This window comes from Microcebus murinus, chromosome 22 (assembly GCF_040939455.1).
Source record: "Microcebus murinus isolate Inina chromosome 22, M.murinus_Inina_mat1.0, whole genome shotgun sequence".
NCBI classification, from domain to species: domain Eukaryota; kingdom Metazoa; phylum Chordata; class Mammalia; order Primates; family Cheirogaleidae; genus Microcebus; species Microcebus murinus.
The window spans coordinates 13,782,942-14,010,126 of NC_134125.1; the positions used below are offsets into that span (position 1 = coordinate 13,782,942).

Genomic DNA, 227,185 nt, shown 5'->3' on the forward strand with positions numbered 1-227,185 from the left:
GGAAGGTTATTTTGGAGGGATTGGATGCAGGTTGGCCTCCTATCTTCCCTCTATGCGGAAGACTGCCTTTTTCACCCGTGTGTGGTGTGTCCGACCCTTCTCGGCTGTGAGGCCTGCTGTCTCTGTAGTCAGAAGCACTAAGAAGGGTCCCTTCCCGGGCTGGTTCGAGCTTCTCTTCCCTCCAGCCTTTGACCAGCACGTAGTCTCCAGGGCGATGTGGATGCACCAGAAGCTCAAGAGGCGGCGTTTGTGCCAGGAGTCCCCTCTCCCTGAGAGAGAGCAGACTGGAAGACAAACCAAGTATATAGTTCTTAAGAAATTGGTCTTTGGTTTCAAAGGTGGGGATGTCAGTGGTTGAACTGAGATAGGGATTTCATAGAGGGATAAGCCTAGGTCTTTTCGAGGGGCTATTCGGGTCCTTAAAAGGGCTATAGGCAAACATTTAGTCCAAGGTAACCTGGATTAATTTAGTAAGGCGATTTTTCAGAGTCTGGTTCATTCTTTCTACTCTTCCTGAGGAAGGAGGGTGCCGCCGGGGGTGTGATACTTCCATTTAATTCCTAAAACCTATATGAGTCCTTTGATGATATTAGCAGTAAAGTGACTCCGTTTATCTGAATCAGTGTTTTCGATCAGACCAAATCGGGTCACAGTATGTTCAATCAGGACTTTTACTACATTATTAGCAGTTGCCCCAGGTAGTGGAATCACTTCTAGTGAGATGATGATCTACAACTACAAGAAGGTATTCGAGGCTGGGCATTTCTGTGTAGTCAATTTGAATGCTTTGGAATGACCATAACCCAGGGTTCCTTCCCCCAGAGGGCGCCTGTCTTAGAGCTTGCTTAGTAGTTTTCTGGCATGTTGTGCATCCCTCAGAGGTTTGTTTGGCTAACATGTAGACACCTATGCAACCATAAATGCGGAGAGTCCCATCATACATTGCTTGGGGACCCCAGTGATTACTCTGGTGGTGCTGGGTTAAATTTCTCATCTGTTTGGATAGCATTTCCCTTCTATCAGGCAATAGCCATCTTCCCTTTGAATCTTCTTCTGCCCCTACTTTCCTTAGTTGTTCTTTTTCTGCTGAGGTAAAAATGGGGGTGGCAACAGGGGCAGGGGGATATGGTGTTAAATGGAATATTGGCGTTTCTGAGGAGAGAGCAGCCTGTTTAGCTACTTCATCTGCTAAATTATTTCCCCCGGTGTTCAAAGAAACACCCTTTTGATGTCCTGGAACATGAACTACAGCTATTTCTTCTGGTAACATTAGACTTTCTAAAGTTTGGGTTATTAACTCTTTATTAAGTTTTTACCTTTACTATTAATTAGCCCTCATTTCAGCCAGATTTTCCCAAAGGTATGAACTACTCCAAAGGCATATTTGTAGTCTGTGTAGATGGTCCTTTCTTTGTTAAAAATTTTAAGGCTTGGTTGAGACCATATAGTTCACAAGTTGGGGCTGACCATCCCTTCGGGAGTCTTCCTGATTCTATTATGGTTATCTACCCCCTACACCATGAGCATCAAACTACTTTCTTCAAGGAGTATTTGTTCTATTGCTGTTCCAAAACTTCTACAAGAAGTGTTTAGTGTACACATACTATGCAGAGGATTATTTTAAGTAGCATCCATTCTCATTTCATCAGAAGTTGTTGAAATGATACAGCCAGATACATGATTGAATGGAGAAAAGTTATGGATTCTTTTAACTACACTTGGGCACTGTTTTGAATACAGTTAGTTATCACATCCTCAGGATAAAGTGATTCTAGTCTGTTACTCTTTAATCTGTAGATTTTGCTGGAATTCAAAGAATGTAGGCATCTTTTAGATAAGCTTAGCTTGGTATTTGAAATGAAGGTGCTAGAAGCCCCATTTAACTCTGTTAAGAGTCTTTCCCAGCCTGAAACTCCTGCTCTTTTAAAGTCTTTGGCTTCTGACTAGGAAAAAATGTGAAAGATCTATAACCACATATATTTTACCTATAGTCAAATGAGTTTCTCTCTTATTCTGGAATACCTCAGTTATAAGGTGCCAACCACACCGAAAGTTACTGTTTACCATAATTAGTGGTCAGCCTTTGTCTTGTCTTTTTCTCCCCAGTGCCTGGACAGCACTTAGTAATTTTTCCCTTCCTCAGAATCTAGATTTGCCAGTTTTCAAGTTGACAGCTCTAGAATTATTCCTGATTTTCATTTGTAGTCATAGATTGCTTAAGGATAGGGATATGTTCTGAGAAATATGTCATCGGGTGATTTCATTTTTGTGAGAACATCATGGAGTGTACTTACATAAACCTAGGTGGTGTAGCCTACTACACACCTAGGCTACATGGTACAGTCTATCGCTCCTAGGCTATAAACCTATCCATCATGTTAGTGTACTGAATACTGCAGGCAGTTGTAACACAATGGTAAGTATGTGTAGCCAGACACATCTAAACATAGAAAAGATACAGCACAAATATGGTATTACAGTCTTATGGGACTACTGACATATAAGCAGTCCATTGCTGACCAAGATGTCATTATGCAGTGCATGACTGTACTTCAAATTTTGCTTAATTAACAGGAAAATGACATTTATTAAGCTAGTCTTGGGTGTGTTTCAGCCTCTTCCAAGTGGGTTTTATAGTTTCCCCTAGATTTTTGATGTAGACTTCTTTAATGACAACAATAGCTGATAATTATTAAGTACTCATTATGTGTCAGACACTATGCAGAGCATTTTATGTAGACTGTCTCACTCAGTCTTTACCACAGCCTTAAGAAATAATTTTTTATTTGAACAGCAACTGCCTAAAGCTGAGTAAAATAAAGGAAAGTATTAATTTTATAGAAAGAAAAAAAAATAATTATTTTTATTTCTATTTTGCCAGTGGGGAAACTGAGGCACCACACTAGTAAGTCACCAAGCCTGATACGAACCTACATGGCAATGGCTGCCTCTTTAGAATGAATCGTGAATATTAGAGTAACTGTCTGTTGTAGAGAACTCACTAATGGCTTCCTGTTGCTAGTAAACCACTCTCCTTCTAGGCTCCAGAAAAGGAGGAATTCCTGGCCTGGCAGCACGATCTGGAAGTGAATGATAAAGCTCCCGCGCAGGCTCGGCCAACTGTATTTCGGTGGACAGGGGGCGGAAAGGAAGTTTACTTATCTGGGTCCTTCAACAACTGGAGTAAACTTCCCCTCACAAGAAGGTAATTGCCTGGGGAGTGTTCACATATTTGCTTCACCCATGGATGCTTTTGTTTTTGAAAGATCCCTGTAGGTGAATAGAAAAAGATGATTTTTCTACTTGGTGTCCATTTTTATAGGGTTCAAATCCCAAACTCAAGCAGTCTCTAGATTTAGAGCACATTTTAGAAGAAAGCAACATCACTTGGTGCAGAGTATTTCTGCATTACGGACGTCTTTCACTTCACATACTCAGCTATATATTTGTCCAGTGGGGACTCAGAAACACGGAGGTCTGTCCCTCACGCAGTGAGAGATCACTGGGCTGGGAATCTTAGAGAGCCAGCTTTGAGCCCACTTTGGCTGTGCTAACAGTCACTTAACCCCTGGAGCCTCAGCGTTCCTTTCTGTAAAAAAGTAATGTTGGACTGCATGATCCCTGAGGTTTCTTTTCTCTGTGTATTACTTTTGTTTGAAAGGTACATGATATGTAGGCGTCATTAGCAAGGATATAATAAGACACTTGATAAGCATCAGTGAGACACTTCGACCCTACCTAGCATGGGCTTCCGTCTCCATTTGTCAATGAGAAAGTGTCTTCACTAGGGAGCAGTCTTAAGGAAATGAAGGGAGAAATCCCGCCCTGCTGGGCCAGGCCTCGATTTTGTCAGGGGCTGCCTGCTTTGCAGTGGGAACGCTGGAGGAGGAGGAAGGCACTCGGCATAGTAGTCACAGCCGGTTCAAGTCAGGGGAATAAAACGGCCAGATGAGAGAGCTCTCCCAGAATCCTTTTCTAGTAGTTACATAACTTACTTTAGAGAACATTTGTGCCTCCTATTAAATTGATCTCCTCCCTTGCCCAAGGCAGACTGACAGAGGGTAACACGAGGCAGCTTGCTGTTTATCTTGTGTTGTCGTCATCCTTGGCACCCAGGGCTGCGGGTGGTATTTTACATGCAGCTTGAGAAGGACAAAGGCCTGTTTGTTGACCTTTTAATGTTAGGGATGTGGGTTCCTGGTATTTGGGCAAAGTTGAGTTTTCAGGAAAACCTTTTACACTGCTGCTTCCTTGTAGCCTTTCTAGATTGAGATAATTATACTGAATTGTCTAATTGAGTTAAAAATGTTTGTTCTCCTGCAGCTGAACTCTGGGTTTTACACGGAAATGTTTTTTTCCATAGCTGGTTTGGCAAGTAAGCTAAGAGGGCAGCCCACCCAGCTGAAATCCTCTGCTTCCTTTTTCCTTGCAGCCACAATAACTTTGTAGCCATCCTGGATCTGCCCGAAGGAGAGCATCAGTACAAGTTCTTTGTGGATGGTCAGTGGACACACGACCCTTCTGAGGTACTCTTCCTCCGCCCTTGGTCCTCTTGCCCCGTGGCCTGTACGGTCCAAATGAATCACCTTCCCTTATGCATTGTTGTCAGGTCCCTTTGCCTTGCTGGTAAAAGTCCCTGTGTGTGGCTGAGCTAGGTAGCAGCAGTAACTACCAGACAGTTGGTGAAGTTGACCAAGATGAGCAGGGTGGCTAGCCAGGAGAGGAGGCCTTCCATCAAGGAATTCCAAATCCTCTGAAGAACCACCCCACAGACCTTCCACGTTATGATTTCTCCCTGTCTGTCTCTTCCCAGCCAATAGTAACCAGCCAGCTTGGCACAGTTAACAACATCATTCAAGTGAAGAAAACTGACTTTGAAGTATTTGATGCTTTAATGGTGGATTCCCAAAAGTGCTCCGATGTGTCTGGTATGAACAGTTATTTTATACCACATGTCTGCAGGTGGGGGCTTTGCAGTCTGGAAATCCTCTTGTTTCCCTTGCCTCTTACTCTTGAGCTAAATCTACCCAGTCAGGTGGACATTTATAGCTCCCTTAAGAGCCACAAAACTTGATTCCTAACTCTGTCAGGTCAGGTTGTTGAAACATAGCCCCAACAGAGCTGTAAATCATTTCCTGGTCATCCCAAGTATTCAGTAGGTCTGCTTGCCCACAGAAAGTAGACAGTGGAAACAGAACCAGAGCTTGATCTCGTCCTCGGGGCAGGGCTGAAGAGGCCTTGGAGGGCCAGTCAGTGACAAGCCAACACTGGGGACGCCTGCCAGCTCACTTCCTGCTCATGGTGCCTGGAGAATTTCTGCCTGACAGGTGATAAATGGACACCTCAGTGACCTTGGGCATCACTGTGAGGTACATTAGCGCCTTGTCAAGAGTCTCTTCAGGGGAGGAGGAAGCTGACCCCGGGAAACAGTCCCCATGGCACAGCTGTCCTTTGTGGGAACCTGCTCAGTGCCGTCCTGATAAGACTTTCCCATCTTCCAAGAGTCTTTTCAAACATCAAGGTTTCAATAAATTGCCTTCTATCCAAATCCCACAGGAAGAAACTATCTAGAACATATTATGTACAATTCAGGGGAAAAGACGGCTTGTAATCCGCAGCGTCACTGCCAGCTGCACTGCCCCTTCCTGTGAGCGGAGGTTTAACAATTCCTGGCCCCTGTGGGAGGCAGTGAAAAGATTCCCCAGGAGCATGTCTGGCACTCGAAGAAAATGGAGTCCGTGCAGTTTACAGGACGATTCTTCTTCATCGCCTGGCGGGGCCCGGAGGTTCTGCCAGCGGGTTCTCTCATTGTTACCAGTTCAGAAATGACAGTGGTAAATGGTCATGGTGGGCTCATGGCTGGTAGGTCAGGTAGTTGAACAGGACTTGGAAATCCAAAATTAGTGTGCTTTTATCTTGATTGTTAGCAAATCTTTTAGAGATACCATTCATTTCTTTTTCGGATTAAGAATCGGGGGTTGCTGGTAAATGTAATTTTAGGCCACACACCAAAGCTTTTAGTCAAGTTTCCACAGTATAGATCACCTGGGGAGCGAAAACTTACCCCTCACTGCTTCAAGCACTCTACAGACTTTATAGCTAGACATTCACTTTCCTAAAATACCATTTATTTATTCCTCATAGCTCAGTTTTCTGCACTTAATGCTTTTCTCAGTTTCTTGCTGTGATACGGTTGGTTCGTATAAGGAGGCCTGTCCCCTAGAAAATGACATTGGGGGAAGTGGCAGAGGAGGGCGTGCGTGTCAGGTTTATTCTGGATCTGCCCAGGGGTCTGGCGACCAGAACCCATCCCACATGTTCTGTGGATAATTGCTTGGTACCTTCCAGCTGGCCAAACACCACTAAATGAACTGCTGCTAACATTATGAAGCAGTGTTCTTCTAGACGCTTCTTTATCTGTAATTAGAGGTACTCAAGAGTTTGGAAGAAACCTAAGTATAATGGAGTCAAAGAGCTTTTAGAAATCAGGCTTTTGATTTTCTTTTCCGTTTCAAAATGTGCCAGTGCCTCATATAACCTGTTTTTCCACTGCTTCTGTATAAACAGACTGCCACATCTTCCGTTTTATTCTGGCTGGTGGTGCTCCTAACTTGGGCTTAGCCACTTAATCATCACTTGAAGCCTTGAGCTTCTTTGTGGACTCTGCCAGCCCCGCCTGAAGCGAGAGGAAGCATTATTCTGCGTGGTGGGTGAGGTTAGCTTATTGAGAACAGCCTCCCTGCTGTCTGACCCAGACTTGCCGGCTGTGCCCCAGCTGCTGTCTCCCCCAGGGCATCTGAGCTTACTCCCGCGTGTTACGCCAGTCCTCAGACTGCAGAGGGTTTCTCGTTTCCTCCTTGGAGCCTGTATATCCTTCAAGAGGATATAAATCCGTATTGAGGGAACAAAAAACAAGGAAAACTAGATGACAATGCCATAGATTAAATAAGACTGCTCCTAATTGTCAAAGTAAATGTGCTGTCACTGTCTCCCAACAGAGCTGTCCAGTTCCCCGCCAGGCCCCTACCATCAGGAGCCCTACATCTGCAAACCAGAAGAGCGGTTTAAAGCACCGCCCATTCTCCCTCCGCATCTGCTCCAGGTCATCCTGAACAAGGACACAGGCATCTCTGTGAGTGCATGGGCGTCTGCCCGACCGTCCTCCGTGGTCCTGTTCAGATGCTCCCCTTCCTGTCCACCTCTTAAAAGCATCTGGTGAACAAGCTCAGTGTCGCCTAGCACTGTGAACTGCCATAGTCTACCTCCACATCAGGATAGGCTGCTAGCACGAGGTTCCAGGGTGCCGGACTGCCTCTGTCCCACCGAGCCTTTCTGCACTTTCTTTCTTGCCTTTGAGTCCTGCCTTAGCCTAAGCCCCATTCCATTTAAATGTCACAGTAAGATATATAACCACCCCTTCTTAGTAAGCTACGTATTGGCGCTCTACCTTTGGCCCAATTTTAGAATCTAGTTTTAATCACTGAATTGCTTTTAGAAACATCAGTGCTTATGGATCAAAATTTGGGGTATCTGGGTGACATGCATTTCCTCTGGGAAATTGATCCTACATGTAAAAAAGGAAGTGTGCATTTTCGTGGATCCCAAAGAATAGCCAGTTATTTCTTTGTGGCTAATTTTCCATTTTGGTTCCCTGGCTCTGGAGTGTACAGCGTGGTCGTAATTCTAGGAAACGAGAGGCTCTCCAGTGTCGTCCAGGCCTCCTTTTAAAAGGCACAAATTTGTAAGGTGCTGAAGTGACCGCGTTGCTGAGTAGAACTCCACCCTGAGATAGAGGACACAAGTGCTGAGACGAGCTAGAAGTGTGTGGGTGTCCCCCACAGCGGTCACTGCCACGTTGCCAGGGCCCCAGTATTTGTTACCTAATCCCAATGGGACTCAACATTTCTTGGGACACCAGGTTCCCTCCTGTGCCAAGAGTCCTCCAAGCATGCGCCTGACCCCTTCCCATAGGCAGGGAAGAAGCCGGTCGTAAGGACCAGCATGCCTCAGCCCACTGTGTTTCCAGCGCTTAAGTTGGCAACATCTCAGCTGTCACAGGTAAAGAACTGCAAGGGCATTTAGCTTCTAAGAAGTACTTAGGTCAAGCTGTTTCTCTTAACTCTGATTTTACAAAGGTTTTGTAAGTTAGATGACTTTCAATGCCCTGCTAAGCTAGAAAGGTTTTGTTTTATTTTTTCCTGGAAAGTAGAGGCATCACTAGCTGGTTTCTCTGATGGAAACTACTTCTGGAGATAGACCAGCTGAGAGCGGCCCAAGGATCAGGGTCAGGAACCCTCTGTCCAAGACAGCACTGAGGTCTGACACAAACTTTGGCTCTAGTTGTAATACTAAATGGCTAATGTTTATTGTGCCCTGAACTCTAGTTGAAGTGCTTTTCGTCTATTCTTATTTAAGCCTCATAATAAACCTGTGAAGGTAGGTACTATTGTTATCCCCATTTTACAGATGGGGAAGCTGAGACACAGAGAACTTAAGTAACATCCCAGAGAGAACGCTTAAAAATCTACTCTGAGATTTTCAAGAATACAATACATTGTAATTAACAAGTCACCATGTTGTATAATTGATCTCTTAAACTTAGTCTTTCCAACCTAAAGAATGTGAAAAATTTCATATTCTTTGACCAACATCTCCCCACCCTCAGCCTCTGGTAACCAACATTCTACTCTCTGAGTTTGACTTTTTTAGTTTCTAAATGTGAGATCATGTGGTATTTGTCTTTCTGTGCCTGGCTTATTTCATTTGTCCTCCAGGTTCATCCATTTTTGCAAGGGGTAGGATTTCCCTTTTTAAGGCTGAATAGTATCCCATCGTGCATATACCACCACGTTTTCTTTATCCGGTCGTCCATCGATGGACACCTAGGTGGATTCCGTATCTTGAATGTTGCTGTGCAGCTATCTTTTCAACATACTGATCTCACTTCTTTTGGATGTATGCCCAGGAATGGGGTTGCTGGAACATGTGATAGTTCTAGTTTGAATTTTTTGAGGAACCTCTATACTGTTTTCATAATGGCTGGACTAATGTACATACCTGTCAACAGTGCACTAAGAGCAGATTTTTATCACCACAAAAAATATGTGAGGTAATGCTTATGTTAGTGAGCTCAATGTAGCCATTCCACAGTGTATGCATGTCTTAAAACGTGTGTTAAATATATACAATTTTTATCTGTTAATTTTAACCACTTTGGTACGGTGCTCACTGGCCACGAAACTTTGCCCACAGCTGGTACTCATAGTCCCCATGGTTTGTGCTGTGCGTTGATGATGAATCCACTTTGCTCTTGTGAAAAGCACTGACAGCTTGTTTTACTTTACAGGCAGCTTTACTTGTAATGTAAATTAGAATAGGTAACATATGTATATGTTTTCATTTTTAAATGTTCACAATTTTCTAATTTTACATTTATCAAAATAAAAGTCATATCACGGCTGTCGGCTAAAGTTGCTGTGCACATTCATCTGTGGCTATCGACTATAGTCAATGCTCGTACCCAAATGGTTAGAAATTAGTGCCTTCAACAGCCAAGCCCCTTCCTGCCCATCCCTCCCAGGGAAAGCCCAATGGAGACACAGACCAGTGCCTCCAGCGAGCACGCAGGGCGCTGCCTTTGGGTCAGAGGTCACTACCCTCACGCCACCTGTCGCCCTGGCTTGCAAGCAGGGTCGGCACGAGAGCCCACCTCTTCACCTTCAATACCCAGTGCTGTGAAATAAAGAGGAGAATCTTGATTTCCAAATCCTAAATCTGCCATTTTTCCCTCACAGTGTGATCCGGCGTTGCTCCCTGAGCCCAATCACGTCATGTTGAACCACCTCTATGCACTTTCTATCAAGGTAATGACATGTCTGTCATTAGAGCTGTCTCTCAATGTGTGCTCAGAGGGCTCCTAGCAGCAGAATTACCTGTGGATACTGACTTAGAGGGCAGGGTCCAGGCCTCAGGTTCTGAAGGTGGGCCCAGGAATGATTCTCATGTGCTTTAAAGTTTGAACCCCTCAACTCAGTCCTGCCTTTGACAATTTCCACCCTCTTCCCTAGGACGGAGTGATGGTGCTCAGCGCAACCCACCGGTACAAGAAGAAGTATGTCACTACCTTGTTATACAAGCCCATATGAGAGCCGGGGACAGCCGCGGGAAACAGTCTGCACTGGCAGGCTCCACGCGTGCATGCTGTCCCCTCCAGGGAATGGACTGCAACCTCTCGTTTCACACTCTTTGTACGACATTTCATACCTGTCCTAGTCCTACTTGAAGGTTTGTCCAGGCACAGCAGCTCCTGAAGAGCCTGGGTCTGTAACAGGCCTCGTGGCACCCCATGGCTGTGAGCTGCAGGGGCTCTGCAAGGCCAAGAGAGGACCTGTAGCCTCCGCACCCAAGTGCATGGGGCCGGTGTGATTCTAAACCCTACATCCTCTCAACGGGCCATGGAGATTCTTCTTAAGCCAAAAGAGATGCAGCCACTTTGCTAGTGAAGATCTGGCACGAGAGGCCACACATCATTTCTAATCGTCAGTGCATTTGTAAGGCCATCGGCTTGTTCCTGTTGAGGCCTGGCTGTGAAACGCAGTACAGTATTGGTCCTGCCTGTCCTTCAAAATCAAAGCAATAAATTATCTCCCATTCTCTGCTCCAGGGAGGCGTAATTTCTGTAGAAATTAGAAGCGGTCTGACTTCCAGATGAAGTTCTACAGTTGTTTTACACTTACGTGCACTACGTATTTTTTTAACCAGCGGTGGCTGGCTATACAGCCTTAAAGCAATTTTTAAGTCACACGACTAGAATATAGATCATGTGAACTGTGCTCAGCAATAATCTGTTCTCAGAACAGACTTTAAACCCGCTGCCGGATTTCTCCATTAAGCTGGTTGATCCCGAGGACTGACCATCATCAGCCGGACGGTGTCTGGCTTTTTATTCCCGTTGTGATGAGGCAACTGTTGCCACAAGAAACACCCCACTCTCCTTTCCATTACAGCCTGTGCCACTTGGTTCGGGAACCTCTGCCCCTAGTTAGCAAAGGCGGCTGCAGCAGTTGCTACTGCTTATTCTGGAAGGAATTTAGGACTCGACAGCGGCCTCGTCCTTGGGATCAGATGGACCTCCTTACACGCAGCTCAGTTTCCAGGGAGATGTCACAGACATGCCTGTTAGCTTCTGCTGCCTGGGTGACAGGAACCTGTGCTATCGTTATACTCTTTGTTCCTGCTGGGAGAGGGAGGAAGGAGCTCCCTGGTTTCCAGTATTTATCTGGTAAACCTGAGTTCGGGGTGCCCTTTTTTGTTACTGTTCTCAAAACACTGAATTACTGTCACCTTGACGTACAAGTTTCAATAAAGCTTTGTAAAAATAATTGGACATGTACTTGGAGGAAACTTTGATTTCATTCAGTCCTTTGAAGAAGAGACTGGAATCCTCCAGGGGCTTATTCGGTACCAGCCTTGTGGCATTCATGTGAGCGGACAAGGCTGCACCTTGGGGGCTGAGGGTCATTCCTCTGATCCACCCATTCACTGTGTAGTTTGGAGGCCTGGTAAGGCGCCCCCAAAACTGAGCCCCTCCAACCTGCTTAGTGGTGAGGGGAGCTGAAGAGAGAACAGCGAAGGTTCCTGGCTTGGGCAGGTTGGTGGCATCCCCAGGCCGGAGGTATTGCTTCCTTTTGTTCATAAACAAGCTTCGCAGGGGAGCCTGGGATCTCATGACACTGCCTTGTGAGATACCAGGACGTTTCTGGAGTCAGAGCCGTTCTCATCAACTGAAAGGAGCTCTGTCCCTCCTTCCTAAAAGATAGAAGGTTACAGATGTCCCTTTAAAAAACCTTTTCTTCATAAGGCATCAGGAAACTTTTAAATAAATCTAACAGAAAAGGGAAGCTGACGGTATCACCTGGTCACTTGAGGTGGAAGGTACCCTGGAAAGCATTGCTAGCTGGATAATGTCTGCCTTATCTTGACAATCTGAATGCTACAGGAACCCTGAGTTTTGGGGACTAAGATTATTGAAGTAGCCTAAGGGAACAGACATAACAATCTTCTTTCCAAAGTTGGATAAAATATTAGAAAATACATAGCTAAGCTCAGAAATTAAGAGGTACATTCACATACTGAAAACAGAAAAGCCCTTGTTCTGCAGGTGAGCTGGGAACAGCCTTCCACCCAGGGTAGGGGTGTGGGGGGAGGCGGTGGGGCCAGGACCCAGCTCTGAGCTACAGGAACAGGGTTTGACACCTGAGCGGGAGGCTCCCTGCATGAGTAAGCCCAGAATAGCACTGCCCTTCCTGTGATGGGGATTAGCACGTCTGGCTGCCAGCCAGGGTCAGGGCCGGGGGGAGCCGCGAGCCCCGGACTGCAGGTGGACACAGCAAGAAGTCAGAAAATCCAACATGCAAATGAGATCTACCCAAAGTCCAGGAAACCAGAGCTGAAAATACAACATGAAAACTATTTTACAGGAACCAATCACCCTATAAGAGTCCTCCAAGCCCTGGGACCACAGGGGACTCCCAGGTGAGGTAACTGCTGGGGCGAAAGAGAGTAGGCACACCCACAAAACACGGTGTCAGAGACAGCATTCTCCTACGTGTGTGCACATATTTAAAAAACTGCATTTTCTTTAAAAAGCAACACCAAGTCCATTATGGTCCAGCACCTGCCCACAGACCCAGGTGAAAGGCTTCATATCCAAGAAGCTAAAGGTTATCAAGGTGAATTTATGGAGGTGAAAAAGGAGACCCTGCTTTGCCCAAATCACAGGGGCAAAGCCACATGTCAAATTGGGGTGTCCTGTGACTCGGGCAATGCCTTCTCCATTACGCTCCCTTTATGGGTGAGGAAGACTTACATGGTTCGTTAAACCTTAACTTCAATTGCTTTGGAATGAAGATACATTTCTTCCTCTGGAAATTGATATGCAGATGAATTTATAGAGCCAAATTAAGGCTTGAAAATTAAAATGTAAAGGGAAACAGTATTACAGGGTAAATAGAACCATAATCAAAACACTGGAACCAAAGATGAAAGGACCCAGGCAAGGCTATTCCCTTCCTGCGGCTCCACTTCTCATGGCTGCAAGTCTGAGGGGAGTTGACAGCACTCCAGATGGGTCACAAGCCTGGCGTGGCCACCTGAGTGGCCATTCCTCCACTGTCCCCTGCCTCTCAGAGTGGACACTGGGCAGTGATCAGGGATATTGACCCAGATCCGTTGTTGACCAGCTGTGTGACCTCGAGCAAGTCACATGGCCTCTGTTAGCCTGATTTCCTCCCTTGAAAAATGACAGGGATTGGACTAGCACTCAATGATCCCTAGGGCTCCTTTCATTTCACCTTGGGATCTGCGAGGCCTTGACAGCATGACTGGGACAGGGCCACAAACACAGGATGTCAAGGGGCCAGACAAGAAAAAGTGCCTGCCCCTCAACTAGCTGTATTAGGAAACCTCCAGGACTCCACAAAGGCCAAGAACGAAAACGTGGAACATCAAACTGATACCATCCATGGCTGAGACCAGAGACCAAACTATTTTAGGATAGAACAAATTTCATTTTGTTTAATTCAGTTCCTTCTCTATGAGCACAGTTTCACTTCTGAGTACGTGCTAACTTCTCTCCACATCTTATTCTCCTCTGCTGTTGTTTGAATGTGTCCCCCTCAAAATTCAGGGGTTGCCAATGTGACAGTCTCAAGAGGTAAGGCCTTTAAGAGGTGATTGGGTCACGAGGGCTCACAGCGGTCCTCTACTGCAGAGGACACAGGCGCCACACTGGAAGCAGAGAGTCCTCAGCAGACAACCAAACCTGCCCACACCTTGATCTTGGACTTCCCAGCCCCCAGAACTGTGAGAAAATTAATTTCTGTTCTTTATAGATTACCCAGTCTAAGGTATTTTGTTGTAGCAGCACTAAATGGACCAAGATGTCCACCTATGTTTACAAAAGTTTTGAATGAATTGATGAAGACTCAAGTCTAGGGACCACTCACCCAATCCATCCAGCTTCTGAGGGATCCCTCAACACCTCTTGACCAGCCAGTCAGTGGAGAAACAGAAACTACAGCCTTCTGCCCTGGAATGCCAACCGTAGTTGTCTTCTATATAGGAGAAAACAAGGAAGTTATGGACATGTGCATGTCTTCCAAAACCCAAGTCATACCAACTAATTGTGAAAATATTCACAGGGTCTTCCTAAGAGTCATCATCCCTGATGTCTCACTTTTGGGGAGGATCCTAAAAGCTGGAACAGCAGCCGGAGCCCAATTTCTGGGCCCAGCGGCCGTCTCTAGGAGAACCAGGAGGCTCTGCCTGCAGAGTTGGCCCCCAAAACTATGCTGTCTTTTTTTGTCTTTTATGCAACTAAAGGGCCTTTGCCCAGATGAGAATGCAAGCCCCTCCTGCTATTTTTTTCCTCCCCCTAAAGTGAATTTACCCATCCCTTCTGGAAAAGGAGAACACACAGGAGACAGCTCCACATGTGTATACCCTGGCTCAATTTTATTTTTCCTTTTTTGTGGCTCTCTGAAACACCAGAGTTACATACAGTTATTTTCAAAGTTCTATCGTCTACCTCTAACAACCCCTGCAGGGCAAACAGAATTCCGTTAATCATTGATAGACTCAAGGGTAAACAATGTGACCAAGACTGGACTGTATTTCCAATACCTCCACCTTTCCTGGCTTCAGGAAAATAGAGCTTCAACATTCAATTAGGCAAATAAAATTTTTTTCTCCTATAAACATTGTATGTCTAGAGCCACAATCCCCATGCTTTAGACATCGTTAGCAGTATTTGAACTGCCAAGAGAGAAATCTGACTGGAACTAGAACAGACCAAGCATACCATGTTTTGTCCACCTTGACACTATTGGCACTTTGGATAATTCTGTGGTGAGTGGGGACTGTCCTGTGCATCGTAGCATGTTTAGCAGCATCCCTGACCTCTACCCATTGGATACCCCCCAAGTTGTGACAACCAAAAGTGTCTCCAGATATCACCAAATGCTCTCGGGGAGGAGGGAAGTAAATTCTCCCCATGGCTTAGAACCGCTTAGAATAAGCCAATCTAACCCTGTATGATGAGTGGAAGCTCAGCTGGTCTCATCCTGGCAGGCCCACCCTCCGTAAATCCATGCTTTATGCTCCATCTGCAGGAATGTTGTTTTTTTTTTTTTTTTTTTTTTTTTGAGACAGAGTCTCGTTTTGTTGTCCAGGGTAGAGTGAGTGCCATGGCGTCAGCCTAGCTCACAGCAACCTCAAACTCCTGGGCTCGAGCGATCCTTCTGCCTCAGCCTCCCGAGTAGCTGGGACTACAGGCATGCGCCACCATGCCCGGCTAATTTTTTATATATATATCAGTTGGCCAATTAATTTCTTTCTATTTATAGTAGAGACGGGGTCTCGCTCTTGCTCAGGCTGGTTTTGAACTCCTGACCTTGAGCAATCCGCCCGCCTCGGCCTCCCAGAGAGCTAGGATTACAGGCGTGAGCCACCGCGCCCGGCCTGCAGGAATGTTTTCTAAAGCAGGTAACATTCAAGAGGGCCAATTCTGAAGACAGTCCTGCTAAGCAAATCATCTCTTTTTGGCCTAACCCTCCAAATCCTAAAGTTTAACAGTTATGAAATTTGCTATGCAGTCAACATCTTTAGTGAGAATTGAGTTGTATGTCTAAGTTTGTGCTTAAGAAACAGGAGTGGCGGTATGGAGGGCTGGGCCTCATTTTATGGTGTGGCTGAGTAGTTTGCTGTTTCCCAGAAGTCGTTCGTTAGGGTCCAAAGACCATTTCTCGGCTCATTCTTTTTGGAATCAAACTATGTTTACTTAGCTTTTGAAGTACTCTGTGGCTGCCAAGAACCCTCAGGATGATAAACTGAGATGGGATGATTGGTTGGTATTTAACAGAGATTTTTCTAACACTATGAGGAAAGAAAAGTTCCAGCATTTCACTTCACCTTCTGAATTGTTTTCATTCTTACAATTAAGACACTGGGGCAGATTTTTATGCCCAACAGTGAAACAGAAAAGAGGAACAGAATTGCACCTCTGGTTCCCATCGCAAGCAATGTCAGCTACAACCCTGCAAGACAAATTTTGACCATGATCAGAAGACTTCATCAGAAAATCAAAATTCGAGACTAAAAGCAATAGGAACCATGAGAAAGAGTTACCATTTGCCAGAAGCAGCGTCTGTCTGGATCAAGCCAGTTTATACTGATGAACTGAAAACGGATGGAGAAAACTACAAAAAAATCATCTAGTTAAAAATAGAAGTTTTTACATTTTTAATTACCTTGATCTGAATTCTTCTCTCCAAAGAAATCTACATTATTCAATTCTCAGTGGCCTTAATACAGATGAAAGAAATCTTAAGTTGACCTGTTTTTCTGGTTAGCTGCCTTATAGAACTGGGTAATCCATCCTTGAGTAATCCTTTCAAAATGGCCTATTTGACTGCTTAAGAAGCTTTCCTGCTCTGCAGTCCTATACAATGACCTTAATAGCCAATTCACCATTCGTTGGAAGTACTGACCAAACTTCTACAATATCACACTTTTGGCAGAGAATGTCACCAACCTCTTGATTCCAGGATAGCACGTTCTTACCACCATGTGGTTCCCCGCACCCCACCCCAGAGAAAAAGCCACCCCCAGAAGTAAAGAAGTCCCATCCGTGACAAGCAGCCCACACTGACACCACACTGGCAATCATTTTTTAATGGTCTCTCTCCAGAAAAGAATAGGTCATTGCACTAAAGCAAATGTTTTTTAGATCATTGCTTTATTTCACTATTGTTCAACAACAAAGTTCATTCCTCTCAAGGTGGATCTTGACGTGTTGTATTCTCTTCCTCGTTCTGAATAAAAAAAGGTAATGAAGAAAAAGCCTGTACTTTTGGAGACCTAGAATCTTTATTTATGCTAATAAGCTTTTGACTGCAATTTCGTGTTACGGTATTTCCTGCTGGCATCTTGGTGGTCACACGGAGCTCCCCACCCTCTAGGGAAGATGGCTGTCCACTACTGCCACCATTGAAACCAAAAGTAAGTGTTGAAAAATGCACCTTTTACAATAAAAAAGTAGAAACCAATTCAATTTCCTTTTTTTTTTTTTTTACGAATATAAAGTTTCTTGTAAATATGTACAGTCTTTTGAGCTAGTTCTATATAGCAGGAAGCATTTCACAAATGAGACACACAATATATACTTTCAGGGCTCGAGAAGCCCATTTCTCATGGAGATCCTAAATGAAATGCCAAGACTGAAAGACCAATTTCCAGTGACCTTTTCAAATACTTGTGGACCAAGAGACAACATCTTCAGCAAACATTCAGTCAGATCTGCCCTGGGCGTGGGGGGAGAGGGAGTATAACCCCAAAGACTCCAAGCAACACATAGAACGCGACAGCAGGACATTTGCCAAGGTGGGGACTACATGGAGGTTTGTAGGCGATTCCGACAAGAAAGCACTTAGGTTAAGAGACGAGCAGGAAGGAGCCGGGATTTGGGCCGGGTTGCAGTCTGGGAAGGGATCAGAACTGTGGACACGTGATTGGAGAAAACACGGTCATGTTCGCCTGCTGCGGTGGGAGCGGGTCTACCGTTCGGCCTACCTAGGATGAGCCTTGGCTGCTGAGGCGTGCCTAAGGGTCGTGGAGCGTCCAAAGCAAGAGATGCCTTGTGGGAGATTAAAGGCAGAAATAAGGCCGCTAGTTAGCTCGCCAACTGCAAAGCCTCTAGGCTGGTTCTATACCAGTCACCAGGAATTTCCTGCTCGAATAAAGGGGAGACGGGGGAGCCGCACTGCACCTAACGAGGACCCCCAACCCGGGCAGAGTTGGAAAAGTTGAGCTGCGGCTTCTTTCTCAAACTTCCTGGTCTTAGGTCTAGCCCTAGGGAAAGGCTCCTTTGGGAAGTCACAGTTTTGTGGGGTAGAACCGTGCTGGATTTTGTGTGAATGCAGAGTCGTCCACCAGGGAGTCAGCAGGCGAGCATGGGGGCCGGAAGGATACCGAGTGGGAGGTGGTGGTTTGCTGAAATCCTTCTCTGGTCGTAAGGCTTGAGCGTTTTGTTTTTGTGTGTTCAGTGCTACAGACTGCAGCCTGTGGTGGCCAGTTAGTTGGCAAGTCCTCAGAAGGTCTCGATTTGGCGGGAGACACGGGATGGGATTCATACGTCGGCAGAGTATCCCGGGGGCGTCAGCCAGGTGGGGAGCACATGCAGTGAACCGCCATGCAGAACTCCTGGACCGGCCTCCTCCCCATGCCAGAGCGGGGACGGCGTGCCGTCACAGACGAGGTGGGCACCCCAGTCCCCTCCCTGAGCCCGAGACCCATCAAACGCCAGGCTCAGAGCAAGTCTATTGCATGCTTTCCCGGCCAAAGCAACATGGAAAGCGGGGACAGCAGGCTGGGGATGACGCTGAGGGGCGAGAAGGAAAGCTCCGCGAGGTCCCTTGGCCCCAAGTCACTGCCTCCGAGCTGAGGCCCGATGACCTCCGTACATTCTCAGCTGGTGGGAGGGGAAGGCGCCAAGGCCGTAAAAGGCAATGAGAACAGTAAACATTAGGCTACGACATCGCCCTGGGTAGAGCAGGGCCATCTATGGGAAATGGACGGGGACAAGAATGAACCTACGTGAGTGCGGGAGGTTTAGCCAACTGACGGGGACGCTTCTACACTATGTCTCAGTAGCAAAGACCTGATGGTGTCATCTAGCTAAAAATGACTACAACAGGAAATACATTGCTATTCAAATCTATTAAGAATTCTGTTGTCTTTAAAAAAAAAGAAAAGAAAAGAAAGGAAAACCAACCAATCCTAGGATCTTTAAGTGTCTAATTAGGATCCTAACCACGTTGTAGTTGGCGTCCCGGTTGGTTTCCTTTGATGAACTGGTACAGGCTAGAGCTAGGTACAAAAGTTTGTGAACGCTTTGAAAGAGTAACAAAGTGCAAAGAGATGACTGCAGGAAGGTGCCCAGAGGAGGCACCGAGCGCTGACAGCTCCTGGGAGCCTCAGCCACCTGCACCTCCTGGAGACGGGTGTCCATGCCGAGGTGGGTCGGGGCCCAGCTGTGCCAGAGGGTGGCTGAGCAGGTGGGCGCTGGGGTCCCCTTCAGCGCAGTTCCATAGTGTGTCTGGTGTTTTCCTGCAGATCGAGATGAGGAGTTGGTTTTCCCGGCTGACTTTTATACCGAAGACTGGTCCCAGACCTAGGAACAAAATGAGGAGGAAGGTTTTAGCCATCCAAGGCCAGGAGTTGCTGCGCTCACTTTGCACAAGCCAGACAGGAATTTGCAGCACCTGGTCTGTCCCTCTATGTGCTAACAAAGAGCACTCTGCTCGGCAGCACCAACTCACAGAGCTCGGGGTCAACCAGGCAGTGAAAGTCACTGGAAAACCCCAAAGCTGGGTGTGCACGCAGGCACGTGCACATACGGTTTTACTGGTAAATCAAAAGGGATAAGGAAAAAAACATCTGGATGGCTTTTCCTCCTTTCTTCACGAGCAGAGGTGCTGAGAGTGAACTGCAGGTGGCATGAGGAGGAGAAAGCCACCCAGAAAACCAGCTCCGAGTGACAGAAAGGTGGCTCTGTGCAGAGTGGGCTCCGGGGAGCACGAGCCCGCTGGGGAGGCACCGGGAGCCCGTGTCGGCGGCACCCGTGCGTCTCCTCGGTTGCTGACTCAGAATGATACAGATACCACCACACATACACAATTTAAAAATGTGAAAAAGTTCAGAGGTCTTCTGGAAGGCGAGTGTTGTTACCAGTTTCTGTGTAGCCTTCCAGAAAAAACTTATATATGTGTGTATGTGTTTCAAAAAAGTAAAGCCTAGAACATTCTATATAGTACGCTATTGTTTGTGTTTAAGAAAAGAGAAAACACATACATATTTTCCTGTCTACACAGAATCTCTCTAGAAACTGCTAACACTCGCCTCTGGGAAGGGGACAATATACTCTTAGTAGCTGTTACATTTTGAGATACAAACACACGTTCTCCTTTTGAATCACACATGGGTTATCCATTTGCTTAGGAAGCTGCTTCTTCAAGTTCATTTTCTCCCTAAACCCGTATGTCTCACGAAGCCTGAATGACAGGAGTGCCCTGAGGAGCCTCAGCTCCCCGAGTCCTTCCTGGCCTCGGTGACACACATGCGGCCCCGGAACGCTTCCTCACCTTGTTGACCTGGGATAGCGGGGTCCTCACGGCTCCCGCGGGCAGCCGGCCCCTGCTGCTGTCTTCGAACAGCCTCCCGGGGGACCGCTCCCTCCGCGTGCTGAGCATGCGGCCCGGGGACTTCTCCCGCTCCAGGGGGCGGCCAGGAGACTTGTCCCTGCGCAGCTCTGTCCGCCCCTCGCGGTAGCGGTGGGGTGTGCTTGGCTCTCGGGGGTGGCTGGGGCCTTCCGGTGGCGCCGGGCTGGAGGCCACGCGCTTGGTGATGTGCTCGTTGTACGTGGGTGGGCCTCGCTTATTGGGGCTGCTGGCGACAAGAGAGGGAAGTCAGGAGCTGCAGAGCCACAACCCCGGCGGTGTGGTTGGGGGGCGAGGGGACACATTCTCCTCCTCCTCTGAGCAACCCCCATGCCCCAGCTCAGCACTGAGGATTAGGAAAAGATTAGACCTGGAGTCCCTCAGACTTTGTGTTTGTTTGATTTTGGTAGTGAGGTCAAGGAAGAGAGCAAAGATGACAACAAAAGAAAACCAAGCTTCCTGGTCTCAGTGCAGCTTTGACATACACGAGCACCCAGCGTGTGCCGGGCGCTGTGCTAAGCTCTGTGCCTGCATTGTCGCACTGTCTCGTTAAATCGTCACAACAGCTCTCTGAGCTACGAAGCATGACGCTCATTGTGCAGGCAAGAAAATGGAGACAGAAAGAAGTCAGGTGACTCGCCAGAGCTAGTGCACGGTAGAACTGGGCTTCCAAAAGAGATGAGTTTGATGCCATAATCCCTATGCTACATCCTACAGACCTAGTATTTTCCAGAGCCGAGAGGGCCGTCTTCACCTGGGAGTTAAGCCTGCTGAGGCCCAGAAGTCAGGGACCCACAGAGGCCCTCGGCGCAGGGGAGTGGTTTTGAAGAATCCCGTGCTGGTCAATACCAGCTGCCTTGTCTGTCCCCCTCCTGAGCCTGGTATTCGGTCACCTCTGCCTTCAGGTGGCTTTCCAAGAGTCCCTGGGGCACCTGATGCAGATGCAGCGGCTCAGAAAGTTGACAGTTCACAGTCCTGGCAATACGACGGAGAGGTATAGAGATCGGGCATGATATTATTAGGAAACCGAGCAGGGTGGACAAAAACAGTGTAGCTGGCTCAAAAAACGTCCCAGGCCCCAAAAGTTGATGGTTAATAATCAGACACTTGAAAACACGGGTGGCCTCTCTGCGTGACCAACCCAACCCTCCGCCCAGTCCTGGCCTGGATATTTCAAATGAAGACTGCAGCAGACCCGCAGCCCTAACTACCTCTGTGAGGACACGAGATCCAGAAATAGAACTCAAAGGCAGCCTCCTGAGTTGATTCCCTCTCACCCTGGTCAGTGGAAAAAGTACTGTGGTCCTCATTATCTGAGCGTAATTGGTGCTGGGAAAAGGCAACCTACTTAAAATGGGGATGAGATTTTATAGTGAATGTTCCTTGAAGACATATTTTGATTGATTGGGGTGTTATCTTCGAAAATAAAACTTGAAATCAGGAAAATAATTTATTTTGTCCTAGATATTTTTAAAATCTAAATTACAATGCAATTACATGCTGATTCTTAGAATGAACCAAGTATGAATCACATAATGATTTATTTTGCTCTAATTTTCTCAACAAAATTGTAGCTGACATGCTATGACATCCTTTACATCGATGTTGGACTTTTGCAATAAGATCCTAAAGAAGGTTCTTCAAAAATATTTGAGAGAGTCAGGCATGGTAGTGCATGCCTGTAGTCCCAGCTACTTAGGAGGCTGAGGCTAGAGGATCACTTGAGACCAGGAATTCAAGACACACTGGACAACATAGCAAGACCCTGCCTCTAAAAAATTAAAAATTGAGATCATCAATGGTTTTCTCAAAGGACTGTCTTAATCCTTGATATTTAAATCCTTCTCTTTGGAAGAGGTTATTGTTTCATCAACTTTTTAGGTTTTTTCCCTTCAACTATTGGTCTAACTTACCGGAACCTCCCCTGTCAATGTTCATAATTGAGATGCGACAGCAGCAAACACAGAAACCCACTAGACAAGGACAGACTCTATAACAGGCTGGAGGGCCAAATCCAGCAGATGCCTGTTTTTGTAAATAAAGTTTTATTGGAACATAGCCATGCCACTGTCTATGGCTGCTTCCACACTACAACAACAAGGTTGAGTAGATGAGACAGACCACATGGCCCGCAAAACCAAAAATATTTACCTTCTAGACCTTTACAGAAAAAGTTTGCCAATTCCTGCTCGGCAGTAAAACAGAGATGTTGGTGAACAGAGATAATTTTTTAAGTGGTCACTTCACAGTGAATGGTTTCACGTCATTCACTTGCTTCCCCATGCAGTTCTAACCGTGGACATTCGGGCAGCAAATGCTCCGAAGGCCAGGAGCCCTCTGTGTTGTCTGTGTAGCAGTAACATTTGAGATAACTCACATTTGAAAAACATCCTGAAATCAAGGTTTATATTCGTCTCTAGCCATACGGTTTTGAGATATGGAAGACAAATAGAAAAATAAATTCTAAGTAGGAAAATTACATTAAGCCTATTTGTAGTGGAAGAGAAATCATAAAATGTGTCCACAGGGGCCCATGATAAAGCAAATGAGGGGGGCTCACCACGCCGGGGGAAGGAGGATGGCTCAGGAAGGCCATTCAGGACGTCAGGTTAATGGCAGGAAAGAACACACCCATCATCCTAAGCCAAGCGGGCTGTCTTCCACCTCCTTCTCATTAACGACCAATGATCTATTCATACCACATCAATTTTATGTTTTTTGCAAACAGTTACATTTCCTGCTTTGCTAACAGACCAGGGCAACAAGGCCTGCAGTGCCTCACACCCAGCCAAGCCGCCTTCCACATCTGACCTGCCCAAAGCAGTCAGCAACAAAAAGACTGTTTCATAAGCCAACAGAGAACTAAAGACTAAGTGCTGACCTTCCAGACATGCTTGGCAACAGCAGGAAAGCTAACACATTATTTCTGCCCCTTGTTCACAGGTATTGGAACCATTTTTGACCACACCATAGCAAGTCCTTACCGAGAGATTACATAGTCTCAAAAGCAAAATGCCTGGCCATCTAGGCAATGGGGAGGAAAAAAAAATCTAATTACTTCAATTTGTTTCTGGCATGACTTGGAAATTACTTAAAGAAGGTCAGACCTTTTCAGGGGAGGCCTGTTGCCCACTGAGCAATCACTCTGGACACAGGGCCAAACCAAAGGAGTCAGGAGCACTTAATTATTGGCACTTCTGGTTTTCCAGCAAATTCTCGGGATTAAAACCACTCTAACCAAACATTTCAGATGAATTAACTCCTATACATCAATGAAAGAAAGAGACACTATTCATTAGGACGTAGTGCCAGAATATTAAATTGATGACTGTCTTTTCCAACATTTAAGTATTTTGTGATATTAAATGTGGTTCTTCCACCAAACTGTGAGCCCCTTGAGAAGAAGAAACCAGTGTTTTCTTCATCTCTATATCCCTAGCCCCAAAGCTCATGTCTGGCACATGGCAGGGGGTACTTAACAATTTACAGGATAGACAGGTATGGCTAGTAATCCAGTCCCCAAAATTAAAATCCTAGGTCGTTGTATTCCCCCAGATTAAATAATCTCAGACCTTCTTTGCAGACCAAGGTTTCAAACTTCCTACACACGGAGCTGGATCTGGCTCCTAGCCCTCCATGACAAGACAGGCCGGCCCCACTTCCAAATGCGGCTGCTGGAATCACAGCAGAAGCAGCCTCCAAGGAGAAAAGCTCAGCAACATCCATCAGAATTACAAATGCACGTCTGCTGTTGCCCATCAATTCCTTTTCTAGGAATTTATCCTACAGACAGATTCCTCAGCATGCAAAAATGACATATGTACAAAGTCATTTACGACAGCAACAGACTGGAAACCACCCAAACATCCATTGGTAAAGGAGCAGTAGTTAAGTAAATTAAGGCACAGCCATGGGAAGGAATGCTATGCAGGCATTTGAATAAAAATGAATGAAGAGGGGGGAAATGGGCATTTATTGAAACCTTAAAATCTGTACCCCCATAATATGCCAAAATAAAAAAGAATAAAAAAAAAATGAATGAAGAGGCTGGCGTGGTGGTTCACGCCTATAATCCTAGCACTTTGGGAGGCCGAGATGGGAGGATTGCTTGAGCTCAGGAGATCGAGACCAGCCTGAGCAAGAATGAGACCCTGTCTCTACTATAAATAGAAAGAAATTAGCCAAACAACTAAAAATAGAAAAATTATCCGAGTACGGTGGCACATGCCTGTAGTCCCAGCTACCTGGGAGGCTGAGTCAAGAGGATCACTTGAGCCCAGGAGTTTGAGGTTGCTGTGAGCTAGGCTGATGCCACGGCACTCTAGCCCAGGTAAGAGAGTGAGACTCTGTCTCAAAAAAAAAAAAAAAAGAATGAAGAAATATTTCTTACACTAACATGGTTACATTAGGGTACAGAAGAGGATGCACAGCATGCTATCACTTGTATTAAAAAGGAGAAAAACTCTTCTGGAATGTTGGAGTAAGGGCCTCTGCAAACCTGTTCCTCCATAAAAGCAAAAGGAACATTGGCAAAAATTGTCAAAATCAACTTTTCAGAACTTTGGAAATTAACCCTAGTCCTCTGAGTAGTCACTCCTGAGTCAAGATCAAAACCAAAGAGTTAGGAGCACCTGGTTATTTGGCACTTTTGGCTTTCCAACAAGCTCCTGGGCTGAAAAGCCACACTGACCAAGAATGCTGCAAAAAAGGCCTGCAACAATTCGAAGAGTGTTCATGCAAACAAACAAACAAAGGAATCTCAGTAAGAACAGCAAGTTTGTGCCACATTAACCTCCCCTCCACCCGACGGCCCTCTCCCAGGCCTGTGGTAGAGTTGAGTCAGCAGCCTGGTAACCACAGCGGCTGTGCCCAGCAATCCCACAGCGACCGAGGGAGCAGACCAGGACTGAAGTTTCCCAAAACATCTCATCCCCAGAAAACTGTCGCTATCTAAACTGTCTAACTACTCCCCGGAAAAGACCCACTTTTTCAGGGCTTATCTTTATTTGACCTGATATAGAACTTGCTCATTAGGAAAAGTCCGACGCCCGGGCAAAACAATTGGTGGCAATCGTCAAACACGGCAAGTGCTTGAAGCAGTGATACCAGTTGGGGAAAATCAGAAGAGTTTCTTTTTGGGGGTGAGAAAAATGTTGTAAAATTCGATTGTGGTGATGGTTGCACAAATCTGTGGATATACAACACACCCCTGATTGTACCTTTAAAGGGTGCATTTTATGGTATATGAATTTTCTCCATGAAGAGTGTTTTAAAAAAAGAGGAAGAGTACGTGGACATACACACACACAGACTTGTACAGTGGTCCCTTGGTGTCCGTGGGGGACTGGTTCCGGTACCTCCTGTGGATACCAAAATCTGGATGCTCAAGTACCTGACATGAAATGATGCAGTATTTGCATATAACCCACATACATCCTCCTGTATGCTTTAAGTCATCTCTAGATTATTTATAATATCTGATACAATGTAAATGCTCTACAAATAGCTAACAATTTAAAAAGTCTGTATGTGTAAGAACAATTTTTTTTTCAAATATTTTTGATCTGTGGTCTGTTGAATTTATGGTGCAGAACCCACAGATACTGAGGGCTGACTGTATATGTGTAAAGGATCTCTAAATGGAAACACAAAAACTTTAAAAATTAGTTTCTGCCCATGGAGACGTGGGTAGCAGAGGGTAAAGAGACTTGGGAAGCATGAGCAAGCTGGAAGACAGAGTTTCTACTATACACCTTCTTGTATCCTTTGAATTTTGTGCCCTATGATTGGATTACTGATTTGAAAATAAAATATTAAAAATAAAATGTAAAAAGAATATCAGTCCTACCTTAAAGCGATACAAGTGAATCTACCATTTGATCCAGCAATCCCATTGCTGGGCATCTACCCAAAAGATCCAATGACACTCTACAAAAAAGATACCTACACCCGAATGTTTATAGCAGCACAATTCATAATTGCGAGGCTGTGGAAACAGCCCAAGTGCCCATCAATCCAAGAATGGATTAATAAAATGTGGTATATGTATACCATGGAGTACTATTCAGCTCTAAGAAACAATGGTGATATAGCACATCTTATATTTTCCTGGTTAGAGCTGGAACCCATACTATTAAGTGAAGTTTCCCAAGAATGGAAAAACAAGCACCACATATACTCACCAGCAAATTGGTATTAACTGAACAGCACCTAAGTGGTCACATAGGTACTACAGTAATAGGGTATTGGGCAGGGGGGAGGGGGGAGGGGGGCAGGTATATACATACATATATAATGAGTGAGATGTGCACCATCTGGGGGATGGTCATGCTGGAGACTCAGACTTGTGGGGGGAGAGGGGGAAATGGGCATTTATTGAAACCTTAAAATCTGTACCCCCATAATATACCGAAATAAAAAAAAAAAAAGAATATCAGTCTAACCACATTCAGGAGGTTTCAAATTCCATGGAAGCTTTGAGGCAGGCTGGAAATCCCAGGCCCGCTCTCATGGTCTCACACCTCCAGACCTGCATGCGCAGCTTGCCTTTCCTTCCTGCCTGAGCACTCCCCACTGCCCTCCCTGCGCCCAGCCCCCCGGCCTCATTTCTGATGGGAAATCCTTCCTGGCCCCCATGCCCAGGCCGGGGGCCCTCCTCTGAGCTCCCAGGATGCTTCACACCACCCCATCATAGCCTGGCCCTCTGTGCTCTAATCCGCTGGTGTCTCTCCCACGGGGCTCTGAGCATCCTCAGAGACGGGCTGTGTCTGGTTCATCCACCACCATGTCTCCCCTCGCAAGCCCAGCCATGAACATGGCACAATAGCTGCTAAAAGCAGTGAATGCATAATTTGTGCTCCATCCCTCACAGAGCCACCGAAAATAGCCACGAGAGAAAGATCAGAACGCTCCCTTCTGACCTTTCCAAGGGGATATTTTACGATTCTCCTGATGCTCATAAAAGACTGCGCCATCTCAGTGCTGCAGATCTCAAAAGAAACAGGTAGTTCGAGCTTGAGGACGAAGTGAACACTGGAAAACTTCGGCCAGTTTAGCAAGATTTCCTTCTGCCTTGGAGAAAAGGACGCTGCCTCCAGCGGCGAGGGAGGGGAGAGGCTGGTTACCTGCGGGAGGTGGAAGGGACCCGGTGGTGGTCAGTGCCGGACTCCTTCACGAGGTTTCCTTTGCAGCAGATGACCCTTAATTTATCCTGGTACGAGGACGCCAGGTAAATTGCTCCCGAGGAAATCGCGGGGCCCAGGTAGCGTGGATTCGGGATTTCCAAGTATGCTCGGGCAGGAGTCCTGCAGAGGTCCGGGTGAGAGTTTCCAATCAGTGCAGGTTAGGAAGAAACATGCACCCGCCCCAATACCCTGCCTCAGCAGCTGAGGTTTCAAAGCAGGGGAGGACAGGGCAGCGCTTACCCCAGTGATGAGCGGGCCTGGATCTCGATTACTTCGAGTGAGTTGAAGTGGGTCACAAACAAATAGGGTTCTCTGTAGGCTGTGTGGCCACCATGGAGGAAGAGCATGGGACACAGGGTTAAAAGAGGGAAAATCAAAATCTGGCCGCAATGCATTCTTTGACCCAGCAATCCCACGTAAAGGAATTTATCCTACAAATCCATATCCGTGTGCCAGCATCATCACGCGTGTTTGAGTATACTCCCTGCCGTGTTGTTAGAGCAGAAGATGGGAAACAGCTCAAGTGTACATTATAGGGGATCAGTTAAATAAACATCTACGGAACGCTAACAGCTGTAAAAATACACAAAGAAGCCAAAGATATTAAAAAAAAAAATACCCAAGGTACATTGCTCAGTGCATAAAGCAAGGTCCACAATAACATGTAACGTGTGCTACCTTACCAATTTAAAAAAAAGGTGAGAAAAAATATATTTTTATGTGCTTGTATTTGCATAAAGCACTGGAAGGATAAGAAACTCATAAAAGCTTTTTCCTTTGGAGGAACAGGATGGAGAATTTGAGAAAGGGGTAACATGGGTGAGACTTTTTATCGTATGCCTTTTTAAACTGTTTGGTTGTAAACATTTTCGAAAAATTAAATTAAAAGGAAAAAAAAGACTGACTTAGTAGATAATTAGATATTTCCAGTCTCTTAATACTCTATCTTTGTATCACAGTGTCACTGAAACTAGAGAGGGTACACTGGAAATGTTTTCTGCCTATAAGGAAAAAGGTGATTATCACTATTATTATTTGTGGTAAATTATTACTTTGGTGGTATTATTATTATTTCAGAGACAGGGTCTCTCTGTCTCTCTTCCTCTCTGTCACCCAGGCTGAAGTGCATGGCATCATCATAGCTCACTGTAGCCTCAAACTCCTGGGCTCAAGCAATTCTCTTGCCTCAGCCTCCCAAATAGCTGGGACTATAAGTTCACACCACCACGCCTAACTAACTTTTTAATTTGTTTGTAGAGATGGGATCAGGCTGGTCTTCAACTCCTGGCCTCAAGCAATCTTCTTACCTCGGCCTCCCAAAGTGCTGGGATCACAGGTATGAGCCACCATACCTGGCCTACTTTGGTGTTAGACTATTAGTCAGGCTTCCAGGTACTCAAGCCCTCATGCAAGCTCCTTGCCTTGAACCTGGGCTGACCCCGTGGCCCTCTCTAACCAGCGGAATGTGGTAGAAGTGCGCAGGCCTGCCAGCTTCTACTTCCAGGCTCTTGGAGGAAGCCCACGTGGAGAGCAATCAAGGTCTCCAGCCAGCAGCCCCAGCCGAGCACCCACCTGACGCCAGCACCCATTACCTGCCATGTTTGTGAGGACTTTCTAGTTGTCCCAGGGCTCTTGCCGACACCTCATGGAGCAAACTGTCCAGTCAAGCCACAGAATCAGGGGCAATGATAGGCTACTGTTTTAAGTCATTAAGTTTTGGAATGGGTTTTTATGCAGTAGTAAATAAAATAGCCTTGAGGGTATTTCGGCCATGAAGGCATTTCAGAACATTCAAGTAGATATTTACCTACATATCTGTACATATGTACATGTTTACTCTTTGACCCGGCAGCAATTTTAGGAATTTATGATACCATTTGACAAGTATACAAGGATGTTCACTGAGGCATTCTTTATGCTTACAAAAAGAATGGGCATGACCCTACTGCTTTGCCTAGTTAGAACTGGTTAAATTCACAGGTGATCGGCTATGCCATGGAATTATAGGCGCCTTTGAAAATGACTAAAATAAATCCACAGGGGATGGTCTCCTTTCCATCATGAGACCTAGCAAATATTTCACAAGGCTGGGACTGTGGCCTGGTGGATGGGGCTTAGGCAGTTCTTCACCAAGCCTCAGAATCTTTGTCTTAAGCATTTACTCAGGTGACTGTTACACATAGAACTTGGTGTCTAATGAAATTCATGAACACAGTGTTTAAGCAAAAAAAAAAAAAAAAAAAAATTTCTACTTGCAATTCTTTCCCAGGATACCAGCGGCTGGCAAAAGAGAAGCTCCCACCCCAGACCTCACGTACCAAAGGCCAAAGGTAAGCGACTCCACTTGAGATCGTCCGTGCGGCTCCGTCTTCCGTAGGAATCCACGAACACCCCAAATTCTGCAAGGTGTCAAGAGCACGTGGACATCAGCACAGCCACGGGCAGGGTGTGCCAGTGACGGACAGAGCAGGGAGGGACAAAGCCCGGAGGACGAGTGGCAGGCTTAACTGGGTGGTCAGAAACACAGGATCTCTGCTGACCACCTCTCAGTGTTATTAAAAGTAAGACTTTTTTTAATTAATAAAAATCTTTATTATATTTTATTAAAGAAACAGGGACTCGAGTGAGAGGGAAGAAAAGGGAAAAAAGGGGAGAAGGAAGAAGGAAAAGACAGAGACAGGGAGAGGTATAGAGACCGAGAGACAGGGTGGGAGAGATGGAAAGACTCAGAGATTTAAAAAAAAAAAAGTTGAACATTAGAACACACTGAAGGTGTGTATAAAAAAGGAAAAAGCAAAACAAAGAAATAAGGCCAGAGAAAGAAAACGAGGAAGAGAGAGAGAAAGGAAAGAGAAAGATAGAAAGAGAAAAAAACTGCCTGCTCTTGGGAGAGAATGTGATGGAGTCAGACTGCACTAGCGCCCAATGAGAGGAGGAGAACGCCCCAGGAGGTGCCGGGAGGACATTCTTTGTACTTCCACAGCAGGACCACCCTGCCCCAGAGCCCCACTGACCAACCCCCAACCTGACACGGACCCCATCTGGGATTCCCGACATGCACACGCACCCAACAGAGCAGGAGGCGGCGGCCACGACTCACCGTGGAAGCACAGCAAATACTCCTCCCGCTGCCCTGCGCCGTTCACCTGCACGATCGAGACAGGGAAGCTGTTGGAAGAGGCGGCAAACACGGCAGGCGCCAGGGAATGGTCATTCTTATCCAGGAATTCTGTAAAGGCAGGCGAGAAGCAGGGCCTCAGGAATGACTTCCGATTCTCAGCAGGGTCAGGGCCGTGCGTGGGGCGGGGAAGGGGACACGGGCCCTACCCTCAAGTGTGTACTGCTTCATGTCGATTTCGTAGAATTTATTGGTTCCAATGAGGATACTGTAATTGGTGAAGTGGATACAGCTGCAGGGCTCTGAGGTCTCTATCTCCTGAGACAAGAGAAGAATATGAGAGGCGACACGGGACAGCCATGTGTCCACTGCTGTTCTGCTTCTGCCTGAAGCCTATAGCCACACCCCGCAGGTGACTGCCACCAGACTTGCTCATGGAAAGCCTCTTGTGCCTCTCGGGATGACCAGTGATCCATTTGCCACCTCTCCCTGTTGTTCTGTGCAACCCCAGGCTACGAAAATACAGTCAAATTACAGCCACAAAAAATGGTCGAAAACACCATTTCAAAGAAAAGATAGAACTTTAACAATACAACATTCTTATCAGAAAAAAAAGACTGGAAAAATACACCAACTATTAACAGTGGTGGGTAGAAGGAATGATTTTGGTTTCCTTCTTTTCGCTACCATCTAAGTTTCTAATTTGAACTTACATTACCTATCTCATTATCATCATCATCATCATTCTATCTTAATTATCTGCTTCCTAATTATTTTTATTTGTTTCTAGGCCAATCCTAATGTCGTCAAAAGAAAAATCAAGCATGTTTATTCAAAATGGTCGCCAGAAATCATAAAAATGCAATGATTTCTGAGAATTTTCCTGAAGCCAGCAGTTCAAACTCTGGTCAGCATAACCATCATCACTGAATATTTACTGGCCATCTACTAAGCATGAGAAAACTTTTGGGCAGCGTGATACGGTGAAACAGCAGGGGAAAAAAATCAAACTTCAGTTTTGGTCTCAACTTTATAACTCAGCATCTCTGCCAGCTTCAGGTTTCTTCAGTTTTCTGAAAACTGGGGAGGACCATCCTGCTTTTTTCAGAACTGTTGTGAAAAGTGTTTGCAAAATAACTAGCTCGGTCCCTGACACTGTGGGTGTTCAATAAACACACAAACTGAACTAACAACATCCCGCCCAGGATGGAATAGTCTCTCTAACAGGTAATGATCCTTATCTGTCTGTTATTCACCCCTCATTTCACTTTTGAGACTAATCATGAAAGCACCTGAAATAAATTAGGCTTATGATGAATGGAACATTCTTAATCCAGAGACACCAGACAGCCGTCTCTAGAAGCAAGGCGAATTTAATGATCTAACACACGCCTTGTCCGTACTGCAGTTTTCGTCACAACTCTCTCTGTTCCTCCTCTGAGAACCAGCTTCCTAATTACATATCAAAACAGAGCTAGCACTGGGTATTCCAAAAAGGTTATATGAATAGAAACCTCTAGAATCTGAGAAAGATTCTGGTAACTGCTACCTGGGACTGCTAGCTTCTTAGATAGAGCTTCTTCCTTTTTTCCACTGGTTCAAAAGTAGCGTCTCCTCCATCAGCCAACTTTCTGCTCTAACAAAATGCTGAACTCACTGGGCTGGATGGAGAGGCAGTTCCCAAACAGGAGAAGACAAGCAAGACAGAAAACTGCAGCTCTAAGCAGCTCTGGAGGTTCCTTGAGAAAGGAAGAGTCTCACTCTCTAGGGAGGTCAGCCCCGGCTGAAGGCCAGCAGGTGGAAGCGACCGGACACATGCTGCTTCCTGAGACAGCAGGACAGGCTAGACCACACTCAGCTGAGGAAGAGCCTGGACTTACTTTCCGGATGCAGTATTTGCTGAGGTTTTCGTTGTAGCGGAGAATAACGACTTTGCTGGGCATGGCCGCGCAGATGCAGAGCCCGTTCTCAATCTGAAAAGCAATCGAAGAAAGAAAAACAGTCCCCAGTGTGAATACTGGCTCTGGGGCAAAACTAGGAAAGGAGTTATGCATTTAGAAGGGGGGCTCTCAATTTGGGCCAGACGGTTCTGCATGGTGGTGGGGCTGTCCCGTGCGCTGTACGAGCTGAGCGGCAGCCCTGGCCCCTACCTACCAGATACCTGTAGCCCCCCAGTTGTGACAATCAAAACTGTCTCCAGCCATTACCAAATGTCCCCTGGGAGTCCAGAATCCCCCTTGCTTGAGAAGCACCACTGTAACTGGGATCCAGAGAAGACCTCAGGGAGTCACCTGACACCACACACACTTCACATGTGTGTCCCTCTGCTGGAGACACATTCTTTTGACAAACTTACCTTGTGGGGAGTAGGGTAGGGTGGAATTACGGAGGGGAGAGAAAAGGTCGTAGACATTGCTATAAGAATTTGGAGAGAATTTCGGTCCAAAGGGAAAAGTTCGTAGCTAAGACCAGTCTATGCAGAGTTCTACATAAACACTCTCTTTTTCCTTTTTTTTTTTTAATGGCAGCCAGTCTAGCTCCCTAAGCTAGAAACAGCCTTCACCACTGGCCAAAAACTCTTTTTCTAGAACAGTTGAAACCCTCTTACTTCAACCTCCTATACCCAGATCTTTGTCATTCACTAAGGGTGAAAATAGGTTATTGCTCAAATCAGTCCTGACATGAAGGTCAGCAGATGGTAGGACAAGTATGGCAAACACATAACTGAAATTGTGCCCAAGTACAGTGGCTCACGCCTCTAATACCAGCACTTTGGGAGACCAAAGCGGGAGGACTGCTTGAGGCCAGGAATTGAGACTAGCCCGGGCAACACAGCAAGAACACTGTCTCTACAAAAAATTTTTTTAAAAAATTAGTTAGGCATGGTGGTTCAAGCCCAGTTACTCAAGAGGCTAAGGTAAGAGGATCACTTGAGCCCAGGAGTTTGAGGCTGCAGTGAGCTGGGATCATGTCACTGCACTCTAGCCCAGGAAACAAAGCAAGAGCCTATCTTAAAAAAAAAAAAAAAAAAGAAAGAAAGAGAGAGAGAGAAAAAGAAAAAAGGAGAGAGAAAATGGAAATTCCTAGTGATGTTCTACTTCTTGGTGTAGGTGGTAGGTTCGTGGATATTTGCCACATTATTAGGCTTTAGTATTTACATATACATTCCCTACTTATTAAAAATATTTCAAATACTATAAAACTAATTTCTAATTCAAAAAACTAATTTTTAAAATGAAAATACTCATTTCTAAATAACTCAATATTCACAGACATTATTAGAGAAATTTTAAAATGTGTGGAATGATGATAATACATTTCCAATATCAAAATGTACAGGGTGCAACTAGAATGATAGTTAGAAGATAATGCAGTTTTAAAATCCTGATAATTAGAAAAATACCATAAAAATTAATGAGCTAAATAAGAAATTAGAAAAAGAATCGAGGAAAGTGCAAAAACCGAAGGAAGGAAAACAAAGATAATTGCAAAAATTAATGACATAAAATAATGCTATACTACAGATAATCACTAAAGCTCAAAGCTACCCCTTTATAAAGATTAATAAAATTGGAATGCCTCTGGTGAAATTAAGACAAACAGAAGATATGATACAAGTAATATTAGGAATAAAAAAGGTAACATAACTACCATAAAAGAATATAACAAAGAACATAAACAAAAAAAGAAAAGCAAAACATGTTCTGTTTTTTCAAAAAAAATTGTTTAAATTGATGAGTACAAAGCTTTTACCTTACTTGGTCTCTAGTCTGAAATTCCCAGTTTCCTCTGGCAACATGTCTATGAGCCCCTTCAAGACTCACCTTTTCCAAAAAGCCCTTTCAAATGAACACCTTCCTAGGCCAGCCTCTCCTTGCTTTATACTCTGTCATTCATACCCTTTTTATTATTTGCTATAGTTAAAAAATCTCAACACTCAGATATGCAACTAGGAAAAAAACAAACCCTCATCGTCAGAGGGCCCCAGAAACCCTAACCCCTCAAAGAAGCACGGGCAAGGCCGAGTCCCCCACAGAGGCCCCTGGGGCTGGCCACACAGCCCCCCAACTCGTCCTGCATCCCTCGTAACAGCCCCCTCTGAAGGCTCAGTCCAGCACACGGCATGTGCTCAGTAAATGCCTATGGATGCTTCATTCGAATTTCATTACAGTTACATACGTGCGTGCGTATACAATCATAAATAAGCAATTTTTTTAAATGAAAAACAATTTTTTTAAAGAAGCAAATAAGAGACTGTATTTATGTACCAAAATTCAACATGCCAGAAACTGCAAAAGAATTAGAATTCTCATGACCTGATTTTATGTTCTATAAATGTCATAAATTAGAATTTGTAAATTCCAGTAATAAAACATCCATTCATCCAGTTCAGACATGGAGATCCATATTAGATTTAAAAAAACAAGGCATATCATACACTCACATACACACACACACTCTCTCTCTCTCTCATTTTCAAACCATGGACCATCCTTTTAGTTTTGTTATTTTAGTCTCATTTTTCTTTCCAACATTTCCTTTAGATGCAAAGCCTATACAAATTTCATAGCTACACAAATTATTTCACATGCCTAAGGGAAGCAACAAAAATTTAATCCAGTCTGAGGACATACAATTGTGAAAGTTGTCAGAACCAAGATGGAGTTAGTAACGTTAAGAAAACCCTGACAGGCCGGGCGCTGTGGCTCACGCCTGTAATCCTAGCTCTTGGGAGGCCGAGGCGGGCGGATTGCTCAAGGTCAGGAGTTCAAAACCAGCCTGAGCAAGAGCGAGACCCTGTCTCTACTATAAATAGAAAGAAATTAATTGGCCAACTGATATATATATAAAAAAATTAGCCGGGCATGGTGGCGCATGCCTGTAGTCCCAGCTACTCGGGAGGCTGAGGCAGAAGGATCACTCAAGCCCAGGAGATTGAGGTTGCTGTGAGCTAGGCTGACGCCACGGCACTCACTCTAGCCTGGACAACAAAGTGAGACTCTGTCTCAAAAAAAAAAAAAAAAAAAAAAAAAGAAAACCCTGACAAACAAAGCCAGGGAAGGCCACGAAGAGAGGGTTCTCACCGTGTATGCCAGATAACAAAAAAAAAAAAAAAAAGACTACAACAACCGCAACCTTGCATGAAGGCCATTGCAACATTACACAAAAAAACCCTTCTGCAAGGACTTGTGCCCAGCAACTGCCTGTCCAACCTTGTAGCCAAGGATAATTATTTCAAAATAATTATGCAATCCTTGTTTTTTCCTTTAAAAACCTCGTCTTCCTTTACCTCCCTGAATATACACACACTTTACAACGGCACGCGTATTCCCATTGCAATGCTCTATTCCCCAATCAATCTCTTTTAGAGAGATTCTCTCTGTTTGTCACTTAGGTTGACACAATTTTCAAGGTGAAATCGATGAGTTCTGTGAAAAGAGGGGCAATGCCAATTTCAAGAACATCCGGCCAGCGAGGGCTCTGAGCAGCGCTTACCTTGCCGGCGGCAAACAAGTGGCAGCCCTTGACAGCTTCGAAGATGTTGGGCGAGATGTCCGGCTGGGCAGGAAGGTGGGACTGTGCCAGGGACTGTTTCACTTTCTTCACGTCCACGAGACACAGCGCCCGCTCTTCTCCTGGAGGGGAAGAGGAACGGCCTCTCGTCAGTGTGACACCGTTAAGTAAGGACAACTGCGGTTCTTGTTCTGGTCACAGATAAAAGCTGTGAGAGGCCATGCGAATGGACTGAGCTTCCCACAAATCCCTGTAAACACACTTTGGGTCCACGTTTTAGATCTCAGATGCATTGCACATGCAAACATTTGGCCTTTTAGTCAAGATCTGGGGAGTGCAGGGCAGGGAACTGGACTATCCCTGTCAAACATGCTCCCAGCAAAGTAGAGGAAGAATGTGTTAGGGAGCAGGAAGGGGACATCTATAAAACAACAGCTTTTGACCATTCAAATACGTAGATATCACGAGAGACATTGCAGATTAAAGGAGACAAAAGGGACATGATTAAATGCAATGCATGATTCCAGTTTAGATCATTAATCAGGAAAAAAAAGTACTGTAAAGGACACTATAGGAGCCACAAGTTAAATCTGATTATGGGACAGTATATCAGATAATTGCATGACAGCGAGGGTTAAATTTCCTGAATGCAAAATTGTACCATGTGAAACCATTGTATCTGATACTGTAACAGTGGACGTATATCATTCCACATTTGTCAAACCCTACAGAATATGCAACACCACGAGTGAATCCTAACGGAGACCGTAGACTCTGGTGACATGATGTGTCAGCACAGGGTCATGGGTGGTAAGATGCACCACTCTGGGGTGGGGGATGCTGATGGCACGGGAGGCTGTGCGTGAGTGGGCATCGTGGGGACGCAGGAACTCTCTGTACCTTTCTCTCAAATTTTGCTGTGAACCTAAAACTGCTCTGAAGACTAAAACAGAAAGGAAAGGAGGGAAAAGACCTGAGACATCAATAGAGCCCGGTTCCTAACCATATTATTTTGGCACCTGGATACAGCCATGCCTGAAACAAGCCCTAACTGTGGATGTCTTGAACAGTGAATCAATAAATTATTGTTTTTCCCTTTAAAAAATAGGATTACCAACAAAGAGAGAGGGAAAAAAATTGTGCCACGGTTAGGGGATAGAATGCCCTTGTCCTTTGGTTGGTGTGCTGAAGGGTCTGGCGTCACACCTGCAACCAACTCTCACATGGTTCAGAAAAAATTTGTGTGTGTGTGTGTGTGTGTGTGTGTGTGTGTGTGTACGAAGAGAGAGAGAAAAAAATGTGACAAAATGTTAGCCAATGGTGAATCCAGATGAAGGTTCCCCGAGAGTTCGCAGACAGAGGGACCTCGCGGTGACAGGGTAAGCTCTCAGAATGTCACGGCCCACAGTGGTTCTGACACAATCAGGACAAAGGTTTTGAACTGAATGAGTCCTTGGGGCTTGGCACTCCTCGCTTGGCATCACAGTGGGATGTTCTTTGGGGGTGTCAGACTGCGATGAACTTGACACCGAAAGGGAAGCAAATCTGGACAGAGAGGGTCCATCAGCTGAGGATCCCCTCTGGGGACTGAGAGGCAAAGGCTACTGCTGTCCCCACCTGCCACCCGGAGGGCCTGCCTTCGTGTTTCACAAGCATGAAACGTGGTTTATTTAACAAGTCACTTCCCTTAAAAAGGAAAGAAAAAGCGCCACGTCCTTGGGTTCACACCTGCTATCATGAGTAGCTTCTCCAGGTCCTTGATGATGTAAATTTGGAAGACTGCTCCGATTCCTGGGACATGGGTTAGGGAGTTTTTCAAGACATTCAGTGCATAGAGCCCTTCCTCGGTGCCCACCAACACCACCTGCAGGGGCAGAAGTCCAAAGGCAGAACATAAGCACAACCGTGTTACCGGAACAATCCTTTAGAGGAAGAGCAACAAAGTCCCCACAGCCCTTTCTTTCCCGACAGCAAGTGGCTGTAACCAGACACTGCTGACCGTGCCCATGAAAACACTACCTGGTCACTGAAGGGCAGTGTGCAGTTCATGTCTAGACGGTCATCACCTTCCAGTTTCAGCAGGGAGTTTCCAAGTAATTTCTTTGGAAATGAAATATGTGAAACAAAAGAAAAAAACAAGACGTAGTGAGGCTGAACTGTTCATGTGCAAACCAGCCAGAGAGACACAGAGAAGTTTAAAAGCAAGTTAAACCTGAAACGCTCAAACACAATCTGCTCTTAGCTTGCCACGTATTTTCATCAGTGCTTTGCAACAGCAAGACGTGAGAGTCACTCCGGGGCGGTTGTTAATTAGCATCTGAGTTATAACTTGGCTCGGATGCAGAAATAAATGCGTGGAATAGACAGACAGAGCTATTCTGTGCTAAGAAGTGTGCTGAAGCTAAAGAGACTTCCCCTGCAAAGGGTTAATAAGCCACACGAGCCCGTTCCCTCCCCGGGCTGCAGCAAAAGTGCGCACACAGTGTCAGCAGCGAGCCAATGAGCCTCTGAGCCTCTTTACCTGAACCCACGCAGACAGATCGTAGGAAATACAGTCACCGGCCTATTGTACACACATTAACAAGGATTTCAGTAAAAGGCTTATGCATGGGACAATGAAACAAGACATCACAGCCTACCCAGCAGGCAAAGCTCTTTTCAGGAGGCTCATGGTTAAGAATCTTCTGCCTGCTAACACGTAAAGTGTTTATTAGAAGCGAAGTGTCTGAAGAGAGCTATTTCGTTTTCAGTGGAGCAAACACCCATGAGCGATGAGCACTGTTTGTATCCTGAAACATTCTAGGTGGGGTGATGCCAATCAAGGCACACCTACGTTTCTAACATCTTAAGGATAAGTAGGATTTCAAACCTGCCTACGGAAGAGCAAATACTGCAGGAGCAATTGAGACTGTTACGACAAGCCTCCCTGAAGGAGCCGTGGCTGTCGGCAGCCTACCGTGCTGCTTCATGGCCAAAGTGCTTCTAATGCAAACCTTCAAACCAAATGAACAGAGTAAACAGGAAAGAGGATTTCCTTGTAAGTATTATCTGCTGCTGGGTCACCACAACCAAGGTTTACGACACCCCAAGAGCGGGCGGCTAACGCCGATTCTCCCATTCTACATGACTGCAGAGAGAAGGCTCATGATGCCACCACCCAAGCTACCTCGGTGCTGTGCCCTCACCGCCACCAGACTCCTGCTCATGCCCCGGTCTGGAGCCAGCAGCCCTCAGAGAGGGAGCCCAAGGGACATCGAGACAGCCAGCAGGATTCCCACTGTCAAGACCAGTCACCAAGCGAGCCCACTTCAGAGAGACAAGCTGCGGTGCCTGTCGTCATACTCACAGCATCGGCTTCTGCTTTTTCCCTAGAAACTCTCCCACCTGCGACAACGGATTCTAAGGCGGTGACCCAGCGCTGTTTGTCGGGGAAGCTGGGAGCTAGCAAGTAGAGGGTTCTCCCGGGCCAGCAGGTGGTGTGCGGGTGAGATTCCATCTTCAGTATGTATGGGACATCTAGGAGATTTCACAGAGAGCACAGGACTGGGTGTGGACTTCCCCCATTCCCGCCGGGAGGGATGGCCCCGAGATGTCAGAGATCCCACCGAGCTGTGCGAGTCTCCGGAACCGCTAGGACGGAGGAGCTGAGGAAGGTGGCCCTCCTGTGCAGAGCCAATCTTCCACGTCCCCCTCCTGCCCCTTCCGGACCACCAAGCCCAGCCCACCTCCGGGGGGGCCTCCGGCTCCTCCTCACCTGCTTTGGCTGTATTTGCGAGTTCAGAAGCACCAACGGCACCATGAATAGATACATCCCCGTCGGGAAGGCACAGCTCAAATTCTTCCACCGGCCTCTGTCCAGCTTGGTGCCAAGAGGAAGGGCAGAAAGAAAAACAAAAGCACAGGAACAAGAACGAGGGGAGAAGAGAGACGGAGAAGAGAGACAGAGAGAGGGACAGAGAGAGGGACAGAGAGACAGGGTACGCGTGTAAAGAGAGGCGCACGAGAACAAAGGAGGGAAAGAGGTGTGCAGAGAAGGCAGAGAGGGAAGATAAAAAAAAAATAAAGTGTGTCAGATGAGTAGCACAGTGAAATTTCTGACGCCGATGCGGATTTATGGGTTAGTTGACTGAGGCGGAAGTTCTCGGAAGGTGTATTAGCAGGTGGAATCTTCAGGGCAGCGCCCTGCGGGTTCTTCAGGGGGGAGACCTACAGATGTGAGTATCGCACCAATAACCTTTAGAGAAGTCATTTGGTTTTTAGTTTTCAAAAATGGAAAAGCGTAGAAAGCTTGCAAGGCAATCCAAAAAACAAAGCCTTCACGCCAACACTAGGAGACCTGGGCTAACCACGTGCAATGACATTCCCCCTGAATTATTAATTTACCTTCTCGGGCTTCATTGTCATAAATGAGGACTTTTGATCCCTCCAGGACAATGTACTTCCGGTCCCAGCCTTGCTGTCCTCGTTTGTTATTCCTGGGAAAAGAAGGATTGAAATGAAGTATGTTTAAACTCAGAAGAATAAGGCTAGAGGAAGGGGTGAGGGGGTGGCGGGGTGGGGGTGGTTCCTAGAAAAGACATTTTTCCTGGAAAGCAGCAGGGCTGGAAGTGGCTGGGGCCTTCCACGCCAGCACCTGCCGCGGCCCAAGCCGCTTTGCAACACTACCTGGGCACCTTCATCCACCCTTCCAGGTGCAAGCTGCTGCTGGGCTCCTTGGTCTGGAGTCCTGGGGAGTTCATTTTGTCACGGCAGAAGGCCTCGGTGAAGTGTGTGGCATATTCGGCAGGCAGGCCACAGGTGGCTGGCAAGCATGTGGAGCACTTGGGATGGCACATCACCTGACATTCTAGGACAGAGCAGAGGGTAACCTGAAGACATGCTCGGCTGACCCTGGACCCTTCCCCTTCCCCTCCAGCCAACCCCAGGGCTTCTCCACCCCCAGCCACCTCCTGTGAGTGTGGCCCTGGCACGCAGGTCGCCCCTAAGGTTTCCCAAGTGCCAGGCTCCTACAGAGAAAGGAAACGAGAAAGCCACACGCTCCCACCTAGTCTTCCTGGCTTCAACCCAATGCCCACAAACAGGTGTGCAAAGTACACAGTTGCACATTTCAGCTGGAGCCAGCACAAAGGTGGGGAGAGACCAGCCCGACAAAAAGGGGCTGCAAATTAGCAAAGCCCAAAGTATTTTGTGCAACAGGTTGGAGTCATGAGCTGAAGACATATATAAACTCATGCTTTTTTAACAGGAGAAAAATAATGTCCTCCCACTGAAAGAAAAAGCTTAGAAATGAAGACACTAGATGACAAAGCGTTAAAAAAAAAAATTACCTCCACCCGATGGATTTATTTTTTAGATGGAAACACCCAGGTGCCCACTGTAGATGCACAACTGCTGCTCTTACCGAGGCATTTGGATGCCTGCCGTCCGAAGTGCACGGTATCCAGACACACAGCACACTTTGTGGCTCTCATGTTCAGTCCCACGTTGAATCGGTGAGGAATATTGTGATGCATGCGCTCCTTCAGACGCCGACTAAATTCTGGTGGAAAATGTTTCACAAATCATTAGAGTGCTACAAACAATATCATCAAAAAAGTGAAAAGACGACCCACAGAATGGGGGGAAATATTTGCAAATCTTACATCGGATGGGGGACGTGTATCTAGAATGTATTAAAGAACTCTTACAACCCAATAATTTTTTTTTAAAAACCCAATTTAAAAATGGGCCAAGGATTTAAATAGACATGTCCCCAAAGAGGAGAAATAAATGGCCAACAAGCACATGAAAAGATGCTCAACATCCTTAGTCATTAGGGAAATGCAAATCAAAACCACAATGAGATACCACTTCCCACCCACTGGGATGTCGACAATCTTAAAAATGGAAAATAAGTGTTGGTGAGGATGTGGAGAAATTGGAACCCTCAGACGTTGCTGGAGAAAATGTAAAATGGTGCCACCACTCTAAAACCCAGTCTGGAGGTTCCTCAAAAGGTGAAACAGAATTCCCATATGACCCAGCAATCCCACACCTAGGTATATACCCAGGAGGATTCAGAACATATGCACCCACAAAAATTTGTACATAAATGTTCACACCAGCATAATTTATGACATCCCCAAAGTGGCAACAACCCAAATGTCCATCAATGGATAAGAATGTGCTGTTCATCTGATAGAACATTATTCAGCCCTAGAAAGAAATGAAGCACTGAAACATGCTCAACATGGGTGAACCTGGAAGACACTATGCTCCATCAAACCCTGACACACAAGGCCACATATGGAATGATTAATTGATATGAAATGTCCAGAAGAGCAAATTCACAGAGACAGAAGATCAGTGACTGCCAAGGGGAACAATTGTGGTGGGAGGAATTGGAAATGACTGATAATGGGTGCAGAGTAGTTTTTTTGGTAGGTGCCAAAATTTTTTAAAAATTAGAATGTAGTGATGGTCACACAACCCTGTCAACTTACTGGAAGACACTGAATTGTGCATTTTCAATAGGTGAATTGTATGGTATATGAATTATATCTCAATAAAACTGTACAGCAGATGAGTTACAGATTGTGAAACTATTTTAACATGAACAGATGCATCCAGATTTATGTGAATCAACTCAAAAGCTCCATTACCTGGTTATTAGGAATTAGAATTAAGATTGGCCACATGATGGCATAGATGCTTCTGGGCATAAAGAAACATTAGCTTTTAAATCCATTGTTTGTAAATGTTTTTAGTCATGAAAGCTTTGTTTTCCAGATGAAATCATATGTTTAGAGCTTTTCAGAATCCAACTTAAAACCACTATTATGAATTACAGAATTTCTAATTATTAAATATATGAATTGACCAAAAAATTCTCCATTTTTGTCCAGTTTTTTTCATGAATAAACTCCTTTTGTTCAAAACCCAACTTTTTAGTCACAAAGAACTGATTCTTATGTTTATATTCTAGTTTGTTAAAGTTAACAAGATTGAGGCTGAGCACAGTGGCTCACGTCTATAATCCTAGCACTTTGGGAGGCTGAGGCGGGAGGATTGCTTTGAGGACAGGAATCTGAGGTTGCAGTGAGCTGTGACGATGCCACTGTACCCTAGCATGGGCAACAGAGTGAGACCCTGTCTCCAAAAAATAAAATAAAAAAATTAATTAAGATTGATATTTCCATTTAATAGGCTCCCTCTCTTGATAGTGACCTAACTAACTGGAGGCAATTTTACAAGTTGTCTCCCCTTATGCTTGGAGATGCGTTCTAAGACCTGCAGTGGCTGCCTGGAACCACAGATAATACCAAACCCTGTATACACTGGGGTTTTTTCCTATCTGATAACTGAGAAGGCTGCTAAATGTCTAATAGACAGGTCGTGTCTACAGTGTGAAGATGCTGGACAAAGGCATGATTCACATCCCAGGCAGGACAGAGCAGGACGGTGAGAGATTTCATCATTGGAATTTATTTCTGGAATTTTCCATTTAATATTTTTGGACCATGAATGACCATGAGTAACTGAAACCACAGATAAAAGGTGAAAGACAGAAAAGCTCGGGATCCAGGTTTCTGAATCCCACTCTGGTAGGTTCTCCTTTTGTCATCCTCCTGCCTTTCTCAGAAGGATGTAAGGAATAAATACATGAATGCACTTTGAAACTATTAAGGTGCGACATGCATGGAGGAGGCACTGGAAGTATTGACACCACTCGGGGAAGTCGTCAATGGACACTGTAGCCAGAAACAACTCTTCCCTCTATGCTGCCATCACCATTTTGATGACTTTCAGAGTAACACTCCTTGATTCAAGGTGTTACATAAATGTAGGAAGGAGATGACATCATGGTTAAAGAAAAACAGGAGCCACAACAAAACAAAAGCAGGTGTGATTGTGTTACCATGATGCTAAACCACAGATCTGCTCTATTCTCCCTGACACTCTCCAAACCACCTTCCTTGGCTTTTTTTTTTTAAGTCCTTTTCATCTCTAGGTGAACAGAGTACTTTTGAGACCACAAAGAAAACTCCTTACGCTGTTGGTAGAAAAATTAATTGACACAAACTACCAACACTCAATATGCACATGATCTTTAACCGAATGATTCATTTCCCAAGAATTTAATCAGCCACAGCACCCACAGGTGTGCAGGATGTTCTCTGCAGGATATTTATGATAACAGAGCATTGGAAACAACCTAGACGCCCATCCATCAGGGTCTGGTTTAAAAGGTGAATTGTATACCCACACCATGGAATACTAGGCAGTTTTTTGAAAGAGGTAGATCCATATGTACTAATATGAAACCTCTAAGATAGCCCTTTAACAAAAAGATGTCTTGCAGTGTGCAGTGTAGTTTATATGATGCTTATAAAAGAAAAAAAAAAAGGGCTGAGAAACATGTGCTGATTTTCTCATAGTCTTTAAATATAATCACATAATGTAAAATCCTTAAATAATAAAGATGTGGTTATGTGCGTGAACTATCACTGAAGACTATAGCAGTTGAAAGAAATGGTTGCCTCTGGGTAAAGGATCTAGGGATAGGGAGAGGGAAGCCTTATTTCTGCCTCTTTATCCCCTAGTATTACTTATAATTTTTAGCATATATCTGCATTTCTTAGTCAATTAAAAAAAAATTAAAAACTAAAAAATAAATTCCCATGCAACCCCATCAGCCCCTTGAGAACGTACCCTCTGGAGTTGAAGACTCCTTTCTGCGGCTGGACGGCGGGGCCAGCAGGCTCATGGCACTAGGCTGGTGCTCAGGTGACCGCACAATGGCAGACATGGCGATCTGCTGCCTCGCGGTGGCTGGCGTGGACGGGTGAGGGTGGTCCGTGGCTTTTCGGTGGGCAGCTGCAGAGAGACCAGCACAGTGCCTTTTGGTTAACTGGGTCACCAAGAGGACCAAACCAAGCACACTGCCCGAGGCTGCCTTTCAAGGACCCGAGACCCGAAGGGACACGTGTCATGCCAACTTGGCAACGCCAAGGAGGCCACACATTTTCCAGATTGGGGATGTCTGGAACAAAATCGTAAGGATGGGCCATCACCAAAGATGCTGGACCGTTCTCGCTGAGATCAGTCCTCTGCCTTTTCCAGAGCCTTGAGCACTTTGCAGAGAGAGCCCCTACCTTCCTCCCGGGCGGACCGGAGCTCAATGCGGGTCTTCTGAAGGGCTTCCTCTAGCTCTGCACAGCGAGCTTTCTCCTTCTCCAGGGCCAGCTTCAATTCATTGTATTGCAGAGGAACCTGTGTGGGCAAAGCAGGGTCCTCTTTCCGTCGACTAAATAAACCCTAGCAATGGAAACAGAGATATCTCCTAACTCCTGGAAACTGGCACTTCACACTAGCTAAAGGAAATCTGACTCGGGAGGAGCAAAGCACGGAAGCCAGGAGCATACTCACTGTAAGTGTATTTAGTAAAAATGGCATGTGAAGGGGGAAAGGATGGGCTGAGCCTCAGCCCCTTCCAGCCGGCTGAAAAAAATAGGGGTGCGGAAGTTTTCACCAAGAGGATTAAAGATGCTCGAATTGCCAACACCTCTTCCTTTAGCATTCCCAAGACAGGAGGGTCATTTCCTGAGAGTCCTTCCCACTCAAAAAATGGAATCAGGAGAGTATGGAGTATGGAGTCAGGAGAGATGATGGTTCAGAGGTCACTCTTGCCTTGGAATTTGTCTCATGATGCTTAGTTGCAAGACACAGAGATGAGTGTTTTTCAAAAGGAAGCAGAATTTTAAAATGAATGTGAAAGTGATGTCAAAACAAGGGGCTTACTAAAAAAATGCAAATGGAAACATGTACTATACATGGGAAGGGAAACAAAGGGAAACACAGAATAATGCAATGGGAAAAAAAATTAAAAGGAAAAAATAAAAGGAAACACCCTAACTACATCAAGTGACATAACCAGATAACAGTCCACTGCTAAAATAAAAAAGATTAAATATCATAAGCAAAGCATATGCAGTCACAGAGTATGCAAGAACATCCTTCCCGTGCAGCCACTGCTCAGTAGGAGGCAGCCTCTGAGCCTCCCCTTACAGTGAAGATGGCACTGGGAATATTGAGACCAGCTGTCAACTTCAGTCCTCCACGCCTTTCTCCTAGGTATTTTAAGTCATCAGGCCTGTCTTGTAAAATCACTGACATTATGGTGTGGGACTGCCTTTGGAAGGAAACTGCAAGCTCCTTAGAGACTTTTCTGGAACTGAGAACACTTGACCCAAGCTAGTATGAGGGTTTCCACGGTGTGAGAAAGCACGTATCAGGTTCACAAAAAGCAGTCTTGCCATGTGCACCTACAGATAACCCTGCCTATGGTTTGTCATTTGTCTGTTACAGTTTTAAAGGGATGAGGCAGTACTTGGTGGAGGGGAGGGCTATGCAGTCAGGCACTCCAGGCAGGTCATACCAACTCCCTGGGTTCCAGTCTCTTCATGAGCCAATCAAAAGGACTAGACCAGATCATTCCTGAAGTCCTTTCTGGAGTGTGATTCAAGTGAATTTATGCGAATCAACTCCTCTAGAGGCACACACACACACACACACACACACACACACACACACACACACGACCTGCTAATCCCTCTGAAACCCCATGCACGTTGCCTGCTAAATCTCTCTAAGGTCCTGTGTATGTGACTTGCTAATCCCTCTAGAGTCCCAAGCATGTGACCTACTAATCCCCGCAGAGTCCCGTACACATGACCTTCGAACCCATTTGTAGGAGGACTTATGAATAAACCTTTCTCTCTGCACAACCCACCCCAGCTGCTATGTGGGGGGAAAAATCATTTTCTTAACCGAGAAAGACACTACAGTTTTAATGGCCACGAACACCAAGTGGTTTGTTAGACTTGATCAATAATATCCTCTGATAAGGGCTATTCTGATTGTCTTAATACCTATTTTTCAACCCCCAATAAAACCAAAAACAAAAAAGGTGCGTTTTGTTTTCTCCAATATTCTATGATTACATATCACAGTGGCATCCACTGAACTGTGAATGATGGAGCGAAACTGACAACTCCCACTTTTCAGACACTTTGACTCACCTTTTTCTTTTTAGCAGGTTGATCCATTTTGGCTTGCAGAAAATCAATGAGTTTGGTTTGTTGAGAAATGGTGCCTTCCATTTTCACCTTTTCATGAGAATAGAGAACCTAAAATTCAAGGAAACAAAAATAACCTCAGACCCAGGCAGAAGTATACTTCTAAATTTGATCCTTTGAGAAAATAAAATGTAAGGTTGTTAGGATGCTAGCATATGAAAATTCAACACAAACAGCACTGACTCGGTATTTATTTAGTCCCAATTTTATTGCAAAGGGGGAAAAAAGATGGATTAATAGATGGATAGATGTGTGAAAAAGTGAAAAATAGCACATGGTTAATTGCAGAATCCAGGTGGTGGTCACTATGGAAACCTTCCAATTTCTCTGAATGTTTAAAAATGTTCATAATAAACTATTGGGGAAAATACTCGCAGCACAATAACATAAAGACACTGGCCATTTCACCAGATGGCTTGCTGCCTCCGTGCAATGCCTCTGCAGACAATTTTTAAGCAGATTCCCTTTCCCATCCTCACCTGAATGTTTTCTAGCTGATACTCCAGATCACTTCTTTCTGTCTTCAGCAGATCAGCTCGATCTAGAGCTTCTTGCAGCCCTTGTGTCAGACGGAAAATGTGATTCTTCTGCAAGTCCATCTGCTGCTGTAATTTGGCTTGCTGGCAGAGAGAAGGGCCAGAGAAAGGCTTGATACTGTGCTCAATACAATTCGATCCCCCGCTATTCCTATTCTTAAAACTAATTTCAGGCACGGCACCAGAAATTCAGCTTTTGAAATCATCTCTATCCAGAATTATCCACTGTCATCTATTCCAAAATGGTACAAAAGTACTGAAACCTCTGATGGCCAACAAGTCACAGGATCCCCACCATAATAGAAGTCCAGGCTGCAAGGTCTGCCTCCCAATCAGAGTTCCAATTGAGGTTATTTCTGTACTTGAGCGCGTGAGCCATTTGAGTTGACATCTAAGGCAGTCTGACTCAGTGCCATGACAACTAAGTTCCAATTTGTCCTCGTTTTTTGTTTTCAAGATCTCTACTGTTGCTACGAGGAATCACTCTGTGCAGGCAGAGCAGCGAACACAGAGAAAAATCATCTCACCCCTAACTTAATAAGCGCCCCACCAAGGTGAAGGACTCCAACAAGTACGTAAATAGCCACAAGCAAAGGCGATGATTTCCACAGTGTTGGGGGGAGGAAGAAGATCCCAGATACAGTATGAGTGTTGGCAAAACACTCATACTGTGAAATTCAATTTAGTATATTGGAAATAGTTTTGTGCAGCAAATCGCTCTCAAATTCTTACAATGGATGCCAACCAGAAAATAGGACAGGCTATAAAGATGCTGGTTTTGTGTCTTTCTTTTGTAAAATGCATCCATTTCTAAAAAGCAGGAGGGAACAGCATCCTTAGGCTTTGCTGATGCATTGCTGGTTAATTTCATCCAACTCCCAGGATACAGTCGAACCGTACTCTCTGTGGCCCAAATCATCTCCTCCCTGCTAGCCTAGACCCTCTGCTGACTTAGGGACAGAGAGCTACAGAAGAGCAAGAAACATCGCCACAGGTGTTTCCAAACAGTCAGTGGCAGCCCCAGAGCCTTCCACCCCAGCAGGCTGAAAGCCACCGATAACCTCACAATTTCCGGCCCTCTCTGTCTCACTTCGCTTCTCTCCATTTCTGTTTTTCTTTCCATTTCTACTCCTCACCTCCCCTTCCTCCTAAGAGGCAGCTGATTCCCCAAGCCATACTGTTGTTGTAGAAAATGATCTGGACGTTGGAATCTTATAGACCCTGGTTTAAATCCCGACCTTAACACTCATCAGTGATGGGACCACAGTCAGCTCATGGTGCCTCTTGGAGCCTCAGTTTCTTCATCTGACAGTGGGTATAATGCCTTGCCTTGCTGGATGACATAGTGAGCACAGTGCCCAGCATACAGTAGGTGCTTAATGAATGTTAGTCTTCTCCATCTCCTTTGTCCCTCTTTCTTTCCTCCATCCAGTACAGGTGCACCCCTCACTCTCCCATATGCCTTTCTCTACCAGTCCTGCCATAATGCAAGAGACACCAAAGGTCACTAGGCCCATGTGCATAACCTGGAATTTCTGAATCAAACCACGGAGCCCCAAAAATACAGGGGGAAAAAAAAGAGACAAAACAGCTAAGATGCCCTCCCCCGCATCACAAGTGATTTCTTCTGCAAATTATCCTGTTTAGTTTCTTCCCACTATTTTAGGACAACATTAATTACTAGGCAGAAACCAGAGAAACAAGTGCTGGGGACAAGAATCTGTCTGGTGAGAGCCAGGCTCAAAATATTTTTCTAGAATAAATGCATCACCTGTCCATTAGCTTTCCAAGAAATAGGCTGGTTACTGACTGCAGTAAAAAACAAGTAAGAGTGACATTTGCGCTCTAGGAAATGTTTTTCAAAACCATTTACTTGCTTCCCAGAGAGAAGCGAGTGGAGGCACAGCCACGGGTCAGTGTCAGACTGAAGGGAGGGCCTGAGCTGTGTGCTTGGACCTACCCAATGATTTTGTGAGGGTGACAGGAAACTGGGAGGAAGAATGAAGGAGCTGGATGACAGAACCGGAGCCTGAAACAACCCCAGTAGGCTGGAAGAATGGATCAAAACCAACAAGAAAAAGTTCAATAGAGTGGTATTTTTTTAAACTTCAATTGAATAAATATAGAACATAAAGATGTGGAAGGGAAGGTGGTGATTTAACAAGTCAATTGTGTCAATGGTGTCACAAAACTACCCAAAGAGCCCAGGTAATTGGCAGAGGTTTACAGAGGCCAGTATGGACTGGAAACATCCCAATGTATTCTTCACTGCTATGCAGACTACACGGGCTTCTAGAAACTCTCTTTGGAAAGATAAATCTCCCAGAAAAGGACGTCCAAAGCATGGAAGGATTTGAAATGTTTCGCCTAAGAAAGAGAAAGCAATTTGGAGTGGGAGAGCTACTTGGATATCTAATCAACTATAATGGAGATAAGAAATACATTTATCTCATAGGATTGTTGCAAGGACAGCAAGAGTTAACTCACACAAAGTACTCAGAAAGGCACCTGGCACATAGTAAGTGCTAATTAAACATTAGTTTTCTAAATTATTAATCAAGTAATTTGACTATCAGTCAATATTAATCTCTGATTTTGGTTGGAGATATCAGACTACTCTCTGGTTCCGATGTCAACAGAATCAATGGGTAGAAGTTGTAGGCTTTAGTTCAAAATAAGAAAGAACTTTCTAAGAATGAGAGTAGCTGTAAATAGGTTGGGATGTCCGAAGTCTACATACTCTTAAGTATTCAGACTGAGGTTCCACAGGCCCCACCTGTGAGATGTGCTGAGGAAAGGATTCTCTATCTTGGATAGGAGATGAATTTGACCAGAATTAGCAAATGAACTCTCATCTCCAGTGTTACTTCCAGTGGACTGAAGTGGCTGCAAAGTGCCATGTCAAGAAAGCTTACGAGGCCATTCGAGGAAAGATTTGGAAGAAAGATCCATTCCGTAAAGTTTGTCAAGGGCGGGGAGAAAAGGAATAGTGCCAGGAACCTGGATGACATAACAATTCCTCCCACTTCTGAGGCTCTGGTTCTGGCCCCATTTAAAAGTCTCTGTACCTATGAAGAGGACATTAGGTTAAGACCCTGAGCACAGGCTTATGAAGCACACGCCACCACCAAGGAGCCCAACCGCAATGGTGCTCATGCTTTGTTTCAGAATGGTTTCAGCTGTATGTGAAACTTGCCTCACACTCAGTGTCAGCCAGATGTCTGTGCTCAAAAATCTGAGGTACATTCCGGGAAACTGGAAATATTCTCATGTAGGTTAGAAGCGGGAATGAAGGGACTGAATCAGGATCCCAGCATGCTATTCCTAGCTTTGTCACTGACTCACCACGTAACCTTGGACCAGAGTATTGAGCTGTCAGGGCCAACTCGCCCTCTCAGAAGGAAAATAGGACAGGCAAGAGCATTGATTATTTCTGTTCTTTCCGTTTCCACTTTGTGCCTAAAGTGAGAACACTGCCTATTCATCCCTGATAAAAAACCATCATTTCTATTTGATCGCCAAGTAGATTTAAACTTTCTATTATAGTGTTCTTAAGGCCATTTGGTAAATTGTGTATATAATATATTTAGTATTAATTTTTAAATTGTTTTATTATGGCAAAATACATGTAACATAAAGTTTACCATTTTAATTATTTTCTTTTGGTGATAGGGTTTCACTCTGTTGTCCAGGCTACAGTGCAATGGCATCCTCATAGCTCACTGCAACCTCAAATTCCTGGGCTCAAGCAATCCTCCTGCTTCAGCTTCCAAGTACTGGACCAATAGGCATGTACCACAGCATCCAGCTAAATTTTTAAAAAACTTTTTGTAGAGACAGGATCTTGCTATGTTGCTCAACCTGGTCTCAAATTCCTGGCCTCAAGCGATCCTCTCACCTCGGCCTCCCAAAGTGCTAGGATTACATGCATGAGCCATTACACCTGGCCCATTTTAACCATTTTCAAGTGTATAGTTCAGTGGCATTACGTACATTCATATTGTTGTGCAACCATCACCACCATCCATCTCCAGAACTTTCTCAAATTCCCACCCATATTTTTTTTTTGAGACAGAGTCTCACTTTGTTGCCCAGGCTAGAGTGCCGTGGCATCAGCCTAGCTCACAGCAACCTCGAACCCCTGGGTTCAAGCAATCCTTCTGCCTAGCCTCCCGAGTAGCTGGGACTACAGGCACGCGCCACCATGCCCAGTTAATTTTTTCTATATATTTTTAGTTGGCCAATTAATTTCTTTCTATTTTTAGTAGAGATGAGACAAAGTCTCGCTCTTGCTCTGGCTGCTTTCGAACTCCTGACCTTGAGCAATCCGCACACCTCGGCCTCCCAGAGGGCTAGGATTATAGGCGTGAGCCACCGCGCCTGGCCTCCACCCATATTTTTAAAACTATCATTATAAGGCCGGGCTCGGTGGCTCATGCCTGTAATCCTAGCCCTCTGGGAGGCCGAGGCAGGTGCAAAGGTCAGAAGTCCGAGACCAGCCTGAGCAAGAGCGAGACTCCGTCTTTAACAATAACAAAAAAAGTATGATTATATAAAATACTTCATACTCACCTGGAAAAATTTTACTATACTTTTGAAACTTAATAGCATAGCAACCTCATTTCTATCAGCAGAGCACATCAGAAGCTATGGGTGTCACACAGCAATACCTCAATTAACCAGAAGAGAGAATTCTGGTTAATTCAACTGTCAGGCTCACTAGGAGTTAAACAGAATACTCTTTGGAGTCCAAGTTTCATTAAATATCTTTACAAAGTACTTTTTTGTCCTTGTAGGTCAATTCTAATGAACAAAAGCAGAATCATTAGTGATTCAACATGCAGGGCTGTGGTTGGAAATGAAAATAGTCATCAATTTAAACAGCAATTTTCTGAATCTGAGAAAAGGGACCAGCAATAAAATAAGGGATGGGTTTAGGAGATCCGTTTGAGCTTGTCATTTTATGTCTCAAAAGCAGGCCACATTTTTTAATTGAATTAACTATTCAAAAGTCTTCATGAAATTTGGTACTCGGCATAATCTGATCAAATCTCCATCCTGTGCAGGAAGCTAATTTGCATAGATGTCCTGTCAGCACGAAACTTAATATACTTTGCATATTAACTCTAAAGAACAATTTAATTCAACAATCATTCATCCATGCATTTAATAAACCTCTATTTGGCACATACTTACTGTGTGCTTTGACGCTCTGTTAAGCACCATACAGGAGGATACAAATGATAGGGAGACCCTATGGCCTTCAAGACATTACGCAACCACCCTACTCTCTTCCTCGAAAACTCCAATTTCAAAATCTGAATGTCTAATTTGGGCATGACCACCTGAATGTGACAAATTTTCACTTTCAAAATTCCAGGTGGTCCTATTTCCCAGGTGTTTCACACTCACCTCTTCCAGAAGCCTTTGTTTGAGCTCTCGTTCAGTCTCTAGTTTCTGCTGTAAGCTTCGGGCGTTCATTTCTAGCATGGCATGCTTCTTCTCCAGGTCATTGAGCTAGATGTTTGGAAAAGTTGGGCAGGATGCCACATTCAGAAATGTTAGATGCTAACAACTTTTTTTTTTTTTTTTGAGACAGAGTCTCACTTGTTGCCCAGGCTAGAGTGAGTGCCGTGGCGTCAGCCTAGCTCACAGCAACCTCAAACTCCTGGGCTCAAGCGATCCTCCTGCCTCAGCCTCCCGAGTAGCTGGGACTACAGGCATGCGCCACCATGTCCAGCTAATTTTTTCTATATATATTAGTTGGCCAATTAATTTCTTTCTATTTATAGTAGAGACGAGGTCTCGCTCTTGCTCAGGCTGGTTTCGAACTCCTGACCTTGAGCAATCCACCCGCCTCGGCCTCCCAGAGAGCTAGGATTACAGGCGTGAGCCACCATGCCCGGCTGCTAACAACTTTTATAAATGTCCACAAATCTTCACAGATAAAGAATAATCAAGTTCTAAAGGTCAGAATGTAAAGGGTTTTTTTTTGGGGGGGAAAAAAAAAACACACACACAAAAGTCCGTGTCATTGGTAAGTCTTCCACGGGTTATTACATGAGGATAGCAATTATTTCTTAGGGATGGGTCATAAATATAGCTGTGACAAGTTCTAAGAGGATGACTGCTCAAGAATTTATTCATCTGACATGCTTTGGCTGAATTTAATTAAATAATCACATGCTGAGTGCTTGCTACCTACCCAGCATGACAGCTTTCAGGATTAAAGGATGGCAAGGCCCCCTCTCAAAGGACCTTACACCACCAAGTCAGAAAGGCCCGTAACTAGACATGTACACAAATAATGACTGCTCTGTCAGATGACAAGTTTGACAAGAGATGTGGAAAAGAGAATTTCATCCTGATTAAGAGAAGATCAAGAAAATACGGTATTGGAATGTCTGGAGCTTTAAAAGATAAGGAGGACTTTGTTACTTAATATTCTTTAAGTTAAACATAAAAGGGTTCACTAACCTCTAAACAATAAATTAACTTTTTTATGCTTAAAAAAAAAATGGGAGCCCATTTCAGGGAACTCAGGAGTGTTCCTGAGTGGAAAGCGCTAGCCTTGAATCCAATAATTCTATTTCTATAAATATCTGGTAAGAAAATAATCACGGATGTCCACAAAGATTCATGTTCATCACAGTGTTATTTATATGGCAAAAAAAGTGGAAGAAGCTCAACTTTCCAATACAAATAGAATGATTAAATTAGGTACTTCCATGCAACTGTGTTTTTTTTTTTAGAATTTCATGTTCAAAAAATATTCAATAACTCAGGAAAAGCCTCTCATTATAGGTTTTTAAAAAAAGATGTAAAGCCGTATACATAGTAAGAACCTAAATTTATAAAAATATGTGTGTGTTGCATAAACATAAGCAAAGAGATGGCAAATAAATTCACCAATATAACTATGGGAATGGGTTACTAGTCATTTTTTCCCTTTACTTTTCTGTGATTTCTCTATTTTCTTTTCTTTTTTTTTTAGACAGGGTCTCGGCTATGTTGCCCAGGGGCTAGTCACAGGCACCATCCCACTGCTGACCAGCATGGGAGAACTGACCTGCTCTGCTTCCAACCTGGGCCGGTTTACCCCTTGTTAGGAGTCTGGTGGTCCCCTACTCCCAGGAGGTCACCGTATTGATGTTGAACTTAGTACAGACACCCAATCAGCATCAACAGCCCAGAATCCTTGGGCTCAAGCGAGCCTCCTGAGAAGCTGGGACTACAGGTGTGTACCACCGCACCTGGCTGGTTTCTCAATTTTCTGCAATGCCTTAAATAATAACTTTGATAATCATGAATTAACAAAGTTATAGAAAACACAAAATCAGATGGTTACTTTGTGTGTATGTACAGAAAGAACGTGTCTGAGTCTGTGTGTACAGACATAAAAGTTCTCTGATCTTCACTTCTGTTATCTATATAGCATTGAAGCATCTGTTATACATCTCCTCCAAGAGTATTGGATAAAATCTCTAAAACACTGGTACATCTCTTCATAAATATAATATGGAGCAGAACATGGATGGAACACATGTATCTCCAATGTGAAATACTGAGGACTGGCATGTGTCCTCAGACCTTATCACACCCCTGCACTTACAACCTGGAAAAGCTGAGCTGCCTATTTTTGCAGCAATGGAATGAGCATTCATCATTGCCACCAAGTACTTCCCAAGAATACTCAACATTAAATCCATAAAGCCTTCTAGAAATGAGAAGCCGTTGTGCACCCAGATCAAAATTCAGACTTCAGGGACTCAAACAGGTAGATGTTAAAAAGTCAGTGGCCAACCATGATAACCCAGGGCCCACTACACCCACCCACACTACAAGGATGTCCCACAGTGAAGCATAACCATGTGACATTTGCAGAGCAGTGAACATATGCGTGTGATATGTGTTTGCCAAGGATGGCATTCGAATTTGTACCAAGCAGGCCTTTAAGACGGGGAAACGAAAATGTCTCCCTAAAAGGGAGAAGGGATGGGCACTGACCTTGTCGGAGAGACTCTCAGCTTTCAGCTTCTGTTCTTTGAGAGCCTGCTGCAGGGCGAGAATCTCGGCCTTGTGTTCCTTCACTGCCAGCTCCACCACCTGGCGGGACTCGGTGATCCGCTGGTCGGCTCTTGCCCTGCCAGAAAAACACAGGCCTGCTTTCAGACCCCACCGTCACCCAATGGAGAAGGAAGCTGGCCCGTCTCTAATCCCACAAGCAGCCAAACTGGTTACAGGTCAAACAGATGCCCAACCTTGATTCCTAGTTCCAAATTATGTCTCCCTTTCCAAGATGTAATTGGACCCATGTTATGCTCTGGGTAAAGAGAAACCCTTTAAAAGATAAAGTTCTTCACTTAGAAAGGCTGAAAGGGAAAGGGCATTTCCTGATGCAACTGGGCTGAATAAGGATGTGTCAACACTATCACACCCTCCATGGGAGCAGAAATGGAACGTGGCCCCGCTGAAGAATCACAGGACTCAGATGACCATGGGGACCCCATTCAGGCAAACATTTCCTCTGCTTAAAGTACATGCAAGGAGATAAATTGTTTGGGTGCCCAGCAGGAAACTGAAACTTCAATCTGATGAGTGTATCCATAAATAACACTAAAGAACAGAAAAGCCAGAAGCAAACTGGAAAAATCACTTCCCTTCCCACATTTAAGTATTATGTTTTCCTACTTCCACTGGCAACAGTCTCCTTTCCTACTCTGCAAACTCAAGTCTCACTCAGGCCTCAAGGAAGAACTCAGATGCTCCTACCACTTGTTAGGAGCCTGGTGGTCCCCTACTCCCAGGAGGTCACCATATTGATGTTGAACTTAGTACAGACACCCAATCAGCATAAACAGCCCAGAATCCTTGCCGATATGCCCTCCATAAAACCTTGCCGATTTCTCCTTTTAGCAGTAACCTCTTCTTGTTTTGTATCCAAAGCATAAATGTCCTAGCATACCTCACTCTATTTTAGGTGATAAATATTTGAATGCATAGTTTATCTTCTTCAGTACTCTTAGCCTTTTGAGGATAAGGATTAAGAATTACATTTTCCGCATCTCAGTATCTCACATAATACCAAAATAAGGGTAGGAAAAAAAAAAAAAAGGAAAAGAAAGCCAAAATCTTTCACAATTGCCCTGAAAGCAGACAGGAAACAAAAGTCAACTGTTAGTCTTCCTAAGTACAGTTCATAATTACACCTTCCATGTCTGGTTGTGGATTTCTTCATGCTGAACCAGGTCCTACCCCCAAAATTATCTCTGAACGACCCTAGAAAGAGCCAAGACAGGAGCTGGACTTGAGGGTGGGAGAGGTCTATGTGACAACAGCCAGAACTCACAGGGAGGATGGGAGTAGCCCAAATATTCAGAGAGAAGCAGCAGCAGGAGACCTCAAACATCAGCCCCTCACATCAGCAAATACCAGAGTAGGAGGATGTCCAAAAGGAACTATTTCTACCATTTCTCTTGAAATGTAATTTCAGGGTTCTCATCTTTTGCCTCGAATCTTTTCTACCTCAACTGAACTCAGTATGGATAACACACCCAACAGATTTAGTTGAGTCTACTCTGGCCAAGTAAATGTGGGAGATACCAAAATGAGTGTGATACAGCCTAATTAAGTGATAAATATTTGTATATTACATTTAGTTTATGTTGCCTAAGGAGTTTGAAGAATCACAGGAGGCTGTGATTCAGAGGAAGGTGACATGAGCAAGGACATGAAGCATGGATATAATTCCATTGTGCAGACAGGAAGCCACAGAGCTAGCATTAGCCCACAGGGTGCCTTTCTGCAAACTGGAAAGAGGTGCCTGTTCTTCAAGACAAGTTCTTTCCATCTGCAAACTGTCATGACACACCAATTTTGTTAGAACCAAACACTTTCCTGCTATGAGCTATAAAACTGTCACAATAATTCTTCAAATCAATGACGTCATCAATGTGAACAGCACTTCCCAGAGCTATGCAGTGCACTGCCTGCAGTATCATGGCCCAGGCAGGAAGGGAACTCTATGCTGGGGGGACTGCAGAAACAAAAGTGGAAAAGTAGAGGGAAGATATTGCCTGAACTTACTATCATTTCCTACCAAGAAAGAAAGAAAAAAAAAAAAAATACTCAACTACTCTTGCAGAGCAGTGGTTGTCAACTGAGGGCAATTCCTCCCCTACTAGGGGAGGAATTGACACTGGGGACAATGTCTGGAGGCATTTTGGGGTGTCACAACTTGGGAAGGGGGTTTGCTACTGGAATCTAGTGGGTCGAGACAGAGGATGCTACTCGGGTTCCCACAATGCACAGGACAGCCCCCAACAGTAAAGAACAGCCTGGCCCAAAACGTCAAAAGTGTCACAGCTGAGGACCCCTGGTGTAGAGGGGAGCCACGTGGCCAGGATTAAAATGGTGACAGTCTTGCTACATGGTCACACTAAGAAACCCGGTAAGAGTGCTTCGGCAAAGAAAGCACCGAGATCTCTGCCCTGCCTCCCGGGCCTCTGCACGGGGTAAACAGACACCAGTCATTGCCACAGAATCCAACTCACACCATCCATATTTACAAGCAGGGCGACCACCCCATCCTGGTTTACCCAAGAGCCTCCTGCTTTTAGCACTGAAAGGCTTGTGTCCCAGGAAACTCTGCAGTCTCAGCTAGAACATTTGGTCACCCGGTTCACAACTCAAGCAGATCCTGCTGTGGTCACCTGTCACTGGCTTTCCGCAAACAGAAAGGCCCACCTGCTCTGTTTCTCAGTGTCCAGCATCCTCTGTAACTCTCGAACCCGACACTCGAACTGGGACTTCTCGTCACCGAGGACGCTCCTCCAGGCCTCCCACTGCCGCTCTTTTTCCAGCAGCTCGTCGTTTAGGGCCTCCAAATCCATGACCTGTTCTTCCAGCATCGTGCAAGTGGTCTTCAGAGCCTCCATCGTCTGCAAATCAGTACCACTGAGTTGTGCCTTGTATTAAATGAGGATTTCCTGGAGGTTACTTTTGTCGGGTCAGTTTCAGAAGAGTACAAGTTTCTATCTACAGTTTGAAACATGGTTTATCCTTTTCTTCTACAGCCTGAGAGGACCCAAATCAGGGACATTTCTGCCACCATCTAAGAGGTGGAACTCAGAGCAAGGCTTGGGGGAGGCGACAAAGGTTAAAGCTGAGCCCACAATGGCTTCCCAAAGCATTTGATTTTATTTTTAATTTTTTAAAATCAAAATTAATATGGGCGCAGTGGCTCATGCCTGTAATCCTAGCACTCTGGGAGGCCGAGATAAGAGGAGTGCTTGAGGTCAAGAGTTTGAGACCAGCCTGAGCAACAGCGAGACCCTGTCTCAGCTAAAAATAGAAAAAATTAGCTAGGCATAGTGGTGGCACATCTGTAGTCCCAGCTATTTGGGAGGCTGAGGCAGGAGGATCACCCTGAGCCCAGGAGTTTGAGGTTGCAGTGAGCTATGATGACACCACTGCACTCTAGCCAGGGCAACAGCGAGACTGTCTCCAAAAAAAAAAGAAAAATCAAAATTAGTAAGAACTACACACTTTTAAAAGCCATTTTTGAAACCCCAAAGCCTTGGAAACAAGAGATGATTGTACAAAGGGCCCGTTTAGTGGATGAAGCTTGATCTTGGAACCCTCGGGAGAAGGCACCAGGCACTCTTCCTAAAGTTCTTCTCAAAGTCCCCCCAGGACCTCATGAGCTTGTTCGCCCTCCTTACTTGCTTCTGGCTGGTGAGCTGCATCTCCCTCTCTGTGATCTCACGGCGGAGGTGGTCTACTTCACTTCGCAGTTGCACTATCTCATCGTTGGCGCCGGAAGCCTCGTCGAGTTGTTTGGACAAGTAGAAGTTTTGGTTGTTGAGTTCAGCGTTGTCCTCGGTCAGCTGGTTTAGCTGCTCCTCCAGGTCTGTGATTACCTAAAAGAGGAAAGGAAGCTAGTTACACACCAAGAAAATTCATTTTAAATGAGAAGCTGCTTCTAGAGCTCCTGATTTTTGAACCTACTTGACACAACGCAATCAACATGCAGCTCCCGTGTTTGCCTACCCAAGCTTAAGAGCCAAATTCAGGCTTCCATGCTCACCCGCTCTACACACAGGCGGTGGTAGGAAAAGACAAGACTCAGTTTTGCTCTACTCGGGATACATTTGGAAAAAATATGGCAAAAGCAAAATTAATCAAAAGTGACTACTGTATGGAAGGGGCAAGTTTGAATGAGCTCAAGTTAATGGACGGTAATATAAGGTGAAAAATGCAAATGTGAAAAATGCAAATTAAAGAAAGAGGAATAGTCTGGTATCACAATCAGCTAATTAAGCTAAAAATGCCCTTGACACCATCGATTTGAGACATTACAATTACAAATGGCCATAGTCTTAGAAAGCAAAATGAAGTCCTTCTCAAGGAAGATCAACAGGGAAGGACACTAAGAGTTATTTTAATAAAATCTCAAGCAATAAATTTAATTTCATGCAACAAAGGAAAAAAAAAAACTTAAGGGAAGCTCAGAATAACCCTTACAATACAATATTGTACTATGGCATCACTTTAATGGATTTTACTATACAGTTAGCTATCAGAAAATGGGAAAACCATATGAATTGCCATTTTATTGAGAGAGATTTAATCTGGTTTTCCTAAATTATTTCCCTGCTCAATGGCAGAATGACTTCAATTTCAGAGCATTTAGCTTTCCTATTCTCTTTGTTGAGGCTTTGTATTAGTGCTTGCAGAGAGCTTTAATATATAATACTTTAGAAGTTTAAGGGCAATTTTCTAATAATAGTTGGACTGAGACACAGAGGGACTAAATTAAATTTTATGTAAAAAAAAAAAGAAGAAGAAAATTAAAAGGAAATGCCTTTAAGCCTATGGTTATTCATTGTTTCCAATTTTCAAACCTAGAGTAGACTTAGTTTATGAAATGTTCCCATTGTTTCCATGACTAATTCCTACTTTAATTTCCTTTGACTATCAATTTAAAAAATCTTCCCAGGCAGACAGATTAAAGAACATCAATTGAGAACATTTGTCCAATGTGGCTCAGGAAATACAACTTTTCATTTTGTTAACTGAGCTGATAACCTTTTAATGTAATGGTCTGGTCGTCTAGTAATTTGCTTTTAATGTCAAAAGCCACAATAATTCCCAGTGTACTAGTCTGAGGTTTGCTGTCAGCTATGAGACAGGGAATAAAAATTATCTGGTCAGGTTCTTAGCTAAGACATCTTCTTTAAGGGGGGGAAATGGGAGGAAAACTGTACATTTGTCATTTCTAGTTGGCAGTTATGCCTTGTAGGGTCCCTGTATCAACTTTGCTATGACCTGGTTAAATCTTCTAAGACAAAAAACAATAAACAAACAACGCCCACTAGTTCAACTGGTCTCCTTCCTGTAGCAGTAAATGCATTCCTTAAGACACTTTTCATCCAAGAATGTAAATGTCCCCGTTTAAGTACTGTGCTTTCTCCTCCATCTTTCCCAGAGAAAAGCAAGATTGAGGCAAACTGGCCTAGAACATAGACCACAAAATGGATTCCGGAACCCCAAATAAGCCACCTTGAACTCTGCTGGGTTGGTTTCTCCATGTGTGACATAGAAGTAGATACTATATATGCCACATCTGTTTCTATTTTTTCAATTTTTTTTTGAATTTTCTTGCGTATTATTTGGCCTTAATAGAGCATGTGAAATATAAGGAATAAAACTTAATAACCATGATAATGCTTCATCTTTACAGGCTCTTGGGGAAGGAACAGACTATAGAAAATCTATTCACATGAGAATATATTATGTATACTAAATATATGCTAAATAATAATATATGCCAAATTATGCCAAAATTAATTTGCTTGCCATTCAAAGGCATATTTGAATGAGTACCCACTTTCTTTGCTTTATGGGGGGGATGCAATTTACTATGAGCCCATTTCTGCCACCTACTCTGTCTCCCCAATTTAAAGTGCTAAAGAAGAAACACTTGAAAAAAGTCAATGAGGTGTCAAGGTTATTAACGTCACTCGAATTGCGATGGGGCAATTGAAATAAGAAGGGTCCTTCTATTTTCCTGGTGTCAGCCAGTTTTCAAGGGGGTCTCATGTCTCTGATGTCTATCTCCAGCTTGTGACTGCTGGTTTTGTGTTTGGTCATCATCTCTATTTTGCTCACTTGACAAGAGAAGGATTTCATGTTTGTGTGAAGCATTCATGCAGAGACTTAAAGCACTGAAACTGATTTGGACATTTTAGACATACATTCCTTCTGGCCAAGCCATAACATGTTTAGTTTGTGGCCCTGTTTCGAGTTGCTGGCGTCATGGTATTACGCATTAGAGGCGCACACAAACACATATTATTGAGTTTACAGATATTAATTTGTCTTGAAACACTTAATAGTTTTTAAAAATGTATAATAATTGGCAGTCTTCACGCTGTCCTTTGAAGTAGGCATTATTTTATTACCATTTTATAGATGGGGAAATTGGAGCAACAGAGATGCTAACTTGCTCAATGTCACTGCTAGAAAATATTAATTAAAAAGCCAGAATTTGAACCCAGCACTTAAACTCCAGAATCTACAACTCTTACTCCCTATACTATACAGCCCCCTAAAATGGGGATAGAAATGTTTATTCAATTTTTCTTTCAGATCCTTGAAAACTGAAATGATGGAGTAAGATATATTGACCATTCAGGAAAATCCTTTTTGATTTTGAACCGGCAAACGTGCAAGGGCTACTTGCTGGCACTGGATATATTCTCTCCATACCCAGGGCAAATGCTCTGTTTACTATGAGCCTGTTAGCCTTCCAACCCCAAAGATAAACTGAAAGGCTGATTCCAACTTAGCAGTAAAGAAGATGAGGGTGATAGCTTCATAATGCAAGGGCTAGCAGAGCTTTCTTTTATGCTGTTTTTGCAGATGAGAGGTCCTGGTGCAGTTCTAAGAGAAAACAGGATATAAAAAATGATCTCCTCTCAGTGTCAAAAAAAAAAACAAAAACCTCTGTTTGGGGTGATCTGTTGCTTTTCAAGCGTATCATGCGAACCTCATGGTTCTGAAAAGTAGATGTTAACCTCTCACATCGGGAGACAGGTAGAGGAAAGTTACCAGGTAAATGTCCAATGACACATTAGGGGTTAAGGAACCAGTCAGATAGTGAGCATCGGGCTAAAAAGACACAGGACTGAGTACTATTTTAATGCCTAGTTCTTTTCTTTTCTGAAGGCAGCTATTTGCATATTATTTATTTTTAATCTTATAGCTGACAGATTGATTCATAATTAAAACTGTGTCATATGTTTGCCCACCAACTCCCCTCTGCAACAGACTTAGGTAGGGTTTTAGGTGCCAGATTGAATCAAATCCTTTTTTTAAATGTCTTCAAAATAAAGAAATTGTCTGCGCTTAAAAATCTTACTGTTCATGAGGTTTTTGGAAGCTGCTAACTGGGAGCTCCTATCAACTGAGTTACTGCGAGAGTTCCCACCAGTGACGAAGATGACATTTCCCAGCAGAGACAACCTTGGACAGTGCCAGGAAGTGCCAAACTCTTCCGAAGTCTCTTTAAGGTGGCCTTGAACTTGCCACTCAAAGTATAATTGAGCTCTCATATTGTGGCCAGATGCTGTTCTAAAACTGTGTTTTTCAAACTTTTTAAAGTAGAAGAGTCATGTTCCAAACAAAAGAGTATATTATAAGCCCAATATAATAAAATAACAACAGTAACCAATGTTGCTTAGTACTTTCTATGGACCAGGCCCTGTGAAAACATTTTTTGCATATACCCTCTCATTTAATTCACGCAGCAATTCTATGAGAGAGGTATTATTATCAAAGTCTATGACTCACTGTTTCCTGAGTTTTACTATCTCTGAAATTTGAAGTGTACGGTGTACTGGAACTAAGCAGCCATCTCTCTTCCCTCACCCAGCCCCTAAAGAGCAGCTATTAAATTCACTATGCACCCTACACTCAATGGCACATTTGAACTGAGGGTGTACAATGTTATCTCCATTTTGGAGACAAAGAAATAGAGGTTTAGGAGGATAATATCACATAGGTTACCAAGAGACCAATTCATCATCTGAGCTCAGGTTACATGACTCCAGAGCCCACGGCTCAGACCACTAAGCTACCCAGCTGCTCTGGCTGAAATGGGGGTAGGAGTCACTCTCTGGGGTTCACACGCATTTGGGAAGACCCCCAGGGACTTCTCTACAGAACGCCAGAGGTAAATGAAGCAAGAATTAGAAGTCATTTTTTCCAGAAAATGCAAATTTGAAGAATATAAATGTTACATAAGAAAGTAACCTACATATTGGTATAGTCCATTAAAACTAAACTTCCAATTTAAAATGTGGGGCAGGATGGACACAAAGGAGTAAAAGGATTCTTTGAGGATGATGGATAAAATAAAAATTTTATTTTTATCCCTCAAAAATAAAATTTGGATAATTTTATTATCCAAAATAATAATAAAATTCATTATCTCGATTGTTTTGATGGTTTCACAGGTATACACATTTTAAAACTCATCAGGTTATAGTACACCAATTATACCTCCATAAAGCTGTAAACAAAATGTTTTTTAAAAAAGTTCTTTTGCCAAAAGACTAAAAACAGAGAAAAGAGAACTCGAGATGAATGGAGCAGGATTACTAATGTACACATTTTAAAAACATCTGAATTTAAGAGAAAAAGTGTAACATAAAAAAAATCACAGTCATAAAATGATCTATATTTTACTCAGCAATCATTCACAAGCACATATAAAATATAAGCAAATAACTCTTGTGTCAAGTAAGAAAGAAACCAAGACAGTAAGAAACTAAAAATCTAGGGCAGAAGAATACCAGAACATGATGTACCAACTCCTCAAGAAAGGGAAGAGAGAGGGAAGAAATCAACAGACGTTTTAAGCCAGGCCCATCCTGATCCAACCATCACATGAGGAAATACAGACCCAACATCAGTCTGCCAGGTCCCTGCGAGAGCCAAACAGAGGCATATCTCGTGACCTAGTAATTCCAGTCTTGGGTATGCATGCACCAGAAATAAGCACTTAATGGCCACCAAAGGACTTGTGCAGGAATGTTTCCTAACAGCTTTATTCATCACGGAAACAATCCAAGCGTCCACCAGCAGGGAGAGTGGATAAACAAACGACAGTTCTACTCATACACTGGAGATACCACACAGTAAAGCAAAAGAACAAATTACTGACAGATGCAACAACATGGAGCACATTGCAAACAACTTAAGTGGGGCGGGGGGGTGGGGGTGGAGGGCTAAGCCCCAAAGGGCACATCCATTTATGATTCCACTTATACCAAGTTCAAGAATAGGCAAAACTAGTCTGTGTTATCAAAGGTCAGCACAGTGGTTATCCACGGGGCAAAGGATACTGACAAAGGGATGGGAGGGAACCTTCTGGTGGCTGAAAACGTTCTCCATCTTGATCTATATACTGTGGTTACACAGTTGTCTATATATGTAAAAATGTCACTGACCTGTACACTTAAGATTACTATACCTTATACACTGTATGCGTTTTTGCCTAAATCAAGATTTAAAAATACTGTTAGGACTTAACGTCTCATTTATAGCAGCTAAAGAGGAAATAAAGAGCTCAGAAAATAAAATATGCATGTGTTTGCAGGGGGGTTGTTTCTGAAACACACAGATGCAAGGACAAGATCACTGAGGACTAACTAAGAAAGTAAAAAAAGCAAAGACCAAAGAAAAAAGATGGAACATGAATAAGGATAACATCCCCGTCTTCTGAAAGGGGCCTATTTCAGTCCTTCGTTCTGATCAAAAATAGACTTTGAGTTCCCATTGACACTACTCTATTATATAACCTATGAATGATGCTTATCTGCTCATAGAATTTACTTCTCTCAATATAAATAACATCTCCCAAAGAGTCCTGCAATTTTTAACTTACATCTTAGGAAGCCAGATTCTGCCTGTTAGGAAGTTAAAATTCTAGGTCCTCAGAAGAAGAAACCTAGTTGGTCTTTCTTCTCTGCAGAGGTAGCAGGCTGGAGAAGTCTCGCAGATACAACTGCCCCTGGCATCTGGACAGTCTCTGGCCCCAGCTAGCCACGGAACCTTCCACATTGGGGCAGGAGCAGGGAGCTGCCTTGGGATTTCTGCTGTAGCTACTGAAACCTATTAGTGATTCCACAGTGAGAATTATTTTGGCCATTCTAACTATCCTCCTCTCCAGAATACAAAGAATGGTTTTGGTTTTTTAAAACCGTAAGAAATCCCAAAAACTAGCTATCTAGGACTCAAAAACTCCAAACAAGTTTGAACTCATTATCTGCTTCGAACTGTCAAGTTTGTAACAAACATCAGTCATCAATATTATGAAGATATTCTCCTTCCCTTCTCTGTTTCCATTTCACATTATTTTAGTCGATTTTGGTTAATGAATACTCACAGTACAGCTGTTACGAAGGGCATCAAATTTGCGCTGGATTTCATCTCTATGTGCCTAAAAGGTAAGAAGTTGATTATAAATTGTTCACAGAGTAGAATACAACTCTACATGCTGTGGGTCAAATACAGAAAATAGCAATTTGCCCAGAAAGGCTCAAATGCTGTGGTGGTAGTGCCAGCATCTGTTTTTCAAGGAATGAATTCATCAAGTCATCCCCAACATCAGAATTAAGTTACAATAACAACACAATGGTGTGTTATTTACACCACACATGCACACCCTGTACAAATATTCTGAACATTCATATTAATGCCTAGGGACTACAGAAAGAAAAGGGGGGGAAAATAGATGACAGTTTTACTTCTCTTCATTCTCCATTCTGTAAATATAACTTTCTCTCTTCCTTCCACCTGACTCCTCCCCAGCCTAGTTCCTGATAAACACACACACACACACACACACACACACACACACACACACACACACACACACAAGGACACACATACAGGACAAAAAGAGCCAGGACAAAGTACGGAGTTTCTGTGTGTTTATGTTGTTATCAAAAGCTGCAGAGATTCAGAAAACCCTCCATTGGTCTTTAATTAAACACATAGGCTTCCTCTGAGGAAAAGCTGCCCTAAAACAACAGCATTCATTCAGCTGACAAGGATTTTTTGAGTGCATATTATATGCCCATTAATTTATAAAGAAACAATTAGTCTCCATAGGAAAGTCTATAAGACAACTGAGTCAAAAATTTTAGAGCTGTGATGGTTTCTTTATAAATTAGTAAGTTTGTAACAGATTAGACACTTTAGAACAAAAGATTAGTGAACTTGAAGACAAAGCAGTAGAAACTATCCAAAATGAATACATAGAGGGGAAAAAAAGACTTAAAAAATGAACAGAGCATCACTGAGATATGAGACAACTTCAAATGGCCTAATACACATGTAATTAGAGTCCTCAGAAGATTAAAGGGCTGAGACAGAAAAAATATTTGAAGAAATGATGGCCATATATTTTCTAAAGTTGATGAAAGCCATATAAACCCAAAGATGCAAAAAGTTCAATGAACCCCAAGCACAAGAAACATGAAGAAAATTAATGTAAAGCACATCATAATCAAACTGCTTAAAACCAGCAATAAAGACAAAATCTTAAAACCAGCCAGAGGAAAAGACCCATTAAGAGAAACAAAGATAAGAAAGATGGCAGATTACTCCCCAAGGGTCTGGGGAGTGCAGAAGGGAAGCCAAAAGACAGTAGAGCAACACCTTTAAAGTACTGAAAGGTGAGGGAAGGTGGGGAAAAACCCTATCAACCTAGAATTCTATACCCAGCAAAAATATCTTTCAAAAGTGAAGGTAAAATAAAAACATTTTCAATCATACAAAAGCTGAAAGAATTTGTCACCAACAGATCTATACTATAAGAAATGTTAAAGGAATTCCTTCAGGCAGAAGGAAAATGGCAACCAAAAATTTGGATCTACACAAAAGAATGCACCGGAAAAACGGTAAAACAAAACAGAAACAAATAGTTGCATAGACAGATTCACAGTCAGATTCATAAATAAAAACTTATTCTTTAGAATCAGCTTCCTTTGTGGACTAATAGATCATATTTTTTTCCAAAACTCAATCTGCTTTTTGCCTAGCAACAATGAGAGATTTATTAATGTGATATGGTAAGAATACTATTTACCCAAAATAGGAATGTGGCTATCTGCATTACTGTTAAAGTCTCATCTATAACCAAGCAGCAGCCTGGCCCCAAGGACCACTCAAGCCCCTCTAGGGCATTCCATGATCATCAAGGACAAAGGGCAAGGATTCAGAATAAGGCCATTGTGTTAATCAACTCTAGGTCAGGGGTCAGCAAGTCTTTCCTTTAAAGTGTCAGACAGTAAATATTTTTGGTTTGCAGGCCATTCCATCCTGTTCAGAAGTGTAGCCATAGACAATAGGTAAACAAATGAGGTATGGCTGTGTTCCAATAAAACTTTATTTATAGGAAACAAGTGACAGACCAAATTGGGCCTGCAGGCTGTGTAGCTCGCCAATACCTGCTCTAAATGACTATTTGGTGTGAAATCTCTCAAAGACAGACAGAAACAAGAAGCTGAGGGTAGAGTTAATCCCTTCAAAGCATAAGCAGTGACTATAAAAAAAGCTCGCTGGCCTAGATATGGGGAGAGAAGCCCTATTCCACTTTCTTATAAGGTTCTACTTTCTTATTAACAGCAAAGTTTCTCAATAACACCACACCATTAAAAACTCACTTAACTGTCCCAAGGGAGTCTGAAATTTCAATCATTAATACTGATTCATTTCCATTAAAATTAGCCATTATGAGGCCTTTGGATCATTTCAACACATCAAATGGCAATCTTCTCTGAAGGCATAATAAACTATAGTCATTATGGCTTTTGATGTATTATTGATTGTGAAATTTAAACACAAAATGTACAATTGGCCCTGTTGTGGCTGCTAGAAATACTATTAATATAAGTACTTAACCACCGAACTGTAAGAAAATGGTAAGAGTCACATGCTTTATGTTTTTTTGAAATAAGTTGCAAACCAAATACACATAAAGGCAAAAGGTCAAGCAATAGTATATATTAAGCATAGTAAAACATATAAGACAAGGTTTGTATTCTCTCAGTGAAATGTTTGAGTGTTAAGTATTAGGTCTACAGGGAATTAATATTTATATTCTTAAAAATTATTGATGCCTCTCCCAAAGAGCTTTGTTTATGTGAGTTATTTCTAGCTTCATTTACCACAGTAGAAATTAAAACTGAGACATTATTCAAATATTTCAATTTTCTCTTAAAACAACAATAACATTGCTTTTGCACCATCAGTGCAAATGTTAACACAGTGAAAAAAATGCCAAATGACATCTTAGTGGTATTATGAAAATAGTCTGACCTGGGAACCCAAGAGGTCCATAGACGCACTGTGAGAACCACTGACTTAGAAGTTGGGTGGCAACAAGGTAGAATGGGTAGACTGCTGCCATCCTGGCGTGAAGACCAGACAGACACTCTCTTTTGGGAACATTTGTGCCTTGATTAATTTTTAAGCAAAGTTACAAGAGGAAGAAAGTAAATTATGATGCAGTCTTGACTGAGAGGAAATACCTGCAGAACTGAGGAAAGGAAAAGTATTTAGATGCCTGATCACCTTCTGGGATCCGTGATTAGGATTCTAGAATATTCAGGCTTCTGCGCACCTATCCCTTTCCTGGTGAAGGCAGGCACCAAACAAGGATGTCACCTTACAAGCTCCAATTTCACATCTTCCTAACATGCTGATGGCTTACTAATTAATTAAATACAAGGCTTTGATATTCATGTTCAAGATTAAGAGTGTGCGTTGACTAATGATCTCAGCAAATCAGAGAGGATGACTTTGGGAACCCATAATCACACCACAAAGGAAGAAGGATTCCTTTCATTAGTCTCTAGCTTTCAACTCTTGATTATTCAACGAAAATAACTTGACCGAATCAATAAAAGAACACAGGGGACAGGAACACAAAACTTGTGGCCTTGCTGGTGTACACAGAGCACACGACATGCCTCTACCAGGTGATCCCATTCAATTGTGCTAACATTGTGTGCTATAAAGTGTGCAGACTTAAATTCTCTTCCTCAAACGAAGGGATTACACGGAGTCTTAAACACCAAGTTCAGGCAGAAAATTCTCTTTTCTACCAGTAAGTACCAAAGTATCTTAAAAGCATGTTTCTGTTTAAAGTTGGTCTTAGCCTTGATTAATTCTCAGCTTTTAATGGCCAGTTGATTTTAATACAAATGCAATTAATTGATAGGATGGATAAAGTGAGAATGGGAAGAAAGAATGTGGTGGGAAGCGCAACAATGGCCTCCCAGCTGCTCTGCCAAGCTCCTTCCACGGAAAGCTTCAATTTAACTGTGCTCCATCTAATTTGGCCCAGGGGCAGAAGCCAAACAAGGTAACTGCTCCCTTCCCAGGCTAAGAGATGGCTGCCTCTTAAAATTAAGCAATAGCAGCCTATTTGACTATTCCCGAAGCTCGCAAGTCTCCTAGGAGATTATTTTAGATCCAGCTGATTTAATTTGACTGACGCTTGCACAGGGTCTGAACTTGGGCCTCGAACAATGAGAAAGTCAGAAAGTATTGCATTTGTGACCACCTTCTCTTTTTCTTGGAAAACATGCTATCCATAACCAGAGTTATGGGACATAATCAAGAAAGCGGGGGGGGGGGGGGGGGGGGGGGAGCCCACAGCCTCAAAACTAAACTGGAGCAAATTGATACAGAGTTTGGATTTCCATAGGATGTGTGTATAGCCTGCTGTTTAACCGAAGGCACCTCTGCCATCATGTGAACAAGCCCTATTTTCCACGGCATCTTCCTCTGCAATGGCGATAGAGCCTAGTTTCTAGACCTACAGAGGTTTGTTTCTTCAGTTTTTATTTTTTTTTTTTTAAGAAGATGCTTTGAGGCGGTGATCTCATCTAACTAAATTAAATCGTGACTTGCTGCTGGGCTAGGCTTCCTGCAGCCACTAGACACAGCACATTCCAACCAGCACCAAGACAGGATTTAGAGGACTAATTTCCCCACAGATAAGAGCAGTGACACGTGCTCTGTTTTATACCTTCTTCCTTCCGAACAGGGACAGGATAAGATACACAGCCACCACTCCCTCCCAGTTCCAGCAGAGCAGCAAGATAAATGTGTCCTTCTCAGCTGCTCCGAAGTAAACGGATTTGGGGAATTACAGGCCAATCCCCTAGGGAGAAAAGGCTAAAGACACAGCACTGGGCACACAGCAAAGGCTCATTAAATATGGATTAAATTACTGATGTCTCTCTTTTCCTCACAGCTTAGGTGTTCATACCGGCAAAAATACTAACATACAATGCATTAAATATAATAGTGGTTGAAACTTAAGTGTCTCCCTTCAGGAGCTAAGAAATGCTATCTCTCTGTCTCTCTCTCTCCACCCACCCAATGCCAGCAAATGCACAAGCCTTCTTGGCATGAACTTGTACATATAGATTTCATTCCCAGCTCCATGTTTGTCTTACATATACTTATTTTCTCTTTGCTTTGTCTTTCTTGTTTTGTCCTGTTTTATTGTTTTGTAGCTTTCCAAACTGCTTTTAGTCCATTATGAAACAAGGCAGAGTACAAACAAAGAAATATGATTATTTTTTTCCAAACCAAACACTGGTTCATGTCATGAGCGTTGTCATAGTGATGATGAAACTTAAAGTTGCAATTGACATGTGAAGTTGGTGTAAGTCCTGGAAAACCCAGGGTCCACAAACGCCTTCCATACAGGAGTTATTCTGTACCCCTAGCATCGCGGAGGCCGCTGTGCCTCCGGCTGGTCCCATAAGGACCCTGGCACTGACAGGTCACATTCCCAGTTTGGTTCAGATAACGGGATACTCAATCCCAACAATGGGCAGTAACTTCTAAGAATGAAACAAGGTTAAAAAAAATGCATATTACTTTTAAACAAGGTAAATCATAAGCAATGAATGCACATGGTCATCTACAGAAGTAACTCCACTCTAAGGGAGGTTTAGAGATGTTTGCTGATGGAGATCGGGACAGCATCCAAGTTGAATCAGAATGAATAAGGGACACATTTAGGTACCTTATAATAAACACTAAACCAAATCAGCTGTATTGTGCCCGGCCCACAGGAGAGGGCACCCTGACCAGAAGGCGTGAGTGTGCCCCGTCCGCTTGGCAGGGACAGTATGTTTCTACGAGAAATGCCATGTGCTTGGTTGACACTAGCCATTAAAGCTCATTCAGCTTCCTATGTTCAGAGTCAATGTCCACCAAGGAGCTTTCCAAGAATAACGGGGTTTTCTAAGCACACTTCCCTGAATGAGAAAAAAAATGCAAAGATTGGCCATCCACAGGGCCACAGTCCACTTGGCAGTGGCATTTCTCCCAACAAGCTGGTAAGCTGGCATTTTAGATGTGAGAGTCTTGTGAGTTTTGCTAACTGGGGTCAGTCCCTTTGAGAATGCTCAACTGTGGGAAAATGCCATCCCCCCCACCAAAACCCCATTCTCGGGCTTGTAGAAAGAACAAACTAAGGTCTAAATCCAGTGACCCCTGCAGCCCTTCAAGTTCCACCTCCTAAGAATACTCTCAAGCTACGTAAGAGAAGGGAAGCCAGGTCCCTCTTAGAGAAAGAATCTTGCATTCAGTAGACTCTTTGATATAAAAGACAGGAAGCAAAACCTACAGCTTTAAAAAAAAAGTAGCATATAGAGGTTAACCAAAATAAAAACATGGTAGAAAGACTACTGGAAGATATAAGATTATTATTTTTTTAATGATTATTATAAATACAAGTAGAAGGACCAGGTAAACAGACTTTGTTTGGCTGAAACCAAAATTTAAAATATGGCGATGATCATTTTAAAAAGAAGGAAGACACGTAAACCAGGAACTTTTGAAGATGCCAAGGAAAGCTAAGATATTACCAATCAAGCTAGTATACTAATTCCAATGAAGAAGAAGCCTATGAAAGCCAACTTTCTGCCCATTAGATATCTCTGTGGATTGTTTTTTCTCTCCTGGAATTTTTTCATATGTAGGGACGGGGTCTCGCTATGTTGCCCAGGCTGGTCTGAACACCTGGGCTCAACCAATCCTCCCGCCTCGGCCTCCCAAAGTTCTGACATTACAGGCATGAGCCACCACGTCCAGACCTCTCAGGAATCCTAAGAGTGAGCGAACAGACCCAGCACCACACCCATCCCACCCTCAAGGCGCTGCTCTCCTGACCTACCGTGAGCGCCTGGATCTCCTCTTCAGCTTCCGCTGTTGTCTCCTCCAGCTCTGTCTTGGCCTGGCGAAGCTGGCTCTCCAGGGCCGCCCGAGCAGCCTGCAGGGCCGTCAGCTGCGACTCACGCTCCTGCAGGGACAGCTGCAGCTCCGTCAACTGGCGCTTCAGCTCTAGTTTCTGCTCCTCGTGCTCTAGGCTGACCTGAGAGGGAGAGACACAAACCCTTGGTTGGTAGGGACAGAAGAGGAAGTGAGGACACGGCCTGCTGCTCAACCTTCAGCTGAGACCTGGTCTTGGAACCACATTCGCAGCACTCCACGGAGGGGGAAAATGCAATATGATGGGTCTGACTTCCAGGCATCTCAGAAATCAACAGAGTGAGAGCATGTAAGAGGCTGCATCTCCCACCCATCCCTTACTTTAAAATACTCAAATGCCTGGGAAGGCTTCAGGAGAAAAACCACACAGCAAGAGTTACAAATAAAAATTATGATGATTACTTGTATTAGAAAAACATCCAAAGGTAAATGGATATAAATAACATCATGTTGGTAACAGGGACACCTTTACAATTGGAATGCTAATGAAACCACATACTGAATTCTATTTATTTTAGATATTCTTGCTCTGATTTGTTCTCATTAGGTAATCTGAATTAATGTCACACTTTACAAGCTAATCATTCTTCCCTCCATCTGCTCATCCATCCATCCATCTACTCAATGTTTCAGGTATTCACGTAAGAAAAATTGACTTAGCGATTTCTGTGTAATAAGGAACATGGAAGTGAAAGTCTCTGCCTTCAATTTGGGGAGGAAAATGAAAACGAACCATTACCATATACTGTGGTCAAGTGCAATGGGCAGGACAAGTAGGGACACTGCGGGAACACAGTGGAGGGGTAGAGGAGCTAACTCTGGATCTGTCCAATTCTAATGAAGAATTTACAGGAGTCAACAAGCAGGTGAGAAAGAAAGAAAATTCCAGGCAGGGGAAGCAAGACATGCAAAGGTAGGCAGGGGAAGGAGATCGTGACACATCCACTGACCTAACAAATGCTGACAATGTTGTCCTAGAGACCAGTGCCAAGCAAGTCAGAGATGCTTGCTGCCCTCAGAGAGCTTCCTGTCTAAGGGGATGGCCAAGAGAGCACACGGTGACGAGCAAAGCACAGAAGGCCATGGGGATACACAAACGAGACTCAGAGGGTCAGAGAAGGCTCCCCAGAAAAGGTGACACCTAAATCCCAAAGGCCACAGGTGTGAAGAGATGGACTTGCAAAAGATTTAACCTGGAGAACCAATAGGATTTAGTCATTAATTTGAGGTGGGGCGGGGAACAAAGGACAGAGAGGAGTCAAGGTGACGTCCAGGTTTCTGGACAGGTGAATTACACACAGAGAGACCATTGGCTATGGCAGGGAGCAGAAGAGGAAGAGCCAGTTTGAGCTGAAAGAAATTCAGTCTTGACATGCTGAACTGGAGCCCCATGGGAGACATCCAAGTGGAGATGTCTAATGTCTGCTGTGACAATGGCTTAAACTCAAGAGAAAGGTCTGGGTTGGTAACTGAGATCTGGAGAGCCCGAATAAAACACTGATAGCTGAAGCCACAGCTGTGATCTCTCACTTGTGGTGATGATGATGTGACAGCAGCAAACAGGTTCCTCACAACACTGTGTCCAGGCACAGTATTGACTCATCTCATCCTCATAACAACCCAGTGAGGGAGGTGCTACTATTACCTCCATTTTACAGATAAGCAAACTGTGGCACTGACTGATTAGGTAACTGAGCAAATGTCACACAGCTAAAACGGGCAGATTTGGCACTCCAACCCAGGAAGTCAGCCTCAAGTCTCTGTGCTCCTAAATACTGCACCTTACTGTCTGTCTTATTAAAATGCCAGCAGTCAGAGCAGGGCTGGCCTCTACCGGCAAGCCCGAAAATTACCCTGATGCCACCTGGTAAAATCAAGAGAGGCAGGTGACGGAGAGTCAAAGGGAGGTGGGGGAGCTAGATGCTATACAGCGAAAGGAGAACCCAGGAGCCCCACACCTTTGCCACGCCGCACACTTAGCTAGAGTCTTCTCTAGTGTGGTAGCTCTTGCTACCACTTGCTACCACTGCACACGTGGAATTGGGGGAAGGCCCAAAGCCCTTTAAGGTGGATCAAACTCCAGGCAGAGGCCTCTGCCCTCAATCTCTGTAGCAGCCTGTGGCCAAGAGAAGAGAGACTGATCTTATTATATTTAGAGCCAAACTTTAAAACTCCCAGGGAGAACACAGAGCCTGAACCTCTTGTGATACATCTTAAGTTTCTCCTACCAACCTTGAGTGGGCTAGATACACTGATTCAAGAAAAAAGCAACAAGCTTCCCAGGGACATTTTATTTATTTTTTTTTTTATTTTTTTTTTTTTGAGACAGAGTCTCTCTTTGTTGCCCAGGCTAGAGTGAGTGCCGTGGCGTCAGCCTAGCTCACAGCAACCTCAAACTACTGGGCTCAAGGGATCCTCCTGCCTCAGCCTCCCAAGTAGCTGGGACTACAGGCATGTGCCACCATGCCCGGCTAATTTTTTGTATATATTAGTTGGCCAATTAATTTCTTTCTATTTATAGTAGAGACGGGGTCTCGCTCTTGCTCAGGCTGGTTTCGAACTCCTGACCTCGAGCAATCCGCCCGCCTTGGCCTCCCAGAGAGCTAGGATTACAGGCGTGAGCCACCGCGCCCGGCCCCCAGGGACATTTTAATTGCCCAGATGAGCTACAATTGCACAACAGGCTCTTAAGAGGGGAAATTTGTGGAAAAGGAAGGCAAAAGCCAGCCAAGGTTCCCAAGCTAAAGAAGTCCATCTGGGTTATTTACACTCACACCCTTGAGGCTGACTCTACTGTGATTTTGTTGTTAAACTTACCAGAGAGTACAAATATAGACTGGATGATAAAAGTTAAACCACTAAGACAACCTAAAACAATGGTTCTCAAACTTCAGGGAGTCTAAGAATCATCCTGGATGCTTGTCCAAAATGCCAATTCCTTACCTCCCCAATTCCCTTTTCAAAAGCGGAGGATGACACTAAGGAATATGCATTTTACAGGCATTCGAGGTGATCCTAACGGAGGGGTCCCCCCCTTGACAACCCCTAAAAAACATGACACAATACATTCTTTCTGTCCAAGCCTATAGTAACTAAAACAGCATAGTACTGGCACAAGAACAGTGACACAGACCAATGGAACAGAATTGAGAACCCAGATATAAAACCATCCTCATATAGCCATCTAATCTTTGACAAAGCAGATAAAAACATACACTGGGGAAAAGAATCCTTAATTCAATAAATGGTGCCGGGAAAACTGGATAGCCACAGATAGAAGACTGAAACAGGATCCATACTTTTCATCTCTCACAAAAATCAACTCATAGTGGATAACAGACCTAAACCTTAAGCATGAAATTATAAGAATTCTAGAAGAAAATGTTGGAAAAAAACTGACCTCATTTTAATATTCCAGTACAAATGAAGACACACCTCAACATGAGTATTCCCCAAGGTTTAGTCCTCAGACCTCTGTCTGCTTAACTGTCCTTTCTTAAGAAAGATCATCTGGTCTTTAAAGAATCCCATACATGAATCTTTAAAGAATGAGTCTTTAAAGACATGAGTCTTTAAAGAATCAAATACATGAGCACCTACTCTACCCGAGACACAGTGTCTTCACTCCTATCCTGGCATCCGACTCCCAACGACCAGGGCCCTGAATGCCAATTGCGATTCTGCGGGAGCCAGCTAACCCTGCCCACTAGGCTGAATGCCCCCATGTAACAAATGGGTCTGTCTTGTCACAACTGTAGACCCAGGCTACTAACTGGCACACAGCAGGCATTTAATAAATATACAATAGATACATTAATAAAACACCATGGATTATTCTCCCTGGGCAATGAGAGGAGAACCAATCAATCTCAACATGTCTACAACCCAATTTGCTATATTTTCCTTCCCAAAAACCTGGTTGCTCTTCCCAGTTTCTTTGTATCTCCGAAGAGAACTACCTTCCATCATCCAACCCTAAGTTGGTTTCATCTTTTCATCTTCCACTGTCATTAGGAGACCTCTGTCACCATCACTGAGCCATGCTACGTACCCACCACGGCTAAACTCTGTGCACATACTAGGTCGCACTGCCCTCACTAAATGTGGATAACGTGGCCTCGCACTACTCCCAACGGACAGGTGCAACAATTTACACAATCCCTGCAGGACCCTGTGAGGGAGATACATTATCACTGACATTACACAGATGAGGAAACAAGCATAGAGAAACTACACAGCTTACAAAACTAGCAAAAGGGGATGGAATTCTAACCCAGATCCACATGGCCGAATCTGAGCTCTAACTGCCATGCACAATGCCTCGCAAGTATCAATTTCTGTTTTAAAGCCGCTGGTCCAGGGCCTGAATCCCCTGACAAATGCTCCCAGGATATCGCCCTTTGCTCTCACCTCCCTCAACCTTGTCTCCAGTTCCAGGAGCCGATTCTTGTCACTGTGATCTTGGTGGCTGATTTTCTCCAGCTGCTCTTCCAGCTTTCGGTTCTGGGCCTCCAATTTCCCGGCCTGTGTCTCCAGGTAAAATTTCTGTTGCCTAAGTTCAGAAATCATCTCTTCTTGGGCCTTCCTGGTGGGGGTGGTGGGAGGATCCAAACAAAAAAGAGTCTCGTTAGAGTTGAGCACGTGCCCTGGGAAGGACAGACAGAAATGGAATGAGACGTGGGTCTTCATTAAGTGGACGATGGCCATTCCCAGGTTCGCTCTGTCCTGATCTGGCCTCACAGATGTAACCCTGGCATGGGGAACCTGAGGAGCTTCCAGCTGTCACCACTCACAGTAACTCACCTATGAGATTAAGTATGTTCGAGGGGGATGCAAGAGATACTAAGATTTACTCCTCTGATGGACCTTTTTATTTTCCTGTGAGAGTCTGTGTACGGGAACAGAAGAGGCCTCTTAGAGTACTGGAGAAAGGTGCCCCAATAACCCATTAAGGCAGGCCCCAGGGAAGGGCAGCAACAAGGAGAAAGATGCTACTCTGAAGCTGGATGCAGTGGTGTATGCCTGTAGTCTCAGTTAATCAGGAGACCAAGGTGGGAGGATCACTTGAGCCCAGGAGTTCAAGTCTGCAGTGAACTATGATCGCATCACTGCACTCCAGCCTGGGGGAAAGAGTAAGATCCCATCTTAAAAAAAAAAAAAAAAATGCCATTCCTTCTAGTTCTCTGTAGATCTTGCTCACCTCTCCACCAAACTGCTTAAAAGAATCAAAAACAAGAACCACTCAAAGACCAAAAAGCAGCCTCTACCAAGCTGATCTAGATTAAGGCGGAAATGTTTTGGAAGACCTCTAAAGAGAGAAACCTATAAGAGGAAAAAATCCTGGAGATTATAATTCTTTAAGATGAAAATCAAAATGCCCCTGGAACACGGATAGTCCTTGCTGAACTCCAACTTCCTCCCCAGGGCCTAACCTAGTGACAACAAAACAGATGGCCCAACTGGGCACACACAAGATCACTTCTTACTAATAAGCATGGGAGGCAAGTATGAGGAACAAGGACTACAGCTTTCCAAGAGCAAATTATAAATAGCCTTATTAGAAAGAGCAAAACATTCTATAATCTGATGGTAATTTGAGACATTTAAGAAACCTGATTCAAAAAAAAGGACAAGGCAGAGTGGGACCACTTAAGACAGGGCAAGATGACATTAAGTCTCCAAGGGCTAGGCTGAGCTACATAAGTCATTCAATCCACTCCAGCTCCACCAGACAGATGGTAATGGAGTTTGTACCCCGAGAGAGAAGACCAAAGTACAATAATGTAGGCATTTAGAATTTGAATACTTACATGTTCCTTTGGGTAAAAAGGCTGCTGTTTGCCGCGAGTTTGTTGGCTTCAGACAGTTCCACAATCCTCTGTTCCAGGGATCTGATCTTGGAATCCATAGCATTGATCATCTGAAACACAGGGCAGCTGTGAAACCTCACGCACAGACGGTTACTCAAGTCCGGGAGTGACGTGGGCCACAGGGGCCAGGGTAAGAGTCTCGACTGAAATGTCAGCATTTTGGCCAGCAACAAAAAGAGACTCAACCAGTCTTCGCCCTGAGATACCACTCCAATGGATGGTACTCCCGTATTTTTTCAAAGATTAAACATCCCCACACTAGCTAGCTAAATGGCTTGCGTTAAAAACCCACAAGAAGGACCTAGTCTGGAACCTGGCATCCCGTGAGCAAGAGGTCTCCTTAAATGCCCATGGCCTCTGCATGTGACCTGAGCCTGCAGGAGCCTCTCACTTGAATTTGCAAGTTCACATTTATCATCACCTATAGAGTTGTCATTTTCTGAGTGATTCCTTCGCACCCAGCCATCATCGTTCTAGATTTTCTACGTCAAAGTTTCCCCAACTTGATGAATCATACAAATGGTTAAAAATATAATTTCCCGGGACCCTCCCTTAGAGATTCTGCGGTGGAAAGTCTCAGTGAGGTGCATATTAACAAGCACCAGGTGAGCAGCGAGTTTCTGAAACAACTGCCTACCTGGGTTAGGAAAGAGAGAGAGGGGGGCAAGTGAAAAGAAGAGAAATGCAAGAGGACTGAGGGCCACTGGGTGTCGTGTCAGGGGCATTCTGAAGGACAACATTCTAGCAGACGGCACATTAGCAGGCGTTCTTGAAGAGGAGCACAAAAGAGCACAAGGCTGGCCACCCAGGGCCGCCGCCTCCGACACTTTTAGGCGAGAGGAAGCAGCTTTTAGAGAAAGCTTCCTATTATCAACCAACTCCACAGGATTAAACCAAAAGAAGAATTCACCCAAGGAAACAGGATTTTCTCAGGAGTGCGATTATTGGCATATTTCAAAACCCTTCTTTGCAAACTGGCTTTGTGACAACTTGTACCTACCGCCTTCTGCTCGCTGAGAATTTTGCCTTTCTCGTGGGCCTCCTCCTCGTGCCTCTGCATCATATTCTCCAGGGTCTCCTTATCGGCCAGGTCTTTCTTTATCTGATTGTCCAATACCTACGGAAACAAAGGCAACAGTGAACGTTCTCGGAAGCAAAGCTGAGCAGGGAAGACAGAACAGGGGCACCTGAGACAATACAGGAAACGAGGAAGAAAGCTGTGGGGAAGCCCAAGGTCTCCAAACTCTGGGGCAAAGGGAAGGCAGAAATCAGGGGTCTCTTTATCAACTGGGATAGGATTCAGAAGTCAGGTATTACCATCAAATGGAAAGAAACGGGTGGACCTGAACTAAGAACTTATTTTAAAAGCAGCAGCCAAAAAGACCAGAGAAATATACCAAAATGAGGTAGACCCCAGAATGACAGGGGGTAAAAACCATCTGTCTAATGATCTAGAAAATAAAGTTGTCATAATCTGCAGATTTTACCTGGGGACACCTTTTTCTTAGCCAATGCACCAGTAGTTTTCAGAACATTCCTTGCTCCTAATTTGGACAAATTTAATTCTAGCTACTCCTGGGCTGCGTGCGGAGAGAGAAAAGCTGGAGACAGAGAAAATCTGTGTGATCGAGGCTGATGTTCAGAGACAACCAGGGACAAGAGGATTTTGCCCACCAATAACGGAGGTAGAGAGTCAATGGATTGAAAAGAAAACAGAAAAGAAAAAAATATGCCTCTTTCCTCTGTTCTTTAATGTGATCCAGCCAGGAAAAAAATAAGTTACAGGGAAGAGAAACCTTTCCCAGGGGAAGAGAAATCGTGTGTTCTCGGTGTTGAGAACACCACTGTAAGCACCTACTGTTCCCAAGAGGAATAAAATAAAACAGTAATGGTGTCACCAACCACCAGCTTGATCTAATGTTCTCTGGGGCACACACAGCCCCGGCAGTTGCCAAAACAACAAGCACGGATGGAAGGAAAAAAAGAAGGCAACATCATAACTTGGCTGAGCCTTTGACCGCAGCCCTGTGGTTCTCATCACAGAGAATCCATTCTGCTTTTCCAAATGACACCAACCACATCAAGGACACCAGGATATTGGGGATAAAGCTGAAAGAATTGAGGTCGCAGATGGGATTGAAATCTGCCTTTCCTACAATGTCTATTGTGAAAGGACCTTCATAGCTCATGGGGACATCGTCCCTAAAAAAGAGCCAGTCAGCAGGGATGAGTCCACATGACAAAGGAAGGAAAGAACGGATTTCAAACAGGGCTTTAAACTAAAACTGACTGATGAGAAAAATAGAATGAATGGGAGTTGGTAGAGAAGACCAAAAGGTGAGAACAGGGTCACAAGAGAAAGGAAAAAGCTCAATAAGATGAGAAGTGGCCCACTCTCTGGGACGTCTGAGTGTTATTCTAAAATTATGAGCGAGAACAGGGTAGAATCTAGGGTATGATTATAACTATTACGGAAAAGGCCTGAGAGAGGCTAGAACGGAGAACACAAAGCAGAACGGGCTAAAAAGAAATGGTTTTATAAAGATTGTAGTCAGAAAGACAGAAGAAAATAGATCTTTCCCAGACTTTCCTTGGGATCTCTAAAACAAAGTTCTTTCCATCTGGAAGGTAGCAGAGATCGTGTAATATCTAGACCTAGTATGCTTTTTCTTTTTCCTTTTTTTCTTTTAAATGAGGTGCTAAAGCAATGAAATCCATTTTCAGGATTACTCTGCTCAAAATAAGACCTCAACCTTGGCAGTGATGGATACCAGTAAGAGGGAAGTGTGGGCTGGAAGAGATAAGCCTCTATCAGGAACATATGCATCTCTTGGATTTCACAGGGTTCAACCGGCAGAAGAATGAACAACATGTATGGTGGAAGGAGCAAAGCAAAGGGTTTGCCTGAAATGAGGGATTCCACCGAAGACATCTAAATCAATTTAAGATAATACACGGCCTTTGACAGAAACGTCAATATAATCACCCAAATCACAAAATGGACTTTACAAAGAGTTATTTTCATCATGCCAAAATGCCAGTGGACTATACTGTATGCATTCTCGTTATTTTCTGGAAATTAGTTTATGCCAACGATAAAAGTCTGGAAGCCAATAAGTATTCAAACCAAAAGGATTAGTATATAAAGTTTAAAATGCACTAAAGTAGGGGGTCACATGACTTTGGGGTTATTTTCCTATATTTCTTTTAGAGTAAAAATAACACCAGGGGTAAAAGGTGCCAGGGTGGTGGTGATGGTGACACTGTGCGAGCATGTACGTGTTTGGTTCTCTAAGAAAGGACCACTCACCTCTCTGAGAATATCGACCAAATCAGTAACAAGATCATAAAAATGAAAAACCTCCTTTAATGTCTGACTGGAAAGGAGAAGACACAATATTTGAGATATAATAATCAATATCTGATTCTTAATGACTTGAGAATAATGTAAATCCTAATGAAAATGTGATGTGATTTTAAAAGGAAATTGACAGGTTGGCATCCAATCCTGATAATATAGTGGGCTAGATGTCAGGCTAGTCATTCTAACAAAAGTGATTTAAAATGCTAGATAAAATATGGAAACCATTTTTCCAAAAGCAATTACAAATTGGCAAGAGAATAAGAAATTACAGACCAAAATATTAAGTGAAAATAGAATCAGGGTAAGATTAGAGAGTACAAAGCTGTTTTTAACCTGAGCATTTATTGAACAAAATAAACTTGAGCTTCAGTTTTGAAAGCCTCAAATATTGGCTGGGCGTGGTGGCTCACGCCTGTAACCCTAGCACTCTGGGAGGCTAAGGCAGGAGGATCGCTTGAGCCCAGGAATTTGAGGTTGCTGTAAGCTAGGCTGATGCCACAGCACTCTAGCCCAGGCAACAGAGCAAGACTCTGTCTCAAAAACAAAATAAGGAAGCCTCAAAGATCAAGAAGAGACAGAAATCACAGCCCAGTGTCCCCCTCAAAGAATTCCCATTAATAATTTTCCAAGGAAAATAAACAGTTTATTAAGCACACAAAGGGAAATAGGCACCATGACAAAGAACCAAGAGAAACAACAGAGCAGAAATCAGCCTTCAAATACTCCAGATACTGGAATTATCAGACACAGATCATAAGACAACTATGTTTGACACATTTAAAGAAATAAAAGGCCTGAAAATGAAAGTAGAGAGTACAAAATCATTGTCTTCACCCAGTAAACCTGGGAAAGAACCAAATACAATGTCCAGAAAGAAAAAATATAATAACTGAAATTTAAAACCCAATATATGACTTTAACAGATTAGACATAGCTAAAAATTAGTAAATTGGAAAATAAGTCAGAAAAACTTACCCAGAATGCAACATAAAGAGATAAAACATGGAAAATATGAAAACATGATAAATTGGAGATGATCTAACATATGTCCAATCAAATTCTTAAAATGAAAAAAAAAAAAAGAGAGAGAGGAGAAAGAGATAATATTTGAGATATAGTGACCACTAATTTTCTGGAATTAATAAAAAGATACCAATCTATTCAAAAGCCCAGTAAATCTCACTCAAGCAAGACAAAGAAAAAGAAATCCATGTCTAGATACAACACAGTTAAGCTACAGAAAAATTAAAGACAAAGTAAAATTTTAAAGAAAAAGGATAGATTATATATGACCCCCAACCTACAATTTTTTGACTTTATTATGTTTTTTTCAGGATATAACCCCATCACAAGTCAAGGAGCATCTGGACTTAAAAATGGTTTAACTTATAATTTTTCAACTTTATAATGGGTTTATCTGGACATAACCCCATCACAATCAAGAAGCACCTGTACTTTCAAAGTGAGCAATGGCTAGACCAACAGCTGACTTAATAGTGGCAATACTAAAAGCCAAAAGTCAATGGAATGATATCTCCAAAGAGTGTTACGAGAAATTAACTGCCAACCTAAAATTATATCCCCAGTCAAAACCTCTTTCAAGGATGAGGGTGAAATAAAGACATTACCAGACCAAAAAAAAAAAACAAAACAAGAGAGCTTGTCACAAGTGACTCTTCACTAAAGAAAGTTCTCACAGTTATACTTTAAACAAAGGAAAAGGATTCCAGGTCTGAGACACACAAAGAAAATTAAATGCAAACAATGTGATGAATGTATGGCAAAATCTACATGATTGTGGACTGAATGACAATGAGTTTAAAAAAACATTTTAAAGATAGAATTGAGATAAATGATGACCAATTTTTTTTTTTTTTTTTAGTTTTTTTAAACTTCAGATTTCCAACACATAAGTAACACCCCGAAATCTCCCACCATGGAGAAAGGACAGCATTTACTCCTTTGGTCTAGCAAGAAGTGGCCAAAAGTGCCCAAGAGGAGAGGGAAGCTATGCCAGGGAAGATCAGAAAGTGTCTTTACCTTAATTTTTTCCTCATAGTGTTGCTCTTTCTGTTTCAGGTGCACCTCTAGGTGCTGGGCTGAGACTTGGGCCTCCCGGTGTTTCTCCTCCAGCTCCTGGACACAAAAGAAAAGACGGTCAGGTGTGCAAAGAGAAAGGCATAGTCAATGTATGCTAGACATTCACAGGAAACATGACTTTGGTACAGGCACCACAGGTAACAGGCATCTGGTCTTCCATTACTAGGGCTAGTAATGGCCCTAAGGCTCTTGGGAAGAAAACCACCACCATGCCTTGGCCCTGGGTCTTCCCAGTCCAAGTATTCACACATATAGACACACACAGCTGGTGGCTGTGAGGCCTGGGACCAGAAACATGTCAGCGTGACAGGTCAAACAAAGGCAGCTCTTCATCTTTGCATAGAGGAATAAGAGTAACAAGACAACATTTGCAAGTTTAGTACAGCACAAAATCCCTGATCACTGTCTTAAGCCTCAGGCCATTTTCACTGGGATGACAGCCTCAAATGAGAAAAGTAATTTTAATTATTAGGATAAAAATATTTTCCATTTTCCTCATTGACAAAATTATTGCTCAAGAACCCTAGCTAAACAGGAAAACTAATGTTACAATTCAAGCACTTTAAGTTTTGAATGATTATTTCAATTGATTGGTAATCGGAGTATGTGAATCTCTGGAGATATGTATGTTATGTAATGTTTTATAAAATACAATGATAATGGGAACAAAGCCAAACATAAAATACACTGATGATGATGCAAAAATGTACACATACATATTAAAGATCAGAAGAGAAACTGGAGTGATATAAATAGCTCAAATTTAATGTTCTTTTATTATTTTTATTGCTAAGTTTTCTGCTTTTAAACAAAATTGTAATTCACTTGAAAATTATAGCAATTCATTTGCCAATGTGTTAGAAAACTGATCTTATAAAAGGCAGCATTCAATTTACTAAAACATTCTCTAAATGCACAGATAGCTGTATCTATATTAATTCTTATGAATCTGGACCCATCTGTTAATTACTAATACCAAAAGTCACTCCTCCAAGTTTTCATCTCTTCACACTGGTAGGAAATTTTTCTTTGAAGTGGAAGTAATTATGAGAATTTTGAAGAATGAGGAAATTATACAGGATATGTCCATAAAACACGATGAAAAAATTACTTTGAGATTCACATGCACAAAAAATGTTAGTGATGAAGCTTTTGAAATTCTAATGTCTACAAGCAGTGGCTTTGTTTGGGGGACCATTAAAGTGTTAAGACCAGGTGCACAAGATCTACTGCAATCTAACAGATGTGATCTTGAAAAGTTGAATGTAAACAGGATTTTAATTAATAAAAACACATCTTAAAGGGCTTTGTGTGTACTTTCAGCTAAAGTATCCCCTGAAATGACTTTTATTAAAGCAAAAGACTTTGTCATAATGAGAGCCCCCATTATCTGTTTTGAAAGTTATCAGAATAGCAACTATTTTAAAAACCAATGACATTTGGGGGTCTATTTCCAACTATCATCATCATATAATAGCAATAAGGATCACTCTTTGCCTATGTCCTAGATGCTTTGCAGCCTAAGCACAGGGTTCTTGAGCAAAAGGCATCTTCTGATAAATGAAGTCACAACCACAAAAATATTTGGACAGGTGGCAAGCTACATTCGGACAAAGAAATCCACTTATTTTTCCTTTGTGTTAGAAATTACTTGATGATCATCTTTTTTAGTTTCAGTTCTCATAAGATAGCAAAGGAATGGAAATCAGAATCTAAAAATAGGTCAAAAACTCAGATACTTGAGAGATTGACAATTTTAAGACCAAATTTCTGGTCTATATACGAATGGGAATTTACAACACATAATCCAAGAATGCACAACTCTCTACTCCTACATTTTGATTGTAAGTGAACCTTTGGAAAAGCAGATATTCCAAAATCTGACATCTTGGTGGTTTGGCATTTTTTGTTGTTGTTGTCATTTTTTAAAACATATCTTTTCCGTATGTATTGGATCGACTCTTCAGTCCTGATTTGCAAACACTGTTGTTCACTGCTATACTTCCAGCTCCTAGAACAGTGCCTGGCACATAGTAGAAGCTCATTAAATATTTGTTGAATGAATGAATGAACACATCACCATTAAACAGAGAAACACTTTGCAACCACAAGAGAGTTAACCACTTTGTTTGTGCCAAGCAAGGGAGGGACAGCAGTCATGGGATCTCAGTGGGATCTAATTTTACTCACAATAAAATTCACACACTTGACAATAGCCAAGAGAAACTTGGATGACGAAACAAGAGAACAGAAAGGGTAGACTAACAGTCACATTTGCCTTTGTGTGCAGACATATATATGAAGACTGAGGGTCAAAGCAAAACAATTTAACCAATTCCTCTTTTGCCAATTTGTTCAAGAACATCCACATATTTATTATCAATATACACAAAAACAGAAATATTAGGTTTTGAAGGGTTTAGATTTGGCTGGGTTTGGTTTCGCATTAAGTATAGACCTATAAGTTGGCCCTTGTTGAGTTCATATAGTTGCTGGCGACTCATTTCCCAGAAGTGATGCAAAGAGAGAGAGAGATGTAGTGGCCTGCTCACCACTTCACCTCCTTATGGTGCAGAGGAATGGCCAACGACTTCAGAATCTTTCCCAGAGGCAGGACACGAATGGACTCCGGGTCATCAGTAAGTCTCTCAAATGTGATGTCAAATTTCTGACTTTGGGACTGAGATCCAAGGAGAGCCCTTCAAAGGTGCTGCTTTCTACCCTGGTAGGGGCAAAACTTCAACACGTCTGCAAGTCCCACCCGAGCCTTCCTTGATTAGGTTAATTTGGTCATCAGTGCCTGAGATAAAATCAGGATGATTACAGACCTAAAAAAAAAAAGACCTGCTACATCTAAGGAAATTGAAAAAAATAATAATAATAACCAACAGTAGCAGAGAAAGTGAGTGGGTGAACATGGATCCATGACAAATACTACTCTGAGAAAAACAATTCTGTATGACTAATTTCTTTCTTCTCCAAAAGCAAAAATCTGGGTTTTGATCTTAAAGGTCTAAACCCTTACAGCTTTTTTATAAAATTGGCATTGCAAAGTTAACGGCCATCCAAAGCTCTGCTGATAGAAGTATGTCAATGCTCCCATAAAAATGTATCAAAAATGATAGATGCATGTTCTACTTTAAAAAATGCCAGGTTGTAGCAAACAGAGCAAAAAAAAATAATATTTATGGATCTATTACCAGTGCTGAAATGTCCAATATTTGGTTATGCAGACTATCCTACGGTGTGGCAGACCACCTCTCTTGATTCATTTACTTGCTGATACCTCCCCGTTATGGCGTTTAATTCTTCTTCTTACCCCCTTTTCCCTTTGCAACCTCTAACCTGTTAGCTTTTAACTTTTCAACTTTCGTTCCTGCTCACCAGAATTTTATCAGCCATCTGCTGGATCTGTTGGGATTTTGTCTGGATGTCATCCTTCAGTCTGTTTTCTCTACGCTCCATGGTCTCTAGTCTCTTTACCTTGTTCTCCAGAGAATGGCGGCGTTCCTGTAGATCATGAATCAATCAGAGAGTTTTAATGGAGTAACCGCTATGGGTGTAACAACCTGCACCGAGGGAAAGAGCCCTCGAGAAGCACTCGAGTCAGGAAGAAAAGTCTCGGGCACCTGAAGCAACAGCGGAGAAAATAAGGCTCTATAATTCAGGTACTCAGTTGCGAAGGTTACAAGAGTGCATTCATTCATTCAAATATTTACCAAGCACCTACTATCTGCAAAGTACCGCACTAGGCATCACGGAAAATACAGAGAGGGAGATGACGTATTTCCTGCCCTTGGAAAAGATAAGGCGAATGCAAATAAATAATATAGGTTAAGAGGAGGAAGAACCACAAAGACACAAAGTGCTGTGGGAGGCTGCAGTTAGGGAAGAAGACTTTTAACTGAACAGCTGAGCAGAGGCATCAGAGAGGTACGAGCTCTGGAGAGGGATGGTATATGGTGGTTTGGAGTGGGAAAGGCAAGAGAAGAAGATGAAAGATGTTTCAGACAAAGGGAGGCACATTAGCAGAAACATGGAGATGGTTAAGAGCCAGTGTGGACCCCAGGTAAAGCCTAAGAATGGCTACAGCACAGGACACGTTGGGGAAAGAACAGGTGAAAGGAGGAAACAGTTGCCTTCGCAAGTCCAGTGGTTGAGGGTCTCATGTCCCAGGCTCAGGGGTGCACCTAAGCACTATGAAACCTCTGAACAGTTTGGGATGGGGCAGGGAGTACGGAGGAACCTAGCAATGGGGGTCCGTGAATCTTACACTGTGCGAACTTGCTGGAAGAAGGAAAGACTAGAATCAGAAGGTCAAGAAATTACTAGATTTGCTCAGCTAAGAGGAAGAGGGCCTGGCCTAAGAGGCGGCAAGCAGGAGATGAACAGGAGGGACAATATGGCTGCATTTATGGCACCAAGGGACTCACTGAATAGCAGGGTCCAAAGAAAAGCAGATGACGCTAAGGTTTCAAGCCAGGGGTGACCAGACGAATGATGGTGGCCCTGACTGACATGAGGAAACTGAGAAGGGAAACCAGCTTGGGAGGAAGAGACTGAGTTCTTCTAAATCCGACGCACCAATCAGACAACCCGTTGGAATTTCAGGGGAACGGGGTGAAACACAGCCTAGAATGTGGAGGAGGATGGCCCCAAAGAGCACACACCAGTAGGTTCCCACCAAGACTGTGACAAGGAGAAGCAAAAGACCCAGCAAAAGGAGGAGGGTGAAACTGACTAGGAACATCCCTTCTGTGTCACAAACACCAAGGGACTGGAGGCGGCGGCGGAAAGAAGTAAAGGAGAAGTGTTACTTTTTATTCTACACTCTTCTGTACTATTCAGGCTTTTTACAATGAAAAGGCGCTCATGTATTTCCAGTATAATTATATAAATGATTTCAACAACAACAACAACAAAGAATTTGAGGGAGAGAAGAGGCTCAAAAATACAGATCTGAGAGTCACCAACACAGGGGTAACAGGTGAAGCCTTGGAAATTAACATGTTATTATATCAACATCGTGGGTCGGAAAGGCAAGGAAAACAGAGGGAAGAAAAAGAAAAACTCAGAGATGGAGTCACGGGTAACCTGTGTGAATAGAAACTCCCCTGGATTAGCAAGCAGGCCAGTGGAAACAAACAGACAGGAAAAGCTTTTAGCAAGACATCCTTCCACTTGAAGTTGCTGACAGATCCTTCTTTCCCCTTGGGAGAAAATGTCTCCAAGCCTCTCAAGTTTCAAAGGGAGCTTCAGAAAGGAAAAGCAGTTTTGGTCAAACGTAAGCAAGTGATGGTTTTGCGGCTTCTTTCCCTTGGCATGGCCTCGCCGGGGCCCCGGCTGAAAGGTCCCCGCTCACCTCGGCTTCCGCCAGCTTCTTTCTTATGCCTTCGGAAGAGTCTTCACGGTTCTGCAGCTTCTCCAGCTCCCTCTCGGCGCGCTCCTTGGCCTGGCGGATGTTCTGCAGCAGCTCGGTGGCCTCTGTGCTGGCTTTTACGGCCTACGAGGAGAGAAGGAACAGGAGAAGGGTGGCCGTACTGACTCATGTAAAAAGACAGGGACCACATATCCTAAACAGAAAAGGCAGGTTACACTGAGTATATATGTTATATCCGTTTGTCAAAACATATAAACATTCACTTTTATTCTGTATTTCATCTATTCTAACGTGCACTTTTTTTTTTTTTTGAGTTATGGAATGCATGATACAATTAGAATTAATTTTTCTTTTTGGGGGGGGTAAGATGACAGTGTATCTGACAATCATTAATTAGCATCTTTGATGCAGTGCAACATAGTGAACGGAAACAAAAAGGTCTAGATGGATTGATCTACCCAGGAATTAATGTATTCATGTCTCTGAGCATGAATTTTTTCCTTATTTTAATTACCTAATTGGTTAATTTTCCTATGGGGAATTTGTACAACTTTTACAAGAAGAAAACAAGATAAAGGCTATAATTTAACTTTTTTAAAAAAATAAATACCTTTCGGAGGTTACCACAGCCATAGTGTCCATGATTAATTCAAAAGTCCAAGTTTTAAAAACACAGCTAAACCTCTTCAAGTTAAGTTTGTATTTGTTACCTTTTATTTAGGTCTTAGCCATAGTACAGCTCTGTGGCACCATGCAGGCGTCCTCAAACTACAGCCCGCGGGCCACATGCGGGTGTTTTTGCCCGTTTGTTTTTTCACTTCAAAATAAGATATATGCAGTGTGCATAGGAATTTGTTCATAGTTTTTTTAAACTATAGGCCGGCCCTCCAACGGTCTGAAGGACAGTGAACTGGCCCCCTGTTTAAAAGTTTGGATACCCCTGCACTATAGTAAAGATCTGTGTTTATGAGGCCAACGACCTCACATTTATGTTAAAATTTTAAAAAGTATCCGGGCGTGGTGGCTCACACCTGTAATCCTAGCTCTCTGGGAGGCCGAGGCGAGTGGATTGCTCAAGGTCAGGAGTTTGAAACCAGCCTGAGCAAGAGCGACCTCGTCTCTACTATAAATAGAAAGAAATTAATAGGCCAACTAATATATATATAAAAAAAAAATTAGCCGGGCATGGTGGTGCATGCCTGTAGTCCCAGCTACTCGGGAGGCTGAGGCAGGAGGATCACTTGAGCCCAGGAGATTGAGGTTGCTGTGAGCTAGGCTGACGCCATGGCACTCACTCTAGCCTAGGCAACAAAGCGAGACTCTGTCTCAAAAAAAAAAAAAAAAAAAAAAAAATTTTAAAAAGTGAAAACTGCAAGAAAGCTCCAACTTTGAGACCTGCACTGTCCAATAGGGAAGCCACCAGTCACATGTGGCCACTGTGCACCCAAAATGTGACTGAGAAATTAATTTCATTTTTAAGTTAATGTTATTTTAACTTAAATTTAGTTTATTTTAACTTAATTTTAATTTTATTTCATTTTAATTAATTTAAAAACTGAGGCAGTATAATAAGTATAGTAATATTGACAAGTACCACAATGATAATATTTTGGATATACCGGGTTAACTAAAATGTATCCTTAAAATGACTTCACCTGTCTCCTTTTGCTTTTTTTTAATGTGGCTACTAGAAAATTTTAAATTACACTTGTAGCTAATATTTGTGGCTTACATCACACTCCTATTGGAAAGCACAGTTCTAGATGAAAACATGCTTCCTCTCACAAGCTTCTAGCTGAATGAAGGCCATGAAGGCTTTCATTAGAGAGCTCAAAAGTAAGTAGAAGGGGACATAGGAATGGATAAAGAAAATGTGCTATATATGACAATGGAATATTATTCAGCATTAAAAAGGAAATTCCGATACATGCTACAACATGGATAAAACTTGGGGACATTATGTTAAGTGTAATAGGCCAGTCACAAAAAAGTCAAATACTGCATGATTCCACTTATATGTGTTATATAAAGTAGTCAAAACTGTAGAAACAGAAAGCAGAAAAGTGGCTGCCAAGGAGGAGAAGCAGAATTGGTGTTTGTTGGTTATAGGGTTTCAGTGTAAACAAAAAAGGTCCAGAGATTCATTCACCGCCCAACAATGTGAATACACTTGGCACTACTGACCTGCACACTTAAAAATGGTTAAGATCGTAATTTAATGTTACGTGTTTTTTTACCACAATTAAAAAAAAAAAAGAAAAGAAAGGAGCAGATTTCTTAAACCAAGCTGGTACACACATTCACAAATCCTCTATGTAAAAGGCATGTCCCAGAACTACATTTATTCTGGCCCATTCATTAATATTTGCACTATTCAACCAAAGGAAGGGCTTGAAAATTGCTAAGAGGGGCTGGGCATGTTGGCTCACGCCTGTAATCCCAGCACTTTGAGAGGTCAAGGCGGGAGGATCGCTTGAGGCCAGGAGTTCAAAACCAGCCTGGGCAACACAGGGAGACTTCATCTCTACAAAACGATTCTTTTTTTTAAATTAGCTGGGCATGGTGGCATGCCCTGTAGTCCTAGCTACTTGGGAGGCTGAGGCAAGAGGATCACCTGAGCCCAGGAGTTCAAGGCCACAGTGAGCTATAATCATGACACTGAAATCCAGCCTAGGCAACAGAGCAAGGCCCTGTCTTTATTTAAAAAAAAAAAAAAAAAAAAAAACCTGCTAAGAGATCAGATCTTAAATGCTCTCACCACAAGCAAATTGTAAGTTTGCAAGGTGATGGATGCATTAAGTGACTTGATTTAATCATCTCACAATGTATGCATACATCACATTATATGCCGTAATTATATGCAATTTTTATGTCAACTATACCTTAATAAAGCTGGGTGGGTGGAGAAATAAGTAAATAAAAATTTAAAAAATAAGTAAAGGCAGGGCCATCAGCACACACTTTGCAGGATGCTCTAAACCAGGGGTCCTCAAAGTTTTTAAACAGGGGGCCAGTTCACTGTCCCTCAGACCATTAGAGGGCGGCTGGAGAGTGCGGTGCACATTCCACACATGCGCACTGTGGGCCCGCGATGAGCTGGCTGCTAAGCAGGACAGGCAGCGGCAGCAAAAACACCCGGCGGGCACGGATAAATGTCCTGGGCAGGCTGCATGTGGCCGGCAGGCCGTCGTTTGAGGATGCCCGCTCTAAACCAAACCCACCCCTCCCCAAGCACATGATGACTTCACAGATCTTCCAACCTTCCTCTCGGCCGGTGTGCCGCCTCGCCTCGGAGTTTCTGACTGCCAGCAGTCTGGGTTGTGAACTGCTTCTTTTACAAATGAGCAAAATGCAGCGCCTGGCCCCCTGAGGCACGAGAAACCGGCCTCTTGGGTTCTGTCGTAGTATAATTAGAACTTTTACTTGAGTGTCTCACACAGCTTGGTTTTTAAAAATAAACACTGCTGACACGTCTCAAAAGAAAAAACTATATTCAGAACTCTGATATTTTCAGGTAATAGCTCACTCCCCCTTCCTTTTCCTCAGCACAGGGTGACTAATCCTGTCTCTTTCATCTTTGGTGCCCCGGGACAAGGCAAAGAAAGGTATCTGGATATGGGGGCAAGTTCCCAAAAAACCACCTCAGGCTCACCTTTTCCAGCTTCTCTTGGAGCTCCTGAATTTTGAGCTGCTGCTCAGCATTGATCTACAATTAAAATCCCAGGAAATAAAGCAAAAGGCAAATTAGCATTAACGTCTTGCTACATTTATTGTAGTCCTATTTTCTCAACATTTCTGTGGGGTCTTTTTGTTTTGTTTTCCAGAACCTGCTAATGGAAGGAAGAACAGTGGCCTATCAGAGAAGTCTTTAAATGTCCCAGTGCAACCCCCCACACTGACTATTTCTTCAGGACCAGCAACATACAAATGGCAAAAAGAGAAGCAAAGTCACCCAGTGCCTTAAGACAGTAAGAATTTCCATATATATTTTAGTAAGTGTCTGGGTTTATTGGTTACCATGAGCAGGCGTGATAAAAAATGAAGTATCTTTTATCTCTTTTAGAACCACAGCTAAAGCTAAAACTTGGCCATCCGGAGGTGAACCATCACTAAGCCTCGAAGAGAGATCTCTATTTACTGCAAGAATATTCTTAATCAATGACAGGCCACTGGTAATAACATGACAAAAACTGTCTACCCAAAACAGCAAAACTGATTGTGGAAAATATACCTTTTCCAGTTTGGAATATTCTCCTACTTCAGGCTTCCCTTGATCCTTAGACTGTAATTAAAAAGACACAACATATTGGGAAATCTCAGCAACATAAGAAGTCTCGTAGACAACACTACCTACTGTACCCTCTTGGTCTCTGCAAGCAAACTAATAATAAATAACAATAATGTTATCATCTATAAATAAAGACAAGAGTTTTCCAAGATACCCTATTATTTCTCAAACCTATACTCACTAAGTTTGATTCCCTTTTTTCTTGCTACGATCACCCATGATTTTACCCAAACTGCACCCTCCTGGAGGGTGGCCAGCTACCTTCAACAGCTTATGCTGACATTCTGTAGCTTTCCGCTTGAATTCTTCGGCGGCAAGCCGAGACTCTCTCAGCTCAGACTCGTAGAGATCACTCCGTCTTCTTGCAGAGACAAGGTCCTCTTCCAACTGGTTCATCATCAGCCTCATTTCCTCCACCTGAGCCTGGTATTCCTAAACAGCAGGCAATGCAACAAAGGGGGACTTCAGAACTCCCAAAAGACAAGACAGGTGGTGAAGAGGGAAGAATATCAACCAGGAAGCAAAGATGTGATTAAAGAGAACGTGAGGGAAGAGACAGACTCAAAAAGAGACACTGAGTGGTCAAAGGGAAGGGGTGTTGGGAGAAGAGGAGGGAAAAAAGAATATTAAATCTAAAAACTGTTTTAATGCAGAACACAAACTGATTGGGAGCACAGGTGCCGGTAAGAGCCTTTGAGCAAATACCAGCACACAGCCCAGACCCTTCCGGCCTAACACGGGACAGCTGAAAGGGACGCTCTTTAAACGAGGAGGATAAACTGCTTATGTGTAGGGTTCCTCCAAGGGTAATCATTCATACAGAACTGTCCTTTAGAAGTCATGTGCTCCTAACACAATGAGATATGGTACTCGTTTTAAAATTAACCTTTCAGACTGCACAAGAGGGTAATTGAAAAGCTCAGTGGAAAGAATCCTGGAAGGTGAAACTCATCGTGTCAGTTTCTCACCATTAATTTCTCCAGGCCCAAAACTGAGTGATGGACTTAACATCTCTCCTGCAATGCAAGTCACCCTGAACGTTGGAAGAGTCACAAAACACTGGCTCTGGTCAAAATAATGTGTGAGAAAAAGCCCAAGGAAAGAACGATCTTGTTCCCTTGAGCTAAACCCTTTAATAAAGTGATCCAAACAGCCCAACCTTTTCCAAAATCAAAACGCAACATTTTAATCGAGTTTTTTCAGAATTGGATTTACCCGAAGAAAAGGGCACTGGTTTTGAGAACTTTTAGACAAAGTATAAAAATATTCTTTGTTAGCAAAATCAAGACTAAGTATAAGGATTATGAATATTTATCTAATCCAAAGTGCCTTGGACAAAATGAAAAAAACAAGGAAGCTGATTCATAATGTCTTTGACATTCACAATATACAGTAACATCTCTAAGATACATTCTCCCAAGAAATAATTGGTAATATTTAAGTATTACTCCCAAGAAACAATTGAGCAAGGATCTTCTTTTAACCAATAAATTGCAATTTTTAAATAACAGGGTAAAGGAAACCTTTTATCCCATTGTAACAGGTGACCTGGCCTCCCCACCCCCCGAGAAAGAGCGCGGCTCCCTACGTTATCTGTAAAGGGGAAAGTGAAAAAACAAGCCCAAAGTGGAGCAGGGGGTCTCACGTCCCTCCTTCCCACCCAAAAGCGTGCGTACTGTTGTTAAAGGTCAGTCCTTGGGATCACGGGGCACCCAGGTTTCCTGGGTGGTGCACATCAAGCAGGTGATGCTGGATTATATAATCAAAGGGCTTTACAATCTGCTCACAATTATCTGAACTCACAGAGTGGAACATGAGCCATATGTGGAATGGTACATCCTTTACCTGGGGTTTTTCTAGAGCCCTAAGCCAGGGCTACATTATGACTTTCATGGCTCTGAGCACTGAGCCTTCCTTGACCCCTTCTTCCATTAAAAAAAAAAAAAATTAAAAATTACATTTTACAACTGTGCTTTTGTAATACAAATACAAAAAATGTAAATACAAAAAAATGTTAATAATATCTATGAAAGTTGTGTCTTTGACCCAAAACGTTAATCTTTTTCTTCTGATGACAAAATTAAAACATTTTATGGGACCCTAAAAGTACAGTGGTCCCTAGATACCGTGCCTGCTGGGCCTAATGGAAAAGTCGGCCCTGCCCACAGGCATAAACACCAAATTGTGCAGGAAACAACGGGGCAGAAGAAAGTCTTGTGCATCTTTTATCCTCAAGCTCCCTTGTCTTTCTTGAATTTATGTCAGCAAGAAGGGAATGTAATTTCTGTGTTTTGTCAAGAGCAGGGACAAACATCTGTTTCTCTCTGCTAAAATCTCTCTTCCCTGAGCTCTCAGCACCCAAGAAGGAGGAAGACAAGAGGCAGGCAACAGCTCTACCAGCTCTCTGAGCTCTTAGGGTACCCAGCCTGCTACAAAGCATTGAAAGAAATTCTCATTTGTTGGTCCCCTGTTGTTATGCTGGATACTTCCAGAAAAGTCTATAAATCCAGCAGCTAATGAAATCCCTGCTTCAGGAAAAATCAGAGTCTGTTTCCAAGGGCAACTGAAAGAGCTGTTGCATCTCAGGATGGAATCACCGACAGGTATGGGTTGTGTGGGTTCACGATAGGGAACCATGGACTCATTTCAAGGCCCACCTAAAGCAAGTCTTCAAATGGAGCTTCAGAACTTTATGGGGAGGAAGTATCAGGTCTTATTCACTCAGAAACCCTGAAACACAAATGACTTCTGCGTTACCCACACTTTTGTTTCCTTTCGTGAAGAGGTTGGGGAGGGGGAAAAAACCAGCAATCACTAGGAATGAATCAAATTCTCACATGAGACTTTTAGGTGTTTTTCCTTTTCAGCCAAATACAAATACTGTATAGGGGATACCTAAGTGGGAGCAAACTATTTTTTAAAAATTAAGAGCTTTACAGAAGATTAGATTTTGAGAGAAAGAACAGGAACTAAATCCCAAATCTGGGAGGAATCAATATGCTGCTAACCAAATACTGGAAGTTTGCTGCAAGCTAGCTTTTTTCTGGTTTGCAAACATCCTGCTCTCACAAAACTTAACAAAAGTCATTTTAATAAATCCTTCCAATGAGAAATAAAATCTGAAACCATGAAGTACTCTTCTCCCCGACAGAACTTTTAGCAGTCATTAAATCTAAAACTCCACATGCATGCCAGCTGTGATAGGAAGCATAAAAGACATTTCTTTGAACTCAACCACCAGCATACACCTTTTTAAAATGTCCTGATAATTCTGTTTCTATGGAATTCATGGACACCAGCTGCTCCCTCTGGTGGCCAAACACAGCTTTCATTTCCCCAGGATGTCACCAAAAGTAAATTGCCAAACACATTGAACTAATGGGAGAAAAAGAATCCTACCTCTTGAAACTCTTAGGATGAAAAACTATGTTGATAAAAGGGGCATGAGTCAGCTGTCAAAGCGGATTTCTCAAAGTTTATGTTCAGCCTTCAAAAATCTCCAAGGTCAGTATTGTTCAGAAACCTGACAATCCATTTGCAAAGTTTCCTGTGCACATTTATTTATAACATTTTTGTCAAACAAGAGGATATTAACCCATCATCTGAAAATATTAAGGTGATAAGTATACTAGACCAACAAAACCCCAAAGATGATAATTCTTTCTTTAAAGAGTAATTAATAGATCAAGTTATTTGCAGGAGTTTCCTGCATTAGCATCAGCCAGATGGCTAAGTTTGTGCTACCCAGAGATAAAAATGTTCATTTCCATCAATGTTTCCATTAGATTTTCTGAAGTGAATGAGAGTTGCCTGGCAGCTGATAATTCAGCTCTCCAATTGCTCATTGCCATCTCTTCATTAAAGTTTCTATTTACAGTTTCTTCAAAAGACAGAAAAATCCATGCTAAAAAGGAAACAATGAGCCAATATAAAAATGAACCATCTAAAAAGAAAACTCTTTTAGAAAGGGAAAAAAAAGAGTGGGATTTTTAAAGGTCTCAATTCTCTTTTCTGAACATACAGGGGACAGCTTTCTGCACTCAGATCTTCTGTGTTAATTCTGACTCAGCCTGAACAGCTCAAACTTTTCTTCTAGAATATTTTTTCCCACCCTGCCCTGCCCTTAGACATTGATAGAATATTTCTTTATACAAGTTTTGGCTTCTCTCAAAAACGTAAAGTACATCTGAAAAGCTATAAAAATATTTAATTATTTTTTTTAACCATCTAAAGCAAGGGTTGGCAAACTTTTTCTGTAAAAAGCCGGATGGTAAGCAGGGTTAGCTTTGTGGGCCATACGTTCTCTGTAACGACTACACACCTCTGCTTTTGTAGCTTGACAGCAGCTACGGCCAATATGTAAATAATAAGCATGCTGTGATCCAATAAAACTTTATTTATGAACATTACATTTTGGATTTCATATAATTTTCACACATCGTAAAATATTGTTTTCCTTTCTTATTCAACTGCTTAAAAACATAAAACCCTCATTTTTTAAGGACAGCATTAAAAAAAATTTTTAAAGAACGTAAAACCGATTCTTAAAAAAAAAAAAATGAAACCATTCTTAGCTTGCTGGCCATAGAAAACAGGCAGTGGGCCAGATTTGCCCATAGGCTGAAGTCTGCCTACTCTGGCTTTAAACCTACATCTTTATTAAAAAGAGCAGACATTATGGGATACAGACTTTAAAAGAAGCTGGAACAAGCACTCTACGATTTATATAACTCATAGGAAATTTAAAGTTTCTAAATGACCTATATACCTTTCTCTCTCCTCCTCTCCCTGCCCCACACTTTCTCTCTCTCTCTCTCTCTCCAACATGCCTCTCCTGAAATTAGAGGTCCGAGGTGCTGCTCTGCTCCCAGGCAAACAGTCCTACCTGCTCTTTGATTTCTTGGAGCTTCCGGCTCTGCTCTCTGATATCATGGAGAAGCTGCAGTGCTTTGTCATCCTCCTGGGACACCTCCATCCGGGCTTGCTCCAAACTTCGCTTTAAGCTCTGCAGAAAGCAAAAATTTTAATAGGGATGCCCTGTGGATCCTGCTCTGTTTGAAAAGACTCATTAAGAGAGCTGCAAGCTGCCTGGCAGACACCAGGACGGTTTCGGGTGACGGACCCAAGTTGACGGTTTCCAGTTGGTTGCCGACTCCAGTTTTCATCCTGTAAAACCCCCTGGGGTTCAAGAAACATCATCTCAACCTTGCGACCTTCGAGATCCAGCCTGAAACTGCATCGACCTGTCTTCTGCCACCATCTACCTGTTCTAGGAGATACTTACTTGTATGGTCAGGACTAAAAACTAGTAAGACCCTTAGGCCATACAACCACCATTGGGATAGCTACAAAGTCTTTTCTGTCTTATCAGTTATTTGAGGGCTCTCAAGTATATGTTCCTCTTTCAAAGTAGCAATGACTTCATATCCTCTGCCCAGTTGTCATTTAAGACTCCAAGTAATCTATTTCTACCTCCTGGCTTATTTTTCCTGGACACCTTTCATCCATAAGGTTCCCTCAACGCTTGAATGGCACTGAAATATGTATCTGAAATACATAGCTGAATAACTTCACCCACCACTGAAAGGCAGCCAAGTCTGGAATGGAAACATAGCAGTTATTCTTAATCAGCCACGTTCTATAGATTTCCTCTCCCTTGTGAAAAAAACTTTAAAAATGTGTGATTCAACTTCTTAAGACTGTTTAATTGAGCACATTAAAAACACCTGAATGAAAAATTTAACGAGACAATGGAGAAGAAGACAGGCTACTCTTGTGAAGGAAAGAAAAAACAAAAGTCACATGGTAAATAATGACAGAGGGTCTAGGTTTCAAAGGCTGTTTCCTTGTGGCTACGCTGCTTCTAAGCAATGGAAAATTGATTTCGGGCAGATTCGAAATATGTTTTCTTGTATGTTATTTGGGAGTTTGGTTCCCAAGGCTGATCATTTCAGACAGAGTGCAGACCAGAGAGGTTGGGATGGGAGATCTCAGGACACTCTGCAACTCGCTCCAAAGACAGCTTACTCCCATCACCGGGCTCCATGGTACCAGCAGTCTACCTGGCCTTTCTGCTGGAAAGGAGTCCAGCCTCATTTGTTGGGGAACTCATGCCTCTCATGCTACTCTGCAAATCACAGATCTTGCTTTTTGTACTCTCCTCCTCTCTACTCTCTGCCATTGGCTGTGATGTGCCTCATGAAGCCGTCATGAAACAGGATGAGACACACACAACAAGAAGTGCCACCTCCAAGGGAAGGGGACTTGAGGGAAGGCTCACACTGCATTCTGTGATGTAGGTAGCAAGGTCCTGCTCCAGGAGGGATCTCTGAGTCTCAGAGGCCTTCAGCTCCACCTCCTTCTGACTAAGCACAGCCTCCACCTCTGACACTCTCCGATGTAACCGGGTCATTTCCTGCTCCATCTGAAATAAACACATCGACAGGTTAAAAGGGCCCGTGGAGGTTCATTAGGCGCAATCAAATCTCAAGTAGCCTCCGAAACCACCTGGTGGTCTGGGCTAGGGCCAATTTGCCAAAAGTTAAGTTGGGATGGAAATACCATTGTTTCTTCGCCCAGGAGCGCACAGTTCTTCGCAAGGACAGTCACCAAATGCTAAGTCACTCCTCTCATTCAAGTCCCGGTTCACACTTGGTCACTTCTCTAACCCAGTTAGCAAGGAAGCCACAATCATCATTTTTCACCTGTTTGCTTTTTGGATTTTGTTTTTGTTTTGTTTTTGCAGACGTCACTTTAATTTTATCCCAAATCCATCTTGATCCCCCCCATCTCCTTGCAAAGATCTAGAGGACAAATCCAGGACAGGGCAAGGAGATATTTATTCGTCTGCACTCTTAGGAGTCCCAGGCAAGCAGTGGCTTTTATTAGTTTCCAGAGAGTTGCCTCTGGGCAGGAACAGTGAATGTTAAGAGACGTTGCACATAATCAATACAGTGGCCGCAGTGACATAAGCAGGAGTTTTAAAAGACTAGGAAGAGAGACTTCGCATCACTCAAAGCAGATGGGATGCATCTCAGCCACAGGTGAGGACCCAGGCCACCTGCCGGAAGAAGCAGACATCTGGCTGGGTCATGCTGAGACACGGGCCGTTTTAAATCCAGGGCCTCCTCTGGTTTAGATTTAAAGGGTTTACGGCAACAGCAAGGCCCGAATTCATCTCCCTTTGAGCGGCGGGAGGCGAGACTTCAGCGAGGGAGACAGCGCCTCGCTCTCTATGGATCTGGTGGCTCAGCGCCCACAGCGGCCCCAGGCGGATCCCTTGGCATATATTGACGGGAGGATCCTGGAGCAAGGAGGGAGGCCAGCTGCGGAGATAAATACCTTGTGACACTTGTCCTGAGAGTCTTGTAGCTCTTTGCTTTTGATGAGAAGTTTCTTTTCCATGGAGCTAGTCTTGGCAGGGGAGTCCAGACCCGAAACAACAGACCTAGATAGAGGAAAAGCAACGTCAAGGTGGCCAGCAGGTAGGCCTGAGGAGCTGCATTTAAAAACTGCAACAGAGATGCAGACCCACCAGTGTTCTGTGGCCACCAGCAAAGGTGGCTTGAGCAGCTTCTAATGACGCCCAGGCCATGAAGCAGGGAGGTGGGAGGCAGTGAGGACTCTGGGACCAGGTGGATCTGGAGGTAAATTCAGTCACCACTAACCTGAGGCAATGATTCTGCCTCTCTGAGCCTCAGTTTGCAAATCTATGAAGTGGAATGAAAAGAAAAGTACCTACTGCACAGGAAAGTATGAGCATTAAATTCGTGGCGCCGTGCCTGCCTGACACGGCTTCATTTACTCACTCGAATGATATGTACTATGGCACCCACTCTGTTCTAGAAACCGATCCAGGCGCTGGCAAACAGCAGTGAACAAGACAACAAGGTCCCTGCCCTCCTGGAGCTCACATTCTATAGAGGGCAGACAGAATGCATCAGGCAGACACACACAAAAAAGGCTGCAGACAATGGTAACTTCTGTGAAAGAAGGAAACAGGGTGACATGAGGAACTGGGACGAGGGGCCTGTTTTTCTTCCCCCTGTGATCAGGGGAGGCTCCTCAAAGGAGGTGGCATTTGACCTCAGACCTGAAGGATAAAGTGCTGGCCATGGAAAGTTCTGGAAGGAAACAAACTCCACAGAGAGGAGACAGCAGATGCAAAGACCCTGAGGCAGGACAGAGCTAACACAGCTCTGCTGTTAATTACTCTACTGGTCAAAGTATTGTCTATTCGGTCCCTGAGCCAGGCATTTTGGTTCTGTTTCATTTTATAAAAACATCTAATGCTTATGCAAAGATGCCCGTGTCCTAATCCTTGGAAGCTGGGATGATGTCGCCACACATGGCAAAAGGGATTTTGCGGTGGTGATTAAGTTAAGGGTCTTGGGGTGGGGGAGATTATCCTGGATTATCTGGGTGGGTGCAATGTCCTCACAAGGGTCCTGTGAGCAGGATGGAAGCAGAAGAGGGGAGGAGATGTGACAGTGGAAGCCAGGCTGGTCAGAGTCAGATTGATCTGAAGACACTACACCTTCAAAGACATTCAGGCTTTGAAGACTGAGGAAGTGGCCACGGGCCAAGGAATGCAGGCCACCTGCAGATGCTAGAAAAGGCAAGGAAACGGATTTTCCCCTACATCCTCTAGAGAGAGTGCAGCCTTGTCTACCTGATCTCAGCCCAGTAAAATTCATCTCCAACTTCTAATCCCCAGAACTGTATGATAATAAATTTGTGCAAGGCCAGAGTGGCAGCCAGAGTGGCAGCCAATAATTTGTGCAAGGCCAGGGCAACCCTGCTGCCCTGGTAACAGCGCTACAGGAGCTGTTTGTGACTGAGCTCTCAGGTCTTACCAGCAGGTGAAAGTTCTGCTTTCTGCTGCCTCAAACAACTTCTCTGCCTAAAAGAGGTCAGTTCCTTGCAGCAATGCAAAACACCTCTCTCCCTGCAGCTCTTGGGCAAAGACACAGGCTGGCATGATAGTACTGCCTTGCAGTACCCCAGTGACAGCTCTGTACCCTCACACTATAGGACAGCCAGTTGATTCAACACCCAGAGTCATGCTCCTCTGTTCAAAATCTGACCCCAACACTCACTAGCTGTGGGACCTCTTTGAACCTCGGTTTCCCCATCTGTAAAATGGGGATAGTCCCCAACCTACTTCAAAGAGTTCTTACTAGGGCCGGGCGCGGTGGCTCACGCCTGTAATCCTAGCACTCTGGGAGGCCGAGGCGGGCGGATTGCTCAAAGTCAGGAGTTCAAGACCAGCCTGAGCGAGACCCCGTCTCTACCATAAAAATAGAAAGAAATTAATTGGCCAACTAATATATATAATATAAAAATCAGCCGGGCATGGTGGCTCGTGCCTGTAGTCCCAGCTACTTGGGAGGCTGAAGCAGGAGGATCGCTTGAGCCCAGGAGTTTGAGGTTGCTGTGAGCTAGGCTGACGCCACGGCACTCACTCTAGCCTGGGCAACAAAGCGAGACTCTGTCTCCCCAAAAAAAAAAAAAAAAAGAGTTCTTACTAAGATTAAATGAAACAACATATGTAAAGCCCTTATTAGCACAGTGCCTAACACATTGCAAGGGTTCAATAATGTCACCTGTGACTAATTATCATTGTTGCTTCCTATCATTACTACCAATGCAACTTTGTAAATAGCACATGCCTGACAGGCCTACAACAGTTGGCAAAACTCAGAGGGCTGAATTTGCTGTGTGCTATTATTCACATTAAAACAAATGTTGATTATTCATAGAAATGGGCAACAGGGATTGAAATCCAGAAATAAATCTTTGTTAAAAATCTCATTTTTGGCTAGAAATTTTAACCAAGTTCTACACCTCTCACCAGACTGTTTTCTACCCAATCTAGCCAACACACACTCACTCTCTCTCTCTCTCTCTCTCTCTCTCTCTCTCTCTCTCTCTCTCTCTCTCTCTCTGTCTCTCTCCTTTCTTTATTTTTTGTATCAGATGAAATGGATTGCTTGCCATGGCCTTGAGTTTCCTTTGCTATCTCCTTTATTCCTAACTGCACTTTGGTACGTAGGTTAGAGAACAAGACCCAAACCACCCAAGGAGGGAGGGATGGTCCCCAACCCTTCAATAATCAAGAGTCACCCACATGTCACGAAGTCACAGGCATGACATGCGTCAGGGATGACCACACAGGCCACAGCTCTTTGTGCCAGAGCACGAAACTTGGCACCCTTTTAAAAGAACGATTACACGGGTGTGTGATGGTGGGGTGGGTGGGCTGTGGCTCGGGTGTGTGATGGTGGGGTGGGTGGGCTGTGGCTCGGGTGTGTGATGGTGGGGTGGGTGGGCTGTGGCTCGGAGAACATAATGGCATGTGGAAAGCAGGCTCCAGCAGGGCTGAATGTTTAAAGTGCACTGCTGTGGGCACAAAACACATTGCTTATTCACACACACACACAGGCATTTCTAGGTCATTAATGAGGCCCAGAATCCAGGAGATGTGCAGCCCCCGCCCGTGGCACTCTCAGGAGCTGATGAGACAACACTCCTTGTCACCCCAGGTCCAACCCCTTCATTCTGCTATTCTGATGCTTGACAAACGCTCACTGTTTAGAAGTCCTAAGTACAGCAATTAAGAGCTCTTCAAAATGAAGGTGCTCAAGAAATCATTTTCTTTTTTAGAATAAATAAAAATCACATCTTAAAAAGGCTATGGTAAGAATGCTGTAACTAAATTGGGCTTGTAGAAACAATCCCATAAACAATAATAGGGTTAGAGGGTGACGCTGGAGGGTAGAGGGGAAAGGTCATATTGCAGCTTTCTGTAAATTCCCTGGTCCTCAACCCAGTTGCACATTAGAATCACCTAGAGGGCCAGGCATGGTGGCTCACGCCTGTAATCCTAGCACTCTGGGAGGCCAAGGCAGGAGGATTGCTTGCGCTCAGGAGTTTGAGACCAGCCAGAGCAAAAGCAAGACCACGTCTCTACTAAAAATAGAAAACTTAGCCAGGCATGGTGGCGTGCACCTGTAGTCCCAGCTATTGGGGAGAGGGGGAAGGGACTGAGGCAGGAGGATCACTTAAGCCCCGGAGTTTGAGGTTGCAGTGAGCTATGATGACACCACTGTACTCCAGCCCAGGCGACAGAGCGAAACTCTGTCTCCAAAAAAATAAATAAAAGAATCACCTGGAGAGCTTTTACAAAATAATGTGCAGGGTCCAACCCAGCCAATTAAATCAGAGACAAACCATTTGTATTAAGCTCCAGAATAACTGTAATACACAGACAGGATCAAGAAACATGGTGCTAATCAGAAGAAAGTGCTGTGACTTAGGGTCTAGGCATTTAAAACTCATAGTATGACTATTCCCAGCATTTAGTGCCACAAAGAATTTTGGCCAGGCCCTTTGGTATTGGTGCCTTTTGGTAGCTCTTTGAGGAGGAACCCAGTTTTGAAGTTAATCATGGTGGGCTATGAATTTGAAGACAATGTACAGGTATCAGATAATGATACCAATTATAATAAATATTTCGATTAAAATATACCATTTCCATGAATTTCTATAAAAGAAATATGCTACAGCTATACATGGCTCAACTTAAAATATTTACATTCTATTTATTTTTCATGTTGACACAGGACAATTGAATATCCAGCGCCAATGGTAAGCTCTCAGTATGTATTTCTTGAGTGCATAGATTTCCCCCCACTCCCACACCAGACATTCTGAAATATCACAATTTATTTTCTTTTTCTAAGATTTTCATTAGCCATCCTTCTGCCTTACACAACAACAGCAAATTATTAGCATTTTTCTCAAATTGCCCATAATGTAAATCATAGCTTGAGAGGTTTGATCCAAGCCTGGCCTGAGAGCCACCAGATTATTAACAAATAAAGCCTTGTCCTCTTCAAGCACCAAACCTGCTAGTTTAAAATCACCCCAAAAAGTACCCTTTCATCAAGCATGGTATTATTTAAAGAGCCGATACAATCATTGCTTTAAGGAAAGTTTGCAAAAGCTCCTGTTAACTGGTTGGAACTCTAAAGATATGGGCAACAGGGTGCAGAATTACAGTAAAGAAATATCTAATTATGAACTTCTGTCGACCCTGGAACAGGCCATAGTCTACCTGCTAACTCCGGAGTCTTCCAAGATTTTTCCTTTGTTCTCAAAATTCTCAAACTGCAACTAATATTTTTTGACCACCTTCTAGAAATGTGTGTGTGTGTGTGTGAGAGAGAGAGAGAGAATATAAAAAGGAGAATATAAAAGCCTTGTGATCTCCATGAGAGGTACCTGTCGACCAGTGGTTCTCAACCAGGGGCAATTTTGCCCCTTCCCCCACACTGGAGACCTTTGGCAATGTCTAGCAGGGGTCCTCAAACTTTTTAAACAGGGGGCCTAGTTCACTGTCCCTCAGACCATTGGAGGGCCGGACTGTAGTTTTAAAAAAACTATGAACAAATTCCTATGCACGCTGCACATCTTACTTTGAAGTAAAAAAACAAATGGGCAAAAACACCTGCGTGTGGCCCGCAGGCCGTAGTTTGAGGACGCCTGGTCTAGAGACTTCTGATTTTCATGACTGTGGATGAGGGTGCTATTAACATCTAATGGGTAGAGGCCAGGGATGTTACTCAGCATCCTACAATCCACAGGACAGTCCCCACAGCAAGAATTATCCAGCCCCAACTGTCAACAGTGCTGAGTGGAGAAACCCTGCCATGGAGACTATAAAGTAAAGGAAGCTACCATTCCTGGCCTCAAGGAAGTAACACTCTAGGAGAGAGAATTAATGCCACTACCTTTGTCATCAGTAAGAGTGCCATTTGTGGAGCACTCACTATGTGCCAGGCACTGTGCTTAGTGCTTCACAGGTTACCTCACTGACTCCTCTCGACAATCCTATGAGATGGGTATTAGTGGCCCCTGGCCCTAAGGCATAGCTTACCCTATACCCTCCACGTTCTCATACCACATGATGATGATTTGGGGGTACATGCTGGTCCAGTAGAGCTGGGGGTTCAAAGCAGAGTCACAGGTTGAAATCCCAACTCTGTTACTTCTTGGCAGGATAGCCTGGGAACCACTCAAGCAAAGTGCTGCAGAAGCTCAGGCACAAGGTCACGGAGGAGAGAGAGAATGGATCATTCAAGGGAAGGTGACCTGCATCCATGACTGGCTGCTGTCAGAGCTAAGAGGCCAGCTCCCAGCCTGAGCCCAGGAGAACCCTAGGTACCCAAGAATACCCACATGCCACCCTGGTCCTCAGCCACCCCAGAAACAGCTCAACGCACACACAAGAGCAACTCTCCGTCCTTGCTTGGTAGCTTTGGAGGGCAATTAAATGGGAAACAGGGCAGATATTAGAGGCCTAGTCCAGTTCAGGCTTGATGAGAAGCAGTACGACGAGGATGCTAATAAAAGAACATGCAGCCTGCCCACACGTTGCTTGCCTACTCCTGGCCACATCTCGGATACACAGCCAGTTATCCCCATGGAGAGAAAAGGCACTTCTGAGCAGCGGGTGCACTCAGCCACCGCCCACACACACCAGTGCTGTCTCTCCGAGCACGAAGCCAAGTTTGGGTTTTCCTTTTTTTTTTCCAGCTTCTATTTTCTAGAAAAAATTTACTCTGAAATCAGCATCTCTTCCTGATATACACATCTGTTTTATAATTATAGAGACCCGAAGAGTATTAATAGAAGTAATGGCACATGACACAGAGGGAAGGGCAAACTTGGTCATTGCCACTGCGGCAGGAAGACATGTTTTCTTAAAATGTATTGGATGGGACCTAAAAATTGCTTTACACGTAACCTCAAAATTTAAGTGAAAATTATAAAATACAGTTTTTCCCAATGATATGCCCATAAACAAATCACATAACTCAAAAGCAATCCCCTCCTAGGGCTATAGATAGAGAACTTCTTATTAAAAGAGGATGCAATGTGTATTTCCATCCCACAAGCAAGTTTACGTGTTGAGTACTCTCTAATTACTACCGTAATGATTAAGATCATGCTTAAGCACCAAACACCCATTTACTCCCTTAGGAAGTGGACCCTATGTCTACAAAATATGGCACCAAACCACAGATCACAAATCCCAGATATTCTCAGGATAACCAGGAATGGGTACTTGAAGCTAAAAATGAGGGAAATCAAAATTAACTCAGCTGAGGGCCCCACCTTAATTGTGGCCAACGGGACTAAAAATACATGCAACTGCAGGATGTAATATGGTGCAAAAAATAAAAAACTCATCAGCATTCTGTTACCAAAAATATATTGGCTTTTAAGATTGAGCATTCTGAAATTTGTGAACTAATTTTATAAACCCATTTTAAAATACGCAGTGGTGCCCACCATGAGCACTTGGAAATATTAATATCAAGAACACTGTTCCCTAAAGAGTGGCGGAGTCTGTCTAGCTTTGGGGCACCATACACACACGCCCCCACACACATACATACACACAACCAGCACTGGTCTCCAGGTGAATTAGAGCCTTTGTTTTGTGGTGATTAACGTGTAACTCAAGAATCATTTATCAAAAATCCTGCTATAATTAAGAGCATAGCTACTCACATGACTTTTTAATGCAGTTCCCACCTCTAAGCTGGTGCCTAGCTTTGCAGGTTAATTTTGCTGTTGTATGTTTGTCTCTTGCGCACCATAACCTAACTTACCTCCCTGAATCCCCTCTCGGCCCTCTACTATCTACCCTCCACATGATGGTCAAAGGGACCCTTTGTAAAATGAGAGCCAACTATTCCACGTCCCTACTCAAAATCCTGCAAAAAGCTTCCTACTCGGTGCAATTAGAGTAAAATCCAAACCTAAAGGCCCTGCCAACCTCAACTCAGACCATGTCCTCTGTGTACCCTGAAGCTTCGGCTGCCCAGATGTGCTCCTGTTCACTGGGCACCCACAGGCCAATCCCAGCCTCGGGGCCTTTGCCCTTTTCCCCTGTGGGAATACTCTTCCCACTTACCTTTGATAACTGGCTCTTTATTATCATCCTGATGGAATGCACTCTATGTGGGCCAGGGATTTCTGCCTCTTCATATTACATCTCCAGTGCCTAGAAAGTGCTTGGCACATAGTAGACTATCAAATATTAGAAGGAATAAATGAATGAATGAGTGAGTGAGTGAGTGAATGAATGAATGAATGTCTACTTGAATGAATGAATGAATGAATGAATGAATGAATGAATGAATGTATGTCTACCCTACCAGAATGTGAGCTCCGTGATAACAGGAATTCCTGTCTGTCTTGTATTCACTGCTATATCCCAGATTCTAGAACAGCCCTAGGACCTCCTAGGTGCTCAGAGTGGACTTGCAAACTGTGTCACCTTGGGAAGTGACACAACCTTCTTGAACAAATGCTCATGCTCAACTCAGGGAGGCGTTCCCTGGGCACCCAATCTAAAGTGGCCACCCGCAGTCAGTCCCCATCCTGGTTCTGATTTCTTCAGAGCCCTGACCACCATCGGAAATCACCTCATTTGTGTACAGTAGTTATTTATCTTCTGTCTCTCCTCACAAAATCCTAGCTTCTTAAGGACCTTATATGTCTTGTTCATAGTTGTGTCAAAGGCCTGGGACAATGTATTTGTTCAGTGAATAAATGAATGAGTGAATGAATGAATGGAGTCCCAGCACTTCCGTGCCCCAGGCAGCCACAGTTTAAAGGTCACAGTGGGACAAAGGAATCCCGAATGAGAGGTGCACTGCACTGATACTGGCACAAAAAGGCTTTTCAGTGCCTATATCAGAGATGCCCAGCGTTGGTTCTAGGGCAGGAAGGTCATGGTGACACACACATACTCACCCATGCAAGGGACACTCAGGCACTTGGTGGGTGGGAGCGTGTCACATCTAGGTCAGGCACATGCACATTTCCTACTGGATTTGGATCCTACCAGAAGCCTGGAGAGCGTTTTATGGAAAATGCAGGTTTAACTGACATCACGGACTCCATTCAGAGTGAAAAATTGGATGGAGATATTAGGACATCTGTCAGGCACCCCACGTGTGAGCTGGAGTCTCTCAATGGGAAGAAACCAGCAAGATATCTTTATAAAGTAGAAGCAGGGAGAAAAAGAGAGAGGAAAACACCCCACACCCATCCTCACACCTAAGTAACAATAACAAATAGGAAATGAACACTCACTGTGCTCCTGGCGCTAACACTAAGTGCTCTACATGTCCTCACAGCAAACCTACCAGACAGGCACTATTATATCCTCCACATTATAGATGAGGCAATTGAGGCTGAAAGAAGATAAAGGCCTTGTTCATACGAGCAAGGAGTGGAGCCCAGATCTGAGCCTATGTCAATCAGACTCCAAAGCAAAGACTTCTCCCCCTCCCCCAGAGACAGGGCCTCGCTCTGTTGCCCAGGCTGGAGTGCAGTGGCACCATCATAGCTCACTGCAGCTTCCAACTCCTGCAAAGCCCAGACTTTTAATGAGTATGCTACAGTTTGTCTCAAAAAATAATGTTCATATCAGCTCTAAAGCTAAAGCAGGAAAAGTTGGGCATCCTCTGCCACATGCGAGCTGTGTGAACTTAAGAAGTAACCAAAGCTTTGTGATCGTCACTTTCCTTACTCGTAAAATAATGAATTGTTGCTGGGACTGAATGAGAATGCTTGCCAGGCACTTAGAATATGGTGCCTGGTGCAGAGCGGATTCTCAGTAAAGCCAGCTTTATTATAGACAAGCCATAGGTCCTTCATAATCTAGCAAAGTCATGGCTATCAGAGACAGGGTAGGTAGCATAGTGGTCCAGAGGCAGTAGATATGGGTGCAAGTCTTAGATCTGTTCCACTTGCAGGACCTCGGGAAAATAATTTAACCATGCTGAGCCTCAGAGTCCTTATCTGTAAAGGGGATAACACCAGCTACCTCATAGAGTTATGGTGAGATTGTAAGGACCTAATGAGATGCATGAAAAATACTCAGCATAGTTCTGGCATAAGTGAAGTGCTCAATAGACAACTGCTTCCATTTGCAGTTGCATAAATGATGCAGATGGAATTGCCACAACCCCTGACCACTTTAGTCTAACTCAATTCGGTAAATGTTCAGTGAAGATCTGTCAGGGGCAAGGCGCTGTCTCAGACAAAAGAAGGAAAACATGATGTCCTTGGGCAGCTTGGCCAAACAACTGCTACTGAGATAGAGACAAGGAGGAGGTATGAATGAACAGGCAGGCTAGGGTCTTGACATACCAGGACTGAATACCAAGTGTAGGGGTGGCCATTAAATCTGTGCACACAAGGATGTTGTTGAAGGTCTAAACAGGCAAATGACATCATCCAACCTATGCTCTGGAAGAATTCCACCCTGCGTGGAGAATGGCTCACAGCCAGGAAAAATGGAGGCAAAGTATCAATGAGGAGGCTACTGCAGTTGTCCAGGTGAGAGTCCACGAGGGATGACAGTGAGAACAGAAAGGTGGGCATGGATGCCAGTGTCATCCCAGAGGCACAACTTGGAGGACTTGCCAATTGATGGGATGGCGGGGGAGGTAGGAAAGAGTTTATGATGACTCAGTTCTCTTGCCTACAAGGGTAGGGAAGGTGGTAGTTTCTTACATAAAGGAAGCCAAAACTAGCACCTAGAGGCTTACTGAGTGAGCGAGTGGGTCTGTCGGTGTTGGGAGGGAACAGAGGATGGCATGGTGAGAAACTGGAAAAACACCCCAGTGATGATGAACACAGAACACATAGGGGGAAGGCCATGGGGAAGTGAGAGAGAAGGTCAAGGAAATGAATGCGATCACCAGGAACCAACTAGGAAGAGAACTGAGGATGGAACTTTAGGGAATGGTGTGTGCATTTCTAGGGCCTGAAACAAACATGGTAGCCACAAAAGAGAATGGCAGTTAAAGAGGCAAGAAGAAAACCAAGATTTCATCATGCAAAAGAGAAGAAAGTAGAACATTTTCCAGAAGAAATGTGATCGTTAATGGAATCACATGGCAGAAATCACTAGATTTGGTGGTTGGGGGTCATCAGTGGCTTCTGAGACAGTCATTTCAGTAGTGTTGCAGGCACTGAGTGTAGGCTACTCTTTCAGGAAGTCTGTCAGAGAGAGGTCGAGAGGTGGACGGCAAACAAAGCAGAGACAACCGAGAGAAATTCACTTAGGCAAAGGAAGAGTTGCCAAACTGGCACAGAGCTCGGGAACATGTAGCGCCATTTAGTCAATGACTGTCTTCTTAAGGGATCCCAGGCAACCATGCAAATTAGCATGTGTAGGCCAGTAAAAAACACACTTGACAGATCTTCTGGAGCCTGATCTTCAGGATTGGGCTGGGATCGTCTGGATTAGATTTCCTCAAGGTATCTTTAAGACGAATGAGAAGGCGGTAGAATGGCCCTGCCAGGGCTGCGAGGCAGGCACGCACAGTCTAAATAGAGAACAGAATAAGGCAAGGAGAACAAGCTGTGCTTGACTAAGAGAAAGAAGAAATTGAATGAGCAAGAGGAAAGGAAAAAACCCAACACAACACACAGAGGCAAGTGTTAAACATCTGATCCAGGTGACGGTGGAACGGAAACACCACAAGGCACTCGAGGGCCGTAACCACGGGCAGAAGCTGGTTTAGCTTTTTAAACTTATTTGGGAAATATGACAGATGCATGCCTTTGCGTACCGGGGAAGATGCTGCTATTGTTGCTGACTATTTAAAAAACTCAAGTCACAGACGAGACTCTTTTCAGCAGGGATCTGGGTGTCAAGCACAATGACGAAGAGCTTTTGGCCAGATATGGAAAAGAAAACAATTTTTAAGGGAAGAGCCTCCAAGTATTTCGGTAAAAAGGAAATGAAACTAACTGGCGAGTTCAGGACCTTTTCCACTAGGGCAAGCCATCTCAGGACAGATAGGAGGCAACTGCAAGTATCAAAGATAGATTTCAGTAGATACATATCTTAGAATCGTCAACAAATTGAGAGTTGCAGCCATAAAAATGATTCTGATCAATTCACCAAATGCTTACTGAGCAACTTGTATGATATGGTGGAGAATAAGGTCAACGTAGTTGCCTGTCCTCACTGAGCTTACGCTTTAGCAAATAAGAACCCACAGGCAGAGAACATATATATGTGGGGTTTATGTATGTGTGCGGGGACACACACACGAACACACCAGGTAAGAGTATCTGTTAATAGAGGAGAAGAGGAAGAAATCAGAGAAATCCAAGAGCTATGCAATCTACCTACCCAATAAACTCGCAGAGACTGAAAACAGAACCCAGCACTCAGACCTGTCAAGCTCTCATCCTACCCTGCCCCGACATCATTGCTTGTCACTCCCCATGATGGGCCTCCACCTCTGACAAGCATGTGAACCTGCGCACCCCACACAAATTTCCCAATTCCTCCTGCCTGTGGTGTTTATACTTAGCAGCAGAGCTTGTGGCTAAGAGACCCTGGAGCCACGTTGCCTGGGATCAAGCGGGCAGAATGATGAGCTCACCCTTACAAGGCACCAACTCTGCACCAAGCTTGGAACCACTCAGAGATACGTGACCTTAAGCAAGCTGCTTAATTTCTCTGTGCCTCAGTTTCCTCACATGAAAAATGAGAGTGGTGGTGGTAACCTTTTTCTTGGGCTGTTGTGCAATTTAAATGAGTTCATCTGTGCATAGTGCTTGGAACAGAGCCGGGTACAGAGTTGGTGCTCTGTAAGGATGAGCTGTTGTTATCACTCTGCCCACCTGAAATTCCTTCCACCTTTCTCTCCGGCAATCCAAATTCATTGTATTTTAAAAAGCTGACCCAAATATTTTACTTTCCATTAGTATGCTTAGAAGCCCAGTGCCACACACATATTTACTGAGGGCCTACCGTGTCCTACGCTCCAGGAAAACCAGGATGAGTAAGACCCGGCCATGCCCTTGAGATCACCGTCTACTTGGGAGGATGGGCAGACATTCCAAGGAATATCATCGATGTAATTTCACATGGGCATTACCCATGAAGTGTCCCCCGCTAGACTGTGCCCGACTCTCCTGACTCTCCTAAAGCAGTGAGATGTCCAATTTGTACCACGATACTCTGTAGCAAAGGTGTTTGCTTTGTGTTCTCTGGTTGTTACAACATACCTGCTTTGACTTGCTCAACTGAGCATGGGAAGGTACCCGTTCTGAGACTGGACCTTCTAATTCTGTCCCGCAAGCCACTTCTCCCCATCACCTTTTACCAACACGTATTTGGCAACCACATATTAACCTTCATGGTCGGTCAGAACATTTAAGCATCTCTAGCAGAAAATTCCCAAGGCCAGGGAGGCTGGGTTTCGGATCCAGCATAACTTTAAGCCACCTAATTATTGCCAAGTCCTTTCCATATCCTTCTGGCATTACAAAAGGACACTACACATATACAGACTGAAGTATCAGTAATAACAAAAACAGTAACAGTGAATGTTTATTGGTGTTTTTCCATGTGCCAAGTACTAGACCAAGTGTCTTAGGTTTCATTTAAGCCTCTCAATAGTCCTAGGAGAAAAGTATCACTGTCACCCCACTTTGCACTTGAGGGAAACTAACATGCAAGAATCCCCAACAGAACAAGGAAGTGGCACCAAAAATGCGTTCTCTGAAAATTTAGGAAGGCAGTGGCAGCAGCCACACTTTAATCCTCCACAGTGTTTGACTGGTTGGCTCCATTCCTGCATTTTCATATCCACCCAAAAGGAAAGGAAAAAGCCCTGAGTCAAAAGGAAGAAAGAACTCCCCTTCCTAAAAACCACCTACCCAGACACCATCATCCCACAAAGTCCAGTCTCAGCTAGATCCCACTGCTCACCCCTCTAAAATTCCCAACTTCTCCAAAAGCATACAACCAGCATGTGTAAAACTAACACAAAACCAACTGGTTTTTACCTTCTAGAGTTTATACTGACAGTTTGCAGAAATGCGCCGTTTCAACAAAAGCTTAAATGAGGCAGTATCTCGATCTAGGAGGAAGGAGGAAGGACCTAAAGAAATGTACCCCATGCTGACAAGGGAGGGAAGAGAGCTGGGATCTGTTTTATTTTTAAACCTTTAACACACTAATTTCTGTTACTACCCTACTATTCTAAAGTACAAACAAACAGAGGCTCAGAGGAACATGAGACATTCAGAGCCTGGGGATTTGGTTTGGATTATTGTTGGTTAAAAAGGAAAAGAGACACCAGACAGATATTCAATCTCCAAAACTAACGACCCCATCTAGCTCCAAAGGCAACCGAACCTAGTTCTCTAGAATCTCTCCTGCTCCCACCAATTCAAACTGCAAGAAACTCCCACTACGCCTCAGCCATTGAAATGCTGTGATCAAAATTCTTGCTAAACCTAAAACAATGATGCATTCAATGGCTGGCTTAAAAATAGTCTGGGGTCCCAAAAATAAGGATCCAGAATTTAAATCATTCTCACTGCCAAAGTCTTCACGAAAATTCCTCATTCATTCAGCTCCACTTCTGAACATTTCATTCAATTCAACGGTAACAAATCCAGGGTCAATTTACCTAGCACAGTACAGCAGCATCTGCAATTTCCTCGGTGGTGTGAAGAATGAGTAACAGCACAGGTAATCAATGTGCGTAAATAAAAACCTGGAATGCTGAAAACAGGGAGGAGAAAACAAGGAACTCAGGAAGAAACACAGGGTCAACGGTGACAAAGGTGGTATCCCCAGCCCCAGAAAATGTGTCCTCTCTCCAAATGACTTTTGTAATTATATGTCAGTACAACTGCAGGAGCTAAGTAATTTCATCCTTGCATCTCTTTTATTGGATTTCTAATTCATCATAATCCAACATGTTCAGGGTCACCTACATCCAACAGGTGGAGTGAATTTCTAAAATGATGCTGTGGGTTTCACCCACAGGGCAGCCCACGGAACAGTAACCAAGTCCAACGGCAACATCACACAACAAGATGAGAGATGAAAGAAAATCTTTCTGATTCCAACCCCAAATTGCCATGGAAAAGACATTAAAGTTTCCCAAAGATGGGAATACTCTGATGTCATCTTCCAAATAAGAAATATATGGTTTTATTTCATTGACCTTTTTTTTATGAGAATCTTATTAAACATTCTGTTGGGGAATGAACAGAAGCTCATTTTATGCTCTAGAGATAGAGCTTAAACTACCAAAGGTGAAACAGCAAATCTTCAAATATAGTAAGCAATATAAACACATTCCGGGGAAAGGATCATGAGTAAATTAAATCAACAAATATTTATCGTGTGCCTGGGCCTTAATACTGAGATGCCCCTGTCAGAAAGCTCCCTTAACTGAGCTTTATGTGAGAAGCAGAAAGATGCAATTCCAGTCTTCCTGTAAAATAAGCAATTAATCACACACTGCTTCAGATTAATTGCAATGCCTAAGATCTTCCCCATCATTCTGCCTTTTCTCCTGAAATCTAACTCCCTGGAGTCCTCCCTGGTCTTTCAGATCACTGATTAACACCCTAAGTGAGATTTCATTCTGACCCAACCGGCCAACTGCTAACCAGAACTAGAACTCCGCACACCTCTCCTTCCAGTCCGATCTGTGACCTTCAGCGTGCTGTGTGTGTCAAGGTTACGCTGCCCACTAAGGAGGCATCCTTTAACATCAGGCCTCCACTTCTGCCCTGCTCTTTGATGCCAATGCAAAACCTCCCCGCCCTGCTGGGCCATTTCAAACCCATCTGACGCCACATTCAACAGCTAGTTAGCTTTCTGCCCTCCTACCACCATCCAGCTTTGCTTTAGGGTTGGGGAGCAAACCAGCCGGAAAGATACTACCGCACACGTCCAACACCACCAAAATCCAATCTCAATTTTAAACCGGGTCCCCAGGGAGGGAATAAAAAAGCCCACCTCAACATCCTTCGCCATAAAAACCTCTCTCAAATTCAATCACAGCCCACAACACTATTTCATATCAAATGCCCCGTTGTCCATAGTAGTCTGATACCTTTCGAGAACGTTACTGTCAAAATAGCACCCATGGGGAGACATCATCCAAGAACCAACACAACACCCCTTCAAATCAATATCTAAACTACAAGCACAACAAACAGGGAATAAGTGCTGTCAAAGAGAAAATCAAATTCTGTTCATCTCCCAAGTGGGCAGAAACTAATTACCCCAAGAGCCTCCAAGTGCAGGAGCCGGGCGCCTGGGGAATAACATCACCAGTCCAATACCTTCCCGGGGAACTCTCTCCTCTGAAAACAGAATGTCATCATATCATGAGAGAATAAAGCAAGGTACTGAACTCCCACAGAGGCCACTGCATTTAGCAGAAATTTCAGGAGGCTCCTGGAAGCCGGGACTCTCTAATACCAAGTGCCATGCTAATGCATTTTGCAACAGCTTTCATAAGAATGGAGAAACACCTGCCAGGTCGAGAGGTTTACAGTAATATTTCTATTTCCATTTTCTAGTTTGGTTTGATTTCTGGTTTGATTTGTGGTTTGGGGTTTTCCCCCCCTGTGAAGCCCAGTTTCTGTGAATCAATGACTCGGCTACATCATACTCCCTCCTGGTGGCTCACGGTAACGGGGCTTTCTCTGGCCGCCAGCGCTCTACCAGCTCAGAGAGGCTCAGCTGCCAGATCTCTGATCTTGCAGCATACTTGGAGAGCAGCCGAGCACCATCTCTCTGCTAGAGCTCTGGTTCAGCCACTTGCAGCTCAGTTAAACCCATCGGGAAACCTTTAGCTTATGAGACAGGGTTTTTAGGATTCTTTCAACGCAGCCAAGATAGCAACCCCCATCCGCCCACTTGAGAGAGAGATGCATAGATGGATAAAGAGGTGGACAGCTCATCTTGACTCCTGCACATTTCTCCTTCGACCAAGGATCTGCACTGCTAAAAATCTCCCCCTATCTCCTCCCCTCTAAAGAAGACCAAAGACTGAAAAACTAACCCAAAGTACCCAATTATGATGCCACCACAGGAACAGGTACCCTACACGCTTCAAAATGAGAATATTAACAGTCTGCCCTCCACCCCTGAAAGCCCAAACAGGTAGAAGACTGCTTTTCAAATGCAGGCTGAATAGCAGCTTCCCTCCACTGCACTCCCCCCACCCTACCCCCTCCACCGCCACTGCCACCAACACCTTTGGCTCTGTGTGCCTTGCATCAATGCAGGTCCCTCAGAAAGTCAAATTTTCACTTACTCAGATCTACCAAGAATCCCCAGTGCCTTGCTGTACGAAAACCCCACAAACGGCAGTTCTTCGCCTGAGAAACCCGAGGGGCTCAGCTGGCATGAAGAGGATGAAACCCACGAATTCTTCTCTGGTTCATCAAAATTGGAGGTGTCATCGTCAGACTTGAGGGTGGGAACGAAGGGGGGAGGAGCTGGTTAAAGAAAAACAAGAAAAGAGGGGGAGAAAAAAAATTCAGCCAGGATTCAACAGTGTTGCAGAGAAGATCAGCTCGTCTTACTCCTTCAGCGCTGGCGATGGCACTGCAGCGCCTGCTTTCAATCCAGCCTGCTTGCAAAGGCAGACCCAGCCTCAGCCTCGGCTCCTACAGCAACAAGAGATTAACCCCTTCTCTGCCAACATGGCCACCAACCCGCAGACAGGCTGCCTTCCCGCCTGGGGTAAACTGAAGGATAAACTCAAACAGGTCATTTGGTCCAACGAGAGCACTTGGGGAATTCATCTGGGCAAGCCACTCGATCGGATGTTTCCAGAAGGCTTCTACAGAGCACCCTGCCCGCTTAGTGCCAGGATGCCAGATGACCTAAACCTATGTAATTTCTCTATTCCAGACAGGTCTAAATTATTAATATTTAGTGCTAATCGCTGAAATAAGATGGAACTTCTACATTTTGTGGATTAACCGGAATGAGAGGAAGAAAGAGGGTTTGTGAGGTTCTGGAACTCATGTTAGGATACCACTGCAGTCTAGTTCATTCATATCCGGACGAGCCTACTCCAAGATCTTATCGACCACTTTTTTTTTTTTAGTTCATTATCCATCCTTCCCACCGCAATCATGCCCCCTGGATCCACTGCAGTTTAATCAGCATAATGAAACACCAGCCAAATAAAGTTCCTCCTGGTCATTTACGGTGGGAACGCGCGGCTGGACGTATGCGGCACGGTTCCTACCTCCTTACGGCATGACTCCTGGCCAGGGGTGTATTACATCCTCTTCACTTCCTGCTGACTTACTAAGCTCTCTCAGTCAGGGAGGTGGACACTCGTCCATCAGTCACCAGGAGGCTGCCCATCGTGCTAGGATCCTGGGAGTGTCGCCGGCCAGAAGCGTTACCATGGCCGTGGGCTGAGGCGTCCGTGGCGCCGGCCGGGGCGAGCTGGCGAGCCTGCGAGGCGAGCATCACATGCCCCGCAGTGCAGGCTGCATGCTGCTGCCCGCTCCTGCGTGCTCTGGCTGTAACCCCACCTGGCCGCCACTGCCGACTGGAGTGACAGAGCAGCGTGAGTCACTGCCCGCCAGGGCTCGCTAGAGCTCCCCCTAGGACAGTTGTCACAGCCCTTCACAGCCCAGACCTCTTGTTTAACTCCTCGCTTGCTGGACGAAGCCATGTGCCAGAGAGACAGCAGACACAGTCTGTTTTCAGCTGAGAGACTCCCAAAAATCTGGCTGTTTCCAAAGTTCCCCAATGACGACAACATCCAAAGCGGCGGAAATAACAAGGGAACGGTGAAGCGATGTGGAGGGGAGAAGAAATGAAGCCAGAGGTCTGGCTGCTCCCGGGAAGTGCAAAAGAACATTCTCAGAGCTTCAGGTGCATTAAGATGAGGCAGGAGAGTGAGGAAGATTGAAAATGTAAAATGTGCACTACCAGAAAATTAACACCTCCAACCTCTCAAGAGGATTTAAATCTTCCCTGTTCATGTCAGAATGTACTTGCTTAATACTTTAAAAATTAGCTGATGGAAAGAAAAATTAGATTGAACACTTCAGCCCACAACCGATGCATACTTCCATCAACATAGGCTCAAATCCAATCTGATTTCAATTTCCTAATACCCATTTTAATAGCAAAAAAAAAAATTTAATGAAAATTACATTTTATAAGGATCAAAAAGAGAATTTTTCCATCCCCAAATAAGGAAACTCAGATAAAGACAGGAAATTTATGGAGAGAGATTTGCAGATGATATTAATCTGGAGGCAAAGTGGTTAAGGACACATGCTCTGGAATCTGACTTAGTTCAATCCCAGCTCCACCATGTGCCAGTTCTGTGACCCTGAAAAAGTTACTTACCCTCTTTGAACCTTAGTTTCAACAAAGGTATAACTATCTCAAAGGGCTGTTGGGAGATTTAAATCATCTATATAAAGTGTTTAGCACAGTTCTTAGCAAACAGTAAATACCCTACAAAGATTACCTGCTATTATTGTTATTGCTCATATGAGGTACACATTTATAACAGATCTTGCAGTTATTGAATGCTAGTGAGATACAGCAGAATCTGTACTGAACACTCTTTCCTGTGCAAGACACAGACATGTCCAGGTGGATGTTTGTGTTAATCATATCATATTATTTAATTCCAAGCAGAACTTTAATTCCCTTTCCACTATATACTAATGTATCTTTAGGAGACCAAAATAGAATTCCATTTCTGAGTGAGGAATATGATTAATAGAGGGATACGAGCCACCCTCAGTGAAATAATTACGATTTTGAAATCTTATACTATAAAATAAGATTTGTCTATAAAACTCTGTCATGCTCAAAGCTAGCTTAATGTGGTTGAGATTAGGAAAACGGGCAATCTTCAAGTTAAAAGGAAGGAGAAGTCAATGTGAAATACACTAGCTGGTTACAGATGAGATATTCACAGCACAGAGAAAGGAGAGGCATGTAAACCTCTAAACCAGTAGTCAGTTAAATAGCACAGGAAAGTCTAAAAGAGTGGCTTTTTAGGGCCACATTTTGGCACAGGGGAAAAGCAATAGCTTCAAGCCAAAGAGAGAAGAGGAACTGACTGGAAATATTCTGCCTTCTAGAAAGTAACAAGGATGCTTAACCTTGTCCAGGGCCTTTAGAAGGAAAGAAATAAGGTGTCTAACAAGAAAGTGTAACATCAGGTAGGTGTCTAGATTTACAGTAGCCAGCAATTCGAGAAATTAACATGAATATTGATCCAGGATCACTCAGCCCTTAGAGCACTGGCGGGTAGAAGTGGAGAACAATCACAGGGATACTTTCACAACCCAAAGATACAAACTACCAGGAAGGAGCACCAGCAGACACAAGAAATAGGAGAATTAGCCCTCCAAACACTGCAGCTAAAAGAACCTAAAACGTACCATAAAATAAATTCTAATTTATTATTAAGGTAAATGAGTAAAAATTCTAATGAAAGAACAAGGCATTTTGAAAAAGAATCGACCACATTTGAAAGCAATCAAACAGAACTTCTAAAAATAAAAAGTATTATTATTGAATTTAAAGTTAAAAACTCACTGGATAGGTTAAATGACAGATTCAATAGAGCTGAAGGGAAACTTAGCGAACTAACAGATCTGAGGAAATCACACAGAACCTTGATACTCAAAGTGTGGTCTACACACTGGCAGCACACAGGAGCTGGCCAGAAATGCGGAATCTCAGGCCTTGCTGCATACCTGCTGAATCAGAACCTATTTATAACAAGATCCTCAGATGATTCGTGGGCACGCTACATACAGTTCAACAAGTGTTTGCATAGAATGAAACACACACTGAAAAAGAGATGGAAAACATGAGAGGTCGGGACACAAAGATAGCATGAGAAGGTCCACTGCACATCTAAAATAGGCACCAGAAAGAAAGAGTGAAAGACTACTTTAAAATCTGGATGCCACATTTTAAAAGGATTGTATAGAACCTGGTCAAGTCCAAAAACTACTACATTATGGAGTGATCCAGCTTGGGAAGGGGGTAATTCTCCTATTTCTTGTGCTTTATGTAAAATGTCTTTTTTTTGATCCTCATAAAATATAATATTTTTGCTTTAAGAAAGTTCATTGAGGCCAGGCACAGTGGCTCACGCCTGTAATCCTAGCACTCTGGCAGGCCAAGGTGGGCGGATCATTCAAGGTCAGAAGTTCAAAACCAGCCTGAGCAAGAGCGAGACCCCATCTTTACTAAAAATAGAAAGAAATTAATTGGCCAACTAAAAATATATAGAAAAAATTAGCCAGGCATATGGTGGCACATGCCTGTAGTCCCAGCTACTCGGGAGGCTGAGGCAGAAGGATTGCTCGAGCCCAGGAGTTGGAGGTTGCTGTGAGCTAGGCTGACGCCATGGCACTCTAGCCTGGGCAACAAAGTGAGACTCTGTCTCAAAAAAAGAAAGAAAGAAAGATCATTGAAATCATATTAGTCTTGAGTCTATGTTGATGGAGGTACATGTGGCACCCCAGTATACAGCATGGTGCTAGGCACATAGTAAGTGCACAGTAATTATTTGCTAAGCAAATATATCCTTAAATGTCTAGAAAATGAGTCTTGCAAAGAGAGCGTCTAGCATAATACAGGCCACAAAGAAGATATTTAATGTTTGAATTAAATGAAGTGGTTTTAAAAGTCGAGGTTGCTCTGTCTGAAAATTATGTTAATGAGTACCTATATTCATATTTTCTGATACAGTATTATGAAATCATCTGCTCCCCCCATCTCCACATACCCACCACATTCACTAATGACAAATACAAAATCATATTTAAGATCTATTGTTCACTGGTAAAAGTCACTAAGAAAAATAGATGCAAAAACCTTTCCCTATATATTTTTTAAATAAATCAGCCTGTTTGAGGTAACACTGGGGGGCACAGTCTTTGTAGTGGCAGACGCTATAGAAGTAATTTCATGAAGGCCCCCCCCCCCCAGTTATAAGATAGATGGTAGAACAAAGCTTTTGGAAACAAAGAGCTATTTTAAGAGCTGGAGTTAATTTCTCTTCTATAAATTCTCTCTCTCTCTCTCTTTCAATCCTAACATTCATTAAAAGCTGCGGGGGGGGGGGAGGGGATTTATCATCTTCAAAAATATTCAAAAAATAAAAAATAAGGAAAAAAGAACCAAATGGATTTGTCCTCTTGCTCCCATTTCTTTCTAACATGCTCTATGGGGCTCCAGATTCCACACTCCTACCTTTGATTTTTACTAATATCTAAAACAGTACCTGGCTGTCCTTATTCTATGTTTAATATCTATTTTGTTAAAGGAATGAATGAATAACAAGAACTTTAGCTATGGGATGACTTCTTTAGACCTAATGAGCTAATCTCTGCAACATGCCACCTTAGGAAACTCAAATATTGATGCCTTAGAGTACCCAATTTAGTCATGAAGAATTGGCAGATTCAAAACGGGAGCCCAGTAAAACTCCTAAGACTTTTAATCATCACGACGGGTTACAGAAGTGGGAGATGAATAACAGCCAGCACTGTGTCATAAAGGATGAAGGCACATAAATAAATATCGTGTGATGATATAATGAATCAGGACCGTGCCTGGAACACAGTGGGCATTCACTAATATCAAATCAAAAACACTTGCAACTTCATTCTCTCCACCATGATGTTCCCTCACTCCTTTGAGAAAATTTAATTGGCTAATTAGATGCTATGTTGAAATTTAAAAGAAGATTACCTAAAAAATCAGCTCTCTTCCAAGTTGCTTAAAATCCAGGCACTAATGCGATCGTGCTTACCACTGCATGAAGACAGAACTCTGAAATAAGTGAAGAGGAGGATATTTATGTCGTTTAGAGGTCAGGATGTAGGCGGGAAGAGCAGAGAGTACATGAACAGAGCGATGGCCTGTTTTGCCGATGGGGTTGCAGAGAGTTTTTGTGCATTCCTGCAGGAAAGTGTCACAGAGGGGACTGAATCTCAAGAGCTGGTTAAAAGGTATCTTCATGGGCTTGAGTGGGGAGGAGTGCTACTTTAGCAAAGCCCCAGAAGCTGTAGCAGTGGCCCGAGTGAGCTGTGGGTAATGAGGTTGGGGAGGAACAGAAAGTGAAGTCTTGGCTGGAGCTTGGGGGCGGGGGGACGATTCTGGATTGGATTGACAGACATAAAACCACAGACTTTCAGAGTGCCGGGTTGGTGTCAGTGCAGAGAGACGATACAATTATTTCGATAGGGATGGCTAGAGGGGGTCGGTGCAGAAGGACAGGTCTACGATAGCCTGCATGAACAATTCTACATTGAGGAAGTGATAACAGAAACAGAGAGGATGTGGATTAACAGAAGACAGGCTTATAGTATTATAATACATATATGTTTTCATCCACAATTCCTGGCTCATAACTCATAGCCGTTATTACAGTCTTTTGTTATAATGTTGGGATGCTTTAGGCCACAGATCTCAGAAAATGGCATCTCTGATTCTCCTTCCTAATGCTTCCTCTCGCCAAGGCAGGAATCCCTGCCTTTTGTCTTGGAGCTGGCCATAAGAAATTCTCTAACCTACCTTGTCTGATTGTAGCTCATAAGATCCCCCGTTTCAGAAGGGGTTCTGCCCCATGCCCTGGAGGAAAGAATGCTGCACACAGGGGCCAAGAAGCATCTGGAAAGACAGGCCTTGCTAGATTTCCCCAGTCTGTTAGTATTAAGCCATTCTCTTTTTGTCCAATCACATTTCTACGTGGTTGTCAATCTTGCCTATCCAATGAAGTCTTGCCTATCCAATGAAGGCCCAAGAGGACAGGTTCAAGGACAGGTACAAGTTCAAGGAGCTTCCAGATAGCTGAACACGTGAAGGTTTCTGGAGGGCGGTGTGCCCCTTGCCCCATGCCTCGAGCCCTGTGCATCTCTTCATCTGTATCTTTCATAACATCCTTTATAATAAACCAGTAAACCTAAGTGTTTTCCTGAGATCTGTGAGCCATTCTAGCAAATCAATCAAATCCAAAGAGGAGGTCATGGGAACTCCAAGTTGAAGCTAGTCAGTCAGAAGTTCCAGAGTCCTGAACTTGCAGCTGGTGCCTGAAGGCATGGGGTGAGGGGAGACAGTCTTGTGGGACTGAGCCCTCATCCTATGGGAGTAGATGCTATCTCCAGACAGACAGTGTCGGAATTGAAATGGAGAACACCCAGTGGGTGTCTACCGCAAAACTGATGGCTTGCTTTGGTAATAGGGAGAAACCTCTACACATATGGTCACAAGTGGTAGTGACTGTTGTGGTATGAGAGTAGAGGAAAAACAGTTTGAGTTTTACTGCATTTAGGCAATAGGAAGAAGTGGTAAAATTTGACAACTGATGCAAGAGCAGAGATTTTGATGGGAACTCTTATGGGAACAACCCTAAGAGAAAAAGTTGCAAATGGAAAGAAACAATATCCAGTATCAGAGGTCTCATGGTAATAAACCAAGCAAGTTAGGAGATCAGCAAATAGAGCTGGCAACTAAATATACATAAGTAATTGAGCCCATGAGAACAGATTACATTGCCTAGAGCTTCAGACAAGCCCCCTACTTTCTCCCCTCCCAGGAGGAAGCGGCCAGGCATGACTCCTCCACACAACACATTGTCTGAGAAGTTCAAAAAAAAGCAGATCCAATATGCAACAGACTTAAGTAAATAAAAAATTATCCCATCTCTTTGCCTCCCCCAAAGAGTCATAAAAAGACTTTAGGGTAACATTGATTTGGGCTGGTGATCAATTTTTACAGTGCTGTCTTCAAAGTAAATGACTAAGGAAATTGGCGTTACTAAAGTATGCTTCAATCAATCAATCTAAACAATGCCAGGGTACGGCTGCCAAAGTCTGCGTATCTAAGCAGATATTCTCCCCGGTGGCTGATCTCAATGGAGTTGCAAGCTCTATCTGATGCCTGCTGTACCCAAAAGCCACATTCCTACAAGGAGGCTTAATATCCAGTTTTTGGTAATTGACTTATGTTTTGCCACAGATTTATACTTTCAGAGATTCTTTCATTTCTGGATTGCACTTTAACCAGACTTAACATTTTAGCTTTACTTTGTTTCCCTCTCTCTCAGTCTAGGTACTCAATAATCTGTGAGACACCTACATAGGCTGGAAATACTCAGAACTTTCCAAATTATACCTAGTCATGACTGCATCTCTCTGCAAAGTTGGGCTTGGATATATGCAGTTTTTCACCTTGGCAGATCTCTCCTAGGATACAGGAGACACTCCTAGGGATTTCTAGGACCTGCTCATTCTAGGCCTGGGCAACCTTCCCTTTTCACACCTTCCCCATGAATTGCCCACACGCAGACTAGATTCTTTGCTGCCCTCCCAAACTCTTTAGTATCCTTTTCTCCGACATTTGAAAAATTTATTCTTAATTTTTTTTTTTTTGAGATAGAATCTTACCCTATCACCCCAGCTAGAATGCAGTAGCATCATCATAACCCACTGCAACCTCAAACTCCTGGGCTCAGGTGATCCTCCTGCCTCAGCCTCCTGAATAGCTGAGACTACAGGCACTCACTGCCACGCCTGGCTAATTTTTTTCTATTTTTGGTAGAGACAGAGTCTCACTCTTGCTCAGGCTGTGATCCTCCTGCCCCAACCTCCCAGAACGCTAGGACTACAGGCATGAGCCACCACACCTGTACTTATTCTTAGATTTTCATTATGAAAATTTTCACATGCACCAAAATAGTAAGGGAGTAAAATGAACTCCCACACGCCCATTGCCCAGCCTTAACAACTAGCAACTCCCATTCTTATTTCATCTCACCCCCAACCCTATTATTTGCCTGCTTATTGATTATTGAAAGCAAACCCCAGGCATTGTATCAGTTCACCCATAGTTACTGCGATAGGTACCTCTAACACAGGGTTTCTCACCTGGGACACTATTGACATTTAGGATTGGGGAATTCTTTGTTGGGGGCAGGGGGCTATCACGTGTATTATAGGGCATTTAACAGCATCCCTGGCCTCTACCCACTAGATACTAGTAGTACCCCCAAAGTCATGACAATCAAAAATGTCTACATAGATTGCCAAATGTCTCCTTAGGGGGCAAAATCACTCCCAGTTGAGAACCACTACACTAACAGATAAGGACTTTCTTTAAAAACATAACCATGATATCCTCACTACCCCCAATAAAATTAACAGTAACTCCTTAACATTATCTAATACCATGCCTGTGTTTGATTTTCTCCAGCTGTTTTCTCCAGACATTTCTCCCCAGAATGTCTCTTTACAACTGGTTTCTTTGAATCAGGATCCAAACCGGGTCCACATAATGATTTGGTTGCTATGCCTCTTTTAAACTCTAACACTGTTCCTCTGTTTTTATTTTGTAATGCTATGTATTGGTTTAAAAAAATGGGATCATGCATCCTCATAGAATTTCCCACATTCTAGACTTAGTTGATTGTATCCTTGTGGCAAAATTTAACACATTTCTCTTTCCCCTGTGTTTCCTATAAATTGACAGTTAAATCCAGGGCCTTCCAGACATTCATGTACAATTCTTTTGGCAAGAATACTGCCCAGCACATGCTGTCTACTTACTACTGCACCACGCTGGGGCATGGAATGTCTGCCTCTCTCCTTCCTTGTGATGTTAACAATGATCCACGGGCTCTGTTATCAGCCTGATTCCCTCCACCATGAAGTTCCCTCCAATCTTTCACCTAATGGTTTCAGCAGTCACTGATGCTCATTCGTATCATTCATTGCCTAGAGCCATCATTTCATTAAGGGGTGCAGAATGGTGGTTTTCTAATTTCATCATTCCTTTTATATTTATTAGCACATCAACAATTTGGTTACCCTGTCATGCCATTCAAATAGGAAGGCAGGATAATGCTTGGTTCTTTCCCTATTTTTAGCAACATTGAGAGTCATGAGTTGGGGCCCTGGCAACCTCCAGGAGTGACCAATGAGGTTTCTTTTTCAGTATCATTATGAACTCATGAATTTTTATGTATTTGATTTATTCTAAGCCACTGCAATCTTTCTGATACTCAAATTGTGCCATTTTAGGCTAGTGGAAGAAGCCCCTCTGTTAGATATTCTTGCCAGAAAAAGTCAAATCAGAACCTATTTTAGCCTTTGGAACTGTCTACCAGTTTTCAGGGGCTACAACAAGAAGTACAAAACCACCATCACCACCACCTACTTATAGGAGGCAAAGAGACAAACCCAGAATGTGAAAGATATTCTAAAGGACAATGACCTAGTTTCTTCACCAAGTCAATGTCATAAATATATGTACGAATGTTCCAAATTTTTTAATTTATAAAAATTTATGCCTATCTCCACAGCTGACTATATTCTAACACACAAGTGACTTTAAATCTAACTGTTCGAGTACTGTCAAGGATGTGGAGGAAGCTCTCTTCTACAACGTAAGTGGGAATTGTAAAATGGTACAACCACTTTGAAAAAGTTCGATAGTTTCTTAAAAAGTTAAACATATGCATGGTATACGATCTAGCCATTCTGTTTCTAGAAAACCAGAAGAAATGAGTGCATAGGTCCATAGACTCATACTCAAATGATAAAAGCAACTTTATTTCAAATAGCCATAAACTGTAAACAACCTGAATGTTCAACAGCAGGTGACGGGGTAAACAAATTGTGGTATATCCATACAATGGAACACTAATCATCAATTAAAACAAATGAACTGCACAAATGCAGCATGGATGAATCTCAGAATAATTCTTTGAGTGCAAGAAGCCAAAGTCAGTACATATTATATGAGTCACCTTATATAAAGTTTAGACAATACAAATTAAACTACAGTGACAAGAAGCAAATCAGTCATTGCCTAGGGACAAGGGAAGGGATGGGAAGGAGTGGAAGGGACAGGAGGAAACTTTTGGGGATGATGAATATGTTCATTATTTTGAGTCTAGTGATGGTTTCACAGGAGTATACACATGTCAAAGCTTATCAAACTGTCCATGTGGCTTATTATATGTCTATTATTCCTCAATCGAGTTGTTTCCAGCTACTGGGAAGGGAGCTATTTTATCCCCAATCCTTCTCTGGTCTAAGGAGCTCTGGCTCTTGCACCCCGCTCTTGCACCCCATCATAGAAGTGTTCAATAAACACAGCTAGTCTCACCCTTTACTGACTCTTTCCATAAGGAAGGAGGGGCCGGTCTGACTCATCAGGGCTGGACGTTCGTCTGGCCGTGTTTTGCTAAAATGCAGGGTTACTGTGCCTCGAAAGTGAGAGCCAAGCCCAACACTTCCTCTTTCACTGCCTCCGTCCAGACTCAGCAGGCGCTCACCCAACCGACTGCCCTCAGCCCCCTTACTGCCATCAGGCCCCTGCAGCAAGGCCCCTGTCCATGAGGGAAGGCCATCAATCCTCTCTGTTGGTGGGATGGGCAAACTGACCAGAACCCTGCATCAAACGTTATTGAGCACTCGCCCTGCCAAGAATAAAGTGGGTATTTTGCTTCCTCTCTGGCTATCTGCTCTTTGTGTGTGTCCTTTCTAAGTCAGAATTTTGAAAGACAGGAAGCGTGGTCTTGGATCCCCAACTGCCAAAGCTGTGGCTGAATGTTCCATCATCGGGGATTAACAGAGTTGACGGCATTTATTTTCTCTGAAATGAGACACCGGAAATTATTTCCAAACCCTCAGTCACGAACCACCTGGGCCTCCTACTCCTTGTCCTTAGGCTTTCATCTCTTTTGACTCCTGCCAACTGCCTTCGTTAGTTCTCTCCAAACCTCACCCTCAGAAAATGAGCATAAATGCAATCACCACACTTCATAGAATTGATTAGAAAGTTGGCTGCTGAATACAGTCCCAGATGTTTAATATCATTTTGAATCTTTGGCCAAATCATTCCCATGTTTGCTTAGTTGTAAAAGGTTTTTCTGCAAGTGAGAATTTAAGGGTTGAAGGCTCCAATTTATGGGCTCTCCAACAAACCTACTCTCTGTTTCCCATCTTCCCCCAAGAAAGGCATTAATTCATCTCATTTGGAACTGATTTACCGAACCAGAATTTGGCATTGCCCTGTTGGCTTGCTCTAAGGCACGGTAGGAAGCAGTTCTGCGGAAATCACCAGTGCGTGTACAGAAGGGATGAGGACCACCATGTCACAGGGGGTCTCATTTATGGGAACCCCAACAGTTAAATTCCTCAGTACTCAGTATTCAGAAAATGGAGCCTTTTCTGAGCAAAGCATTCTGGACTTTTTTCTTATGGGACTGAGACTGTTCATACTATACCTTATAACTGTTCACATTCTCCCTTTTGCTTTGGCCACTGGGCAACCAAGAGTCCCAAATCATTCTTCCTCTGGCAACTTAACAAGGAACGTCTTTGTTTTTACTTGTAACCCTGGCTTTATTTCCCTGCCCTTATACTCCTTTCATTTAGATTTCTATATTTCTTATTTTATCTTTCTAGTATTGCAATTATTTCTAGAATAAGTTGCCTCAATTTATCTTGGAATAAAGTGGAATGTTCCATACTTTTAACCTCTCTGGATGTAGCTTCTAAATTAAGACTAGAGGGGAAGAATTCTATAATCCTAATTCATAAGCATTTAGCTCTTTTGTATCCTATTTTCTCTTATCAATAATTTACCCTCTAAAAACCAAACAGCCTCCAAGAGACACGTAAATATTCGCCTACATATCCTATAAGAGATGCTAAGATCTACTAACTTCGTCTCTTCATTATTCCTTTTTTGTTTTAGCAGGTGGCACACACGTGCTCCTTGTCTAGTGATTTGAATTTCTGCCATCACTACTATAGGATCCCCCCTCTCCACCCTTCTCCTCCACCATAATGGTACCCCAGACAGGCCCAGCTCCCATTCCTCACTTCCCCCTGCCCCTGAAGTGACTGGATGTCCAACAGAGAGATACATTTAAGGGCTACCCAAGCCTATCAGAGAAGTACTTCTACTACACTCCTCGAACTAGCTTAGTAAACAAACATGGGCTGGATGTGGTAGCTCATACACGTATTCCTAGCACTCTGGGAGGCCAAGGTGGGAGGACTGCTTGAGCTCAGGAGTTCTAGACCAGCCTGAGCAAGAACAAGACCCCATCTCTGCCAAAAATAAAAAAAATTAGCCAGGCATGGTGGCATGCACCTGTAGTCCCAGCTACTCAGGAGGCTGAGGCAGGAGGATCGCATGAGCCCAGGAGTTTGAGGTTACATGAGCTCTGACGATGTCACGGCACTCTTACCCAGGACGACAGAGTAACACCACATTTCAAGTGATAGAATCCCAAAAACAAGACCTTAAAAAGGCCCAAAACAAATGAACACACATATACACACAAAATGCATAAGCTCTTAAGTTAAAGAAAGGCAGAACACTAAAATAAACGAATGGCAAATTGATGTTAAAACCATAAAGGTTCTCATTTGGGAGGAAGAAAGAGCACTGCTTTCAGAAACCGACTGCAGGGCAGCAAATTCAAAGGCTAAACACAGCAGGGCCTTCTAACTGACTCTCTCTTTTTTTTTTTTTTTTTTTTTGAGACAGAGTCTCGCTTGTTGCCCAGGCTACAGTGAGTGCCGTGGCGTCAGCCTAGCTCACAGCAACCTCAAACTCCTGGGCTCAAGCGATCCTCCTGCCTCAACCTCCCAAGTAGCTGGGACTACAGGCATGCGCTGCCATGCCCAGCTAATTTTTTCTATATATTCTTAGTTGGCCAATTAATTTCTTTCTATTTTTAGTAGACACAGGCTCTTGCTCTTGCTCAGGCTGGTTTTGAACTCCTGACCTGGAGCGATCCTCCCGCCTCGGCCTCCTACAGTGCTAGGATTACAGGCATGAGCCACCACACCCGGCCAACTGACTACTTCTTCGTTTATTTCAGCGACGCAGGAAAATAACCTGCCAATAAAGACTCTGGATTCTTGGGAGGCAGCATAAAGATGTTAAGAGGATAAGCCCGTGCTAGTGTTTATATTAACACAGAATATTCTGGAAAGTTATATAAGAAACTGACAATAGTGGCTTACTTGAGCTAAAGAGATTGGGTATGGGGTAGGACAGAGATTTTTTACTGTGTAACTTTCTGTATCACAGGAATTTTTTACCATGTCCTACGTTTTCAAATAAATAAAAGCAAAGAGAACCTGGAGTCAGGGAGACCTTGGTTTGAGTCCTGCCACTGTCAACTTCTGGCTCCATGGCGTTCACCAAGGGGCTCATCTCTTCAGGCTACAGCATCCTCTTCTGTGTTGTGCGACTATTTACAGTACCTGCCTCACAGGGGTTTGGAGGAGGAATAAACGGGGCAATAATAGGCATAAGGTACTTTGCAGAGCTCCTGGCACATAGTAGGTGCTCAATAAATTGCATGGTAATACAATACATGAATAAATTGTTAATTAAGGACACTGAATCCATCCTTAATGAAAAGTAAGTATGAGACAATAAGGAAGTGGAGGATGGAGGAGGTGAGAAAATTCCTTTTTGCTATCAGAAGGCACAGACTGAGTCAACCGCCATCTTGAAGGATACATGAAGGATGTGTAAAGTCTATCTGAGAGAAAAGCTTTAAATTCCTCAAAGCAGGGCCTAAAACCCAGCAATTCTAAGAAGCTCCCTTCATGTATGGGAGTCCTGAGCTAAAAAGCAGCCTTCCCTCAGCCTGCATCAAGAAGATAAAATGAGGAAGGACCACAAAGACAAGCAAGAAACTCTAAGGCTGACAGATCTAATTTCCTCCTCTTGCAGGGCTTCGCAAACTCTAACCTGCACAGGAATCATCTGGAGACCTTATTAAAATGCAGCTTCTGACTTAGCAGGCCCCAGTCTCTGCAACTCTAATAAGCTCCCAGGTGATGGCGAGCTGCCAGTCCACGGACCACACTCTGAGTAGCAAGGTCCTCCTGTCCCCAGGTGACAGGTCTGCTGTTTCTTAGCAACAGCTGTGATGAGGGACTCAGATCACTGTAATCTTCTCTCTCCTGGTAACCACCTGGCCAATTCCTCTAAATCAACGGTTCCAAGCTGAGGTTGACTATGAACCCCAAGAGACACTGGGCTATGTCTGCAGCCATTTTGGGGTGTTGCAACTGCAGGGGTAGGGGGTTGCTACTTTATCTATAGCTATAGGCCAGGAATGCTGGTAAACATCCTGCAATTCACACAACAGTCCCCACCATCAAGAATTAACTGGCCCCAAATGCCAACAATGCCAAAGTGGAGAAACCTTGTTCTAAATCAGAAAACAGGGCACCCCTTGAGTCTTCTCAACTCATTCTGTGCCTCCAAGTCCCAATTTTAGAAGTGAGCCATCAATCCAGGCTAGATCTGAGATTCAGGGAGGGTAACAAGTTGGCAGGATGCTGCATGTGGGGAAGGAATCACCAGGTCACAGTGTATGGTCTGTGTTTTGTTTAAAACCAAGCATATGCAGTTCAGTAAACCAGTGGTGGATCTGCAAGCATGAAACTTCCTACCATGTTGAGGTATAGCAATTTAACAGGACCACAGCTCTATTCAAGTAAAAAGGCCAGTTAGGATCTTAGACTCTAAGCTCCATGAAGGCAGGGCCATATCCAAATTTGCCCATCAACAGAGCCACAGCACCAAGTAGCCCTTAGTACATTGTAAATACACATAAAAATGAATCTTGTCACTTCAAAACTTACTGCAATTCCGAATAATCTTAAATAGACCCGGAAATTAAACCACTCTCTAATGTGATGATGGCATGGGACCACCACCAAGACACCACCAGATCACAGTGAAATGTACTCTCTGCTAACAAATGCTGAGGACTTGAAAAATTTTGCAAGAATTGTATCTTTTGATCAACTGAAGAGAAATCGCCTGTGTCCTAAGTAACAAACAATAAAAATGATCTACACTATTAGCCATAAATGTTCTAGGAAATAATCCATAATCACTCCTTGCATGACTTGTGTCTCACTGCTAAGACATGGCAGTACTGGATGAAAGGTACAAGCATGCTGGTTCCGTTGACATCATTACGTCTTGGGGGAAGATATTTTAGAAAACGTGATATAAGAGACCACCAGATGGCCAAGTTTCCCACTGATGGGAGCAGGTACACGACGCCAGTCAAGGTAGGCATGATCTCAAAGTCATGAAAGAAGGGCTCTGATTGGCTTCAGCTTTCCAGAAGTCCAGAAAAATCAGGCTGCATGCAACCAGAATCCTGCCCAGCATCTAAAACATCACCAAAATTACACAGCCCGGAGCAGCTGGTACAGTTAAGAAACCCCTTACTGAAACTTGGAAAGCAGCCTGGAAATCATAATAATAATAAATAAGCAGCTGAAAACCTAACCTTGTGTGAGGCTGGGAATGAAACGTCAGAATAATGGGTGCCTGGTGACCCATGAATGTGGCAGTAGGGTGACGTGCTGGAAGGCTAAGTATCCCTGAGCTGGGTCAGATGCCTGGTTCATGGGGTGCTGCCCACAGCAACCCCAAGGGGCAGGACCCAGGAGGGAACAGAAGCTCCACCTGACCCCAGGGTCAAAGCCAAGGCATGTCCTAGTTTCTCTCAGTAGCTACTCTCAGTTCTGTCATTCATAAATTTGCTCAGATCCTTCTTAAATTGCATTTATATATCCTGCCAGGACCACCTCTTGAGACAATGAGTTTTAGAAGATTATTACCTGCTGTGTTAAGCAGTACTTCCTTTCATTGGTTACAACAAGAAAAAGAAGAATTAGGGGTGAAACAGCAGAGAGGCTAATGTTGCTTTCATCAAGGGACAAGCTCTTATTGTGGAAGGTGACAATATTCAACAGCCTGGAAACCACAAGGTATTTAAGCAGTAACCATGAACTTGGGAAACTTAATGACTTCAAGTGTTTTGGTTGATGAAAGTCACTCAAAATGTGTTTATGAAAAACAGGACTGGACAAAGGCATAATTTATGTTAGAGTTACCTAGTTAGAAAATAGCTCAAGTGGCATGAAGTCCAGCAATGTTTTTGATCATAAAACTCTGAGTTGATTACAAATGTGCAGGGATCACAGGTTGTTGTAAAACAGGAAAATCGGCTAGGAGACACTGAAATTAATACCACGCCTCTCTGCATAGTCAGGAAAGCCACAGAGCCACCAGGAAAAGGCACCACCAACCTTGGTGGGCATGAAGATCCTACCCACTGGTTGAGCTACACCAAGTATCTGAGCTAGGACTAGTCCCATCAAATCAAACACCCTAATCGCAATATGGTACCCTGAATTGATTCCTGGAACAGAAAAGAAACACGAGTGGGAAAACTGGCAAAATCTGAAAAAAAGTCTGAAGTTTAGTTAACAGTAATGTACCAATATTAATCTTAGTTTTGACAAATGTGACACAGTTACGTAAGAGGATAACATTAGGGGAAAACTACATGAAGGGTGGGTTTTCATGGACTCTCTGTACTGCCTTTGCAACTGTTCCACAACTCTATTGCGTTATTAAGTATGAAATGTCCGATTTCCTTAAGTACTAAGTTTGACAGTTGATTTCTCTGACAGTTCACTTGGACACTTCTTGATTTTTTTTATTGTGAAGATACTTTCACAATAAATGCACAGTTTGGCTTGCGATTATCTTTCATATTTTTTAGAACAATTTTTGTGAAGCTCTTGCGGCAATGTGTACAGCTAGTGTGGCAGCCCTTGACCGGGCAAAGAACCAAGTGGCACATGAAGAGTCGGAGAACAGCCTTTATTCCTCTGGCAGGCTCAGCACACCTAGTCTTACAGCTGCTCTCTTCTTGCCACTGATCTTCTGCCCCCCCCCCCTTCCTTGTTCTCCTCCTGCTTTTATACCCTTGGTAGGGCTCAAAAAGCGTTCAATCAACTTACAAGCTTTAACATCCAATCAACATCAAGCTTTAACATCCAATCAACAACGAGCTATAACATCCAATCAAAAACAGTGGGATTCAACGTGTGGCCAGAAACAGGCGGCAGCACTGGGCCCAGCGGCATTCCAGCACTCGGGGCCGACCCCAGCATCGTGCCCTCCAACTGGCCACACTCAGTGCTGGCCCTCGAGATGTGGAGCGACGGGAGGCAGCAAGCAGCCGAGTCCCAGCATCCGACATTTTCTGTGTCAAAACCATGGATAAGTCAAAAATGCATGTTACTTTTGAATATGAGTTCTGTCGTAGAACCAATGCAGCACAGACAGCTCAAAATATCAATGAAATGTTTGGGAAGGATGTGGCTAATAAATGCACAGTACGTTGATGGTTTGAGAAGTTCTATTCTGGTGATTTTAATCTTGAAAATGAAACCTTGTCAATCTATTGCAGCAGATGACTACTGCAACCAACTGGACGAAAGGATGAGGATGCTTGCAATTAAGCAGCCGAGATTGGTCAACAGAGACAGGCCAATCTTCCTGCAAGACCACATGTCACGGAAACAACGCTGCTCAAACTACAGAATCTGGACTTGGAAACTCTCTGTCATCCACTATATTCACCAGACCTTGCGCCACTGACTACCACTTCCTTCCAGGCTTTGGACCACTTCTTGTAAGGGAAAATACTCAATTCTCAACAAGCTGTGGAAAACACCTTTTGCGATTTTATAGCCACTCGCTCTTCAGGCTTCTTCACTGCTGGCATAAACAAGCTACTGTTAAGATGGCAAAACTGTGTCGATGGTTTAGGCGCATACTTTGATTAATTATACTATGTCTTGTTTCAGATATAATAAGCTACATTTTTATTTCAAAATCGGACATTTCGTATTTAATGACGTAATACTAATATTCCAGAAAAGGTTAATTAAAAGAATTTTTTTAAAGCAAATATATTTTGTGAGTCTTCAGAGCCACTATACTGGGAGTTGTGAATCAAATAAAAAACATTAAGTTTTTAAGAATTAGGATTCCCTTGGGTGAGGAAAACTCTCTGATATAAATTGTGGGTTTGGGGGAAACAGAAGGAGCTACTAAGTGGATATTTATTAGGATGAGGATAAATTAAGCAGATAGCCACAGAAGGCATGGTGGATCCAATACAGCCAGCACTCCACATCTGCAGGTTCCATATCCACAATTCAACAATGGATTGGACATCATCAAAGAAAAAATAAATGACAATACAACAATAAAAAAAAAAATAAAAAACCAACACAGTTTAACAACTATTGACATTACATTCACACTGTACTAGATATTACACATAATCTAGAGTTTTATGTGTTTTTTAAGAGATGGGATCTCACTCTGTTGCCCAAGCTGGAGTGCAGTGACACAGTCATAGGTCACTGCAGCCTTGAACTCCTGGGCTCAAGTGATCCTCCTGCCTCAGCCTCCTGAGTATCTGGGACTATAGGTGCACACCACCATGCCCAGCTAATTTTTTAATTTTTTGTAGAATTGGGGGTCTTGCTCTTGTTCAGGCTGGTCTGGAACTCCTGGCCTCAAGCAATCCTCCCTTCTCAGCCTCCCAAAGTACTAGGATCATAGGTGTGAGTCACTGTGCCTGGCCTAGAGATGATTTAAAGCATATAGGAGGATGTGTGTAGGTTATGAGCAAATACTACAGCATTTTATATAAGGGTCTTGAACATCCTTGGATTTTTTTGGTGTCTGGGGGGCGGGGACAATCCCCCACGGACACTGATGGACGACTGTATGAAGGCAATATGCGTGAATATGACTATAGTGACCCATCACCATATTCTCTTGTCCCAAAGACAAGCATGAAGCATGGCCTTTCAAAAGATGGCCGCTATGACAGTCAGCATGAAGCACATTCTACACAGGCACTACCTCATTTACAGAATAATAGCTGTGCTTGTAGACCCAATAGGACTAAAACCTGTAAATATCCTGAAAGGAAAAGACTAGAACAAAATCTGGGAATTCTGACATAATACCAAAAACAACATCAAGGTGACCAAAACACAGTGCAGCAAGTCTTTGAATAACATAGCTTTATTCAACATTATTTCCTTGCAACACTGATGAGAAAAAAAGTCAATTCCCAGCAGAGGCCCTTGTCTGGGAGGAGTCTGCATGCTCTCCCCACGTCTGCGTGGGTTTTCTCTAGGCACTCTGTTTTCCTCCCACATCCCAAAGAAGTACATGTGAAGTTCGTTGGCGTATCTAAATTGCTCCAGTGTGTGTGTGCGTGTGCACGCGTGTGCGTACACGTGCTTACACCCTGTGATGGGACGGCATCCTGTCCAGGGTGGGTTCCCACCTTGTGCCCCAGCTCCTGGGACAGGCTCCGGCCACTTGCACCCCTGAACTGGAATAAGTGGATAAATGATTATCTTACTTGTTTTTATTAATCTGTCTTAAATGTACGTGTAGCTCACATTTATTTCAATGTTTAATATTAGAAGTGTTTGTGTAGAAGTTTAGTGATGCTTTTGTGGCCCAAAATACGCCATGGAAACTTCACCCTTGTTTATATCAATTAGCCTATAGGAAAATTGGTTTTGTTACACAGCATTTCCCAGAAAGTTACAGTTTCCAAGAACTTATCAACTACATTAAGTGAAGACTTAGTATAGTCCCCATTATCTGAGGTTTTGCTTCCTGCGTTTTCAGTTACCAGCGGTAGAGTGCAATAGGTATTTTGAGAGAAAGAGACCACTGAGATGCTTTCCAAGACCCTGAGGGACATCTTTCCTGCTGTCTCTAATCCATGCCAATCACTGGGTCAGGTCATTAGATCGCATTTAATCAACAACACATCCAAGAATTTAAAAGGTTTAAGAAATCACCAATTTGCTAACAAAAAAAAAAAAAAAAATCAAGCAGTTTGGTTTTGTTAATAACAAATCAGGTCCTTTTCCAAGATCCCTGAGGGTCTTGGAAAGCATCCCCAAAAGGGGGAACTAATGTAAAGTTACTCCGGTAATCACCATTCACTGACTTACTTAGGTGGAGACATGTTCTTATGCATAATCAGCAAGTTCATGCACAAAAAAATTAACTGCTTATTCCAGTAGATTATAGAGATTAAAAGGCAAGACAAGAATTAAGTATTTGAATAGCATCTTAAAAAAATTCTATCAAATTTCTAAAAGCATAAAAAGAAGAATGCCCTGAAAATATATTACTGATTAGAAGGTTTGAGCCTTGAAGATTTGGGAGGTGATGTCTAAATACTAGAAAAATAAAACAATATAGGCCGGGCGCGGTGGCTCACGCCTGTAATCCTAGCTCTCTGGGAGGCCGAGGCGGGCGGATTGCTTGAGGTCAGGAGTTCGAAACCAGCCTGAGCAAGAGCGAGACCCCGTCTCTACTATAAATAGAAAGAAATTAATTGGCCAACTAATATATATAGAAAAAATTAGCCGGGCATGGTGGCTCATGCCTGTAGTCCCAGCTACTTGGGAGGCTGAGGCAGAAGGACTGCTTGAGCCAGGAGTTTGAGGTTGCTGTGAGCTAGGCTGACGCCACGGCACTCACTCTAGCCTAGGCAACAAAGCGAGACTCTGTCTCAAAAAAAAAAAACAACAATATGGCTACCAGAAGAAAAATCCTTGCCAAGAAAGATTTATGAAAATGAGGCCTACCTACTTAAATATTCCAGCAGGAGGTTAAAGAAACCATCAAAATGGCTTTCAACTGGATGATACTGGATCTTACCCACACTCAAAACCCAGTGGAAGGTACAAGAGGTTATAATGACAATTCCAATGGCTCCAATTAGAAACCTGGTTTCGACACCTAGAAATCGGTTCCATTTCCCAACCTCCCTCCATCACCAAAAATAAAACACAAACTCAAACAGGCCAACTGCTTTCCTGCTGTCTCTAATCCATGCCAATCACTGGTTCAGGTCTTTAGATCACATTTAATCAACAACACATCCAAGAAGAATTTATAAGGTTTAAGAAATCACCAATTTGCTTTAAAAAAAAAAAGAAAAAAAATCAAGCAGTTTGGTTTTGTTAATAACGAATCAGAGCCGGGCGTGGTGGCTCACGCCTGTAATCCTAGCACTTTGGGAGGCTGAGGCGGGCGGATTGCTCAAGGTCAGGAGTTCGAAACCAGCCTGAGCGAGACCCCGTCTCTACCAAAAATAGAAAGAAATTAATTGACCAACTAAAAATATATATACAAAAAAAATTAGCCGGGCATGGTGGTGCATGCCTGTAGTCCCAGCTACTCGGGAGGCTGAGGCAGTAGGATCGCTGAGCCCCGGAGATTGAGGTTGCTGTGAGCCAGGCTGACGCCACGGCACTCACTCTAGCCTGGGCAACAAAGTGAGACTCTGTCTCAAAAAAAAAAAAAAAAATAACGAATCAGGTCTTTGTTCTTAATGAATTAATTCAGTTTCATTAATGGATTACAAAGTGGATGTATGAATGAATCCACTGTGTGTATACATTACAGATTCCATGTGCTTGTCAGCAAAGACAAATATTGTAGAGGGAAACAAATGAACACAACGAGGTGTCTGCAGTTTTAGGGCAGGCTTAGCCATTAGCAGAGCAACCTGGGCATGCTGCCTACCCTATGACTCTTTTTCCTTATTTGTAAACGAAATGTCTAGGTCCACTTTTGCTCTGGGAAGAAACCCTGACAAACCAAGCAACAACCTTTGAACTCCATCAATTTGTGCCTCGAATTTACTAAGGGATAACATTCTAAAGGCCACATAAACACGGAGTTTGATGAATGACCCAGTTCTACGCAAACAATTTTAAAGCAGAATTATTGCTCAATGACCATTACATCATTAGCTTTTTCTACTCTTGTAGATAATTAAAGCCTTTCTTTATGTAATTTATAGCAGCTTCTCTGGGCCACAATCATTTCACATCACTCTTAAGTGTTCTATAATCCAAACATTCCAAGTGAAGGAACATGGCTCTACTTACAGTTACGGATGTTATTCCAGTCAATTTTAGAGAAGAAAGGATGGCAGCAAAGACCTTCGAACTTCAGTCTCTCTTTCTGGCCGCACAACAAACTTTGAATCAGATCAAGGAATTCGCTGCTAACTTTGGGGTCATCTGGAAACTTCAAAAACCGCTGTTTCAAAAAATAAAACAATTATTTCCTGAGCAGTGTGATTCTGTTTCTCATGTCCCAAAGTGAAAAAAGTGTTTCTCATATATGCAAGTTTCTTTTTTTTTGTTGTTTTTTTTAAAAAAGGAAGTTTAATGCCCTCTTCACTTTGGACCAAAAGCATGTTCCCAAAATAAGTGGCCTGCTCCCATTAATAGGCCCAGTTCCTTTGTAGGGGTTCAATATCCTTCATGGCTTGACCCCTGCTCCCCTCTTCTGTCTCATCTCACTACGTTCCCCATCTCTGTCTTTGCTGCCCAACAATGATGAGCTATTTAAAACTCCCTGAACAAATCACGCTGTTCTCTCTGCCTTCCCTGGCTACCTTTTCTCCCCATCACTCCCTCCTGCACACTCCCTCTGTACTCTGCTTTTGCACATACACAATGTACTGTGATTTCTGTGCGATGATGAAAAGAGAAGACACAGAGGGCCTTCTCCTTCTTGCTCATCACTGTAAACCTGCTACCTAACAGTCCTTGGCATAATGCACTGATTATAAAAGGAAGGAAATAAATGAGCCCCAAGAGCCATCTAAGGGGAAACTTTAACTCAAGAGGAGACTCAAGAATAACAACTAATATATGTACATAAAAAATATACATATTAAACATTCCAGAAAGATGAAAATTGGGTGAGATACAAAAGACCTAGGAAATAAGTTCTCTTTTTCCTTTTGGTTGAAACTAAAAAATATATATATGTTCATCAAATCCTTAAGAAATGGGCTTGGCCAAGCACAATGGCCCATGCCTGTAATCCCAGCACTTTGGGAGACTGAGGCAGGAGGATCCCTTGAGGCCAAGAGTTGGAGACCAGCCTGAGCAACATAGCAAGATCCATCTCTTACAAAAAATAGAAAAATTAGCCAGGCATGTGCCAGCTACTCAGGAAGCTGAGGCAGGAGGATCTCTTAAGCCTAGGAGCTTGAGGTTGCAGTGAGCTATCATGATGCTACTGTACTTCTAAGCCAGGGCAACAGAGTGACTATCTCAAAAAAAAAAAAAAAAAAGAGCTTACTATGGTGAAACGTACAATTATTAGGAAATACTTTAAATTTTACCGTGTCTATAGAAAACATATGTAGAAAACTATATTTCTAATTCATATCCTCAATTTTACTACCATATTCGATACTACTAAGAAATCAAGACCACGGACTTCAGAACCAGACTGTCTGTGTTACTTTGTGCAAGTTACTTACTTTGCTGTTATTTTTCCAGTACTGCTCATTTACCTATAAACATTAGTTCACACAATTTTTAAATGACATGTCTCAACATTACTAGAAAATCTACCAACAACTCTCACCTGGAAATTCATGATGTTACTGAAGGTTCTGGCTGAAGTTCCCTCCGTGAAGGGGGATCGCCCGTAAATCATCTCGTAGGCGATCACGCCCACCGACCACCAGTCACAGTCCAGGCTGTAGGTGCCCTTCGCGTCCCCATTCATCACGGTCAACACTTCAGGAGCCATGTAATCTGGGGTCCCGATCGGGAGTTTGGCAATAACCTGGAAACCCATAAATAAAATGAGCACAACAAACTTTCGATTAGCCTCTAGGAGATTGCCAAGAGCCACATTCAGACACCAGCTGATTTGCCACTGATTACTATTCTCTGAGACACTTAAACCTTGTCTAGTGGCACACTGTCAGGAAATGCAAACGCTTTTCTAATTAAAAAAAAAAAAAAAAGCCCATCATGATACAATCCAAAGGCAAAAGGGCAGGAGTTGTTGATGATAACACCCCTTGGTTACACAAATGAGAGCTGGGTACATACCTAGAAGAGAAGAAGTCTTTCCTGACACAAGTTACCGATATGATAGACCCTCTCTTACTTACGAAAAATTATGAAAACAGCAAAATGATAATAAACCCTAAGGAAAAGTGTGTAAGATCAATCTAACCATTACTGAAAAACTGGCAGCTAGCTGGCAATACAGAATGCAAACGTATGTTATATAACAAGTCCAAAAATTTGGAAAGCTGCTTTTAGAATCAGCATTCCCACTTTGGCCCACCCTCAGGGCAAGACATGGTAATTAACTTCCACTCAGGCCAAATGTTAATGAGTTTGTTTTCCTCGCCCCCAGCTCTTCTTCCTGTGATCCTCCCCCACTGCTCAGAAACCCGGGGCCCTCCAATCCAATGGGACCCACAGAGCACCTGACCTTGGCAAAGAAAGATTAGGATGGTATAGAAAGTCTTTTTATAAAGCTCATTATATTCCATTTAAAAGACTGTGTTTTTTTTTTTCTGAGAATCTGTCCTTCTGACTGTTTTAGTGTTTAAAAGTCCTTTGTTTCTTGAAATGATACTGATGAAAGGAGGTTTTCTGCCTCTCACTTCCAACCCTGACCAGGCAACCTATTAAGCCCCTTTGGTCTTCAAAATTGTTCTGAAGTTTTGCTGAGCCATAAAATGTGAAGTGTAAGGACTGCCCTTTCACCTTCCTCCCCATCAAAACAGAGAGGCCCCGACTTTAGCCATATACTATGTTGAGCATGGGTCCTATAACCCTACATCGTAACCGGGCTTCTCTCGGGTCAGTGGTTATATGGTGCAAAAGAACTTTCTCCCCACTAAAGGAAGTGTCCTCTAGAGAGCCAAAGATTTTGTGGTTATGGCTACATACCTTTAAGGCTAGGCTTTATAGCAAAAAAGTAAATTTGCTTTGCTTTAATTGGGCCTAGAGAAAAAAGTGAATGTTTCGAGAGGACGTTATACGACCTCCTGTTCCCAGTGATGAATCAGGATGAAGCTCTTCCAGCCTGCAACCCTGCTCTTGTCCATTCTTCTGCCCTAAGACCCTCTCGTGATAGGAAACAGACTCATTCTCCCATTCCATCTCTTCTCATCCCTTCCTTCAAGCGCATCCTCTGGTGGTTTTTCTGAACCCTCAACCCAGAAAGCAGTGTGATACTGTCATTCCTGACACTGACCACCCACTACCTTGGACAATAGGATTTCCACTCCAAGTACCCCCTCAAGAAAGCTAAATGGTCCCACCACCGAAGAAACCCTCAGGCGGGCCCCTGTGTTGATGGACAAAAGTGCAGACAAAGGAGAAAATATTTGGTCTGAGACAGAATCATAGGGTGACTTAAGCGTGAGGAGCTGAAAATAACTTAAAGTTAAAAAGAAGCTTTGATGTTGGTAAATCTGAGCCAAGACTTCAGTCTTTTAAAATGTATATAAATGTTAAGGAGCTCACACAGGCTTAGGATTAAACTACAGGGTTTTGGCAAAAACCACAACACTGACAATGAGCAATAGATATTTTTTAAACAACGAGAAGAAAAACTAGCATCTTGGTTTGACGAGGTAAGGATAATGCTACTATATCATTGATTAAATGCCTATCCTTTATGTCTGATTACCTTGCAGGACCGTTAACTACACAATTGGCAAATATGCATCATTTGCATTTGTTGGATTTTATTTTAATGCCACATTGACTGTTCGGGAATATTCAGTTCTCCTTGTTTGCAGCTCGCAGGGCATAGTCACTTGTTCAAAACCAAAGAGTTGAAAGAAACTTGATTGGGTCATGTTTATCAGGGTAATCCAACCTAAGAATATAGATTGTCAATGCCTCACTTTCAATCTAATGATTAGACTTATAGAAGAGAATCAGATAACTCCCCAACTATTCTTACCTCACAACAGATATGTGATTACTATATACGTTTATGTCCAATCATTCTCTAATTTTTTTTTTCTTCTTTAGAGACAGGGTCTTGGTCTGTTGCCCAAGCTGAAGTGCAATGGCATGATCAGAGTTCATTGAAACCTCAAACTACTGGTCTCAAGTGTTTGTCCCACCTCAGCCTTCCTAGTATCTGGGACTACAGGCATGTACCACCACACCCAGCTAATTTTATAATTTGTTGTTGAGACAAGGTTTCCCTATGTTGCCCAGGCTGGTCTCAAACTCCTGGCCTCAAGGGATCCTCCTGCCTCAGTCTCCCAAAGCGCTGGGATTACAAGTGTGAGCCACCACGTCCAGCCTCTAATCTTCTAAATTTTATTATTAATTTATACTAGAAACCTATGAAAGGAGAAATACTCCCTGGCTTCCTCTTAAGTACTTGATAGCAATTAATAAAGGTGTTACTCTTGTTTCATTACCAAAGTTCTATAGTGGTTAATGGTAATTAACAAAGGTTTTTAATGACAATTAATGACTACTAGGTTTCCATTAGTCACTGGCCTCCAAGCACATTAAACTCATTCGACATGTAATCTCACATGTCCTGATGAGGATTTTACACATGCTTTCACTTTCCTCTGGTGGCAATTCAACCAGCTAATCGGGGTGAGTATTAAAAGTGAACCTGTGCCAGGAGCCCAGCCAGCCTACAGGACACTATACTATCTGCCAGGGCCCCAGCACTGCTAAACATTAATTTTCACTGTATTGATAGGGAAGAAAATAAACCAGTTCAGCAGGAGACAACAAGAGAATGACTAGAGGGCAGAAGGGACTGCCATATGTTGGGAGATAGAGGGCAAAGAAAAGAAATAAAAGAAAGAGGAAAAAAGAGGAAGGGAGAAAGGGAAAGAGAAAGAAAAGGATTACTTAGTAGACCCTTTTACAAACAAAAAGCAGAGGAGAAAGAAAGAGAACCAATGTCTTCCTCTTCCCAACTCCTTTCCATAAAATGCTTAAATATAAAAAACTATTTAAACCTAAATTCCCCAATCTAGCTGCCCAGGGCATAAACATACACCTGCAGAAACGGGGTGGGGGGAGGGGGGTAGGAATTTTTACCATGTTGTTCCTCTTGTGGAAAATAAATCTTTTTGCTGTGAAAGTTGAGGGTAAGAATTGGGTCATTCTTGTCATACCCAACTAAAACAGAGTCGAGAAGCCAGGGGAAAAGCACTCAGGGTACAAAACATTCTCTGAGGATGTAATTCTCTGCAAGACTGACTGCTGAAACTGCTTCTTGTAACCTGGAACCAGTTTTAGCCATAGCTTCTCAAATAACTTGCTGTAATTCTAGGACTAATTTTGCCCACCATTGACACCCACCAATCAGAGCTTATCAGCCCCCCAAACCCTTACTAGTGCCAATGAACTTTCTCAAGAAGCAATACATAATATTTCTCCTTTTTATAAAACCTCTAACCTTCTCTTTGATCTTTAGACATACCGAAGACCACCTGGTCTATGTGTATGTTCCAAATTACAATTCTTTCTTCCCGAATAAAACATTAAATTTAGAGCTTCATCACTACATTTTTATTTTGACTTCAACATCACTCCTACAGAAATCTAAAAAGGTCTCTTATGGGCTTCCAACTGCTAAATAGGGCTATGCACTTTACAATTTCCATACAACTGTTTTCATGAGAGCCAAATGAGATAGGTTGGAGCTGTTAGCTATTTGCCATTCTTTGAGATTCTAATAAGGTGGCGTGGATGACCTAAGTCACACAGAAGATCCTATGGTCACCAGGCCCCTGTGTTTACTAATGGAAAATACTCCAAAACAACATTCTGAATAAGAAGCTTGCAATAGGAACAGACAATGGAAAACTGAACAGATCCTAAGATTCAAAAATATCCAAAATACTAAGATAATACTTCGGGGTGGTAGGAAAAAGGACTGATTGATTTTGGGTAAGTAACACACAAGTAAGTTCATGTAATGTGGATTATATTTTATATAGCATACTGTGAGTGCAGAAAACATTTAGAATCTATTTTTTTTTAGGCCTATATAACATTCTATTTAAAGGAAACATGTTTAACCCAACACCATTAATCAAAAATACCAAAAAATTATTTACAGTTCTATATCCACACTTAACTTGATCTAGACTGCAGATTATTGCTCTTCTATAATAAAAAGGTCTTTGCACTTAACACAATGCTAAAAATTCCTTCTGATCTGCTTGTCACGTTCCGGCCCTAAGAGCACGAGGGGAAAGGAGGCGCAACATTCTCAAGTGTGCAGTACTGAGTTCCATATTTCCTTGACCAAAATAATCAGGGGTTGAGCCTTGAGCTGCCATTAAACCTCAGAGCCTCCAGGAGGCTCCCGGCCTGAAGTGAAGGTTGCTACAACTAGAACTGAAAAGGGCAGTTTGAAGCACCAAAAAATAAAAACCTGAAATGAATAGAAGCCCAATCTCTCCACCAACCAAGGGCTCCAAAAAGAGTGACTCCAGATGCAGAGAAAGGGCCTGACTCTTAATTCCTACGTGTTTACCAAGCATTGACTTTGGATCTTAATCTAGTTTTCTGAGGTTTCCTTACTGCAAACCCATATTGCTGGCTCTAACTGATAAGCTTTCTGATGTTTCTCAATCTACTGCAGGAATTTTTGACCAGGGATGATTCTTCCCCCCTCCAAGGGGACACTTGGCAATGTCTGCAGACATTTTTGGTTGTCACAACTGAAGGGGAGGGTGCTAATGGTATTTAGTAGGTAGAGGCCAGAGAGGCAGCTAAATATCCTATAACACACAAGACAGCTCCCCACCACAAAGAATTATCCAGACCAAAATGTCAAATAGTGCTGAGGTTTTATTGTGAAACTATGCACCTATGCTTCAATTTATTTCTAAATGCATGAGTTTTTTAATGTCACTAATGCAATGTATAAGTTTTTGAATCCTAGGTGGTAAAACTTTGCATTTTTAACTTTTTTCCTGTGCTTTACTCCATTAAATTTAAAACCTAAGTTTTCATGCCTGTCTCTGAATTGTACATGATTTTTAAAACATCAAATGCTTTGATTCTATAATCTAATTTTTAATGTAATAATCAAATCAATAGATTAAAGAATGTAACCTAAAATACTAATAAATGAGAAACCTTGACTTTCGATAGCATAGGGAGACTGTTTTTTTTTGAGGGGGGGGGAGGTGTTCTGTTTTTGTTTTTGTTTTTTTTTTTGAGACAGAGTCTCACTCTGTTGCCCTGGCTAGAGTGCAGTGGCATCATCATAGCTCACTGCAATTTCAAACTCCTGGGCTCAAGGCCTCAGCCTCCCAAGTAGCTGGGACTACAGATGCGCGCCACCATGCCTGGCTAATTTTTTCTAATTTTGGTAGAGACAGGGGTCTTGCTCTTGCTTAGGCTGGTCCTGAACTACTGAGCTCAAGTGATCCTCCTGCCTGGGCCTCCCAGAGTGCTAGGATTACAGGCAAGAGCTACACTGTCCAGCCAAGACTGTTTTTTCAAGGCTAGAACATCTCAAATTGGTCTCAGGTCTGTAGAACAGGCAGGTCAGATGCTAGAATGCAAAGAGATAATGTAACTCCAAGCCTTTTCCTAACATCAACCTAATAATGTCCACCTTTCTCCAAGGAATTTTTTTAAAAAGGCAATTTTACATATTGTCCCTTTATATAAAAGACTTAACTCTCAGAGTTAAGGGGCATTTTGAACAGCAGCTTCTTTAACCTCTTAATTTGTACGTTTTAAATAGAATCAGTAATTTTTAGAGAATTACTAAAGTCTAAAGAATAAAAGGCCAAGTCCCTAAGGATTTTGTCTAGGTCACCAAGTGGCTCAGTTGTGAAATCAGTCTTAAAACCTAAGTCGATTTTCTCTTAGACCTATCCTTTTTTGCATAGCTGACTTCAAAAGTCACATTTTAGTACATACCAACTTTATTAGAAGATTTTTTAACTCTAATCTTTTTTTACTTCGTCATCTTTTTTCCTAAAGTATCTCATTCTTGAGCTCAACAGCTACCCTCCTGCCTTGCTAATTAGCATGCAAAATGCAGTTTAATTTTTACCAGAGATCCAAGACTTACAAATGACATTTTGAGCACTTGGTTCTTAACACTTAAGGATATTTGGTTCAAATGCTCTGGTGATTAATTTTAATTTTGCTGCATAGGAAATAGAGGATTTGAGATAAAGGAAGTTACATTTCATCAAAATATTTTAAAGTAAAAAAGATAACAGAAGACAGTCTATAACAGGCAAGGAAAATGAAGGGAGAAATAAAACAAGCATTTTCCTTTCTTTTTAAACAAATTATATAAGAATGTTCCTAAAAATGTTTTATAGGGTATTAACAGGTCCTGGACATAAAAGGATGCTATGGTCTGGGAAATAGGTGTATGTCCCCATCTCCATCTCTCTAGGAGTCACACTGACAGATGAAAGCTCCAAAATGTTGCTTACCATTTTATCCTAATATTTCCCAAATTTCTAAAGGCCACAGAATGTTTTTTACTATAACCTCTACTAAGCTATCCTATTCCATCTTGTTACCATCTTGTTTGAATTCATTTTAGCAGCTGATCCAAAATCCACCAGTTTGATGTGTCCCGTTCGGTCAATGAGAATGTTCTCAGGCTTGATGTCTCTGTAAGAAAATCGGGGCCACGAATTAGCATTGTCTTCTCCATGCCAATTAGCAAGCAATTGCTAACCTAGAATCTCAATTCAGCCAAGAATCTTGGTTTATGTATTCTGCTATACCGAACTCCTCTATTCATGGATATAAATGATTAGCATACATTTTGCAAAACAAATTTAATTAAAAAGAAGCAAGGAAAGAAGGTAGGGAGGGGAGAAGGGAGAAAGAGAAAGCAAAGGAAAAAAATACATATTATTACATGGATTATTTCTCCTAGAGACACACATCTTACATTATGAAAGCAAAGGCAAGAAGCTAGGAAATTTGCCCGAGGTCATGTGGCTAGCCAATGTAAAAGCTTTCAGATTTTGTGATTCCTAGTCTAGCCATCACTGTGTTCCCACAATATTCTCAGATATACATAAAACATGAGATGAATGAGGACATGAAGAAACATTCATCGACTGAGGATTTTGTGGAACATCTTTATAAATTACTAACAGGCATAGTTAGTAATATAACTCCATGGCCTTCCACTCGTGTGTGGTATGCCATTTCCTTCTGCAAATCAAATTCATTTCTTCTATCATATAATCCAAAGAACCCATCCAAGGGTCCCCAGTCTTATTAGCTACATTAACACAATTTACTAGCAAACTTGAGAACATTACAATTCTAGATCTATTGCACTGTTGAACCAGCAAGCTGAAATGTCTGCCATTTTGGAAAGTTTACTTTCAGCCAGTTACAAGTAAGATTGGCTAAAATGTGGATGGAGTGTTATTCTGATCCCAAAGTCATTCATCCATCATTTCCATGCAGGAACTCTTATGCAATACAGGAAAATCCTCAGCGTGCTACCTGAAAGTCTTACTTACCGATGTACATATCCCATCTGATGAACACTGTGAACAGCCAAAATCAGTTCGGCTAGGTAAAACTGAATCATATTTTCATCTAATTGATCCTCGTATCTGTTCAATAGTGACAACAAGTCCCCTCCAGGCTGATATTCCATGACCTGTATAGAATGTCAAAGTTATTAATTCTTCACACACCCAAAAATAGAGAATGCCTCAATTAGATCCTCAAATACTGCCTGACGTGTTATAATTACAGTACCTCCACAAAGCAACGAAGATGTGTAAGACATATTATAAGTCACGTAGGATGAGGTCCCTGCCCTGAAGAAATTACATCCATTACCCAAGAGACTCAATATAATGAAAGACTAGTCCCAGATACCATGCACAGTGTTTGCAAGGCAAGCTTGAAAAGTTGAATTAAATCCACCCACTCCCCCAACCTACCCAAATCTACACCCTAGACATTCCCTAGGATTACATACGCAGTGTAGATGGATATTCCTAGAGGGCAACAAACTCTCTTGTATCCTTTTTGCATTCCTCTCAGCACCCAGCAGAATATAGGATGTGTGCAAGAAATGTAATACAATCTTTTCCTCTTACAGTTGGTGGAGAAGGCAACTCACAGCCTCTATTAAAAATTTAAATGTAAATATATATCCTTTGACTTAGTAATTCTACTCCTAACAATTCATCTTACAGGTATTTACAACAGTTTGCAGATAAATAGATAAATAGATTCAAGGCAGCACTGTTTATAATAGGGGGAAAAAACCTGGAAATCATCCAAATATCCACCAGTAAGAGACAAGCTAAAATATGATGTATCTAAACAATGGGATATGATGCAGATATTAAAAGCAAATGGATTCCATCTATTCATACTGCCATGGAAAGCTGTCTATGATAATATAAAGTGACAGCCTGTATAGAATAAAGTACAACTGCTTTTTTGAGAGAAAAAAAGTCAAATTATTACATATATTAGTACACATACAGGGAAAAAATCTTGAAGAATATAAAGCCTCAAGTAAAATATTTGATTAGCAAAAAAAAAAAAAATATTTTTCTACCCAAAGAACTGAAATGCTTCCTCCTTTTGATGATAATCAGGTGTGATATTCCTGAGTCAATACATGGCCTTGAGGCCAGGTAGCCTGTGTGGCTTCAGAGTCCAGCTGGTGACTTCACTCCCTGCCTTTCAGTCTCATCCTCTGTAAAACAGGGGTAAGACTGAGGATTAAGTAAGACAAGGTCCTCTGAGGGCCTGGCACCAACATGAGGTCCTCAACGACCCCTGAATTCCCACTCTTCTCCTCACTTTGCTGCATGATCCTTTCTGCTCTGGCTGGCGAGAAGCTAGAACCCATTTTGACCATTGCTGCAAGCATGTTAATAACCCTTATTGAGTTCTCCCGTGCTTTGCTCTGATTTCCCATTTTATTAGCTGTGCTATAAATGTCTTTTAAGTTGTCTCATATGCTTTCTGGAAAAAAAAAAGGCAAGATCTGAATATACTTCTTTTAAAAAAAAACACTAAATCTCACAAACTACTGCATTCCAAAAGCCAACTCTGGGATGTGAATTCTCACCATCATCCTCCAAACTCCTGTTTGCTTTGAGTCCAGAATTAGAAGAAAGCTCTAGACAAGTCAGAAGTAGAGCATCTGCACACAGCCCTAAAGGCCCCAGGCTGAGCCAGTAAAAACTGCATGAAGTCTGGCCAGCACCCAGTCAACCCCAAACCAGAGACCTCTGGAGAAGCCAATGACTTGCACGTCCTCCCCAAGGGCCCCTTAAAACCTGGGAGTCTATTCCATTCACATGGCTTCTTGCACACAGCAGACACTCAACCAAATACTGTGCAAATTACATTTAAAGAGTAAGGTTGCATTTGCACAGCAATTGCTGGGGGGAAAAAATGATCTGTGAACCAACAAGAAGAGCAACAACACTTAGAAGGGTGGCACCTAACATGCATACTTTATTTCCCCAAGTTCACAGCAGACATTAGCTACACGTCCCAGTCCTCGAAGAGCCTACAGGAACCACCTGGTTGCCTGTAGCTCACCCACTCATCCCAACCTGGTTCTCCATAGGCCCTGGGTATGTGGGTGAATGCTAATGTGTATGTCTGTTTAAAATATATATTGCCATTAAAAAGTCCTTAAATATCCAAAAAAAGAAAAAGGAAAAAATTCATAGATAATAACAGAAGTATATATACTTTTAGTACTGAAATGCCTTAAAATAAGAACAATGCATATTTATGATGACACGACACAGTTATAAATTTCCTATGGCTCTATTAAGTATATGAAAAAAACCTGTGGCCTACAAGTTTAAGGCTGAGAAAACCAAATGTATAGCAGCCACTGGCAACTTTTAACAACTCACAAACTGAACACTATTTAGTACTTAGCAGCTACTCCTGAAGATTCTCTTTGTATGACCATAGTTTAGAAATTAACAACAATTTCTTAAAAAGGCAAAAAGACTCACGCCTGTAATCCTAGCACTCTGGGAGGCCGAGGCGGGAGGATTGCTCGAGGTCAGGAGTTCGAAACCAGACTGAGCAAGAGCAAGACCCCATCTCTACTATAAAATAGAAACAAATTAATTGGCCAACTAAAAATATATAGAAAAAATCAGCCGGGCATGGTGGCGCATGCCTGTAGTCCCAGCTACTCGGGAGGCTGAGGCAGCAGGATTGCTTGAGCCCAGGAGTTTGAGGTTGCTGTGAGCTAGGCTGACACCACGGCACTCACTCTAGCCTGGGCAACAAAGCGAGACTCTGTCTCAAAAAAAAAAAAAAAAAAAAAAAGACATGTATTCTTTGCTTCAATTCAGAAGATCCAATTTCTTGAACTGAAAATTCCCTCCCAAACTAGATCAGTCTTTTCTAAGAGTTTAACAACTTTCTGTTTCTTCAAAACCAGGGTTGATTGAGAAAACAAGCAACAGAAATTACAACAGCTGCTAAGCAGCATGTGCCACAATATTAGGCCAAAATAGACATACTAAATGACAAACCTCTAAATAGACTGGGCCCTTAATAAGAAACTAATCAAACTTGACCCACCAACACAATTCCAGATTACCATACTGAAAATTCCAACTGTGCACCATCAGGAGAACTTAGTTTGGACATTTACTGAGTAAATCTGGCTATCCCAAGATGTTATCCCCAAACTATGCTACAAGGGTATAGTTGCTCATTTTGGTACAAATGGAGCCCATGAGGAAGACGGCATATGTATGGCCAACCCAGGCTTCATCTATCATCATGCTGGTGAGCTTGAAGATACAATAAAGACCCAGGATTTGAATGCTTTCAGAAAACACTTTTGGATGGTTAAAAAATAGTAGTAAAAATAAAATTGAAAAAAAATTTTTTTTTTTTTTTTTTTTTGAGACAGAGCCTCGCTTTGTTGCCCAGGCTAGAGTGAGTATCATAGCGTCAGCCTAGCTCACAGCAACCTCAAACTCCTGGGCTTGTCAAGCAACACTGCTGCCTCCGCCTCCCAAGTAGCTGGGACTACAGGCATGCACCGCCATGCCTGGCTGATTTTTTCTATGTATATTAGTTGGCCAATTAATTTCTTTCTATTTATAGTAGAGCCAGGGTCTCGCTGTTGCTCAGGCTGGTTTGCAACTCCTGACCTCGAGCAATCCGCCCACCTCAGCCTCCCAGAGTGCTAGGATTACCGACGTGAGCCACCGCGCCTGGCCTGAAAAAAAGCTTTTTACAAATAAAATGGTACCAAGGCTGAGTACAGTGGCTCACATCTATAATCCTTACATTGTGGGAGGCCTAGAGCAGGGTAATCACTTGAAGCCAGGAGTTTGAGACCAGCCTGAGCAAGATAGTAAGACACTATCTCTACAAAGAGCAGAGAAATTAGCTGGATGTGGTGGTACATGCTTGTAGTCCTAGCTACCTGGAAGGCTGAGGGAGCAGAATCACCTGAGCTCAGGAATTTGAGGCTGCAGTAAGCTATGATGACACCACTGCGTTCCAGCCCAGGCAATAGAGCAAGACTGTGTCTCAGACAGATAGATAGATAGCACTATAAAAGGGTAAAGTACATCTCCTTCCCATCCCAACCACCTAGGGAATATTTTTAAAATAAGGATTCTAGGGACTGACTCCAGACTTCATGGATCAAGCTCCATGGGCAAGGCCCAGGAATCTGTAGTTTTAAGGAGCTACTGGGGCGATCCTGATGCAGCTAGCCCAGCACAGCACTGGGACCCACTGCTGATGAGGTTGCAGAACCAATATGGCTCCCCACTCTAACTGATTACCTCTACAGCAGAGGTAACCTTGAATGAAACTTGGCTTTAATATAGCCATCACTTCTGCTGCTTATATTTTTTCAGTAACTACCTAAAGCCTTTCTGCATATCAAGACAAGATCACTGACAACAAAGAGCTGGAAAATAACCGGTCCATCAGCACCAAAGCAATGATCCTCCATCCCTGCAAGGACTGGAAATGTCCCCTGCACACAATGAACAGCTGCAGGTCACCCAAATGGTGATCACCAAGGCACAGTAATCAAAAGGCCCGGGAGCCAGGAGGAGGGAAGAGTCCTAGAGTGAAACAGCTCTAAACAATGTGGCAACCCTGCTGATGGCAGAGAAAGCACAGCAGCTGACAGACGAGCCTGGCTTGCAGCTATAATGGACTTGCTCTTTTAAAGCAAAGACTTTCAGGCCAACAGAGACAGACCCTTCTGATGGCAGCAGCTGCAGATGCTAATTAAAGGGCAAATCTTACATGTGTTCAGTTTGGAAGGAGCGGCTGCTTCTCTGCTGGTGTCTGCGGCTAATACCCCAAGTACCAGGATGGCAATTTCCATCGGTTGTGTCACATTTGAAACGAAGGACGGGCGTATGTGAGCATGCATGCACACATAGGCACATTCACCCACCTGCATGCTTGCATGCATGTGCACGCGTATGTGAGGGAATGTAAATATTTAATGGTGCTTTAGTACTCTATTCCAATTCACATAGGGCGTCATTAGAAGCATGGTGTGCTAGCCACCTCTTAGAAATGCTTTTTTGAAATGCTTGCACATTCAGCGTTACTGAAAGTGCCAGTGCCATGAAAATGTAATCATGCCATTTGCATCATTATCTGCTCTACCCGGTGTTTTGACCTTTGGAATGGGGTAGGAGGGGAGGGGACTAAACAGAGTTGCCCCTGGTAGAGACCCTACATTACTCTTCTTGAAGGACAATGTGACCGAGAGAAAAGGAGAGAAGGCCCTTTATCTCAGAAAATATGAATCCCAGCCTGATTCATCTATCTATTCAAAAAATATTTATTGAGTACTGAATCACCCAGAGTGTTGGCTGGAAACAGCACACTCAAACCAGGTGATTGAGGACATTAATGAATGAAGGGGCTATTTACAAGATGCAGGTTAGGTTAAGGAAAATAACCATGAGACGATGAAGACCCAGAGCCAGGGGAATAGGAACCATTCCTGGGAGCAAGGAAGGGATTTCACATGTGTACACTATTACTAAAGGGACAAAAGGAAGAAGCCACAACCAGAAACTAACTATAGCTATAGCCAAAGGACAATGGTTCTCAAAATGAGGTCTCTAGACCAGCAGGGGCAGCATCACCTGGGAAGTAGTTAGAAATGAAAATTCTGGGACCACACCCCAGATCTACTGAATCAGAAACTCTGAGAATGGGACCGAGCAAACTGGGACAACATAATTAAATTGTGGTTCCTAAAACAGTAGAATTGTAAATGTACTCACTTGAAATATGCTTCAAAACACCAGGAAAAAAAAAAAAAACTATTTCAAAAGCACAGAGAACTCAAAGAACCTCCCTAGGGCAATAACACACCCAGCAATTGAATTGAGGTCAGTAAGAGATATTAATATCTGCTTTCACCAATGAGAAAGTTGAAGCCGAAAAGGCCAAAGACTCTGGAGAGACCAAACAAGGAATGGTAATAAAACAAGAACTGATATGCTAAGTCACAGCCTCTTTCCGATGGGCAGCTGGCTTCCAAACCCTGGCTTAGGAAGCGGTGACACGTGAACACGCCTGATGAGTTTTGAAATATGCTTGAAAAATCAGATAATCTTAGCAGAGAGATGAAAACAGCACATGTCTCTCTGTCAAAACTATCATAAGCTGCCACATTTCACTGAAGTAAACAATGAAGTTGTATTCATTAACTCTCTCAATTCCCAAAGACAGTATAGGCTGATATTCATACAGGCCCTGGCGTCAAACTCTAGAAACAGCCCACCTCCAAAGTGTCCCCAAGTAGGAAGAAAAGACTGCCCACAAAATTGCACAGGTGTGGGTTGAAAGCAAGAGAGGAAATACTGAGAACTAATCCCAAGCAGGATATGAGAACCAGGTCCCATCAGCAACGGTTATGGATGCAGCAGTATAATGTAATGAGTAAGAATACAAAAGGCAAAGCTACAGGGCCTGGCCTCAAGCCCCAGCTCTACCTTTTATTACCTACAAAAGTAGCTGTTTCAACCTCTGTGGCAGACTATCAACTGTCCCCCACTCCCAAATCCATTCTTCCCTTCGTCCATCCCTTCGTACCAAGAATTTTAGCTGGATATAAGCCACACAGCTAGATAGTAATTTCTCAGTCTCCCTAGCAGCTAATGTGCACTCATATGACAAAGTTCTGGCCAAAAAAATGTGAGAGAAAATGATGTGTCCAATTTCTATGTCATTCTGTATAAAAGGAATTTGCTTACTCTGAATTTCTGCTCTTTTTTCCTACAAGTCAGCTGGAACAAAGACATGAAATGGTCCAACTTCAACCATGTGAAAGAGGACAACCTAAGGAATGAGAGAGCCACAAGATGGAAGGAACCTGGGTCCCTGATTTATCACATACAAGAAAGCTGCTCCACCAGCCTAGACTGTATATTAGGGTCTATTTGTTATACCAGCTCTGCCTATACCTTAACTAATACATCTCTACATGCGACTAGGGAGGAACATTTGGAATGGACATAGGGAAGTCACTGTAAGGTCACAGCAGGGAAAGGAAGTTCATGGGTCAATTGCAGGCTCAGAGCAAGGGCAGCCTGAAGAAAACCACAGTATGAAAAACACCAATACAAAGACTCTCACGAAGAATTTAAATACTGTACTACAAGTGGTGGGTTGCAAAACAATGTGTACTTTGTAAAGATCAGCTCCTTTCTGGAAGGACACTGACAAAGGCATCTGTTACACAGAAATGAACAGATTTCTTCGTGAACCAGATCAACAAAGCACTGTTCCCATGGGTCGCCTGCCAGAATACAGGACTGGCCTTGTTATATAGAACCAGACGTTACAATGGAATTTGCCACAGTTTTCTATATACCAGAAAACGGTAAGCCACATTCACTGATATGTCACTGCAAATGGGAAATTTTAACCATCAAAATTCAAAAGAACTCAAGTTCAATTTCCTTGCACTGCACTCCAAATTTTGCAAACCTTACTAGATCTATCTTGAATTACATACAGAAGAGAACCAAACTCCCACTGTTAACATAATACAATTTCTATAACACAATAAGTAAGTCTGTATGTAAATCCAATTTCTATGAAATTAATCACACACTCATCTAATAAATATTTCTTAAGCATTTTCTTGATAAAGCTCTACTGGGGGCAAAGGAGAAATAATTGCTTTCTTGATGGAAGCAGTAGCCTCATGAAAGAGATCAACACCCACCCATGCAAGGGAGTACTGCGTGCTATGAGCATGCAATAGAGAGGCACCATCCCAGAAGCAGAGGGTCCAGGAGGGCTTTCTAGAAAAAGTGACATACGATCCAAGCCCAGAGAAGTAAATAGGAGTTAGCCAGGTCAACAGAGAAAGAATGAAGAGCATGCAAAACGGTCAGAGGCAAGGTCAAAGAACCAAAGGAAGTTCAGGATAACTATAAGGTGGAAAGAGAGAAACAGTAAGTGATGAGGCTGGAGGCATATACAAAAACAGCCTGGTAACCCACGTGGAGGGGTCTGGACTTCATTCAGAGGGCAGCGGAGAATACTGAAGGGTTTTGACATCGGGATGACTTGGCTACAGTATGTGGAAGACCTGGGGGGAGGGCCAGACAGATGGCAGGGAGAATACTTAGGAGGTTATCACAATAATGAGACAAGAGAAGATAGAGTCAGGGCTGGAGAGAAGAGGCAGCCAGGAGAGCTATACTATAGGATGTATAGTTTTAATTCATTGATTCAAAATGTATCTTCAATTAAGCTACATTAGCATTTCAAATTAATGTGCAGCTGCCAGGAGAGCACGATATGTAAGCTTCCCCAAACTTCAAAGGTTTGGTGATCTAGAAGTGGCCAACAGGTACAATGGAATTTCAGCACTTTACAGTGCCCATATAGATCTAAGATGCCCTTAACTTACAACAAAATGTATTTCCACATTCAGAATTTTTCACATTAGTAAGATAAAGTGGTATATATACTTTCTATTATGTGACATACTCAATACCGTCGGGGATGTCACCTCATAATCAAATGCACCCATAATTTTGCAGCAAAATGTATGGGTAGTCACACTCAAGGGAATGAATAAAGACCGTCAAGAGCCTTAAGAAAGTTCGGGTCAGGTTTTGCCCAAAACTGAGTTCAAGTCAGGTGTTGTTGCTAAACAAGTAACAAAAGAACTTGAACTTATTCAGAGCTCTGGGTATTTCAGAATTACAGATAACGGATGGTAAACCCACCATCATATCTTAATTTGTATGCTAAGTTTGGGTTTTTATATGAAAACTATACCCTTAACAAATATTTTACTGCAAAGTATCAAAGTACCTGAGAAGAAAATCCAGACAAGGAAATAATTACAAGCTTCCATCAGTAATACCCAATGGAACTACCACAGAAGGGCATGAAAACATCATTGAACCCGAGTATCTATGTGCTAAGACAACCAGAATGCCAAGGAACAGGTGTTTTAAGAAATTTCCCATCTTGCAAGATGGCAGGAGGAAAAACTAAGCAGAAGCTGAGGATGCCAATGCCAGGAACAAGATCAAAAGGCAAGCCCCACAGCCAAAAGGCTTAAAAAGAAGAAACCCCCTACAGCTGGGAGCCTGCCTTAGCAAAGCAACCAGCAGATATTCCCAATCTGAGGTATTCCAGGAAGGCTCTGTCCAAGCAGATGTGCACAGCAGCTAAATCTGCAATTAAGAAGAAGAAGAAAAAACAATAGGCCGGTTGCAGTGGCTCATGCCTGTAATCCTAGCACTCTGGGAGGCTGAGGCAGGAGGATGGCTCAAGGTCAGGAGTTCAAAACCAGCCTGAGCAAGAGCAAGACCCCGTCTCTACTAAAAATAGAAAGAAATTAATTGGTCAACTAAAAATACATAGAAAAATTTGAGTGAGATTCTGCCTCAAAAAAAAAAAAAAAAAAAAAAAAGGACGAGGAAAAAAAATAAGGGAAAGTTCTTTCTACCATGACAAACCTAGATGGTAGTGGTAGGTGACACCAGGTATGGTGACACCAGAGTGGGCAATTCCCAAAATGTCCAGATAGTACCCTCCTGAAGATGTGATTTGAAAACTGTTGAGCCAGCACTCTGGGAGGCCAAGACAGGTGGATTGTTTGAGCTCAGGAGTTCGAGACCAGCCTGAGCAAGACCCTGTCTCTACTAAAAATAGAAATTATATGGACAACTAAAAATATATAGAGAAAAAATTAGTTGGGCATGGTGGCGCATGCCTGTAGTCCCAGCTACCCAGGAGGCTGAGGCAGGACAACTGCTTAAGTCCAGGAGTTTGAGGTTGCTGTGAGCTAGGCTGACACCACAGAACTCTAGCCCGGGCAAGAGTGAGAGAGAGTGTCTCCAAAACAAAAGAAAGAAAAAGAAAACTGTTGAGCCATGATAAAAAGCACCACAGGCCAGGCGTGGTGGGTCACGTCTGTCTATAATCCCAGAACTTTGGGAGGCCGCGGCAGGAGGATCACTTTAGGCCAGGAGTTCAAGACCAGTCTGGGCAACATAGTGAGACCTTCCTCTCTACAAAAAAATTCAAAGGTTAGCTGGGCATGGTAACATGTGCCTGCAGTCCCAGCTATTCAGGAGGCTGAGGTGGGAGGATGGCTTCAGCCCAGGAATTGGAGGTTACAGTGAGCTTTGATCACACCACTGCACTCCCGCCTGGGCAACAAAGTGAGAACCTGTCTTTAAAACAAAAAAAAGCACTACAGTCAACATAAGAAAACTGCAGCTACGTGCCACTGCTGGGGCCCCTCTGATCATCCTCACTGCCCACAGGGAGGCCACGGCTTATCATACGGGACTGGACCACTAAGTCCTCAACTGAGTTCCTTTACACAGAACACTCAAAATTGGTCAACACCTCCACCCAAATGGACCTTGATGGTATGAAATCCCAAAGCATCTCCACAACGCTTATTTTTTTCTCCTTTACTCTTAAGTTATTTATCAAAATTTCCAATATGCATAAAAATAGATTCACCAGCCCCTGTGTATTTAACTTCCAGCCAAGAATCCTCAAACAAAAATATTTATTTCACGTACTTAGTCCATTTATAACCTTTTTTGTCAAAGTATTTTAAAGCAAATCCCAGATATCATGTTATTTCATCCCTAAATAGTTCAGTATTCATCTCAAAAGACATAATCTTACCTGACAACAATGCCAGTAAGATTGCTAAAAAAAATTAAACAATATATAATTCTAAATGCATATTCAAATTCTCCCACTGTCTAAAAATGTCATTTTACATTTTGTTTCAATCAGGATTCAATCAAGGTCTATTGGTTTGTTCTTAGGGGGTTTTTTTGTGTGTGTGTATGGTAAATTGATTTTTTTTTTATTTCTATATAATTTTTAAAGTTGTTTAAATTATTCGGGGTATATAATACTTGTATATATTTATGGGGTCCATGTGATATTCTGATACGGGCATACAATGTATGATAATCAAGTCAGGGTAATTAAGGTCTGTATCACCTCAAACAACAATGCTTACTTTTTTTCCCTCTGACACAGGGTCTCACTCTGTTGCCCAGGGAAGAGTACAATGGCTCACAGCAATCTCAAACTCCTGGGTTCAAGTGATCCTCCTGCCTCAACCTCCCGAGGAACTGGGACTACAGGCATGCGCCACATCTGGCTAATTTTTTTATTTTTTGTAGAGACGGGGTCTTACTATGTTTCTCAGGCTGGTCTCAAACTCCTGGCCTCAAGTGATCCTCCCACCTCATCCTCCCAAAGTGCTAGGATTACAGGCATGAGCCATCACACTGGGCAAATGCTTACTTTTAGAAAGAAGCCACATGAGACTAGACATCAAGAAGGTGAACTCTTCGACCCAGGAGGAGGAGAAATATGAGTTCATGGAGCAGTGTGAACGGACCAGAAAACTGTGCACCCTCAACTCTTGCCAAAAACTCAGAGCCCTTTCTAACTACAGGGCTACCTGTGTTCTGTGTTGCCTTGAAAATGAAGTTTATCCTCATAAGCTGGTGTTCTAAACCTCTTGCACAGCTCTAATTAAAATACCTAAAACAACAATAATAAACATGAAACAAAACAAACATAAACCCTGCTGTTTCAAGGGAACTTCTTTTCTGAGGGCTAATGAAGACTGTTAATACATCCAAACGTGAGAGGCTCCGCAAGATGCCGAGCGCACAAAGCACATGTTGCAAACACAAAAAACGACCTAGAATGTCAGCAACCCTAGCAACACACCAAGGTCAACTGTGAAGGTGAGGGCTCCATGCCCCAGTTCTCAAGGAAGGAATGCTTCTAAGTCCATATTCAAGGAAAGGATGTTTCAGGCCCTAAAGATAACAGGCTTGGCATTGGTTCTAAAGGAGCAGGTGGTCAGTTCAAGGCCAGTCTCCCAACATATTCATATGGGAATGTCCTCACTCGGAAGACTGGGTGAGGCCAGGAAGAATGTCTCTACAGGCATTGGGTTCTCAACTACTGTGAAACCAAGGCAAATAAACCATTATTCTAGGTCAGAAATAAAGGCAGTGGCTGGGCAAGGAGGCTCACGCATGTAATCCTAGCACTCTGGGAGGCTGAGGCAGGTGGACTGCTCAAGGTCAGGAGTTTGAAACTACCCTGAACAAGAGCAAGACCCCGTCTCTACTAAAAATAGAAAGAAATTAATTGGCCAACTAAAAAATATGTAGAAAAAATTAGCCGGGCATGGTGGTGCATGCCTGTAGTCCCAGCTACTCGGGAGGCTGAGGCAGGAGGATCACTTGAGCCCAGGAGTTTGAGGTTGTTGTGAGCTAGGCTGACGCCACGGCACTCTAGCCCGGGCAACAGAGTAAGACTCTGTCTCAAAAAAAAAAAAGAAAAGAAAAGAAATAAAGGCAGTAAAGCCCCCAAAAAACACCCAGTGAAAGTTCAGGACAAATAAGAATTCATCTCTCTCTCGTACTCTTTTCTCTTACATAAGCCTCTGTAAAAGTTTATCTCCATTCAGGGTAACAAGATAATCTTGTTTTAAGGGCCGAATCAGAAACAAAAACTGTTTCTAGGATACACTTTTTAAATTTAGGAATCTAATCCCCCAAGAATCTAAACAAGGCCCCAAAATGAATTTTAGCATTCTATGAGCTATGCCATGTACACATCAGGGAAAACTATGCCACCATTCAAAAGAATAAAGTAAACCTGTACATACTGACATGGAAGGATGTCTGGAATAAATTGGTAAAAAGCAAAAGGTGAGCTGAAGAGCCATTTTTGTAAAACAAACCATTAAATATATACATGAGTATATAGAATTTTCCCCCCCCAGGGCATAGTTAAAGGCAGAAAGAGCATGCATAAGCTTTAATATTTGTTTCCGTAGGGAGAGGGATTAAAAGGAAAGGAAGGGAACTTTCATTCAACTTCATGCATGTCTACGGTGTTTGCATTTTCTTATAATAACCATGCATTATCTTAATTTTTAAAAATTAAAGCAAGATTTTATTAAAGGTAATAACAGACTATTCCTTATTCCCCAGTAAATGACTTCTCATTATTGCCCTTTAAACCACAGCTACAATACCCAACAATAATGAGTTAGCTCTTAATCTTTGTAACAAAGAGGGCAGGGGAGACACCAGAAAGTCAGGAAAGCAATTGAATGAATGAGGAGTCATGGACCTCACAGGCAGGAACCACATTCAATTCTACGACAGGTATCTGAGTATCAGAGCACCAGGCTAATTCCAGAGAGATGAATGCGAAGACTCACCAGATACAGGTTATTTTTGTCCTGAAAGGCATACTGTAATTGGGGGATCCAAGGGCTTGTGCTTCGAGATAAAATGTTCCGTTCTTCCTCAAAAAATGAAACCTAGCAAAAAAAGAAACCCTTTAGAAAATTTGAAAGAACCAAGTGTTGGGAGGTGGGTAGGAGGGGGAGGCCCTTTTTTCTGTCTTTAAGCCTAAACTGATGTTTCTGGCTTGAAATAAAAAGCCATTGCTTAGCCTGGCATTCCACAAACCTCAATCATTCACTGATTTTGCTCACAATTTTTGCCAGCCCCATATATTGCCTGCTCAATTATTTACCTATCATCTTTCTCTAAATTAAACTCGCTTTCTTTCAATTAAATATCTTTCTCTTCTTCTTCACCTTCCCTTCCTGAACAATTCAGTCCTAAAGCCATTAGCTGGAGCCGAGCAACGTAAGCAGCCATGCCAGTGACTGGGAAAGAGAGACGCGGTGGCCCAGGACAGGGGCCAGGCCCAAGCAGAGTGAGGAGGGCAGCAACCGTGTGGGGTGTGAAGGGCCCACACAGAGCGAGGAAGACATCCACGTGTAGGGGTGGCCTGGCACATGTGATCTGGACGCACCAAGGGGATGTGGGATCACGGCAGATTGGATGCATGCAAATATATAAAATAAGTAAAAATATTAAGAGTATGATATCAGAGAAGAGCCTTACAAATACAGAAAGGGTGCAAACTGAAATGAACCCTGTGAAGCTGGATTGGAATTAGGGGTATTAGTATAAACTCATGGTTTTCAATATAAGCACAGAAGACTGTCCTTATACTTTATGCATGTCTACAGTGAAAAAGGTTTTAACTCTTCAACACATTTGTGGTTGTTTCAAATAAAGATGTAATTGTGTGTATATGTGTGTGCATGCACATGTATGCAGGTAAGTATACTGTGCACCCATACATGTATTCCTTATCCACTGGAAGGGGTCTAGGGGCAGTGACACCCCAGTAACAATGAGAATACCCAGTACTCAGATCTTGGCCTCTAAGTACCATTTTTCACTAAAAGGAATAGGGCTCCTTGGAGACATGACTGATGCCAGGGCTGGGGCAGAGAGAATAAAAACACCAGAAGAGCCTAAACATCTCCTTGTACCAGAAATCAAGAAAGTACTTAAAGAATGATGGGGATGTGTCAAAAGGACACGAAAGCAAGCATGAAGAGGTTCTCACTGGCCAGCCTGGGGACAATTTGAGCATGAATATCATGACAGAAAGTCACTGACTGAAATAGGAAAATGCAAGTCCACATAGATATAAATAAATGAATACATTGAAAGTTTTATGAGGAACAGGATATTTCCATCCTTTGAAAGGACCTCTCCACAAATTACTTATGCACCACCGGAATCAAGTGATCAAAATGAACATCAAGAATGTGACAAATTGAAACTGAGAGTCACCTGTTGGGATGCAATGAGAACAGAGTATCTTGTCTGATATTCCTGCCAAAGATCCACAACCCGAAGTTAAGCATGAGCAACATCAGACAAATCTAAATGTTTTAAAATAACCAGCCTATAATCATCAGAATTGTCAAGATTCTCCTGGAGAATGCTGGGTAGGAAAAAACAAAAAAAGTATTGTCAAGGTCATGGGAGTCCAGGAAAAATTAAGGAATTGATCCAGATTGAAGGAGACTAAAGAGGCTGGACAACTAAATGCCAAGTGTGATCCAAAACCAGAACCTTTTATTCTAAAATACATTATTGAGGTAACTAGTGAAACCTGAACAATATCAAAGGATTCAACGGTAGTAAAATATCATTGCTAATTTCATGATTTTGGCGGGTGTACTGTGGTTCATAGGAGGATGTCCTTGTTGTAGGAAATGCACACTCAAGTATTCAGAGGTAATGCGGTACCAGGTTGGCAACTTATTTTAAAATGGTTCAGGAAAAAAAAGTTGTTATACTTTGTGGTAGTTAATTTCACATGTCACCTTGGCTAGGCCACAGTAACCAGTTATTCAATCAAACACTAATCTAGGTTTGTTGTGATAGATGCAGTTAACATCTACGATCAGTTGAATTTAAGATCATCCTCGATACCGTGGGTGGTCCTCATCCCATCAGCTGAAAGGCCGTAAGAGCAAGGCTGCAGTTTCCCTTAGGAAGAAGAAATTCTGCCTCAAGACTGCATCGTCTGCTGCTGTCTAACAATTTACCAGCCTGCACGACAGATTTCAGACTTTCCAGCCCCCTACTATCATGTACATCAACTGCTTGAAATAAATAAATTATATATGTATATATGTAAATATAGTCTATGTGTGTGCATATATATTTCTGTGTGTATATATTTTATGTATATATATTCAGTATGCATATACAGTCTATGTGTATACATATTCTGTGTGTATATTATTCTATATATAGTCAATGTATGTTGCATGTGTATATATATCTATCTCAAGTGATTCAGAAAAAAAATTTGTTTATACTCTATGTGATAGTTTTATGTGACAACTTATATATATAGGAGATATATATATGTATGTATGTATATCTCCCCTACTGGTTCCATTTCTCTTAAGAACACTGACTGATACAACTTTTCTATAAATCTGTGATTGTTTCAAAATTTTTAAAAACTTAATTTTAAATATACCTTCTTTTATTTAGTTCTAACAAGAACCTCTGTGGAAGTCACAGGTTTTGATATGCTAGTTAACACTGAACTATTAAATGTTTTAAATAGTCTGCCCATGTTCTACCTAAACTCATCTGATTTAATATTCCCAGTGATAAACCTAACACATTGGGGAAAACACTGACCCAACCCCAGTAATTCACTGCACCTGACATGCTGATCCTTCTTGTTCCTGGCACATAAAAGGTGTTCAAGGAAACTTGGCTGAACTGAAGAGTCTACACCTTTATTTGCTTACCACTGACTCTGTCTAACCCCTGAAGCATCCATTGAAATAAGCACTCTCTAAAAACCTCTTCCGGTTGTCACACAACTCTGGGTGGGTGTGCTGGCCTCTCCCAGGTGACAGGCATTGTTTACAGGACGCTACCTCTCCCTACCTCTGCTCTGTCATTTCCCCTCACTCACTCCCTGTGCTGGCTTCTTTCTTCTCATGCCCTTAAATTCCAAATCCTTACCATCGCTCAGTTAAGGACTCTAGTTTTTTACATAATTAAAAAAATACTTTTTTTTTTTTTGGAGACAGGGTCTCACTCTGTTGCCTGCACTAGAGTGCAGTGACATCATCATAGCTCACAGCAACTTCAAACTCCTGGGCTCAAGCAATACTACTCCTGCCTCAGATCGCAAGTAGCTGGGACTACAAGTGCACAATACTGTGTCTGGCTACTTGTTGTATTTTTTGTAGAGATGGCATTTCACTATGTTGCCCAGATTGGTATTGAACTCCTGGCCTCAAGTGATCCTCCCACCTCTGCCTTGTAAAGTGCTAGGATTACAGGTGTGAGCAACCACACCCAGCCTTCTTTTATATTCACTCTCTTAAGGCATGGATGGATGGCTTTAATTAGCTCCTGTGTATAATTTTATAAACCCCCAGCTCAGACGTCATAGAGAATCCTTTCAGGTCATTTGCCTGGAGGAAGGCACACCTATTTTAACAGCTCTACTGTTTGCCTGCAGGGTGGGATGTTGGATTATTTTCTTTTTACGTGCACTATCTCTCATCTAAAACCTCAGCATTACGAGGTCGGGGCTACATCTAATGCCTCTTCCCAAGGACCCAGAAACACACCAAATATAACAGATGCTCAGTGAGTGTGAACTGATGATCAGGTAGCTCTTACTTAGGAGCTGGGAGGCTGAGTAAGCATCTTGCACTCCTCTCCTCCAAATTACTTGCCACAACTTGTCACTTTCCTTTCTATTACGTTGTTCACATTTTATTTCTAAACACAGAGGCCGCATCATTCCCAGGCTCTGACAAGCAGCTTCCTGCCCTCCGCTGCTTCCCCTATCAGAGGCGCAAAGTCACTGAAGTCCGCAGGGACCAGACTCTGGTCCCAACCTCCTCCTTCCAAAAGCCTCAATCACCCCCAGCCACCCCACAAGGTCAACTGCAATTTAAAAGACAGTTGTTGGGGGAATGGGGGAGCTAATGCGGAATGCATACAAAGTCTCTGTTTGGGATGACAAAAAAGTTCCAGAAGGATACAGTGATCACGGCTGTACAACACTGCGAATGCAATTAATACCATACTACCACTGAACTGTACACTCAAAAATGGTTGAAATGGTACATTTTATGTTGTGTGTATTTTACCACGATAAAAAAGTTTCTTGACATTTTTCACCAATTACTCCCTCTCCACTCAAATGTCCTCGTTTCTCTCCACTTCCCCACCTAAACCACTAAACACACACACACACACACACAATCCTCCACAGCATTCTAGTACTCACACCTCCAGAACGTCACGTAAGGCCACACTTGTACTCAGCACATTCTCATCGTTTCTCCCCCCAGAACCTGCTTTCCCAATCCTCAGTGACAACTTTCCCTGTCCCTGGCTCACCTACAACATCTCTCCCTCACATCATCATTAATGAATTTGCTAACTGTTCTCCCCCTTCTGTGATACTTTAGCTGGTAAGCACCTGCTTTATATATTTGCATTTTTCCTCCACTTTCCAAGGGTTGTTTTTAAACCCTGAAAATAATAGTCATGGAAATTCAATTCCTTTTGCTGGCTTCCCATGGAGCTGAGTATATTATCGAACACATGATGAGCGCTAGAATGTCTGTAAGTAATAAATTGCTCTCTGTACTGCAAGGCTGATAGCTCTCTCTCTGAGACACAGCAAATGAATCGATACGTCTAGAGACAGCAGCCTTGTTTAAAAGAAAGAAAAACACCACAACCAAAAAGGTAACTTCTTACCTGTTCTCAACTCCCTAGACACATAACAATTTTGCTTAATTTCTTCAAAGGCCTGTTTTAAAATCAAATACACATGCTCACAACACAACTATCTAAAGCGTGTACAAAAAGCAAATGCTATCTGATTCACCCCACCATCTGCGTATCCTGAATCCCCAGCTGATGGGCATGAAAGATCATCTTAGATTCATTAGTTAAAAGGCCAATTTAGTTCTGAAATAAAATACAACTATAGAAGCATGATACAGAAATCAAGGGGAATTTGTGAGCCTTCAAAATTAGCATCAGTACAAGAAGCAGAGCTCAGAACACGAGAGACCTTTTTCCCATGCAACAGCAATTAAATATAGAGTCAGAGGAAAACTTGCTCGATCCTAGATGGTAATGCAGCAGATTACTATTCCTACAGTGAACATTTCGGTGCAGAAAGGGGAAAACCGTAATGTTAAAATGCTCCTACCTGCTCCTGGGCCAATAAGGCCTTCTTCTTCATGACTTTCATGGCATAGATGTCCCCAGTTGCTTTCTCTCTTACCACCTGCACATCAGCAAAGTGACCACAACCTACGAGACTTCTGACTTCAAAGTCCTTTGCCGAAGGCTGGAGCTCCTGCAACTCGGCTACGGTGTCAGAATCTGCAAAAGATGGAAAAGTCGCTCCCAGGTAAATAAGGCGCTTCAAGTACATGCATCTTTGTGAAAGAGGAGAGAAAAAAGTGTTCTTATGCCTTCCCTCACTGTCAAAGACATTTAGTCATTTTCTCATCCATCATGAATAATTATAAAATCAGCACAAAAGTGTTTTTATATGTTAAGTTAAAATTAAGGGCTCCAGAAATTCCAAACTGCAGTTTCCATGGTAGCTATAATTTGAATTCCATAGACTTAGAAAATAGGGAGGGAGGATACAAACTATGCTTTTCTTCTTCCTCTCTGAAGACTGCAGGGCAGTGTTTGGTCAAACATGCTTATTAGCATTAAGACTGCTCTATAATAAGACATAAGCAACATGATTCTCATTTTAATTTTGGAGTTGGCGTCAAGATCATTCCAATTCTAACTACACGTGTTCTGCTTACTTCTATCCCACCAGCCCAGGTTTTATCTCCCTTGGATTGTGTCAGTAATAGTAATGCCTTTCTTGCCTTAATATGTGGTGGTGCTTTTAAAGAGGGGGAGGGGCACTGAGCCCAAAGAACCAAATGAAGCCCTGACACTTGCTCAGCAGGGTTGACAAGCCACACATCTGCGTGGGTTTGCAACTATCTTTTTTTTTTTAAAACATACAATCTTATTCCTTTTCCAAGTCTAATATCTCAGTCAGAGATCCTCAATGTACAAAGTATGGACTAAATGGATGGTGGACTTGGAATCTGACATACGTTTATTAACACTCTAGACACACTAAGCTGAGGCATCAGTGGACATGTAACAACACTACAGACTTGCAAGAATGAAGGGGCATCAGTGTGGCTGACCTAAAAATTTAGTCCTGCATGTTACGGGGAAACTGCATCATACACAGGGGTTACATGTGAAAGGAAGGCAAGTGACACCTATAATCAAAATTATCCTGGAAAATCCTATAGAAAGGTGCCACATTGAAGACCAAAAGACTGTCTTGAAATCCCACACAGACACTGGAATCTTCCAGACACCAGAAGGGATGGCCACTTCAATGGTTGGGTAACAAAGTTGGGAGCTACATTTTAGAGTCACACTCATTTTAGAGTCACACACATTTTAGATGTTCACACAATGAAAGTAACTGAGTCCAACTAAGGAAAAAGCCATTTCATACCCACAGTCATTAAATGGCATTTTTTTTTAAATTTTGAGATGGTCTTGTTATATCACCCAGGCTGGTCTCAAGCAATCCTCCCGCCTCAGCCTCCCAGGTAGCTGAGACAACAGGCACAAGCCACCGCACCAGCTTTGAGTGGCATTTTGATGAGTTGGCCAATGCAGTTTCAGTTGTTATTCCCATCCTCTTTCTTTGTTGCATGGGTAGAATTGAATTCTCTTGGATCAAAGGCACATGTGATGAGCTCCACGGCACTGAGAGTCTCCCCAACCTCAGACCACACCTGTCACTTCCACTAGTCATCCTGAGGACATCTTCCCTTGGTCCCTTAGGGAACCAGGCAAGAATGGTGGGTGGATCCACATGAATTCATCATACCACTGTAAAAACTAAATCTAGGGCACCTACACAGAGAATACCACGCAGAAGCAAAAATGAAGGCTGCACAGTCTTTTCCTTTTGCCCTGGCAATGCTGTGCCAAGCCCTATCTTCCTTCCCTGCCCTTTCTAAGTTTCTTTCAGATCAAGTATTTCAGTTTTGAATCATAATTCCCCAAATATCCTGCCTTGCAACTTTCTGGGTTAAACCAGATTTAATTATTACTCACAGGCAAAGCCAATCTCTCTTATTTTCTAATAGGCCTTGGGTTGCTTACAGCGTTGTCCAACTTAATAACTTTGGGTCTGTCACTGGTGGCCACCAGGCAACTCAATCATACAAACAGACATATTGCCTTGCAGGCAAAACCACCATGGTACTCTCTCAGAATTCTGAGAAATGTCAAATCTCCATTTCTTTAGGCAAAGGCTTTTGGATTATTAGGGCAAACAGGTGAGATACTAAACTCAAGCCTATGACTGTTTAAAAAAAATCCATCACAACTTCTGTCCATACTGGCTGCTTCTGTGACCCCAAAACCATCACCCTTCATCTCTGTGCACTTTTAGTTAGAGCATTTAAGGGCCTAGTGGGTACTGAATATGGAAATGGAAATAAAGACCTAAGGAACTGTAATAACGCAAAGAATGACTTTGTTGGATAAACAGTTGGACTTGGGAGCACAAGCCAACACAGCTGAGTCTAGGGTTTCCTTTGGGTAATCCAATCTTTCGATTTCTAGGAATCAATCCATCCTTCACAGAAACCCTTGCACATGCTCAAAAAAGATACATATGAACATACTTGCGATGAGAATTATTGTAATAGAAAAATAATCAGAAATAACCTAAAGGTCTACCAACAAGAAGGTAGAAACAACCTACAAGTCCACCAATATAAAAGAATACTAGGCACATGTTGGAAAGAATGAAGTAGCTCATTCTCCATTAGAATGTATATTCCTTACAGGCAGGGACTTTTGTCTGTTTTGATCACCCAAAATGGAATCTGGCACATAGTAAATGCTCAATAAATATTTAGTAAATATATTGCTAAGTGAGCAAAGCTAGTGGCAAAACATTATATACACATGACCTAGTTTGTGCAAAATTAAACAATATTAGAACATGCATGAAAAAGAGCTGACAATTGTAGGAGCTAATTAGTATATAAGGGTTCATTATACTATTCTCTGTATCTTTGGGTGTGTTTGAAAATTTCCATAATAAATATTTTTAAGTCGCAAAAAAAAGGAAATACTATTCATAAAACCATTGACAGTGACTATCTCAGACAGGTAAGATTTTGAGGGATTTTCTTTCACAACTATGTATGTGATGTGCTATGATGTGAATGTCTGTGTACCTCCCCCAAAATTCATGTTGAAACATAGTCCCCAACATGATAGTATTAAGAAATAGGGCTTTTGGGGAAATGATTAAATCATGAGGGCAGAGCCCTCATGAATGGTATTAGTGCCCTTATAAATTAGTGCCCTGATGAGATCACATTTGTCCCTTCTGCCATGTGAGGACACAGCAAGAAGCTGTCATCTTTTTTTTTTTTTTGTAGACAGAGTCTCACTCTGTTGCCCGGGCTAGAGTACCGTGGCGTCAGCCTAGCTCACAGCAACCTCAAACTCCTGGGCTCAAACAATCCTCCTGCCTCAGCCTCCTGAGTAGCTGGGACTACAGGCATGCGCCACCATGCCCGGCTAATTTTTTCTATATATTTTATTTGGCCAATTAATTTTCTTTCTATTTTTAGTAGAGAGGTGGTCTCGATCTTGCTCAGGGTGGTTTCAAACTCCTAACCTTGAGCGATCCGCCCGCCTTGGCCTCCCAGAGTGCTAGGATTACAGGCGTGAGCCACTGGCGCCTGGCCAGAAACTGTCATCTTTGAAGTAGAGAACGGGCCCTCACCAGATACTCAATCTGCTGGCACCTTGATCTTGGACTTCCCAGCCCCCAGAACTATAAGCAAAAATTTCTATTGTTTCTAAATTGCCAAGTCTAAGGTTTGTGATAGCAGCCCAAATGGCCTAAGACATGATATTTAACTTTTTTTTTTTTTTTTTTTTTTTGAGACATAGTCTCGCTTTGTTGTCCAGGCTAGAGTGAGTGCCATGGCGTCAGCCTAGCTCACAGCAACCTCAAACTCCTGGGCTCGAGCGATCCTTCTGCCTCAGCCTCCCGAGTAGCTGGGACTACAGGCATGAGCCACCATGCCCGGCTAATTTTTTCTATATATATCAGTTGGCCAATTAATTTCTTTCTATTTATAGTAGAGACGGGGTCTCGCTCTTGCTCAGGCTGGTTTTGAACTCCTGACCTTGAGCAATCCGCCTGCCTCGGCCTCCCAAGAGCTAGGATTACAGGCGTGAGCCACCGCGCCCGGCATATTTAACTTTTTATACTTAACTTTGCATCCTGTTTGCAATGAGAAAAAAAAAATTTCTCAAAAGTTATCATTTTCACATCAGTTCTAAAGTTGTAAACATATAGGTTTTGCCTATAGTGAACATAGCCGGAAAAGGGTAGAGTTTCAGCTACTGTCAAATTGCCAAGAACAGCCCAACTTTAACAATTAACAACTTTTTCAGTGCATGTTTTAATATCACATTTGCTATTTAATTTTCACACAAAATATATGATACTGTGCTTAATGTTTGCCACTTATTTGTTCACTTACCAATATGTTCATTCAACAAGTATTTGTTGAGCTCCTAATATATGCCAGACACCGTTTTCGGCACTGGAGATAGAAGAGCAACTAAGAAAGACAAAAATCCCTTCCTAGTTCGCAGATGCTTGTTTCCTCCCCTTTCTTGGCCCAAGGTTAGGGGGCATTTCTGCTGGAAACACTTCAGGGCTACACTCTCTGTTTCATTTCCTCCAATAGTTCCCAAAGAAACTCTGTCCATCCCTAAGGGAAGACTTGAGAAACTGAGGCAGTAGCAGCTGATGGACCCTTCTCCAAATGGAAAAGCAAAGCTTACCTTCCAAAACAAAAACTCAAAAGGGAAAAAATATATATATATATTAATGTAATCATCCGTTTCCAATCATGGCCTCTTAACAGGACTCCCCAAGGAACCTCTTCAAAAATATGAAACAGTTCCCTGGAAGAGGCTTTTATTTAAAAAAAAAAAAAAGGTCTACATTCCACTAAACCTAGCCCCCTGATTATGGAATGGTTCTAGGTAATTCACTGCTTTTAAGTAACCAAAGAACAGTCTCAAGAGGACTGTAGATGGCTCAGTACACCAGCCTTGTCATGTAATTTCCTTCCCCACTCACTCCCTACTTGAGAATTTAAATATTCAAGAAAAGAAGGTGGGAGCTTATTCAAACAAATACAGAACAATGAACAAATACTCCATTTTTCAAGATACACAATATGTTGAATGTTTTGAGGTTTATAGTTAGCATTATGGGGTAACATTGAGTGTTTGCTGTGTGCCAGGCAACATGACAAGCATTAACTCATTCAACCCCTACACAGCTTTATTAGATGTACATTATCCCCATTTTGCAGATGAGGAAACTGAGAACAGACAAGGTGCATGTGACATCCTGAAGGTCACTATAGTGGACAGACGCAGATTTCCACCTACTCAGCATCTCCATTCGGGTAAATGCACATCCCCCATTCCATGAGGTCCTGGTAATCACTGTGCCTTGACTCCTTTGGGCACTCAGATGAAGCCGATCATGATACTTTACATTCTGGTGGGCAAATGACCCAAAGCAGAGCCAATTAGAATCTTACCTGGAATTGTATTAATCTAGATAATGGAAGGCAGACATTGGATAGGGTGTGGTAGCCAGTCTCCAAAAACGGTGCCCAATAAACCATGCCCCTTGGGGTGCATGTCCTTGTGCAGTTCCCTCACGAGTGGAATCTATGACTCGCCTCCAACAACAGACTGCAGCCGAAGAGGTCCAATGTCCCTTTTAGGACTAAGCCCTAAGAAAGCCTGGCAGTTTCTACTTTTGTGCTTTTGGAAACCCTGAGCTGCCATACAGGCTACCCCGGTAGAGAGACCATGTAGACCAGAGGTCAGCAAGCCTTTTCGGAATGCACCAGTTAGTGAATATTTTTGGCTTTGTAAGCCATATAATCTCTACTACAACTACTCAAATGCTGTTACAGTGTGAAAGCAGCCATAGGCTCTGCATAGGGTTCGGCTGTGTTCCAGTAAAACTTGATTTACAAAACAGGTATCACACACTGCAGTGCCCCGACTCCTGACGTGGAGACCACATAGAAGGCAAAAGGCCCTGAGACTTCGTGGAGAGAGACAGAGAGAGGCCAAGTTATTCCAGAGGCCCAGCTGAGCCCGACCTCCCAGCCAGGGCAGCAGGCACTGAGCGAGCCACCTCAGACAGTCCAGCCAGGAGAGCCCCAGATGACTGCAACCTTGGCCAATGTCACACGGAGCAGAGGAATCCCCAGCTGAATCCAATCAACCCAAAGGATCGTGAGCAGTAATACAATGAGTATTGTTTTAAGCCACTAAAAGTTTAGGGTGGTTGGTTACACAACAATGTCGTATAAGGCAGTCTTTTTCAAATTCAGCACTATTGACATTTCGGGCTAGATAATTTTTTTTTTTTTTTGAGACAGAGTCTCGCTTGTTGACCAGGCTAGAGTGAGTGCCGTGGTGTCAGCCTAGCTCACAGCAACCTCAAACTCCTGGGCTCAAGCAATCCTTCTGCCTCAGCCTCCCGAGTAGCTGGGACTACCGGCATGCACCACCATGCCCGGCGAATTTATATATATATATATATATATATATATATATATATATATATATATATATATTAGTTGGCCAATTAATTTCTTTCTATTTATAGTAGAGACGGGGTCTTGCTCTTGCTCTTGCTCAGGCTGGTTTCGAACTCCTGACCTCGAGCAATCCGCCCGCCTCAGCCTCCCAGAGTGCTAGGATTACAGGCGTGAGCCACCGCGCCCGGCTCGGGCTAGATAATTCTATGTGGTGAGAGACTGTTCTGTGCATTGTAGGATGCTTGGCAGCGTCCTGGCCTCACCCATTAGATGCCAGTAGCATCGTCCCCTCCTAGCTGTGACAACCAAAAATATCCCCGGACGTTGCCAAGTGTCCCTGGGGGACAAAATCACCACTCATTAAAAAACACTAATGTAAGGTAAAAGCATATGAAACTGGGGCACCAGCAGCTAACTTCCCCACCACATGGGTGTCAAGGCACATCATAAACAGGGTGAAGGCAGGGCCAATGTATAAGTTTCTAGGCTCTAGGTAATTCCGTCTTCCTCAGCCCCTTCCTCCATTAAAAAACGAAAAAATCAAAAATTATATTTTATGGCTCCATTGGCATAAAGATTAATATAATCCAGGATCATTATACATTATATTTTTTCTTATGATTTTAAAACTAAAATTAAATTAAGCTAATTAAAACAAATTAACTTCATTAAAATTAAATATCATGGGTCCTACGCACTGTGCCTAATACGTATGGAAAGTCAGCCCCAGCTGAGTGTAAGGATGAGGCCAAGGGACATTATTTTATTAACAGTTTCTGGACCCACCCATGTCTAAAGCTTGACTCATGCTGGGATTTCTCAGTTTCATAAGCCAATAAATTGACTCTTTGAATTGAGCTTCTGTCACTTACAACCAAGAACCCTTACTTACCTGATCTACAACAGGTGCAACCCTGAACTTGAACCTGGATCTGTGTTATTTATACTGGAGTTCTCACCCACTAACACATTCTGCTTCCAGCATCCTCCTATAGTTTTCTCCTCCATCAGGACGGTTTTCAAGAAAAAGTTTCCCCAACTTACACTTCCGGACGAAGTTGCTCACATGCTTAATCTTCATCAGAGCAGGCTGACTGCATTCTTCAAAGAGAACAAAGAGGGCATCTAATATCCCTTCTCGGGAAAGAAGAGACATCTGCTGTTGAGTCATAAAGGGTGGTTTCCCCTAAAAACAGCAAACAGCAGATGGAGACACTGTCAATAATGAAAAGCTTTGATCAATAACATCCACACAGAGTAAATTACAAGCCACCAACTCAACTAACTGCTCACGACACGCTAACAGCACAATTCTGGGGCTTCAATCTTTAAAGCACCGTCAACTGACAGTCATTAAGTTATCACTTGTACAATTCCATTACTGTGGGTTTCTTTCGCCAGCACCTGGGAAGGAAAACTTCACAAGCATGCCATTACTAAGAAAAGGTCTTTCATTGTTAATGGTCTGAAGCTCATGAGAACATTTCCTCTGGATCCTGCTGGTTCTGACATGTTTCCATGGCTCTACAATAGGAAACGATGATTGTCATTTCTTTCATGTGGGCCCAGAGGTTTGTTAATATAATCCCAGTTTCTTTAATTCATTCAAACAATCTAGAGCAATGTGAATAGAGTGACTACCATAAAGCTGAATTTATTCATGATCTAGAGCAACGGTTACAAACTGGCAGACTGTATCTAGCCCACAGACATGTTTTGTTTGGCCTGTAGTGTTTAAAATAATTTGAATTTATCTGCCAATATTTAAAAATCAGATTTTGCAAAAAAAAAAAAAAAATGCAATATTTGTCTTGAAACACTGGTGGATCTAGTAACATTGCCCCACATTGCTGCCTGGTGACAGTAAGCTCCAGCTGAGCAATGCTGCCCCTTTTGGTAGCAAATGTGTCCTGGACCTCACTGAAGACCTGACTCCCAGTGTCCCACTTGACTCATTTATACTCACTGCCTGGCCCCCAAAGACGTGAGTTTGCAACCCCTGGTCTAGATTCAGATAAGCCAAGCCATGGATGGTGTGACGCTCTCTCTACAAAGATGGCCACCAACAGTTCCTTCAACTCCAGTTGGCTCATGTTGCTCCTTCCTTCAAGAGCTGGAGTCTATTCCTCATCCCCTTGAATCTTGTGCTGTCTCTGAGACATGCATTAATCGACAAAATGTGAGACAAATGACACTGTGCCAGTTCGGGGTGTAGCCCTTACGAAGCCTGGTAGCTTCTCCTTTTGCTTGTTTGGAAGCCAGTCACCATGGAAAGCAGCTTGGGCTAGACCAGGGGTCAGCAATCTACAGCCCATGGGCCAAATCCAGCCCACTGCCTGTTTTCATAAATAAAGTTTTATTGGAACACAGCCACACTCGTTCCTTACATATTGTCTTTAGCTGTTTTTGTGCTACAATGGTAGAGTTGAGTAGTTGCAACAAAAACTATATGTTCCACAGAGCCTAAAATATTATTTACAGAAAAAAAAAAAAAAATCCATGAGCCCAGACTACTGCGAGATAAAAGACCTCATGGAGAAGGGAGACCATGTGAGGAACACTGAGGTGCCCCAGCCAGCAGTCAGCACCCAGATGTTCCAGACCCAGACATATTCCCAGCTGGATGTAGCCCCAAATGACTCCAGGTGACATCACAGAGCAGAGCAGAAGAACCACCTAGCTGAGTCCAGCCAAACCACAGGATCCTAAGAAAAAATAAACACTGTTGCTTTAAACTTCATCAGTGGTTTGTTACACAGCACTGGATAACAAAAACAGACTGGCTACTTCTGAATCACTGGAGCTTTCTGGTCTGATCTTCAACCTACTGAATTAGAATTTCCCAGATTGTAGTTTAGAATCTGTTTTATTAACGGGTTCTCCAAGAGAGTCAGACCTCAGTCAGGGTTGGGAAGCACTAGGTCTCAAGGCCACCATATCTTTAATAAGTCACTTTAGTAATATTTGCCACTAACTCTGAAAAACAAGTTCCTTCTGTTCTTCAAGAGTTTAGACCAACTGTATCAGGGGTTCCCAAATATAGTACTGATTCTTAACAAAGTTTTCAACAGCCTGCAGTGAAGTGAGAAAAAATGAATACTACATGGTATCTCTTTTATAAAGCTAAATGTATTCAAATTTAAAAATGGTCCTTTATTCTGAGATGATGTTCTTCCTCTCTTGGTATTTCTTAAAATGCCCTCTCTTTATGAAATAAGAGAGCCAGAAAATAATAGGTTTTCCTTCTTGCTTTTTACATCCTTAGTTCGCAAAATAAAAAGTTGGCAAACCTATGTCTGCCCAGTAATTTGTGAAATTTTGCTGGCTCTGAAAGTCTGAAAATCACTGACCTAGAACATGTTAGGAAAAACTGTTGAGTATTAATAGAAGGAAAAAAGACAAACTGACACCCAATCTAAAGCACTTACCTGAATGGAAGACAAAATTGCTACTGTATCTAAACCTCATTAAAACAGCATTTTTGTATGGGAAAAGAACAAGCAGTATCCTTACCTGGACAATCAAGGCAAATGTCAGGTGTATACTATACTTGCAATAACAGCTTTACTGGGGGTAGGGAGGTACTTATCACTAAAATGAGATGAAGTGGGGGTTTACCCACAATCCTTTGCATTCAAATGACATTTAAATATAAGATACACTTAATAACTGACATGCGCTGATAGGGTGGCCAAGTGGTTAAGTGGCCAGCCTTTGGAGTCAGACAGACCGAAGATGGAGCCTGACTGCCATTTACAACCTGCATGATCCTGGGCACGTCCTTCCCTACCTCCATATCTGTCTATGTCTATCTCAGCCTATTTAAAGTGTAAGTAAGAATAATCCTTACCTCTGCCATGAGGCTGAAGTGAGGTAATCAGGAACATGCTGGTTCTGTGCTGAGCACATTAGAAGCCCGAGCTAGTACAAAATCAGCATACATTACAAGCCCTTAATGAGTTGGAGATGTTTTGAAGTAAAATGATAAAGGGAATAAAAAGTGGCAGTACTCCAGCCCTCTAAGGTTAGAGACAGATTATTCATGTGTGAAAAATATCTCATTACTTAAAATGGTGATGGGGACAGTCCTATAGAACAACCTAAGCTTCCATTTGTTTCCACTCTGATCTGTTTGAACATACACTACCAAAATTCGGAAAAAATATTATCAAGAACACATCACCATCCATCATCTTACAGGTATCCTATATACCTATATCCTAGGATATAGGATATATGCTATATCCTAAATATATTTACTGTTAAGTAAACAGAAATGTATTAGTATTATAAGTAATACTACTCTGCACTTAGTATTAACAATAGTTCCCAGTTATAACGGGTTTACCAAGAGTCAGGCAAGATGCTAAGTGCTTTATATGGCATATCTCATTTAGTCCTCACAAAAACCCTGCAGATTAGGTACTACAACTTCTATTATAAAAGAATAGCAAAGGCTGGGCCCAAGAGGCTCACTTCTCTAATACCAACACTTTGGGAGGCTAAGGCAGGAGGATGGCTTGTGGGCAGGGGTACAAAATTAGCCTGAGCAACAATGTGAGACCCCATCTCTACAAAATAATAGAAAAAATTTGCTGGGTGTGATAGTGCACACCTGTAGTCCCAGCTACTCTGGGAGGCTGAGGCAGGAGGACTGTATGAGCCAAGGAGTTTGAGGTTATAGTGAGCTACGAGGACACTACTGCACTCTAGACCCAGGCAAGAGAGCAAGACCCTGTATCAAAAAAAAAAAAAAAATAGAGTAGCAAATGGATTCAGAGAAGGTAACTGACTCAACCAAAGTAACACAGCTAACAAGTACTAGGACCAGGATTGAAATCTAAATCTTCACCACTATCTATATTGTCCCCTTGACTTGGGAATTATAAGTAAAACAAGGATTTCTATTTCACAAATATGCCATAAACATCAGAAATAAGAATTAGAAACCAATTTGAAAATAATCTCATGACATTAAGTTTTAACACTTCTGGGGTAATTGAAGTATCATATATCTTGAAAGGAATGTGGATTACACAGGTGTGGTATTTATCAAAACTTTTTTTTTTTAAAGTAAATATCCCCTCAATGAAAAACAATAGTAGTATACCTATGGAAACTGTGGTTTAAAAAGTGCCTTTGTTTTTCTTTCTTTAATAAAGGGACAAACTTTAGTATGGAAATGTGAAGTGTGAGAAATATAAAAAGATTTCCCTTCATAAGCAAGTTCAGCTAGCTACTTCCGTCTGCACAGTGGCTCCTTTTTCCAAAACAATCTGCATATAAAACTCCAAATAGGATTTCTCCTACAATATTAGCCTCGGTCCTAAAATATCATAAAAGCAAAGATGAACAACAAGGAGGTTCCAAGAAAACAAACACAGGTGAGCAAAGTTGTAGGGCAGCCAGTTACCTGGAAGAAAAGATTCAGCCTGGAGGCCCGGCTGGCAATGGGTTCCACGGCACCAGCATCCAGTAGATTCCGTGCTCCATACTTGAACTTCAACATCTCTCCACCGATGCTGAAGGGATGGATAGTGGAAAAGTCAAGTGTGTACTGACATTCTGAGCAGGAAGGGCTTGAGAGACCCTGATCTCCCTCAAGGTAACAGGGAGATGAAAATCAGCTGTCGCTCTAGTAGTAAGAAGCTCAGTCTGGTCATGGAGATTAAAGACTCAAATTGAACTCACTGTAACAGGAGGTGATACATTTACCTAACAAAACTCTCTTACTTATAAATGTGTTTATTATCCGCCCCCCCCCCCTTAAAATGTAAGCTCCACAGGGCAGGGAGTTTTGTCCCCAGGGACGGACGAGGCGGGGAGGGGGGGACACATACACACACAGCCTGGCACATAGCAGGTGTGAACAAAGACTTATTAACTAAATGACTGAAATAAGCAAACTACATACATAGTATGTTGGAAGGTGGTAAGTGCTCTGGGGTAAAAAAAAAAAGGAGCAAGGTAAGTGCAATTGGGGTGGGCCGTGCAATGTTTCATAGTGTGGTCAAAGTAGAGTTCACCGAGAAGGTAACACTTGAACCAAGACACGAAGGGAGTGACCAGCAAGCCTTGCTGCTCTCTGGGGAAAGAAAGGTACCTTTAGCAAAGGGACCAGCCAAGGCAACACCCTGAGGCAGGACCTGGCGTCTCCAACGGGAACAGGGAGGGCAGAGGGGCTGGTGCACAGGCAAAGGGGGGAGAGTGGAGGAGGCGACGAGGTGGGCGCCGGGAGTATGCAGACACTGAAGCAAGGAGGGTAAGCAAATTGTTAAGGTCACAGGAAATAAGGAGCTGCCGGACTCCACTAGACAGAGTAATGCAGGAAATGCTGACAGGAGGAAAAGCCGAACGGACCCCACCCGGCTTAGCACAGGACCCGTCCTCCCGCCCCACCCCTGCGGCCCCGCTGGGGGTGGGCGCGCGCACGGCCAGCCCGGGAAGACCCTCCCTGCCCCCCGCCGCCCACCCCGCGGCGGGAGGGACAGCCGGGACTGGTGTGGGTGGAGGCGGCCCTTCCCCGGCCTTGCAGAGCCGGGTAGAGGAGAATTGGGGGTGGCGGCTGCAGACTCACGTTCCGCGGGCCCGACCGGTCTGCGCTCCGCGGCGCCCTGCGCCTCCCGCCGCCGTGTTTGAACCCGGGGAGCGGCGTGGGCGGGTCTCAGCTGTGTCTAGGCCAATCAGAGCGCCCCTCCCTGTGATGCACAGCCGCGTCTCAGCCAGGCCCCGCCCAAGTCCTTAAAGGGACGGAGGAAGTGAAGGGCAGAGCCAATCAAATTGTTTCTTCCTTTGACTCGCGACCAATAGGAAAAAGGGAAGGGCAAACCCGGCAGGGCAGGTCTTGGAAGTTTGAAATTGGCGGTTACGCAGGATGCAGTGTTTGCGGACGCGTCTGTTTGTTCAGGATCCCTGAGGAGGTCGCCGGGGCGCTGTCCCCTGCTCTAAGCCACCTGCGAGGAGGAAGGCGGCCACATCGCTGCTCCTGGTCTTCTTGTCCCTCTCCCATAACTAAAGTAGAAGAAAACCAGCTGGTTCTCTGCCACAGCTAAAGCAGCAAATGTTTTGATTAGAGGCTGAAAAAAACACGATCTGACAGTGTTTGCGAAGATGTGGAGCTACACGCAAACGGTACATAGCTGATGGGAGTGTAAATTTGTACAATCACTTTGAACAAGAATTTTGCTAACATTGAAGGTTTGTGCATTCTATGACTACTCCTGGGAGGAGTTTCTCTACCTTAGAGAAACTCTTAATTAAGTACACTGGGAGACATGTACAAGAATACACAATGCAAAATAGTGTTGTACAACATAATAGCAAAAAAAAAAAAACAACTGGAAGCAACCCAAACGCCCATCAGCAATAGAAAGGATACAATTTCGTATTGCAGTGTTTTCATACAGCAATGGAAAGGAATAGACTACAGCTAACCAAAATGAGTCTCAAAACACTGCCCAGTGAAGGAAGCAAGACAATAAAGTATGATTCCACTAATATAAATTTCAAAAGCAGACAAAACAAAACAATGTTGTTTAGGGAGGGATGCAAGTACAAGTGGTAAAACCATAAAAAAAGAAAGCAAAAGTCTTCTGACTTATATAGTTACCTGGGTTTAGGATGGACGCTTTTCCAGGTGTAAGGATGCTGCTATGATCTATTTCTTAACCTGGGTGACAATAATATGCATATTAGTTTATAATAATTAAATTGTGTATATGTGAGTGTTCTTTCATGTATGTGAAAAATTTTAAAGGAGAGAGACAATCCTTTCCATACTCTCCTAAACCCTACACTAGATAGAACCACAGATGTGTTATCACACTCACACATACACAAACATCAGCACAAAACCAAAGCTACAAATTTGCTTAATACATTTTCTTTATTCCCAAACATAACTTACTTCTTGTTCCCAGACACTAATGATCAAGCCCCCCCTACTATTTATCAAGTCCCCCATTTATCAAATACCTTTTCTCATTTAATCCCTCACACAGCCCTGGGACAGAGGAACTATACTACTACATTTTACAGGTGAGAAAACTGAAGCTGAGAGAAGTAGAGCGATTAATCATGAGGTCTTTCTGTAGGTAAGGAGGTGTAAACAAAAATGAAAAAAAAATTGTGGGTCTTGCAGCTTTAGGTGGTGGAGTTAGATTTGGAACTCCTGGACTGACTCCAAAATCCTTTCTTCAACACAAAACCTGCTTCTTAAAAGGCATATAAAGCAATAAGAAATTATCCAGCCTCTGCTTTTGTCATGTTGCAAGGACTAACCCAGCCCCCCCCAAAAAAATGTATAAGAATAAGAGGTGCATCTAATGACATGAAGAGATTAACCAAAGTTTGGGGATGGCAACATGAGAGGAGATGGGATGTAGATTGTAGAATGTTGAAGCCAGCTATTGACTTGATATAAAGAATCTCAGAAAAGCTGTGACTGTTGATCTAGTCAATGCTTCTGCTTATTTTTCTCTTCCAACCAAATATGTTATTTTCCAGGTATCACAAATACAAGTCTTTACCAGAATTTTGGAACATGTTCATCCTAAATTAGAATGCAATGTTAGCAGCACTGTTTTGCACTGCCTAGATAGCCTACTATTAATAATTTCCCATCAGAACAATTACCAGCCTCTGTAAAACCTTTGTGAAACAGGACAAGGAATAAGCAACAAATAAAATGAATAAAGAAACATAAAACAAAAGCCACATTAACTCTAACAATTTTCTTTCAGTAGTAACTGCACAGAAAGTTTTGGGGGAAAGAGAATAAGTGACTAACAGTGGTTGTGCCAATACTAAAGTGTTAAGATGCTGCCAAACAGAATAAACTGTCATTAAAACTAGACTGACTCGCACCTGTAATCCTAGCACTCTGGGAGGCCAATGCAGGAGGATCTCTTGAGCTCAAGAGTTTGAGACCAGCCTGAGCAAGAGTGAGACCCTGTCTCTGCTAAAAATAGAAAAATTAGCCAGGTACTGTGGCATGTGCTTATACTACTCAGGAGGCTGAGGCAGGAGGATCACTTGAGCCCAGGAGTTTGAGGTTTCAATGAGCTAAGATGACTCCACTGCACTCTACTGGGGGCAACAGAGAAAGCCTCTGTCTCCAAAAAAAAAACAAAAAAAAAAAAACTAGACTGACAAGAAACCTGAGACCTTATGTTTATTCTTGCACAAAGTGAATCAATGACCAGTCATTTGCTAAACACCTAAACATGAATTCATGATGATTATTGTGATGGGAATTATCAAACAACACCATCATAACTGAGTCCTGATAAAGGACAGTATGACATTCTTGCATTCACTCATTCATTTATTCAATAGAAATTTATTGTATCAAGTGCTGGGGATACCAACATGAAAAAGACACCCTCCTTGTCTGTTGCAGAAAAGTTGAGTTGGGCAAATGGAGCTGTTGGCTAACAATTGTGGAAAACTGTAATAAGTCCCTGTGGCTGTGGAGGGTACAGAGAGCTGTGGCAACCAATCGGAGGACAAGTGGTATGTGACAGCCAACTCTCCTGCCCCAAATTTGAAAGTATAGGAAATATGATTGCCCTTAGAGTAGTGGTTCCCTATCCTTTTTGGCAGTGGGACTGTTTTCATGGAAGACAATTTTTCCACAGGGGGAGTAAAGGAGGGAGGCAGAGGGATGGTTTCAGGATGATTCAAGTGCATTACATTCATTGTGCACTTTATTTCTATTATTATTACTTGTAATGTATAATAAAATAATTATACAAGTCACCACAATGCAGAATCAGTGGGTGCCCTGATCTTGTTTTCTTGCAACTAGATGGTCCCATCTGGGGGTGATGGGAGATTGTGATTTATTATGGTCTCTGTGCAGTCAAACCTCTCTGCCAATGATAATCTATATTGGCAGCCGCTCCCCAGCACTAGCACCACCGCCTCAGCTCCACCTCAGATCATCAGGCATTCGATTCTCTTAAGGAGGGTGCAATAGATCCTCGCATGCGCAGTTTACAGTATAGTTCAAGCTCCTATAAGAATCTAATGGTGCTGCTAATCTGACAGGAGGCGGTGCTTAGGCGATGATGCCAGCCATGGGGAGTTGTAAATACAGATGAAGCTTCTCTGGCTCACCCTCTGCTCACCTCCTGCCATGTGCCCAGTTCCTAACAGGGCACAGACCAGTACCCTTCTATGGCCCAGGAGTTGGGGACCGCAGGCTTAGAGCATTCAACTGGGATATGGCAGAAACCAAGATACTCCAAGACACCTGAAAAGAATAGAAGGAATGACAGCAAGACTCAAACTAGAGTTAGTGGAGCATTAAGAATTGAGACACTAACTCCATTCTAGATATAAAGATACAATGCTATTCTGGTCCCCTTGGCAAGGAAGAATTCCTCAAGCCATTTTCTCTATAAGAAACTTCTATATAATGAGAATAACTACCATTAGCTGAGTGCTTTCTAGGTGCAAGCACCTAGTATTCCCTGTATCCCAAAGATGTGTACTGAACACTGCTATGAGAGACACTTTCAGGTAGTATGCAGATGTCATTTGTTTTTTAAATTATATATTTTACTGTGTGTTAACAGGTATAGCTAGTCCATCAAACCAGGTATTCCATACATAGTATCACTTGAGGTGATACTAAAGGATATATTTAAGAAGAAAAAATAAGCTAGTAAAGAAAATGCTAAGTAAACTATAGTACAAGTGGTACATGGGTATAGCTAAAAAAAAAAATTCTTGAAATTTGGGAGACTGCATCATCTTACATAATTCTCAAGCAAGCCCCTGAAGTAGGCACTATTACTAGCAGAGAAATTTCAGCTGAGAGAAGTTACACACTAATAAGTGGTAGAACTAGGAATTGAAGTGGTTCTTTCATTCTAAACCCCATTGTGATAATCACTGAACTGTACTGACTTCTAGTTATGTTTGTCCCAGCACACAACAGATACTTATAAATGTTTGTGGACCAAGTGATGAAATCCAACTCCATGCTCATTTAATTACAGTTTGGTTTCTTATATGGGTATTCCTGGAGCAGTGGTTCACAAACTTGCATGCATATTGAGATCACATGAGGAGCGTTAAAAAATACTGACACCTGGGTCCTACCCGTGGCAATTCCCCCTTTCATTGTTCCCAGGTCAAGCCTGGGCACTAGGGGTTGGTCAACCTCCCCAGGTGACCCCAGTGGGCAGCTCTCCCGTTCTCTCACTCCAGTGATGTTCTATTAAGCAGAGGTTTTAAACTCAAATAGAAATCAAATTCTACCTAGCAATCTGGGAGGCTGAAGCGGGCGGATCGCTCAAGGTCAGGAGTTCAAAACCAGCCTGAGCAAGAGCAAGACCCCGTCTCTACTATAAATAGAAAGAAATTAATTGGCCAGCTAAAAATATATATAGAAAAAATTAGCTGGGCATGGTGGCACATGCCTGTAGTCTCAGCTACTCAGGAGGCTGAGGCAAGAGGATTGCTTGAGCCCAGGAGTTTGAGGTTGCTGTGAGCTAGGCTGATGCCACGGCACTCTAGACTGGGCAACAGAGTGAGACTCTGTTTCAAAAAAAAAAAAAAAAAGAAATCAAATTCTAAACATTTATTCTTACTTCTTTCTAGCCTGCTACCAATCACCTTTGTAGACTTTCAATACAAGTTTATTGAATTCACTAATGAACTAACTTCTGATACTACACGCATCATTTAACCTCTTTGAGCCTAAATTTGTGCCTAGCTTCCGTGAGATTTAAGAGCTAAAAGATGTGGAAATGCTTTGCAAAATCCAAAGCCAGCAACTCACAGACTGGGAGAAAGTATTTTTAGATCATATATCTGATAAGAGACCAGTACCCAGGATGTATCAAGAATTCTCACAATTTGACAATGAAAAGACAAATAACCCAATTTAAAAATAAGCAAAAGATTTGACTAGACAGTTCTCCAAAGAAGATATGCAAATAGTCAATAAGCACATGAAAAGGTGCTCAAAAACATTAGTCATCAGGAAAATGCAAATCAAAACCACAGGAACACTTCATATCCCCTAGGGTATCTGTAATCAAACAGACAGGCAGTAGCAAGTGTTGGTGAGGGCGGAAAAAAATTGATCCATCCTAAATGGCTGGTGGGAATGAAAAATAAGCTAATCACTTTGGAAAACAGTTTGGCAGTTTCTCAAAAAATTAAACATAGAGTAACCATGTGACTCAACAGTTTCACACCTAGGTCTACGCCACAAAGAAATGAAAACATATATCTACACAAGACGTGTACACAAATGTTCCTGACAGCATTATTACTAATAGCCAAAAAAGTAGAATCTACCTAAATGTCCATCAAGTGATGAATGAATAACAAAAGGTGGTCTACCCTTGTAATGGAATATTAGTTGACCATAAAAAGGAATGAACCACTAACACATGCTTTGATGCGAATGAACCTCAAAAACATGCTGAGTGAAAGAATGCAGATGCAAAAGGCCACATATTGTAAGATTCCGTTTACATGAAATATCTAGAATACGTAAATCCATAGCGACATAAGGTGGATTAATGACTGCCAGGGGCTAGGGAGATGAAGGAAGAGAAGTAACTACTGATGGGTACAGAGTTTCTTTTTCTTTTTTTATTGTTAGTAATGTTTTTTTTTTTTTATTTTAGCCATTTCAATAAGTGTATAGTGCTATCACATTGTAGTTTTGGTTTTTGTTTTCAGACTTTATTTTTTTAAGAAAAATTTTAGGTTCACAGCAAAATTGAGAAGAAGATACAGAGATATTCATTCTCCCCCCTGCCCTGACACGTGCAAGCCGCCCTCATTATCAACTTCCCTCACCAGAGTGGTACATTTGTTACCATGCAATTGATGAACTGAAAAGTTAATATCCCTCGAAATTCATAGTTTACATTAGGGTTCACTCTTGGTATTGTACTTTTTGTGGTTTTGGATGGGTGTATAAAGACATGTATTCACCATTTTAGTATCATACAACGTATTTTCATTGCCCTAAAAACCCTTCATGCTCTGCCTATTCACCCTTCCCTCCCCTCAATCCTGTCTGCCCACTGATATTTTTACCATCTCCATAGTTTTGCCTTTTCCAGAATGGCAGATGGTTGGAATTGTACAGTATATAGCCCTTTTGGATTGGTTTCTTTAGCTTAGTAATATGCATTGTAAGTTTCCTCCATGTCTTTTCATGGCTTCATAGTGCATTTCTTTTTAACACTATGCAATATTTCATTGTCTGGATGCACCAGAGTTTGTTGATCCATTCACCTGAAGTACTTCTTATTGTTTGTTTTGGGTTTATTTTTGTTAGAGACAGGGTCTCTCACTCTGTCATCCAGGCTAGAGTACAGTGGCACGATCACAGCTCACTGCAACCTCCAACTGCTGAGCTCAGGCAATCCTCCTGCCTCAGCATGTGCCACCACGCCCAGCTAAATTTTTTTTTTTTTTTTTTTTTTTTTTTTTGGAGAGATAGGGCCTTGCTGTATTGACCAGGCTGGTCTGAAGTACTTCTTTGTTGTTTTCAAGTTTTAGCAATTGTGAACAAAGCTGTTATAGACATACATTTGCAGGTTTTTGTGTGGACATAAATTTTCAACTCTTTTGGGTAAATACCAAGAAACGTGATTGCTGGATGAAATGGTGAGAACATGTTTAGTTTTGTAAGAAACCACCAAACTGTCTTCCAAAGTGGCTGTACCGTTTTGCATTCCCGCCGCCAGCAATGAATGAGAGCTCCTGTCACTCCACATTCTCTCTGGCATTTGGTGCTGTCGGTGTTCTGGATTTTGTCTACCCTAGCAGGTGTATGCAGAGTTTCTTTTGGAGTGATAAAAATTCTCTGGAATTAGGTGGTGATGATGGTGGCACAACTTTGTAAATAGATTAAAAACCACTGAATTGAACATTTTTAGAGAGTGAACTTTATGGTGTGAATTATATCTCAATTTGTTAAGCGTAAAAAAAAAAAATTTGCCAGGCACAGTGGCGCATACCTGTAGTCCCAGCTAGTCGAGAGGTAGGGGTGGGGGCAGGGCAGGAGTTCAAGGCCAGACTGGGCAACATAGTGTGAGCCTGTCTCAGGATTTTAAATGTTATAACAATTGTAACTGATTGTTAGAACTTTCACTCTGACCCCATCGCTTTCTGAGTGTTTTCTCCAAATATGCAGGAATGGATGATTTCCTCTCTATGCTTTTTTTTTTTTTCCTTCTTAGACAAAGCTTTTAGCAGAAAGTGAAATTTACAAAACTCAATTAAATGGCAATTAGCCTCCCTGCCATTTGATTCCAGACAATTTTTCTACAAGACTGGGGCATGTCTGTTAATTGTGTTTCTTTGAAAAAGTTACAAATTGTAAAAACATACCTCTAATCCTTCAGCCCACTAACTTCAGGAGTGTTTTATAATCCTACATCCATTTATAATATGAGAAACTCAGGCACCTACCTGACTCACATCAACTGTTCTCTAAGGACAGCTACAAAAACAAAAGTCACCAAATCCCTATAGTGCTCCAGTTGCCCTCTCTGTGGACACTTAAGGTAATTATTACTGACGTTGGACTGGAAGACTATACTAGAAAGAGACTAGATGAATGTCAATCTCTCAAAATTGATGAAAAGTATATAGTTATTACAAACCATGTCTCATATCTTGGCTGAGTCCCAAGAAGACAAATACCTTGTCCTGAGAATATGATTAAATATACTCTTTATCTTTCATTTGGGTTTATCTCAGGGCTCTATATAATAGTAACTTTTTTGTAAAATTGACTCTCTACCCTTCTTGCCAATCTAATATTAAACTTTAAAGTCTCTCTCCTAAGCCCGCCCACTTTTGCTTCACGACAGCAAATCTCATGCCCGCCTTGCTCTGGGCAACAATCCTCAGTGTCTTACACAGTGCCTGGGCTTTAGTAGGCCCTCAATAAATTTGTATTCTCTGAATTAATGTGTGAATAAATGAATGGATGCACCTATGCATTCAGTAAAACACTAATCTAAAGGTATAAAAGCCACTCTGCTTTAAGTTTTACTTGTGCGGTGGGTTTAAATCAGGACTTGGAATAAAGATCTACAAGCAGCCATCCTGGAGGAAGAATGAGAGGACACTGGAAGATACCAATAAAAGTCATTCAAGGATGTACTAAAAGCCCAGACTTTGCCATCATACAATATATCCATGTAACAAAACTCCAATTGTACCTCCTGAATCTATTGACATTTAAAAAAAGAAAAAGGATTTAAAAAATCATTCAAGAGACAAATCGAAAATACAGAGAATAAAGTAATTTGATTATTTGTTTAGTAGAAGGCATAGGAAGACCCCATCAGACTCCATTCATTCATTCATTCACTCACTTGATAAACATTTTTTTTTTTTTTGAGACAGAGTCTCACTCTGTCATCCTGGCTAGCATGCAATGGCATCATCATAGCTCACACCAACCTCAAACTCCTGGGCTCAAGTGATCCTCCTGCCTCAGCCTCCCAAGTAGCTGGGACTACGGGTGCATGCCACTGCCTCTGGCTAATTTTTCTGTTTCTTTGAGACAGAGTCTCACTTTGTTGCCCTGGCTAGAGTTGGGCTAGAGTGCCGTGGCATCAGCCTAGCTCACTATAACCTTAAACTCCTGGGCTCAAGCAATCCTCCTGCCTCAGCCTCCCAAGTAGCTGGGACTACAGGCATGTGCCACCATGCCTGGCTAATTTTTTTCTATTTTTAGTAGAGATGGGGTCTTGCTCTTGCTCAGGCTGGTCTCGAACTCCTGACCTCAAGGAATCCTCCTGCCTTGGCCTCCAGAGTGCTAGGATTACAGGCATGAACCACCTGGCCTGATAAACATTTTTTGAGTGCCTACTATTTGTGGCTGCCAGTATTCCTTGGCTTGTGGTCTCATCACTCCAATCTTCAAGGCTAGCATCTTCAAATCTCTGCTATATCTTCACATCATCTTCTTCTCTGTATGTTGTTTAGTCACACTCTGCCTCACTCTTTTTTTTTTTTTTTTTTGAGACAGAGTCTCACTTTGTTGCCCAGGCTAGAGTGAGTGCCGTGGCATCAGCCTAGCTCACAGCAACCTCAAACTCCTGGGCTCAAGAGATCCTTCTGCCTCAGCCTCCCGAGTAGCTGGGACTACAGGCGTGCACAACCATGCCCAGCTAAGTTTTTCTACATACATTAGTTGGCCAATTAATTTCTTTCTATTTATAGTAGAGACGAGGTCTCGCTCTTGCTCAGGCTGGTTTTGAACTCCTGACCTCGAGCAATCCGCCTGCCTCAGCCTCCCAGAGTGCTAGGATTACAGGTGTGAGCCACCGCGCCCGGCTGCCTCACTCTTAAAAGAATATATGTGATTGCATTTAGTGATATCCGGGGTAATCTCCCCATCTCAAGATCCTTAATTATGTCTTCAAAGATTTGGCTGAGTCAAAGGGTCTGTTTAGCATAGTTTGGCAGTTATTAAATTGACCCCCAGATTGGCTGTACTATTTTACAGTCCTACTAGAGTTGTATGAGAATGCCTTTCATTCACCTTCCCCAACACAGTGTGTTATTAAAATGTGTTGTTGGCCAGGTGTAGTGGCTCACGGCTGCAGTCCTAGCACTCTGGGAGGCGGAGGCAGGAGGATCACTTGATGTCAGGAGTTTGAGACCAACCTGAGCAAGAGCAAGATCCTGTCTCTACTAAAAATAGAAAAAGTAGCCAGATGTGGTGGCATGCACCTGTAGTCCCAGCTACTCAGGAGGCTGAGGCAGGAGAATCCCTTGAGCCCAGGAGTTTGAGGTTGCTGTGAGCTAGGTTGACACCATGGCACTCTAGCCCAGGTGACAGAACAAGACTCTGTTTCAATAAATAAATAAATGAACATTTTTAAAAATGTGTTGTCTTTGCTAATGTGATAGATGAAAAATTCCTAAGTAAAGTTTTAGTTGAGTATCTTTTCACATTTAAAAGCCATTGGTGGCCGAGTGTTGTGGCTCACGCCTGTAATCCTAGCACTCTGGGAGGCCAAGGCAGGCGGATCGTTAGAGGTCAGGAGTTCAAGACCAGCCTGAGCAAAAGCAAGACCCCCCTCTCTACTAAAAAATATAAAGAAATTACCTGGACAACTAATATATATATATATATATATATATATATATATATATATATATATATATAGCCAGGCATGGTGGCGCATGCCTATAGTCCCAGCTGCTCTGCAGGCTGAGGCAGTAGGATTGCTTAAGCCCAGGAGTTTGAGGTTGCTGTGAGCTAGACTGACGCCACAGCACTCACTCTAGCCGGGGCAACAAAGTAAGATTCTGTCTAAAAAAAAAAAAAAAAAAAAAGCCATTTGTATTTCTGGTTATAGGCTGTTAAATCCAACTGTAAGTTAGCTAATAAAATATAAAGGGCAGGTTTCTTGGACAAGAATGAATACCAGAGGGCATAGCTTTATTTATTTATTTGTATCATGGTAAAATACACATAACAGAATTTTTTCCATTTTAATTATTTTTAAGTTTATACAATTCAGTGGCATCAAATACATTTACAGTGTAGTACAATCATGACCACTACCCATTTCCAGAATATTTTCATTGTCCCAAACTCTGTACCCATTAAACAACAACACCCCATCTTCCCCCTCTTCCCAGCCCCTGGCAATCTCTACTCTACTGTCTTAACCTCTGTTCTACTTTCTTAACTTCTATCCTACCTTCTGTCTCTATAACTTTGCCTATTTTAGGTAACTCGTGTAGGTGGAATCACATCATACAGTATTCTTTTGTGTCTGCTTTATTTCACTTAGCATGTTTTCAAGATGCATTCATGTTATAACATTATCAGAACTTCATTCCATTTTATGACTGAATAATATTCCATTGTATGTATATACTGCATTTTGTTTATCCATTCATCTGTTGATAGACACTTGAGTTGTTTACACCTTCTGAATGAACCGTGGTGGACAAATTTCTGTTTGAGCCCCTGCATTCCATTCTTTGGGGCATATATATGCCTAAGAATAGAATTGCTGGATCATATGGCAATTTTATGCTTAACTTTTTGAAGAACCACCAAACTGTTTTGCAAAGTGGCTGCACCATTTTAAATACCCACCAGCAGTGAATCAGGGCTCCAATTTCTCCACCTGCTAACCAAGACTTGTTATTTTTCATGTTTTAAAAATATGTAATAGATATCCTAATGGATATGAATTGGCATTTCATTGTGCCTATTTATTTGTAATTTCCTTGTTCAGTAGTAGAAATTTTTCATACGAAATGCAGGCGTGTCTCCAGGTCACACTTATTCCACACTGCCTAATGATCACCCGTACTTCTTTTCCAATAGCATTTAGGATCCTGCCTTCAAAATTATTTCCATTAGTGGCTTCTTTATCTCTGAACCACCATTGCTTGGTTTAGCATTTGCCTCATCGAAGCAGAAGTGCTATCTAGTGGCCCGAGAGAGTAACTGCAGGGGAGCCCCCATTTTCACTTGTGTCTAATCGTAACAGAGATCTTGATATATTTTATTTACCTGGTAATGCCCAACGTGTAGTGCCATGAAAGGCAAGATCCAAGTCTGATTCAGAAAGGGCTGCTTCTGCAAAGATTATAGAGATGGGCTTTCGCTCCAAATGGCAATGCATTCTCCAGTCTCCTCTTAATTGCACCCTTCCTAAAATAGGAATAATACAAGTGCAGCTGACATTTTAAATGCAACTGGTTTTGTTCAATATTCTGTGCAAAAAAAGAAACAATTTCATTTTCTGCCAGTCTCTTCCTTCAATCACTCCCTATTGAATCTTCCTTTTCCACCCTTAAAAGACATTCCTAGCAAACCTCTTCACTCTCACGTGTCTTCAGTTTTCCTGAAGTCCCTTGTAGTGCCATCTCGTGCATCATCTCCTCCAGCACCCCCCAGTAAGTTGAGGTCTGGAGTGCGGAGGGAGAATGGTCTGTGGGGAGTGGTTTGCTCTTCCCTGCTGTCCCTCCCCACTCCCTTTAAAGCTCTTTTGATGTTTAGGGCAGAGACTAGAAACTAGGGGAAAGGAACACATCCTGCCCAATTATCCGACATAGAAAAATGGACCCTTGCTTGGACTTTTCCAACTGTCCTTCCCGTGGCTCATAACCCCAGCTAAGTTCCAAAGGGTCCACTCAATTAATTCTTGCTTCTATAAGGAAGATTCTAGAACATAAGAAGTTCAGGCTCCTTTATTTTGCCTCCTCCCTCTGCCTCTCCACTCCTGCACCCCAACCGTCTCTCTCCCATTTTTCTCCCTTTCCTCAGAGATCACAACTATAAGAAAAAGGAATAGGTATCACTCTTAGAAGAGGAGATTATGTTATCATTTTTTACAAGTAATGGTAACTGCAAACCTAAAAAAAACCCAAGCATTTGAACTAAAAAATTATTAGAACCAACAAGCATTCCAAATGATAGATAAGATCAATGTACATACACACAAAAAAATCAATAATGTTCCATTATACTAGCAACAGCCATTGAGCTAGTGTTAAGGAGAAATGATTCTTGTCCAGTAACAATAAACTAGCAAGTTCCCAAAAATGAATGCAGCAAGAGCAGGGGCCGCATAAAGAAAACTATAAAGCTTGACTACCGACATAAAAACAAGACTTGAGTAAGAGAATGGAGAGGTATGGCTTTTTCCTAGATAAGAAGCATCACTGCTGTAAGAATTCCATTTCTTGCCAGATTAACACAAAAATGAAAAGCAAGACAAATAAACTGTGGTGTCTCCATACAGTAGAAATCTACTCAGTGATAAGAAGGAATGCACTACTGATACAAGCAACTACATAAATGAATCTCAAAACCATTATGCCAATACAAATGTATCTGAAAGAAGCCAGACACAAAAGAGTATATGCTATATGATTGCATTTATAGAAAATTCTAGAAAGAGGAAAAAATGAAAGCAGCTGGTGTTGGAGATGAGTGTGAGGATCGATTGCAAAAGGACATGAAAGGCCTTTTGGGGGCTAAAGAGAATGTTCTCTATCTTCATTACACTGGCAGTTACATGGTGTATATATTTGTCAAAACTCATCTAAATGTATCCCTAAAATGGTACGTTTTCTTGTATGTAAATTATGCCTCAATAAGTTGGAAAAAATGAAATGTGAGTCAAATTGAAATAGCATTCAAAAAAAAAATCCCAACTTAAGGGATGGGGGACAGGTGCGGCAGAGACATAAGAACTGAAAATAAAATTCTTTGGGAAGAATAAAGGCATGAGACCAGCTAAGAAAGAAAGCATAAACCCAGAGAATCCATTGACAAGTCTGTAGCCCAAATAGGCGGGCACCCTGACCACCCTGGGAATGAGATCCTTCAAATTGTCCCTTCTGGTAGGCACCCTCCATCTCTAAGAAATGTTTCCCACAGGGAGAAGGAGGACCAGTCCTAGCCTTTGCTTGTCCCATTCCTCCCCCAACATACAACCTGGGATACTGGTTGGCATAGCATGAGGCTGTGGAGAACAACATAGTTAGGTTCCTTATTTTAATTAAAGAGGGGGACCTCAACTGTTTTCTTCTCTCTTTGGAACACGGAGTCCCTGATGCTTTTTTTATTCTTAGTTTTGAGTCGTGGTGCCTACCTCTGTAGCTGTCCTGTTACAAAAGGCAAGCAAGAGACTCAAACTCCTTTAGGATGCTCCTTATATCATGAAGGTCTCCAAGTATATATTATTTTATGGCATAAAAACACAGGCCACCTATAAACCCAAATAGATTCTAGAAATTTAAGAGAAGAAATATGCAAATATTAGATGAAAGATTCTAGTACATCCTAAACAGGAAATAAGAGAATGGCAATGAGTTGATTTTGTGAACCCCCATGGTTTGCTTTTATTTAAGATAAAACTCTTAAAAAGAGAGAACAATGAATTGATGCATCTACATACTTTGTGTTCACTGGGGATAAAAGCAAGACGGAGCCTTAATGTGACCAATTTCTCTGGGCATAAAGGTTTTCCACAAGCTTTAGGCATTTCTCTTTCCATTGGTGTGCTTGGTGGTGTATTTTTAGAATTGAAATTTCTCCTTCAGGGGTGGTGTGGTTTAAAGATGATTGCTCTTTCAAGGTAGTTTTCTCTCCGTTAGACCATTACCGGGGTCTAAAGAGCAGCCTTTGAAAATAAAGGTTTTGTGCCTCCAAGAACATAATTCCCAGCTTCCGTTCCTTTGCCAAGTAAAAACCATTTCTAGCAATAAAAAAAATAAAAAAATAAAAAAATAAAAAAGATAACACCTCTGAGATTCTCCACTCAGTTTTTCACTCTGTATGACTAAGGTTTTCAAAGAACAAGAAGTCATCACAATTTAAGATTTACTGGAAATCATTATTACAGTCAATCAATGACAGAAATTGGGGGTTATCTCTCCATAACTTCCAGAGGCAGTCTTTTGTTTTCTGAGCTACTAGAGCATCTCTCTGTTCACTGATACAAGTCAATAAAATGAGAGCAACGCTATAAGTTGCTGCCAAGTGCCTGCTACGAATTGAACGGAGCGTAGCACTCGGGTCTGTCTGTGTCATCTATTGCTCTGTAACGTCATTGCCACAAACTTAGTGGCACGAAACAGCTTGCGTTTATTATCTCACAGTTTCTGGGAGGCTGGAGTTCAGGCACAGCTCAACCGAGTGCTCTGCAGAGCTGCAAAGTCTTGGCCAAAGTAGTGGTCTCATATCAAGGTTCGACTGGGGAAGAATCTGTTTTAAGCCCACACGGTTGCGGTAGCTGCGGTTTCTCGCTGACCGTCAGTGGGGGCTTCCCCTCATCTCCTTGCCACGTGGCCCCGTCCAAAGAGCAGCTCGCTGGACAGCAGTTTGCTTCCTCAAAGCCAGCAGGGGAGAGACTCCCTCAGCAAGTCAGACACGACAATCTTATATGACTTAAAATAACAGAAGTGACAACCTGTCTCCTTTGCCATATTCTGGTTCAAGGCAAGTCACAAGTCCTGATCAGGCAAGGGCAGGGGCTCACACAAGGATGTGAACCAAAGATCCACACTGCTACTCTGCCGGGCACACTGCTCGGATACTCTCCAGTGGGGACATATTAATACCTGTCTCTAGGAATGTAAGTGTGAGTATGTGGAGGTCCCTCCATGGGCCAACGGACGTTGTCTGACATGAGCGGTGACACAAAGAATAATGAGGCATGGTATTCAAGACATGTACAATCCAGATGAAAACTTCCCTACAGTCTTACCCAAGAGAGGGTGAGGGAGTGTAAACGTAAAAGGCATAGTGGACAGCTCTTGTCCACCATGCTTGAAGTTTTAAATAATCAATATGCACTATTTGTGTGACAATAAAAAAATATTTTTTTTAATTACCTACAACTGGGAGCATAAGCTAGGAGTTAAGAGTAGATATCCCTTATCCTACCTTCTGAAATGGAATCCCAAATGTCCTTTGTGAACCCTCCCACCCCCACCCTCCCCCCTCCTACCCCTTCTCAACCATAAGCTTTGGGCGGGATTGAACCAACCTTTTCTCCAGATATGGGCCTGTATCCACCACCAGCCAATCAATTTATTCCATACTTTTTCCCCTACAGTGATTGGTTCATGATTGAGGCAGCAACCCAACCAAAGGAGATGTTTACTGTGGTTTTGGGGAAGGAAAACTCCCCTCTGGAGGAAGGTTCCAGAAGAGTCTCTTATTTTCTACCAGTGCTGTCCAGTAGAAATATGTGAGCCTCATATACAAATTTCAATTTTCTAGTAATCACATTTCGAAAAGCAAAAATAAAAAGGTAAAGTTAATTTTAATAATATATTTTATTTAGCCCAATATATAGCCAAAATATTATCACTTCAATGTGATAATGTGTACTTAGTATAAAAATTATTAATAGACATTTTACATTCTTTTTTTTTCATACTGAGTCTTTGAAATCTGAGATGGATATTTTATATCTATAGCACTTCTCAATTCAGACTAGCCACAGTTATCAGAACCACATGTGGCTAGTATCTGCTATGTAGCCCTGGACACTACAATCTGAGGATAGGAAACTAGATCTACTATACCCATTTTGACACCGAAGGTATGTGGGAGAGGGCGAGTTTAGAATGAAAATGACATCTAAGAGGGAAAAAAGAACTAGAAATAAACTGGGTCCTCCCTGATATTGTTTGAGTCACTAGATCAAGCTTTACTTTAAATCAGCATGACGTCAGAAGCTCTTAGTTATGTGAGCCAATAAGTTAGTTCACTTTACTATTTAAATTTATTCAAGTTGAAATTTATTTTCTTTTTTTTTCTTTTTATTTTGAGATAGAATCTCACTCTGTTGCCTGGGCTAGAGTGCCATGGTGTCAGCCTAGCTCACAGCAACCTCAAATTCCTGGGCTTAGGCGATCCTCCTGCCTCAGCCTCCGGAGTAGCTGAGACTATAGGCATGCGCCACCACACCCAGCTCATCCTTGTATTTTTTGTAAAAACAGGGTCTCACTCTTGCTCATCTTGAAATCCTGACCTCAAGCGATCCTCCCAGAGTGCTAGGATTACAGGCATGAGCCACTTGAGCCACCTGAGGCCTGGCCTCAAGTTGAAATTTCTATCACTTCCAATAGAAGAATCTCAACTGACACTGAGAGTGAGTAATAAGATAAAGCAATTGATTAAATGCCAAAACTGAAAAATGGACAGTTAACATCAAGTGTGCAGAGAAAGGAGAAATCAACTTGGGTATCACAGGGTTTCTCACCCGTAGCACTGTTGCCATTTGGGGCTGGATAATTCTTCGTTTGTGAGGGGCTGTCCTGCACATTATGGGATATTTAGCAACATCCCTGACCTCTACCCACTAGATGCCAGCAGCAGCCTCTACCTCTATTTCTCACAACCGAAATATTGCCAAATGTCCCCAGTTGAAAGCCACTGACTAGATTCTTCCAGAATCCGAAAGAATCTGGAAGAATCGGTGGGATGTATTTACATGGGAAAGGCATTTCCAGTAGAGGGAATGACATGAATAAAGAAACCAGGCAAAGAGAAAAGGCTCATGAGGAAATAAGTCAAGTCGTCACTGCTAAGTCCCAGCTATGGCTGCCAACAACAGTTGGAACCTTTAATCTTACCTGGAAAATCATTTTTTAAAAGTGTATCATATATGGTTGGTGGAAACCTAAATTAGCACAGCCTTTTTGGAAGGCAATTTGGCAATGTCTATGAAGATGAGAAATGTTTTTCTCTTTGTCCCAGCAATTCTTCCTCTGTGTATTTCCCCTACAGAAAAAAACTTTACCTAACATAATAATAACAATAAATGAAAAAGCCAAATGTCCATTAATAGGGACTTGGTTAAATTAACTATAGTACAGCCACACAACTGAATGCTATGTATCCATTTTTATTTTTTTTTATTTTTTTATTTTATTTACTTATTTATTTTTTTGAGACAGAGTCTCACTTTGTGGCCCAAGCTAGAGTGAGTGCCGTGGCGTCAGCCTAGCTCACAGCAACCTCAAACTCCTGGACTCAAGCAATCCTACTGCCTCAGCCTCCCAAGTAGGTGGGACTACAGGCATGCACCACCATGCCCGGCTAATTTTTTTTTCTCTATATATTAGTTGGCCAATTAATTTCTTTCTATTTATAGTAGAGACGGGGTCTCGCTCTTGCTCAGGCTGGTTTGGAACTCCTGACCTCGAGCAATCCGCCCACCTCAGCCTCCCAGAGTGCTAGGATTACAGGTGTGAGCCACCGCACCCGGCAGATTTTTAAAAAGTGACTTTATGTGTACAGAGAAAAATTTTCAAGATACCTTGTTAGATTTTTTAAAGAGTAAGATATAAACAAGATGTACAGTGTCATCTCAAACAAATAACAAAGACCTGGTAGTATATTCTTGGGAAAAAATGAGGGAAATATACATGAAACTTAACAGTGGTTGTCTTGGGGAAAATGCATGCTGTGGGAAGGGAAAGAAATGAGTATTACACTATCTACATTACGTATGCTTCAATATGGAGAAAATCTTATTTTCTTAGAATCAAAATTATCCCCCAACCCAGGCCCTGGCACCACTTTCTGCAGATCGAGACCTACTTTTGCTTCATAAAAGCTTTCATATGTATCTTGCAGAGTGGGTCAGTTGTATGTTGGTAAACATTTAAGAACTAGCTCTCAGGTGGTAAAAAAAAATAAGACCTAATTTGTAGTGTTTGCCAATTTCTGTGGTGTAAATACTCCAACCACAGCCAATTTCCATCTATCAACATGATTTCACCAAATGCACAACTAGAAGATGAGCACACAATTGGGTCTTTCGAGCCCAAGAGAGGCAGCTCCAGCACTCACCACCTCCAGCTATTCTTAACAAATAACTGGTAGATTTGGGGTTGCTTTCTTTTTAACAAAGGGTCCCAGTAAGCTCAGCGTTCTCCTGGGCTTTTATCTTTTTGAGTGGGATGGGCAGGTTGAGAGCCCAAAAGGAGTTGTTCCAGAGAACTGAAGAGAATTTAGGTTGTGAAGGGGAACAAATACAAAGACAGAGAAGGAGGGAGCAGGGAGAGGAGAGGAGGCTGACATTTAGAGAGGAAATTTTAGCAGAATGAAGATGTTTAAAGGGAATTACTGTAAAGTTTTGCCATGTGGTGTGCATTGTAACTCTTCCTCCTTACTTAAAAAAATCTTCAGGCCGGGCGAGGTGGCTCACGCCTGTAATCCTAGCACTCTGGGAGGCTGAGGTGGGCGGATTGCTTGAGGTTAGGAGTTCGAAACCAGCCTGAGCAAGAGCGAGACCCCGTCTCTACTATAAAAGTAGAAATAAATTAATTGGCCAACTAATATATAGAAAAAATTAGCCGAGCATGGTGGCATATGCCTGTAGTCCCAGCTACTCGGGAGGCTGAGGCAGAAGGATCGCTTGAGCCCAGGAGTTTGTGGTTGCTGTGAGCTAGGCTGACACCATGGCACTCACTCTAGCTTGGGCAACAAAGCGAGACACTGTCTCAAAAAAAAAAAAAATCTTCAACAAACACTACATACCTTAGAAATGTCTAGCAGACTGGGACCTGGTTTCCTCAGATTGCAATTAAGCGCCGAATGTAGGCTCAAAGTAGGCGGATGAGAGGTGGAGCTTCCCTGGGAGACTTGCCACATTTAGGCTATACCCCGGGCAACATAGCAAGAATCCATCTCTACAAAAACAAACAAAAAAAAGTTTAAATATTAGCTGCATGTAGTGGCATGCACCTGTAGTCCCAGCTCCTTGAGAGGCTGAGGCAGGAGGATCACTTGAGCGAGCCCAGGAGTTCGAGTCTGTGATGAGCTATGATCATGCCACTGCATTCCAGCCTGGGAGACAGAGTGAGACCCTATCTCAAAAAAAAAAACAAAACACCCATAATTCGGTCATGTTTTATTTCTTAATAATGAGCATGCATTGTTTAAGTAATCAGCAAAAATATATTTTTAAAAGTGACCCACACCTAAGGACACAGAGTTGAGAGAGATTTTTTTTTTAACCATAGTCAGTAAGAACATGGCAGAGAGACTCTAGGGCTTAAAGGAGGGAATGAAGTTCCAGAATGTCGCCCAAACTCATTGGGTCTGTTTAGAAGAGTATTTTGTTACAGACCATAAGCTCCAAATTGCCCTCCATGAGAAACTTCTTATTTCTTTCAATTATAGGTTCGCTTAAATGTACGGAAGCAAACCCATTCCAGGCATAACTTTGGGCAAATAATGTCTCCAATCCATATAATAGTAGGGCCCACAAGGAATATATTCTGGTTATTGCCACCAATACGTAGAAGGATGGCATTGCTGAGGCCACTTGAACTTAGAGTCAAGAAGGGTCAGCCATTTGTGTTTATACTTGGAAAATAATAGCTACTATTGCATATAGAACACTTCTAATAGGCCAGGCACTATGCTAACTTCACACAGCCTTTCATTTACTTCTTACGACAATCCTTTCACTAGGTGCTATGCATTAGCTCAATTTCACAGGTGATGCAACTAAGGCATCAAGAGATGAATTGATCCATTCTAAGTGTACAGTTTAATCCCTTTTAATAAGTTTATTGAGCTGTGCAGTCATCACCATAACCCAGTTTTAGAACATTCTTACCACCTCAGTAAGATCTCCTGTGCCCATTTATGGTTAATCCCCATTCCCACCCCCAGCCCCAGGCAACCACTATTCTCCTTTCTGTCTTTATAATTTGCTTTCTCTGGGCATTTCATATAAATGCAATCACACGACATGCATCTTTTGCATCTGGCTTCTTTCACTGAACATAATGTTTTTGAGGTTCATCCATGCTGTAGTGTGTATCAGTACTTTGTGCCTTTTGATGGCTATGTAGTATGGATAGACCACATTTTGTTTATCCATTCACTAGTAAACAGATTTTGGGGTGTGTCCACATTTGGGCTATGATGAATAATGCTGCTATGAACATTCGCATGCAAACCTTGTATGGAGGTATGTTTTCAATTCTGTTGGGTAAACACCTAGGAGCCGAATGGCTGGTGGGCAGCAAGGTTTTAGAGCATGGTAGAGTGTTACACACAATGCCATGTTGCATAATGAGGCTTTGTTGTTATCTATAATTATTGCAAGGCCTAGAGATGTGATTATGACTTCTGTTCTATCTGGCAATTCTATTTCTATTAAATCAGGGTTTCTCAACTTCAGCATTGTTGGGGTTTTTTTTTGTTTGTTTGTTTGTTTTTTAGACAGAGTCCCACTCTGTTGCCCGGGCTAGAGTGCCGTGGCATCAGCCTAGCTCACAGCAACCTCAAACTCCTGGGCTCAAGCAATCCTCCTGCCTCAGCCTCCTGAGTACTCAGCCTCCCAGTCCCCTTCTGGGACTACAGGCATGCACCACCATGCCCGGCTAATTTTTTCTATATATTTTTTAGTTGTCCAAATAATTTCTATTTTTAGTAGAGATGGGGCCTCGCTCTTGCTCAGGCTGGTCTCGAACTTCTGACCTCAAACAATCCGCCTGCCTTGGCCTCCCAGAGTGCTAGGATTACAGGCGTGAACCACCGCACCCGGCCATGCACTGTTGATATTTTAAGCCAGATAATTCTTTGTTGTGGGGTAGGGGGTGACCTGGTCATTGTAGGATGTTAAGCAGCCTCCCGGGCCTCAACCCACTAGATGCCAGTAGCACTACCCACTCTGCCTACTTGGTGACAACAAAAAATGTCTCCAGACATTGTCAAATGTCCCCTGGTGGTGCAAAATCATCCCTGGATGAGAATCACTGAGTTAGAATTTACTCGATAAATGGAAGTCGTGCCAACCCTGCTTCTGACCTGAGGGTAGTTAGCGGTTGAGCACGTGGCCAGCCCTGTCTTCCGCACTCAGAGTAGGTGTGCTGGGTCCTGTCTTGGAGCACTCAGCCTTGACATCCTACATGTTGCTTTATTTAATTTGTTCTAAATCAGTAGTTCTCTTGTGGTTCCGTGTGTATGTGTTTGTTCTCAAATTGGGCCAAGAGAAGAAATGGAGGACTGCAGATGGTGCAGGCTGGAATCTCTATTTAATTCAGATCAGCCCGTCCTGGTGGTATTTATTTCCAAAGGATGAGTTTAAGACAACATGTGATAGGTACTCAGACTGTTTACACAGCTCTGTTTACAAGAAGCGCAAAAAGCAAAACAGTGTATATTTGTTATTTTCGAACTGTCAGGTATATATATTTTTCCTCTTCCAAACAGCACCTTGCTTGCATTTGAAAGAACTGCTTCTCCCTGACTGTGTGGAATTGGTGAGGCAGAAAAATCTAAGTATGCAGCCCCCATAATGCGGAAGCCAGAAGACGTTCCTGGAGGCTTTTCCTACCAGATCCCTTCTCTCCAGACCCAGGGGGTGGCATGGTTTCAGCTGCTACTGTGCAAAAAACAACCCCAAACTTAGAGGCTTAAAACAATAGCAATTTGAAATCTCTTATGATTCTGTGGGTTGGCCATTTGGGCAGGTCACTGGTCTCACCTGGGCTCATCTGCATGTCTGCATTCAACTGGAAGGTTGGCTGGGCTAGAAGATCCAACATGGTCTCACTCAAAATCTGGCAGTGGGCATTGACTGTCACCAGAGCAGCCTCAGTTTTCCTCCCTGTGACCTCTCTCATCCTCCAGGTGTCCAGCCCTGCGGCGTGGCGGTCTCAGGGCTCCAGGAGGGCAAAAGCAGAAGCTGCAAAGTGTCTTCAAGCCTAGGCTCTGGGGCTCACACGCGGTCAAGCCTGCCACATTCCATTGGTCAAGACAAGCAAGGCCAATTCCAACTCAAGGTGGTGGAAAAATAGAGTCCACCCCATGAAGGGAGGAGCAGCCATGTCATGCTACAAGAGGGGTGGGCAGAGGAAAGTGTGATTTGTTTAGAACCATTATTATAATGACCGAGCACATCAGTGACCCAGGCCACCCCAGTTAGACACTCTCTTGGGATTCTAGATATATATATATATATGTGTGAGTGTGTACATGGATACATATACACCTACATATATGTATATATATTTGGCTTGAGTTGACCAGAGTTGATTTCTGTCACTTGCAACTGGAGAATCTTAACTGATACATGTCTCAGGTCTACTGAATGGAAGACCTTCCCCAGATTTTGGCATAGGAGGGCATACATTTACTTTTCACTGGTTATTAGGGGCTGGCACCAAGTCCCTGAGACCTATCTTGTCCCCATTCCCAACTCCAGCAGTGGCCCCCTTTTTCCATGTCTGGACAATGTGATTGCAACTCCTTGACCGTACTCAGGACAAGGAGTCAAAATTGACCCTACTAAGCCCCAACAGATTGCTCCTCCAGGGACTTGAAATCAGGACAAGAGAATCCATTGAGCTCTACTATCCCGCGAATGAGACCACATAAACTCAAGGACATTTTCCATCCCATGCAGAGAAAAATAGAGAAGGCTGAGGTGCAGAAAGGAAGAAGCAAAGATGCCCAGAAGAGAGAGATGAGAGATCATCTGGAAACGGGAGGCTGAGAGATGTTTGGCTCCTGAGAGCTTCCTGATCCCTTGTTCTTATCTCCTGGCCATAGAAATTGGTGCAGGAATCAGCAAAAGGCTATATTCAGGTCAAACAAGCGAGAGTGAATCCCAGAACTCATGTAAGAGATAGCAGAGGATATATTCTTTCTTGCCCTGGATGGTATGGTGCGGAGGTGTGAGATATACTAAAAAGAACAAAATCTGAAGCAGCCATAAGACAATGGGGTGAACCCTAAAGATGATGCCAACACTCTGGGAGTTAGAATGGAGAGGCTGGAAGTAAACAGATGCTTGGTGACATTCTGCAAGCCACTGGATCAAGCCATACCTGAAGAGAGCCCTATCTATAGCCTTTCAGTTATGTGAGAGAATAGATTTAAATTTTTTTCTGCATTGTTAAAGCCATCTGGAGTTAGTCTGCAATCAAAAGCATCCTCACTGACAGCCATCTCTTATAAGCACAACCTGTTTGAGGGGATACCAGATTGGGAACCTCAGGCCACATGCCACTGAAGAAGGCTTAACTCCCAAGCAAGTTCTATAGGCTCTCTTAGCACTGTAAGGGGTGTTCCCAGGTCCTCTTCAAGCCCCTCAGTTATAGAAACCATATGTTGTCTGCCTCCTCCAGCAGAACCTATCAGAGAGCCCTGTACAAGCAAGAACTCAATGCATTTGCTGATTGGAAATTTTCACTTTGATTTAGCTAGTCATTGAAATTATTTTCATGGCTGGCATCTCCAAATTGGAAGAAAGAGGCAGAATCAAACAGAGCAAGTGTCTTGGGGCTCATTCTGGGCTCTTAAACCCACATAAAGCTCAGAAACTCATTTTCTTATGTCTCTGATCATTGATAAACACCATTCTCCTCTGTACCGCGTTGACCCAAGGGCTTAACCTGCAGCATTCAGAAGTGACTTTGGACCTCCAAACGTGATCCGAGGAGTACTTGAGCTTGTGAGAGCCAATCAAATAATTCACATTATTCTCTTACTAACTCGTGAAAAGGCAGCGTGAACTCCACTTTATGCATAGGGCAAGTAGAGACCTGTGGTGGTGATTTGTCAGCTACAGAGAGACAAGACAAGAACTATCAAGGACACTCACATGTGATGCTAAGCTGAGCTTTGAAATAGTCTTTGTAAATCACATATTATCCATCTACCTAGACACCTAAAAATAGAACTTGGGGGCTCCCAAAGGGCCCGAAGGAGTAGCCCAAAAAAAGGAAAAAAGAAAAAAAAAGGCCAGGAGCATTTTAGAATTATAAATCTAGTTTAAATGATCAGGACTTGCATTACAGTGGCACAGTGCAGGGACCTCATTACTGACTTTTAAGGAGGTACTAAAATTGCCCCAAAATGAATACTGCTTCTTCCATACTTCCATGTGTAGAATGAAGTACCGTAAGTATGCAATTTAGAAGAGTCCCACATGTCCAAGGTCTAAAGGAAATAAATCAAGCAGCTATTCTGAGATGACTTTCAATAAACTATGCTTTTCCCTTTATTAGCATTCAGGTCCGTTTAGCTCAACAAGCATTTCTGGAACGCCTGCTCCACCAGCCGCAACGGGCATCTCATCTCCATTGGTGTGATGCTCGGCTGTCCCCTCATTTTCCCCTTTAAGTTCTTCCAAACAAGATACTGTTGTAAGTTTCCTAAGGCTGCCATAACAAAGTACCACCAACTGGGTGGCTTAAACAATAGCATTTTATTCCTGCATGGCTCTGGAGGCTGGAAGTCCCAAACCAAGGTGTCAGCACTGCAGTGCCCCCTCTGAAGTCTGTAGGGGAGAATCCTTCCTGGGCTCTTCCAGCTTCTGCTGGTGCTAGACTTGTGGTCACATCACTCCAGGCACTCCCTGTGTGTTCACATGGCCATCTTCCCTGTGTGTTTCTCCTCTTCTACAAGACCTCCAAATCCTAATCATGAGTAGACCAACAGGGAGCATCTCCTCTTCTTATAGGATACTGGATTTAAGCCCACCCTAAATCCAGGATAATTTCATCTTGAGATCCTTAACTAGTTGTATCTGCAAAGACCCTATTTCCAACTAATGTCCTGTTCTGGGGTTCCTAGTGGACATGAATTAGGTGGAGGGGGTTGCGATTCAACTGTTCCAAGAAAGCATGAATGAGCAATGTCAATTTCAGCAACGTTTCTGAAAGGGAGGAGGAGAAGGTTTAGATTACTCACCCCTCCCACAGACACCTTGAAACCCCTGTTGCGGGTCCGGGTTCCTAAGAAGCCCACTCAGAGATGGAGATTAGCATGCAGGATGTTTATTAGGGAGGGCGCTGGGACCCCAGTCTTTGGGAAGGTTGGGGAAGGAAGTCAGACTTACAGGGGGAAGTTGAGCTGTGATGCAGCCAAATCAAAGGCCTCAGCTGACCTCACAAAGAGTCCTGGAGCTGGGATGGTCCTTCGGGGTGTTTAAGTTCTCTGGCGATTATTGAACATGGGCATCCCAGGAGGGAGGTGTGATCGTGGGTGAAGCTGCTCTCTTTAGGAGAGGTGGTCCCCACAGGGGGCTGCCAGCCAGGGGGGTGCCAGCCCGCACTACTCCCAGCAGCTGGGGGAGTGAATCCCGCATCCTTGGGGGGGGGTCTGGGCAGTACATCACCATGTCTACCACATCTTCTTAGTCATTTCTTCTCTTCTTAGTCATTTCTCTCTTCCTACAGCTTCCAGCAGGGAGGACTCCCTTTTTCTCTCGCCTCTTCACAATGCTAAGGGCCCCCCCCCATTCCTCGCCCCCACTGAAGCTTCTTTCTCCAAACCTGCAAATGCAAACCCATCTACAAAGAAAAGATCTGAGTGTCACCTCTGTGGTCACCTCCTCGGAAGGTAGTAGATATTGAAGGGCATAATTAACAGTAACCAATGTGTTGTTAATATTGCTTGCTGTGTAATGAAATGAGCACTGGATTTTGAGTGAGAAGGAAGAGATTCACATGCTAGCTCCACCCCCAGCTGTGGAACCTCGAGCAAATCACTGCTGTATAAGACCAGGGGGCATGAATTACGTTTGTTTTATCGCTGATTATGTAGCACCTAGGGTAGTGCCTTGCACACCGTGGGTTTTTGATAACTGTTCCCTGAGCACACGAATGAATGAATGAACGAGCTTTGCCTAAGCTCTGATATCCTTATTGAATTGGTAAGGACAGGGTAGGTGGTGATCCTCAAAGTGTGAGGCTGCACCAGCAGCAGCTCCAGCACCTGAGAACTTGTTAGAAATGCAGTTTACTGGGCTGTACTCTAGACCTGCTGAATCAGAAACTCTGGAGGAAGGATCCAGCATTCTGTGTGCTATAGACTGAATATTTGTGTGCCCCCACCTCCCATACCCAAATCCTTATATTGAAACCTAATCCCCAATGCGACGGTATTTGGAGGTAGGGCCTTTGGGTGGTGATTAGGTCATGAGAGTAGAGCCTTCATGAATAGGATTAGTGCCCTTAAAAAAGAGACCCCAGAGAACTCCCTTGCCCCTTCAACTACATGAGGACACAGTGAGAAGGTAGCCCGTCTACGAACCAGGAAATCTTGTCTACTGCCTCTAGGATGTCAGATTCCTAAAAGCAGGGACCTTATATATGTTCCACTGGTACCTACGCCCTCGGAACAATGCCCAGAGTATAATCTTTCACACTAGAAATGTAAGTTGAATGAAGGATTCAGGACTCTACAGGCTTTCGGCTCCCTGGGAGGAAAATACCTTCTCTATAACTTAGGATAACAATTGAATTTCTGCAGCAGAAACATTTTTCACAATAAATAAATAGATCCAAACATGAAGTGCATCTGGGAGCCATGTGTAGAGGAAGTGCCATTTTTAACAAAGGGCTTCCAGGGTCACCGTTCCAGCTGATACACTTTACAGCCCCGCCACAGATGCCTGGCAAAATATTGTGCAACACCCAGATTATTTTTGCACATTACTATACTAGAACGATGCACAATGTCCTAGTAGTTATGGTTAGATGTACTTTCAGGAGAAAAATAACATTTATTGTAGGCTCTTAGAATTCCTAATGTCAGAAGAACCACATGCTCATTTCAGAAAATTTGGAAAATAATGAAACGCACACAGAAAACACCAATTTTCCAAATAGTAAAGCACTTTCTGGTCTGTGTCTATGAATGTCTTAAAAATGAGTTTGTACCATGTAAATTGTTTTGGAGTAGAATTTTTCACTTACTAGTATATCATGGATATTATTATGAAATATTATTCTATTAACATGTTTATATATTATAATTGAGTTAAATAACTTTAAATTATATAAAAAATATAGGCCCAAGTTTAAAAAAAAATCCCCAAATAGTACAGAAGGGTAGGAAAGAAAAACAACTTCTCACCACTCCTACTGCTAAATGTTTCTAGTGGATCTTTCCAGAATATTCCATGCATATATATACACAAATGGAATCATACTATATTATTGTCTAACAACTTATTATTTAATATAACAATATACCTTAGCTATCTTTCTTTGCCTGCCTGGTGTTCAGTTATGTAAGTATGCAAAAATCTTTTAAATAGTTTCCATTTGATGGACACTTTGTAATTCTAAACTTCTCAATATTATGCACAGTGATCCCTTGAGCCCAGGAGTTTGAGGCTGCAGTAAACTATGATGGCATCACTGCCCTCACGCCTGGCAACAATGCAAGACCCTATCTTAAAAATAAATAAATAAATAAACTTAGGCCGGGCATGGTGGCTCACACCTGTAATCCTAGCACTCTGAGAGGCCGAGGTGGGAGGATCACTTGAGCTCAGGAGTTCGAGACCAGCCTGAGCAAGAGCGAGACCGCATCTCTACTAAAAGTAGAAAAAATTAGCTGGGCGTGGTGGTGCAAACCTGTAGTCCTCCAGCTACTCAGGAGGCTGAGGCGAGAGGATCTCTTGAGCCCAGGAGTTTGAGGTTGCTGTGAACTAGGCTAACCCCACGGCACTCACTCTAGCCTGGGCAACAAAATGAGACTTTGTCTCAAAAAAAGAGAAGATTTTGTTAGACACTGCTGCCAAATTGCCCTGCAATAGTATGTGCCAACCTCCACTTTCACCAAGAGTAAGAAAGTGCTTATTTTTCTACTTACTTTTGCCAACACTGGATAGTATCAATTTTTTTAATATTCATTAATCTGAAAGGTGAAAAGTTATATTCCATGGTTGTTTTTAATTTGCATCTCCCTAATTGTTAGTGAGCTTGATCATATATGTGTGTGTTTGTGTATATATATATGTATATATATATACACACACACACACATGCCATTTTCCATGATTTGTCTTTTTCTTATTGATGTCTAATATCTTTGTTGGACTAAGAAATTATATGTTATTATAAAAGTGCCAAATTTATGTAACTGTGTCTTGTTATTAATTGCATATGTTATTTCCAATTTTCTGAAACTGAAAATTGGAGGTTCTCAACTCTGGGTGCACCATAGAATTATCTGAGAAGGTTGCTGCTATTTAAATACCAACGCTCTCTCCCAAGAGATCCTGATGTAATATTGGCCTGGGGTGGGGTCCAGCCATCAGTGTACCGCAGGGTTTCTTGGCCTCAGCACTACTGACATTTTGGACCAGATACACCTTTGTCGTAGGGGGCTGTCCTGAGCATTGTTGGGTGTTTGGCTGCATTCCTGGCCTCTCCTCACTAGATGCCAGTAGCACCTTCCTCCCCTAGCTGTGACAAACAGAAATGTCTCCAAACATTGCCAAATGCCCTCTTACCTCTCCAACCCCCCACCCCCATTGCACCCCCAGTTGAGAACCACTGGTATGCTGTTTTTAAACCCTCTCTAAGAGAATCTAATATGCAACCAGAGTTGAGAACCACTGGTGTCAATAATGCTGCAGTGTCCTAGCACTCTGGGAGGCCGAGGCTGGTGGATTGCTCAAGGTCAGGAGTTCGAAACCAGCCTGAGCAAGAGCGAGACCCTCCGTCTCTACTATAAATAGAAAAAATGTAATTGGCTAACTAAAAAAATATATATATAAAAATTAGCCGGGCATGGTGGCACATGCCTGTAGTCCCAGCTACTCGGGAGGCTGAGGCAGAAGGATTGCTTAAGCCCAGGAGTTTGAGGTTGCTGTGAGCTAGGCTGATGCCATGGCACTCTAGCCCGGGCAACAGAGCGAGACTCTGACTCAAATAATAATAATAATGCTGCAGTGAACATTTGTATGCATTTGACATTGCACACATCTCTAATTCTTTTCTTCTGATAAACTCAGAAGGTGTGCATGTCCTAAGGCTTTTGACACAATTTTGTCAATTGCCCTTCAGAAGGGTTGTACGATTTACTCTCCCATCATCAGAGCTCGAGAATCTCCTCTACCCCTCACCCTTGCCGATTCTGAATAGCATCACATCCTTTCAAACCAATCTGATAGGTGAGAAATGACAGCACATCTAAAAGTTGATATTTCGTAGGCTGGGTTAAAAAGAAAACTTACTGTAGCATGTACCAAAGATGACAGATCAATCTTTTTCATTATGTTAGCTGGTTGATTCATTCCACCACTTGTGAAAGGCTGAAGGGGTGGGATCAATTTCTGTCCTGACCTAGCACCAGTAGTGTGCTGGTAAATGTTTAACAACTGGCTCTCTGCGGTTAAAAAAGAACAACAATAACAAAAGCAACAACCTAATTTATTGTGTTTGCCAATTTCCATGGTGTAAATACACCCATCGTGGCCGATTTCAGGTTATCAGTGGGATGTCACTGAACATGGAGGTGGAAAGAGATATACACAATTGGCTCTTTTTTTTTTTTTTTTTTTTTTTTTTTTGAGACGAAGTCTCACTCTGTTACCTGGGCTAGAGTGCCGTGGTGTCAGCCTAGCTCACAGCAACCTCAAACTCCTGGACTCAAGCGATCCTCCTGCCTCAGCCTCCCAAGTAGCTGAGACTACAGGTGCGCACTACCATACCCTGCTAATTTTCTCTATTTTTAGTAGAGACTCGATCTCTACGAGGCCTCTAGCTCAAGCTGATCTAGAACTCCTGACCTCAAGCGATCCTCCCACCTCAGCCTCCAAGAGTGCTAGGATTACAGATGTTAGCCACCACGCCCAGCCCACAATTGGCTCTTCTTGACAAGTAATGTCTGGCTCCAGCCCACCACATCCTAATACGATTGTTGAAATAATTGTTTAGTTTGGATACAGGTTCTACTTCTGATGGTGAGAGCTTATCCTATTCCCATTCAATTGGGCCTATGTTAGCAAAGTAGACAACAGATAATTCAGTAATGAACTTGCCTATGAGTTCAGCTTGTATAATAAAAATTTTGAAAGGATACAAGGGTCACAGGTGAAGGCAAGGGCCTATGTCATCCAAAATACTTCTCCTAAATGCCCAGTTGCCTGGAATATTATCAGCACACCATTTCATCTTGTATAACCTGACTTCAGAGACTCTATCTTTCACCATGACACTTGCAAGATATCCGGACTTGAGCAGCTCCCTTAAATTTCTGTGCATTATTTTTCTTTCACGAACTGGCGAGGAAAAGAGGTAGATTAACTCACAAGGGGGCTATGCAAAGCAGTCCATCGACATCAGGTCCTGCAGAAAGTCTCAGAGCCATCTGCCCCGTAGATTAACAAGAAGCCACTGAATGCTAAGTCTTAGATTCCAGCTTCGCCCACACTCAAGACAATCTCAAGACCTTAATAATCATCGTGCCTCTCACAGAAAAGAAATGCGTGACTTGACTTGCTATGCAGTTTCCCACTGACAGCAGTAAAAATAAGAATGAGTTATCCTCCCTCCCCACATGAAAAAGCAACATATAAGATCAAATTCCAGAGAGAAAATTTCCTCCTGTGCAAGTTAGCGGATGTCTGAATTCTATGCACAGTCCCTTTAGGGGTCCGTGGATGTGGGTTAGGGACTCCTAGTCTGGGGATGAGGGCATGGGAGTCATCAGAGGAATAGAAATAGATCCAAGAAAAACACAACAAAATGTGGAAATGTTTTATAAGAGCTGCCCTGAAGTATTAAGATAAGCAGAGTTGGAGGGAGGTAACCATTGTTCCCAACTAAAGTATCAGCCCCTTGGGGACAGGGATGTGTCATCATAAGGACTCTGAAATCAATGCAATTTATCACCAGCTACAGACTGAATAAAAATTTCTTCTTGCATACACACATGAGAGTTTTTCCAAGACTTGTAGATGACGTTGTAATAAATAAAACAGAAATCTTGTTAAATATCCTTACATCATGGTAGCTGTTAGTCATGATGTATTTTCTCAATCAGAAAAGTGCTCTACAATTACGTGGAAGTCATTGGGCCATCGAGTACCCTGTTCTACAGCCCCGAGGGCTGTTATCCACTCCCACCGATCCTTCTTTGCCTGGCCAGCTCTTACTCATCCTTGTGTCTTGCCTTAGGCAGGAAAGCCTGTCTTGACCCTCTCCAAAAACTAGATCACCCCATTACACATCACCATGGTTCCTTCCATGCCTTAGCCCCAAGCCCATGTGTAATTAATTAATTGTCCCCTATTTGTCTCCCCTTTCTCTATGAGGATTGGGACCGTATCTGTATTCCCAAACCAGGAATAAATGTTCACTAAATGGGTGATGGGTAGATTAATGGCCTGCCTGGGACAGGGACTTAGAGAACAAGTGATCTGTTTAAACACTTTCATTTTCTTCCCATTGCCTTATTGGTTTTCACCCCTTTTGGGTCAACGGTGTTTCGTGCGTCCCCCACCCCCATCGCCAGGTTTAATCCCCTGTTGTCAACCAGTATTAGCTTCAGGCTCTGAACACAGAGATTGCTGTCACTTCCAATTTGCCCCTCAATGCATTTCTTTTTTAATCATCCCCATGGTGGGGATGGGGAGAAAGGGAAAAAACCAGACATGTGGGTAGGTTTGGGGTAGGGACGTGTTGGGGAGGAGGGGAGGAGCGATTGAAGGTGAATCGATTTAATAAAAATCAGGGAGAACCATCGACCATTTAATTCCCCTTCTCAAACCCCTGGGCTGACCAGACAGAGCCTTTGAGGGGAAACTTGCTCTTTGCTGCCATCTGGTGGCTGTCATTGGAGCAGCTCCCATAGAAAAAACTACCCCACAATTATGTAGCACCTCTGAGTGTTCAAGGTTCTGCACCAGGCAATCTATAAATATGAATAATTACTTACATTTTTACATTCCTTTAGCAATGATTAGCCATTTTCCTATGCAGTATTTCAACTCTTCCTCTTAGCAACCATCTGAGGTATGCCCTGAGCAGGTAAAATTATTCCCATTTTACAGATGAAGAAACTGAGACTCACCCTGCACAGGGCCTTGCAGCTGGTGAAGATCAGAGTTCATATGAGACTGAAACCAGGTTCTCTGGCTCCTAGTTCACAACAAAACAGGTATGTATTATTTCCTTGGTTTTGTTCAGGGAAGAAGACAGAAAAAAAATACTACATTCCTCAGCATTGCAGAGATGAAGACCCTGACAAATAACGACAACAACAACAAAAAAGAACAAAACAAAGAAGGAAAAGGAAAATGGAACAAAAAGAGAGAGAAGGAAGAAATTACATCTCTACATTTTTTTCAGCTCTACATTTATTGATTTTAAATAATATACCCAAATTTTAAGATTCAGATCAGTGAGAGACAAGTAAGAATCAACTAAGTTCTTCACTTAAAGCTTGGTGTTGCATGGAACCCTGAAAGTTGCACAAATTATTCTTCCTTCCAAACTAAGTGTCCTCTACCCAGTGTCCCATGATCTTATTGTACGCACAAGCCCACGGGGAATCATGTTATAAAGTAGAGTCTGATTAAGCAGTTCAGCTGGGCACCTTAGAACTTTACCTGCCATGTTCAATGCACTCCTCTGAAATTAGAAAAAAACAGGACCTCAGAGTGTACTTCAGTATTCTTGTACTGCCGTATGGTGTACTGCCAAAGTCTTCCTGTCAAAGGCAAGTCTTGTTGAGACTACTTTATATTCCAAATATAAGGACCATATCTGTTTTATAGATCAGGGCTTCTCAACCTCGGCACCAGTGGTATTTGGGGCCAGATAAGTGTATGTTGTGTCCCATACATTGCAGGATGTCTAGCAAGATCCCATCCTCCTACCCATTAGAAGCCAATAGCATCACCCCAGTTGTGACAATCAAAAATGTCTCTAGCAATTGCTGTTGCTCCTTCCCCCAAGGGAGGCAAGATCACCCTCAGTTGAGGACCACCAGTATAGATCAATGACAGCTTATAATTTAAGAATGCCCACCACCATCTGTTTGTGGGAGTATACATTGGCAGAAACCATTGAAGGATGAATTTGAAAGTAGGCTCTGGAAAGCAATCATTAAAATATTCAAAATATTTGCGTTGGAAGGAAAAGGAAAGGATTTATTATTTATAGCTCTTGAAGTGTAATAGATTCGTTAGGAATAAAGGTTTGACAATGTATAAGACTATATTTTCCTCAAGTGATAGACACAGATTCAGTGGCTGCCAGCTCCTAAAGATCCCTGAAGCAGCCGGGTGCATGAGAAACTCTTGGGTAATTGACTGGAGGTGTGGGCATCTGGCTTAACCTACAAATAATTTCCTGGACTACAGTGATTGGTCCAAGAATGAGCCAATCAGAATACTTGCCTAGAGTTCTAAGTAATCTGAGGGGGGAGGGGGATGGAAGAGGGTATTTATCCTCTCTGGTCATAAAGTTATAAACATGGAAGCCCAGTGTCCAACAATCATGCTCTTGCCTAAGGAAGAAGTTGCTCTGGAAAAAAAAAAAAATGAAGCCAATAGACAGAAGGAAGGATGGCTAAGATATACAAAGAATCCGTGTGATGTTCAGGTCTTCGGTTCTGGCCATTCCTGTGGCCAACTCCAAGCAGGACATTCCCATGGTTTCCTCATATAAGCCAATAAATTCTCTCTTTTTATTCAAGCTAATTCATATTGGATTTCTATCCCCTGTAACCATGGGATCCTGCTAATGCACCTTGGCAAAGACATAGAGAATGACCAAGAGCACTGGTAAAGTTTTGAAACATAAGTGACCCAAGAAAAGAATCCCTGTGGAAACTAGATGGGTGCAAATTCACCTATGGGCCACCACCACGGTCCCCATTTCCTGAAGGTTTTATGCTTCCCAAAGCTTTCGGGTTCGTTATGTCACTTGCCCTGCACCACAGCTCAAGCAGACAGAGAAAGGAAATTTTATCATCCCCGCTTCCAGGTGAGACAATGAAGACACCATGAAGCTAAATGACTTTTTTATGTAATTCAGGGGTTTGGAAAGAGATCAGCCGTTCTCAAATTCAATCAGTCACGAACTGTGTCATGAGTGATTCGATGCTAATGGTTCAAGTACTGAAGCTTGGGAATGATTCATCTATTTTTAAATAATACATTATCCCTATAACAACCTAATTCTTGCCGGCATTTAATATGTTTTCCTGAGTGGGAGAAAAGGGAATGGAATCACAGCTGGCGTATTGGGAATTCCCACGGGAGTGACCTGCGTGTGAATGCCTGACCAACTGCATCCGATGAGAAAACAAAGTGCAGAATCAATTGATGAGCCAGTCCCGGAAGTTGCTTTCAGCTCTAGAACTTGATGATTCACCCGAAGTAAACAATGACTTGATGACATTCAAATCAAAACTCACCACTCTTCCCTGTCCATGTGTCTCACTGAAAATCACTCACTTCAAAGAGTGGTAGGATGATCATAAAATGTATTACCCAAAGCAGGATACCTTGTTTTAAGAGGAAAGAGAATGGAACACCAGGCAACAGATTAACAGGAAGTGTGTTTAGCAGACCAGGACTGAAGTTATTCTAAGTCTATGTAATTCAATTTACAAAAGTCAATTTACAAGGCCGGGCTCGGTGGCTCATGCCTGTAATCCTAGCACTCTGGGAGGCCGAGGCGGGCGGATTGCTCAAGGTCAGGAGTTCGAAACTACCCTGAGCAAGAGCGAGACCCCGTCTCTACTATAAATAGAAACAAATTAACTGGCCAAGTAATATGTATAGAAAAAATTAGCCAGGCATAGTGGCGAATGCCTGTAGTCCCAGCTACTCGGGAGGCTGAGGCAGGAGGATCGCTTGAGCCCAGGAGTTTGAGGTTGCTGTGAGCTAGGCTGACGCCATGGCACTCACTCTAGCCTGGGCAACAAAGTGAGACTCTGTCTCAAAAAAAAAAAAAAAAAAAAGTCAATTTACAAAACCAGAAACTGCCAGCTCTGCCCTGAGAAACATCACTCTAAAGGCGGGTTGGATATATCCTGGTTTCAGTTCCCCCAGAAGCAGACCCTGACACAAAGATCTGGGTTCAAGTGGTGTATTTGGGAAGTGAAGAAAGCACGTTGTAAGGGCGGGGGGAAGTTAGACAAGGAAGGAAAGGCAGGTAGTAAGGGTGTGTTGTCATGCTAGCTGTTACTGTGGGCAACTGGAACATGATTCCTGTGGTGGCCATAGACATGTGCCACCCACATCCTGCTTCTAGAAAGGACTTGATGTCCAGCCTTGGGGCGTGTGGTCAGCTGTCTGACCTTCAGAGTCAGCCTCAGCTGCAGAGAGCTGTTCAGCCCAAGGTCATGCTCTTCCCAGGGAAGCCTGCACCTGTTGCCTGAGCAAGGCAAGAGCATAAAAGCTGGTCATCTCCACCTGCTACAGGACGCTTTGATGAGCAGTCCTTGCTCCAGAGCTCCCCCCTGGGTTGCCCAGACCTTTGCCAAGCCTTCATTGCAGCCGGATTCTTTCCTCTGCTCAATTCTGCTTCTTCCCATTGATTCCTAATGAGCATTTTGTATCCCCTCAAACTCTATATAAGCATCTGCTTCCAGAGAACCTAACCCAAAACCATGCCTCTGGGGAAACTCAGGGAGTAAAATAGAACATGCACCTCAGAGATTCATGGGATATAAAGCAGCCACTCAATCTCTAGCACCTGAGACTCCTGGGGAGCCCAGTTTCCAACATTGTTGGTAATTCTTTGCTCAATAGGGGTGTTATTAAGAACAGTTTGCCAGGACACCTATAAGCAAAGATTAGACACACAAACAGGCTGCATCTGAATTGCCATTGGGTGTTCTTAGATGCACAAAGCCCGCTGGGTATACATTTTAAAGCACCATTTGTAGATCTATCTTTAGTTCCTACCTCCCAGCTTGTGCTCATGAAAATAAGTACACCCACATGATACTAATTTGAAGGGCAACTGTGACCTTGTGAAACACACAATTCCAGTATGTTGGTGGATTTCTAACTGGTGACCTAAGAGAGGCGTTGCTGTGTACAGGTCCTGTAAGTCTCCTAAGTTCATTTAACACATATTTACTGAGCACCTGCTATGTGACAGGCAGTTCTAAGCACTAGATTCTAGAAGGGAGAGGCCAGAGAGGACTGTGCCTCTGTATCTGCCTCTAGCCACAGAGTCAGCTTATAAACCATTCCATGTGTCTTCATGCTGTGTGTCATTCTATAGAACAATAACCAAGTGCCTTCGATGTGCTCGACACCATGCTAGGCACAGATGCATAGGAAGATCACAGAGTGGGAGAAATCATGGTCAAAAATAAAGGAAGGCCGGGCGTGGTGGCTCACGCCTGTAATCCTAGCTCTCTGGGAGACCGAGGCGGGCGGATTGCTCGAGGTCAGGAGTTCATAACCAGCCTGAGCAAGAGTGAGACCCCATCTCTACTATAAATAGAAAGAAATTAATTGGCCAACTAATATATATATACAAAAAATTAGCCAGGCATGGTGGCGCATGCCTGTAGTCCCAGCTACTTGGGAGGCTGAGGCAGGAGGATTGCTTGAGCCCAGGAGTTTGAGGTTGCTGTGAGCTAGACTGACACCACGGCACTCACTCTAGCCTGGACAATAAAGTGAGACTCTGTCTCAAAAAAATAAAAAATAAAAAATAAAGGAAAAATGTTACGCCTCACTCGTATTTTATTTATTTCAGGCGTCCTCAAACTACGACCCCTGGGCCACACGCAGCCTGTCCAGGACATTTATCCAGCCCGCCAGGAGTTTTTGCCGCAGCTGCCTGTCCTGCTTAGCAGTCGACTTGTCCCCGGCCCACCGTGCGCATGTGTGGAATGTGCGCCGCACTCTCCAACGGTCTGAGGGACAGTGAACTGGCCTCCTGTTCAAAAAGTTTGAGGACCCCTGATTTATTTATACCCTCCTGTGTTCCAGAAAAGATTTAAGACAGCTTATACGGATTCATAAAACACAGCCAGATAGCATACATTATAAGTAGGAATGAAGGAAGAAAAAGAAAAACAAGAGTGAGGATTGAAATGGGGCCAGAGATGAAACTAACACAGAGGTAAATATGACAGATTTCTCTATGCTCATAGCCTGGTGTGATCACTGGTGCAGGAGAAGCTGCCGGGGCCCTGCCCGGATGAGCCAGCCCCAGAAGTTGCTTCCAGCTCTAAAATTTGATGATTCACCCAAAGTAAACAATCAGTTGAGCCCCTCGGCACTCATCTCTATAAGCCAAAAGGATGCTCACTGGACTCTCTGAATGAGAGCTTTGTTCTGGCAGTAGCAGCACACCTGGTCAGCACACAGGATAGCTCAGAAATCTCAGAGAGTTCACGTACCTAGAAGCAGCCCCCACCCGATCGATGGTGGATGGAAGTTGGTAGATAAATACCCAGCTCCCTCTTCCCTCCATTGAGATATCACTGAGCTCTAGTTGTCTAGAGCAGTAACCTACTTGGTAACGCACCTTCTATTGGCTGTCTTCCTCTCTATGTCTCCCTTCCCCCTCCCCACATTGTCCTTTCCTGGGACCACCTCCCAAATAGACTACCTGTCTCGGGGAGGGTTCTTTACGAACCCAAGCGAAGCCAACTTGCTTCGCCCTCCTCTGCCATTTGTTGTAGAACTCCAGGATCCTGCCAAGTTTACTCCCTGTTAGAATTTTCAGGAGTGCACAGAAAGGGCTCACACATATTCAGAAACAAGTCTAGTCCACCACCAGGTTTGTGGGATTTTCCTACAATGTAGGGGTGGGAGACACCCTACATCAACCAGGCATGCTGCTACTGCTGCTGGCTGTGACTAGCTTGGGTGATTTCCACTTTATCCAAGGGATATCTCCACCTTGCACCACTAGGTACCCCCTTTCCTGCCAGGCACTGTTGCCTCCTATCGAGTACCAACTGGCCCAAGATGCCAAAGCTATCTGATGTTCAATGGTGATGTTCAGAGAGGGGAATACCTCCTATCCGCACGTTCCGCCATGGTCACAAGATGCCAGAACAACATTGCTTGGGGACAAAAAGAGTTTTGTATCAAACAACCCTCTTTTTGTTACATAACCCTTTTTAAAATCCTTTTGATTTTTACTTATAGCCTGAATGTAAAACTCAGGCATGGTAAGCCCATAAGGACTGGTCCTGAGACTTAATATGAGTGACAGGTACCCCACTGTCCTCAAAAGTCACTCATCCAGGCCGGGCGTGGTGGCTCACGCCTGTAATCCTAGCACTCTGGGAGGCCGAGGCAGGCGGATTGCTCGAGGTCAGGAGTTCGAAACCAGCCTGAACAAGAGCCAGACCCCGTCTCTACCATAAATAGAAAGAAATTAATTGGCCAACTAATATATATATAGAAAAAATTAGCCGGGCATGGTGGCACATGCCTGTAGTCCCAGCTACTCGGGAGGCTGAGGCAGCAGGATTGCTTGAGCCCAGGAGTTTGAGGTTGCTGTGAGCTAGGCTGATACCACGGCACTCACTCTAGCCTGGGCAACACAGTGAGACTCTGTCTCCAAAAAAAAAAAAAAAAAAAAAGTCACTCATGCAGACTCTAGCCAAATAAGCCTCATTGTGAGTCAAATATGTCGGACTGGCGTTGTCTTCTCTTTTGATATCTCCTGGGATATCAAAAGGTCCCTAGATCCCTCATGCAAATAGGATCCATGCAAAATGTACAAGGTGTCTTAGAATATGAGATTATTAATTAAATACTATTGAATATCAGAGGACATCTACCAAAACTAGTGATTTTTGGGGTTTTCTCTCTGGCAATTATTAGGGAAGGGGGTGAACTATCCATTGAATCCCTTTCTCCATCATTTTTATGAAAAATGTGTCTGGTTACTGCTGTGCTCTAAAACTATCAATGGCTCCCCATTAGCCTTAAAATAAAACTCAGATTTCTTAATATGACCCACTGGCTTTTGCTGGCTCCTGCTTGCCAACCCCATCTCCTATGCCTTCCCCTTTTGCTCACCACATCCTAGCCGTAGGTCTTCCTTTCCTTTCTTCAGACACATCAAACTGTTTCCCATCTCAAGGCCTTTGCCTCTGTTGTGACTTCTGCCTGGAATGCTCTTCCCAGGGCTCTTGCATGGCTGATTCCTTCTTATTCTTCAAATGTCAGCTTCTCAAAGAGATTGGCCGGGCACCTTATCTAAAGTAGAGCCCCCCTCACCATTCGATGAAGTTACTCTTTATCCAATCACTAGATTTCTTTTTTCCGTAGAACGTACAGAACCCATGATTATCTTAGTCATGTGTTTTCTGCCTCCTTTCACTGGAATGTAAGTTCTGTGAGGGCAGAGATGTTGGTTTATTGCTCCTAAACCCCAGCATCTAGTGCAGTGCAGGACACACACTGTCCGCCTAATACAGTGTTGGTGAGTGAGTGTGGAAAAGCAAGTGCTCATTGTTCTGTTCTCAATAGCAGAAAAGCAGATATTTTTAGTTCACCCCAAACTGATAGCATATCATTAAACTATGAGTTAGCAAGCAAGGAGGCCAGCACAGACCCTTAATTTCCCTCATTTAAAACATTTCAATGATTATATATCGTAAAACCTGTCTTAATGATTCTGACCCTATATGAGCACCAATAGCTGGCATTGGAGGAGGAAAACTTCATCAAACTCTTGCAACTCAACCCGTAAGCAACGTCTGTGCTGGACTAGAGTCTAAGGAAAGGTCAGTAAAAGTGGCAAACATATTATTCCTAACCAACTTTTTCACATGGTAGCAAAAAACCATAAAAGTTCACAGTATGTGCTCAAAAAAATTATTTTTGAATAACATATGAAACCACAACAAAAAAAGTAAAAAGATACAGATGACATTTATTTTAATAATACATCTTATTAAACCCAATATAGCCAAAATATCCTCACTTCAACATGTGATAAATATAGAAAATGATAAATGAAATATTTATATTCTTCTTATACTAAATCTTTGAAATCCAGTAGTTTTACACCTACAGAATAACTTAATTGGAATATTAAAATTTTTTTTGAGACAGAGTCTCGCTCTGTCACCCTGAGTAGAGTGCAGTGGTATCATCTTAGCTTACTGTAACCTCAAACTCCTGGGCTCAAGCAATCCTCCTGCCTCAGCCTCCTCAGTAGCTGGGACTACAGGCACACACCAGAAGGTCTGGCTAATTTCTCTATTTTTAATAGAGACAGGGTCTTGCTCTTGCTTAGACTGGTCTTGAACTCCTGAGCTCAAGCTAATCCTCTCGCCTCGGCCTCCCAGAGTGCTAGAATTACAGGCATGAGCCAACACGCTCTGCCTGGGGATGTTAAATTTGACTTGGAAATAATTCCTATGTATTTAGATTTCATAAAATGTGTCGTTGAAGAAGTAGGTTCATATACCTAAGTATTCCAAAGATATTTAAAAGCTTTCCAATAACCGAATCAAGTATCAGTTGTTTAATTTAAAATGGAACTTAATTACATTATGCTAAGCAAAAAAAGGCAGACACAAAATGTCACATATCGTATGATTTCATTTATATGAAATATCCAGAATAGGTAAATCCCTAGAGACAGAACAGAGATTGGTAGCTGCCGGGGCCTGGGAGGAGGGGAGAATGGAGAGATTAATGACTATAGGGATTGTTCGGGGGGAGAATGATAAAAATGTTTTGGAATTAGAGACGGTGGTTCCATGACATGGTAAATACACTGCATGCCATTGAGTTGTCCATTTTAAAATGATTCATTTTATGTTATGTGAATTTCACCTTGATAAAAAAAATACCGAAAAAACAAAATTGAAATAAAATTGCAGCTTCAGTTCCTCAGTCACAGCGGCCACAATCCACGTGCTCAATAGCACGAGGCTATGGCATTGCAGGACAGGGGACTAGGCTACTCGTATGCAGAGTCTACGGCGTTTTCAATTATTTATTTCTGTTTTTGCTTCCCAGCACTTCACTTTCAAGGTGAAGTGTCCCAGTTTATTTAAACACCACCTGGCAGCCACTGAAGTGTCACGTTTCTGTTTCACGAGAGGCGGCCGTGAATCTGATTGCTGCTGTTCCACACGATTAGCACGCTTTGGGTGACAGATTGTTAGGTTTGCCACGCTTCTGAGCAGGTTGTGAATCTTTCGTCATTTTTCTGAAGGGCATGAAGCCGTCCAGAAGCTCGTGGTCTGTGCCGCAAGGAATGACTTATCACGGTTTCTAGCAGCCGTCGCCTCCAGGGAGTTGCAAAGAGGCAAGGAGCTCACGCGGACCAGGAGCTGTGCCGGTAGTGACATGTATGAAAAGAGCAGTTCCAATGATGAGGGGTGTAAGACCTTCAGAAACCCCAAGGGTGATTCATGGGACTCTGAAGGATCTGATGAGCTCACCTGGGCCTTCCCAGATGAGCAAGAACAAATTGCCCTTTTTTTTCTTTTTCAACTCCCCAGAGATAAAGATCACAACCACTCTTGTTTTCTCATTGCACTGAATCATACCTCTCAGGTGTCAAGAAGTATTTTTCTAAGTCTCACCCAAACCTCTCCTATTAGTTTATCTGGTAAACCTCTCAGGCAAATCAGACATCATTGAATGATGGCTGTTCCCTGAATGATATCAGGATCTGTTACCTGGAAATAACTCTTCAGCATTTTCTCATTTTTGATGCTTCTACATCTCAATATGATCATCCAATGTGTAGATTGCCTGAGCTGCCTCTTCTCTCTCTTTTTTGTTTGCCCATTGCTTCTCTCTGTCTCCCTCTCTCTCTCTCTCTCCTTTATCAGATTGGAGAGAAGAGTAAAATAAAATTTCCATTGTTCAGTTTTTTCTTGGCCAACCCAATAGTGGAAATGTAATCCAATTCTACTTTTCTAATATTGAGGTGGTAGCTATCAGCATAAATCTATACCTCTCTTATTTATTTATCACATAGGCCTTGGATAGTTTCTTTAAAAAAAACAAACTATAAAATGCAAACCATGGTAGCACATTCAATTCTGTTGCTGACAAAAGTGATGGCTTTTACAGACATCTCAGAAGAAATAACAAATACTCCCAAAAGAATTGCTGTCATTTATGACTCTTTTAAGGTTAAACTTGACCGTACGTCATGTTTCATTTAAAAACTTTTGATTGCAAATAACAGGATGTCCTATGGCTAGCATAAGCAAAAAGAAAAAAGGGAGGAAGAGATGGAAGTTGATGAAAGGGTACTGAAGGTATTTTATGGAAGCAAAGAAAGAGTTAGATGACTGAAAATTCAGAAAAAGAAGAAATCAGGGTCAAGTTTTGAGGATCCAGCTCATGAACCTTACAGCACTGTCATTAACATCATTTTATTCCAGGACTCCCAGTTAAATTTGACTTTCAGATAAACAATGAATAATTTTTCAGATAAACAATGAATATGTCCAAATGGGACATACACTAAAAAAATCATCGGTTGCTTATCTGAAAGTCAAAGTTAACTGGCTGTCAGTCCTTTATTTTTACTTGATAATTCTGGCAATCATATCGAAATTGAAACATCTATTCTCTGTTCCTTCCTCTCAGTAGTTTCAGCCCAGCTAGAAACTACACTTCCCTGCCTCCTTTGTACCAGAAGTAATCATGCAACTAGGTTCTCATCAACAGAATATGAGTGGAAGTGAAGTGTGTCATTTCAGCAGCTTACCCACCCAATTCCTCTTTCCCCCTTTTCCATAGGCTCAAGCGCTGTGTTGGCGTTGGCAGGCCAGTGTGTACCATGCAGATGAAGACGGCTCCTGCCCAGGGAATGGCAGAGCAACAACACAGAAGGAACCTGGGTTCCCATTCAGCTTCCTGGAGCAGAGCTGCTGTCTTAGTCCATTTTCTGTTGTGTATAACATAATACCTGAAACTGGGTAATTTATATGGAAAAGGAATTTATTTCTTACAGTTATGGAGGCTGAGAAGGCCAAGGTCAATGGGCTGCACCTGGTGAGGGTCTTCTTGCTGGTGGGTTCTATCTGCAGAGTCCCAAGGCAATACAGGGTATCATATGGCAAGAGGGCTGAGAATGCTATCTCAAATCTCTCTACCTCTTCTTAGAAAGCCACCAGTCCCACTCCCATGATAACCCATTGATCCATTAACCATGGATCCAGGAATGGATTAGTCCATTCATGAGGGCAGAGCTCTCAAGGGCCAATCACCCCTTAAAATCCTCACCTCTCAATACTGCCACATTGGGGATTAAATTTCAACATGAGCTTTGGAAGGGACAAATATTCAAACCATAGCAGCTGCCTAATCTCCTTGAACAAATGCTTATTTATGGACTAGAACACAAGAAAGAAACTTCTAACTTGTTTAATTCCCTGTATTTTGGAGCCTGTTTATTACAGTAATGTATCTATGCAATAATAGAGCTGGGATTGTTGCACTGAATCTAAAAGACCTTACAGTTCCTGCAAAGGATGTAGTCATTCAGAAACCCAGCAGGTTGCAGTTTTGATACACCGAGGGAGGCTGAAATGGTTATGCTTTTACCTGAATTCCTAGGAGGCCTGGCAATCTTTTAAGATCTCTGCCTTCCTCATTTCCAGTAATATCCTTACAGTAATAGGTGACCATCTGTGTCTTGGCACCAAAAACTCCTAAAACAAATTCTGCACTTCCCATTTCGATGTCTCCTTTGTCTTCCCTGGTCAACAGTGAGCTCCATGAAGACCGGGATCATCATCTCTCTCTTCACTGCTGTGTCCTCACAGCACTAGTGAATCCTCTGGGTTCCAGACATTCTGTTTCCTGCCCCTGTTAAGAAGTAGTGGCCCTGGCCAGGCATGGTGGCTCACAACTATAATCCTAGCACTCTAGGAGGCTGAGGTGAGAGGATTGCTTGAGTTAAGGAGTTCGAGACCAGCCTGAGCAAGAGCGAGACCCCATCTCTACCATAAATAGAAAGAAAATTAGCCAAACAACTAAAAATAGAAAAAAATTTGCCAGCACGGTGGCACATGCCTGTAGTCCCAGCTACCTAGGAGGCTGAGGCAGTGGGATCGCTTGAGCCCAGGAGTTTGAGGTTGCTGTGAGCTAGGCTGACGCCATGGCACTCTAGCCCAGGCAACAGAGTGAGACTCTGTCTCAAAAAAAACAAAAACAAAAACAAAACAACAAAAAATAAGAAGTAGTGGCCCTGCTTCCACATGCCAACCAGAACTGGCTAACCCCAGCAGTATAGCAACTCTCTTCTGTCTGTTAGTTCAGTGATAAGAGGAACCCACACTAGGTACTGTACATATAGTCACAGCATTGAATTCAGTGGAACACTCACGGTGTCCCCCTGGCCTAAGTGTTCTTCCAGAAATTAGAAACTCCTACCCTTCAGAGCCCAAGTTTACAGGGATGAGAAGCACAAAAATCTGCAAGTGGGTCACTGGGTGTAATTGTGACAAAGACCCCCCCCCCCCCGTTTCCCAACCCATATATACCAACTACAGAGGCATAGTGCAATATATCACTTGTTAGCT

The 227,185-nt window shown here is 42.9% G+C and overlaps 2 protein-coding genes and 1 long non-coding RNA gene across 11 annotated transcripts in view; 2 read left to right on the forward strand and 1 right to left on the reverse strand.

The window, feature by feature from the left end:
* Window positions 1–11,381, forward strand: part of PRKAB1 (protein kinase AMP-activated non-catalytic subunit beta 1) — a 17,045-nt gene extending 5,664 nt beyond the window's left edge. Inside the window, exons 3-8 of the mRNA XM_012756544.2 lie at window positions 3,042–3,205; window positions 4,433–4,526; window positions 4,814–4,928; window positions 6,999–7,132; window positions 9,795–9,863; window positions 10,068–11,381. Coding sequence (XP_012611998.1) covers window positions 3,042–3,205; window positions 4,433–4,526; window positions 4,814–4,928; window positions 6,999–7,132; window positions 9,795–9,863; window positions 10,068–10,145 — 654 coding nt within the window. The 3' untranslated portion in view covers window positions 10,146–11,381. The remainder of the gene's footprint in view (window positions 1–3,041; window positions 3,206–4,432; window positions 4,527–4,813; window positions 4,929–6,998; window positions 7,133–9,794; window positions 9,864–10,067) is intronic.
* Window positions 11,382–17,142: 5,761 nt separating this feature from the next.
* Window positions 17,143–182,064, reverse strand: CIT (citron rho-interacting serine/threonine kinase). Of its 9 annotated transcripts, none has more exons than XM_075996613.1 (49): window positions 181,994–182,053; window positions 180,830–180,938; window positions 176,461–176,602; window positions 168,903–169,078; window positions 163,531–163,632; window positions 150,278–150,420; window positions 149,312–149,405; window positions 142,372–142,575; window positions 140,871–141,024; window positions 118,301–118,484; window positions 101,457–101,562; window positions 100,396–100,539; window positions 99,001–99,120; window positions 94,377–94,547; window positions 94,059–94,109; window positions 93,480–93,533; window positions 89,810–89,950; window positions 87,832–87,957; window positions 84,388–84,483; window positions 79,984–80,100; window positions 78,924–79,033; window positions 77,524–77,698; window positions 73,019–73,216; window positions 66,197–66,250; window positions 59,466–59,663; window positions 58,489–58,682; window positions 55,750–55,885; window positions 53,155–53,259; window positions 47,686–47,826; window positions 47,150–47,257; window positions 45,224–45,386; window positions 44,781–44,945; window positions 41,491–41,628; window positions 40,755–40,935; window positions 40,473–40,564; window positions 39,844–39,948; window positions 39,436–39,605; window positions 38,611–38,652; window positions 38,109–38,189; window positions 37,818–37,953; window positions 36,072–36,211; window positions 32,456–32,548; window positions 30,785–30,893; window positions 30,558–30,686; window positions 29,776–29,856; window positions 27,698–27,776; window positions 27,398–27,577; window positions 20,199–20,499; window positions 17,143–19,228 (listed from the first exon to the last, which is right to left on the reverse strand). In XM_075996613.1, the coding sequence occupies exons 2-49, from the start codon at window positions 180,923–180,925 to the stop codon at window positions 19,205–19,207; spliced, it is 6,249 nt and encodes a 2,082-aa protein (XP_075852728.1). In that variant the 5' UTR covers window positions 180,926–180,938; window positions 181,994–182,053; the 3' UTR covers window positions 17,143–19,204. The 9 variants fall into 9 exon arrangements, with proteins under 9 accessions (XP_075852728.1, XP_075852727.1, XP_075852729.1 ...); XM_075996612.1 differs by having other exon boundaries at window positions 20,199–20,502; XM_075996614.1 differs by having other exon boundaries at window positions 20,199–20,502; window positions 45,224–45,341; window positions 58,489–58,709.
* Window positions 182,065–182,344: 280 nt separating this feature from the next.
* LOC142863522 (uncharacterized) lies at window positions 182,345–184,127 on the forward strand. The gene is made up of 3 exons (XR_012914301.1): window positions 182,345–182,547; window positions 183,417–183,453; window positions 183,922–184,127. It is a non-coding gene; the product is annotated as an uncharacterized LOC142863522 (long non-coding RNA).
* Window positions 184,128–227,185: the final 43,058 nt, after the last annotated feature.

Excerpts from the sequence above, each read along its gene's own strand:
- CIT (XM_075996610.1), bottom strand. The coding sequence starts at position 180,925 with ATGTTGAAGTTCAAGTATGGAGCACGGAATCTACTGGATGCTGGTGCC. Across the intron at positions 169,079-176,460 it reads GAGCAACTTCGTCCGGAAGT|ATTCTGACACCGTAGCCGAG; the intron begins GTAAGTTGGGGA and ends CATCTTTTGCAG. Across the intron at positions 118,485-140,870 it reads CTGGAATAACATCCGTAACT|CTCCTCCCCCCTTCGTTCCC; the intron begins GTAAGTAGAGCC and ends TTCTTTAACCAG.